Below are 230,679 nucleotides of genomic sequence, written 5' to 3'. Positions count from 1 at the left end.
GCAAAAATAAAAAGATCTGAGTTCAAATTCCCAGCCTGAGAAAAGCTGTATATTCCTATAACCACATTGTTGGAAGAATGGAGACATATTGTATAAGTTTGCTGGTCTCTATCCTAGCTGAAATACCAAGCTTCAGGCTCCATGAAAAACTCCAAACATAATGCAGAGAGTGATAGAAGAAGAGACTTGATGAACTCTTTTGACCTGAACATGGGCACAGGGATACAGGCAGGCAGGCAGGCAGGCATGTACACAATTTAAAAATACAGATTCCACATTATCCTGAAATGCCACTATGAAGAACATGATATCTTTTAAAAAGGATGATATGCTCACTGTAGCATTACTTATGATAGATAAAAATCTCAAATCAACTTAAATATCAACTGATAGGTGGATAATGAACACAAGGTACAAATACAATGGCAGCTTCAGCCAATCTTAAAAGAAAAGGAGGTCCTGTCATTCATGACTACATGGACAAACCTAGAGGTTATTATGTTAAGTGGAAAGATGCCAAATGCAAAAGGCAAATGCACTGCATATGTGCAATTCTACATGGGTTTATTTATTTTTCTTTTTTTCTTTTTTGGTTTTTTTGAGACAGGGTTTCTCTGTGTAGTCCTGGCTATGCTGGAACTCACTTTGTAGACCAGGCTGGCCTTGCAGTTCTACATGGAATGGAATGTTACAAAAGAAAGCAAGCTCAGAGAAGCAGAGGATGGGATGGCGCCTCCCAGAGGTGAGGTTGGAGAGTGCTTGGGAAGATGCAGGTCAAAGGTTGAAAGATTTCAAGTAGGAAGAATTAGGTCAGGAGACCTTTTGTATAGCACGGTGTCTGTAAGTAGTAATAATGAATTCTATTCTTGAAAATATCCTCAAATCGTAGGTTTAACCAGTCCTAGCCATAATCTGAGTCAAGTTGGTTTCTTTAGTAAGAAGGAAGGAAAGAGGAAGGAAGGAAGGAAGGAAGGAAGAAAGGAAGGAAGGAAGGAAGGAAGGAAGGAAGGAAGGAAGGAAGAAAAAAGAAACAAAGAAGCAAAGAGAAAACAACTAACTTCACAAACATGTAGAGTCTCTTTTACATAGGACATGATGGTGCACCTGCTTGGCTCTCTGATAGGGAGACAACAGGTCCTCAAGGCCCTCTGATTTAGAACTGGAATTTTTCTGTACCAATCATCCACTGATGGGGACTTCTACTTTTTCCTTAAAGAAAAAATAGACTAACTTCATTTAATTTCTAGCTCTTTAAGGCAAGAGTCTGAAACAATGATATTTTCTCCATGACGAATCTTTCATAGGGTGTTTAGGCACAACTATATCAATATTTCCACTAAATTCTTTTTAATGTGAAAGCAGTGTGCATTGGTTTGGTCAAGCCAGTTTGCTGTTCAGATCTGACAACCTGGGATTTTCAAAACTGACCTTGTAAGCAACAAAATAGGAACTAGCCTAGCATGCCGCACTGTGTGGGGTAACTTGAGAAGTGGATGTCCCTGCGCCAGTGTCTTTCTCTTCCTTATTTCTGAATCCTCGTAATAAAATGTGATATGTTGTGGTATTCTGTGATACAGTAAATAGAGCATAGCAATTGATGTAATAAAACTCCCTATTTCCCCCTTTCATGACCTGTCACTGATCATGAGACAGTAACCTTCCTGGTCTTGGGTTTTTGGTGTGGAATAAAAATATTAGCAATCTTTGCTTCTGTATTTCACCAGATACCTCAAATAGGTATTCCTGTTTTCTTTCCTAAAGTCTGAGGGGACAGAACCAATATATTTGCATTAATTTACAAGGAAAGACCATATATGGTCCGAAAAACATAACTGTTCTTTTTGTTTTTAATGTATATGTGTTTGTTTGAGTTTATGTGTACCACATGCATGCATGTAGTACCTGCAGAGGCCAAAAGAGGGTCTCAGATCCCGTGGAACTAGACTTACAGGTGCTTCTGAAAAGTCATACAAGATAATAAGAATCAAACTCACACATAGGAATTAGAAACTTAAGGCAGCAATTTCCCTCTGTTTCAGTTCATTCTAGGTTTGCTTAGGATTCTGTCCAGTGCCCCTCAGAAGACCTGATAAAACCTGAATAAACCTTCTTGGTCTATATGCCTATGTTCATCAGTTTTTATAATCTGAACTAGTTTTGGGGTGAGAAGTTCCAGGTTCTTCTGTGAAATGATAACTCTCTCTAAATATTAGCCTATATCTCATTTAGTCCTACAAACCAAATATTTGCCAAAAGTTCATGAGCATTACTGTACCAGCTAATCTTTTCTGTAATGTTCATGACTGGAAGGTCAAGTAAGTCTTAGAAGTCTTGTGGTTTGTATTATTTATTTCTGAGTAGGCCTACACCCTGCTCAGCTCAAATCCATCAACTTCCTTATTTATTAGAGCTTTGATAGCCAAGATTCATCATTATCCAGTTCCTTCTAGTGGTTAGTTTGTCTGCTTCATCACCACTTTTAGATATTTAAGAAAAGATCTGCTATTAGTAGTTTGAATGTTTACCATATAGTTGTTTCCAATCAAGGTGCACCTCCCTTTGATAATTAGCCCATTATGTGAGGTAACGTCTAGCCAGCACAGTGTTTCTAAAGAGACACTGGCAGGCATATGTTTCAGGTGTCACCACTACATTGTACATGACTGACATTCGCTTTGGGTTTGGCAAAACTCCTTTCCTTCCCAAGGTATCTGCAATTCATATCCATAAACTTAAGTGATCTTGCTTAAACTCCTACAGGAGTGATTCATCCACATCAAAGAAAGTTCAAAGTTAGAAGTCTAATTTGTGTTGGCCAAAATCTTAAAGTATGTGAGTTTGTGTGGGATGTATAAAAGTGTTGGAATTCTTAATTTCTCATTTATATCTAAGTCTCCATAATCTGAGGAACTTATATATTTGAATTTTTACTGAAAACTTAGAAGACAAAAGGCTCTTAATGCCCACATATTTTCCCTATTCTTTTAATCATAACCATGAGCCAACACAGCTGTCTGTTGCTTAGTGACAACAGGAACCAAGTACCTTAAGATCCTTCATTTGCCACCCACTCTTTGCTCATTCATGTCTGCAGTTCCTAACTCAAGATGATAGTCCCTCCGCCTCCACTTTTTTAGAGGGTATCAAAATGGTCAGTTGTTCTAGCTAATTTTTTTTTACTGTCCTTTGCTATTTCTAGGAATTATGGTTCAATAATAGTTGCAAAGTTTATTATAAACATTAAGAAAGTTGGAGCCTGGCAATGGTAGTACAGGCCTTTAATCCCAGCACTTGGAAGACAGATCTTTACGAAGCCATTCTGGTCCACAGAACTAGTTCCAGAATAGCTAAAACTATACAAAGAAACCCATCTCAAAAAACAAACAACCAGAACAAAACAAACCCAAAATCAAACAAGTAAAAAACAAAAAAAAAAAAAAAAAAAACAAAAAAAAAAAAAAAAAACAAGTGTTGGAAAGATCTTGATATCTAGCATGGAATAATTTGCAAAATAAATAAGTTAAAAATTAAAACATTTACACATCTGTGTACGGCTAGAACAATTCAAAGATGAGTTAGAAAATTTGCCTTTACTAGTTTGGTAACAGTCAATATCAAAGACAGCATGCAACTTCACAACTCCAGAGAGGGTTATTTTTGCTAGAAAATACAGTTCTTGGTGAAAGATATACTAATTGTAGCAAAGATGGTCAAGCTTACTCAGAACTATTTAATGTCAAACTGTCTGGCTAACTCATCAATGAGTTAGACTTTTAAGCTAGGGTCATTTAGGACTTCTGACACTCTATAACTGATGCACTGAGAATCAAGACCTAATGATATTAAGGGGTCTGCTTAAAGTAATGAAACTGATTTGTGGCAACACAATTATAAACCCAAGATTTCATCACAGACCAAATAACTGTTCAGTCACACAGTGGTTTCACCTGTTCCTCATCTACTTTTTTGAGCCACTTCTGATAACACATGAAGATTTCCCTTGGAAACTTATTCTTTTCCTTTTATTCACGTGGTCCATATTAGAGGCAATGCTTTTCTGAATATAAAGAGTTCATATGTAGTCTGGCCAGTCAGAGGAAGATAATCAATTCTAAGACAAAGTTTTAATCCAGTCAGAGGTATCCTCTCCATTGCTGATGCCCACGTATAGCTGCTAGGCCTGATACCCCTCCTCAGTTTAAAGACAAGCCTTCCCTGAGTGGAGTAGCACAATAAAGGATCAATAGACAAGAAGACATAGGCTAACTGACAACTTGTGAAAGGTATCATCATTATTAATTTCAGAAATAAGAATGATACCAAGGACACCGGGGACACATGATCCAGACTAATCACTTTGGTTTTGGTCAGTCTTCTGGCTCTTGTAACAGAAGTAATGCAAAAACAACTTTACCACTCTAGGCCAAATTTGACTCAGATTTGTAAAACAGAAAGTCTATATCAAGCCCAAAGGTTTCCTCTCACCTACTTTTATTCTCGGTGGTGTTCTTTAGTGTGGGATAAAGCTTTGAACCTTAGGGTTTATTCTGCCTAAGTTATGGTCAATTATAGGTATGTGGCTCACATGGAAAGCAGAGGACAAAAATGTATATCCATTTCTTTCACACCATTGAATTGGGAAGAGGAAAAGATCTAAGCTAGAAAAAATATTTTTTAAACTCAAAAAGAAAAGGTTTAGGGATAGGACTGTCCCTAGTTCATTAGGGATTAGAGAGAAGTGCCCTGTCTTTCTAACATATTGCTATGGCTACTGAACCCTCTTAAATCCTTTGAGAAGAGTCAGAACAACTGAACATCCTTGAACTTACATTCATGGGAAATTCCCTTGATAAGTTCCCAACTCTATGCACTGAACTATTTACTTAATTACAAAGGTCTCCCCAGAAATAAAGAAGGGAGGGATTAAGTTATCTAAGACCATGTCTTGAGAAAGGTTACAGTTAAATTTGGAGATGAAGTAGCTAGTGCTATCCAGACTAACCAGTTCATGACCCCTGCCAAGCGGTCCTTCTGAGTTAGTTTGTAGGTGCGAAGAATGCCTACACCTGAAAGTAAACAAGGTCACAACCGATTTAGCAATCATAAGCAAGCCTTTGGTTGCAATGTGACCCTCCCACAGCTATGGGGGCATTCATCTACTCAAATCTCCAATGTTTCCCTGGCAAGGCAGAAGGTAAGCATTTGGCTCTATGTAGTCAACCTGGCATTTATCTAATGATTATAAGTACGGTTTGGAAAATATTTTGGAAACAACTGCCAAATATGGCATTCTGGAGGATTACTGAATCAAAAGTATAATTCCTTGATGAAATAGGTCTCTGAATTGACATTGGCTACAGATTCTAATGGCCAGGGACTGGAAATTTTAAACTTAAAACCTGAAAGGCTTTACTCAAAAGAAAGCAAGCTCCCTTCTCCAGCTCTCAAGGAAAACAAAAACAAACAAAAACACAGAAGTGCAAAGTAAATAATTGGAGTTTAATCTTAGAAGAATGGACAGAGTTTTCTTATGAGTATTCTCACATGGAGTTTTCCAGAACATCAAAAAGGAGAAGACATCTTCCTCAGCAACCCCTCGTCATTGTAAATCATTCTTTATGACAGCAACTTCCCTGTCTACCCCAACACATCATGTACTTGTTTTATAAATGGACATCATAGCCTGCTGCCCAATGATAGGTACATCTTCATAATCCTAAAGGTAAATATTATTAACACAAAGGATTACACTACAGTAAATCCACTCTGTTCTGTTCACCTTGACAAGGTTTCCTAAAAGTTGATATCTTTTTCTCTATGAGCATTACCTTAACAGGACCAAATGTCAGAGCTTCAAGTAAGGATTGGCACTGATGCACCTGTCCCCCAAATTACTTCTAGAAAGAAAGTCAGAAGGATTGAAAATGACTAATTAAAAAATACCTAAGCACAGACTGAACTTTATCATAAAAGTCTCCTGAGGTCATTTAGTACTGTTGGATAAGGGTTCTGTGATTTTTCTTTCTTATATTCACTTCTATCTTTAATAGAACATTAGAATGCTGAAGTAGACAGCCTTCTGCCCAGCAGGAGAGAGTGATCTCCCAGCAGCACTTTCACCTCTGAGCACAGAGGTGAGATCTCCACCTCTCTGGGGGGTGGGGAGGACCAGCAAGGAGCACACAGGGCCTAAGATCAGTGGAGCAGCTGGGACTGAAGTCTTCCTGCTGCCATTGGCACCAGGGAGCCTGGAGGACTCCACAGCCTTCTGTGCATAGCCTGCCAGGAGAGAGATCTCCCAGCAGGGCTTTCACTTTTGAGCTCAGTAGAATAAAGACACAGGCTTACAGGCCAACAGGAGGAAAAAACTCCAGCCAGAGACAACAATACCAACTAGCACCAGAGATAATCAGATAGCGAAAGGCAAGCACAAGAACCCTACCAACAGAAACCAAGGCCACATGGCAACATCAGAACCAAGTTCTCCCACCACAGCAAATCCCGGATACCCCAACACACTAGAAAAGCAAGAGTTAGATTTAAAATCGTATCTCAGAATGCTGATAGAGGGCTTCAAGAAAGACTTAAATAAACTCCCTTAAAGAAATACAGGAGAACATTTGTCAACAGGTAAAAGCCCTTAAAGAGAAACACAAAAATCCCTTAAAGAAATACAGGAGATCATGGGTCAACAGGCAGGAGTTCTTAAAGAGAAAACACAAAAATTCCTTAAAGAATTACAGGAAAACACAAACAATCAAGTGAAGGAACTAAACAAAACCATCCAGGATCTAAAAGTGGAAGTAGAAACAATAAAGAAATCACAAAGTGAGACATCTCTGGAGATAAAATACCTCGGAAAGAATTCAGGAGTCATAGATCAACATCAACATCAACATCAACAACAGAATACAAGAGATAGAAGAAAGAACCTCAGATGCTCAAGATACCATAGAAAGCATTGACTCAACAGTCAAAATGCATAAAGCTGGTAACCCAAAACACACAGGAACTCCAGGACACAATGAGAAGACCAAACCTAAGGATTATAGGTATAGATGAGAGCAAGGATTTATATCTTAAAGGCCTAGTAAATATCTTCACCAAAATTGTAGAAGAAAACTTCCCTAACCTAGAGAAAGAAATGTCCATGAACATACAAGAAGCCTTCCAAACTCCAAACAGACTGGACCAAAACAGAAAGTCCTCCTGGCATATAATAATCAAAACACCAAATCACTAAACAAAGAAAGAATATTAAAAGCAGTAAGGGGGAAAGGTCAAGTAATATATAAAGGCAGACCTATCAGAATTACACCAGACTTCTCACCAGAGACAATGAAAGCTAGAAGATCCTGGGCAGACCTCAAACAGACCCTAAGAGAACAGAAATTCCAGCCCAGGCTACTATACCCAGCAAAACTCTCAATCATTGTAGATGGAGAAACCAAGCTATTCCATGATAAAGCCAAATTTGCACAATATCTGTCCACAAATCCAGCCCTACAAAGGATAATTGATGGAAAATGCCAACACAAGAAGGGAAACTACACCCTAGAAAAAGCAATAAAGTAATCTTCTTCCAACAAACCCAAAAGAAGATACCCACATAAAAATAACATCAAAAATAACAGGAAGCAACAATCACTATTCCTTAATATCTCTTGACAACAATGGACTCAACTCCCCAATAAAAAGACATAAACTAATGAAATATTTTTCATGTAAATCTTCAATTTTATCAGAAAATGTTTGTAATTCCCCTTTTAATTAATTTAGCAATTTTTATGTCTACCATTTTATCTGCATTATTTTTCATGATAATCTTCAATTTTAATATGCCTTTCTATATATTTCCTCTATTTTATCAGAAATGTTTTCAATGTAAATCTTTGATTTTATCACAAATGTTTCTAATTCCACCTTCAATAAATTTAGAAAGAGTGTTTATATCTACCATTTTATATGTAAAATTTTCCATGAAATTGTCAATTTTAACGTGTTTGTCTATATGTTTATTGAATTTTACCGGAAATATTTTCCATGTAAATCTTCAATCTTATCTGTAAATGTTTATAATTCTTCCTTCATTCAACTTAAAATTATCTTTGTGCCTATCATTTTATCTGTGTAATTTCCATGATAATCTTTAATTTTAACATGTTTTTCTATATATTTCTTGAATTTCATCAGACATATTTTTCATTTAAATCTTCAAGTTTATCAGAAAATGTTTACAATTCCACTTTCAAAAAACTTAGGAATACTTTTATGCCTACCATTATTATATCTATATAAAATTTTCCATAATAATCTTCAATTCTAACATGTTTTTCTACTTTTTTCCTACAATTTTATCAGAAATAATTTCCACATAAATCTTCAATTCTATCATAAAATGTTTCTATCCCAAATTCAATTAATTTAGCAATGATTTACATGTGTACCACTTTACACTTTAATTTTCACTGAAAACTGCCAATTTTAACATGTTTATCGGAAATATTTTCCATATAAATCTTTGATTTTATCAAAAAGTATTTTTACTTCCCTTTTCAATAAAAAATAAAGTGATGAAACAGGTATACAAAAAAAAAAAAAAAGAATGCTGAAGTAAATGAATAGACCGTGCAAGATTTTATATGTCTTATCTCGACTGAAGTTTGCTGTTTAACACTGACAATGAAGATAACAACACTGGGAACAGTTAAATAAAGGACAATGTAGAATTTATACAAAGGACTTACAACTTCTTTTAATAACCTCATTATACAATAGACACATTTCCCAGAATAACAAATCAGAGAAAGTGTTTGTTGTATAAACATGAAGATCTGAGTTAAAAAAATCCCCTCCTTTCATTAAATTAATTAATTAATAAACATGGACATGACCCTACAAGTCTGTTATTACAGTATTGGAAGTACAGGCACAGGTAGGTTCTGAGAGCTTTCTAGACAGCCAGTCTAGCCAATTGGTCACTTCCAGGTTCAATTAAGAAGCAATGGCTCAAAATCTAAAATAGAAGCCTAGAGAAATTGCTCAGTGATTAGGAGCACTTGTTGCTCCTACAGAGAATCTGAATTTGGTTACAAGAACCAACTTTGGGCAATTCACAAGCATTGTTTGTAACTCAAGTTCGAGGTCCCTGATACCCATTCTGGCCTCCATAAATCTGCATTCATGTAGCACACACATAACAGTTACGCTGGAAAACACCTGACATGGACCTCTGTCCTCTATAAGTCCATCTGTACACAGTCACACCACACACACACACACACACACACACTGTAAATCATTATATTTTATAGGATAAGGCTTTGTTATGCAATGTGTCTTATATTTCCCAGAAATGTTTTCCTATTATTGGAATGATAGAAGATGAACTCATTACTGATTCCTGAGAGATGAAATATCATTCAAATAACTCCTTAAGAACCAATAAGGAAATTAATTTTAGGAGTCAGTATTTGGAATCAACTGCTTATTGATCAAAGAGAAAAATAATGTAGCAGGGCTCTCTCCCTCTCCAAGCCAAGCCCCTGGCTGAGAACCTGATACCACCAGGCACTTATACTACTATGTACAAGCAGGTGTAAGTTTCTGCCCAAGATTACAACCTAGTAAGGAGATCACAGTTTAGTACAGGGAGATACTTCAGCGCAATAGGTAACATGCTACTATGCTAACTTTGGGGATGTACAAAATGAGCAAACACAGTGGTATCAGTCATACCCAGGAAGAAAGATTCCTGGAAGTGTGTCACATGCACACTGTGATTTATTCAGCTGTGTTTATAACTAAGCATGTGACAAAGCAAAGTCAAACAGCAAATGAACAGTTCATTACCAATCTAGGGAGGGAGATAAAGAAGTACCAGTGTCTGAAACTAGTTTATACAATGAAGATAACCGATCCATCACAGTTATCCCCTCTGTATAATACCCCTCACCTCTGTGTTTTTCTCCTCCCTTCCTGGAGGCTCTATACTGTCTTTGAAGTTCTAAAGACTGCTCTGATACTGCCAATCACAGTTTCCCTTGCAACATATTTATGGCCTCAGAAATTCAACCTTTTCAAAATAATTATGTATCTATTTTGATGCTTCTTTCATATATTACACCCTGACTGAAAGTGTCCCGTCTATCCCCTCTCCCTACTCTCCCATCCCCGTTCTCTCCAATCCCCTCCAGATCCAACTGTCATGCTCTCAGAAAAGGGTCGGCCTCTCAGGTATATTAGCCAAATACTGCATAACAAGCTACAAGAAGACCAGGCACACACTATCACATCAAGGCTGGATAAGGGAACCCAGTAGGAAGAAAAGGGTCTCACAAGTAGGCAAAAGAAACAGAGATAGCCTCTGATCCCACTGTTAGGATTTCCACAACACCACCAATAAGGAAATAAGAACCAATAAGGAAATTAATTTTAGGAGTCAGTATTTGGAATCAACTGCTTATTGATCAAAGAGAAAAATAATGTACCAGGGCCCTCTCCCTCTCCAAGCCAAGCCCCTGGCTGAGAACCGGATACCACCAGGCACTTACACTATGTACAAGCAGGTGTAAGTTTCTGCCCAAGATTACAACCTAGTAAGGAGATCACAGTTTAGCACAGGGAGATACTTCAGTGCCTCTCAGCCATGACATATATGCAGAGGATCTAGGTCAGACCCTTAACAGGCTCCGTGATCTCTGCAAGTTCCCATTATTATGCTCATGACCATGATCATGATCCTGTAGTCCTCATTTTCATAGTGTATCCCTAACTCCTCTAGTTCCTCTGATTCTTCCTCCCCCTCCTCTGTAAAACTCCTCAAACTTTGCCTAATATATGGCTGTAGGACTCTACATATTCACACATCAGTTGCTGGATGAAGCCTTTCTGGTCTGGTTATTTTTTGGATGTTTTTAAATTTACATTTCAAATGTTATTCCACTTCCTGGTTTCCTCCAGAAAGCCTTCTATCCTCTCCCCACTCCCCCTGCTTCTATGAAGGTGTTCCCCCACCAACCCACCCACTCCTTCCTCCCTGCCCTGGCATTCCCCTATGCTAGGGCATTGAGCCTTTACAGGACTAAGGGCCTCTCCTCCCATTGATGCCCAACAAGGCCATCCTCTGCTACCTATGCGGCTAGAGCCATGAGTCCCTCCATGTGTGCTCTTTGGTTGGTGGTTTAGTCCCTGGGAGCTCTGGGAGTCTCTTTGGTTGATATTGTTGTTCTTCTCATGACGTTGCAAATCCCTTCAGCTCCTTCAGTTCTTTCTCTAACTCCTCCGTTGAGGATCCCATGCTCAGTCCAATGGTTGGATGCATGCATCCACCTCTGTATTTGTAAGGCTCTGGCAGAGCCTCTCAGGAGACAGCAATATCAGGCTCCTTGCAGCAAGCACTTCCTGGCATCCACAATAGTGCCTGGGTTTGGTAACTGTATATGGGATGGATCCCTAGGTGAGGCAGTCTCTGGATGGCCCTTCCTTCAATCTCTGCTCCACACTTTGTCTTCATAATTCTTCCTGTGAGTATTTTGTTCCCATTCCAAGAAGGACTGAAGCATCCATACTTTGTTCTCCCTTCTTCTTGAGCATTATGTAGTCTGTGAATTGTATCTTGGGTATTCCTAACTTCCAGGCTAATATCCACTTATCAGTGAGTGCATTCCATGTGTGTTCTTTTGTGATTGGGTCACCTCATTCAGGATAATATTTTGTAGTTCCATCCATTTGCCAAAGGATTTCATGAAGTCACTGTTTTTAATAGCTAAGTAGTATTCCACTGTGTATATGTACCACATTTTCTTATCCATTACTCTGTTGAAGGGCATCTGGGTTCTTTCCAGTTTCTGGGATGAGGCTGCTAAGCTCCTGTCCCAGTGCATTCTGTATGCAGGACAATCTGTAGGTTGAAGTTTTTATAACTGGATTGGTGTTTCAATCTCTTGAGACCTTGCATGATTATAGAAGATTCAGGCTCCATGTCCCCCATTACTAGGAGTCTTTGTTGGGGTTACTCTTGAAGTCTCCATAGCAGGAGGTTTTCACCTTGCCCCTGAAATGCCCCCCAGTGTCCAGTTTTTTTAAGTTCTTTATATGTTTGGGATATTAGCCCCCTGTCAGATAAAGAGTTGTTGAAAATATTTCTCATTCTGTAGACTGCCATTTTGTACTGTTGACAGTGTCCTTTGCATTACAGAAGCTTTTAAGTTTCATAAGGTCTTGTTTATTAATCTGTTTGTTGATCTTCATGCTTGCACTGTTGATGTTCTCTTTGGAAAGTTGTCTCCTGTGGCTCTGCATTCAAGGCTATCCCCCACTTTCTCTTCTATCAATATGGTTCAGTATTGGTCTATATAAATATAAACTTGGTTTTATATTGAGGTATTTTATCCACTTGGACTTGACTTTTGTGGAGGGTGGTAGATATGGGTCTATTTATATTCTTTTACATACAGGTATCCAGTTAGACCAGCACCATTTGTTGAAGATGCTTTATTTTATCCATTGTATATTTCTGGCTTCTTTGTAAAAAATCAAGTGTTTTTGGAAAGTAGAGACTTACATCTTGGTCTTTGGTTTTATTCCATTGATCAAAGTTTCTGTTTTTATGCCAATACCATGCAGTTTTTATTGATATTGTTTTGTAGTACAGCTTTTGATCAGGGACAGTGATACCTTCAGAAGTTCTTTTTATTATACAGGATTGTTTTAGATTTCTTGGGCTTTTGTTGTTGTTTTTCCAGATGACATTGCATATCGTTCTTTCAAGGTCTGTAAAGAATTGTGTTGGAATTTTGATGGGGTTGGCATTGAATCTGTAGATTGATTTTGATAGGATGGTGATTTTACTATGTTATTCCTAACAATCCAGGAACATGAGATATCTTTCCTTTTTCTGATATGTTATTCAGTTTCCTTCTTCAAAGACTTGAAATTCTTGTCATACAGATCTTTCACATACTTAGTTAGAGATGGCCCAATATATTTTATATTATTTGTGGCTACTGTGAATGGTATTGGTTCTCTGACTTTTTTCTCAGTCCATTTGTCATTTGTATGCAGGAGGACTACAGATTTCATTTTTTTTTTGAGTTAACCTTGAATCCAGCCACTTTGCTGATGGTGTTTAGCAGTTGTAGGAATTCCCTAGTAGAATTTTGAGGATTGCTTACATATTCTATCATATAATCTGCAAATAGAAATACTCTGACTTCTTCCTTTCCAACTTGTATTCCCTTAATCTCCTTTAGTTGTCTTATTGCTCTAGCTGGAACTCCAAATACTACATTGAATACAGAGAGAAAGGACAGCCTTGTCATTCCCATGATTTTAGTGGAATTGCTTTGAGTTTCTCTCCATTTAATTTAATGTTGGCTATAGGCTTGCTATAAATTGCCATTGTTATATTTAAGTATTTCCCTGTCTGATTATTTTATATGTTTTCCTATGAATGTATTTTTGTATGTCTGTTTAATTAAAAGTGGCACAATTTATTAGAGATTTCAGAATTATAAAATGGAGGCAGCCTTAGAACCAAGAGTAGTGATGATAATAAGATATCACTTACAAAATGTATCTCCTTTCTTTTGGATATGTCCATTTGGAGGACAGCCATGCCCATGCTAAGCTCTTGACACTAATCTATCAGAGTCCCTCACAGTTTCCATTCTCAAGGACATCTAGTACAGCACAAAATTTCCCCCTTTGCCTCTGTTGTTTTAAGCTTTCATAACTCAAGTCCTTCCTTATTGTTTTATGCTTTTTTTCCTCTTATCCTACTCAGACTAACCCATAGTACTTCTTGTTTCCAAGATAAGTGTGGCTATATCTCACAATCACTCATTTTCCTTTAGCTTTCTTCCTTGAGGTCAAAATACCGTCACAGGTACATCAGCATTTTCTGGAAATGTGTCACTCAGTTTTCTGATGTGGCAAATATAGTTGATGGCTCCAGCTACTCCCTACTGGGTCAGTTTTTTTACCCTTGTCTTCCTTCTGCATGTTGTTACCTCCCAATGACTGAACTTGGACTGTGATACCTGAGACACTTTTAATCAGACTCTGGCACTTCATAGTGCTAGCCAAAATTCCCTTAGAACTATATGAATCCTCAAAATATAATGTACCTGGTCATCTTTAATCCCTATTTCCTTCATAAGTTTCTACTTCCCACTAAGATCTGAAGGACACCCCTCTACACACACCACTACCACCACCAGCACCACCAGCACCACCAGCACCACCATCCTCACCTCCAGCACCACCACCACTGTTTATTGCTGTGCCTTCTTGTCCTTCACACCATTCTTCCCCAAGAAATCTGTAACACATCTAATCAGATCTTGTATCTGCTTCTTGGACATCACAAATTTAAATCCTTGACAGGCTTGATGACACCAGCCAACAATCCATTTATGAGTTAAAAACAAAAGGATCAAGGATTCAAGGTCAGACAGAATTATACAGCAAGCTCCAGGTCACTGTGAACTACATAGAAATGCCCTGTTTCAAAAAGGAAAATGTTACAACTACACAGAATGTGCTTATCATGAAAGATCTGACTTCCCCTTTCATCTTTTTAATGACTCCAGGACTGCACCCCTTCAATGGCTTGCACGACTTCATTCCCCTTCCCTTCACATTGATTCTTTCCATTAAGCCTGTATGTAAACTTAGAAAGCCCCTGTGGAAAAAAATGAAAAGGATCCTAACTTTCTAAGAAGGGGCATTTCTTTCCATGTCTCTTCATATAGTCATTATTTCCTCTCATTTATTCTTTAATTAGCAAAGTGCTCTCTGGGTACACGCTATTAACTCCTAACAAAGAAGCTTAAAAGTGGAAAGGCCATTTTTTCCTCTTCCACCTTTGAGCAGTGTGGAAATAGCATGTTTGCCTCTAATTTAGAGATGCATAGCTTTCACCCAAAGTGTTTAATTTACAGATGCCAAACAAGTCTGTTTGGAAGGGGAAATGGTAACTGCTTTATTTGTCCCACTATGCCCAGCTACATATAGAATGAGTAAATGCAAGGGAACTCATGTTTTGCAACAAAGGCTGTCCTGCAATAATGAGATATAGACCATTTAGAGAGAGAGCTTCTTCTCAGACCACAGAGCTTTCACAAGGTTCACCTCAAATTCTCTGTGACAGCACTGCACCTGGATAAACAAATCAAGTGTAACTTAACCTCTACCTGTCACGTGAAAGAATGCTGTCTCTCTGGATAACTGACTCCACTGTCTCCAGCATGACACGCCATTCCTGGTGAGTCAGCTCGTTATCATCTACAAACACTTATGAGAATCTTTTCGACAGAATTACTTCATTGCTGCAGGGAAAACTGGTGGAGGGTTTGTTTGATGCTTTGATTTCACACCAATACAGCTCAGAGAATTGCACACGAACAAGACAAAATATGATTCCACTAGGATATTGGGAACAGGGTGCTGATGCTGTTAAGAAATTCAATTTTCCAAAGCTTATCAAGTCACAAGGTTGAACAGTGAGATTGCCACATAGTCTAGACCTGGAACTCCTGAAAGAACAATATCTAAACCAGTTGTTCTGATAAGCACACTATGATTTTCTGTAAGTTATTCAGAAGGTACTTTAGGATAAGGGTGGAAACATCCAGAAAGATGAGAAGGAAACTTTGACCTGTTCAGTGGCACAGAAAAATACTTCATGATAATGGAAGGAGAGAGTAAACTGATTCGTTTGTGAGCCAAGGAACACAAAGCCACCTAAAGTAAGAAGTATAAGGGAAATTCTTCACAGGTGCATGGTCCTGCTAATACTTAATTTAGTTTTGAGCTACTAGATCTATGAGAGAATAACTTTTTAATTATATGATTCTCTCAGTTTGTGATTTTTTGTTATAGCAATCTGAAGTATACATAACAGGGAAAAGTTGTCATGTGCTATCTAAATTCACAATGAAGCTGACTCCCTCTCCAACTGGGAAGGCTCCTTCTCCAAGCTTGTTTGTCTCAGAGTACTCTCCAAGATTCTTTGCATGGTGCTGGGCAAATCTAACACAATGATTGGGAGAGAAGGGAGCAGTAAAATTTCCATGTTGAATCCAAAGTGAGGATCCTCTTAGTGTGCCTACTGCCATTAAATAAGACCTGTAGGCTCAGAGTTTTCAAAACCTACTTAAATTGTGATTCTTAAATGCCTCAACCTCCATTTTAGCCCTCTGACCAGAGGTAGCAAAGAAAGGTTAATAGAAAAAGAAGATTGTGGATCTGTTTAGAAGTACTTCTTCAGGGCAATTCCAATCTTCATTGTCAGGATATTAGTAGTCCAATTTAATAGCAAACGCCAAACATGATTTAGTAGCAGCGGCTTTATCCAGCAGAAACCACAAGGCTCCACCAAGCTGGCATGAGTCATCAGAAGTGGCAAGAATCAGTCAGAATACCACAAGAAGTTCTTTGGCATGTTTCTCTCTATGAAGTGAAGACCAGCAAAATGTTGCAAGGTGTAAGCAATGCAAGACCATCCTCTATGGGGCTATGCTTATATTCTTTCTAAACAGCATGTGCCCCTCTCACATTTCTGCTTCAGCAAAACCTTCTTTCATGTGTCTACTAAAACAAAACATCCTCTCACAAGTCAACTTCCTGAAAAACATACTGGGTTTCCAAAGAAACCAGAAATTTCTACTTCAAAGACCCTTGAGTTTAGCATGGGGTTAACTCTTTTCACCCTTTCATAGTGTCTTTTCCCCCTTGAGCAGGGGCACATCAAACCAAGCTAAAGTGATGGTACTCCTCTAATATTGTTTTTTCCAATTCATATTATGGTTAATATGATGTAGTCTCTCAAAATGCTAGCACTATTTTTGAAGGTTTTGGAAACTTTAACAGTCAGGCCTCACCGAAGAAAATTGATCTCTATAAACATGCCTTTGTGAGCTATACCTAGCTTTATTCACACACACACACACACACACACACACACACACACACTACTCTTTTTCTTATATAAGGTAAGTGACATCTGGCACATGCATATTACCAACAATTCTCACCACAAGCCAGAATCAGCTGAATCAACTACTACAAACTGAAAGTTCTAAAGCCATGGACCAAAGCAGACCCCTACTACTGTAGGTTGTATATGTCAGGTAGAGTGTCACGAGAAGTATAAAAATAACAGGGTACATGACTTGTCTTTTTTCAAAGATGTATTAACTGTTTCCTTATTTTTATTTTATGTATGTAAGTGTTTTGTCTGCATATTTGTCTGTTTACCACAAGTAGTGCCTGTGAGGCCAGAAGAGGGTGTACAATCACAGGCTACTGGAGTATCAGAGGAATATGAGCTGCCAAGTGGATTTGGGAATGGATCTTTGAAGAGCCTAGCAGCCAGTGCTCTCAACCACTAAACCACCTCTCCAGCTCCATCTGATTTTTGTCCTTAATGCAATTGTTAGTTTATTGTATTGTTTTTATGACAATGGCTTTTACAATCTTCAGGAACATAATAGTTTCTTCTCCTCAAGCTCTTCTTCCACTAAAGTAAGCACAAACAGATGCCCCCATCCACTTGGTGCAGTTTCTCATAGGCCTATATAAGGCCTATATTGTTGCATATATTTGTTAACCCATACTGCCTAAGCAAGGCCAAGTCTCATTGTTGTATTTTTACTTGACGTAGAAACAATGTCATCAACACAGCTAGTTGTTGTTGCTACAGTTCACTTTTGACTTCATATCCAAGTATTACTAGCAGTGACCCATTTGATGTAAGGGAGAAAGAAGGCAACCTCCCACATGCCAAAAGGATGTGGATGACAATCTTATGGATGACTAACATTCAGGAAGTAGCTACAACAGAGGTTTCTGTTCCATATTTGTCAGTGGCACTCTGGTGACTACTTAGCTTAGTATCACCTAGACCCTGAGCTACAGTGCGTAGATCTTGAAAGAAATACCAGTATTCTCACCCACAGCCAAACACAGTGGGTGGGGCTTGGTCACTTCTTATGGAATAATAGGAAGAAGGATTGAGGGCCCCAAAGGGGATAGGAACTCCACAGGTAGATCAACAGAGTCAACTAACCTGGACCCTTGGGGCTCTCAGAGTCTGAACCACCAACCAAAGAACACACACAGGCTGGATCTCCCTCTTATATGCAGCAGATGTGCAGCTTGATTTTCATGTGAGTACTGAACAACTGAATTGGGGGCTGTTCAAAAAGCTGTTGCCTGTACTTGGGATATGTTCTATTAGCTAAACTAGGTTGTCTGTCCTCAGTGAGACAGGAGGTGTCTAGTTTTTCAGAGACTTGAAGTATCGGGGTGGGGAGATACAAAGAGGGGTCCCCTCTCTCACCCTCAGAGGAGAACGGGAGGGGCAAAGGATTGTGGAATAAGGTGACTGGGATAGGGGCAGTGAGCAATGTATAAAGTGAATAAATAAAAAAACAATTAAATCAAATCATTAAATTAAATTTTTTTTTAAAAAAAGAAAGGAATACCAGTTATTCTACTGGACACCACCCACCCAGATGACCTACTCTTTGATGCTTTCCCTAAGGCTAAGTTGCATTCTACACAGGACAATGCACTTTCTTGATGCAAGAACCACAGAAAGACAATATAAAAGTAGGGGTGATAACTAGATAACTGAACAGAAGATGCTCTTCTATCAAAATAGGATGTAAAGTGGAAGAGCCAAGCCTCTCTGAGAAAAAAAAGTATTGGCAATATAAAAGACAAGACTCAAAGAAATGCCAGAGTCTCTGTAAAATGCTGAGAGGATAGTTATCATGGCAGCTGGTTGAGTTTGACTAACCCTGCTCATACCTGCCATCTCATGTTGTTTCAGTGAGACCTCATTTGAGCCTCTTCTAAACCCACAAGTAAAACATAATCACCAGGCCCTATGTGCCCTTACTGGATTCTAGTCCATGTTTATATGGGAACATTAAGATTTATATCTGCATGTTACAGGATATTGGCCTCTCTTAACTTCAAAGGATTAAAAAAAAATGAATTATAAGACTCTGGGCCTAGAAATGCCCGATAATGCAAGGAAAAGTTGTAAAGGCATTCTTGGTTTAAAGAGAAAAGAATAAAATTTATTCTTTAAAGAGTTTGGTCCTCTGAGATGTAAACAAGGGCATTCTCTTGCAAATCATGCTGCTTTTAGTATGAGATAGTCCTTAGGAGGATGAGAAACAGTCCTGGATTCTAGTGGACTTGAACAATGGTCACCTCTGTTCTTAACATTTTTTTCTCCAAAGCTGTAAAATTCTTATATTCTCATCTCTGAAGCTTTTCTTTGTTGACTAAAAATAAATATGGTTTCCTTACCTAGTGATTGTGTAGCTGTTGCTATTTAGTTCCATTACACAATTAATTACATGAGGTTCAATTTGAACCCCGAAGTGCAAATAGCCCATCGATTTCCTTTGTTTTATCTAACTCAGCACCTTAAGGCTCCAGCATCCCCCTAGTTATAAAGCTCATTGACTTATATTGAAAAGCTGGAGGATGTGATATATATTAACTGGCTTTAATAAATAAGATACATTCATGTCGCCTATGTTACTTTAGTGTCTGGAAACTCTTGTCAGTGATGCTGTGCATTCGTTGTAATTTTGCTGTTGATTGGGACTGAGTAACCCTTGTAAACAAAGAGAAATCCAGTGAAGGGTCTGGGAGATATCTATGTTGGTAGAGCAAGCATGGATTTCTGAGCACCACAGGAGCCAGGAGTGGTAATGACTGCCTGTAATTCTAACATTTGGGAGAAAGCAGAGAAGGCTTGAGAGCTCAAGGTGACTGTTGGCTACATAGAACAAGGCCAGCCTGAGAGTCAGGAGACACTCAAAAACAAATGTTTTTGAAGTTTATTACAATCTAATCTCAAGCAGACTTGGACAGAATCTTGGACACATTTAGCTCTTCTACAGCCTTCAATATTTTTTTAAAGAATATTTGTCAAGAAAAGTTACCAATAAATCATACGGGTAACTGAAAATAGAATATGTAAGAGCCACAAAAAAGAAACCTAACATTGAAAGAGCATTTAGGAGGCCAGCAGCCTCTCCCATGACACATACAAAGTTAAAGTCACTTATATCCATACCAAAGGCTCATGTTCTGACATGAAATATTAAGATGGAACTAGGACAACTTATTTCTTAGATTAATGTTAAGGTCAGAAAAGGAGTTTGACAGACTACTTTTGATGGGAGTGTCTTGCAGGGAATTTACCCAGATAAGTTATCCCAACACACAGGATTAAGAGGGAGTCTCTAAATTCATTTCTTGATTTGATCATTTTGTTGAAAATTCCAAGAAATGGTTAAGGAAAGATCAAGGAGTTTCCCTGGGCCAGATTATTTTTTTCTTTTTCTTTTTCTTTGATATATTCTTTATTTACATTTCAAGTGATTTCCCCTTTCCTGGATTCCCCCCTCCCTGAAAGTCCCAAAAGCCCTCTTCTCTCCCCCTGTTCTCCAATTCACTCCATTCCATCCCAGGACCAGGGGCCACTCCTTCCTTCTTCTTGGGTATCATTGTGTCTTGGGTATTCCAAGATTCTAGGCTAATATCTGTTTATCCGTGAGTGCATACCATGAGTGTTCTTTTGAGACTAGGTTACCTCACTTAGGATGATGTTCTCCAGTTCCATCCATTTGACTAAGAATTTCATGAATTCATTGTTTCTCATGGCTGAATAGTACTCCATTGTGTATATATACTACATTTTCTGTATCCATTCCTCCAATGAGGGACATCTGGGTTCTTTCCAGCTTCTGGCTATTATAAATAGGGCTGCTATGAACATAGTGGTGCATGTATCCTTATTATATGCTGGGGAATCCTCTGGGTATATGCCTAGGAGTGGTATAGCAGGATCTTCTGGAAGTATCACTCCCAGTTTTCTGAGGAATCACCAGACTGACTTCCAGAGTGGTAGTACCAGCTTGCAACCCCACCAGCAGTGGAGGAGTGTTCCTCTTTCTTCACATCCTTGCCAGTGCCTGTTTTCTCCTGAGTTTTTGATTTTAGCCATTCTGACTGGTGTGAGGTGAAATCTCAGAGTTGTTTTGATTTGCATTTCCCTGATGACTAAGGATGTTAAACATTTCTTAAGGCACTTCTCAGCCATTCAATATTTCTCAGGTGAAAATTCTTTGTTTAGCTCTGTACCCCATTTTTTAAGGAGGATATTTGGCTCTCTGGAGTCTACCTTCTTGAGTTATTTGTATATGTTGGATATAAGCCCTCTGTCGGGTGTAGTGTTGGTAAAGATCTTTTCCCAATTTGTTGGTTGCTGGTTTGTCCTTTTGACAATGTCCTTTGCCTTGCAGAAATTTTTTAGTTTTATGAGGTCCCATTTGTCAATTCTTCATCTTAGAGCATAAGCTATTGGTTTTCTGTTGAGGAAATTGTCCTCTGTGCCCATGTCCTCAAGGGTCTTCCCCAGTTTCTTTTCTATTAGTTTCAGTGTGTCTGGTTTTATGTAGACATTCTTGATCCACTTGGACTTGAGCTTAGTACAAGGAGATAAAAATGGATCAATTTGCATTCTTTTGCATGCTGACCTCCAGTTGAACCATCACCATTTGTTGAAAAGGGTATCTTTTCCCCCAATAGATGGTTGTAGCTTCTTTATCAAAGATCAAGTGACCATAATTCTGTGGGTTCATTTCCAGGTCTTCAATTCTATTCTGTTGATCTACCTGCCTATCACTGTACCAATACAATGCAGTTTTTAACACAATTGCTCTGTAGTACTGCTTGAGGTCAGAAGGAACATTACCCAACTCGTTCTATGAAGTCACAATTTCGCTGATATCAAAACCACACAAAGATCCAACAAAAAAAGAGAACCTTAGACCAATTTCCCTTATGAATATAGATGCAAAAATACTCAATAAAATTCTTGACAACTGAATCCAAGAACATATCAAATCAATCATTCACCATGATCAAGTAGGCTTCATCCCAGGGATGCAGGGATGGTTCAATATACAGAAATCCATCAATGTAATCCACTACATAAACAAACTCAAAGAAACAAAACACATGGTTATTTCATTAGACACTAAAAAAGCATCCTTTCATATTAAAAGTCTTGGAAAGAACAGGAATGCAAGGCCCATACCTAAACATAAATAAAAGTAATATATAGCAATCCAATAGCCAACATCAAACTAATGGAGAGAAAATTGAAGCAATACCACTAAAATCAGGAACTAGACAAGGCTGCCCTCTCTCTCCATATTTATGCAATATAGTACTTGAACTTCTATCCAGAGCCATTAGACAACACAAGGAGGTCAAAGGGATACAAATTGGAAAGGAAGAAGTCAAATTATTACTATTTGCAGATGCTATGATAGCATATTTAAGTGACCCAAAAAACTCCACCAGAGAACTCTTACAGCTGATAAACAACTTCAGCAAAGTGGCTGGATATAAAATTAACTCAAGCAAACCAGTAGCCTTCCTATATTCAAAGGATAAACAGGCTGAAACAGAAATTATGGAAATGACACTCTTCACAATAGCCACAAACAATATAAAGTATCTTGGTGTGACTCTAACTAAACAAGTGAAAGATCTATATGACAGGAACTTCAAGTCTTTGAAGAAAGAAATCAAAGAAGACCTCAAAAGATGGAAAAATCTTCCATGCTCTTGGATTGGCAGGGTTAATATAGTAAAAATAGCCATCTTGCCAAAAGCAACAGACAGATTCAATGCAATCCCCACCAAAATCCCAACTCAATTCTTCATAGACTAGAAAGAGAAATTCTCAAATTCACCTGGAATAACAAAAAACCCAGGATAACTAAAACTATTCTCAACAGAAAAGAACTTCTGGGGGAATCAGTATCTCCCACCTGGGCCAGATTGAGAAAATGCTTTCTGTTTCTAATGAAACGGTCTCTGCTAACACCGATGTCAGACAGCCCCAAGGTTTATCTGGAGTTGCACATACACTGGTAAGTATCAGGACACCAGTTGTTGTTGACTCCTTCCTTTATTACATCCTGCTAATGAGAATTTTACTCCCATGAGGATATTTTCTTCCTGTGGCCTTCTCAAGTGGACTGCTTTCTTCCCACACATCCTGAACCACCAAAATCTGGAGGTGGGAGATAATAGTCTGCATGATTCTCAACATTACTTGCACACTTTCAAGCTCCTCAACGATGCCCTCAAAGTTCTTATATCAGACTCGATCACCACATTCATCATGGACTGCCGTCATCATGGACTATATAGATTCACAGAATCACCCACTTTTGTTCGCGTGTTAAAATTTTCACTTCCAAAATTCATTGTCATCCTCCAGTGACATCATTTTTGGTGACTGTAACAACAGTGAGAATAGTGTCTTGAAGAAATTCCTTTCCTGGTGCCTGCAAACCATCTATGACTTCAATTTGAAGCATTTTATTCTCAGATCATTTCCTTCTGATAGTCTCAGTGAATGAAACATGCAGCAAGTGATCAAAAGTACAGCCATCTCTGCATCTCTATTAAACTCTATCATCCTCCATTTCTTTCTGTTTCAAATTCTCAGCATAACTCCAAAGCTAGTCAAATCTACTTTATTTGTTAAATTACTATAACAGTTAAACACCAAACCATTCTGCACAAAGCTCATCTTAGAATGAGCTCTGTACACAGGGGTCCTTTCATCCTTCTGTCCATCACAGCTTTATTCCGGGCTGTTTCTTCTTCCAAATTTCTCCAAACCATGCGCCACTCAGAACCAGGATGGCAGATGATACTTTATTCAGCTATATATGCCCATAGGCAGAACCTATGTCAACAACAGCCCTGTAAAGTTTCCAGTACAATAGCAGCATTTTTCAACACACAAACGTGCCTTTTTGAGACAGTCTCTCTGTGTATCCATGGTTGTCCTGGAATTCACTATATAGACCAGAGTGGACTTGAATTCACAGAAATCTGCCAGCCCCTGGCTCTGAGTGCTGATATTAAAGTTGTATACTACTGTACTCAGCTTCCAGTCCCCCTCTGCCAATCAGATGGCTTATTTTGTGTGTTGGTCATAGCTCTAAAAGATTGGAAGAAGTTGTCCAAGATACCAGACCCTATTTTCTTCTTCTCAAATTATTGACTTCCTCCCATTGTTGTTCTTAATTGATGACCTTTACTGATGGACTAATAAAAATCAATTCTATCCAGAGAAAACTTGCTAAAATGAGAAATCCTCATAATCTATCATTTTACATACTTGTACCCAGCCTATCTTCTGTCCAACTTCCTCACTACAATTGACAGTCCCTCCACCCTGTGTCCCTTCTAATCCATCACAGTTATTCTGATTAGAGCTTGACTCAGCTCCACCAGCTCTCCTCTCCCTGTGGTTGATTGTCCTCATGTCTGTTAAACAACTCAGATGTTATTTTTTTCCACCTTAAAACAAGTAAGTCATACTGCACAGTTTTCTATCCACTTCCACCCATTCTCTCCTTTCTTCCTGACAAAATTTATGAACACCTAAGTTTTCAGTCTTTAGGTTTTGGGGGTTTTGCCCTCCACAAGTATCTTGAAGCCCATTAAAGTGTTCTTAGAGAATAAGGGATGGTACTCATATTGCTAAATCCAGTCAACAGTCCTCAGCTTATTTAACTGATCTGCAACATTTAAAATTGGTCACAATTATTTTTCTTAAGACATGTTCTTAAGCTGGATTTGAATACCTTCAGAGTTCTCCTTTCTATAACACCCCATCTTCCATCTCTTTCCAAGTTACACTGTTTCATACCTTCTCTACCATATTTATCTAAAGCCTCAATTATCTAATCTGGCTAGGCTTTCTAGGAATTTAAAGTGCCTCTGGTACACTTGGAATCATGATAAAATATCTGTGCTGAGGGCTGGGGCTATAGGCCAGTGGAAGAAAACTTGCTTAGCATCCATTGAGCCCCTGGGTTCAATCCTTAGCACCACATCAATGTATATCCATGTACTCATAGCTCATTTTGCAAGCACCTGAACTGCACAGAGATATCTCAAAAACCAAACTTCCAAGGTCGAGTCAATGCTCTCAAACAAGCACTGGAAGTTGTCATTGGCTCCCAGGTGAGGATAATGGTAAAAGTAATAAGATGTGCCTCATGCCTCCTATGTTAAACACACTCTGCCGGTCTTCATTTTGGTGGTTTGTATTTGACATATTTGTATTTCTGGATTCCTCTTAACTTCAGGTTCATATATCAACTATCTGCTGTTCCACTTTGAATTCAAAAACTTAACATCTTTAAAACATTCCAGAATCCCAAACTTCAGCCATATTTTCTCCTCCATTCTTCACAGTCTCAACAAAACATTCCATCCTTATAATGTCTTAGAGCAAAATTGTGAGCATCTTCCTTATGTGCTCTTCTTTCTAGTCTACAATCCATTGGCAGATTTTGCTGTTTTAGCCTCATTGTCACTTCTATTTGGTGCTAGCTGCTGTGTTCCCTCATATCCATGGCATAGCCATGATTAGTTTCTAAGATAAGCAGGGATAGTCTTAATTCAGTGCTAACGTTGTAGGCGGCTGTTGTCACAGACTATTACAGTAGACTCCTAACCTGTCTCCCTGGTTTCATACCCCATGGTGTCAGCCTGGTCTTCAAAATTGGGCTGCAAAATGTGTCCTACTCTTGTTGCTCTCTACTCAAAATACTTACTTCTTTAATCACAGCCAAGTAAAGCTACTGGTCCTATGGAGAGTCATGTCCTCTGATGCTGCTTTATTACTACAATTCTGCTTTACTCTTTAATCTGGATCCAGCTGCCCTTGCTGGTTCTTCATGACACCCAGATTTTACATCAGGATATAACCCTCACTCCCTCTTCTTTCCTACCCAATATCCAATTCATTAGAATATGTTAACTGACCTCAATCTATAAGTATATTTTGTATGCCAAATACTTAATTCATTTACTTTCCTTTTCTCTGGTGTGCTACAGAACATGCCTCAATTTTCTTCCACCCACAGTTCCCTCTCTCTTCATGAACTAGAACATGAATTCCCTGAGGTCAAGTACTCAGTGGCTATAGTCCAACCCCTAGAGCACAGAGGTGGGATTTGGTTTATTCACTGATTGTTTGGTTCACGATTCCTGCTTGAAGTCACCACCACCCTTGTAAAGGAACATCTTTGAATCTCCTACCCTTGCAAAGTACTGACCTATCTTGTGTCTGACCAGCTCCAGTCTCCCCAGTAACATGATGGCTATATTTACCAGTTGGGGAGCATCAATAGTTCTTTCGGCCCATCTTTAGCCCAGCCTCTCACAAACCTCACAGTAAAATCACCTCTGTGATTTTTCTGCTAGTCAGTAGGTCAACCTCATCAACTTCACCCCCTGAGAATTCTTTACCTAGTTTGGAATGGAGCCTTACATCAGCATTTTCTCAGCATATCCAAGCTTTCTTATCATTCTTCTAGGCTTTAGAAACACTGTTGGGGTGATTATCTCCTCGTTATCAGAATGCCAGCTGAGGTCAATGGGATTTAAACATCACCTTAAGACACACCTGGATGCTTGAACTCCCACTCTCTAGCAGAGCTCTTGCTTAACATGCCAGAGGCCCTGGGCTGGATCCTTAGCACCTCAAGAAAATCGCCAGATTTTTCCAGAAAGCAAAAGAGATTCTGATTAATTTGGTAGGTTGAAAAAAGATAACATGAATCTCTAAACAAAGGTCCTGAGTTCAATTCCCAGCAACCACATGGTGGTTCACAACCATCGTAATGATATGATTCCTTCTTCTGGAGTGTATAAAGACAACTGCAGTGTACTTACATATAATGAATGGATAAATCTTCAAAAAACAACTTCAGCAAAGTGGCAGGTTATAAAATCAACTCAAGCAAACCAGTGGCCTTCCTATACTCAAAGGATAAGCAGGCTGAGAAAGAAATTAGGGAAATGACCCCCTTCACAATAGCCACAAACAGTATAAAGTATCTTGGGGTGACTCTTACCAAACATGTGAAAGATCTGTATGACCAGAGCGTCAAGACTCTGAAGAAGGAAATGGAAGAAGACCTCAAAAAATGGGAAAATCTCCCATGCTCATGGATCGGTAGAATCAATATAGTTAAAATGGCCATTTTGCCAAAAGCAATATACAGATTCAATGCAATACCCATCAAAATCCCAACTCAATTCTTCACAGAGTTAGAAAGAGCAATTATCAAATTCATCTGGAACAACAAAAAACCCAGGTTAGCTAAAACTATTCTCAGCAACAAAAGAAAGTCTGGGGGAATCAGTATCCCTGACCTCAAGCAATACTACAGAGCAATAGTGTTAAAAACTGCATGGTTCTTCAGGTGAGAATTCTTTGTTTAACTCTGTACCCCATTTTTTAATAGGGTTGTTCGGTTTTCTGGAGTCTAACTTCTTGAGTTCTTTATATATATTGGATATTAGCCCTCTATCTGATGTAAGATTGGTGAAGATCTTTTCCCAATTTGTTGGTTGCCGATCTGTCCTCTTGATGGTGTCCTTTGCCTTACAGAAACTCTGTAACCTTATGAGGTCCCATTTGTCAATTCTTGCTCTTAGAGCATACGCTATTGGTGTTCTGTTCAGAAACTTTCTCCCTGTACCGATGTCCTCAAGGGTCTTCCCCAGTTTCTTTTCTATTAGCTTCAGAGTGTCTGGCTTTATGTGGAGGTCCTTGATCCATTTGGATTTGAGCTTAGTACAAGGAGACAAGGATGGATCAATTCGCATTCTTCTGCATGCTGACCTCCAGTTGAACCAGCACCATTTGTTGAAAAGGCTATCTTTTTTCCATTGGATGTTTTCAGCCTCTTTGTCGAGGATCAAGTGGCCATAGGTGTGTGGGTTCATTTCTGGATCTTCAATCCTGTTCCATTGATCCTCCTGCCTGTCACTGTACCAATACCATGCAGTTTTTAACACTATTGCTCTGTAGTATTGCTTGAGGTCAGGGATACTGATTCCCCCAGATTTTCTTTTGTTGCTGAGAATAGTTTTAGCTATCCTGGGTTTTTTGTTGTTCCAGATGAATTTGATAATTGCTCTTTCTAACTCTGTGAAGAATTGAGTTGGGATTTTGATGGGTATTGCATTGAATCTGTATAGTGCTTTAGGCAAAATGGCCATTTTAACTATATTGATTCTACCGATCCATGAGCATGGGAGGTTTTCCCATTTTTTGAGGTCTTCTTCCATTTCCTTCTTCAGAGTCTTGAAGTTCTTGTCATACAGATCTTTCGCATGTTTGGTAAGAGTCACCCGATGGCGGAGAAGCATCTTAAAAAATGCTCAACTTCATTAGTCATTAGGGAAATGCAAATCAAAACAACCCTAAGATTTCATCTTACACCAGTCAGAATGGCTAAGATTAAAAATTCAGGAGACAGCAGGTATTGGAGAGGGTGCGGAGAAAGAGGAACACTCCTCCACTGCTGGTGGGGTTGCAAATTGGTACAACCACTCTGGAAAGCAGTCTGGCGGTTCCTCCGAAAACTGGGCACCTCACTTCCAGAAGATCCTGCTATACCACTCCTGGGCATATACCCAGAGGATTCCCCACCATGTAATAAGGATACATGCTCTACTATGTTCATAGCAGCCCTATTTATAATTGCCAGATGCTGGAAAGAACCCAGGTATCCCTCAACAGAAGAGTGGACACAAAAAATGTGGTATATCTACACAATGGAGTACTATTCAGCCATTAGAAACAATGAATTCATGAAATTCTTAGGCAAATGGATGGAGCTAGAGAACATCATACTAAGTGAGGTAACCCAGACTCAAAAGGTGAATCATGGTATGCACTCACTAATAAGTGGTTATTAACCTAGAAAACTGGAATACCCAAAACATAATCCACACATCAAATGAGATACAAGAAGAAAGCAGGAGTGGTCCCTGGTTCTGGAAAGACTCAGTGAAACAGTATTTGGCAAAACCAGAACGGGGAACTGGGAAGGGGTGGGAGGGAGGACAGGGGAAGAGAAGGGGGCTTACGGGACTTTCGGGGAGTGGGGGGGGCTAGAAAAGGGGAAATCATTTGAAATGTAAATAAATTATAGCGAATTAAAAAAAAAAGAAATCCTACAACACAGTCACAAAAAAAAAAAAAAAAAAAAAAAAACTGCATGGTATTGGTACAGTGACAGGCAGGAGGATCAATGGAACAGGATTGAAGATCCAGAAATGAACCCACACACCTATGGCCACTTGATCCTTGACAAAGAGGCTGAAAACATCCAATGGAAAAAAGATAGCCCTTTCAACAAATGGTGCTGGTTCAACTGGAGGTCAGCATGCAGAAGAATGGGAATTGATCCATCCTTGTCTCCTTGTACTAAGCTCAAATCCAAATGGATCAAGGACCTCCACATAAAGCCAGACACATAAAGCTAATAGAAAAGAAACTGGGGAAGACCCTTGAGGACATTGGTACAGTGAGAAAGTTTATGAACAGAACACTAATAGCATATGCTTTAAGATCAATAATTGACAAATGGGACCTCATAAAATTACAAAGTTTCTGTAAGGCAAAGGACACCATCAAGAAGACAAATAGGCAACCAACAAATTGGGAAAAGATCTTCACCAATCCTACATCAGATAGAGGGCTAATATCCAATATATATATAAAGAACTCAAGAAGTTAGACTCCAGAAAACCAAACAACCCTATTAAAAAATGGGGTACAGAGTTAAACAAAGAATTCTCACCTGAAGAACTTTGGATGGCGGAGAAGCATCTTAAAAAATGCTCAACTTCATTAGTCATTAGGGAAATGCAAATCAAAACAACCCTGAGATTTCACCTTACACCAGTCAGAATGGCTAAGATTAAAAATTCAGGAGACAGCAGGTGTTGGAAAGGGTGTGGAGAAAGAGGAACACTCCTCCACTGCTGGTGGGGTTGCAAATTGGTACAACCACTCTGGAAAGCAGTCTGGCGGTTCCTCAGAAAACTGGGCACCTCACTTCCAGAAGATCCTGCTATACCACTCCTGGGCATATACCCAGAGGATTCCCCACCATGTAATAAGGATACATGCTCTACTATGTTCATAGCAGCCCTATTTATAATTGCCAGATGCTGGAAAGAACCCAGGTATCCCTCAACAGAAGAGTGGATGCAAAAAATGTGGTATATCTACACAATGGATTACTATTCAGCCATTAGAAACAATGAATTCATGAAATTCTTAGGCAAATGGATGGAGCTAGAGAACATCATACTAAGTGAGGTAACCCAGACTCAAAAGGTGAATCATGGTATGCACTCACTAATAAGTGGATATTAACCTAGAAAACTGGAATACCCAAAACATAATCCACACATCAAATGAGGTACAAGAAGAAAGGAGGAGTGGCCCCTTGTTCTGGAAAGACTCAGTGAAGCAGTATTCGGCAAAACCAGAACGGGGAAGTGGGAAGGGGTGGGTGGGAGGACAGGGGAAGAGAAGGGGGCTTATGGGACTTTCGGGGAGTGGGGGGCTAGAAAAGGGGAAATCATTTGAAATGTAAATAAAAAATTATATCGAATAAAAAAAAAAGAATTGGGATAATTTAGATTGTCTTTTGGCCTGAAAACTAACTTGGATATACAAGTTGATTTATAGTGAATACAACTTGGATATAGTGAAAATTTTTAGGTTATTTGAGATAAAACCTGAGACATTTTCTGAGGTATCCAAGAAGAAAAGAAGGAATATATATAAATGATTTCACAATTGCAAAGTGGCTAGTGATCTGATAAACCTGTAGAGAAGAGTCATGGGAAATAGGAAAATAGCTATTTCATTTTGGATTCCAAATATAACTCGAAAAATAAAACTTTATGATTTTGCTATGACATAGTATACACATTTTTCATAATAAATATCTAATATGTAAAAAAAATTTCATAGGTTAATTCCAAGATGCAATTTTGGAATTTACAATTCAGTTTTGATTCCATTTATCAATCTACCTAGTATGTGGTAATAAGAAAATCATTCTTCCTAGTCCTATGTAAGTGGCACAGGACATAAAGAGTAATTTAATAGCCCCATAGCTAGTCATTCTTCATGCCCAGTGAACAAGATGGCTCAGTGAAGAGTCATGTTTCAGACTCCTGATACTATGTGTGAGAGATTCTTTATACACTTGTGAGTCTGGCATATATTCCTCTGTTCTTAACAGCGGCATTGAAGCAGCAATCATTCTTCCTTAATATCTCTTAATATTAATGGACTCAACTCTTCAATACAAAGACATAGACTAATAGACTGGATATGTAAATAGGACCCAACATTTTGCTGCATACAGGAAACTCACCTCAGGCACAAAGAGGACACTACCTCAGAGTAAAAGGGTGGAAAACAATTTTCCAGGCAAACGGTCCTAAGAAACAATCAGATGTAGCCATTCTAATATTAAATAACCTAAAGTTACCAAAAAATATAAAGAACACTTCATACACATCAATGGAAAAATCTACCAAAATGAACTCTCAATTCTGAACATCTATGCTCCAAATGCAAGGTTACTCACATTCATAAAAAAAAAAAAAAACTTTACTAAAGCTCATAGCACACATTGCACCTCACAAAATAATAGTGAGAGACTTCAATACCCGACTCTCATCAATGGACAGATCATGGAAACAGAAACTAAACAGAGACATAGTTAAACTAACAGAAGTTATAACCCAAATGGATTTAACAGACATCTATAGAACATTTTACCCTAAAACAAAAGAATATACCTTCTTCTCAGCATCACGTGATACCTTCTCTAAAACTGACCATATAATCGGTCACAGAACAGACCTCAACAGATAGAAGAAGATTGAAATAATCCCATGCACACTATCAGATCACCATAGAATAAGATGGTCTTCAATAACACCAAAACCAACAGAAAGCCCATATACACATAGAAACTGAACAACCTTCTACTCAATGATAACTTGGTCAATGAAGAAATAAAGAAAGAAATTAAAGACTTTTTTAGAATGTAATGAAAATGAAGGGACAACGTACCCAAACTTATGGAACACAATGAAAGCAGTGCCAAGAGGAAAACTCATAGCTCCGAGTGACTCCAAAAAGAAACTGGAAAGAGCGTACACTAACAACTTGACAGCACATCTGAAGGCTCTAGAACAAAATGAAGCAAATACACCCAAGAGGAATAGACATCAGGAAATAATCAAACTCAGGGCTGAAATCAGCCAAGTAGAAACAAAAAGAATTATACAACAAAACAAAACAAAACAAACAAAAAAACAACAACAAAAAACAAAACAAAACCAGGAACTGGTTCTTTGAAAAAAACCAACAAGTTAGATAAACCCTTAGCCAAACTAACTAGAGGGTACAAAGACAGTATCCAAATCAACAAAATCAGAAATGAAAAGGGAGACGTAACAACAGAAACTGTGGAAATCCACAAAAAAAAAAAAAAAAAAAAAAAAAAAAAAAAATCATCAGATCCTACTACAAAAATCTATACTCGACAAAACTGAAAAATCTAGACTAAATGGATAATTTTCTAGAGAGATACCAGGAATATCTGATAAATCATGATTAGATAAATGATATAAACAGTTCCATAATCCCCAAAGAAATAGAAGCAGTCATTAATAGTCTTCCAACCAAATAAATCCCAGGACCAGATGGGTTTAATGCAGAGTTCTATCAGACCTTCAAAGAAAACCTAATACCAATAATCTTACTATTTCACAAAATAGAAACAGAAGGAACACTACCCAATTCTTTCTATGAAGGCACAATTACTCTGATACATAAGCCACACAAAGACCCAACAAAGAAAGTAAACTTTAGACCAATTTCCCTTATTAATATTGATGCAAAAATAATCAATAAAATTCTTGTCAACCAAATCCAAGACCACATCAAAACAATCATCCACCACGATCATGTAGGCTTCATCCCAGGATGCAGGGATGGTTCAATATATGGAAATCCATCAATGTAATATACTCCATAAACAAATTCAAAGAAAAAAAACACATGATCATTTCACTAGATACTTAGAAACATTTGACAAAATCCAATACCCCTTCATGATAAAAGGCTTGGAAAGATCAGGAATTCAAGGCCTATACTTAAACATAGTAAAAGCAATATACAGCAAAACAGTAGTCAACACCAAACTAAATGGAGAGAAACTTGAAGCAATCCCACCAAAATCTGGGACTAGACAAGGCTTTTCTCTCTCTCCCTACCTGTTCAATATAGTACTAGAAGTCCCAGCCAGAGCAATTAGACAACAAAAGGAGGTTAAACAGATTTAAATTGGAAAGGAAGAAGTCAAAGTATCATTATTTACAGATGATATGGTAGTATCCTTAAGTGACCCGTCCAAAAGTTCACCAGAGAACTCTTACAGCTGATAAACAACTTCAGCAAAGTGGTTGGATATAAAATTAACTTAAACAAATCAGTAGCCTTCCTATACTCAAAGGATAAAGAGACTGAGAAAGAAATAAGGGAAACAACACCCTTCACAATAGTCACAAATAATATAAAATAACTTGGTGTGACTTTAACCAAGCAAGTGAAAGAGCTATATGACAAGAACTTCAAGTCTCTGAAGAAAGAAATTAAAGAAGATCTCAGAAGATAGAAAGATCTCCTATGCTCATGGATTGGTAGGGTTAATATAGTAAAAATGGCCATCTTACCTAAAGCAATCTACAGATTCAATGCAATCCCTATCAAAATTTTAACTCAATTCTTCATAGAATTAGAAAGAGCAATTTCCAAATTTATCTGGAATAACAGAAAACCCAGGATAGTGAAAACTAATTCTCAACAATCACCATCAAGCTATACTACAGAGCAATAGTGACAAAAACTGCATGGTATTGGTACAGTGACAGGCAGGTAGATCAATAGAATTGAAGACCCCAAAACAAACCCAAACACCTATGGTCACTTGATCTTTGACAAAGGAGCTAAAACCATCCAGTGGAGAAAAGACAGTGTTTTCAACAAATGGTGCTGGTTCAACTGGCAGTCAAAATATAGAATAATGCAAATTGATCCATTCTTATATCCTTATACAAATCCCAAGTCCAAGTGGATCAAGGACCTCCACATAAAACCAGATACACTGAATTAATAGAAGAGAAAGTTGGGAAGAGTGTGAAGCACATGGGGACAGGGGAAGTTCCTGAACAGAACACCAATAGCTTATGCTCTAAGATCAGGAATTGACAAATGGGACCTCATAAAATTGCAAAGCTTCTGTAAGGCAAAGGACACTGTCTATAGGACAAAATGGCAACCAACAGATCTTTACCAATCCTACATCTGATAGAGGGCTAATATCCAATTATACAAAGAACTCAAGAAGTTAGACTCCAGAGAACCAAATAACCCTATGAAATATGGTATACATAGCTAAGCAAAGAATTCTCTTCTGGGGAATACCAGATGGCTGAGAAACACCTAACAAAATGTTCGACATCCTCAATCACCCGGGGAAATGCAGATCAAAACAACCCTGAGATTCTACCCCACACCAGTCAGAGTGGCCAAGATCAAAAACTCAGGGGACAGCAGATGGTAGATAGGATGTGGAGAAAGAAGAATACTCCCCCATTGGTGGTGGGATTACAAGCTGGTAAAACCACTCTGGAAATCAGTTTGGCAGTTCCTCAGAAAATTGGACATAGTATTATCTGAGGATGCAGCTGTACTACTCCTTGGCATATACCTAGAAGATTCTCCAACATATAATAATGACACATGCTACAGTATGGTTATAGCAGCCTTATTTATAATAGCCAGAAGCTGGAAAGAACCCAGATGTCCCTCAACAGAGGAACGGTTACAGAAAATGTGGTACATTTACCCAATAGAGTACTACTCAGCTATTAAAAATAATGCGTTCATGAAATTCTTAGGCAAATGGATGGAACTAGAAAGTGTCATCCTGAGTGATGTAACCCAATCACAGAAGAACACACGTGGCATGCACTTGCTAATACGTGGATATTAGTCCAAGAGCTCGGAATATCCAAGATATAATTCACAAATTACATGAAGCTCAAGAAGGAAGGAAGGATATGGATAACTTTGGTCTTCCTTCTTAGAAGGGGGATCAAAATATCCATGGCTCAGAGCCAACCAATGGACTGAGCATAGGGTCCCAATGGAAGAGCTAGTGAAAGGACCCAAGGAGCTGAAGAGTTTTGCAGCCCCATAGGAGGAACAACAATATGAACCAACAAGTACCCCCAGAGCTCACAGGGACTAAACCACCAACCGAAGAGTACCCATGGAGGGACTAATGGCTCCAGCTACATATGTAGCAGAGAATGGCCTTTTCAAACATCAATGAGAGAATTGGCCATTGGTCCTGTGTAGACTTGATGCCCTTGTGTTGGGGAATGCCAAGTCAGGAAATTGTGATGGGGGGTGGTTGGTAAGCAGGGTGGAAGGATGGGATTGGGGGTTTTTGGAGGGATAAGTAGGAAAGGGGATAACATTTGAAATATAAGTAAAGCAAATATCTAATAAAAAAAGGAAAAGATTAACATTCGCATATTCATTTAAGCAAAAAAAAAAATCTCATTTCATCATGCTCAGTGCATGTTTCACCATGTGGGACACCACTTACAAATAGAGAAAAGAATCAAATGAAGAGTGCCTGTAAGGAATGAAGGATAAACTGAAAGGTTTGCCAAGAAGCACTTGCTCTAGTACCCAATCAAGTTCCCTACCAGAGACAATGACTCTGGCCTCAGGTTTCTCACTTTGAAATCAATTCATTATGCTCAACCTACAGCTTCAGAGTTCTCAAGCCTAAATCTCAATCTCCCTCTCTCTCTCTCTCTCTCTCTCTCTCTCTCTCTCTCTCTCTCTCTCTCTCTCTCTCTCTCTCTCTGACTTAAAGGGTTTTTTTTTTTCCCCTTGCAGCTTTTTGTAAAGGGTTAATTATCCACACCTTCCTTAACAGGTCAGACAGGTTTTCACACTGAGTTCTTTAGAAAGCTCACTCTAAATTGTCTCCCACATATTATTTGAGAATCTTTTTCTAGCCACTTACTAAAATATTTACTTTGGGGGTTTTATTAGTCTTTCACTCAAATAGGTAGCAATTTCCCAACCCTGGAATGCCCCTGGTTACTGAAAGAAATGTATTTGCTTCGAGTCCCCCCCCCCCTTAATGGGGGTGGAGTGAATGGACTGACAAATAAATTAGAAATGTACATCAGTCACAAAGTGAGCAAGTCAGCAAGAATCTCAACACTTAATAGAAAGCAAACAGATAAATAAAAGTACACAAAGTTTTATCTAAACTGAAAAAAAAAGAGAGACATCTGGCATTGAAATTGGCCTGGAAGAAATGAAATCTAAAGAGATACTTGAATCAGACTATTGAAACAATGGACTCCAAAGTAATGGGAATTTCCCCAGGAATCTCTTGAAGAGAGCCAGCACAAAAGGACTATGCCTCCTCTCCGGAGACCTCACAGGGTTCTTGTCAGATCTCTGTACAGGCTGAAACTAGGACAGAGACCCTGAGAGCTCTGTAGTGGGCAGGACATACTTGACATGGAGTGCTAAGATGTGCATATCCTCTATTTAACCTTGGATTTCATGTCCAGATCCCAAACATGGACTTGGGGTTTTGATGGATAATTTTGTCCCTCTTCTGGAACACATTATTTAAAAGCACAGTTTATGTACAGTGGGAATATCAAAAGAGAAAAAAGAGGACTCCTTAGAGTTTAATAATGATTAAAAAGTTTCCTTAAATCCATCTAAGATAGCAAATCAAAAATCTGAGAGGATAAACACTATTAAAAAAATCCCCCCAACTATACACAAGCATATCATAGTGGAACCTCTGAAAGTCAATGTTACAAACAAACTTGAAAGACTCCAAAGGATTAAAAAGCAATAACAAAATAAAAGCCAAAACCAACCAACCAAACACACACAAAAGAAACCTCATCTATGAAGAAGTAAAGACAGGCTTGTACCTGACTTCAAAAATCATTCCAGCAAAGAGAGAGCAATGTGACATTTTAGAGAGGTAGAAAAAACCTCTCCATGTGGTTTTCTGTACCCTGAGAAATAATCCTTTAAAAGTCAAGAAGAAATGAAACTTTGGTCCAACAACTTGAGTGAACTCATCAGTATGCTTGTCTTGCAAAACCTGTTAAATAAAAGACATTCTTCAGAGGGAAGGAAAGTGATAAAGGTCAGAACCACATTTACACTATAAAGTAGAAAACCCATCAGAGAATCAGAGAATGAATGTTGAAGGCAAAATAAAAACTTTTGCTTTCCCCAGTAAGTTGGTTTTCTAAAGCAAGTTGTTTTTTAAAAGCATACACATGTGTAAGAGCATATGTATGTATAAATAAGAATGACAATAATGGGAATAGGGACAGAAAGAAGGAATTAGATATATTTGGGGGGTATTGTATATACACACACTTGTGTGTGAATGTGTGCAGGTGCAGGCATACGTACAAATATGTGTACATTGAGGCCAGAGGTCATCATCGTGTGTCTTCCTCAGTCACTTCACACTTTATATTGAGGCAGATTCTTTGCCCAGCAGACTGTTTGGCACTTGGAGGGGCTCCCCGCCATCTTGGCTCCTGGATGCTGTACAGATCTGACAGACAGTGCCAGGTACAGAGACATAGCCTGGGTCTAACATCGCTTAGGTCTCAGCCTGTCAGGCTTCTGCTTGCACCCAGGGCCTGGGCAGCTCTGTGGGGTCTCTGTGTACCAGCCATGTCAGGGGATGTTTGCCCTGCAGAGTGATCAGCACTTGGAAAAGGTCCCTGCAGCATCTACCATTTTAGCTCTCTGATGGAGCACCAGGTTCACAGAGACAGCCTGAGTATAACATTGCTTGGGGAAAGACACACCAGGGCTCCAATGGCATCCAAGAGGAGGGCAGCACATCAGCAATCTGTGTCAGAGGAAACCCAGCCATTCAGTGGTGTGGAAATAGCCTTACAGGCTCACAGGAGGATCAAGCACCAGCCAGTGACAACAAGACCAACTAATGCCAGAAATAACCAGATGGCAAAAGGCAAACGTAGGAATGCTACTAACAGAAATCAAGGCAATATGGCAGCATCTGAACCCAATTCAACAACAGCAAGTCCTGGATACCCTACCACTCCAGAAAAGCAAGATTTAGATGTAAAATCACTGGTCATGATGCTGTTAGAGGAACACAAGGAGGACATAAATAAATCTCTAAAAGAAATAAAGAAGAAAATGGATGAAAAGGTAGAAGCCCTTACAAGGGAAGCACAAAAATCATTTAAATTCAGGAGAATATGGGTCAAAAGATAGAAGCCAATAAAGAGGAAATGCAAAAATCACTTAAAGAAATACAGGAGAACTTTGATCAACAGGCAGAAGTCATGAAAGAGGAAACACAAAAATCTCTTAAAGAATTACAGGAAAACACAAACAAGTGGAGGAACTGAGCAAAACCATCCAGGATCTAAAAAGAGAAGTAGAAACAACTAAGAAATCGCAAAGGGAGACAACTTTGGAGATAGAAAACCTTGGGAAGAAATCAGGGGCCATAGATGCAAATATCAACAACAGAATACAAGAGATAGAAGAAAGAATCTCAGATGCCAAAGATACCATAGAAACCATGGACTCAACAGTCAAAGAAAATGCAAAATGCAAAAAGCTTGTAACCCAAAACATCCAGGAAATCTAGGACACAATGAGAAGACCAAACCTAAGGATTATAGGTATAGATGAGAGTGAAGATTTACAACTTACAGGGCCAGCAAATATCTTCAATAAAATTATGGAAGAAAACTTCCCTAACCTAAAGAGAGAGATGCCCATGAATATACAAGAAGCCTACAGAACTCCAAACAGACTGGACAAGAACAGAAATACCTCCTGTCACATAATAACCAAAACCCTAAATGTACTAAACAAAGAAATAATATTAAAGGCAGTAAGAGAAAAAGGCCAAGTAACATATAAAGGAAGACCTAGAAGAATCACACCAGACTCCTCACCAGAGACCATGAAAGCCAGAAGATCCTGGGCAGATTTCATGCAGACTCTAAGAGAACACAAATGGCAGCCAAGACTACTATACCCAGCAAAACTCTCAATCACCATAGATGGAGAAATCAAGATATTCCATGACAAAACCAAATTTACCCAATATCTTTCCACAAAGCCAGCACTACAAAGGATAATAGGTGAAAAACGCCAATACAAGGAGGGAAACTAAACCCTGCAAAGAGCAAGATAGTAACCTTTCATCAAACCCAAAAGAAGATAACCACTCAAACACAAAAATAACATCAAAATGAAATAATAATCATTATTCCTTAATATCTCTTAACATCAATGGATTCAATTTCCCAATAAAAAGACATAGACTGAGAGACTGGATACATAAACAGGACCCTTCATTTTGCGGCATACAGGAAACAAACCTCAGTGTCTAAGACAAACACTACCTTAGAGTAAAAGGCTGAAAGACAATTTTACAAGCAAATGATCTCAGGAAACAAGCTGGAGTAGCCATTCTAATATCAGATAAAATTGACTTTCAACCCAAAGTCATTAAAAGAGACACGGAAGACACTTCTTGCTGGTCAGAGGAAAAAATCCACCAAGGAATTCTCAATCCTGAACATCTATGCTCCAAATGTAAGGGAACCCTCATTCATAAAGGAAACTTTACTAAAGCTCAAAGCACACATTGCACAAAACACAATAATTGTGGGTGAGTTCAACACTCCACTCTCCTCAATGGATCAGGAAAATAGAAACTAAATGGACACAGTGAAACTAATCGAAGCTTTGGACCAATAGGATTTAACAGATATATATATCAAACATTTCATCCCAAAGCAAAAGAATATACCTTTTTTTCAGCACCTCATGGTACCTTCTCCAAAATTGACCTTATAATTGGTCACAAGACAGACCTCAACAAATATAACTAATCCCATGCCTCCTATCAGATCACTATGGAAAAAGAGTGGTCTTCAATAGCAACCAAAACAACAGAACGTCCACATACACATGGAGGCTGAACAATACTCTACTCAATGATACCTTGGCCAAAGAAGAAATAAAGAAATAAATCAAAGACTTTGTGGAATTTAATGAAAATGAAGGCACAACATACCCAAATCTATGGGACACAATGAAAGCAGTGCTAAGAGGAAAACTCATAGCCCTGAGTGCCTCCAAAAAGAAAATGGAGAGAGCATTCAATAGCAGCTTAAGGGCACACCTGAAAGCCCTGGAACAAAGAGAAGCTAATTCACTCAGGAGTAGTAGAAGACAGAAAATCATCAAACTCAGGGCTGAAATGTTCAAGTGGAAACAAAGAGAACCATACAAAGAATCAACAAAACCAGGAGCTGGTTCTTTGAGAAAATCAACAAGATAGATAAACCCTTAGCCAGACTAACCAAAGGGCACAGAGACAGTATCCAAATTAACAAAATTAGAAATGAAAAGGGAGATATAACAGCCAAAACAGAGGAAATTTAAAAAATCATCAGATTCTACTACAAAAACCTATACTCAACACAACTGGAGAATCTGGAGGAAATGGACAATTTCCTAGACAGATATCAAACACCAAAATTAAATCAGGACCAAATAGATCATCTAAACTGTCCCATAACCCTTAAAGAAATAGAAGGGGTCATAGAAAGTCTTCCAACCAAAAAAGCACAAGACCAGATGGTTTTAGTGCAGAATTCTATCAGACCTTCAAAGAAGACCTAACACCAATACTCTTCAAACTATTCCACAAAATAGAAACAGAAGGAACACTACCCAACTTGTTCTACGAAGCCACAATTATGTTGATATAAAAACTACACAAAGATCCAACAAAGAAAGAGAACTTCAGGCCAATTTCCCCTATGAAAATAGATGTAGAATACTCAATAAAATTCTTGCCAACTGAATCCAAGAACACATCAAAAGGATCATTCACCATGAACAAGTAGGCTTCATCCCAGTGATGCAGGGATGGTTCAATATAAGGAAATCCATCAATGCAATCCACTATATAAGCAAACTCAAAGAAAAGCCCCACATAGACATTTCATTAGATGCTGAAAAAGCATTTTACAAAATTCAGCATCTTTTCATGCTAAAAGTATTGGAAAGAACAGGAATTCAAGGTCCATACCTAAGCATAGTAAAAGCAATATACAGCAAATGGGTAGCCATCATCAAACTTAATGGAGAGAAACTTGAAGCAATCCCACTAAAATCAGGGACTAGACAGGGCTCCCCACTTTCTCCTTATCTTTTCAATATAGTACATGAGGTACTAGCTAGAGCAATAAGACAACATAGGAGGTTAAAGGGATACAAATTGGAAAGGAAAAAGTCAAACTATCACTATTTACAGATGACATGATAGTATACTTGCGTGACCCAAAAATTCCACCAGAGAACACCTACAGCTGATAAACAACTTCAGCAAAGTTGCAGGTTATAACATCAACTCAAGCAATTCAGTAGCCTTCCTATACTCAGAGGATACGCAGGCTGAGAAAGAAATTGGGGAAATGACACCCTTCACAATAGCCACAAACAATATAAAGTATCTTGGTGTGTCTCTAACCAAACAAGTTAAAGATCTGTATGACAAGAACTTCAGGTCTCTGAAAAAGGAAATCGAAGGCCTCAGAAAATGGAAAAATCTTCCGTGCTCGTGGATTGGCAGGGTTAATATAGTTAAAATGGCCATCTTACCAAAAGCAATGTACAGATTTAATTCAATCCCCATCAAAATCCCAACTCAGTTCTTCATAGAGTTAGAAAGAGCAATTCTCAAATTCATCTGGAATAACAAAAAACCCAGGATAGCTAAAACTATTCTCAACAGTAAAAGAACTTCTGGGGGAATCAGTATCCCAGACCTCAAGCAGTACTACAGTGCAATGGTGATAAAAACTGCATGGTATTGCTACAGTGACAGGCAAATGGACCAGTGGAATAGGATTGAAGTCCCAGAAATCAACCCACACACCTATGGTCACTAGATCTTCAACAAAGGAGCTGAAACCAACAGTGGAAAAAAGATAGCCTTTTCATCAAATGGTTCTGGTTCAATTGAAGGTCAGCATACAGAAGAATGAAAATTGATTCATTCTTATCTCCTTGTATCAAGCTCAACTCCAAGTGTATCAAGGGCCTCCACAAAAAACCAGACACACTGAAACTAAAAGAAGAATCTGGGGAAGACCCTTGAGGACATGAGTATGGAGGAGGGGGGTGTTCCTACAGAACACCAATAGTTCATGCTCTAAGATGAAGAACTGACAAATGGGACCTCATAAAATCACAAAGTTTCTGTAAGGCAACGGACACCATCAAAAGGACAAAACGGCAAACAACAAATTAGGAAAAGATCTTCACCAACCCTACATCCGACAGAGGGCTAATATCCACTATATAAAAAGAACTCAAAAAGTTAGACCCCAGAAAATCAAATAAGCCTATTAAACAATGGGGTACAGAGCTAGACAAAGAATTTTTACCTGAAGAACTTCAGATGGCTGAGAAGTACCTAAAGAAATGTTCAACATCCTTAGTCATTAGGGAAATGCAAACCAAAACAACACTAAGATTTCACCTCAGACCAGTCAGAATGGCCAAGATTATCTACTAAGAAGACAGCAGGTATTGGTGAAGATGTGAAGAAAGAGGGACACTCCACTGCTGGTGGGATTGCAAGATGGTACAACCACTCTGGAAATCAGTCTGGCAATTCCGCAGAAACCTGGGCATGACACTTCTAGAGGACCCTGCTATACCTCTCCTGGGCATATACCCAGAGGATTCCCCAGCATGCAATAAGGACACATGCTCCACTATGTTCATGGCAGCCTTATTTATAATAGCCAGGAGCTAGAATGAACACAGATGTCCCTCACTGGAGGAATGGATACAGAAAATGTGGTATATATACACAATAGAATACTACTCAGCAACTAAAAACAATGAATTTATGAAATTCTTAGGCAAATGGTTGGAACTGGAAAGTATCATACTAAGTAAGGTAACTCATTCATAAAAGAATGCATATGGAGTGTAGTCACGATAAGTAGATAATAGCCCAGAATCTCAGAATACCCAAAACACAAACCACATATCAAATCACTCCCAAAAAGGAAGGAAGGAGAGGGCCCTGGTCTTGGAAAGCAGTGATGCAGCATTGTAGGGGATTCCCAGGATAGAGGAGTGGGAGGGGGTTGATTGAGAACTTGCAGAGGGAAGAGTGCTTATGGGACTTAGGGTGAGAGGGGCACCAGGAAAGGGAAAATCATTTGGAATGTAAACAAAGAATATAGAAAATAATAATAAAAAAGATACAGGTTCTTCACTTAAACCCAGCAATCTCCAGGGATCCTCCTGTCTCCACCCCCCCAGTGCAGAGATTATAAAGTCCGGAAATATCTACCAGCTTTTTATGTGGGTGTTGGAAATCCAATCTCATACTCCATGACAAGCAATTCTCACTGAACCATCACCCCAGACACAGGGCTGTGATATTTTAAGGAACTCACACCATGGGCACTGAGTTGTTTCAGTTGACATGGATTACATGTAAATGCTTGTGAAGTCTAGAGCAACAATTTTAAAAGTAAGCAACAATATAATTGCTCTGCTGAGGAGGGATGGCAATGGGAAAAAATATAAATGCTCAGCATAACCTTGACGCCAAAGGAGAACAAAGTCAGAGCACTAACATTTCTGACCAGATGACTGAAGCATCCAGTTGACTTCATCTATCCGGAAGGCAACAAATCCTCATCTGGGAATTGGCTGCAGTTTCTTTACCTTGTGATATAAGAGTTGTTTTATTCCTTTTCTTTCCTCCTTCCTCAAAGAACTGCTTCTCCATTGTGAAGTGGGAAAGTCTCCATCTTGCATCTAGATTAGATTGCACCATCCCATGGAGCAGATTTAAGACTGGATGGTTCTCACTCCTGAACTCCTTACTCTCTGAGCCTCATTTTGACCTTCACTCCTTTGCATCAAATGGTTTCTTGCACTTGGAGGGTGGACATTGACAGTACTGGGAGGGAGCTAAAGCACACATTGCTGCCCATACCATCGAAGTTCCTCATTCTGTCAGTCAGGCTAGGACACAAGAATGTGAACTTCACATAAGTTCTCAAGTGAGGCTGAGACCATATGCTAGGACCCATTGAGGTGTGGGGATTGCAGACTGCTCAGTAAGAAAACCTAGTAGGATTTTAAAAAAATGTTCTTTACAGTCTTATTGTAAACTTGAAAGTTGGTATCAAATTGCAGGCCCCCATCTTCTTGCTCCAGTTTTCCTAGCTATCTTCCAGCCCAATGGAAGCATTGGCTGCTTCTTACCCCTCTACAGTCAATTCTTGTCTCATTCTAACCCTTTCATCTATTAAAGGGCCCTTGAGGAGACCAATTTTTAACCAAGGAATAATTCCCATCTCTTATTCAAGGACATGCCAAGTGCTTTTGTTTTCTTTTTGTAGTGTAGCTTGGTTTTATTTATGTCCACAAATATTTCAAAAAAAATTACAAAATACTCAAATGGAGAGAACAAAGAGGTCATGATATTCTGGGTATCCTCTGTTTACACTGTGTTCTCTCATGGCAAACTCATATACACTCTTAGCTCTGAGATCTAAGGATATGCAGCGATCACAATGTCTGCTCGATCCACCACAGGGAGACATGAAGCTCAACCTTGATGACACTGAACAAGATACCAACAGAACACAGAAAGAAAACCCAAACTTCAAATGAAAGCAAGGACAATCCAAAAGGAAGCCAACAGGCCAGGCTTCAAAGATGCCACAAAGGCCCAGGGCCTCCAAATGAACTGTAGTCAGTCACAGAGGAAATGAAGATTCTCAGCTAACCCAAAACTAACAGGGAAACAAATTCAAGCCTTCCAAGATTTCAAGTAGACTTCAAAGTACTTCAATCTTTCTCTTTGGAAATGGATACTAAGAGCCTAAATATTTTGTTTGAAGGGGCAAGATTTTGTCTCTTTTGAAAAGGTTAGGAAATTAACCATAAAAAATGAGACTTGGCACCTTTTATGGTGGTAAGGTAGATGCTAAGGTGAGTGAAGGTCTTTGAAATCAGAGCATAGCTAGTGCCACAGTAAGTCCACCCAAATGTCTCCTTTTAGATTGCCAGCTCAGGGCCCATACTTTCTGCCTTTTCCTTTTCCTTTTATTCTCTCTCTGCCCTCCTCCCTCTCAAGACTCATGTCTTCTTTTGCCTCTCTTCTTTTCTCTTACAGTACTTTTCCTTCCCTATTATCTTCCACTTTCTCCTCCTTCTTGTCTTCTCTCCTCCCTTCTCAAGCTTTCTCTCCGTGTCTCCCTCCCTGGAGTTTCAGCAACTTTATTCAAGATTGTCACAATGAGTAAGAATGAACCAAGGAAAAACATGAGGTCCTTCAGTAGGTGAATGAACTTCAATATAGCCAGACAAGGGCATGTTATTCAACAACCAAAATCAATGAGCCATCAGGCAGTAAAAACACATAGAGAAATGATGCTTATTCCTAAGGGAAAGAAGCTGGCCTTGAAAGCATGCAGCTCCCTGCTATCATCCTATCTAGGACATCAAGTTCTAAAGCAGGAGGACACCAGCAGCTGCCAGGTATTGGGTGAGAATGAAGAAGCAGAATGAGGACACAAGAGAACTCTCAGGGAATGGAAAGCAGACAGTGTGATGGCTGCACATCTCATTACACATTGGCTAAAACTCATGAGCAGTACCTGTCTTAGTCAGGGTTTCTATTCCTGTGCAAAATGTCATGACCAAGGAGCAAGTTGGGGAGGAAAGGGTTTATTCAGCTTACACTTCCAAATTGCTGTTCATCACCAAACAAAGGCAAGACTGGAACTCACACAGGGTAGGAACTTGGAGGCAGCAGTGGATGCCAAAGCCATGGAGGAATGTTGCTTACTGGCTTGCTTCCCCCGGCTTGTTCAGCTTTCTTTCTTATAGAACCCAAGACTACTAAGTCCAGAGATGGCGCCACCCACAATGGGCTAGGCCCTTCCCCCCTTGATCACTAATTGAGAAAATGCCTTACAACTGAATCTCATGGAGGCATTTCCTCAAGAGAGGCTCCTTTCTCGGTGATAACTCCAGCTTGTGTTAAGCTGACACACAAAACCAGCCAGTACAGTATCCCATCAAGAATGAACTTTGTTGTACATTATTTCTATTCTTATGATAAAACATCGACTAAGAGCAACTTGGGAAGGAAAGGGTTTATTTCAGCTTACATTTTATAATCTATCCTTGAGGGACTCAAAACAGAAACTGAAACAGAGGCTGTGGAGCAGATGCTTGCTGGCTTATTCCCCATGGCTTGCTCAGCCTGATTTCTTACACCATCCAGGACTACCAGTCTGGGTGTTGCAGCTCACAGTGAACTAGGTCCTCCCACATCAATCCTCAATCAAGAAAATGAACTACAGTCTTGCCTACCATCAGCCTGTTGGAGGTATTTTCTTAACTGAGGTTGCCCTTCCTAGATAATTCTATCTTGTATCAAGTTGATAAAAGCTAGTCCAAAGGTTCTCAACTTTCCTAATGCTGTAACCTTTTAATACAGTTCCTCATGTTGTGGTGAACACAGCCATGAAGTTATTTCCATAGCTATAATTTTGCTGCTGTCACAAATTATAATGAATAGGATAGGCAGGATACCTGATATGTGATCCCTATGAAATAAAAATCTTTCATAAGGGATCGTGACCCACGGGTTGAAGCATTATCCCAGTCATTGTCTTTGGTGAGAATGACATGTTCATGTAGACTCATTGGTTGTAAAAAATGAAAAGTAACCCATTATTTATTTATTTATAAATCTTTTGTGTTCTCAATGCCTCTATTTAATATAAAAACCATTAAAGTATACTGAGTTGTCAAGATATGTTTATATACTCATGTTCACAGAAGTATTTACCATATAAAAATGTAAATTAACCTGAGCCCATTCATAGATGAAATGATATGCAAAATATTATCTATTGAATTATATATATGTATATACATATATACACACAAACACATTAATATATATGTACATACACACACATACACACACACAAATCTTGACTAGGAAGATAATTCTGACAAATGGTATAATGTGGCTGAATCTTCAAGACATCATGTTAAGCAAAAGAAGCTAAGTACAAAAGACCTAATATTGAGATTTCATTCCTATTAGATCAAAAGTGGAATTCATGGACTCACGGGTGGGAGAGAAAAGAGTTACTGTCTAAAGGTTAAAGAGAGTTTTTCAGGATAAAAAAATCTTCAACCAGAAATGAATATTTAATAGTAGTAGTAATTATATAGTTACATGGATTTATAAAATGTTATTGAATTATTCTTTAAAATGATGAAAGCTGTAAACATATCATAAATATTTTATTGAAATTTAAAGACCCAGCTTGATGACTTGTGTTCTAATTCAACTGAGATTTTCAAAGAGATTATATCTAAAGGGAAGATTTGTGTTCTAAGAATCATAGACTGGAGCTAGGGATTCCAGAGCTAGGAATCCCAATGAACATGTCTGAAACAGATGAGTTTCACACAAATAAAAGGATTTTATTGACACATGATATTCTATTACAGTAATAAATATAATACATCCTCTACAGCGTAGTCTGCAGTTCAGAAGCTGATGTGCCCATCGGGGACCATCTTAACCTTTGGCACCATCTTCTTCAAAGCTGCATTAAACGGGAGCTTCTGTTGTCTGAGAAACACACAGAGGGCACAGGATTGACATCAGTCCCAGTGCCTCACAACACACGGTGAAGGTCCATCATGCCTGTCCTTCTCACTCCCCTGTTTTAAAATAGCTAGTGCTATAAAATGTCAACATTTCAAATATAAAAATTATTTTATACAAATATAAGTCATTATATAATCATTCTTAAAATACAGCATTGTTATATATGAGTTTGAAACATTATTACTAAAATAAATATTTCCCAGAGAAAATTTCATTTGCATCACAAATTATAAAACAAAAGCATATAAAACTAATCCACAATTAAATCTTTTTCAGAGTGTGTCCTCGACCACTGAGGAGAGGAGACAGTATGAAGTGCACACAGCTGGCTGAGAGCACACGGACACAGCACTGCACATTATCTACCCACACAGCCCATGGCCTGGCTACATGCTAACTCCTGGGCCTGGCACTGCACTGCACTGCTCTGCACTAACACAGCCTTCCTTCACTTCAGAAGTCTTGAAGATCTGTTGCTTTCTGGGAACATAAGTGTGTCAATTTCCATCTCAAGGAAATTATCCTGGCCCCTTTATGGGACTGTAATGGTTCTTTTCCTAGGTCAGGGATGCATTCTGATAGTAAGAATGTTTAGCTGTATGGTAGTAAGTCTAGATGGTCTTAATCTTAATTTCCAAGATCTGGATATTCTTAATCCTGGTGGGTTACTAGATCATCAGATGTCAAGAGGGGCATCTTTCAGTACCAGCCAGTATTTTTATAGTATTCTAACACTTGCTTGGAATGGGACAATAAATAGAAGGCAATACAGCTGTGTGCCTAAATATCTTGGTGGAAAGAAAGTTGGGCTAGGAGCTATATAAACCACTGTTTTAGTTCTCTTTACTTCATCCTATAATCACTATAATTTCAGTTCTTCAATAATGCAAATTGACCAGCTGCACAGAATAAGCTGACTAACTCACCTGGCTGGCACTTACAGCTGTCTTCCAGTTATTATTAGGGAGCCAATGTTTTTAGAAAAATCTGGCTTGCAGGACACAAGTGGTCATCATCAAGTATCTGAAGTGCCTTTCAAATGCTCTGATCACTGCTGAACAGTCAGTTACCCAGACCCATGTGAACATTTTTTGATTTCTCTTCTGAAACAGTCTCTCAAAAAGCACATCGTGGGCTTCACCCTGCTTTCAAAGGCACAGATGGTGGGGTTCTCCTCCTCCAAGTCCATGAGCAGACTCCATACTTTCTCACTCTGTAATCATTTGCACTGACTCTTTCTTTCCTCTTTCCTTCTTCTTTGCTTTCCTGTATGTATGTCCATTGCTGTGCATGCATGTGTGTATGTACTTGAATGTGGAAGCAAGAGGACATCCACAGGTGTTATCCCTTGGGTGCCCGACCTGGAACTCTCTTTGTGGGCTAGGATCACTTGCCACAGAGCTCCTGGGATCCACCTGTCTCTGTGTCCGCAGCACTGGGGTTAGAAGCCTGGGGAATGCCTGGCTTTTGCCTTTTGCATGGGTTCTGGGAATGAATGGGCTCAGTGCACTGAGCTGCTTCCCCAGCACTAGAGCCGGGTTTCTTGGACTTCTTCTTCCGTCTCCTCTTTGAGAGCACTGATCTGCGGTCGAGGCTTCTGCTTGCTGGAGTGTCGACCCTGAGCCAGCTTCATCTTCTCTGAGGCACTAATGGCCTGCTGGAAGATGCTCTTCTCACTCAGAAGAGCCTGAAGGGAGTCATACTGCCAGACATTGCCCTCCTCTATGACCTAGGGGAAAGGCCAATAGATAGTGAGACCTTGGAGTGAAGATCAGGCGGTGCTGACACAGAAACTGACCCAGGCCCAAAAAAGAACAGAAGTCCAAAGAAAGCACAGGATTCAGAGCTTGTACTTCTCACTTAACTTTCACATCTGGGAAATTCGCTGGGAAAGTAGCAACAGGGCTTTGAAAAATAAGTGTAATTTTAGCTGTTGCCCTCCTTCACAGAACAGTTGAGCAACTGAAGGAGCTTTGTAGAGCAGAATAATCTATGACCCACCTCTTATGTATTCTTAAACTGAGCTTGCACACGGTACCATTAACTTTTGAGTTTCCTGACACTGGCGTCTGAGGCCTACCAATCCCAAATTGGCCAGGCGTGACTGCAAATCATGCCTGCAGTGCATGGTAAATGTTTTGCAAGCTTAAGGTCGGAGAGTAGAGCTCCTTACCTAGACCCTGAACTTGACCACAGCAGAACAAGCGATGTGTCTACTCTCTAGGCACTTGTCACTGGGCAATGACAATAGGAACAACAATCCTTCAGTTAAAAAGCCTTTACCTCCAGAATACTCAAAAGCCTTGGGAAAGTGAAAATGTTATATGATCCTTGGAACTTCCCATGTCTAAATAGGAACTGTTGCATTGGGGAGGGGGGGCAGGGAATGAGAGGCGTCTGACAGGGACATTACCCTGAATTCCAGCAGTAACAAGGATGATGGAACAAGCTTCTCCCCCACTACATTAAACCACCAATGGTAAGGCCCATTGGTATCTTCCCCATGGGAAGTTTAGTTATTGAAAAAAAAAAACAGTTTTTTTCAATTGTGCTTTTTGTGACTTGTTTCCCATACAAAGATCTGAAAGCACAGATATCTTATCTACAGCATCATTTAGTAATATGATCAGAAAAGTGTGTTAAATTTCCCCATCACTTCATAGCTCAAGGTCAAGGGAGAGGGACTAAGGGTAGGTGGTAGATGTGTGGCCTACGGATGAAGAAAGGGGTATGCAAACCCAGTTATGCAAGGTTGTTTCAATAAAGGAGAACGAGAGGTCAAGTGTAAAAAGCTCACCAAAAATCGCTGACAATCCAACATTGCTTCTATCCTGTGTTCACAGAGGATTACTGTGCAACCAGCGAAGGCTTGTTTTAGAACTCGTCGAATTACTTGGTATGTTCTAGCAAAGCAAGAAAATGCCACATAAAATATTAGAGAGTGTGAATTAGCTGCCTTTATCTTTGACAATATGTATAGTATTCTATAGTTAGTTCTTAAAAATACTTTTAGCAAAATGTTGATACAAAATTAGTCACAATAAGCTTTTAAACCATTTTAAGTATTTAATACACTAATAAAGCAAATGCTTAAAAGAGAATTTCATAAAAATGAAAATACATTTTATGTAGATTCAGTATCAGTTATTTATTTTGTGCTATTAATGTATTTATTATATAAATAGGATACAGAGGGAAGCTGTAAGAGTGTGCATACCTTACTAAATATTTTATTATGTGTTAATGAGACTGAAGAGTTTTATAAATTCCAGACTCAAGTCAGGAGGGAAAATGGAACTCTTGTTGAAAAAAAAGTCCTTGTGTTCACATTAAATAGTGAATTTCCCCTGGAGAATTATTTTGTACACCCTACTTGTAGGCCTGGTAGCTGAATGGGGGTTTGTATCAATATGGGTTAACTTCAATGACTCTACTTCTATTGCACTATTATCTAATAGGATTACTGGAACTTACATGGGGTCTAGATGGGCACTGGGCTCATCAAGCAGTATGATCTTGGCCTTACTGAGAACAGATCTGGCCAAGCACATTAACTGTTTATGGCCATGGCTTAGCATATAACCCCCATCCACAAGGGTAAAGTTGAGCTGTCCAGGAAACTGCTCTATCACAGACTTGAGTCCAACCTGTAGAAAATAAAGAAAAACACTGTGCTTAGAAGGGGCATAAATAACTAAAATCACTCAAGAGGCTGACATTCTATAAGCAGACATGAGTTTGCACAGAATAAATTTCACATCACCTCAACTCCCAACTACTTAGTTTAATTAAACAAAATCTGACAATAATGTTGGTAGCACTAAACAGACTGGAGGATTTCTTTCAGCCCCACACTTCATTAAAAAAAAATCATTCAGTGTTCACCTGGTATCATGTTTCCTAGCAGTGATAAACAAATATATCTGTTCCTGTCAAATAATATATACATATATATGGATAAATGGATGCAATTGCAATACAATCAATATGTGCTTTAAAGATAATAGATACAGAACACAGTTATTCATTCCATTATAACTGATGGCAAAGATTCAAGAGCAGAAAGGGTAGAAGAAATGACATGACATATTCATCTTCTATCTGTAATACAGGATGAGAAATATCACAAAAATCAGCTGAGGAAGCTTTAAAAATTACATGACATCCTAATACTTATCTCCTTCACTTATAAACTCTGAGACACTGATAACTTTCTCATGAAGTAAGAAGTTACTTAGTTTAAAATGGAACATGACTAAAATTTAAAGGCCTTTATTGTTAGGGTAGAATATGAAGATTCTGTTAGAATTAATGGCTTATATTTTTAAACTGCAATTTAAAAGGGGGTTTAATAAAAAGATCAGAAAGGCATTTTGTCAAATTTAAGGCATAATTATAGATGTCTTGGTGGTTGTTCCTTATTCAAATACATGAACATTATATCTTCTTTGCTAAGAACCACTAAATGTATAAGAGCTAAATAAATACAGACAAGATTGCTTCTTGCTCTTCACGAATTGGAATCTTGTATGTGCAGGTAAGATCTATAACCATATAGCTCTAAAATATGCAGATGAGGTAAGACCGTCCAAAGGATCTCATGATTTTGGAGATGAGTTCAGAAGTGGCTCACATCACTGTTATTGACAGTTTCTCATGTGCTCATTATGGAAGTTCAAACATGTGGCTTGTTAAAACTACCTTTTGTGTAAGCTTGTTACTGTTTACAAGGTTTCTGAGATAGTAGGGAATGCAGGCACACAAGACAAGAAAGACTGCCTGATGTATCTCAGGGGATACAATATAAGGCTTTGTCCCATGCATATTAGGATTCAATACCAACACCAACTCACCTCCTGTCTCCATATTTTGGTTATTTACATGGTATCAATGTGTGTGTCTAAGCTCACGGTTTTAAATGCCTATCTCCAGCCTAGAAGTTCTCCCAGGTGTTTCTGAAACCTTTCTTTTTGTCAGTTCTGGGACACTGATCTTTGTCTGGCCTTCTGTCATTTCTTAAGCATCATACCACAAGTATCAATGAGTCAAATTGTCAATATATTACAGAAATATTTAGAAGATTTTCCTAAAATGTAGGTTTGTAATTGGATCATTTCTCTGTTTTAAATCCTATAGTAGTTCTTTTCCTGGAAGAATAAAATGCAGTTGTTCTCATGTGGCACACAGGACATCCTGACCTCTCCCCACCCCCGCCACACACCTACTATTGTGTCCAGCAGCATCAATATTTAAGTATTCATGCAGCTTAACATTCTTAGGATTTGTCCTACTGCTCAGTCTGAATACCCTTTTAAATATCCAGCCAGGCATTCTATATTAGAATTGTGTATGCTTCCCCGGTTAGACCATACATTTCTTGAAAGTAAATACGTGTTCTTCAGACCATACATTTCTCAAAAGTAAATATGTGTTCTTCAGTTAGGAACACTCTCAGCCTCAACATATTCATTCATTCATTCATTCATTCATTCATTCATCTTCCTGTCAGTCAGTCATTTAATATGTACTATGATCCTCCAATGCTGTAGGCAAACAAAACTAAGTCTTTAAGCATTTCAACTTAAGGATGAACAAATTAGTGCTAGTTTTAGCTCAGAAATTATATACTATACTCTATAAATCTTTAAGACTCTGTGACCACCTATCAGATTAGAAAGTTAAAAGCACGCAAATATGTTTAGATAAATCAGTACACTATACAGTAGTATTTGTAGGATATTTGTTTTGTATGACAGCTTTTTAAAGAAAAAAAAAAGGTGGATTGTGTTTTGCCTCTAAGCACTAGTGGGCAGTTTAAAAATGGATGCCCTCAGTTTCTTTTGTTCCCATTCTGCAAACTTCCCAGTGAAAATTCCCACTTAAAGGACCACTGTTTCTGCTATTTAAATTGTTTCTACAGCAGTTCCTTTGACTATGTGTGTGTAAAGACGATAAATTTAAAAAATAATCTAACAAGGAAATACAAACTTACAAACATCCCCACATTCTAAGAGCCAGAGGCAAGGGACCAAGATCCCACTGCTTAGTGGGGCTGAAACAGCAGAGCCCCCAAGTCAGGGTTGTATTTCTTTTCAGAATTCACCAGCCATCTTAGCAAGGCCATTCATATACTGAAATGAATGTGGTAATTTCTATTGGTCATTTAGCATGAGGATATTTTCACAACACATTTTACACGAGATAAAGGAATTCTTTACTTATTCAAATCATTCAATCAGTACTTAAAAAACCCCACCCACGGATTCAACTACTGAAGGAACAACAGAGTGCAGATTACATAATCCTGGAGAACTTAAAGTCTCATAGGAGATATGGAGTAGCCAAGAAGTGAATTTTGATTCAGTGTGGGAAATTTTGAGGAGCTGAGGCATGGTGTGCATCTAGGAAAGTCTCCTTTCCCAAAGCAGGAGGCCCAGGATGGGTTCAGAGCAAAGTGAGGCATGGAGGAAGGCTTGAACGGTGAGAAGGAGCAGGAGTAGTAGACTGCACGGCTTCCCCAGGTACAGAGACCAGACGGTGAAAAGCAGAAGCAACCACAGGGCACAGAGCAAGCAGCACACTGTGCTCTACAGAAAATTAAAATTCATAGTAGTGGAATCACAGGACAGGTAGGGGCTGGGGCTGAGGGTAGAGCAGCAAAGACCAAATCACAAAGGTCCTTCAAGCAATGTTCAACAGGAGCCATGTCCAGCAGAGGCCCAGGGAGGGGTGGTAAGCAGGCTGAAGATTCAGGCTTTGGAAAGCTCTCCAGGGCTGCATAGGGCAGCGAGCTGCCGTGAACCAGGGTAGGAAGGTTAGACTTTTGTCCCAGTGTCTTAGTAGGCTGACACACCTCAATGTGTTCCTGTTTGCCCATACTGATCATCAACCACATAGGATTAAAACCTCGGATTTGTGCCTTTTAACCTGAATCTCCTTCCTGTTGATGTAAGCTAGGGGTTGGTGCTTGTGTTTCTTTGTGGTCTTTTCAGCAAAAGAAGAAAAACAAACAAACAAACAAACAAACAAAACAACCACCACCAACACCACCACCAACAACAAAAAAAATCCTCTTACTCAAACTATGAGATGTTCAGGTTAGCTCAGCAGCATTATCTTTGTAAACAAACTTAATGAAAACAAACTTAAATAGAGGATGAATGAAAAGATACATCTAAAGATGGACTGGTAGACAAAATCTAATCATGTGACTGCCTGTATTATTGTGGAATCTAAAGTCTTGTAAGCACATCTCCTAACATTTTACATGACTTTATGGTCTCACTTTCCTGCAAATTTTATGGAGACTTGGCAATACCTGTACGTTTTATAAAGCCTAATACCTTACTTCCCAAGTTCTCTCCCAGCACATTGTATTCTTACAGTTCTCTCTGTAAAAGTACACCAAGGATCTTACAGTATATCACTAGCAATTTAGTTAATGTTTTCTTTAAAAACCTTGCGTTTGCTGGGTAATAAGGAAACCCTGATAATGAAAAACGGTTAATCTCAGTGCATTTTATTAGGAGAAGGTTAAGGTTGGTTATGAAGGGGTTAGGATTTAGCACTCAGAGGCTTCAAAGCTCCTGGCAAGATTTGTTCTGGGGGTGGGGGTGGGGGAGGCAGAAGAGCAACAATGGGCAAAGTGCAGGGAATGGGGAATGCCAACATGAAACCTAAAGCTCCAAGTCTCACAGAGCTGGCTGCGTTGAGACTTTGTAATTTCCAGTTGTAAACTGATACCAAAATGTGTTAAGAGTTTGGGATTTGTTGAAATGGAATAATACATTTTCATAAGAAACAGACATGACTTTGGAGAGGAGTAAAGGACAGAACTCTATGTTCACATGTCTTCACAAACTCATTTTAACATCCGACTGTCTAAGGTAGTGCTACTGAGAGATGAAATAAAACATCTGGGAAGTGATTAGGTCCTGGGGTCTAAGTAGCCCATGGATGGGATTAGCACTATGAAAAGAGCCTTCATAGTGCTCACTGACCACTTAAACTGAGTGAGGCACAGCAAGAAATACACCTTGGAAGTAACAGGAAAGTAGGGCCTTAGCAGATAATAAATATTGTCTGCTGGCTCCTTAACCTTAGACTTCTCAGTGTCCAAAATGGTGAGAGAAACTTATCTTGTCTGTGCGCAACTGAGTCTACAGAACTTAAGTAAAGCATCACAACAGACTGCATGGAGAGGAGTGACACCCCTGAAAGGGGGTGCATCAAATGTTCTGACGTGGATGTGCCAGGAAATCAGAGCACTGTGCTACAAGGTGGGCATACATGCATTCCAGTGTTCACACGTGCACACACAGGTAGATGTGTAAAACTGCCTGTCATCTGTGACAAACACACTTGGTGCATGATCTACCGCTTTAAAACTATTTCATCATCCTTACCTCATCTGCAACTTTCCATATTTCTTCATCTCTCCATTTTCCATTTGGATCCAGGTTTTGTCTGAATGTTCCAGAAAAGATAAATACTTTCTGCAATGGTAAAGATAATTAGAAAATATAAATAACCTATACATCTTTTAATGTTTTTCTCTTTATTTCAAACTATTTCAAGTAGGAAATGAAACAAATGGGCATCCATGTATTCATTTGCTAGTTATACTTTTCTATATTTGCTTTACATCATTCTAAGGAAAAATATAGTAGCATTTAAAAAAATTTTTTTGGATTTTTTTCTTATTTCAATGCCCTTGGGATAAGGAAATTGAGGCCACTGTACTCTGGAGATAGTTGAGTCTCTTCTACTAGTATTCCTTTACATATCTTCTTACTGCTCTGTGGAGAAGTCAGCAGCCGCCATCCTAGCTCCCAGTAGGATGAGAGAGGCGACCCCAGGTACTGAGATATCCTGCTCCAAATGCAAGTGCACTCTCATTCATAAAACAAACTTTACTAAAGCTCAAAGCACACATTGCACATAACACAATAATTGTGGGTGACTTTAACACTGCACTCTCCTCAATGGATCAATCAGGAAAACAGAAACTAAACAGGGACACAGTGAAACTAATTGAAGCTTTGGACCCATTAGATTTAACAGATATATATATATATATATATATATATATATATATATATATATATATATGTATATGTATATGTATATGTATGTGTCTGTGTCTGTGTATAAGTATATGTATATATGTATATGTATATATATAAAACATTTCATCCTAAAGCAAAAGAACCTTTTCTTTAGTACCTCATGGTACCTTCTCCAAAACTGATCATATAATTGGTCACAAGACAGACCTCAACAAATATAAGATCAAAATAATCCCATGCCTCCTATCAGATCACTAGGGAGTAAAAGTGGTCTTCAATAGCAACAAAAACAACAGAAAACCCACAAACACATGGAAACTGATGAATACTCTCCTCAATGATACCTTGGTCAAGAAAGAAATAAAGGAAGAAATCAAAGACTTTTTAGAATTTAATGAAAATGAAGACACAACATACCCAAATCTATGGGACACAATGAAAGCAAGTGCTAAGAGGAAAACTCATAGCCCTGAGTGCCTCCAAAAAAGAAAATGGAGAGAGCATACACTAGCAGCTTAATGGCACACCTGAAAGTTCTGGAACAAAAAGAACCTAATTCACCCAGGAGTAGAAGAAGTCAGGAAGTCATCATACTCAGGGCTGAAATCAATCAAGTAGCCTTCCTATATTCAAAGTATAAGCAGGCTGAGAAAGAAATTAGGGAAATGACACCCTTCACAATAGCCACAAATAGTATAAAGTACCTTGGGGTGACTCTTACCAAACATGTGAAATATGTGTATGACAAGAACTTCAAGACTCTGAAGAAGGAAATGAAAGAAGACCTCAAAAAATGGAAAAACCTCCCATGCTCATGGATCAGCAGGATTAATATAGATAAAATGGCCATTTTGCCAAAAGCAATATACAGTTTCAACACAATACCCCTCAAAATCCCAACTCAATTCTTCATAGAGTTAAAAAGAGCAATTCTCAAATTCATCTGGAATAACAAAAAACCCAGGGTGGCTAAAACTATTCTCAACAACAAAAGAAATTCTGGGGGAATCAGTATCCCTGACCTCAAGCAATACTACGGAGCAATAGTGTTAAAAACTGCATGGTATTGGTACAGTGACAGGCAGGCAGATCAGTGGAATAGGACTGAAGATCCAGAAATGAACTCAGATACGTATGGCCACTTGATCCTCGACAAAGGGGCTGAAAACATCCAATGGAAAAAAAGATAGCCTTTTCAAAAAATGGTGCTGGTTCAACTGGAGGTCATCATGCAGAAGAATGCGAATTGATCCATCTTTGTCTCCTTGTACTAAGTTCTACTCCATATGGATCAAGGACCTACACATAAAGCCAGACACTCTGAAGCTAATAGAAAAGAAACTGGAGAAGACCCTTGAGGACATCAGTACAGGGGGAAAGTTTCTGAACAGATCACCAACAGTGTATGCTCTAAGATCAAGAATTGACAAATGGGACCTTATAAAATTACAAAGTTTCTGTAAAGCAAAGGACACCATCAAAAGGACAAATCGGCAACCAACAAATTGGGAAAAGATCTTCACCAACCCTACATCAGATAGAGGGCTAATATCCAATATATACAAAGAACTCAAGAAGTTAGATCCCAGAAAACCAAATAACGCTATTAAAAATGGGGTACAGATTTAAACAAAGAATTTTCACCTGAAGAACTTCGGATGGCGGAGAAGCATCTTAAAAAATGCTCTACTTCATTAGTCATTAGGGAAATGCAAATCAAAACAACCCTGAGATTTTACCTTATACCAGTCAGAATGGCTAAGATTAAAAATTCAGGAGACAGCAGGTGTTGGTGAGGATGTGGAGAAAGAGGAACACTCCTCCACTGCTGGTGGGGTTGCAAATTGGTACAACCACTCTGGAAATCAGTCTGGCGGTTCCTCAGAAAACTGTGCACCTCACTTCCAGAAGATCCTGCTATACCACTCCTGGGCATATACCCAGAAGATTCCCCACCATGTAATAAGGATACATGCTCCACTATGTTCATAGCAGCCCTATTTATAATAGCCAGAAACTGGAAAGAACCCAGGTATCCCTCAACAGAAGAATGGATGCAAAAAAATGTGGTATATATATGCAATGGAGTACTATTCAGCCATTAGAAACAATGAATTCATGAAATTCTTAGGCAAATGGATGGAGCTGGAGAACATCATACTAAGTGAGGTAACTCAGTCTCAAAAGATCATGGTATGCACTCACTAATAAGTGGATATTAATTTAGAAAACTGGAATACCCAAAACATAATCCACACATCAAATGAGAAGAACAGAGGAGTGGCCCCTGGTTCTGGAAAGACTCAGTGTATCAGTATAGGGCAAAACCAGAACAGGGAAGTGGGAAGGGGTGGGTGGGAGAACAGGGGGAGGGAAGGGGGCTTATGGGACTTTCGGGGAGTGGGGAGCCAGAAAAGGGGAAATCATTTGAAATGTAAATAAAAATATATCGAATAAAAAAAAGAAAAGAAAAAAAGAAAACCATACAAAGAATCAACAAAATCAGGAGCTGGTTCTTTGAGAAAATCAACAAGATAGATAAACCCTTAGCCAGACTAACCAAAGGGCACAGAGACAGTATCCAAATTAACAAAATTAGAAATGAAAAGGGAAATATAACAACAGAAACTGAGGAAATCCAAAAATATCATCAGATCCTACTACAGAAGCCTACACTCAACACAACTGGAGAATCTGGAGGAAATGTACAGGTTCCTAGACAGATATCAAATACCAGAATTAAATCAGGATCAAATAGATCACCTAAACAGTCCCATAACCCCTATAGAAATAAAAGGGGTCATAGAAAGTCTCCCAACCAAAAAAAGCACGGGACCAGATGGCTTCAGTGCAAAATTCTATCAGACCTTCAAAGAAGACCTAACATCAATACTCTTCAAACAATTCCACAAAATAGAAACAGAAGGAAAACTACACAACTTGTTCTATGAAGCCACAATTATGTTGATACTAACACCACACAAAGATCCAACAAAGAAAGAGAACTTCAGGCCAATTTCCCTTATGAATATCGATGCAAAAATACTAAATAAAATTCTTGTCAACCGAATCCAAGAACACATCAAAACGATCATCCACCATGATCAAGTAGACTTTATCCCAGGGATGCAGGGATGGTTCAATATAAGGAAATCCATCAATGCAATCCACTACATAAACAAACTCAAAGAAAAAAAAAACACATGATCATTTCATTAGATGCTGAATAAGCATTTGACAAAATTCAGCATCCTTTCATGCTAAAAGTCTTGAAAAGAACAGGAATTCAAGGCCCATACCTAAACATTGTTAAAGCAATATACAGCAAACCAGTAGCCAACATCAAATTAAACTGAGAGAAACTTGAAGCAATCCCACTAAAATCAGGGACTAGACAAGGCTGCCCTCTCTCTCTCTCTCCATATCTTTTCAATATAGTACTTGAAGATCTAGCTAGAGCAATTGGACAACATAAGGAGGTCAAAGGGATACAAATTGGAAAGGAAGAAATCAAATTATCACTATTTGCAGATGACATGATAATCTACTTAAGTGACCCAAAAAACTCCACCAGAGAACTCCTACGGCTGATAAACAACTTCAGCAAAGTGGCTGGTTATAAAATCAACTCAACAAATCAGTTGCCTTCCTATACTCAAAGGATAAGCAGGCTGAGAAAGAAGTTAGGGAAATGAAACCCTTCACAACTGCCACAAACAATATAAAGTAACTTGGTGTGACTCTAACCAAACAAGTGAATGATCTATATGACAAGAACTTCAGGTCTCTGAAGAAGGATATCAATGAAGACCTCAGAAAATGGAAAAATTTTCCATGCTCTTGGATTGGCAGGATTAAAAATTAAAATGGCCATCTTGCCAAAAACAATCTACAGATTCAACTTAATCCGCATCTGTCTTAATCAGGGTTTCTATTCCTGCACAAACATCATGACCAAGAAGCAAGTTGGGGAGGAAAGGGTTTATTGAGCTTACACTTCTGCAATGCTGTTCATCACAAAAGGAAGTCAGGACTGGAACTCAAGCAGGAGCTGATGCAGAGGCCATGGAGGGATGTTTCTTACTGGCTTCCTTCCCCAGGCTTGCTCAGCCTGTTCTCTTATAGAACCCAGGACCACCAGCCCAGAGATGGCACCACCCACAGGAGGCTCTCCCCCTTGATCACTAACTGAGAAAATGCCCCACAGCTGGATCTCATGGAGGCACTTCCCCAACTGAAGCTCCTTTCTCTGTGATAACTCCAACCTGTGTCACGTTGACACACAAAACCAGCTAGTACAATTGGCCCCTGTCAACTTGACACACAAACACATCACTATTAAGCCTCAACCCTTATTTTCTCATTCATCCCCAAGATCTAAATTACTTTAAAAGTCCCACAGTCTTTACATATTAAACATTCAATCACTTTAAAATGTCCAATATCTTTAAAATTCAAAGTCTTTTTAAATATTCAAAGTCTCTTAACTGTGGGCTCCACTAAAATACTTTCTTCCTTCAAGAGGGAAACATATCAGGGCACAGTCACAACCAAAAGCAAAACTCAAATTCCAGTGCTTCAATGTCTGGGATTCAACTCACGATCTTCTGGGCTCTTCCAAGGGCTTGGGTCACTTCTCCACCTCTGCCCTTTGTAGCACACAGCTTGTCTTCTAGTCTCCAGCTGCCTGTACTCCACTGCTGCTGCTGTTCTTGGTGGTCATTGCATGGTACTGGCATCTCCAAAACACTGCTATCTTCCAGGGAAATTAGGCTTCAGCAATAGCTTCTCATAGACTGTCTTCATGGTGACAAGCCTCTGCTCCTATGCATGACCCCTTCAAGACCTGGGCCATCAATTGCAACTGAGGCTGCACCTTTACCAATGGCCTTCTGTGGTCTCTCACTGTGCCAAGAGACTCAGCTGCTCTTCATGACCCCTTCATGCCTTCAAAACCAGTACCATCTGAGTGACTCTTACACAATACCAAGTCCATCCACAGCACAAAATACAACTGTGTCTATCTCTGGAACACACTCTCTGTGCTCTCAGAAAATGCTTCCCAGAAGATTTCACCTCAGTGATGCTGGTCTCTTCTTAATCACCGCTAATTTCTTAGCTCCAGCTAACCAGCATCAATAGTCCCAGTAACACAAGGGTTAGAATTAGTGGTTCTGGTATCTTGTTAATCACAGCTGATTCTTAAGTCCCAACTAACCAAAACCACAGAATCTTCACAATCGAAACATGGCCCTGATGAGAGTCTTTAATCTTCCCTCTGAAATTTCACAAGTCAGGCCTCCATCTTCTACAGTGTTCTTAACATTGTCTTCCAAGGTCCTACAGAATTTTCCACAGAGCTCTTAACATCCTAATGGCTCTTCTAGCTCTAAGTTCCAAAGTCCTTCCACAGTCCTCCCCAAAACATGGTCAGGTTGTCACAGGAATACCCCACTCCTGGTACCAATTTGTCTTAGTCAGGGTTTGATGTTTTCCTGCACAAACATCATGACCAAGAAGCAAGTTGGGGAGGAAAGGGTTTATTGAGCTTACACTTCTACATTGCTGTTCATAACAAAAGGAAGTCAGGACTGGAACTCAAGCAGGAGCTGATGCAGAGGCCATGGAGAGATGTTCCTTACTGGCTTGTTCAGCCTGCTCTCTTATAGAACCCAGGACCACCAGCCCAGAGATGGTACCACCCACAAGGGGCCCTCCCCCCTTGATCACTAATTGAGAAAATGCCCCACAGCTGGATCTCATGGAGGCACTTCCCCAACTGAAGCTCCTTTCTCTGTGATAACTCCAACCTATGTCAAGTTGACACACAAAACCAGCCAGTACACCATGAAAATCCCAACTCAGTTCTTCATAGAGTTAGAAAAAGCAATTCTCAAATTCATCTGGAATAACAAAAAACCCAGGATAGCTAAAACTATTCTCAACAGTAAAAGAACTTCTGGGGGAATCAGTATCCCAGAACTCAAGCAATACTACAGAGCAATAGTTTTAAAAACTGCATTGTATTGGCACAGTGACAGGCAAGTGGAACAATGGAATAGAATTGAAGACCCAGAAATGAATCCACACACCTATGGTCACTTGATCTTTGACCAAGGCGGTGAAAACATCCAGTGGAAAAAAGATAGCCTTTTCAACAAATATGCTGGTTCAATGGGAGGTCAGCATGCAGGAGAATGAGAATTGATCCATTCTTATCTCCTTGTACTATGCTCAACTCCAAGTGGATCAAGGACCTCTGTGTAAACCAGACACACTGAAACTAATAGAAAAGAAACTGGGGAAAACCCTTGAGGAGCACAGGAGAAAAGTTCCTGAACAGAACACCAATAGCTTATGCTCTACGATCAAGAATTGACAAATGGGACCTCATAAAATTACAAAGTTTCTGTAAGGCAAAGGACACTGTCAAAATGACAAAAAGGCAACCAACAAATTGGGAAAAAATCTTCACCAACCCTACATCCGATAGAGGGCTAATATATACAAAGAACTCAAGAAGTTAGACCCGAGGGAACCAAATAACCCTATTAAAAAATGGGGTACAGATCTAACAAAAGAATTTTCACCTGAAGAAATTCAGATGGCTGAGAAGCACCTCAAGAAATGTTCAACATCATTAGTCATTAGGAAAATGCAAATCAGCGGGGCGGTGGTGGCACATGCCTGTAATCCCAGCACTCTGGGAGGCAGAGGCTTCAAGGCCAGCCTGGTCTACAGACTGAGTTCCAGGATGGCCAGGGCTATACAGAGAAACCCTGTATCGGGGGGGTGGGGGTGGGGGGGGGTGGGGGGGGGGAGGGGGAACCAAATCCAAAAAAAAAAACAAAAGAAAAAAAAGAAAATGCAAATCAAAACACACTGAGATTTCACCTCAGACCAGTCAGAGTGGCCAAGGTTAAAAACTCAGGAGGCAGCAGGTATTGGTGAGGATGTGGAGAAAGAGGAACAACACTTCTCCACTGCTGGTGGGATTGCAAGATGGCACAACCACCATGAAAATCAGTCTGGAGGTTCCTCAGAAAACTGGACATGACACTTCTGAAGGACCCTGGTATACAACTCCTGTGCATATACCCAGAGGATTCCCCGGCATATATTAAGGACACATGCTCCACTATGTTCCTAGCAGCCTTATTTATAATAACCAGAAGCTGGAAAGAACCCAGATGTCCCTCAATGGAGGAATGGATACAGAAAATGTGGTATATTTACACCATGAAATACTACTCAGCAATTAAAAACAATGAATTTCTAAAATTTTTAGGCAAATGGTTGGTACTGGAAAATATCATCCTAAGTGAGGTAACACAATCACAAAAGAATACACATGGAATGCAATCACTGATAAGTGGACATTAATTAGCCTAGAAGCTCTGAATACCAAAGACACAATAGCTTATCAAATGACTCCCATGAAGAAGTAAGGAGAGGGCCCTGATCCTGGAAAGACTTGATCCAGCATTGGAGGGGAGTACCAGGATAGAGGAAAAGGAGGGAGGTGATTGGAGAATGGGTGGAGAGAAGGCTTATGGTATATATGGGGAGGGGAGAACTGGGAAAGGGGAAAGCATTTGGAATGTAAACAAAAAATTTAGAAAATAAAAAAATAAAAATAAAACATACAAAAAAGAAAGTCTGGTAGAATTCTGAACTTAAAAAAAATGGTTGAATCAGGTTAAATAAATTATACTTTAGGAGAAATGAAAAAAAAAAAAAAAGAAACCCATGAGTGATCATAGCTCATATGTTTGTTCAAGGGCATGTGTGCTGGGGAAGAGAGGCAGGTGCTCCGCTGTGGAAACACCACTGCATGGCCATCGTCAAGATGCTTGCAGTCACACTTCCACTTAGGTGGACCATGTGCTTAGGAGCAAACCACTGTCTTAAGAGATCTCAGGTAATAAGTAATATTTTAAAAATAATATTTAGCCCTCTCCATACACCCAGAAGACTGGCAAAAAATTTTTGATGTCAATGTCTAAAATAACTTTCTTTCCTCTTATTAGTTTGGTTGCAATCTCTATAACTTTGAAAGAGTTATATATTTAGTTGAAATATATAATATAAATATTTACTTGGGACAAACAGTTGCTAATGGGAATGTAGCCTGCACAGATACATTGGTAGTTTTGTGCTGGCAACATAGATATGGCTGCAAAAAGGAACCCAGTCTCTTTTATTCCCATGCTTTGTAAAGCAGAGAAATGCCATCCTACTTCTGTCCTCTCTGCATCTCCATCTCAGTGCACACCAGGAACTCATAATTCATCTTATTCCTCAGCCTACCTAAAAAATGAGCCATTGGTCATTTATATTATCCTCAAACTCTATGTCAAATCAATTTCTTTTTTTAATTTCTGTTCCCACTGAACACTCCAAACTATCATTAGCTCTTTTTGTGTCACTAATAGAGCTTCCTAAATGGATTTCCTTCTTTATACTTTTGCTTTTCTTACAATATACCCAAATAATTAGTGAAAAATGTCAGTGACTTTCTCCTTCACTAAGGGCACACCATCCTTATGACCGGCCATCAGATCTCTGGGCCCCTTTCCCTTCCACTCTTTTCTAACCACACACACTTTGGTTCTTAGCTTCTTCACCTAAGTTTTCCTCTCAGCTAGAAATCTCCTCCTCCCTGATCTTCACGTGGCAGTTGATATCCTTCATGGTTGAAATTCAGTTTCACTTCCTGGGGGCACTGTTCTTTATCCTCAAGCAAAACAAGCTCCCCAATTATTTCCTATACTTTCATTCCTTAAATAATACCAAGGTTAGGTGGTGGGGATGTTGTTAAGTTGGCAAAAACAAACAAAAAAAAAAAAAACAAAAAAACAAAAAAACAAAAACGTTCAGTTAGCAAGAGGCCTTGGGTCTCATCCCAGAAGCACATAAACTGGGCGCCGCAGCATGTGCCCATAATTCCAACATTCAGGGATGGAAAAAGAGGATAAGAATCTCAGAGTTATCCTTTGTTACATACAAAGCTGGAGCCCAATCTAGGTCGCATGTCTCAAAGAAAACTACTAAGAGTATGTGGACACCTATGACTGCTGAAGGCCATGACTTTACTTTCTTTTTTACATGCAAATTTTGTATAAGTTCAGCAAAAGTTGCCCAAATGAGTGAGCTGATGTGCAGAAGTAAAAGCACAAAATATTAACAATCAGAGTAAATGCAGTGTTCCCTCAGATTTGAAAGTTAACTTCTCTAAGCTATTTTTTCTGGGTAATAAAGTTCTCTCTCCCCCTTCCTTCCCCTTGTCTCCCTCCCTATCCCTCCCTCTGTGTGTGTGTGTGTGTGTGTGTGTGTGTGTGAGAGAGAGAGAGAGAGAGAGAGAGAGAGATTACTAAAAGTGACCCAAATGCTTACAGATTATCACAGTTCTTTAATTATAACACTAACAGCCCAATAAATATGTGAAGATTCCTTATGGTTGCATCAGAAATTCTCTAACTTTTACTCATAATAGTATATAACATATATTAGTTTACTAAAGTTATGATGTTTTAACTAATTTATTTTAAGTAGATATACATTCAAAATTATGAAAGAAAGAAGCTGTCAGGAATCTAAAAGCTTTAGGCGTGGTAGATTTATTACAACTCAGAAATCTTGCAGGCTTTTGTTCATAATTTCATGTCTGGTAAAAGGTAATGGACCACATATCCAATTTTAAAGAAAAATCAACTAAACAAACTGGTTCAGCTGGAATTCAATTGTATACCATCAATCAGACATTCCATCCCTTTAATTCAAAGGGAACCTGGCAGTCGCTTGCCTTCGTGGTGCCAGCAGATGTCTTACTTCTGTTTCCTAAGCTGTTTAATCACCCACAAACTCCTCTGTATAACCGAAAGGTCTTTGGAGGCCACCCTAAACCCTTCTCTCTGGTTTATAAATTCACAGTGAAGGCCCTGAGAAGTGGAAGGATTGCCCCAACACGGCACGTTCAAATCTGCTGTGCACCAATTAAAAAAAAAAAAAAATGCGCCCGAAGCTTTCAAATCCCACAGATCCCCTATTGCCCGTATAAGAAACTACTCACTAATAAGTCAGTTGGGGCAAGCAAATATTTGATATTTATTTAATGTCATGTACGGTATAAAGAGCAGTTCTTGAGACTCTAAGCAGAATAAAGAGATCATCATTGTTCCCCACATGGCTCATCTCCTCCCTGCAGCTGCTGCCTCCACTTCTCAACTCTGGAAGTGGCTAAGCCTACATGGACTTCCCACAGCTGATCGTATATCGCTGCAACAGGCAATATGCTTTACAGTACTAGACGGCAAGTGAAAACAAAAAGCTTCTGAGGTGATTGCACTTAATATAAAAGTTTAATAGGAGAAGTGACTATCCCTGCTTACGTATGTATGTATGTATGTGTACGTCATGACTTGAAATGTGGCCCAAATGCTCATAAATACTGACAGTGGTTGAAATCTCTCTGATGATCTCTGCAGAAGTTTCTGACAGCACATCTGTACAATAAAAATCCTTCCCAGTATGCACCATGAAGATTCTCAGGTTGTATTAGAATGTTTAAAAATAATGTTTTGCTTTAAAGAATATATATCAACTAGAAAATTATGAATGACATATTTCTACTGAGAACTATTAACAGTTTGAAGCAAATATAGATTGTTATACTACCAGTGTATATGCCATTGATTTAAATATAAAAGACTGCATATTGGATGGTTAAATTCAGTTTCCTAGAAATCCAGAGTGCTTCATAACAGTTTTTATACTACAAAGTTTTAGTATAAACCTTTCCAAAGATATATAAAAATGTTTTCTTATCAAAGCATATAACCAAAGGTTTCAAATTTTAGGCTTAGAAATAGCTAAATTGTGTTGTACTTATTTGAAAATCTGACCTGAGAGTTATTTTTTCTGCCCTCCCTTAAATTTTACACTCTGTCCAACTATCTACCTTAGTAAATTCTAATTAACTGCATCACAGTATGATCATTTGAGAGTCCCTCATGTATTTACCAGTATGCTACCAAACCTTCTCCATTCCCTTTCTCAGCCCAGGAGAATTAGCCCCTTTCTACTGGACCCTGCCATGACGTCTAATGCCTCTCTGCTGTGATTTCCTCTCACCCTTCTCCCTTTCCCTTCATATTGACCTATCCTTTTGATTGTTCACAGTCTTCCTGCCTAGAACCTCATGTATCCAATCTTTCAAACCCTATAAACTTCATGACACTCTATAGCAATGTGTACATTACAACTTTCTTTGTGAAATTGTGCAAACTCATTTATTCATACTTATCGAACATACTCCCAGTCCAGTAGAAAGACAAAGGAGACATGACTTACCACCTCACTGAATTAAAAACAATAACTACCATTAACAGAGAATAATGATCAAGCAATGTGGGAAGGAAGAGTTTAAACACTTTTCATTCAATTTCCCCAAAAGCACAAATAATTGTTATTACTATACTCATTTTACAAATAAGGAAACTAAGACAGAGAAATTACACAGATGTCCTAATATTATACAGATTAGGGCCCAAATGCTGAAAGAACAACATATGTGAGAGACAGCAATATTTAGTGATTCAGCATAGAACAATGTCTTATGAATTCCTCTCATCCATGGTGTTCTGTTACATGTCTTACAACGGGAAAATTCAGAAGAAAAATATTTTACTAAGTATTTTTATCATTCTTTTTGTAACCCTGCTTTCATTTTCTGATCATTCTGTTTAAATCTTGTGTAACTAAGAAGATATGCAGATTATTTGAAAATGAGACATATTAGAACTACAAGCAGAAATACATAAGCAAGGCTTGAGATCCCGTCTGGGTCTGGACAGTCAAAGCAGAGCATTTGTGTTAAAGCATGGGAAAAAAAAAACACCCAAAAGACAAATAAAGAAAACCTCTCAATTCATAAAGTCTAACCAGTAAACAGCCACATGTTTTCTGCAGTCAGATAGAAAACAAGAAAAGAAAGGAGACAAAGCAGTAGGAAAGCAAGGCTTTCTGGAGCTCAGTCTCCGGATGCTTCTCACTCCTATACACGCCCTCACCAGCCCGCAGCTGGACAGAAGGCTTTAGTTATTACTGACTCACAGTCACTCATTTTGGCCTTATGTTTTCTGTTTTTAACTTCTGTCACAGGACAATGAGCATCATTTTGAGTTTCTTATTGGAAGTTTATAGGTTGGACTGGAACATCTCTGGCATATCAATGACAAGTCATATCTTTACATTTAATATAACTAAGAAGTTTGTAATATGATTGTAAGCACAAGATATAATAACTTTATATAGTGAATTTTAAGCTGTCACCAGAAATTTCATTGTTTTCATCTATACATGCTATCTGGTTTCTTTCAAAACAGAGGATGCCTCAAGTCTGTCTGTGGTGAGCATGATGTGTGGGTGGTGAGTATTTTTAAAGCATTAAGAGAAGGCGCCAGTGAGATGGCTCAGTGGATAATGTACACTTGCCACCCGACCCTGATGACCTCAATCCAATGTCCAAATTCCATGCTGGAAGGAGAGAGCTTGCTCCTGGAAGCTGTGTTCTGACCTTTCCAGGTGAGCCATGACCTGATGAGTGCAGGTCCCTCCTCTCACACTCAACACATGCAATAACTCACAAGAACTTACAGCCATCTAAATGTGTAACTGAAGCTTTAAAAATAATTGTTTTTTATCAATTATCTGCTTAACAAGGCCCAGAGTCAGTGACTACTTTCATCTTGGTACTCTAGTTGTCTAAGACAGTAAGATGCCATCTATTACCGTCACTGCCTCCTCTTCTTGACTCAGATCTCACAGCCAAGACAGAACAAGCAAAAAAGGCTCTGTTTTGGAACGTACATGGTAGTCTGAATTCTGAGTTGCATGTATTCTAAAATTGCCATGTAGTTCCTAAACTATAAAAGGAGGGAGAAAAAAAACTGTTAAGAGCTGCCCAAACCAATGGGACCTTGTGACTGCACAGCTAATGTTTCTGGATCCCTGCATAAGAGAGGGTATGCTGTTCAAAGTACTGGCTTCATGTATCTGAAAACTAGTGGCCAATGAACCTTGAACATTACACTAGCTCAGTGTGAGAGTGACCTTCTGAAGTACATCCTTGTTAAAGGAGACAGAGGAGAAAAGAAAACATGAAAAAGCAGACCAAATTAGCTTTCCTTGGATATTCGCTTTCCTCCTTTTATCTTTCTAAAGCTCAAACTCCAGGAAACGAAAAGCATGCTGTAATTCTCACTCTCCAGGAGAAGACAGAAAAAGCAAAGGAACCCTTAGTTTAAACATCAAGCTATGAGGACTCTCTTTTCTTTCTTAGGTTTCACATGACATTCAAAAATTGTCATTGAGACATGTTAACCATGCTGGCTGATGCTCTTGAGACACTGAGAAAAGCAGCTATACACCCCTTATCAGCATTTCTGAAGAACTACCTGAACTCATTTTTTTCCCACATTTTTAAAAACTGTAATCCTTGAATCCATAAAAGAGCAGAAATGAATAGAGGCAAGTTTGAAGAGTCATTTAAGCAGAAAGGCAGGACAGATTTTTCCCACCTCTGACCAACTGCATTGTCCTCTGCGTCTGGCACAAGTTCCTAAGCAGAACGAACAAGGACAGAGCCCTTCCATTGTGTAGCAGCTACAATGAAGAGCAAGAGGAACGAACTTTTAGAGCTTGACTTTTCTTGTGGGCTGATGTGTGCGAACAAGAGCAACAAAGGCAAAGCCTCCACTGCTTTAGTTAAACCGGGAGCACAGTCCTTAGTCCAACAGCTCTGCTTCTCACACAACGGACTCTGTTCCGCTGTCCTCAGCATTTTTACTCGCCTAATGCTATCACCTCAGGAAACTTGTATGCCTAGCATTTCTTTATCTTTAGACCATCTGGCAATCCCTTTTGTGTTTTTGAGGTACACACAGTATTTCCACAACTTCAGCCAGGATGAAGCATCTGGAAAAATGCCACACTATAGAAACAAATTGAAAGCATCAGTTTAGAGGTTACAGTATCTATTGTCTCACCACTTGAAAGGAGCAAATGTTCTGCGAAGATAATTTATCAAGAAATACCAGCACTTTCTTGGTCTAACTTTGTAGTTGGTCTACCTGGTGATACTCCTGGAATGTTGTGTTAAAAATACAGAAGTGCTTCAAAGAGTCATCTTGGGTTAGATTCAGTGCTTAGGAGAACAAAAGGAGGGAAAGTCTCAGAGAAAAGGGCAAACACCAGCAGAAATACTACAATTCTTCTGGCTTCTGTCTCAGTAACAGCATCTCTTGATTCACAACAGCTTTGGGTCATGTTGACCATAACTGTTGTTGTTTCTCCTCTGCAACAGGAAGTCAGCATGTGTAGTAACACACAGAGAATAGCACTAAGTAGCAATGTTAGAGATGCTATATTGCCTGTCAAAAATTAAACCTTACAAGAATCTAGATTGATCTGACATGGTTCTACCTATTCAAACTCCAAAGGGAAAAAAATCACAGTGCTTCAATTTGCAATTCCACTATGTCCTGCATCCGAGAGCTTATGATCTCACAAGCATCTTCCACGTCTTGCAAAGCATTTATCCACGGGGTGCTACCACTCACTCGGAGATCAAGTACTGAAGCAGGACTACAAAGCCAGTCACAAGGAATGACCCAGGCTGCTGCTACAGATTGTGCTTCAGGGAGACACTATCAAACACTTCAAGAAATATACATCATACAGAATCCCAAACTTTGGGAGATACTTTCATTCCATAGGCTACATTTTTTTTTTTTTTTTTGCACAGTAGATGAGATGGTAGGACCCACAAAATATACTTTGCACAGTGATATGAATTTCTTAAATATGCCAAATAATGATAAAAATGTTAATTCGTATTGCTGTTTACGTTTCTGTGCTCACCTGTGTTATCACCCCGAAAGCTTTCCTCCATTCTTGTAAGGTCATTGAATTCCATGAGACACCGTCAATCTGTATATCGCCTTTAATGCTCAACAACCGTAAAAATGCTGACAGCAAAGTACTTTTTCCTGAGCCAGTTCTTCCTAAGAGCCCCACCTAGGAGGAAAAAGTGATGTGATTACTCTTGCACTAAGGATAGCACCCTACGTATCCACTCAGTGCTCTTCAACTGAAAGCAGTGGGAGTGTTTCTCTTGTCATCTGGCCACTTAAGTCTTTTACACACTCCCAATTTTCATCATTATCTGGAACTGACCTAAAACTGATCATAATCTGCAACTGCAACCAGAAACTGGCCATACAGGATTTTATTCCTGATGTGGGCTTCATTGACCACTGGCTTTTACTAATGAGAAAAAGGGAGAAAGTGTCCATTTTAAGTCAAGAAAAAGTAAACAAATAGTATATCTTGATGCACATCAGCTCTATGGATGGGCTCAAACTAGGAGCAGGGACCTGTAACAAACTTAAAGCTTACTCAAAATAGGCCTACTATTAGTTACTGTCCTTGGACTAAATTTACATTCTCATTGGTGGGGCAACAGTTGTCCAGCATGTACAAGGTTGAGGGACCTGGGCCCCAGCATTGAAGAGGGGGATGGATTCTGCCCTTAAGAAATGAGCAGTGTCAAGTTCAGGCCTGATGATAGAACACGGGCATGTTCAGTAAAGTTTATACTCACACAGAATGCAGGCTGAGCAGTAAGACCACTCAGCTGCTCAGCAGTGTTCCAATCTAAGCTAACATATGACTCTTCTGAAGGCAAGAAGGAAACTCCAGGAAGCACAAAGAATTATCAAAGAACCTTTTCTCGCTATTCAAAGACCACAGCCGCAAGAGCAGCTTCAGATTAAGGCTAGCTCCCATTACACATCAGTAGTCCAGGGAGCCCTCAAAGCTCACACTCTATTCTGATATAAGCTCAGCTCCTTGCAGTGACTAACTTATCACAGAATAAACTGCAGTACATATGCAACACTTAACTTTGTTTCCTGCTGTTCACATTGGCCCTTTATTTCCTATTATTGACCTCTTTAGGGAGGAAATGGTCTTCTGAAAAGTGTTCATCACATATATGTGGCTGGTGAAAAACTGTTTTTAATAAACTGCAAATCAGTACTTTAAATAGATTATAAAATGAATTTCTAAATATTTACAGATTCTAATCTTATTTCATTGTAGGTTAGCAATAACTTATAGACTCAAACCATGGCAAGGGCCACAACCAATGAAAAGAACAATAATTTACTGAGTGAATTACTTGGCAATAATGTAGACCTTTGTGATAAGCTGGTAAAGAACAGTGACAAGAATAATTGCCTTCCTAACCATCAAAAGAGCTCTACAAGCTAATTTCTATAAATCATTGTTCTTGGGAAAATAAGCAAATGTTATGAAGAAGAATTTTGTAATGATTTATTTTCTCCTCCTTGTATTTACATAAAGAATATAAATTCAACAAAGGTTGCATAGTTTATTCAGTTTTTTTTCCAGTTTCTCCATGTGGGATGATGGTGTACTTACATAATAAATACTTGGATTAGCTGATAGTCAGTTTGGAGGGTGTAAGGATGGGAAAGCGGATGGCTGGAAGAATGGAGGAATAAATGGACCCATGTGCACTTGGTTTACAAAAGATGCTCAATATATACTGAGGCTGACTGAAAGACAGTCAGAGACTAGCAAATAAATGAGCATGCGTATTATTGCACCGTAAAAAGAAGCAATACAATGATTTTGTTCAATGACTAGATAAAATATGAATTTTAAAATCTGGAGGAATTCTACGCTTCATGCTTCCCTCTCTGTGCTAGTCGTACAAATACACATTCATTATACATTATGATTTTCCAACACTGCAACGTTAAATAAGTTAAAGAAGAATAAGTCAGTGCAGGTGATAGATAGGAGAAAAAGAGAAAGTGACAGTGGAGGTGGCGGAGGGCTAAGCCCATCCACAGGATGGTTGGTAGAATGTACCTCGATGTACTCATCCCTGGTAGGGGTAAATGAGCTCACTGCATTTCCTGCAGAAGGAAATACATGTTCAGAGAACTCAGTTCTTATGCTGGCATAATACTGGGCTGAGATGCAATCAATAAATTCTTTCTTTAGCTTTGAACCCTTTGGCTATTGCTCTGGACTCCTCACATCAAAGTGCTGGCAGATATTATGTCTGACCAGTTTTTCAACAGCAAGGAATCTAATTGATTTGTACCCTAACAAGGTTGTCTGGTTGAGTAATTGTCACATAATAATTATCTTTTTATTTGTAAGAGTACTTCCTGCAGACAAGCTCTTAAGATGTGTCCTAAGTATGAGTCAATGTTTTTCAGTAACCTCAATGCACCTCAACTCTACAAAATTTAGATCAACATAACTCGAACTACAATCTGGAGAGCTAATCAGTGCCAAACTTGGTAGAAACAGGAATTCCATTGTGTCAAGGGTAGAACAGTTGTGGCTCAGTCCCTTTAAAGAACCTTATCTGCACTTAAATAGCAGAGGGAAATGCACTGTAATTATTTTGTTTCCTTGTGGTCTCCAGAAACCAAGACAGACAATCAAATGAAACATCAGATTCATGGGTGATTATAACTGAGACTCTTATATGTTCACACATCTGTTTAGTATTAATAAGACACAAAGGCTGCTCAAATTGTTAAAGGATTCAGCAGCCTTACACCAGATTTTATAAAGACAGAATGGAGTGTACTTTCAACAAATCCAACACATATTTATTCATTTGATGAGAACATTGATATTCTTTTTGGGTTTTATTGTTGTTTGTTTGTTTTTGTTTTTTAAGACAATGTATTTCTGTGTAGCCCTGGTTGTTCTGGAACTCCCTCTATGGACCAGTCTGGCCTTGAATTCACAGAAATCCCCCTGCCTCTATTTCCCACATGCTGGGATTAAATGTATGTGCCACCACTACCTGGAAAGTCATTCCATCTTAAGTAAAATGTTGAGCAACAAACTTTCTGTCAGAAAGGTAAAGCCACAGAGCAAATGATTGTGCCCTAGAGCTGGAGAGAAAGACAAACATATAGACAGTTACAGAGACCAGCAGAAACCAGAAAGCAGAAACCTTGAGGGAGCTAGTACCAGCCCTGAAAAGGTGTCCTGGGCTCATTGTAGACCATGGAGCGGAAAACAAGTCCTGGCAGCCTCCAGTAACCTCACAGGAACACTGGAGGGAGTTTCTCTAGCTTTCAAGCAACTCCACAAAAGAGTGGTCATTCTGAGATATACCAGAGAACTGTCTTCCATTTAGGACCTGTCTTGAGTGAGGCTATTTTATCATTTTTAACTTAGAGATTTTTCCAAAAGCCCAGCCTAACTGACTTTAGGAAATAGAAACACTTAGTACCAGCCCACTCTAATCATTCTGTACTACCTAAAGGGGTGACCAAGCTGGTAGCACTTAAAAGCTCACAGCTGAAGATGTAATTTCTCTAAGATAATCACGGAGCTACAGCACTCTACACTCCAACACAATGTATCCAGCCTATTACTAACAGCCTATTATCACAGTCCCTTTTCCCAAGAACATCATCTATGTTTCCCTTTCAAGAAAAAAAATTGAGACATGTTGAAAGGAAAAAATGAAATAATAAACAATATTAGGATAGAACAAAGCCAGCTGTGACAAGGACACTGTAATTAATAGGTTGGGGAGTCAAAACAACTATAACTAATGTGATAAGGGTTTTATCATGAAAAATTTGGCATACAGTAAACAGAGAGGTGTCATTCTAAGGCAAACTCAAAAGACTTCTACAGCTCTTCCTAAAAAGCAAGCCAAGCAATCAAACAAAAAACAACCAAACAAAAAACATGTACAACAGAGATGGAGTATGCCTTGAAGAGCTCAATAGTAGTTTAGATATGCGTGATGAAAGAATCTCTGAGCTTGAGGATGTGTTACTAAAAGCAGCCAACACCAACACGTGTCTGCACAACAACAACAACCCCCCAGCATATCTGAGAATCATGGCACAACTAGGAAATGGGTAACTTGTATATAATGCAAATACCAGAAAGAGAAAGAAGACAGAAATGAAGAAAGAAGAAAAAGAAAAGGATGCTAAAAAGAAAGGATGGAGGGGAATATTTCAAACAACAGTTACTAAGAGGGTTCCCTCAAAAATTAGTGTCACATACTCAATTCATACACAGAGAAAAATAAGCAGAATGTTGCTTAAAGCCAAAAAAAAAAAAAAAAAAAAAACCCATACCACAACACATCATCTCAAAAGTACAAAAGTTTTTAAAGAAATCCTCTTGAAGAAAGCCCAGAGGAAAACTATATTATTTATTAAAAATTGAAAGAAGAATTACTTATAACTTTAATATAATTTCCATAAAATCATAAAAAATGAATGGAGTAAAGAGGAAAAGTAAAACTCCACCAAACTAGAATTGTAAACCTTGTGAAGTTAACTTTCAAAACTTAAGGTGAAGTAAGATATTATCAAACCAACACAGAAACAATGTGCTATCAACCGGCTTATCTTGAAAGATATGTTAAGAGAACTTACTCATGAAAGACACAACTCAGAAGTATAAGAAATTGCAAACTTGGAGATAAATTAATAAAGGAAGCATTTTAGAAAGTAAAATGTTTTTCATATTTTTTATGGGTCTAACAGAAAAGCTTAAAGTCATTTTAATAACATCTATTTGTACATATGATCTGTAAATACACAAAATGGCCCATAAAAAAAATATAAGACACAGGAGGGAATGATTGGTACTACAGCGTGCTGATGCTATTTATGTGATAACATTATTCTTTTAAAATGGACCTGGATTCATTGTAAATATATATTGTGAACTCTAGAGAAACTCATAAAAATTATAAAAGTAGGATTACTATGTTAGAAAATGAGAAAGACTTGGAGTCACGAATACTAAGGAACAGCAACAGAAAGAAAAGGATTCAAGGTAAAACTAGGGGTAAAGAGCAAGAGTAAGGAACAAACAGCAGAACAAGCTCTAACGGCCGCATGTGTGCCTAGCACTCTAGATGCTCATGGTCTACGCACACCACTTGAGAGACATGGACTGACAGAGTGGCTCAAAGAACTACACATTGCCCACAAGAAATCACTCAGGTTTAAAGTTTCATGTAAGTTAATTAAGGGATGGATCAATTTACACTGGGCCAATAAACCAATTTGGTGTTACTGTTCATAGTGATAGTTGTATTTTTGGTGCCTATTGTGCATTTAAAGGCATCTGCAATTGGAAAATCTGTAATTAATTACATATTTGCAAGTATAGTCACATTTAAATACAATCACATTTACAATAACCTGTTGTATAGACTCTGTAATTCAAATTTCATATGAAACTTAATAGCTTTGCACAGTCACACCTTCAACTATGTATAAAGAATACTGATTGTATAATTATGTTACAAAGAGTTTTTACAAACACATTGCTATGGTTGTTGTGACTCACTAACAAAGCAAGTAATGCTGAAATCTCACCCTCTGTCCAGGACTTATTGAAAAAGAAATGTTCTCTAATACAGCATTCCCGTCATCCACGTATTTCACAGTAAGGTCTTTGACAACCATTTCGCCTCCAGAGGGCCAGATATCGCTTTTCTTCACATGCTCATTCTTAATGACTAAAACATTAGATGATTCTTCTTTCTGTAGTTCTTTCGTTATCTGTGTACACAAACTTTCTTCTGTTTGTATATCAATAAACTTAAAGACTCTGCTCACAGATCGCATCTGAAATGGAAACAACAGTTTGTGTGTTTGAGAACTCTAGACAGTGCCATAATTAGCTTGAGGTTGCCTAAAAAATAACCTTTAAATTATGATGCAAGCTACCTGTCACTAGGTTATTTGTCAGGGTTTTCAGTGAAGTAACAGGAAATAATTAGATATAATTAAATGCTTAGCCAATGAATCAACTAAGACACATATAATTGGGTTCTGTAGAGACCTGTTTATTTTTGTGATTGCTTAAATCTCAGTTACACAGTCCATACACAAATAACCTAAGTATTCTGAAGGGCATGGATGATGTCAAAGGGAAATATTTTCCCCACTATGACAGTACTACACAGTATGTTGTAGGATAATGTAGCACTGCAGACAGTATTGCCTCTCCAATTTCTTTAACAACTATCTATAATCCTGTATGTCAACTCAGTTATTTGTAGACACCTGCTTAGTCAATTCCTTTTTTTTTCTTTTTCCTTTTTTTGGTGTTTTTTTTTTTCAAGACAGGCTTTTTCTGTGTAGCCCTAGTTTTTCTGCAACTCACTCTGTAGATCAGGCTGTCCTTGAATGTATAGAGACCCATCTGCCTCTACCTTCTGAGTGCTAGAACTGAAGGCATGTACCACCATGGTTAAGTTATTGTCCAGATAAAAAGTGAAAAAATTTACACTTCTAATAAATATTACTTCAATTTCCATCATTAGCAGAATGTGACCATATAAAGGTTATATTTTCAATTCCACCGAATTGTGGAAGAGTGGGTTCTTCTTCCACCATCTTAGAGTACAGTGCTTGGGCCTGGTGACCATGTTGCAAAATAGGCAAGATAATATACACTGACAGCTAGGTCTTCCTCTTATATCCACATCCCTGTCCAAAAATCCCCTTTGCTGCCTGACTCTTTCCCAACTGGAAATCCTGCCTTCTGCCCTTGCCTCAGCTTACTGGCCATACCATTTTTATTGACAGGTGATTCTTCTACACAGTAGAGCAGAGGTTATTGCTGCAGTTTTAGTCTCACCCATCTATTTTCATAAAGTTTGTAAAACTCACTTAATCCTTTCTAAGTACTGTCTATATTTCTACATGATATTTAAGAACCATGGTGTCTAAGCGCTAGACAGTCACTCAAAATTGGTAATTATCATTATAGCTGTAGACTGACATACTTCCCAGTCTCAAGCTGCTGTTTGCTGTGCTTAGAAGAGTTATGAGGGAAGGAGTATGGGCAGCTCTGCCCAGGAAGGTTAGTCAGCCACATGAATAGGAAAAGTCTCTTTGTAACTAGAGTTAAATTACAATGAAGGTAAGGACTTAGCACCATTTTCTCATACTTTAAAGGCCAAGGACAAAAGGAGAGCCAGATGAGGCAGGTGCTAAAACACTGAGTCTATTTTTTACTTATGGAGAAGAAAAGACAGCATAGATTCTTATTCTTTAAAATTGGAATGCCAAGGTAAAGTGAAATGTTTGCTTGAGATTCATGTGCTTCTAATTGTTGGTACATTAATTTTGTTAAGAGCTAAAGCTTTCCACTAAATATGTTGAGGAAGAGGTGATCCTTAAACGTGCTATCTTTATAGTAATGCTTAAAGGTACTAATCCAAGATAACAATGTTGATGGCAATAACAAAATGTAGTTCAATAGTTTCCTTTCAATGTTAATTTATAAAGGAGGCAACTCAGTTATTATGAAAATGACTCTAGATTTTCCTGTTCATCCTTTGTAGCTAATCATAGAGGTCATTACAGCCTTTTCAGGAATCCAGAAATGTCTCATAAAAATATTTGCTCTTTTTTAGTTAGTTCTTTAGAAGCCAGAATAACAAAATTATGCTTCATTGGACAAGCACTCCAAACTCATGACAATGGAGACATTGTTTCCCATGCCTAAATTGTTCACCAATCCTAGACAAAAATGCCATGATTGAACTTAGAAAGATTACAGGGGAGGATTGAAAGATAGTTCAGTGGTAAAGAGTACTGACTTTCTAGCAGACTTTGGTTTTGATTCTCAACATCTATAAAGCATCTAACAACTGTCTGTATCTCCACTTCCATGGGATCTAACACTATCTACTGTCCTCCATGGACACTAGGTATACATGTGGTAAACAGATGCAAGCAAAACCCCATATACATAAAATAATTACAAATCATTAATATCATCCAGATACAAATCCATAACTATAATAGTGACGTCCCTGCAAGATATACAAGTGCAATAGTGGCATAAGTATTATAGATTAACCAACAATTATCTAATTGGAGTTAAGACCTATTCCATGAGATAGAATACTTGACATATCTAAAGTGGGCAAAATCTTGACTGGGAAGGTCATGGGCTGTAGGTAAAAGCCTACTAATATCATTCAGCCTAATGAATATAACAGGAAAATGTCTCTTACTGGCATAATTAGTGCCTTACATAGCCACCATCAGAGAAGTCTTTCCTTGCAGCAGAAACTAATTAGCAAAATGATCCACAACTGGACAATATGCAGAGAATGAGAACCATTCCTCTCAAAACTAAGGGGTCTATAGGAAGAGAAGATAGCAAGTGGTGGGAGATGATTGCAAGGAATCAGTGTCATCCAGACACAACAGGATTGTGCACTTGTGTACTCACAGAGACTGTGATAGCATTCACAAGATCTCACATGTTCAAACTAGACAAAAATCTCAGTGCTGACAAGGGGAAGTGGACCTGTCTTACCCTTAACCAATAAACTATTTGCATTCGATACTTGCTAGGAAAGGAAAATCAATTTTTTAATGGTGTGTCACTGGTATATCTACCACACTCCCAATCAGGCCTCATGCATAGGAGTAGCTGGCAAAGATAATATGTAAGCATATGGAGGGGTATATGGTGGCCATATTTCTGCTCACTCCTACCCTAAGGGATATAATTACTAGTAAATGGAAGGACCACTAGCAAAGCATTTTTGGGCTGTCAATTATGTTTACATAAGTATTTATGTTACATACAAAAGATGAAGCTGACACTATGCTTCGAAGAAGATACAATATTTCAAAATCTAGAAGCTTAGAGGAAAATACTGAATTCTTCATAGGATATTTGATTTGTTATTTTAGATTTATTTTTTGTTAAAACAATTCATATTTATTTCATACAATGTATTTTGACCATAGTCTTTCCTCTTTCCTCAGTTCCTTCATTCCAGATCCTCCTCTCTATCTCTCTATCCACTCAATTTCATATTTCTTTCCTATCTCTCAAACCAAAACCCCTCAAAATTCAAATAAACTGAAATAGTAATTACCAAAGTAATTACCAAACACACACACACACACACACACACACACACACACACACGTTCTTTGTTATTCTTTGTCATACAAAGTTTGTGTTGAATTGCTGTCGGTCAGGAGCCCATAAGCTTACAAACCTGAAACTATTTTTATTTCAACCTTAATAGAAAAACTTTGCTAATCCTTGTGACATGACTCACATAAATTCAAAGCAAAAATGAATCTGCAAGACCGTTTAATCCAGTGATTTAAAGGCCTAGATACACATTAGAATCACCTGGGCACATTTCAAAATATAGACAACAGGTCCTGTCATCTTGCCCCAGGAGAAGAACTAATTTCCCTGGCCTTTGTGAACCTGAAGAAGCTTTATTCATGTGCAGCCAGACTGAGAGCCCATGATCTAATCCATTCTTCCATTGTACAAATGAGAAAACCTAAACCAGGAAGTTAAAGTGGCAGGTACAAAGCCCTAATCAATTTTCCAAGTTTATCACACAGTTTTGTACACTCCAGCAATTCCTGAGGGGCCTGTTAAGTTTCTTGTCTTAATTCAAGGTTCAAAATATCATTCTATTATGTTTTCTTTGTTGGCTGTAGTAACACATTGAGTTAAAGATCAGTTGTAGTAACTGCAAGGTTCAATGAATTTTACACTCAGGATAGGGTTGGTGTGTGGTTTTCATAAGAACTGAAATAATATCTACATATTGGTTAAGAGTTTACCTTTTCATATGGAAGGCTTCAGAAGAAAGAGAATGTCAAAGCTGCCAGCAATCTGAAAAATTTCTAACCAAACCATTTAATTTTACAGAAAAGGAAAACAAGGCCCTGAAAAAAACGAGGAACAATGACTTGCCTAAAGGCACTCAACTTCTTAGTGTCAGAGCCAGAATGAAATACAAGGCTCTCTGCGGTTGAATGGGTAATATGTCTTGAAAAATACACCACAAAGACTTGTAAGAACAACAACAAACCACAATCAAGCTACCATTAAAAGGAGGCCAAAGACAAAGAAGATAAATTAATTCCTCTGTCAGATCGGTATAACAGAAACTGCTATCAATAGAGGAACATTTGGTAACAGCAGTCATGAAGAAGAGAAATTCCTTTTTGTCCTCCCACATTTGACGTTGCTCATTCTACAATTAGTCACCTGATCCTTAGTAGAACCCAAAATAAACACAGGTGATGAGAGGACAAAGGAGAAATAGAGTGACTTTGTACTGACAGAAAACTCTTCTCAGATTGCACCAACCATGCAAGAACTTTCTGGAACTTCACTAATGGTGATCTAAATGGAAGCCTTGTAAGCTCCTTGTTCTTAACCTTGCAACTTCCTTCTTTTTACTAGGGACATACAGTTCAGTTCAATAATCTAGTGGAAACAGGGATGCTGATCCCCTGGTCTTCTTGGAAAACGAAGGTAATGGCATTGACATATTAAGGTTGTTCACTTTCTGTTTCTTCTGTGGTAGACAGTTCTGGAAGAATATGAGTTATCAAATGAAGAAATTATGTGTGAGCAACTCCTTAGTCACCATATGGTTTAATACTGCTAAGTTTAAAATATCACCTTTTACATCTTTGCTGGCTTTAATTTATTTATTTGGCCTTTCAGGCTAATGAAGGGAGTATAAACTTTGTATCATTTTAATGGTCACTTAAGATCATATGTGCACTCTGAGTTGATGTACAGGAACTCATACCACAGCATGTCAAATCTACTAGAAAAAAATCTAGCAGAATAGTCTATGGATGCATGGAGGTATCAAGATGGTAGCAGGATATATGTAGAGAGAAAAAGAGAGATGTACACTAAATATATGAATCTATAATTCATCAAGAGACAACTTTTGAAGCCTGGGAAGATAGCAATAGCTAGAGAGAATGCATGTAGAAAGAAGACATAGAAATGTAATAGAGTTGGTGAATATCCTTTCCCAATTTGATGGTTGCTGTTTTGTCCCAGGGAACCAAATAACCCTATTAAAAAAATGGGGTACAGATCTAAACAAAGAATTTTCACCTGAAGAAATTCGGATAGCTGAGAGGCAAACTTTCATTATTTGCAGATGACATGATACTCTCCCTAAGTGACCCAAAAAACTCCACTAGAGAACTCCTACAGCTGATAAACAACTTCAGCAAAGTGGCAGGTTATAAAATCAACACAAGCAAATCAGTGGCCTTCCTATACTCAAAGGATAAGCAGGCTGAGAAAGAAATTAGGGAAATGACCCCCTTCACAATAGCCACAAGCAGTATAAAGTATCTTGGGGTGACTCTTACCAAACATGTGAAAGATCTTTATAACAAGAACTTCAAGACTCTGAAGAAGGAAATGGAAGAAGACCTCAAAAAATGGGAAAACCTCCCATGCTCATGGATCAGCAGGATCAATATAGTTAAAATGGCCATTTTGCCAAAAGCAATATACAGATTCAATGCAATACCCATCAAAATCCGAACTCAATTCTTCACAGAGTTAGAAAGAGCAATTATCAGAATAATTTGAAGAGTATTGGTGTTAACTCTTCTTTGAAGGTATGATAGAATTCTGCACTGAAACCATCTGGTCCTGTGCTTTTTTTGGTTGGAAGACTTTCTATGACTCCTTCAATTTCTTTAGGCATTATGGGACTGTTTAGATGATCTATTTGGTCCTGCTTTAATTTTGGTATTTGGTATCTGTCAAGGAAATTGTCCATTTCCTCCAGATTCTCCAGTTGTGTTGAGTACAGGCTCTTGTAGTAGGATCTGATGATTTTTTGGATTTCCTCAGTTTCCGTTGTTACATCTCCCTTTTCATTTCTATGTTTGTTAATTTGGATACTTTCTCTGTGCCCTTTGGTCAGTCTGGCTAAGGGTTTATCTATCTTGTTGATTTTCTCAAAGAACCAGCTCCTGGTTTTGTTGATTCTTTATATGGTTCTCTTTGTTTCTACTTGATTGATTTCGGCCCTGAGTTTGATGATTTCCTGCCTTCTACTCCTCCTGGGTGAAATAGCTTCTTTTTGTTCCAGGGCTTTCAGGTGTGTCATTAAGCTGGTAATGTATGCTCTCTCCATTTTCTTTTTGGAAATGCTCAACTTCATTAGTCATTAGGGAAATGCAAATCAAAACAACCCTGAGATTTCACCTTACACCAGTCAGAATGGCTAAGATTAAAAATTCAGGAGACAGCAGGCGTTGGAGAGGATGTGGAGAAAGAGGAAGACTCCTTCACTGCTGGTGGGGTTTCAAATTGGTACAACCACTCTGGAAATCAGTCTGGCTGGTCCTCCGAAAACTGGGCACCTCACTTCCAGAAGATCCTGCTATACCACTCCTGGGCATATACCCAGAGGATTCCCCACCAGGTAATAAGGATACATACTCTACTATGTTCATAGCAGCCCTATTTATAATTGCCAGATGCTGGAAAGAACCCAGGTATCCCTCAACAGAAGAGTGGATGCAAAAAATGTGGTATATCTACACAATGGAATACTATTCAGCCATTAGAAACAATGAATTCATGAAATTCTTAGGCAAATGGATGGAGCTGGAGAGCATCATACTAAGTGAGGTAACCCAGACTCAAAAGGTGAAATATGGTATGCACTCACTAATAAGTGGATAGTAACCTAGGAAACTGGAATTCCCAAAACATAATCCACACATCAAATGAGGTACAAGAAGAAAGGAGGAGGCCCCTTGTTCTGGAAAGAATCAGTGAAGCAGTATTCGGCAAAACCAGAACGGGGAAGTGGGAAGGGGTGGGTGGGAGGACAGGGGTAGAGAAGGGGGCTTATGGTACTTTCGGGGAAGTGGGGGGCTAGAATAGGGGAAATCATTTGAAATGTAAATAAAAAATATATCGAATAAAAAAATAAAATAAAATAAAACAACAACAACAACAACAACAAAAAAGAAATGCTCAACATCATTAGTCATTAGGGAAATGCAAATCAAAACAACCCTGAGATTTTCACCTTACACCAGTCAGAATGGCTAAGGTCAAAAACTCAGGAGACAGCAGGTGTTGGCAAGGATGTGGAGAAAGAGGAACACTCCTCCACTGCTGGTGGGGCTGTAAGATGGTACAACCACTTTGGAAATCAGTCTGGAGGTTCCTCAGAAAACTGGACATGACACTTCCAGAGGACCCTGCTATACCTCTCCTGGGCATATACCCAAAGGACTCCCCAGCATGCAGTAAAGACACATGCTCCATTATGTTCATAGCAGCCTTATTTATAATAGCCAGAAGCTGGGAAGAACCCAGATGCCTCTCAAAGGAGGAATGGATACATAAAATGTGGTATATTTGCACAATGGAATACTACTCAGCAATTAGAAACAATGAATTCACAAAATTTTTAGGCAAATGATTTGATCTGGAAAATATCATCCTAAGTGAGGTAACCCAATCACAAAAGAATACACATGGAATGCAATCTCTGATAAGTGGATATTAATTAGCCCAGAAGCCCTGAATACCCAAGGCACAAATCGCATAACAAATGACTCCCATGAAGAAGTATGGAGAAGGTCCTGATCCTGGAAAGGACTGATCTAGCATTGGAGGGGAATATAAGGACAGAGAAAAAAAAGGAGGGAGGTGATTGGAGAATGGATGGAGAGAAGATGGTTTATGGGACATATGGGGAGGGGGGATCCGGGAAAGGGGAAATCATTTGGAATGTAAACAAAGAATATAGAAAATAAAAATATTAAAAAATAATAAAATAAAATAAAATTTAAAAAGAGAGAAAGAAATGTAATAGAAATGATGATTTAAAGGATACATGAGATGAAGGACCAGGAGGAAGCAGAAAAAATGAAATAGTATAAGGGCTCATCCCTGGAAAATAGTGCTCAACAACTGCAGAAGACAAGGATGTTTCTTTGTGCATGATGTTTATCGTGACTCATGTGGGTGAGGCAAATGAAAGAAACTGTATAAAGAACAGAAGATATAACAGAGAAATGCAATCTCTTTAGTAGTTTTGCTACAAACAGGTCAAATAATTAGGATAGAAACTGGAAAACAAATGAAAGTATTCACCGGTGACAAGTCTCATAAAGGCTGTGACTACGCAGGATTTGCCTCGAGGACTAGACGTTTAGTAACCCTAGTATTCTGAGATGCAGTGTCTACTGCAAGATTTTCTAGCAGTATGCTACATGAAGAAAGAGCTAATAGAGAGATGTAAAGGAATTATTTCTGGTTATATATACTTATTTCTGTGAGATATGTAGGAAGGTCTTTGGCTAAGAGTTTAAGGAATGGAATTATAATGTCTAAAAGAATGCAGGAATAAAGGAAAGAGGTTGGGAATAAAAATCTATCATGAAAATATAATGAAAAGTTTGCTGGATAGTTTTGTGTATTAGCATTTCAGATATGTGGTAATAAACACAAAATAAATTGTGTTGTGATACTAGATTTAATAGCTGAGGGATAAAGAAAGCTATGGGTCTGTGGGTAGGTAACAGGTATACATAAAAACAAAGTTATACTTCTATGTTCACACTTTCATAGTCAAATTGACTCTGTATTAATGTTTTAAATTGGGGCAGGTGGGTAAATGAAGTAATTGGTCCAACTCTGAAAACTTTTCCTGAATAGCCTTGGAATTAGTTTTAAAATATAGTAAAGAAAACATTGTGTTTGTTCCATTTTAAGTCAGATCACACTAGATGCAATTGAAAACACGGTAAGACAAAATGAGACCACACTGAGTCTTTGTAGTGTTGTAAGACCTTGGTGGTTCCATCAGGTGGATGTGAAATCGGAAGACACTACTCAGACATTCTCCCTGCTGATTCCCAAGGAAGAGGTGGAAAGAAGAGCACTGCTGGTTAGTTTTAGCAGCAGTGCAGGTGAGACTAGCAGGATAGGAGTTAACAGCAGAGAGGGGCCACCAACATCCAGGAAGGCCCACCAGCATTGCTTGGCAAGGAAATGTAAACAGACATATGCTCTTTGATAGAAAACAAAAGAGCATTACTTTTGAAAATGTAATCAACTGCAAATATTGATACATTTCATAAACCATATCATAAATATAATAGGTCCTTATAAAGGTCATTTCATACACCATGAAAGATACAATGTCAAAAAACAGTCTACAAGTCTAACATACCCATGGAAAAACATGGAGAAATACCTTAAAGTGTCTTTCATGGACACTAGACACATGAAGTAGAAATGTATTTAGCAAAGGTTTTGTCAGTCTGTGCATAGGCTATTCCAACAGGAAATCTAAGCCATAGTCCACAGGCCACATCCAGCTGCACAAACAGAGCTATAAAATAAGTCCAACATGAATCACAAACTTACTGAAAACTTTAGGTTGTATGTGTGTGTGACTAACTTCAGAAGTTTAATCATACATATCTTGAATGTAAACTGTAAATGACAACATTGTGTTGCAATGTCAAAACTTTGGCTATGTGATTAAGCCAGAAAATTCATGTTGCAAAGGAAATTGTACATGTACAAGAAGATTTATATATATATATATATATATATATATATATATATAATGTGCACAAGGGATTTGACTTTTGAAGTCCTGATTTTAAAAATTTAAGAAAACAGAAACAGCATTTATATAATATTCTTCAGCTACTTCCAACATAAAACCAAAAAGTGTGGAGAAGAGACTGGTCTAAAAAAAATAAAACCAGGAAATCTGTATTTCAAGGAATTATTAAGATGCCTCAGCAAATTCTAAAAATGCACCAACAAGAAGAAGCTTTAAAAGATTTTAGGTTTTTCCCTTGTGACATATTTATAAAAAATATATTGTACATATTTCTATATTAATATATATTATGACGATAGAAAGTTTGCAAGCAGATGAATGTGTTTGAAAATGGAAGTAAAGGGAGTTATATGATGATTTTTAACTGTGGATTCTAGATCTTCTAGAAATGGAGTAATGAATGGACGAATGTAGGTCAAAAGCCTTGAGAGTCAGTGACAGGTCAGCAAAGAGGGGTCAGCATGTAGTGGCATTTGCTGCTAAGCCTGATGACTTGAGTTCAGTCCCTAGGACCCACATGGTGAAAAGAGGAAAGTGAGCCCCACAAGTTTCCCTTTGAACTCCACACTCATGCTGTGGCATGGACATTCCTTACCTGCACAAATAAACGTAATCAAAAATTTAAAAAGATATCAGTGGGGAGGTGGGAGTGGGTGGGGTGGAGGGGTTGGAGGCAGGGGGTGGGAAGAGGGGTTGAGGGTTTTTGGGAGGGGGAAACGGGAAAAGGATTTAGCATTTGAAATATAAATAAAGATTACGTTCAATTAAATAAATAAATAAATAAATAAATAAGAAATCAGTGATGAAGTTCTCAGGTCAATTCTAAAGTCTAACTGAAAATATGCCTTTGATTAAACTATAAGTAGGGAACTCTGTGGAGTTTCCTTTCATGTCTCGCTCTGGCCCTTGTGAATTAGTAGTCTGTCACGCCATTGTAGCACAGATATATTACTTCAGGCTCTCAGCCTATGGAAGGTATAGAATACGCCAAAATATGGTCTTGGGACACCGAATGTACTCAGATGCAAGACAACATCAGTTAAGCACAACAATAAAAACTTAGGAGGGAACAATCACTAAGTCCAGACATTTTAAAAATAAGACAAGAGTACTATGCAAAATGTCAGGCTGCTGAATGTGAAAACCTAATATACAGGAGGATTTCATAAACAAGATACCAAATACACAAGTCATAAAGAAAAAGAAAAATAATCTCTATCAAATTCAATGTTCCTTTCATCAAAGTATACTGTGAATAAAGCCACAGGCTAGAGGGCCATTTAAATGTATAGAACTGACAACTGATCCAGGACTCAAAAACACCAACAAAGTAAGGAAAAACAAACACAAACTCATCATGTTGCTAATAACATGAACAAGCATTTGACAGAAATAAACAACAACAAACCAAATGGTCAACAATAAAGACTAAGTTATCCTGAGATTTTAGTAGTTACTTCACACTCATCAAGCTGGGAAAATTGTAAAAGTCTGAATAAGAAATACTGCTGGAAACATTCACATACTCTCTTGGTGGAAGTATATACTAGCACAACAGGCCAGAGTAGTTTGGCATTAGTGAAGCTAAGCTTGGGGAAATTCTAACCTCAGCAATTTCTTCCCCTCCTAGGATTTGCTTTGGAAAACTCCAGGGCAAAGACAAGAGCAAGAGTATTCACAATGGCGATCCATGAGACTGAAAGATAAATCATATCACAGCTTAATGTGTGATGCAGAATGTCCTTAAATTAACCTGAACACTTTATTTCTTAAACCAAATAATATATATATTCCTTATGTATTGCCTACTCTTTTCATTTTGTTCTTTCAACTTTTCATAAAATTAAAAATAGTAACTTACCAAGCTATCTGTATCAATGCTTGAGTTCACAGCCCATTGCAAAGTACTCATGATATTCATAGCTAAAGTTAGAATAATGCCAGCTGTTCCTTCTCCTTCACCTAGACACGGAAAAGGGTTTTGAACAAAGTATATGTTATTTCTCTCTTTTGTGAATTACTGTATTCACATCTCTCTCATCGCTTGCCAATTAATTTATTTTTCAATTTAATGAAGTTTTAGTGACTCCTTCGAACAATAATGCCTTCACTGAGTAAGCTTTCATTCAAAATTTAAAATCAAATAGTGACTGAATATTGGGAAACTCCTGCACTTTCAAATGATACTTAGGTCTTGATGGTAATGTTGGTAGTGGGTAATTGTCTTGTCTACTCTTACTCTATGTAACAATAAAAACAAATACTGGATTGAACACCTGACTGTAAATGAATAAGTTAATGAATGAACATAAATAAATAGGAAATGAGGTAGTCTACAAAAACCAAAGGAGAGACACATCACTTTGAGTAGCAGGAGCACCTCTGTAAGGGTCATGGTCTCTGCTCATCAGAGGCTGTTTCTAAGAAAGTAGATTTCACGTGTCACCAGGCAGCCAGAAAACTAATATCAGCCCCATTTAAGAGAGAAGTTTGCCAATTACATTTACAAAAATGTGAAAAATGACCAATATGCTTGAAAGAAAGTGTTAACATGTTGTTCTAAGAGTAAATTTCATTTAGGATTAGGAATGGCACCTAATTAAAATTTTAAAAATGAGGATTGTGACTACAAATGTTTTTAAAATAAATGTTCATAAATTTTTATAAACTCAGGGTTTCATATACCAACTGATAGTACTTGTTCTAGTATTAAATTACTATAAAGTTAAACACCAAGACGAATAAGCCATCTTTTTATTTACTGAAATTTTTCATGTTGACACTTTCTCAATCTTAGGTACACCATAAACAACACACATGCTGTGTTAACATCACATAATGCATTGACAATTGTTAATAGTTCATTTTATACAGGGCTCCTATATAGTTCTTATTCTGAGGACTAAAAAGAAAGTAAGGTAAAATTTTAATACCAAGTAATATAATTTAATAATCATTGGTCATTTATTACAGATGAGACTATACTGTCTTGCACAAAATACCACAAAATCTTATGAAAGGGTTATTAGTGTGTATCTGCCCACACAAGGGAATAAGGGAAGTTAATTAATGTCTGTAAATTAATGTAAGTTAATATCATCAATAGAATTAAGATCAATAGAGTTGGTTGGTCATGGCTGAATGATCTTATTTACAAATAATCAATATTCTGCCTTCCAAATATTATTTTTAAAGTGTCAAGATGATTGTATGTGATGATCCACCAATCATCTTGACACTTTATACCTACATATAGATTCATTTCATAGCCATGCATGAAGAAAGCAATAAATGGGTAAATTAACCATCCTCATAGCAGTTGTCAATCTGCAGCGGGCTCAGAGCCAAAAGGAACATGTTTTTTGTCCTCTCTAGGACTTCATAATTAGACAGAGGATCTGTACCATTAATTCAAGAAGCAGAATGAAGATACCACATGAAGTTCATGTGATAAGGTCTTGTTAAATGAAAATAACTATTATTCTGAGAGAGGGTAGAGAGTAAGGGAGAGGGAGACACATTCTCTCTCTCTTTCTCTTTCTCTCTCTTTCTCTTTCTCTCTCTCTCTCTCTCTCTCTCTCTCTCTCTCTCTCTCTCTCTCTCTCTCTCTCTCGTGTGTGTGTGTGTGTGTGTGTGATGGTTTGTATATACTTGTCCCAGAGAGTGGCATGAATAGAAGGCTTGGCACTGTTAGAGGGAGTGTGTCACTGTGGGGATGGGCTTGGGGATCCTCCTAGATGTCTGAGCATGCCCAGTCTGTTCCTGGCTTCCTTTAGATAAAGATGTAGAACCCTCAGCTCCTCCTGCACCATGCCTGCCTGGATGCTGCCATGCTTCTGCCTTGATGACAATGGACTGAAGCCAGCCCCAATTAAATGTTGTCTTTTATAAAACTTGCATTGGTCATGGTGTCTACTCACAGCAGTAAAACCCTAACTACGACAATATGTAAATGGTGTGTGTGTGTGTGTGTGTGTGTGTGTGTGTGTAGACACAGAGAGGCAAAGAAAGACAGAGAGACACTGAGAGAATGAACTGAATTATCCATAAAAAGAAGTAAAGACAAACCAGTGTCTACATGAGTCACACCTATTCCTGACTCTCCAGTGCCTGTTCTGGTTCCTTCAGGTAATCTATGTGACACTCACCCTGAGGCTGCATGACAAAATTTGATAACTTGTCAAAGGCTGCCTCATTGGGGTTGAGCAATTCTGTTCTTATAATCAAGTAATGCTGCAAATCTGGCATTGGTGTGGCATTCACTCTGAAATTTTGCCATAAATAATATACAGTATTTTATATATAATAAAACATTTTATATAAATCATATAGCATTTTGACTCAGAAATCTAGCACCTTAAAATTACTCATTTATCTATATAGATTTTAATTTTTCTTATGACTTATTTTTTCCTTGAAGATCCTAAATTTCAGAACATTTATATTTGAAAAATAATGCAAAAAGAAATTTTACAGTAAGTGTGAAAGGAGAAGTGCATGTGTATGCATGTGTCTGTGTGTGTGTGTGTGTGTGTATGTACACAAGTACATGTGTGTTTTCCTTTCCCCATTTACTTTGCCAACACTAGCATGAAAAGACGTTTTTCTTGTTAATCATATTTTTGCTATCTGACTCAGTGTCTCATTATTCTTAAAATAGTGAAACTAGGAACAATACCATATAAACCTTTAAATAAATTACTTAGAAACAAAACAACAGATATGCAAAGAAATTACTTATAAGCTCTACAAATCTACTTAAAAACATATAATATTTATATATGCATTTTTTACATTTTTTTTTTACCTAAGTTATCCAAGTTGTTAATAAGTTCAGATTACCTGTTGTTAAAATGGAGACAAAGGTAACAACAATGAAGAAGAGGACAAAAATCATGTCTATTCTCATTTGGAACCAGCGCAAGGTTGCCAGATACATAAACCAGTTGGCAGTGTGCAAATTCAGAGCTTTGTGGAACAGAGTTTCAAAGTAAGTCTGGCGTCGGAAGGCTCGAAGTGTCCAGAGTCCTTTTAAGCTTGTAACAAGGTGGGTGAAAATTGGGCTCCTGCCTGTAAATCATCCAATAAGAGATAATGGACAGCTTGCAACACCAAACAGAATTTCATACTACCATGTTTCTGACATCTAAATGATGTCAAGCATGTGTTAATTTTAACACATGTGTTAATTTTAAAACCAACTTAGTGTAACTCAAAAGATTAACTCAAGGGTAACCTCAACATAAGCATCTATGTTTGTGGGCCTCTCACCCAGACCAGAGCTTACTTTTCAATTGTTGCATGGCCCTGCCCTTTTACCTGACAACCATGGCTGATAACAGGACAGAACCACTTTCCTTGTTAATTTGCATTCCTTGTCTAAAAAGTCAATATTCTTGGCTAATATAACTTAGTAACTGCTGAGAAAATGGGTTTTGTGTTTAGATGATCTCTAAGTCTCTCAATCTAGAATTTCTGCAAATTGATTTAGCTCGTAAGTTTCAAAGCAGAAATGCACTTTAAGTTTATTCTCTTAAAAATAATTGCCTCATACCAACAATCTTTCTGAAAGAGGTGCTTCCCAAGGAGATCTAGCAAAGATTAACCAAGAGAAGCCAGGATATTAAGGAAAGGCCTGAAGACGATAAGACAAATGGAAGAATTCCATCCAGTTTCATTTGAAATCTGGGAGAAACTCAGGAATAATAGCATTGCTGTTTTTTAGTTTGAACAAAATAAAACTTATACATGTATGTATATAAACAATGGTAAGGATATACACTTGTTTAAAAGCCAAAACAAAATCATAGTAGTTAACAAAGTCAATCCACATGTACTTTATAAGTTTGATTGTTGGGCTGGGAGAGTTCAGTTGGTAATGTTTTCTACACAAACATAAGAACTTGAGGTCAGATTCCAAGTACACATGTAAAACTCTGGGCCTGTACTGAATGTCTGTAGTGCTAGAGATGAAGCCAGGTGGGTCCCAGGGCCTCCCAGGCTAGCCATTTTGGCTGAGGCAACAAGCTACAGGATCGTGAGAAACTCAAAAACAATAGAGAAGGGACAGAAGAGAGGGAGGGAGGGAGGGAAGGAAGAAGGAAGGAAGGAAGGAAGGAAGGAAGGAAGGAAGGAAGGAAGGAAGGAAGGAAGGAAGGAAGGAAGGAAGGAAGGACTGGGGAAGGGAAGGAGGGAGGGAGGGAGAGGGAGAGCACAAGAGGAGGAGAGAAGATGCAAGGGGATAAAAAGAAGAGAAGCAATTGACAAAGGTAACCCTTGGTTCCCACACATGCCTGCATGAACATGTATGCCCACACACATACTACTACTGCTACTACTACTACTACTACACACACACACACACACACACACACACACACACACACACACGTGTGGACTCCATTTCCCCACTCTCAGGGGATCTTGCAATTCATTCCGTGCTGTACCTTCAGATTCCAGTTGTTTGAGCTGTTGTGAGGTATGAAGGAAGTATGCCCGCAGTAAAATAAAGACTACTAGCCCTGGCACCGTTGCTAGGAAGATGTAGGGTTGTAAAGCCGAGACAACTATTATAGCTCCGACCACAATGAACACCAACTGTGGGGTCAAAGAGAACATGGTGGTGAGTGAGTTTTTCACTTTGTCAAGTGGACAAGATATGTTTCTGAGTTGTGTCACACATGTTCTTAGACTCTGCACTATTCTCAATAAGGAAATGCACATCCATGACTAAGGTGTCAACTCAAAGGCAGTTTCTGTAGGTTGCACAGAAACAATTTTTAAAATTGTTTAGTTTCTGATAGTTGAGTTGTTGAAGTTTTGCATGGTGCTTTCTGCTTTTAGGGTATTTTTATTTATCAGATACTATACACTGTATAAGAAGTGAATATTAAATGATTATGATTTTCTTCATCCAGTCCTTTGAAAAATTAAATTTTCAAAATAATTTTAGTATAAATGTTATCTTTTGTAATTTTGTTGAAGAGTCCTTTAAAAATGAAACATTCTTAACATTAATGTAACATTTTAAGCTACAAATATCTGTTATAAACAAAGGTTCAGTCATGTAGACAAGCTCACTTTTTTGACCCCAATTTTTCATATTTAATATTGAAAGTATTATTTAATAAATGTTACTCATATCTCAACTCACTTATTCCTTCTGTAATAATTGAAGATATTCCAGTAACTCAAAAGGTTTATAGTAGATAAATTTAATTTGAAATTAAGTATTTTTTCCATCTACACTATCAAAATGAGTTTTGCCTATATAATGCAGACATCTCACTATATTACATTCAGAAAATTAGAATACTGTTGCAATCTCACTATACATTTACCAGATAAATGGTCTTAATGATGTCAAGCATGTGTTAATTTTAAAACCATCTTAGTATACCTTTCATATGCTAATTTTCCATTACTTTCCATGGGCTTCCTGGCTGGTGTCTTGAAGGGAAATGGGTAGGGTGGAAATCTCTGAGAGAGATTTGCTACCTCATGAAGCTTTAGAAGCTCTAGGACTTGAGCTAAAGCTGTTTAAGATACGTAGAAGGACTTGAAAGCAATCACAAATGTCAAACAATTTTTAATTTGTAAGATAAATATTTGAAAATTAACTCTCCTGACTTCTGAGGTAAACTTTAAATAACAGAGGATACTCAGGAGCCCATAAAAAATATTTATGATTCAAGCAACATTTTTAAGACTTTTGCAGACAGATCCAGATAGATATCCACATTCCAGTTTATACTTACTATATTATATTGCATATTATATTTTATTAGTATATAGTATTTAGTATACTTATATTATGAACCTATATTCTCCTAGAATGAGAAAGAGATGTCTCATGTTAAAGAAACACATTGAACATAACACTTTTGAGTACATAAATCAAAAATTGGGTTAAAAAAATCCAACAGGTGCTGCTACCGTTAAGTTATATCTAGGAAATCCAAAACACAGTTCACGTAGTACAGTGAGTGTATTTAATTATGTCAATCATTTCAGAGGTAAAGCAACAGCTGTCTGCTCTGCATCTGCTGATGTGGCTTGTGTGTATACACACAAGGGTAACAATTTCACATTTCTTTCAAGCTTTTAGAAATGCAGTACTATTTTGGAGATAAGAGAAGGCACAAGCTATAAAAATGTGTCATTCCAACAAGGGCAATGTTGTGTGACAACTATTTCTCCAAGTGCATTTGGTCTCCAAAGCTTCAGGAAGCCATCAGGGAGCTCGGGAAACCGCCTGGTTCAAGAGGCAAGAGTATCAGCTTATAGCTCCCATAAGTCCTGTGACTTTGGAGTCCCAGTATGATGTCTTCAAGGTTACTTTAGTCTCCACTCCACTACCCTCTTTTGTTATTAAGTGAATTTCAGTTATCTCTAAGAAATTAAGTGTATCTCCATAACTGGCTTTCCTGGAAGTCAAGTCACAGCTGTCACTCAGGGACAGCCTCATAGACTCTGAATATTTCTTTTCTTTCACATTTTTCAACAATCCATTTTTCATTCCTCCTTAAATTAAATTTTGGTGGGGAAACTGTTTAGCTAATTTGTGTTTAAGTTATCATGGGTATGGCTGGATTATCATGTAGCCTCTCCACGAGCTTCATTTTCATTCCAGTGTTGGACTTAAGGAATCTTCTATCAGTCAAATTTTGTGGTCAATGATTAGGTGGAAAATGGTCTTTTGTACATTTCAAATCAATTTAAGAGGATAGTATCACATCATGGGCCTGCCTGAAATAAACAGAGATAGCTGAATTCACTAAATTTGTGACTATTAAATATTGCTACACGTCATAAAACTTATTCACTACAACTAGTATGTGGGAATTAGTGAAAAATTTACTTGCTTCCTTTTGAAACTATTCAGAAAACTTTATGGCAAATAGAAAACTCGGTAATAGTTATTCTTTACAAACCTGGATGAAGTCGAATATGGTAAGAGGCAGAAAGTCATCCAAAATTGCTACATCTTTGGAGAATCTGTTAAGAATCCCACCTGTGATAGAAAGAAAAATTCTCAAAAATTAATCACATTTAGAAGGACACCAATATATTTTATCCTAAATTCACAGTACAGCAAATGCATTTAAAATAAGAATTATCATCTAATTAGAAATTCAAAAACTTACAAATATTAGCTTTGTTGAGAATTCTAAGTATATATATTTAAGTTACAGCCTCTTACTGTTGAGCTTTTATAAAACATGGAGTCCCCTAAGACTCAGCTCCGAGCAATGTCTTTAATCAAGTTATTATACTTAAGGCTAGGAATGTCTGGTCATCAGACCACACAGACCTCACCTCTGCTGCTCTCAGTCACAAGGCGCCTCAATGGCTGTGCTTTCAACAGGTTTTTATGTTCACCTGCATCACATAGGACATATACACCCTCCCTGCAGAGTTCACTGCCATTTAGATACACTGATCCAGAACCCACAGCTGGCTCTCTCAGAACACGCACACTTCCTTTTTTATTTTGTCTGTCTTCTTCACTGGGAATATAAGCTTCAACATGTATTGTTTTATTTATTTATTTATTTATTATTTATTTATTTAATGTATACAGATACACTGTAGCTGCCTTCAGACACACCAGAAGAGGGCATCAGGTCCCATTACAGATGGTTGTGAGCCACCATGTGGTTGTTGGGGATTGAACTCAGGACTTCTGGAAGAACAGCTACTGCTCTTAATCATTCAAACATCTCTCCCATTCCTCAACCTGTATTCTAAATTCCAGACTCACACGTCTGCGTCTTGATTGTTGCCTCAATGAACTAAAACTTCCATGTCTACCACATGCTTTGGGCAATGCTGGCTAGAGTGAGAATAGAGGTGATTTAAGTCATTCTCCTGATAGTATAGGAATTCATTGCCTAAAAAGGAGCTAAGCAAACAGTTAGATAAAGTGTAATATAACACTACGGCAACAATGTAATAGTGAACTTTATCACTCACTCACTATTACCTATGGGATAAAGTCCAAAATTCTTTGTTTAATATCGAATACTTTTCCATAACTTGTCCTTAACTAACCTAGACACCTCTATTCAAATCCACTGCTTCTTGTAAGTTTACCTATTCTTTAGTTTACCTTTTCCTACTTTGCCTATGTGTTATTTCCTTCTTTCTAAAAGTTCTTTCTCCTCTTGTCAAATCTGTTCCTTTTTTTCCTGGCTCAACTCGAATAACCTGTCTGCAAGAGAGTAGGGTATTGACTGCATCTGGAAACAATCTCCTCCTGTCCTTGTCTGCATGCCTGAGTTGCAGAGACTACACACGTGCTGTGTATCACAGCTGCTTGTGTGTGGACATATGTTTTATCTTGTTTCCCAGACAGTAGACTTTTGAGGTCAATAGCATAATTCCAAGTCTATCTTATATGACCTACAGACAAAAGTAAAAGGCCTTATGCAGACATGTGGTATATTAGTTAATATTTAGGATATTTTGTGGATATATTATATGCATATGCATTATGAATATCCCTCCATAAATAACTCAGAGAAGAATGTATATCCTACTACATTTGTAATAACTATTTAAAACTGAAAGGATGTTTGGGCAAAGTAGTGTAATAATAGTGAGATATATATATATATATATATATATATATATATATATATATATATTTCAAATTTCATTTCAACCAGGAGTATCTTTCTATTATAACCACACTTTGCTGAAGATTACTAAGTGATTTGAGTATGAGAAATTTGGGGAAAGTAACAGAAGAAAATCAAAAAGCCAGAGAAAATCAATGTCAAGGAAAATCATGGTCAATGCACAATTCTAAAGAGCTTATCCAAAGAAAATTCCAAGAAGTTGTTGCAAAGTATAACAAAATAACTCAATAACAGAGGAGAATCATAAACCATGAATATAATAATTTTTAATAGAAATCAAACTCTATATGTACAACAACCAGAAACTGAGAGCAGGCTGACTGAGATCTTCTAAGAGCAACTTGCTGTTTTGGTTCCAGGAGAGTGAAGAAGGAGGAACACAGCATAAAGTGGTTAGGAATTAACCTGAGACAAGGATGGCATTTTGGGAAGACAAATGAGAAAAGAAGAATGTACAGCGATCACTGATAGGGAAACAACAGAGAGGGCAGAGAATGTGCTGTGAGTGGATTGGGGAGAGAAAGGACCCCACCCCAGAAAAGAATAGCAGAAATATGCTAATATCTATTTCACATCGGCTGCTGACAGCCATAACTACCATTCATGTGTGGTCAAACTAAGCCTAAACCCCAAATGTTTGTGTCCTTTCCACTGTAGTTCATGGTCCATGTTTAACTCTGCCAGAATTGTGAGAGAACTCCTACCCTCTTGGGGTTTAGAATTCTATAAAAACAAAGTCACTGGATCAAGTGAATTGGCCATTCTCTTAGTTCTAAGATTCTTAGAATAAAAGAGTGCCAGGATCATATGCAAATGAGACAACGCTTTGGTGAGGCTTAAGGGCTCTAGGATAAATATATTCCTTCTTCTACATCAACACCTAATTTTGTCACCTAAAAAAAAAATTCTGATGCGCATTTCAGGTTTTTAGAACGAGATTACACTAAAACGTCTCAGTTCTGTAACTTATCCTACGTGTGGCTTAGTTTCCATGCCTGTCGTCTCTCCTTGCTTGTGAGCTCCCCCAGGACAAGAATGACACTTTATTAATTTTATGTGCCAGGACTTCCCTTGTTTAGTGCCACACAGCAGGAAAGAGATCTCCAGTGAAAGAGAACTTAGGAGGCTTATATCTTCGTGGTCTTTAAAGAAAGTTAATCCACTGGGGAATTAATGCACCACATTTTCAAAGACTCTTCTTACCATAGGTTTTGAAAGGTTTGGTTATATTTTTTAAATTATCTTACTTTCTGTGATTGTAATTAAATTGGTGTCAAATGCATCATGAAAGGACAATGTACTATAACTGTCTCAAAATAATCATAAAATATCTCCCTTCCCCCCAAAAGTCATCTAACACATTCATATGACCACTCTTGAAGAGTAACAAGAAACAGTTATTTTTCCCATCAAGATACATATGTGAGAAGAGAAAGGCCAAGTTGTCCAAAGAGGGTGCTCCTAGTGAGGCCATTGGACCAGAATCACATTGTGACAAAATAATTTACTCTACTTGGCTGATACAGAAATACTGAAGCACGGGTAGGTATGCTTGCCCGCAGTATCTTAGGAATGTGAAACAAGGTAGTTGGATGAGGAACAGATGCCTGTGTTCAAGCTCACGCTGCCTCTGGAGAGCAAGTAAGCCAACAGGCTCCACAGCTGACCAGTGGGTGGTTCCATTTTATATACCTAATCAAAAGTACCTGCTTTCAGCTTGTTGAAGGTTGACATAGGGGCATGAAGAATAGAATGTAACATTTTCCTGTGCAAAATTTTTGATGCTGTGATTAACGTATGCACCAGCGGCAAACCTCTGAAGATGCTCAGGGCAAGCAAAGTGTCAGCCACTCCCACATAAATGTAAAAAATATAATAGAAGCTGGTACTAGTGATGATCACAACATAAGAGCTATTGGTAATTTTAGTACCATTGTTTCCACCGTTAACAGGGTTGCTGTAAAACAAAAGAAAAACTGTTATTTGACAATCAAACTTGTCAACTGAATCATTAATAAAAATAAGTATAGAAAACATGAAGTGCTGGCTTAGAAGGGCCGACACCCTTAGTTCTATAGCTTTTGTATTGCTAGAAGGTTAGTTAAGGTTTCTCATATTTGAAATAGATGGAAATCGATCCTTATTTGAACAAAATACTTAGTAGAAACTATTAAATATGAACTGTTTCTTCATATGTTTTATTGCATTTCATAGAAACTGAAAACATATATTTTAGAAATGAAGAGATAAATGAACAGCTTTCAACTTGAACAAATATAGTAAACCTTATGCATCTTCTGAGTATTCATGGATTCAACCATCAGTTTACTGAAGAAATGGTTCTTAAAGCTGTATCTTTAGTGAACATGCACACTTATTTTTCTTATCATCATTTCCCTAATAACTACTTACATGAAAATTACATTATAATAGGCATCATATAAATCTAGAAATGTGTCAAAGTGTATGTGGTGACATGCATAGGCTACATGCAAAATACTATACAATTGTACACCTGGAGCTTGAGTGCAGAATTTAGTATCTTTGTTCTGGAACCCAATCTCCTCAGAAACTGAAGAATTACTGAAACTTGTTTTTCTCCCCTCATAATCTGGAGGAATATGGAAGGGTGTAATGAAATATAGTAGATATAGAAACAGTTTATAATCTCCAAATGTAAATGAAACATAATCCACATAAAGTGTGGCATACTCACTTTTTAAGCAACCACAACACAAATAAAGAAGCCGCCACCTGGAAAGGAACAACCCACAGTTGAGTGTTATCTAGCGTCTTTACCTTTGGCTCCCACACTCACTTCTAAATTCAACATGAGCAACATCGAAGTGCACGCACTGTCAGGGCCTCGGCTTTCCCCTTGTGGGGTCCCCTCAGCCACTGTCTGCTGCGACAGTGTGGGTAAGGGCACATTTAGCTTGTGGAATTCCACTCTCTCATTTTGCACATTCATTTGCTCCACAAACACTAGTTATGGAATCAGAGAGGAAAGCTAAGGGTTGTCTGTTTAAATAATACATCTTATTTTAGTTTATCTTATTAACTTTTTTGATGAAGATCTAATGGCATCATTTTAATTGGCATTTTTTTTCGCAAGGTACACATAGTTTCTGTGTACTATCTCAGTAAAAAAGGAAAACCTCTGTTGTTTTATGACTCAAGTTAACACAAAACAAGAAACCCGGCAATAATCTAAGCTTTGAAAATTCTTTATTCTTATACAAAAGTCTTTCTCAGTCCTTAGACTAATCAAATAACTCAAGACCCTGGATAGGGCACATGTTCTGAGCCTCTTCTCAAACACTACGCATCTCCCTTGAACCAAGAAGAGGAAAATCAGCAGCACTGGCACAGCTTACATTCTGAGTAAGAGCACCGGGATAAATATGCATTTACTAATAACAACAAAGGACTCTTTGAAACTTTTCTAAGGGGCCTAGATCCTAACAAAGTAATTTCTTGTCTGTCACATAGATTGACCAACACAAACTATATTTACTGACTACAGTAAGAAAAAGCATTTTTAAATATTTTGTAGGAGGCCTTTAAAGAAAATATTTGGGAAATATTTGGGAAAATAAGGAAAATAATTAAAGAAACAATGGGATACACAATATTGTTTCACTTCAAAATGCTTCAAGACCATATAAAGATCATGTGATTTTTTTTTCGAAGAGGGACACTCCTGTATGATTGAGCTGCAGCAGCAACAGAATAAGTCATAGTCATTTTCCATTTCTAAGCTGGGGAGGTAAAATGCAGTGCCGTATCACATGGAACACAATATACTATAATTCACAGATTTTCACATATTTTGTGGGACAAATAAAACCCTAAAATCCACTTTCACAAGAAGTAAGATGTGCTGAGAGGACTATCACTGAATAGCAAAGGTAGTTTTATGGAAGTTCACTACAATCTCCATTTTATTACTGATGTAAAGCCACTTGGTTTTAGACAGAAACAGCAGCCCTCTGACACAGTCTTAAATACCACAAGACAAAGGAGCAAACAGGATCTTTAGATGCTACACTCAAAACATCCCTTAATCCAGTGTTTACAATTTCCCTTTCTAGTCCAAAATATACTATCAAGAATGGGCACTAGAAAGAGTAGCACAAAAGAAATATTAGTTTATTTGCTTAGTGGTAAGAACTTACAGACAACATAGCATTTTAGGGAAAATACAAATACACTTTTTCAAAATAATACATGACTGAGAAATATTGGCTCCCCTACTACTAGTTTAAGTAATGGTGAGGAAATAGGAAAAGACAGTGTGAGTCACTAAATTTATTTCCTGTTATAAAAGACATAGACACAGAACGGATGCTATAAATTCATAAATCTAAATGGAAATACAGTCCTTATTAAGGCTTAAAATTAGCTAAATCACTTTAATGGAGAATGTTATGCATTTTGGAATTTCTCGTCATTAAGGACTTAAACAATGCTTTAAGAACCAATCTACCACTGTGGATTGGCACCTGTTCCATCATGGAATGTACCAGGAAACATTCCAGTAGCCAAAAATATCTACACACTGGCACTGACACAAAGAAAAAAAATAGACTAAAACAAAGTTTATGGAAATTTTGATTGAAAGAAAACAACATACTCAAACATTAGCAAATATGTTGTTTAGTTGTAAATTTTTTTAATATTTTTATTTTCTATATTCTTTGTTTACATTCCAAATGATTTCCCCTTTCCTGGATCTCCCCTCCCCATATGTCCCATAAACCTTCTCTCCATCCCTTCTCCAATCACCTCCCTCCTTTTTTTTTTGAGAGCTACTTAGCTGGCCAATGCCTATAAGATATTGACCAAAAAAATGAAAGAAGGAATGAAGGAAAGGAACAAGAAAAGAAGGAAAAGCACAGGCCAGTAGATTGTTTTCTGAAGAGAGCATCATTGTAGTTTGTCCACTACGAACCCTGCCCCCATCCCGCCCCTTTCTTACCTTCCTTCCCTCCCTTTTAAAGGTACTCATATTGCATTTACATTCTTTTTTTATACTTTATTTGTTGACTGATGACAAAATATCTTTTTTCCCTCAGGTGATGATGATGATTGGGATGTAAAATGTCCTAAAGACTGCTGTGTTCGAACACCTGGTCTCAAGCTACTGTGCTGTTTAGGAAGGCTTACTGTCAGGTTTACCATCTGGCCTGACTTTTTGACTTTTTCACTATTTGCTTCCAGAGTGTGTTTACAATGTGACCTGCCAACCTATTACTCCTGCTATCATGCCTTCCCAGCCTCCATGGAATACATTCCCTCAAACAGAAAGCCAAAACATAAAATTTCCATTCCTTAGCATTTTAGTTGCTTTATCATGGCAACAGGAAAATAATAGTGAAGTAATAACATTGCATTCTTGTGTAGTAGTAGACAATGAAGTAATTATATCTTGTGAAAGGCACCCAATTGTCCCTCAAGGGAAGCTACCTGAGACCAAGGAGCAGCAGGTAAGCAAGGATCATCACCATGTGAGTCACCACCTGCATCCTCAACACCTAGAGGAACATCTAGAATTCTTTTCAGTACTTAACTTCAACTCATACACTCCTTGTAGGTTGGGCTTCTGAATCTGTTGAAAACTAAATGTACAGAAATGTAATAAATGATGTGAGGATTACAACTAATAAACTGTATTGAACTTGTTAGATGTGTGGATTTAAGTAGCTCTTGTTACAAAAACAACAAAAATGTTGAGATGATAGTTACGTTACCGACTTTGTTATAGTAATATCTTTACAATACTTATGAATCAAAATATGTTGAATATATAAAATATTTCTATTAAATTTTATTTTATGACAATTCATCATATATCGTATTTGTATTATGTATATTTTCTTATTTCTGAAGTACTAAAATATTAGTGATAATTCTAACAGCAGATTTTTAAAAGTTTTAACTTTCTTTTCTGTATATGAATGTTTTGCCTTCACATGTGTGTGTACTACATACATGTTGGACTCACAGAGGCCAGAAAAGAGGACCAGATTCCTGGGACTTCAGTTACAGATATTATAAACTACCATGTAGGTGCTAGTAATTTGACACAGTCTTCTGGAAAAGCAGTGCCCTTAACCTCAGAGTTGCCTCATCAGCTCCTGTTGGTTTTCAGAAGCTATGAACTTTACAGGAAACTACCACTGTACACTTGCACATAGACATGTACAAATGCCCATATGAATACATAACAGCATTTTTATCCTTAATTTAAACTCAAATTAACAATTTCCAACCATTCTTACCTCAACCAGAAAAACCAGCACGCACCAAATCAGCACTGCAAGTAAGGCTTTATGGAGAGTAACATATCGGAGGTATGTGTTCCATGTCGTCACCGGGGGTATCTTTATCACATCATCAAAAAAACACTCCTGAGAAAAGAAGTGTGATTCTGAGACAATCCTATTCCATGCTGCCACTGAGCTTTTATTTTGAATTCAGGGAAATAAGGGAACAGTACCATTTACAGCTAAGTATCTTTAAAAATTATAAGTCATTAAAAATGCCGCGGGTGATGATGGCCACAGTGAAAGGAGTCTGCTCAAGCAATAGAGTTTTTAAAAGTAACGAACACAGTGTCACTTCTCAGGCCTTAGCATTTCAATGCTTTACAGCCTACACCTTTTGTCAAATGAGAGAACTTCCCAACCTCTTCATGATTTAACTTGGTTCAGTTATCCATGGAAAAGGGCAATTTGGAACTTGCTAGCTACAGAGTCTGCTATTTTAAAAGCTGGCTTATGTTTGTCTAGTCTGTAGGCATTACAGGGTTGCTTTTCTAGCTATGATTTAAATTACAAAATCCAATACCAAATATATTATTACTCTAAAAGTCTTTGCCTTTTGGAAGCTACATTCTAAAACTGTGAGAAAAATAGAGCCTATATATTCTAAAGGGAAAAGTTGGAACTGCCCTCATAAAATCCATGAAGTTAATCAGGTGGCATTAGACTCACAAAAAAGGAATCCTGCTAACTTAGAATAAGGTTCACTGATTGAAAATTAGATTGTTGAATGAAACTGCCATTTATATAAAATCAAGATAAACAATAATATTGTAGGATGTTTGAATGGATAGAAGATGCTGAATTTCTCGTAACTGTATTTTCTTTCTCTGTTAATAGGGACAGTGATGTCACAGTGAAGGAGATAAAGTGTGTTGCCTGGGAGGTGAAATAAGTGATGACTTAGTAACAAATTTAGGCAAAGAAAGCATTCTTTAAAATGCATACAACCTAAAATTTATAGGTTCAATTTGGTAATTTTGTTCAGATGGCTATTAAATCATATAGATGAATTATCTTTTAGCATATCAGTTTAAGATTATAGGAACACTGTATATATATTTTTGAGAATTACTTATCCCTTTATTTCATGACAGAGTGAACTCAGGCCCAGAGACACTAAATGAATTGCAACTGCCCAAAAGTTAACTTTGTATTAAAGACTGGCACTATTAAATATAACGTCCACTAGGACTCTGTTTTAAACTTCATCTAAGGCACATCCATTGTTTGGTTAAAAAAAAAATAGCCCTCCTGTTTTCCATTGCTTTCTATTTTAAGAGAAGTCGGTTTTGCTCCTTAACATACAGTGTTAAGACTTTTAATCTGACTACTGACGGTAATATATGCTGAGATTCACATATCTTCCTTAAAAGAAACCCTTTAAAAAACACAACATAAATCAGAAAGATTAGAAAATATATGCTAACTAAATGCAGGCAGGAATGTGAATTAGTCTTATCCAGAAGCCATGTGTGTGTAATCCTTATCAAGGCCATGCCTCAGAAACACTTCTTGGTGTCTACATAAATGTAACTATTTGTTTATATAATACTTTATTCCACCTTTTCCTAGAAAACCAATAAAGGAAGCAATTATTAAGTTATAAAAGTAAATATCATATGATGGGTATACTAAAGAAACTCAGTACTAAGGCCCTGTTTTGGCTTACAACACATTTGTGGGGTGGGGATGATATTTAAATGACAACCAGAAATAGTTTTATGTTTTCAAGTTGCTTACATAGGTACATAGAAACTTTGTACCCTTGACCCAGAAACCACAACGGGATGGCATGAAATACGTAATATGTGACAAAATTTACTCCATTTATGGGGTTAGGATAAGGTGCATCTTAAGACTTGGCAGGTATATACCTTTAAATCTTCTTCATTAATTTCTTCGGTGATGTTCAGTGTGCTATCTTGCGATAACCGCCTTGAATATATATCCACTTCATTTAAGCTCATCTGAGGAGCTAAGGAAATTTTTCGAATAGAAGTTCTGGTCCTCTGGAGACTGGTGGAGCCTGAGTTGGGTGTGAATGTCATAAGATCCAAAACAGACTGTCTTCTTCTGCCTGGAAATGTGGGGCCGGTGGTGATCATGTTGCTGCGAGGCAGGGCAGCCTCTCCCTGTTCAGAATCTGGAACTAGGGACAGTCTCTTTTCTTGGAGATTGTCAGAGTCTCCTTCTATGCATACAGGAGTCTTCTGCACAATGGAAATTTTCCTTACGGAGCTGAATGAGTTTAGAGTAGAGTTCTTCCTTTTTTCTCCCGACTCTCCAGTCTGTCTGAATGACTGTTTGGCTTTGCTCCAGGTAGTAGAGGAATCATCTACTGAGAACCTGCGTAAGGTCTCAGTTAGAATTGAACTTCTTCTTTCCTCAGTAAACTGGTCAAAAGTATCATACCCCATGAGTTTTGAACTGAAGTCTGGGCGTAGATTTTGTAGCTCAGAAAAAGTCCCATAAAAATAGCTGCTGCCCTGATGCAATATTAGTATTTTGTCAGCTCTCTTTAAGTGTTCCATTTTAGATGTAACCAAAATCCTAGTTTTGTTGGCCATCAATTTACAAACACAGCTTTGGAAATATAAAAAGATGTAAGATGTTACTTTATAAATAGTGATGTATATTTAATTTTTGCATTTTATTAAAGTTCTATCACATAAAATCTCTATCATAGCATTTTATTGCTTCATTTAATATGTTTATACAAATAACCACTTCATCATAACTTAGGTGCCTCTTGAATTACAGTATGAAATAGCATATCCTTCTGTAAAGTGAATACTAGTAGACATAAAATCAAATTCAATTTTTAATAATCAAGTATCTGATTTTAACCAAATCATTTTCTCTTAGGTCTTGGTTTATTTTTCTAGAAAATAGAGGAATTATTAGATGTTCCTAAAAGTTCATATTTCCATATAACTTTAAAGATATTAGGGATTTTCTGTTTTTAATTGTTAATGAATTTTCTCTTGTATCTTATATTGACTAATCTGTTTTCTTTAAGACAAAACATTACAACTCTGAAATATTTAATCAATTTAACTGTCTTCCAATAACATGTTCTTATAGTTTAAAAGTAAGTCTTAGGGAAAATCTGTTTCTTTTATCCATTAAAATATCAAAAATAAGAGCCATTATATACTCTTAAATATAAACAATATAATTTTAGCTAAATTTAATTTTGACAGTAAGATATTGATAACTATAGTCAGAGCATTATAAAATAGCATTGGGGGGGTCTTACATTCATTAGAATTTTATTTGTCTTAAAATAATGTTCTGCTGGGAACAGACTTCTAAAGACTATTTATTTTATGTATATGAGTACACTGTAATTGTCTTCTGACATACCAGAAGAGGCCATTGCAGATGGTTGTGAGCCCCCATGTGGTTGCTGGGACTTGAACTCAGGACCTCAGGAAGAAGTGTCAGTGCTCTTAACTGCTGAGCCATTTCTCTAGCCCCTGGGAACAGACTTCCGAAATGCAAGTGTATCTGGAAGGCTACAGTCAGTGCTAGCCCATATTTCTAGCACTATACAGGTTCCCCAGATACAAAGGACCTTCCCCCCAAACAAGTGAAGCTAAATTCTATTATATGTTAAGCAAAACAACTGAACACACAAAACAGCACAATGGCTCCTGGAAGATTTGAACAAGTAATCCAGACAAAGGTAATCTGTGCTCTGGACAACACAGAAAGATTCACATGAAATTCTGTAGCAATCTTCTTACTAAGGACGCATCACCCAGAGTCCATATCATGCTCTACCACCCAGAAGTCTGTGCTCTTGTATTTTTATTGCTGGCTTAGAAAATGTTTATTTGCCCTGCATCTTCCACCTGGGCAGCCCATCAGCTTGTCTGCTCTTTTGAAGATCCCATAGTCTGAAGGCCTCCCAGGAGGTCTGCTACAGTCAGGGCCACATGCTTCTCAGGAGACCTGGGTCAACTTAGGGACACAGGAGGCAGGCTACAGACATAGACACCCAGGCCAGGATTAATATAGTTAAAATGGCCATCTTGCCAAAAGCAATCTACAGATTCAATGCAATCCCCATCAAAATCCCAACTCAGTTCTTCATAGAGTTAGAAAGAGCAATTCTCAAATTCATCTGGAATAACAAAAAACCCAGGATAGCTAAATCTATTCTCAACAGTAAAAGAACTTCTGGGGGAATCAGTATCCCAGACCTCAAACAGTACTACAGAGCAATAGTGATAAAAACTGCATGATATTGGTACAATGACAGGAATACCAGGACAGGGAAATGGGAGGGGGGTGATTGGGAAATGGGCAGAGGGAAGAAGGCTTATGAGACCAATGGGGAGAGGGGAACCAGGAAAGGGGAAAGCATTCGGAATATAAACAAAGAATATAGAAAATTAAAAAATAAAATATAAAAAAAAATCCTAACCCCAAACATCCAGGAAATCCAGGACACAATGAAAAGACCAAATCTATGAATAATAGGAACAGAAGACAGTGAAGATTCTCAGCTTAAATGACCAGAAAATGTCTTCAATAAAAACATAGAAGAAAACGTCTGAAAAAGTACAAGAAGCACCAAGTAGATTAGAGCAGAAAAGAAAATCCTCTCCTCACATTATAAGCAAAACACTAAATGCACAGAATGAAGGAAGAATGTTAAGAGCTGTAAGAGGAAAGGGCCAAGAAACATATGAAAGCAGACCTATCAGAATTATACCAGACTTCTCAATGGAGGCCCTAAAAGTCAGAAGAGCCTGGACAGACATCATTCAGACCCTAAGAGAACACAAATGCCAACCCAAACTGCTATAGCCTGCAAAACTCTCAATAATCATAGATGGAGAAACCAAAATGTTCCATGACAAAACCAAATTTAAACAATATTTATCTACCAATACAGTCACACAGAGGATTAGAGAAGGAAAACTCCAATACAATGTGGGTACCTACAGCAAAGAAAAACAAGATATTAATCATCTCACAACAAAATCAAAAGTAAAGAATCACATACATGTGATACCACCTACAACAACAAACATAATAGGAACTAACACTCATCTTTCTTTAGGATCTCTTGATATCAACAGACTCAATTCCCCTATAAAAAGACATAAGGTAACAGATTGGATACACAAACAGGATCCAGAATTTTGCTACACACAAGAAATATACCTCAATGGACAATGACAGCCACTACATCAGACTTAGAGGCTGGAAAAAGTCTACCAAGCCAAAGGTCCCAAGAAACAAGCTGGAGTTGTCATCCTAATATCCAATAAAAATAGATTTTCAGCCAAAAGTTATCAAGGACACTTCAAATTCATCAAAGGAAAAATCAGCCAAAAGAATGTCTCAATTCTAAACATGCCCCAAGTGCAAGAGCACCCACATTCATAAAAGAAACTTTACGAAAGCTCAAAACATACATTGGACCCCACTTCAACACCAAATGGATTTAACATATATCTATAGAACATTTCACCTTAAACAAAAGAATATACCTTCTTCTCAGCACCTCATGGTACCTTTTCAAAAATTGACCATATAATTGGCCATAAAACAAGCCTCAATAGACACAAGAAGATTGAAATAATCCCATGCCTCCTATCAGATGATCAAAGACTAAGTCTAGACTTCAATAACAAAAACAACAGAAAACCCACATACCCATGGAAACTGAACAACTCTCTGCTCAATAATAACTTGGTCATGGAAGAAATGAAAGAAATTAAAAATTTTAGAATTTAAAAACACCCAAACTTATGGGACAGAATGAAAGCAGTGCTAACAGGAAACCTCATAGAACTACAACTTAACAGAACACCTGAAAACCCTAAAATAAATCAAAAGCACACAAACCTAAGAGGAGTAGAAGACAGGAAATAGTCAAACTCAGGGTGAAAATCAACCAAATAGAAACAAAGATAATGATACAAAGAATCAATGAAACCAAAAGCTATTTCTTTGAAAAAATCAACAAGATAGATAAACCCCTAGCCAAACTAACTAAAAGGGTACAGAGACAGTATCCAAATTAACAAAATCAGAAATGAAAAGGGAGACATAACAACAGAAATTAAGGAAATTTAAAAAAAAAATCATCAGATCATATTACAAAAGCCTGAACTCAACAAAACTGGAAAAATTTAGATGAAAAGGATGATTTTCTAGACATATACCACATACCAACATTAAATCAAGAGCAGGTAAACCATAAAACAGGCCTATATCCTCTAAAGAAATAGAAGAAGTCATTAAAAATCTTTCAACCAAAATAAAGCCCTGGCCAGGTGGCTTTAGTGCAAAATTCTACCAGACTTTCAAAGATGCACTAATACTAACACTCCTCAAACTTTTCCATAATATAGAAACAGAAGGAACACTGCCTAATTCATTCTATGATGCCATAATTACTCTGATATGTAAACTACACATAGACCCAACAAGAAAAGAGAACTTCAGACTAATTTCACATGAAATACAGATGAATATCAATGTAAAAGTACTCATAAAGCAAACCGAATCCAAGAACACATCAAAATTGTCATTCACCACGATCAAGTATGCTTCATTCCAGAGCTGCAAGGTTGGTTCAATATAAGAAAATCCATTAATATAATACACTACATCAACACACTCAAAGAAAAAAACCACATCATCATCTCAGTAGATAGGGAAAAAGCATTTGATAAGATATAACACACCTTCATTTTAAAAGTATTGGAGAGATCAGGAACTCAGGGCTCATACCCAAGCATAATAAAAGCAATATACAGCAAACCAACAGACAATATCAAATTAAATAGAGAGATACTTGATGCACTGAAATTGGAGGCAAGGCAAGGATGCCCACTACCCTCATACCTATTCAAGATAGTGCTCAGTGTTCTAGCCAGTTCACTAAGACAACAAAAGGAGATAAAGGGGATACAACTTGGCAAAGAAGAAGTCAAGTTATCACTATTTGCAGATAATATGATAGTATGCATAAGTGAGCCCAAAAATTCCACCAGAGAACTTCTACAGCTGATAAGCATCTTCAGCAAAGTGGCTTGATATAAAATTAACTCAAACAAATCAGTAGCCTTCCTTTATACTAAGGATAAACAGGGCAGAGAATGAAAATAAGGAAGCAAAATCCTTCACCGTGGTCAGTAATAGTATAAAATATCTTGGGGTAACTAATCAAACAAGTGAAAGATCTGTATGACAAGAACTTCAAGTCTCTCAAGAAAGAAGTCATCAGAAAATGGAAAGATCTTCCGTGCTCATTGATTGATAGGATTAACATAGCAAAAATCGCCATCCTACCAAAAGGAATCTACAGATTCAATGTAATCCACATCAAAATTCCAACACAATTCTTCAAAGACATGGAAAGAGCAATTCTCAATTTCCTGCAGAATAAGAACACAGGATAGCAAAAAAAAATTCATAATATTAAAAGAACTTCTGGAGAAATCACCTTCCCTGACCTCAAGCTATACTACGGAGCAAGATTAAAAACTGCATGATATTGATATAGAGACAGACAGGTTGATCAATGCAATAAAATTGAAGACACAAAAGTAAGATCACACTTATGGACACTTGATCTTTGACAAAGAAGCCAAAAATATACAGAAATGGAAAAAAGAAAGAATCTTCAATAAATGGTGCTGTTCTAACTGGCAGTTGGTTTGTAGAAAAATTAAAATAGATCCTTATTTGTCACCTTGCACAAAGCTCGAATCCAAGTGGATCAAGGACCTCAACATAAAACCAGATAAGATGAATCTAATAGAAGAGAAAGTAGAAAAGAGCTTCAAACTCATGGGCATAGGGGTGGAGAAGATAAGAGGTGGGGAACTTCCTACACAGAACTCTAATGACTTAGTCTCTAAGAATTTATTTAACCAAGAATTGATAAATGGTACCTCATGAAACTGAAAAGCTTCTGTAAGGCAAAGGACATTGTCAATAGGACAAATCAGCAACCTACTGATTAGAGAAAAAAAAAATCTCTTCACTAACCCCACATTTGATAGTGGGCTAATATCCAAAATATATTTTTAAAAAAACTGAAGAAGCTAACCTCCAAAAAACCAAATAACCCAATCAAAAAATGGGGTATAGAACTAAACCCAGAATTCACAACAGAAGAATTCGAATGGCCAAGAAACAATTTTAAAAATGTTCAAAGTCCTTTTTGATCATGGAAATGCAAATAAAATAACTTTAATATTCCACCTCACACCAATCAGAATGGCTAAGATCAAAAACTCAGGTGGCAGCACATTTTGCCAAGAATGTGGAAAAAAAGAAACACTCCTCCATTTCTGGTGGGATTGTAAGCTGGTATAACTTGGGAAATCAATCTGGAGGTTCCTCAGAAAATTGGAAATAATTCTAAGCAAAGACCCAGCTGTACTGCTACTGTGCATATACCAAAAAGATGCCTCACAATGCCACAAGAGCACATGTTTCACTATGTTCATTGCAGCCTTATTTGTGATAGCAAGAAGTAGGAAACAATCCAGATATCCCACAATGGGAAAATGGATACAGAAAATGTGGTTCATTTACACAATGGAATACTATTCAGCTATTAAGAATGAGGACACCATGAGTTTTGCAGCCAAGTGGATGGAACTAGAAAATATCACTCTTTGTGAGTGAGGTAACTCAGACCCAAAAGGACATACATGGTATGTACTCACTAATAAGTGAATATTAACCAAAACAGTACAAAATACTCAGTATATAATCCACAGAACTCAAGAAGGTTAACAAGTCAAATGGCCTAAGAAAGGGTGCTTCACTTTGGAGAGAGAAGAAAGCAGAGGCCAGAGGGAGGGAAGAAAATGGGTAGGAAAGGGAAGGAGGAGGCACAGTAAAAGGATAACATGATCAGGTTGGGGGTGGGTACTAGGAGTAAAGCCCCAAGGTCCATCAGAATGAATGGAAATATATAACCTCAGAAGATGCAAGGTTTGGGGACCTTCTAGAATATACCAGAGGCTTGGAAGGTTGGAGACTCTCTGGATTCAAAGGGAGGGACTTTAAATGAAATGCCCAACAGTGGGGAGAGGAAACTTGTAGAGTTCCAGTAGAAAGACAGGGCATCAAGTAAAGGGATGAGGTTGTCATCACATAGTCAAAAATTCAGACCTAGAATTATTCCTGTCTAAAAGAACTGCAGGGACAAAAATAGAGAAGAGACTAAGGGAAAGGAGGTCCAGTGACAGGCCCAAACTGGGACCCTTCTCAAGGTGAGTCTCCAATGCCTGATATTATTACTTATGTATTTATAGACAGGAGTGTAGCATGGCTGTCCTCTGAGAGGCCCAACAAGCAGATGACTGAGACAAAAGCAGATACTTATACTCAACCAGTGGTTTGAAGTTGGGGAGCCCCGTGGTTGAATTAGGGAAAGGCTGGAAGAATCTGAGGAGGAGGGTGACCCCATAGGAAGACCACCTGTCTCAGCAAACCTGAACTCCTGAGATCTCTCAGGCATTGAACCACCAACAAGGCAGCATACTGTAGTTGGTCTGAGGCTCCTGACACACACACAGCAGAGAACTGCCAGGTCTGGTCTCTATGAGAGAAGATGCACCCAACCCTTGAGAAGCCCCACCTGGCGGGGTGTGGGGATGTGTGGCAATGTGGGGACATCCTTTTGGGTACAGGGAAGGAGCAATGGGATAAGGAACTGTCAGAGGGCAGAAGATGAGGGAGATAACTACTTCACTGTAAAAGAAAAAGATTAAAGATAATAAAAAATAAAAAATAATAAGAAAGATGAACAGAGATTGAAGGGACAGCTCATCAATGACTGGCCCAATCTGATACCTATCCCATGGGAGAGAGCCAACTCCCAACACTATTAATAATACTATGCTTGCAGACAGGACCCTAGCAAATGTGTCTCCTGAGAGGCATCATCTAGATGGAAACAGATGCAGAGATTCACACCCAAACATCAAGCAGAATTCGGGGAGTCTTTTGGAAGAGTAGAGGATAGGATTGAAGGGGTGCAGGGGGTCAAAGGATACCATAAAAAGACCTACAGAGTGTACTAACATGGGCCCATGGGAGCTCAGAAAGACTGACCCACCAACCAAAGAGCCTGCAGAGGCTACACTTAGCCCCTACACATTTATAGCAGTTGTGTAATTTGACCTTCCTGTGTGTCCCCTAGCATTGCAGTGAGGGCTGTCTGTGAATCTAATGCCTGCCATTGGATCCCCCTTCCCTAGCTGAGCTGCTTTGTCAGGCCCCACTGGGAAAGGAGAGGCTTCTGCTGTGACTTTATGTCCAATGGCTGACAGATATCCAAGGGTCAAGGGGGCAGCCCCCTCTCTGAGGAGGCTGATGGGGGGGACAGATTTGTAAGGGTGAGACCGGGAGGAGAGGAGTGATGTAAAGTGAATAAATAAATTAACCAATGAAAAAGGAATTGTTGATAATTATTAACAATTATCAAAACTTTAATGATGAGGCTTTAGTAAATAAAAGACTATGTTCAGGCTTTCTCTGGTTATTAAGCTCAAGTTGAAGAATAAAGAATATTGAGAATCATAAGGGTACAGAGAGCATTCCTGAACTATCAGCTTGCATCTAAAGAATAAAAAAAAGAAAGAAAGAAGGAAAGAAGGAAGGAAGGAAAAAAGGAAGGAAGGAAGAAAGGAAGAGAAAAAAGAAAGAACAAAAAAAGTAATGCTTGTCTTACAAAGAGTTAAATGCTTAAAGTGGTCAGCATTCTGACTGTAATGGACTCAGAGAACTTGATGCAATAGGAACTACACAACAACTTCAGAGACTCAGAAGACAATAGGATGTTAATTCACGGCTGTATTGAAGGAGATGCAATAAGCTTTAAGGGAAGCAGAAACATACTAGGACCTTTCGATAGGTTAAAATAAGCAAGAGAAGATTAAGTGAACTATTAAAGTACAATGTCATGTGATAAGTTCTTTAGCATTGATTAGATCAGACGCTTACGAGCAAAGATAGGGGTTGGAAAGTGTGGGGTAGAGAGGGTATTGTCAGGACTTGGCCCTTCATTCAGAGATTAGGATGACATGTTCTTAGGATTGTGCCTGGATACACCATGTTAACACACATTGTGCAACTGAAACATAAACTGAAAATATCAAACAAAATATGCCACATTATTCCACCTCTGAATAGTAGTTTCAGAACAGAGACCTTCTGTCGGCTTCATGTGTTAAGTAAGGTCCATTATTGAAACATGTTATTCAGCATATTTTAAGATACAATAAGCAGGGCTCTAGAATATTTCAACCTTTAGGACAATGTCCTAAAGAAAAACTTTGAAATAAACCAACAAATAATTAAATCATTTTAACATATGCAGGAGGATTTTCTGTATCCATTCCTCCATTGAGGGACATCTGGGTTCTTTCCAGCTTCTGGATATTATAAATAGGGCTGCTATGAAGATAGTGGAGCATGCGTTCTTATTACATGATGGAGAATCCTCTGGGTACATGCCCAGGAGTGGTATAGCAGGGTCCTCCGGTAGTATCATCTGGAAGTTTTCTGAGGAACCACCAGACTGATTTCCAGAGTGGTTTTACCAGCTTGCAAATGAATTCATGAAATTCTTAGGCAAATGAGTGGAACTGGAAAATATCATCCTAAGTGAGGTAACCCAATCACAAAAGAAAACACATGGTGTGCACCCACTGATAAGCAGATATTAGACCAGAAGCTTGGAATACCCAAAAAACAAGTCACATATCAAATGATACCCAAGAAGATGGAAGGAGAGGTCCTTGGTCCTGGAAAGGCTCAGTGCAGCAGTGTAGGAATTACCAGGACAGGGAAGTAGGAGGGGATCAGTTGGGGAAGAGGGGGAGGGGAGAGGACTTATGAGGCTTTAGGGGAGGAGGGAACCAGGAAAGGGGAAATCATTTGAAATGTAAATAAAGAATATATCTAATAAAAAATTGAAAAAATAAAATGCTTTAAGGAAATATACATCCAAGTTCTTTGTGATTGAAGAGGGTCATCTGAAGAGGTCTAAGTCAGAGGTACAGTATGGTCATTCACCATTAAACAAGTCATTATTTTCTTTCTAAAAAAACATAAAATAAAAATACTAATACACAATGGTAAGTGGAATTTTAAAAGTAAACAAATGAAAATACTGGAAGACATCTCAAGAAAGCAAAATGTAAACAACTCTTAAATATCAATTGTTATAACAGGATAGCAATCAAGAAACTGGCTTCACCTGGGGTCATCAGAAAAGGGTTTGGTAGAAGCATTCTTCACCCTTGATCATTAAGGGGACACCAGAATCGAATAAGCACTGTTATATCCTCATGTTTTGAGCAATAGAAATGGTTGATTTTGCTCTGGAGCTAATATGCAGCCTTTTATTATCTTTGAACATGAGTACTATAAGTAATTCAGTCATAGAACATACCTTTCAAATATTTGTTCTTCAGTTAAAACATCTAGATATCCAAAGGGGGAATCTAATAGGTACAAATCAGCATCTTTATATACTGCTCTATAAACAAAATGGAAAGAAAGTTAGGGTCCCTCAATATACTTTATTTCATTTAGAACAGACATTTTAAACATAGAACTTGTGTTAGACAATGGCCATCAGATCCATGCACTGAAAGCACACGTGTCACAGCACAGAGCGCAGGAAGCGCTGTTAGTAACTTCTCTACATGAGCTTTTAATAGTGCAGATTTTATCAAGTGAAGAATAACAAGATATTCTTTGCATTGGCTCCTTATCATCTGCCCCTGAACTGCTTTCATAAGTATTTTATATATATAAAGGAAGAATTTATGATTCAAAACAGGAAGTAATACATGTTATTTAACTTTAAAGTTCTTTTTGTATGTTTTAGTGTTTTACAAGTATGAAGGTGTACCATGTGTGTTCAGTGCCTACGGAGACGAAAAGAAAATGTCAGGTGAGCTGGATTATACCTTACAGATGATTGTGATGCACATTACTGCTGCCACTCAAGCCTGGAACCTTTGGAAGAACAGCCAGTGCTCTTCATCAATGAGCTATCTCTCCCTAGCAATTATTTCACTTTAAGTTAAAACTAAAAACAACTTGAGTTGGCTTACAATAGTAAAAATATAAAGGTATATTTTCCAAACTAAGAAAAAGGAAATAATTTCTTTATACATTTTATTTTTTCAAATGTGATTACTAATAATGCTACCTCTATCCCAGCTACACAGGACATGCCTTAGAAGTTATTTATTGATACTTTTATTTTTTAAAATGTAGTTAATCATCATAAATAAGAAAAACAATGAAATAAAATACAAATAGCAAAAAAATCTAGATTAAATCATAAAACTCCTTTATGCTGAGGGTGGGGACATCCTTTTGGAGATGAGAGTTGGGGTGGGGAAGAGGGATGGAATGGGGAGTGGTCGGGGACAGACTGGGAGCTAGATGAATTCTGAACTGTAAAAAAGGATTAAAGAACATAAATAAATAAATAAATAAATAAATAAATAAATAAGTCCTTTATGCTGGAAATTGTCTTGAAGGAAACATAAAAGAGCTAATGGCCTCCATAAAAATGGATTCTCAAGTCTTTATCAATATTTATATTTTATTTATTTCTCTGCAATATAATTCAAATATACTTCTCTACTCTGAAACTAATATAGACTTTATATCAATCATGAGGAAACTTAGTCCAACAGCAAAGCTCAATGGTGGCCATTTTGCAAAATGATGAGGATTAAGTAAGATGATCAAGGTGGATTTTCATAATTGAATAATGGTGGCTTTATGAGGAAAGGAATACCAGATAACATAAACACACAAACACACATATACATGAACACACACACACACACACACACACAAATTCCTTTTGTCCTTGACATGTGATTTTTTGTGCTGTCTCAAGACTCTGCCAATGAGATACCATCACTGGATATGACTCCTTTACCTTAAACAATAACTAGGAATAAAAAAAGAAGTGTTTTTCTGTAAAATTTACTGTGAATACATTGGTGAATTATTAACGCTAAAACAGGCTAAGAATTCTCATTCACATATGTGACAAGTTTCTCAAGATTAACATGTGTCTTTCATCATATAAAAGTAGATGACATATTTATTGTACATGGGAGTGAGAATAACAGTAGACAACTATTTTTAGTAGTGCTGTGCATTGTACTTAGCCAATATGACTAAATCTTAAACTAGGAAATATAAATATTATACTGAAGTCACATACCATATTTTACTTAAACCCCAAATGGAATGCTTAAGATATGATCTTTGCCACATGGATAAGGGAATTAGCTTCTGATCATTATGTAGCCATCATCTATTGATCTGATTTCCCAGTGTATTCTCCAGACCGAAGCATAGTTTAATGTAAGGAGTCAAGATGACCTTGATTAAATAGTGACTGTATCATTTCCTTGTGGCTTTCGGCAAGTTAATGTCTGACTACCTCAATTATCTTGTGTTTTCTTCCATAAAATAAAGAGAACAGTTTCTGCTTCAAGTATGAGCTTGAGATCATAAACACACATTCAGAGACAGACAGACAGACAGATAAAGGGAGGGGGAAGAAAGGGATGATATCAAGGCATCAATTGTAGGTATGTAGTATTTACTTTGCCAGGAGTTGGAAGTAAGAGAAATGGCCAAGATGCCAAGATACCACTGAGCCAACGTAATTTCTCATTAACAACTTTGGTAATGTAGTAAGAATTTTGTTTCAATAAAACTAGAGAGCACTTGAAATCCCATACCACCAATTGGCTTTAAACTGAAGCTAACATGTAAATAAGATTCTTTCGTTGTGACAAGAATTAAACATGACCCTGAAGACAATAAGCATGACAAATGCAGGTCTGTATTCAGTGTAAAGCTTACATGGGTGTAGAGGCACACACACTTCCATACTAGTATACAGAAACAAACACAGAAAGATCATATGTTCTAAATAGAGAAACCTTGTCCTTTGTCTCTAAACAAATGAGAACCCTTGGGGACATTATTTGCCTTCCTCTTTTGTTATATCATAGATTATCTTCTAAAAACAAAAAATTGAAACTATATATTGTCTAACCTTAGAAGTATAAACAGAAATCCTTCTGTCCAGGGACAGGGAAAAGAGTGTTTAACAGAAACTTGTAATTTACTCTTATTTTCTTTAGAATTCCATAGCTTTCTGTACATAACAATCCATGCAACACAAAAAACAAGTATGGACAAATAAAAATAAAAGTATGCAGATTGAAAAGTGTGCATTTTGAAAAAAAAACACCATCTTTACCAAATGTGAATACTATACCATCTGTCTATATAGTTCTTAAAGAAAATGTATCAATCCCAGAGACAGAACACGAAGCAGAAGAGAATGGTATATGAATACTTAAATGTCCACAGTATTTATAGCAAGTGCTCACCAGACCAACACTTAAATGTTTACCTTGCTAAAGAAATCCTTGCACGCTGACCTCCACTCAGTGTGACACCACCTTCTCCAAGAACAGTGTTGTCTTGTTCTGCAAACTTGGTGATGTCCTATTATCCAAAGCATAACACCAGAAATAAAATTTAGTATATACAATCTGAAATTGAAAGGAACATTTTTTTTCAGATGTAACTGTTTATTTAGGGAATATTTATATTGAAAGACTACCCAAAAGCCCATTATATAAACTCAAATGCTATTCAAATGTGAAAATGTACTTTCAACTTAAAATCACTCTTTTAAAAAAATGTCAAGACAGTGAATAAGCCTGTTAATAAGAAAAGCTAAAACAAAACTCTTCACACCCAGCAACCTGTAAGCACCTTCAGTGGCTAACAACAGGACATGTCCGTTTATTTCCACATTCCTTCATTCATCTTCACAAACAACACAAATGTGCTCACCATTTCCATATTATTCTGTCCTTGCCCTCTTACACTTCCTCTCCTGTCACCTTCCTGTCACACATGTCCTTCCTCCACCAATAATAATCTTCTCTGTAGTAACAACTATGAAGGCATAGTAAAAGTGACCTGGTTTTCTAAGAAATAGCCCAGGACTCCAGTGTAAACCAAATTTACAAGATAAGCTCTAATCCTGGAGGGGGAATTAAACAACCTAAACATTTAATAAACAATTTTACAACAGATTATAAAACAGTACACAATTAATTGGCGTGTTAATTATTTAGACAATAGGAGTAAAGCACACACCACACAGAAAATGTTAGAGGCCTTCCATGAGGGGCTTCACCTGAGGAGTGAAGGGTGATGGAGCTAGGTACTGGTGTCCCTTACTCTTCTCTCCTCCCATCACCTCCTACCACCTCCTTAGCTTACTGTGCTATTTGCTATCCACTTTTAACAAAGACCCCTTCTAACAACGTTCCTGGCAGAGTGACCCAAGACCTGTGATAAAACAGTAACTTACTACCATTGCAGAGATGGTGTCTTCCTTAGGGTTTTTTTGTTTTGTTTTGTTTTGTTTTACTGTGATAACAAACAACCAAAGCAACTTGGGGAAGAAAGGGTTTATTTCACCTTGCAACTATTGTCTCATCACTGAGGGAAGCCAGTGCAAGAACTCAGGCAAGAATCTGGAGGTAGGAACTTGAACACAGGCTATGGAGGAGTGCTGCTTACTGATTTGCTCCATGTGGCTCCTTAGCCTGCTTTCTTATATCACCCAGGACCACTGGCTTAGAGGTGGCAAAAACCATGGTGAACTGGGACCTCCCACAGTCCTTAATCAAGAGCATTTTCCATAGGTTTTCCCACAGGTCAATCTAGTGAGGCATTTTCTCTATTGAATTTCCCTCTTCCAAAATGATTCTAGCTCATGTCAATAAAACTCTAGCTGTGACATAAAAACTTGCTAGCACAGATGGTTAGTGATTTTTATTTCACAAGAATAAATTGTACAATTATATCTGAATTTCCTCTATTACCTTATTGCTTTAAAAAGAGAAGAGATAAAAGGTTTAGTAACATCACTTTTCTAAAAGACTTCCTCCTGCTTGGAAGATGACTGTGTAATAACTGATGTGAAATTTCCACTAGATCAAAGTGTTTTAATCCTCATCCTCTCTGCTGAGTAACACTACAAAATGGAACACTAAAGAGTTAAATTACAATTTACTACTAAGCTGTAATAGTATGGTTACAATCATTTTGCTAATTTTCTCTTAATTTACATTTTCCTTAATTGCAAATATTTTAAATATTTATTGTATTATATTTTATTCTTTGAAATGTTTAATATTTTTGTGTAGTGGGTTTTTGTAATTTTCTAGGCTGCATATAAAAACACTATTCTTTTCTCTTGTTTTCATTGTGTGTATCACTTACCATGTGCAAAAAATTTTGTGAAATAAATTTATCTACTCCTTACCAGCAAGCTATATGTGTTATTTTGAATATGATCTTCAAAATAAAATTTTCAAAATGCTTATGGCACAATTTTATATTTGTCTAATCTATCTTTATTTTGACAGACACAACAATAATCACCAAGTGAAGTGTTTTACTGATGCCTGTATCATCTGTCATAGTTCCTTGTTCTGGGTTCTCTTGTTTTTCTGATCCAGTTTTTAATTCCTATATTAATACTTCCTGGACTTTTGAGTCCTGTGTTTTTAATGAAACTATATATTATTTAATATGTGATAAAATATACTCCTTCCTCATAAAATAGTTGTCTTTCTTAGTTTTTGACCTAGTAACTATGTCCACTATTGAAATAATGCATCATTAGAAGAGGAGCTAACAGTCTCAAGTGTGGTCTTGAGCACATTTAATGCAGTAGTTCTTCCTCACTAACATTTCAAATAGAAGCAATACAAATACCATGCTATCAAGGCCATGGATGATGAAGCCAAAATTCAAATCAAAAGAATTTGTCCATAAATTAAGTACTTCTAAGATTTTACATTGTTTAGTTTAAGATAACCTCATTAGAATTTATTTGCAACTTTAAAATGCCATACATTTAATAGAATTCTAGTTTGCAACACTAAAATAAAAATGTCCTTTTCTTGATTCAGATGTTGTATTAAATATTTCAATAAGATTTATAATTTTCTTCGTGTTCTGTAAATGTCCCATGACAGCTATAACAATTTCTAAATAGTTTAAGGTTTGTCATTATTGTGAACTGAATAGTTGTTTAAGGAAGAATTTGGCAAAGCAGCCTGGTGGTTTGTATGTCAAAAATTAGCTAATAAGTCTTATGTTTTCAAAATAGAAACCTCTTTAGTAATCCTGCCAGAACCATTCATGAATGTTGAGGTAATCTCAAAACAAACTCAGTTAAGGACTTCAAAACACAACTGGAATCTTCATTCAATTGTTTCCTATAGCAGTGTTCTATACAATACATATTTTATTCATCATAATATCTTATAAAAGGTGTCCAAGGGTAAAGGGTAGGAAATCAAGATGGTTAATAAACATGAAAATATGTTTCTAATCTCTTACATATTCATGTAAGTAGAATAAGAGAGACAAAATAATAGATATTTTGATTTAGGAGTCAGAATGAGCAAAAAAATAAGTCACTGATAGGAGTTCTAAAGATGTGAGTAAATGCGAACACTCACTAATGGCTGACAAGGTTGAAGGACTGACTCTGCAGACCTCCATATGAGCCCTCTGCCACATATACACACCCACTCCTCCCTAAGTAAGTGAATAAACATGTAACCAGAAATTGCTATATCTCGAAAAGATAAGAGGAGCCAAATAAGTTAGAGAACAATGTGTGCAAATTATATTACTATGTAATTTTTAAAGCTGAACTGCATATATGGTTGTAAATTGTTTTCAATGGAAAAATACATTTTTCATTATTCTGATTGCTGCAGCTTAGAGTTTTGTGGCAGTTGTTGTGATGATGTTATCTAGGCTTTTAATCATGAACATAATAAGGACACTGTGAGACAAATGTTCTCTTCTATAATATATTTTTGGTGTGAATTGACTTGCCTTTTTGCTTTTTTTTATTAGATATTTGCTTTATTTACATTTCAAATGGTATCCCCTTTCCTCCTTACCCCTCTGAAAACGCCCTATCTTATCCCCCTCCCCCTGCTTATCCCCCCACACACACTCTTCTCTGACCTGGCTTTCCCCTACACTGGGGCATCGAGCCTTCCTAGGACCAATGGCTTCTCCTCTCATTGATGTCTGAAATGGCCATCCTCTGTACATATATAGCTGGAGCCGTGTGTCCCTCCATGTGTACCCTTTGGTTGGTGGTTTAGTCCCTGGGAGCCCTAGGGGTACTGGTTGATACATATTATTGTTCTTCCTGCAGGGCTGCAAATCTCTTCAGCTCCTTGGGTCCTTTCTCTAGCTGCTCCATTGGGGACCCTATGCTCAGTCTACTGGTTGGCTGTGAGCCATGGGTATTTTGATCCACCTTCTAAGAAGGCACGTTGGTCTTCCTTCTTCTTGAACTTCATGTGGTCTGTGAGTTGTATCTTGGATATTAGCCCTAGTTTTTGAGCTAATATCCATTTTCCAGTGAGTGCATACCATGTGTGTTCTTTTGTGATTGGGTTACCTCATCCAGGATATTTTCTAGCTACATCCATTTGCCTAAGAATTTCATGATTTTATTATTTTTAATAGCTGAGCAGCACTCTATTGTGTAAATGCGCCACATTTTCTGTATCCATTCCTCTGTTGAGGGACATCTGGGTTCCTTCCAGCTTCTGGCTATTATACATAAGGCTGTGAGCCAAGATTTGAACTGTCTTTTATGGACTGAATAGAAATGTGAATAGAAATGAAGAAGAAAGTTATCCACTTGTGAAGAGAAATGTGGATAACTTTCACTCAGTGAGTGAAGATCTCCGTGCCTGTTATCATGACACTGTTGAGCGTGAAATGAGGGACAGGCAGTGGGGATCTACCAAGGAGAACTGAGATTACACTCATTACAGCCTAATACATCAGCACTGCCAATATCCTTCTATCAATCTGAGTACTTGGTTTGATTACTCAGTTTATGCCTCATCCATCTGCAGATTTATGAGTACTTAACATTCTGTTTGATTTAAAACAAAGCACTCTGTTTTGCATGCATTGTTAAACATTGACCTTTGCTGACTACTAAGGATACTCAAATCTGGTAATATATTTATCTTAAGGGTGTTGGTTTCAACCTCAGATTTTCCCCATCTGTAAAAATCACAATTTAAAAACTGTTATACCACTCCTGCCTATCATGAGGGTTTGGTTTTTAATCTTTTATTTTTATGTCTGAGATTTTAATATAATTATATTTATCCATTCTCTTTTCTCCCTCCAAACCCTCCTCATATGTCGCTCCCAAGAGTCCTTCAAATTCATGGCCTCTTCCTTTATTTTTGTTTTTGTTAATGGCTACTGCATGTACACACATGCTTGTATATATATTCCCAAATAGAGCCTGTTTGGTCGTAAAATGTTACTTGTATGTATGTTTTGGGGGACTGGTTGGCACTGGACATCAACTGGTATGCTCTTCCCTGGAGAGCACCACCTCTCCTGCTCCCAGATGCCCTCAGTGGCCTGCGGTTCTTTGAGGCCTCCTGGGCTTTCCTTAGTCCTTCTGAAATGGCCACTGGCGTTGTCCTTGTTCAGCTCACAGTTGAGCAGTCACGTTGGAGATGATCTTTTTAAAGAATACTTTTCTTTTTGAAAACCCCATACATTCACACAATGCATCTTGATCATATAATGCCACAGTTTCCCCCTCTAATGCTCCCTTGTATCCCCCACCCCATCTCACTCAAACCTTGTCTTTTTACTTTTATCAATAATCTCCTTAGTTCTACTAGTGGGGCGTGTGGCCACCCACTGGGGCATGTTGTGAGCTCTTTAAACAGCTGCATGACACATGTGGCTTTTAGATAAAGCCTGGCACACAGAGATATATTTTACTTTTCTTTGTTAATAATGACAGTTCTCTGGGTTTGGGGGTTGGGGTGAGGGTTATCCATAAAACTTCTTGAAGAAAAGCATCCATTGGAATAAGGGTCCTACATAAGGGTATTAGATAATATTTGAAGATAAAATTAGCTATAAAATACTCTATACAATTAGCTGTTGGATTTTATTTTGTTGTTGTTTTTTAAATTGATGCTCTGGATGAAAAAGAAGCCCCTGCACATGCTTATCAGTGTCCAGTAGAATTTTGTTTAATAAAAGAAATCTGTCTTATATATTACAAAATATAAACTTATGTAATCAAAGACTATTCTTATAGAAGGAGAACCTTAATAACTTTTCTTTCAAATTATTTTCTACTCCCAATTTTAATTTCTTTATTTTTGATATTTTATTTACTTTTCAGTGTACTTTATCTACAAATAACGGCAAGTAGGTACCAAACTACGGTGAGGCTCTTGAGCTAATTAGCAGAAACTCTATTGTTTAAAATTGCTGCACCTGGAAGGTACCTGGGTATCTGAACTTAACCTGCACAGCAGTGCTTGCCAGGACCTGAGGTCCTCATCTGACACTTGTTCTCTCAGCTGGTTGACTTCCTTTATTACAGCCTAGTCAGAAAGGCAAATATCAACTTCAAAGCAGTCTGTGTATACAACACAATGTGTGTGTTTGAGGTTGTAAAACACTTGAAAATGCTGAGATAAGCACACTGGAGAGGGTCAAAGTAATATTACAATAAGTGTGCAATAAAGATTAACTTATTTTATCATTAAGGACTAGAGAACATGCTTATTGTGGTGTGTTCCACTTATTCACATTTACCACTGACTTCTCTTAGAGAGTTAGAATTTATCATCTTAGTATCCTTCAACTATATCAAACAAACCAGAAGTTATTAGGAAACTTGCTAATATGAATCTCATTTGCTCTGAATTGATCACACAATAGACCCATAATGATCTCGGCTGTTATACTAAGAATGAAAGGGAAAAGATATAGAAGAGAAGGTGCTTTTTAGAAGAAAGGGTGGGGTGTTACATGTAATAGTCTTGTGCAATTGAGCAATATTTGCTGAGTATATTTGAGCTTCCTGTAGCTTTGAAGATAGGAAAATACCATAAACTTTTATGGCTGGCTTATCATTTTTAGACCAACCTTGACAATACAGACGCTTGTGGGAAGAAAAGGGTGGGCATGGTGAGAAGCTAGGGTTAAGAGAACATTAACTTCAGGGTAATGCCGATCAATAAAGTATATCTTTAATGGTGAATCACTGGATAGTCAATGCCATTGTTAATAATGTTTAAAAATCACTAAACACTGCTTTGGTTTTTTGCATTTAGCAGATAGCCAATGGAAGAGAGATTTAAGGGAAAGGCAGAAAAAACAGGAAGAAGGAGAGGGGCCTGGTCCTGGAAAGGCTTGATGCAGCATTGTAGGGAATTACCAGGACAGAAATGGGAGGGGGATGATTAGGGAATGGGCAGAGGGAAGAGGGCTTATGGGACTTATGGGGAGGGGGAGCCAGAGAAAAGGAAAGTCATTTGAAATGTGAACAAAGAATACACAAAATAAAAATTAGAAAAAGAAAAGAAAAAAAAAGAAAAGAAAAAACAGGAAGAAGTCAGGAAAACATGAGACAGCCAAGAAAGCACTAGAAAAAGAGAAAAAACTAGTAAACATTTCTACATAGCTAACTGTACATGTGAGTGTGTATAGCAAACAGATATCCAGTAATCTCTGACAGAGATCCACAGAGGCAAGCTTCATAACAGAATTCAGACACTAAGGAGCTCATAATTTAAATTGGGATATAACTAATAAATAAGATATGTTGCTGACATAAGTCAAACTTTATTACAAATAGCTGCATGAAGAAATGTTTTCAAAAGACTAAGCTCTGCTCAAAAGGTTGGGGTGTGAGAATTTTTATTAGTTTTAAAGATAAAAAAGATTTGCCTTCACTAGCAAATATTAACCATGTTTATAGCAGAAAAACTTAACATTTAACATAATATTTATTATAACCAAGAAAAATATAAAATTGATGTTATAGTAGTTGCCTTCAACACTAAAGGCTTTGGGATGGAAAGATAGTTCAGTGGGCTAAAGCACCTGCCTCACAGGCCCGACAATTTAAGTTTGCATCCCCACAATCCATATTAAAACTAGATACCATAAGCCTGTACTAGAAGAAAAAAAGCAGAGACAGGAGAAGGCCTGAGGTCCAGTAGCTCACAAGCCAACTAGCCTAGTATATATAGCAACAAAAGGAACAGTAACTCTGCCTCAAGCATGAGATAGTAAATCTCAGTACCCAGTGTGGCCATCTGACCACTACACATTACCATGATATGCACACATTTACATACAGGAGAGCACATACTTATATATCATACACAAGAGCTAAACTGTTTGATAACCAGTTTTCATGTGTGTGTGTGTGTGAAACTGTGAATATAAATATAACTATTGCTATTGTGTACCTCCTTGTGTATATAGATCGTGGTTTATATTCAGAATCGATAGCTTAAGCATTAAGAGAGGAACTGTTGAGTACAGTGATTTTGTGTATGCAGGGATAGTGTGTCCAGGCATAGAAAAATACCGGGGTCCCTGAACTCCCCTACAGCTAGAGAATGGTATGGGAACTGGATTTCACTGGCTCTTAAATGAAACCAACCAACCAACCAACTAGCCAAAAATCTTTTTAAATGCTATTTAGTGTCTGTAATCCCATTGTGCCTTGTTCAGACTCATTTAGTCATAGTCTTCTGAATAGCACATGTAGAATAGAATTTCTCAGATGCAAGGAAACTCTCTGAATAACTCCTGTTATTGGCTTTATGGACATTTAAGTGATATCAATTCCTTATCTTCTCCTCTAACTATCCACATCCCTAAAGCTAGGACAAATCTAAAGCCTGGGGACAAGAATACTATACTTCAATAGAACATCTTGTGTTACGTAGACTATGTTCCTGCTTTGTATTTCCACAAAGTATTTTCTGGTTCCTACTATGAAGCCTCTTGTAACTCAGATTCTTAGAAAGGCTTCAAACCCCACTATCTTTGAAGTTTCCATCTAATCTTTTGTCTCTCAAGAGTTAATGTCCTGAGTTTTGTCTGTGACAGTCTATTTCCTTTGAGTAGAATGTAAGCTAAAAACAAAGCTCCTTGACTAAGTGTCCTTTGTTCCTAAAGTAATGATGCCACAAAGAAACTCAGTAAATACTTTTGAATGAACATGAAGTTTTTCAATTTCCTACTACACTGACCTTATATTTTCATATGAAGTATCTCATTTTCATTCTCTTAATTCTCTAAATGAAGGTGCCCTTCACGTACTGGAGCTCAAACTAAAAGCATGCTCGCGCTATGAATTAGCATCCTTGTGCTCTAAGTCATCTGTGCTCTTCTGCACTGAATCTTTGGGAGCTCCTCTCCTCAGAGCCGCATAGTGCCACTCACTTCTGCTTATTCTCTTAATTGTGAATTAGCTTTAGTATTATATGTTCAGTTGCTTTAGATATTTTAAACAAATATTCTACTTATATACCTTACCTACTTTTTGCCCTTAATTTGTATACATTTTGATATAATTAAGAAAATTAATGAGTCCTTATTCATCTTTCTTGATATTTCCAAAAAAGATTCCATTATTACGTACTGCCTATTAAAAATGTTCTTTAACTTTCTGTATCACTTTAGTACATTTTTCTATATTCATAGTACTAACTTTAGTCCATTCTTTGTATTCTTTACATTTAAACCCCTATCACCTTGCTACCTTGTAAACATTGATATTATAGTCAGTTAAATCTTTTGTCAATCTGTGTTGGTGCCATCCTGTTATTCTGTGTTTTCATTTATCATCTATAGGCTGAAGATTCTTTTCTGTCCATCTCTAACCAACAACATCTCCAGCAAGGCACAATGCTGTTATTATATCAACTTGTTCATCCAATAGTACCATCATAGGGAAGTATTCAGAGGACACAATGTCTCAGACCAGAAGAGCAGGCTCTAGAGATCTACCCTGTAGCATGGTGGCTACAGGTAATACTACATCTTATATTTTATGCTCTTATATTTTATGCAATAGTTGTTAAGTTTTTGGTTGTTTTATTTGTTATTTTAACACAGTCTCACTGTGTAGCTCCAGCTTGCCTAGAACTCACTACACAGACAAGGCAGATTTTTTAAAATTATTTTTATCTTTGGAAGTTTTCCCATTGTTAAATCTTTTATTTTAAATATGAAGGCCAGGCTTACATGTCATAGTTTCACAGTCTACTCATGAGGTAGTCTGTTCAGACAGCTATAATTATGCTCATATACTACCACACTATCGACTTCACCAAATCTCACTAGGAGTAGCTATCCTGGTGCTATTTTGGTTTTCATTACTTAAGGACTCTGATGTGTTAACCTGATAATTAGCTCTAGAACTTCATACTCTTAGGTTCTAAAGCCTAGTCTGCACTTTGAAATCAGCATATTTTCACTCTGAAAGCTCTTGGTGAAGCTATCACTAAATAAATCAGAAGTGGCCACTCCATGGGTCAGTTCATGCTGGTACTTAGCACAATGCTGCCATAGATGCTTTCCCTAAATGTTAGCTAGTGTTTATTTTGAAGTTCCAAGGCTCAAATGACGTGAAATATCACTTTAGTCTATAAAATACTATGGCATATCCATTTAGTTCTGGTTCAGTATTTCTATAACATATTCTTGACTTCATGTTACAGGAAATAATATCCAGTGTTTCCTAACCATGTAGAAGGAGAAAATTATAGATGGTTCATGGTACAGTCAATGTGATTTATTCTGGTTGAAAGGGACATAGTTCAATGTGTTTCAAATATCTGCTTTAGATATACACTCTATCTGAGCTAGCACACATGCTCAGTCCTATGGCACCTTTATCTTCCCACTACTTCTAACTGTAAAGTTGTGAATTATCCAACTTAGTAAACTGACTATTCAAAGGTTAAGTCTCACCTTCTCATAGGTAAGTTGTACAGAATATGGAGAGCCAAAGGTCAAATTCAAATTCAGTTAGTCATGTGGAATGTCCATGGTGGAATTTCAGAACACCCTCATTTCTCAGCTTATTTCCCTCCCAACTTTTTCATTACTTCTTGCCAATTTTTCTCCCAAGGTTCTTCTTCTTTTTAATCTTTTACTGAATTCTTGGCAATTTTCTTCTCAGTATTTTCTGTAGCAAGTAAAATACAAAACCCACTAAGCAGCTATGGAAGAGAAAATCATGTAAGATTTCTCCTTCCTCAGCTTACATAGTAAATATTTTTTGCTGCAGTGCTTGTGTAATGGCTGCATGGCAGATACTTATTTGATGAGGATCATTTTGTGGTTTCAAAAACATCATAATAATTTTGTGGAAACTGATTACATAGTCTAAGCCCCTGACCTCTTTTGCGAATTGCCCATCCTTACTCCCCACCATAAAGTATTATAAACGTTAATTACTTCTCCAAACCTAGGTGCTTTTATAAGAAAATGAGTCACAGAATAAAGATTGTCAAGTCACTTATTACCCAAACACTGGTCTGTTCAGAATTGTCTTGTCACTGGGGCTATGTGAGGCAGGGAAGGTGGGCAAGAGAACAGTGTAAGCTCTTCCTCTCTCTCAATACTGAAATAGGACTATAATGTCATAGGACATGTTATTTGACTAGAGCTAAATCATTCTAATTCTTCTTTTAAAGCTAGCACGGTCCCTAGTGCTAGGCATTAAAAAGAAATGTGTCAAGAAAACCCTAAAGGCCCATGGAGGAAAATGAAGAGATAGCCAATGGACAGAAGGATTCAGAACAGTATTTTTGCAAGTGACTCAATTCACCTAAAAGTCTGTTATCTTAAAATCTGGTCTGTTATCTAAAAATCTAGACTCTAAAAATTCACGTTTATAAAGCAGGGCATGGAGATTTTCCCAAATGAGAGGTTAAAAGTAAAACATACCAACATAACTTATTTGATACTGCATGCTAAAAATTATTCTATCAATAGCACCACTGTGTCCTTCCCCCTTGATAAAGGCTTTAGCTGTCTCATCTAGTGAATAATTTCCAACAACAGACTGCAATCGGAAAACTATGTGAACTATGTTGTGCATGCTTTGCACTTCCACACTCACACACACCTGCCTACTCCTATGACACGGAACATCATGATACACAGGGTACTTTGAAGATCCTAGAGTTGAACAAAAACCCAAGCATGAGGAAGAGGATATCCCATCCCCATCTCTAATTTCAATCCTTGATGCAGGACATTGAGAAACAGGTCAGATTCAGCAGTCAAAATGAAAACAGAGTCATGAATGTTTGGATTTGGCAAGTGGGACCACCCACAGACTATGCTGAGGGATTCTTGTGTTGGTGCCAGCTGCTGAGCACTGGAGGACTCTGTAGGCATGTGTTCCTGTTGTCAAACTCCTACATGCTTAGGAGCTAAAATGTTCATTATACGTATGTGCATATGTGTGTGCATGTATGCATGTGTGTGTGTGTGCATATGTGTATGTATATGTATATATGACAAAAGTGGCAGAAAAAAAGGAACAAAGACTTAGGGATTCTTTAAAATTCAAAAAATTTTACTTAACATTTTGTTTATCCAAGAAAGCAAGGGATCTTAGTGTATTCAGGTTCCTTTTGCACCTCACCATATATGTGTTTATATAACAGAAACAAACATGGAAGTTTAAGTCACTGCAAAAAGGGGAGACTCCTGATGCTCTTCTTTAAAGTCAGACAAACAAGCACCATCATTCCAAGCTTCCTGAACGTGTTGTTCATTCAAGAAACGATCTGTTCAGATTATGAGCCCATGACACTCACAGAATCTTTTCTGAGCAAAATTCTTCCAAGCAACATGTTACCTCAAACTATTTCCAAAACAGTCATCCAGTAAAAATTTACTATTCTATCAGTACTCTAAGTGGACTAAATTAAGATAAAATGTTTAGGGTTGCTTTGTCCACAACTTTCCTCTGTGGTTCAGAAGATAACACGCAGTACACACTTAGCTCGCTGTAATACTACATTTGCCATTTTAAAGAGCAAAGGTATTTAAGAAAAAGCCTTTTATACAGTAACTAAAAAGTTCTAACTCTGTGGCAAAAAGCAGTGGGACAAAAGGAACAAAGACTTGGAGATTCTTTAAAATTAAAAAAAGGTTTTAATTCACATTTTATTTAACTAAGAAAAAGAAGGGTAATTTGCAAATTAAAGGGACAATCAACAACAATGACACCAATAGACTTTTTCAATGTAGAAGGGGAAAAGTTCAGGAGTCTCAACACTTGGTAAAGAACTACATGGAATGCACTCACTGATAAGTAGATATTAGCCCAGAAGCTTTGAATATCCAAGACACAACTCACATATCAAATCATTTCCAAGAAGAAGGAAGGAGAGGGCCCTGGTCCTGGAAAGACTTTAGGAAGCATGGTAGGGGATTGCCAGGACAGAGAAGTGGGAGGGGGTTGATTGCAGAACGGGTGGAAGGAAGAGGGCTTATGAGACTTATGGGGAGGGGGGAACCTGGAAAGGGAAAATCATTTGGAATGTAAACAAAGAATATAGAAAATAATAATAATAATAATAATAATAATAATAATAAAGAACTATAGGCAACTAGGAATGCTGACGGTAGTCTAAGAAACAACAGTTAAGGAAAAAAGAGGGCATTAATTTCAATGAGAGCAAGGTAGAGGGCATGCAGGAGAGTAACAGAACAGTCTCAAAACTACAACTAAAACTAAAAGACAGAACCTACTTAACACTCAGAATGGAGCACTGACAGACAAACAAAATGGAATGCATAGAAACAGTGAAAGAAACCCCAATGGTTTGGAGACAAACTAGCCATATAATGATAGAGCTTAGGCAAGACCCTGAGTTCAGTCTCTACACTGAAGGAGGCTAGGCAGATGAGTTTCACACAGTTAATGGGAAGTTTTGGAGAGCAGTAAATGTGAAGTAATCTTTGAAAGCATAACAACAGGAAATGGTTTAGAAGTAATTGAAGATTTATGTATGAAATACTTTTAAAAAGAAAAATAGAAAGTATAACCATTTCATAACTACTTATTAAGCCCTTCCTAGTGGTACCTCCACTGTTACTTTCAGCCACATCTGTGATCCTTCTACCTTGTTCACCGTCTCTGTGTCCTTCTTGAAGCTATGACCTATACCTGTCCGTTTTCTGATTGTTATTTTAAAGACCTCAGATCTCCTAATCTTGAACCAATTTATACCCATTATTTGCAAGAATGCCTTATTCTCCATGAATAAGCATTTTTTCATTGATGTCCTTTCCAATGAATAAAATCAGATAACTTGTACCAGCTTGCAATCCCATCAGCAGTGGAGGAATGTTTCTCTTTCTCCTGGAAATCAGTCTGGCAGTTCCTCAGAAATCTGGGCATGATACTACCAGAGGACCCCATTATACCACTCCTGGGCATATACCCAAAGGATTACCCAGCATGTAATAAGGACACATGCTCCTCTATGTTCATAGCAGCCCTATTTATAATAGCCAGAAGCTGGAAAGAACCCAGATGTCCCTCAACGGAGGAATGGATACAGAAAATGTGCTATATTTACACTATGGAGCACCATTCAGCAATTAAAAACAATGAATTCATGAATTATTAGGGAAATGGGTGAAACTGGAAAATATCATCCTAAGTGAGGTAACCCAATCACAAAAGTACAAACATGGTATGCACTCACTGATAAGTGGATATTAGCCCAGAAGCTCGGAATACCCAAGACACAATCCACATATCAAATGATGTCCAAAAAAAAAAAAAAAGAAGGAGAGGTCCCTGGTCCTGGAAAGGCTCAGTGCAGCAGTGTATGGGAATACCAGGACAGGAAAGCAGGAGGGAGTTGATTGGGGAAAAGGCAGAAGAGGGCTTATGGGACTTTCGGGGAGGGGGGAACTAGGATCATTTCATTTGAAATGATTTGAAATGTAAATAAAGAATCTATCTAATAAAAAAAGAAGACCCTAAGGAGAAAGCATAACTGAACATAATGTGGAACCTGTGCTATTTTAGAAGAGAAAATTTAGAATTAAGCACAGGCTTCACTTAATAATAATGCTATTGGTCATTAATTATAATAAATAAATTGTGCTAACCCTAGCTCTAACCTGTGCTATTGTAGAAGAGAATATTTAGAGAGAAATCTGAAATAAGCATGGGCTTCAATGAATAATGTATTGGTCATTAATTATGATAAATATTTTGTGGTAATCTAATGTATTAAAAATACATAACTTCCTACATTCCCACAATACTTTTACATAACTTTTGTCTCTTCTTGTCCATCATGACCATAATCTGTGTAAGTGAAATAGTTTCCTATTAGTCTCCATTCTTCTAGACACAACAGTGAACAGAGCACTATTACCAATGATGACAGTAATAATAATGAGTGTTTTATTAATGATGAACTTTCTATGTACTAGAGCATTTACAAAAGCTATAGAATAGGTGATAACTTCCTATTGCAGAGGGGAAGACCCCAGTATTGGGACAAATTAAACGACTTTATGACCCAGCCTTGTATGATTTCAAAATATATGCTATTTATGCTGTGCTAAGCTTCATGTAGTACCCACCTTAATTCTGCTCTCCATCATCCCAGAATGACAGGAATAGACTTCAAAGGTCTCACAGCACTCTTGCACTAAGTTCTCTAAGATAAACCTCCCAGGTCTCGCTCCCCAAATTCATCCCTGCTCACTTGGTATCTTTAATTGCACCATAGCTCTATCAAGATGTTTATAATCCCTGCAACAGGTAAACCACCTGTTTCCGCTCATTTTCTTCACACCCAAGTTTCTGCTCATTTTCTTCTATACACAATGTTACCCATCTTTTTGATTTGTTCTTCAGGAGGTCTTCTCTTAGAGACAGGCTTCCTGAATTATCCAAGTAGGCTCAAGTCTCACCACTGACTTTAACCCAACAACTGTCATAGCTAACATATGGAAATTAGAACCTTATGCTTGTTTCCCCCAAATTTATCATATAAATCTTTCATATGAGAAATGATTAAGCTTTCATTTGGTAACCACTTTGACTCTCCTAAAGTAGACAGTTTTTATTGCCGGTTGGACAGAGCCTAAAGTCACCTGCAAAGAATTCTCCAGACCTGTGTATATCTGTGAGGAATTGTCTTGATTTCTAATTGATGTAGAAGAGCCCAGGCCACGTTTGGATGATACCACTTCCTGGCTGGTAGTCTACTTGGTAAGAGAAAGCTAGTTAAGTGTAAGCCTGCTAGCAAGACAACGAACAAATGAGAAAGCAGCATTCTTCTTGGTTTATCCTTCAAATTCCTACCTTCAGTTCCTTACTCTTTGGTCAAAATCATAGCATTGGAAATCAAAGCCTAACAGTCTGACAGAAAGGAATGGCACAGATACTTTTGGGGGGACTGAAGAAACAATGAAGTGCGGGGACTTCCAATTCCCACTGACTGAGCAGAATGCCACTGTGTCCACATTCCAACCTCCAGGCTCTGCTCTCGCTTTATTTCTTCCATAGATACCACCTTTGTCAACTATGTCACATATGCCAAACATTCAAAATGTCACTGGTAACACCTTCTCCATGACCAGCTATGTCAATATTAATACCGTATCAATGTCTTTTCATTATTCTTTGGTTTTGTGGCTCTTCTCATCCTTAACCATTTTATCTCCACAGAACTAACTCACTAAGAACAACTGGCTCTCAAAGTATTTTCCTGCTTTTTTATGAGGTGGTAATATTCTATATTTCAAAAGAAGCAAAAATAACATAGTGTTTACTGAAGGGATTTTATGCCAAATGCTCCACTGGACAGCTATCTTCTCATTTACTCTAAACAGTCAGACCCCACTTTTCTACTTCTTAAATCCTGTCTGACTTTCTCTCTTGCTTTTCCATAGCTCCAGTGTTTCTAATAAAGAACTCTTGGGGCCACAAGCTTTTCTTGTGATCCCCAGAATTCTATAGAGAATCACCCCATCAGGGGCATGACCTTTTCCTCCATATGGAGGCTGCTCTTCTTTAGGCAGACCCTGATGGAGTCTCTGTCTCTTCTTTTTATTCCTAACACATTACTTCCCCCTCCATTTTCAATTAAATTCATTATTGGTCTATTTCTATCACTCTTTGGGTACTGCATAAAGAATAGCAAGTCTAAGTAGATGAAAACTAATTACTTCTACATTAGAATTTCTTTAGAGCTGCCAGCATAGCATGGGTACAAGGCCATTTACTAGGATCACTGACTGAACTTTGAAGGTTAAATCCGAGTACAGATGTGGGTGGGTGAAGTGGTTGAAGGGAGTATGGGAGAAGTTAAAGGAAAGATAGTAAGCGATGGATTAGAAAAAGCATATACAATATATTATGAAATTCTCAATAAAATTTCTTTATGTTAATAAAGGACTGGGAGAACTTATGGAGATAGATCAGCGGTTGCTTAGAATAGACAAATATACCAAAAATAGAATTTGACTATTAATGAATATGAAGTTTCTGTTTAGAGGTTCTAAAAGAACCTCATTGTACCACACTGGATAGTAAAACACTGAATCATACACTATAAAATAATTGTAATAGTCCTTGCATCTAAAAGAAAGAATAATATATTTTATTTCTCTTTCTTTTATTATTATTGAGATATAATATACATACCATATAATCTTCCATTATTAATATAGGCCATCCTATTATAAAGCTTTAAAAAATACACTATCTTCTTCATCTAAACATTCCAGTGAACTACCCATGTTCAGAATGCTGTAAATACTTGTCACATGGATGTGAGACAGTTCTAAATTTATTAGTAGTAATGTATAAATGTTATATTTGGATTATGTATACTTTTTAGATTGGCTTTGGTTACTCAAAATACCATCTGTAAATTCATTTCTATGGGTATCTAAATCTCTTCTAAAAACAGATCTGGTAACAAACCCAGAATACACCAACCTCCTGATTGTAAAAGAAGGACTTTTGGAAAAGCATGGATATCTTCAAGGTTAACCCAATTTTTAGGATAGCTTCTCTTTTCACTGTGGTCTCAAAGTAAACACAAACTATTACTATTGAATTCATAGAGACTTTTTGCCTGTTTGTTTTCAGTATGATCCATCCTACCATGTGATCCAGACAGGCCTAGAACTCATTATATAGCCAAGATTGGCTTCAACTTCATGCGCTTTTTTCTTCAGTCTCCTGAGTATTGGGATTGCAGTCATGAAGTCCACACCCCATGCATAAGGAATTTTTAATTTTACAAAATCCAAACATACTTTAAAAATAAACTGCATCTATTTATAAATTTTCTAACTTAAAGTAGGAGTCATGGTTTTATTCACTGAACCATCTCCTCCAGCTTAATCCTACCGGGATTCTTGATATTTATGCATTAACTTAATAGAGAACTAAGTGTGTAATTTGGTTAGTCTGAAGACTGAATGAGCATAATCCATGTAGTGGCTTAAATGTGAAATACCCACAGTTGGCTCATGTGTTTGAACACATTATCCCCAGTTGGTGGTACACTGGTTTAGGAGGAAGAGCTTTACTAGAGAAAGTAGGCTACTAGAAGTGGGCCTTGAAGATTGGTAGCCTAGACTCCCACTTCATATTGGCTGTCTGCTTCCTGAATATGGGTACAACATGTCTAGCCATTCTCCCATTCCTGCCCGTCCTTTACCAAGATGAACTATATCCTCCCCGAACAGAATTTAAAATAAACTCTTCCTTCCTCAAGGTGAGTAGTCAAGGTATTTTATCACAACAATGACACAAGGAGCTAACACAATCAGCATTTTTTCATAAATATGCTTACCTCCTGTAGTTGGCAAGCTTTGACAACGCTCTTATATCTGTACTCATCATAGGAAACACCAAAGATGATATTTTCTTTGATAGTACCCGGCATAATCCAAGAAAATTGAGAGCAGAATGAAACTCTTCCACTGTGCTTAATAATTCCCTCTGAAGCTTCCAATTCTCCCAAAATCAACATCAGGAGTGATGTCTACAAATAAAAACAATTGCTAAATTGTTTGATCAAATAACTTATCTTTTTCTTGCCTCCAATCATTTCAATCAGAAGTCTTCCAATGTTTTAAGAGTCTATAAACTCATTTGATTAAAGATGTTTTAGTATGTCATGATACAGGTACTTTTCTAGGCATAAAAAATATCAAGGGAATGCAAGAGACCTGGGCAACACAGATGCTATATGCAGGATCAAGCTTCACAAAGAAGCTTGAAAAGTGAGCCCCTGGGATCCCTTTGCAGGTAGGAGATTGGTGCCAGTGAACACTTGTTGAGAGCTCATGGGCTTGGTGCTGCCACTATGCTCTAACTATATGAGTATGTTTATCACAATGAACTAACATAGATTCAGCATTATCTTTTTCTTTTAAAGGGAGATTAATCTGAAAAAAAAGCATATTCAAATAGCCTTTCTTAATGTTTATGATATACTAAGAGATAACCCCAAATAACTATCATTAAACAAACTTATCAATATTATTCATGCAAAATAAGAAAGTACTTTCACTTTATTAGTATAAAAACGTAAGAAAAGAATTTAAACACTATGTGACCTGTTAGAGTAGTCCTAAGTAAAAAACAAGTATGTATAAAACAGGTGACAGATCTGAATATGGTATAGAGAATTTGTTAATCTCCTTAAAAAAAGCTGGATGTCAAGGTGTGTGTGTGTGTGTTTGTGTGTGTGTGTGTGTGTGTGAGAGAGAGAGAGAGCGCGCTACAATGTGAACATGTGGGCACCTCTGCCCTTCTGTGTGCATAACACCAGAGCAGGATATTAGGTATCTTCTATGTCTCTTCTTATTGCTCTGAGGTAAACCAAGTGTCCCAATGAACTGAAACTTGTAGTTTCACCTACATTGGCTGCCAATGAACTCCTAGGATCCAACTGTCTCAGCCTCTCAACATAGGGTTATGGGTACTCCTAATATGGGAGCTTGGAATTCAAACTCAGGTCCCCGTGCTTACACAGAAAGTGCTCTTAATCTACTCTACCATTGAGTAAAAAGAAAAATAGGTAGCAGGAGAAGGAAAAATACTGATTTTATCTGATCTCCTATGAATGAAGAAAGTGTAAAGAATAAATGAAATATGAAGCATATACAAGAATTATAAATAAATCCAGTAGAACAAAATATAGACTTTATGGAAAATTATAATGTAGTTTTAGTATCCTTGAGTACAATATAGCATACCACACAAAAATTTTGTTTTTCTTTTCTTACTTAACTACATATCTTGTAAATTTTTCTATAACCAAGGACTATAGAACTTCAATACATAATCATATCACTCCAAAGATATCTATATAAAATCTCTGTAAATATATAAGGGTATAACATACAAGATTATTAGGATATACTTTAGATTTAAATAAACTATCAAATTAAGAGGTATAAAATTAACTTTCAATGTAATATTTTAAAACATATTATAGCTAGATAATTTTCCAGACAAGTGATAATTTTTCTTTTTTGTTATTACAAAACAGCAGTCTCTCTGAGGAAGTTGTCAGATTCCCTAATCAGAAGTAAACCTGGATCTTTCTCTGCCTTCACAGCAATTTTCTGTGAGAGGCAGGAACAGTCCAAGATTCTAATTAGTTATTAATTAATGTTTCATAGAATTGCCTGAGGGTTAACTACTGATAAGTTCAACAGTTTGTGATTCCAAAGTTATTTTTATATATAGTTCATGTATTGGTCTTAAGTACACAAACAATTCATTTTTAAAAATTCTGTGTAACACAATTAATACCCTCTCTCTCCTAAGCAGAAAGTGTGCTTTCAGGTTGCCTGTGTCTTTTATAGCATTAGCTACTCAGATTCATGTGGTACCGTTTTCTTTTAATAGTGAAAACTATCTCTAATCCCATATCAGAAAATGAGGAAAAAAATAACACCCTGAGGAGCAAGTTTTTCTGTAGGAAGAGAATATAAAACTATATCTACTTTATTTAAAATGCCCATGTCACTTGTCTGGCTGCAGTGTGAGAGGATGCACCTAATCCTGTAGAGCTGATGTCCCAGAGAAGAGATGCCCAGGGTTAGGTACCCTCTCAGAGGCAAAGGGGAGGGAGAACGGGATGAAGAATTCTGGGAGGGAGGGTGTAAATAAATAAAATAATTAATTAAAAAATGAGCAATAAAGATTTTTCAGTATTTAAATATATAAAATAAAACAAAATAAAATGCCTATGTCATATATAAGAAAACAATTGGAGAGAAAAATAAGCAAAATGTACAGTGATTAGAAAATTTATGCTATTTTATTTCCAAAATCTCATATAAAACTCTTAAAATCCCTGTTTGAGATATTAATATAAAATAGAAACAGTAAGACAAATTCCATCTTAGAATCATTTTTGTTTTCATTAATTAATTCATTTATTTATTCACTTTACATCCTGACTTCAGTTCCCTCTCCCAGTCCCTCTCTCACAAATCCCTACCCCCATTACAACTCCACTTCTCCTCAGAGAAAGAGAAACCCACCTTGGGTACAAGCCTGCTCTGAGACATCAAGTCTCAGTAGGATTAAATGCATCCTCTCCCAGTGAGGCCTCCACAATGAAGTCCTGCTAGGGGGTAGGGGATCTAACTGCAGACAAGAGAGTCAGAGACAGCCCCTGGTCCAATTGCTAGGGGACCCTCATGAAGACCAAGCTGCATATCTTCTATAAGAAGTGTGTAGAGAGCCTAGGACCAACTCATGCAAACTCTTTAGTTGGTTTGATCTCTGTGACTACCCATGGGCCCAGGTTAGTTGACTCTGAAGACCTTTTTGTAGTGTGCTTGAAGCCTCTGGTTAGTTCAATCCTACCCTCCAACCTTCATAAGACTTTCTGAGCTGAGCCTCATGTCTGGCTGTATGCCTTTGCATATGTTTCCATCCATTGCTGGATGAAGTCTCTCAGGAGACATATAGGCTAAGTTCCTGTGATCCTTAATTTTCATTTTTGTTTTATAACAGCATTGCCTCATCCTTCTTTTTTCCCCTCCTCTTTTTCCTTCCCATCCTTCCTCTCCTATTGTTTCATATTCTGAAACAGAATTTTAGGGATTAAAAACATATATTTGTATTACTGAAAGGTACTCTAAAACAACACTCTGATTGCAACAAGAATTTATTTTATGGATCTCCACACCAAGTACTTTGCTGCTCAAAGCATGGACTCAGTCAAATTTTATTTCTTTGGTCCTTAATGTATCATCTAGGTAACGATGAGAAAACAAGCATCCATCATTATCTACATGATAACATATCTGAGACATCAAGAGAAAGCCTCTTGGCAGGGAAATTACATCTTTGAGCACCTTTCACTTGTAGCCAATTCGATTTTTTCAGCTGTTTCTCCAAATCATAATTGGTTGTTCTTAGTCCTGGGTGGGGAGTAACATAGCCACTGGATAAATTAACATTTTAACATTCATTTAACATATTTTAATAATATATAAAAATCAAAACTGGGTCTTCCAATAAAATCCCACATATATAGAGAAGTCAAATATGTATATAGAGAGGTCAAATCTAAACCAGGGGTTTTTTTTTTAACAGCTCTGAAAATAGATCTGTTGTAATGAATGGTTAAAAGGATAGTTCTTGAAAGACATCTATATGTATGACAATGTTAAGTTATATACAAAAAAGTCATAAGAAATTATGTGAATAACTAAAACCTGGAGGAAATCATTACTGAAACAACTTATATTTTAAGGAATCATTAGTATACTCAAAATTCCTACACATTATATATATTGCACCAGATATTCCATACATATATGAATGTCTCTGAAATATTTCATATGCTGCAAACTGGAGAAAAAGGAGAAACGAATAGTAAATTAAATTGTTAATGATATTGAATAAGTAGACAAAAACCAAGCAAAAAAAAATTTAATGTCTTGGCAAAATACAACATCAATGGTTTAACTGTAGCATCTTAGGGATAATTAACAGCTGCCTGATTAGACCTAAGGCCAAATCATTAAGAGTATTCAATTCATATATTGAATATTCAATCTAGTAATGTAGACCCACAGCTGGAGAGGTCATAGCTCTTAAAGGAGATCTTACTACTGCGATTTTGTAAACTAATATAATTTCTAAGTGGGTTCTATATATTTATCTTGATAGCCACAGGTAAGCGTAGTTCTCACCTCTTTTTGGAGACACATCTTTTTGCACTGGATGGAAAGTACTGCAGAGATCTACAGCTAGTCACAGAAGAATTGACCATGTTGATTGATACATCTACAATGCAAGCTCTTTATTTAAGGCTCAGGGAAAATTGTGGAAGATGGGGCTAAAAGATAGCCAGAGAACAGGCATATTTACTGCTAGATAGTATCTCCTAAACAATGAGATTCTACACCTATGAAAAATTAAAAATCCTGTTACCTAAACAAGTTCTACATGATGACATTACCAATTGACATGAAAATGTAGATGAGGGTATCTCATGAAGCTCCATCCCCTAGATGAAAAGTTACAGGCAAAGTTGTTGAGAGGGAGAATCAATTTTCTCCAAAAATGAACTCTCTGATAGGTTATCCAATTTTAAGTGATCAGTCCTAAAAACATGTAATATATAAAACACAAAATAGATCCTGAACATTATACATAATAATAATAATAAACAAAATACTTTTGAATTTGAATGGAAGTGAGGAAGGGTACATGGAAGGAGTTAGATACTGGAAAGGGGACAGGAATTATGAAAATACAGTATTTGTGTATGAATTTCTCAAAAATTATCAATTTAAAGAGAGACAGTACCTTTCCTGATCCAGTAGATCCAGTAATAGCCAACATCTCTCCTTTCTCTATATTCATATTGATGTTTTTCAACACAGGATTTCCCACAAGACAGAGATGACCAAAACTGAGTGGGTTCTCACCACTGGATTGTTTTCTGTCATCATTGTTTAGTTGTACTTTCTCCAGTAATTCCCCAAATCCCTATTGATACACATTAAAGATAATAATGTTTTCAGATTATCCACAGAAAACTTTATGTGCAATCTGTGCAAAAAATACATGGTACAGGATCCATTAAAATACATACATACTATTTCATTTATAATATATACCTATAAAGCACGTGGTTTCTGGAGAGTATGGTTCAATGTGTTTGAGAAATAGGTATATTTAATGAGAACAAGATCTCTATTAGACTTTTGCTTATCATTGCCTCAATTTCATATTATTAATGGCTAATGTGTGTGTGTGTGTGTGTGTGTGTGTGTGTGTGTGTGTGTGTGTACACCTAGTCTATAAGGAAGTATACACATAAACCCTTTTTCCTACAGACTTGGTAAATAAACATTAATTAATTTTCAGCATAATATATAAGGCCAGTTTTACAATCTTCTCTTAAACTATACACTGGCTCAGCAAAAAGCCACAGTTAGCTCACAGGGGGGAATTACAAAGCAGTACTCACTCCCAGTCCTCTAAGATTTACTCCAAATATTTGTCATTGGATACAAATACAAGTGATGAAGCTGCTAGTGGATTCAAAGTAATTTTTCTGTACAAGAGTATGTGCGGGGTGGAGGGAAAACAGGCAGCATACCCCAGCTGATATTAGGCCCCCAGCACACATACGGTAGGGGACTTCTGGGTCTGCGTTCATTCAGAGAAGATACACCTAACCCTCAAGAGACTGGAGGCGCCAGGGAGTTTATAGAGGTCAGGTAGGGTTGGGGGGGGGGCATCCAAGTGGAGACAGGTGAGAGGGAGGTATGGGATGTGGAACAGTTGGAGGGCAGATGGGGGTGGGTGGGGAATAAAATATGGAGTTTAAAAAAATAAATTAATTAAAAAAAATTGCTTGCCTCTCTATTGCCCAATGGAAGCACTGAGATATTGTCTCCAAAGCAAAATAAATAGCATCAAATAATGATCATGAAGAAGCCTGTGAAACCTGTGTGATTAGTTTTAAGTGAATCTATTTTTAAGTTCACAATATCCAAAGATTCTCTTTCCTAAAGTTAACCTGCCTGAGAATTCATTGTCTGCTACTTATGATCCACTTGCACCTCACAATTGTTCTTGCCTCACTTCCTACAGAAACAACTGCCTCTGTAGTACTGTGTCGATAACATTAAGGTACTCTCCAGAATCTGAAAAACCAGATCCAAACAATGGCGTTAAAAGGAACGATGATGTCTTGAAACAAAAGAGAACCACAAAAGCAAAGATAAAAATAGTAAGGATTTAAATCTAGTATCGAAGGCATCATCTTCCTGGCCCATTATATGAAATCAATTATATGACTTTAAAGAAATAAAGGCACTATAAGTTGCATTTAATGTTCCTGGTTCCCCACTTTTCACTTTATAAAAGAGAATAGCCCCTTTTTATAGCCCTATCAGATACAGTATCTTTCAAGTCTTATATTTTATTAAGTAGAAATTTAGGTGCGTGAAAAGGAAAAAGCTCAATTTTTTACATATTTTAAAAAGTCATAATATTTAGAAATTCTCACCTCCTCCCAATATGCTGTTACATTCTCCATGACTATGCCTGTGGTCATTAAGTTATACTCCAGTACTTTATATTCTTGATTCTGTAGAAAATCCTAGTCAATGAAGACCAAATCTCTCAATTGTAGAATCACAATAGCAAAAATGTATTGTTATATCTTCTTATGCTCTAAATTACAGTGTTTTGTATGGATTTTAACAATTAAATTAGAAGTTGTTTCCTAATAAATTGTTACAATTGTCTTAAAGTACCAAGTAGCAGGATTCATCATAGTCAAAATACATTCTTGAAATATATTAGTATATGAAATTAGTTTTATACATTAGATATCAGTGTACAGTTGTTTCTTTCTTATATTTTTATACGGAATATGAATTTCTAATGAAACCCTGACAATTTATTCATGTGTCAGTTCAAGGCTAGTACAAATGAAAAGAACAACAAATTTTTCAACATTCTCTTTACAAGCAACTTCACAATCATTGCTCCTCTATATAAAGGGAAGAGAAGGACTTCATAGAACTACTTCTCAGTTCTCTGCAAAAGGCCTCCATCAGAGAGTTCAAACCGTATGGTTCTTAGGGAAGGTGGAGAGCATAAGGCTTAAATCTGTGCACCAAAGTCTTCGCCTGGCCTCTTGTCTTTCTTCCTTGCCCCTCCCCCTTCTTCTATTGAGTTGTCTCATTTCCTTCTCTTTTCAGATATTTCTGTGTTACTGTTCATTGATATTCCCATTTCTCCTCTTACATCTCTGCCCTTCTCTCCATCTTTCTTCTCTCATTCCTCCACCCAACTACAGTGATGTCAGCAGAGAAATAAGATTCATCATAGAGCCACTATGATTCTATGTTTCAGTAACTGCTCTAGTCACACAGCTCAAGTTCATTTAACCTTGAAGATGAAATGTTGAGTAGAAAAGGCTATAAAAGATCTGATGAGCTGGGCAGGGACACACGCTTGAGGCCAGTTGCTTTAACTGCAGGAATCCAAATTACTAGATAATCTCAAACCTCCAGAAGACACTCAATACATATATGTGTATACATATGGATGTCTGTGCACAGAGGTACAAATGATATCTCTCTACTTCTCATTTCCATCAATTAATTTAAAAGTTTTAAAGACCAAGTAAAAGAGATATAAAAGCTAAAATGGCATTTAGCCTGTTATTTGTAACATCAGCCACTTAACGAGCAGCCTGCCGCCCCTACATTTATTCTTCATAATGATTTACTTTCTGGACAATAAGACATTTTGTCTCAGAACTTTATTCAATATGTTATGAATAAGCTACTTCTTATGTAATGCTCAAAATAAAGCTGTAAGCCCCACCTGCCCAGGGCTCAGGTAACTTCCTGGCATGCTGGGAGATGAAGTTCTTGGAACATAACAATGCCCCATGGGAAAGCACAGTGTCCTATAAGGTGAGCATTCCAGGGTTGGCTGAATAAATAATTGAATATTATTTTTATATCTTTAAAACATTTTTTTAACTTCCTGCTAAAGTTTATTTTCAATGTTTTTGGATATTTTCATGCTGCCTAGGAATGATCTATTTACAGATTCCTTGGATGGGACTTTCTAGATTACAGAAACAATTATTTTAAATTCATTTGACCTACAAAATCTCCCAGGATTTTATTTCATTAGATTCTCACTGGAAGGGCTCATGGGACTATATATGAAAATGAAAAGAGAAAATCTACGTAATAAATCCCAAATCAAGAAATTCATTTTAGAGATTTTTTCCCACTATACAAATTCTAAAATGTTTCTAAAATCATGTAAGTATATCATCACGAAAGTTACCTGTACTTTTCTTATCATTCCCAAAGAATCATACCATATCTGTACAGCAGTGGGGAATTGGCGTGTGACTGACATACGCAGGACTATGCAGAATGAAATGGTTGTGAATATTTTTCGGAGGACGATTCCGTTGATGACTGTGTAGGGAAGCACAGATAAAAAGACTACAAAGGACCCTGAAAAGAAGAAGGCAGAGCTAGTGAAGAACCTCAGATAGGCTGCCTTCCGGGTCAGTTTCAGTTCTGCCCTGTGGGAAAAAGAAGATTTTTTTCAATTATCAAGTATGTTAGAATATAAAATCTGAATATACAGTCCAAAGTTTGGGCAAGTTATGAAACTTCTCGGCCTCAGAATACTTGTTAACATAAAACAACCAAGAACTTCAATTACTATCATAATTAAATTTTTAATAATAATTCAAATTAATTTAAATTGTATTATCTAAATATATTTAATTGAATATTATTTTTATATCTTTAAAACTTGTAATTTTAGTAACTTCATTATTAATGTTTGAAATGTTGAGTGGAAGGGAAAACAATGTTACAAGCTTTATGAACAAAAGGGAAATTTTGTATTTATCGATCAGATTCTTAGCATTTTTGAGACTCTAGCTTGGCTTTAAATCGCACTGACAAGGTATGTCTATCAAGAGGAGAGGTTAACACGGACAGAGAGCATCTGAGAAACGTGTTCTGGGTATTTTCTCCCCTGTCACATCTACTGGTGCTGAGATGCTGCACTAGCCTCCCAGGAGCTACTCTGTAGTCAAAGACCAAGTGATTGAGTTGCTGGTGGTTCTTCAAAGAGCAGGGAGTAGTAGCTCCTCCCTCCTATTCCCTTTCATTGCAGTGTAGCAATCCTCTAGTCTGTTCTAGTCTGAACTCCAATTGGGAGGTATTTACTTTTTTAACATATACATGACAAGGTAAAATGCTTTAATGGGCAGAAAGCAAGAATCACAGAAGATGGTGACAAAGGGAAAATGGAGAACAATACTGCCCTCAACCCCACCACTGTTCCGGGAGCCATAAAACTTCAAGCCACTTGTAATCACTTGTAAAAAACAACCAGTTCTTGTGTGGGCAAAGACCAGTGGTGAACACAAAATGAAGGCTCTGTCTGAAAGGAAGAGTAACTGATCTACAGCCTGGTGCAGGAAGGACGTGACATACAGACAGCATGCTTTCACGTGCCTCTAATCCAGAGAAACAAGTGTTATTGTCAAGTGATAGAACTAAAAAAAAATATTTTTTAAGTTCTCAAAGAAAACATATTATTGAGCTCACTGATGGAGGTAATGTACATAACTTATATTGTGATTAGCCTAATTAATGAGTTGTAGTGTTTTATCTTTCAATAAATTTGTACTGAAGACGGACTAGTATTTGGGTTCTGCCTGTCTTACCTGTGTTTAAAGGAAGCCACTCTTCCCTCTACTTAAAAGTGATTCCATCACTAAAGAAAAAATACTATTTCCCTTGTAAAGATGTAGTTAAGCTTAGATGACAGCATAGCAGAAGATAAAGGGCAATGTGTATCCCTTTTCTTCTATAGATTAAAAATATATTGATGAGGCTGGTATTTATAAAAGTAAAGAATTCTTTACAAATGGTAGTATAGTATCAAAATTGTTCAAATATATTAGAACAGCTCAGAAAAGTGAGAAGTACATAGGAAAAAGAATAATCGCTCAATGAGAAAACACTTAACAGCATCATCTAGAAACTATTATAAAATCCCTAACATTTTATGAGTCATAAAAAATTCTATCAGTTTCTTATAAAAAATTGAAAATGCCTTTATAGCTAAAAAGCAATAAAAGGCAGATTTTTTTTCAAGAACATTTGCATAGCCTTTGGCCCAGTTCAATAGGTTTCTAGGCTGAGGTAATCGTCCTTAAAAGAGCATCCCGTCAGTCTCTCCTAGAACATTGTATTTGCTCTGTGGAGTAAAGCAATTCTTGCTTTCCTTTTTACGTCAGAACTCTCAAGCTTTTTCAGGAAACAGTTTCATACTGTATCAAACAGGTTACAAGCAGACAAACGCTAGCTATTAGAATTAACCAACCCGAAATAGAGAATAGGAAAGATGGATTTCATCATGTGAGGGAAAGAAGGGTAAAATACCAAGGTCAAATAAAGAAAACCAAACCAAAAAAGAAACAAAAAACTGTCAGCCACAGGAACGACCTTCTGAGAGCTGATTGCGAAGCCTGAGAAAACTGGATACTGACAACCTCATAAACCCTGCCATGACTGTGACAGAGTGTGAGGGAGCACTCAACTTATTAATGCGAAAAACAACTCTTATCAACTGAACAATTCCCCAAGATCTTTAAGGATGTTTCTGGAAAGAAAATGCAATTCCTTTCCTGGATTTACCTTGAAAGGCATAACAAAAACAGGTGAGCAATACTATTTGGAAAATAAATACTCTTTCGGCCCTTTCTATTTACACGGCAAAGGACTTAACATTGCAGCCTTTCCATTGTTGTTCCAATCACACACCTGTGGATCAGTTACTATTGTCTGCAGGCCTCCAGAAGCCTGAATAGAAAATAGTCCAAATTCATACCATTGCAAAGAGCACTCTTCAGTTCCTTTTGCCTGTGAAATACACATATACCCCACGTCTTTAAATTAGTAGTATCCTTCATGGTGCACCCACTCTCAGAAGTCTAAAATATTTCCTTGACTGTAGTTGGTAGAACAGGGAAGTCAACTAAAGAAAAATGGTACATGACTCAAGCAATGCTCATGTTTCTTTTACCCAAAATTATCTCGGTAATTATGTATCAGCCTGTGCTGTATTTTTTTGTGGAGGGATCAGAGGTCATCTTTACTGATCTGTAAAAGGTTATCTGACGTGAAAGAAGACAAGACACACACAGGCATGAAGCAAAGACTCCATCTCAGGAGCTGCCTTTGTTACAGGACTGACTTAGCCTCGTGTACGCAATTTTGGGTGAGTAACACTTAGGAGACTTTCCTTTGTCATTGTTCTTCAGGCTCAGACTAACAGGCACAAGTTGTCCAAACGTGGTTGCCCCCCACTCTTTGTAAGTCATAACACTTGAATTACAGTGTCATGTAAGATCACTCTTTTCTCTCACAACGATATATTTTAATATTTCCACTTATAGTTTCAATTAGCTCACAGCATCTTCATCATTGTTTAATTACATAAAGGGTATGAAACAACTATGAACTAGTATAGGAGAATCGTTAATAAGAGATAACTATTCATGTACTACAAAAGAACTGAATCAACTGTAAAACCATAAGCCAGGGACAGGTGTGGTGGCACATGCCTTTAAGTTCTAGGTCTATATACTGAGGTCTATGCTACCCAGGGGTACATAGTGAGAGACCCAGTCTCAAAAAACAAAAGAAAACATTTGCACATCAAAATGATTTATGTGGCTGATGTATAAACCATGATAAAACTCAGGAAATACACTTGAGTTTTAGAAAGTGCAGACAAGATGAAAATCCACATGAGTGGTCAGTTTTAAATGTTAAATATAAAATTGGAGCAGTATTTCAATTAGGTCAACTCACTCTCTCAAGTTTTCAATTATTTTCTCCATCGCTGATTCCCAACAATATGCCTTAACAGAATAGATATTGTCGATAATTTCTGATGTGATCACTAGTCTTTCATTGATCTTTGGAGCTCTGTTATCTCTGTAAATCAATCAATTGATCAAATAATTAATAACAAAAACAAGTCTAATTATCTACTAATAACTATTCAAAATTTTAAGAAATTCCATATTTTTGTTACATAGATAAACATTTTGTTATTAAACAGCTGGGAACAAACAAAATTCTAACCAGGTGGAGCACATTTTAATTCCAGCACTCAGGAGTCAGAGGCAGGCAGACCTCTGAGTTCTAGATCAGCTTGGTCTACAGCATAAAAAAAAGTGTCAGATACCCACCATTAGATGAACTTTGGACAATATCTCTAATCCAATCCTTTACAAAGTCTCTAAGAGGTGATCACTTCCATTGTGTGAAGCAAATGAAAGTATATACAAACTTAAAAAAAAACTGTATCTCCAGATTTTCAACTTTCTATCATATTCAAACAGGCAAACTACAAATTTTCTGCAATAAGCACATCACATAGCTCATATCACCAATAAAAGTAATATAAGCTTTGGTAGGATGGCCTACAATATGGAGAGGAAGAGACCAGTTTGCTCCACATAAAATTTAGGCATTTCTTTCCAGCTCATATAAATACAATATCCATTTTACCTAAACTTTATGAATATAAAAATTACTGAACCTTAAATCATGCACAAAGAAATTCTGTAGACAAATAGAAAAAACAATTATCCTTTTGTTATAGAAAGAATTATTTACAGAATTAAAATAATCCCTTCTAAGTGATATGGCATGGTTTTATTGTCAGGGCTTAGAGAAGTCCAATTCAAATTCCTTCAAGCTTTGACAAAGATCACTACCTGTACTTCACCATCATCTTCCCTAAGATAGCTTGAAAAATAACCAGGACTATGAGTAAACCAAGGCCACAGAATGCTGAGAACTGTAACAAGTCCCAGAGAAGCCCCATCAGAAGAGCCACTTGTAAAGGAGCAATCCATATAAAATGTGCCAAGGCAAGTCCCTGAAAAACAAAAGCACAGAGAAAATCAAGTGGCATATTACACTCCACCATCAAAAACCAAGCAGAAAGACACATGTGGAAGGAAATGAGCACTGAAGATTTATCCAGTGAAGAAATTCATGGTTCTGAGCATACTACAATTTATGTATTGAGATTAACTGATGCATTGTGACCAGGTTTTATTAATGTCCTTTTTAAATAAAGTTTGTATCCTCATATAGAACATGTGAGAACAAGGGATTCTCCTAAGAGATTTATTATACACACACATATTCTCTCTCTCTCTCTCTCTCTCTCTCTCTCTCTCTCTCTCTCTCTCACACACACACACACACACACACACACACACACACACACACACACAGTATCTGGTACTCAATTCAACAGTAATTTATTTAACATTTGCTCTATTAAATACTGAAAATGCAAAGATAAAAAAAAAACACCGTATCTGTCCTCAAGGACCTTGAATTTACTTATGACACAAGACAGCACAGAACAAGAATTACTGAGTATCATATTTAGCCAAAGTACATAACAATTTAAAGTATTATACTAAAAGGAAGCAAGCTAAGTCTGATAAGGATTAAGTTTTGAAAAACATTATTAAGAGCAAGCTGAGGTATGTTTGAATTGGGCAATTTTACCTGACCTCAGAATGGTGCTCTGCTACACAACTAGCTTTCCCGGTTTCCAGAAATAGCCAAACCTGCTATGGGTGGGACATTACTACTTATCACTGTTATCTGATACAGGCTAAATCTTTCTTTAGAATTGTTTGATTTCTAATAAAATGCATAAAACATTAAATCAATGGTACATACTTCATCAAATTTGTTCAGGTTGTTGGAAAGAAGACTAACAAGTTGTCCAATACTTATTTTATCAAGAACGCGGCTTGACAACTTTAAAGTCTAAAAGAAAAAATGGGAAGTTAGGTAATATCAATAAACAAAGGTAAAATGTATCCACAAGTAACACTTTAGTAAGATGTGACTGCATATATCATAACAGGAAGGGTCATCCTTGTTCCAAATTTCTTAATTTTATACTTTCTCAGCTTTATAAATATTCAATTTGAAAACAAATTTATTGAAATACTTACATTTGGATATTTTCTGTCATATAGAAACATTTTGTCTTTGACAATAAGAATGATATTGTATTCCCATTTTCAAAATGTAACATTGAATCTTTTTTGTTGTTTTGAGTGTTTTTGTTTGAGTTTTAGGGATTCGTTTTACTTTTTTTTTTTTTAACAGAAACAAATATTACACTGAGTTAGGTAAGCCAGATCTAAAAGGACAAATGTTACCAGTTCTTCCTTATGTGAAGATCTCAGCTATTCATTTTATTCATTTTTAGAATATTAAGTGTAACAATATGTTGACAAAAGTAAGATAGGCATGAGAGAGAGAGAGAGAGAGAGAGAGAGAGAGAGAGAGAGAGAGGAGGATGATAAAGAGGAGGAAGAGGAGGAGGGGGAGAGAGAGTAGAAGGAGGAGGACAGTATTACACGTAAGGCATGAAAAAGGAGGCCAAGGTTGAGGGCTCCATATGCATGGGACAGGATGGGAAGACAGTAGACAGCAAGAAGTGTAGCAAGTAATAGTAACTCCTATAACTAAAACCAAAGATATATGAAAAAGGGCATCTCAAAGACTACCATTTTATAAGCTTACTTTAAAAAGTACCATTTTATGACTTTATAAATGCATGCCAGACAGCCAGGTTCACTGGACGAGTGAGAGATGTCCAGTGGCCCAATGAAGTGCGAGAGTTTAAAAAGCAGTAGGGTGACGTCATCTTCTTTCGACTTTGGGTGGCTGAGGCATTCTCTCTGATGAGTGGCTCAGAAATGGCATTACCTAGTTTTAACTAAACTAGCTTTCACAGAATGGAGTTCCACATGGGATTATGAGGTGGGAACAGAATTTGCAATAATATAATCTAATCAGCATACAGAAATACACTGGCAGAGCTCATTTACTCATAATCTGTCTCTGTCAAAGATAATGTAAGGAAGCATATGCCATGCGATGGGTAATGAGGTGTGTCCCAAATTGCAATTATCAAGATGATTTAATATAGAGGTTTTTAAACATTATTATTAGTGTTTGTCTTGCCTATTATATATATATATATATATAAAATCATGCCTTGAGAAATTAGTTAATAGTTGAACATGTATAAAAACTATATATATATTTGAGTTCAAAATTTACCGTTTGAGTATTACTATTGTACAGTTCTAAGAAATATATGTAATCTTTAAAAAGTTTGAATAGAGACATTCTTTTAGATGATATTCCTCTCAGATACCATGAATAATCAAACAAAACTCCTAGTACTGGGTCGGGGATCTGACAAGGGGGATCTCAGAGGTACCCTAAACAACACGGGCTTTTCCCAGTGCTCTTGGTTGCCTACCAGAACCTGATGGTAAGAACCTGCTGTTAAAGGTATTGTATGCTTTGGTCACAGGGCATGGAACTGAACTGTAAGCTTCTAACCTACTGATTCCTAGTGCCGGAGGCATATGCAAGTTGCTGGGGGAAAGAGCATCATCAGCCTTACCCAGCTGTGACTCTTGCAAGCTATATTAATCACATATCTTTGTAAAATATACAAAGAATCATAAGTATGATTATTATGGAGTTGACTAACTGCTTTCTGATTGTATTTATGGCCTGCTCCACAAATGGGTTATTTGGTTCTGTAACCCTGGTTAAGAATTTCTGACTGGGGAAGTCTTTCACTGCAGAGGGTATCTAAGTAACTGCTACTCTGCTAAGGGGTCATGCTATCAAGATACCCTCTCACTACTCATGTTTATACCATAGAGCTTGCACCTGGCTGTTATCAAAAAAGTTTCTTACTACAGTGGGTCCTGGTGACTGCAGAAACCTAACCAGTGCAAATAAGTGGTAGTAGAATATTTGTCACAAATGGGAAGGCTGTATCACTCCACCATGATTCAGAGTACATGGCAGAGAGGGCATGGAGAGCTTAAGACCTAAGGGGGAGAAAGAGACAGTAGACAGACATCTTTGCTACAAGACATATCACTTGCAATCATGAACCCATTAGAGCTGAGGTTATCTGTACATGGTGAAACATTTTAGGACGGGTGGGGCAGGCTCATGGTTGTTAGGGAGGAGTTGTCACAGTCTCTTCTCACATCTGCAATACATATAAGCTGCTCTTCCTCCGCTAAGTAACCTCCCCCTATGCTCTCATATGAGCCACAAGCAAAAAGGCATTAAAGTTGGAGGGTAGTTGCTACAAGTTCCAGAGGGGTAAGACAGGGAATGAGAGAGAAACTGAAGATGCCAATAACTAAAATTAATTATGTAAATATTTAAAGATGTCAAACAATAAAAAATATTTAAGAATTTAGAAATAAAAGATGAAACCTAAGGCAGTGAATCCTTGTCTTATTTTTTTCATAAAGTCCTTCACTAGTTCTTTAGAACAAAAGTACTTAAATTCAGCCAAGTATGTTATGAATAACTGAATCAGTATTTTTAATGTTAAAAAAACAAAGTCTTCAAATACTACAAAGGAAAAACCATGGAAGATCATTGATTAAAACATATTATTTACCCATCTATAAATTAATGTTTTAACTTATTAGATAAATTATGATCATGAAAAAGAGTAATCCTTGCCCTGTGAAATTTAATAACGTATTTCTGTTAAATGGCTTTGGCAGCAAAGCACCCACTTATCATTTGTTTCAACTCATCACGTATTTGTGGAGTATTTAATACATGCAAACCATTGTCCTGTATACATCAGGACTTAATATTAAGATACAATTCTTGCCTGGGAGAAACCTAGAAAAAATATTCACAATAAATTAGTTAAGGAAGGCAGAAAGTAGAGTGGGATCATAATTCAGATTTAAAAGTATGAAAGATTTTAAAGAGGTAGAACTAATGCAATAGATATATCTAGAGAAGCAACGATGAAGAAGGGATGAGTGTAGGTAATTACAAAATATTAGAGCAATAAGAAGAGGGGGAGAACTCACTGAGGTAGATTGCATGTGTTTAGAAGGAATTTCAGTGACAGATAAAGTAACGCACAGGCTAAAGCATGGAGCTTCATGCATAGCACAGAGTAAATATGTACTCAGTTATTTTGGTGATCTTTGAATTAATTGGCAGAGTTCAATTTGTGTTTGTATTCATTATTTTGAGTATAATGTGTTTGGTTTCAGAATTTTTATGGGAGTGAACTTATCAACTATAAATTGCAAATATTGTTGGAAGGATCCTATATGTTCCTGCCATGAACCTGAAACAGTGTGGATAGGGCTGATGATATAAGATATCGGAAGAACAAAGGCAAAGTGTAACTAGGGACCAACTAGAACACCATGAAGATTCACTCATACGCTTCGGTGACACGCCAATATAGGAAGTTAAATGTGGTCTGTAAGATAAACTAAATGATCAGCAGTCACAAGTTGTTGATGTTGAGAGGGAAATATATATGTAACAGCTTCTAACTCTTCACAAATGCCTCTAAAATTATTTAGCACATGTATTACTAGATCTGTGCTAAATTTTACATAAGTACTTGATTACAAATTACCCATACCCTTACTTTACTTCATATGTACTTTGCCTCAAACTTATGTTTCCATACTTTCATTTTACATAATTACTTGGAAACCACTTTCCAAGACTGGGACTTAACTATTCTGAAGTACCTATTTTCACTGATCTTTCTTTATAGGTTTTAAGTTCTTTGAAAGAAAGATAATAGCACCTATAGTAGAAAGTTGTGGGTAAACAAAATTAGACCATATTTAATAATTCATTAGTGCAATATACATATGCTTAGTTATTTTCTTTATGATAAGTACTTTTAACAAATACTTATTAAAGTTCAATTTTCTAGCAAGTTTTGTAGATTCTACATTCCAAATAATCTCTAAAATTTTTGTTGATTATTCAACATGTTTTTCTAGAATTTATGAATTGATGATTTTGTAGCATAAGAGACTGAAATAAACTGACTTCTTTTTGTTCTTCTCTGCCTCCATAAAAACCTTTTGTAAGCAATAAAGTATGGCTATCAAGATTTTATAGTACAATTGACCTTGAGTATGTACTGAAGTGGTATCATGGATTACTTGTTAGAGGTCAATCTCAGACCCATAGCCCTTATAAGCCAAATATATATAATTTGTTACTAAAGAATGAAAATAGCAAAGAATAAGGTAATGTCCAAATGCCACCAATATATCCTTCGTTGATCACTTGGTAGAGCAATGAAGTCATATACACAGATTGGTGAATGCACATGCCATTGAAATGACTTGAATTTTGTCAAAATTTAAGACAACATTTACGTAGTTTAAAGTTCATTTGAATCTATTTAAATAATTCCTAGAGAGTCTAGGCTCTTATGTATCTAATGAATGCAGAAACTCAAAGTAAGTTCACATAATCTCAATGTATATGCTATTTCAAAAATGTTACAAAGTTTCAGAACTCACTAGATGGCAAAAATCAAACTCAAAATAGGAGAGTGGATGAGTGTCACCACTGTGACACTGTCACCATCTGCGGTAGTAACTGGCTAAGATAGGAATGTATTGCTTAGATTATTATACACTGATATATTATTATTTGTCAAAATATATAGCATTTTTCATGATATTTTGTCAATGAGTTTTGTACTATTTGTTATTTTAACTGAAAAAGTGGATTAAAAAAAAACTGGTGATTTAACTTACTGCTATAACACTTGTCTATTATGTGTGAAGTCATGGGAATTAAAAAAATCACAAAAATGATCAAATTCTTGCCCCTAAAATACAACATCTGCAACACAGGTAATTTACAGAAGGTATTTAATAACTGTCTACTGAATCAATTTGCATTATCAAGGATAAATAACTCAGAACAATACTTGTACCTGCCATCTATTTCATAGGCATGTAAATCTGGAATAAGTATTCATACCTATTCTTGTACAAGCTCACATTCAGAGCATGGAAGACATGTCAGGTAGAATACCTGAGACTGTGCAGCAAACCAAGCAAAGAACTTGTCTGGCATGCAAGAAATTCTGAATTTAATCTCCAGCACTGAAATAGTAAAACAAGACCAATCAGATAACATCTCCCGAAATTTTACCTTCTTATAAATCAAGCTAAACATAGCTATTCTCATCTGCATTCCAATGCGATGAAGGCCAAAAATAGCTGGGTGCAGAAGCAGCGTCCTGACAACGAAGAGAAGGCATAAGCCTATGCCGAGGTAAATGGCAATGGAACGTTCCACCTTGTTATCTGGATCATAGGATGCTATGATTCTTCCTAGCAAGACAGGCTGGACAGCCTTGGTGACTTCCTGCAGGAGAAAAGAGTAATTAAATTTCACTTCCTGTTCTTAAAATACCCTCACATTTTAATTATGAAAATTTTATCTTTACAAAAGATTTAAAATAACTTTACGGAGAAGGTCAGACAATTTATGAAAATACTGATGGTGTCTTTGTGTGTACTCTTAAATAAGACTGGGTTATTAGTTTATAGCAAAAGTCATTTAGAGACAAATTTGTGTGAGATGTTCACTAAAACCTGCATGAATAGTGACTATATTCTAAAGGGGTACTTGATGAAGTGGTACATTAATTAGTAATGCCTACATGTCACAAAACCATTCCTAAAATATGTCCCAGAGGATTTCACAACTCCTCTCAGTCCGTGTAGGAACTGTTTTCACTATGCAGACAGATAAAGAAGTGGGGGCCAAAAGGAAGCAAGACAGACTTTCTCTAAGTATTTTGAGCCATGGCATTATGTTCTGAAGGAAGAGCTTCTCAAAACTACTACCACTGAGTGGAGCTGGGATCAGGGGGGAAGATCATGCCACACCACTGGCATTTAAAACCAGTCCCCTGGGTACTGTTCCTTCCCTTTACTAGTGTAGATCTGGGTATGGACTTCAGTAAGGTGTGCACTAGAGCACTCTACCTTGGGCAACTTTCCAACAAACCCATAAACTTTTCAATAGTTCAAAACTGATTACCAACCAAGCTGTTGGTTGTGTACATGGATGTGTACATGGATGAACTTGAACCCAGAAACCCTAAAATCTCATCCATTTAGATAAATAGCTTTTGAATGAGGAAAAGACATTATCTCCCAATTTTTGTTTTATGATAACTTAGTAAAGTAGAAACTTAGGACTAAATCTTGCAAGAAGATTAATACAGATGTGACATGAATGAAAGGGGCTGTGTTTCCATGTGCATCGCTAAGCCTGGCTCACCCACCCTGCTGCAGTCCAGCAATCCTACCTCTTCCTGTTGATTTGGTTTTCACTGTTCTCTATGATAGCTTTTCCCAAATCTCAAGTGCCAACACTACCTGCCCCACCAGTCCCAGAATATGACCATGTTTTTTTCTATGTCACCTTCATCCCCAAAGGAATTACAATCTAGCTGTCATTGATCATTGCCTTTGTGTACCTGTCCATTCTCTACTTTCTATATAGTACTTCATTTCATAACAGTATGATTAAAAGCTCTGAATATAAAAGATTCAAACCTTTGAAAAAGCTTCCAAGATAATCACAAAGATGAGATACAAATCTTTCCTTTTACATACCGTGTTTGAAATGGATTTGAATTATGCCAAGTGAAAAGGCAGGTATCAAAAAGAATTTCTAACCTCTTACCTAGTTATAATAGGCCAATTGTTTGTAATATCTAATAAATAAAACTTGATTTTTAAAAAGTATATAAAATATTTCTTATTGTACATCATCTTACATATGCATCATATTTTTATTACACAGCTAAATGTCTTTAGCATATTTAGATGTTGAATTATACTAGAGACTAAGCAGAGACATTCAGGGTGATAAGGCATAAAAATGATTTTTTTTACTGGATATTTTATTTACATTTCAAATGTTATCCCCTTTCCTGATTTCCCCTATAGAAACCCCCTATCCAATCTCCCATCCTCCTGCTTCTATGAGGTGTGCCCCCACCCACCTACCCACTCCTGCCTCCCCATCCTCTCATTCCCCTACATTGGAGCATTTAGTCTTCACAAGACCAAGGGCCTCTTCTCCAACAAGGTCATCTTCTGCTACATATACAACTGTAGCCATGATTCCCTCCATGTGTACACCTTGATTTGTGGTTGAGACACTCGGAACTCTGGTTAGTTGATATTGTTCTTCCTATGGGGTTGCAAACCCCTTCAACTCCTTCAGTTCTTTCTCTAAGTCCTCCATTGTGGAGTCTATGTTCAGTTTAATGGTGGGCTGCGAGCATCTCCCTCTGCATTTGTTAGGCTCTAGCAGAGCCTCTCAGGATACAGCTATATCAGCCTCCTGTCAGCATGCACTTCGTGGCATCCACAATACTGTCTGGGTTTGGTATGGAATGGATCCCAGGCAGGACAGTCTCTGAATGGCCTTTCCTCCAGTCTCCAAACTTTGATTCTGTATCTCCTGCCGTGGGGATTTTATTCCCCTCTCTAAGATTGACCACAGTATCCATACCTTGTTCTTCCTTCTTCTTGAGCTTCATGTGGTCTGTGAATTGTATCTTGCGTATTCTGAGCTTTTTGGGCTAATATCAACTTATCAGTGAGTACATACCATGTGTGTTCTTTTGTGATTGGGTTACCTCATTCAGGATGATATTTTCTAGTTCCATTTATTTGCCTAAGAACTTCATGAATTCATTGCTTTTAATACCTGAGTAGCACTCCATTGTGAAATTACCATTTTCTGAATCCATTCCACTGTCGAAAGTCATCTGGTTTTTTTCCAGTTTGTGGCTATTATAAATAAGGCTGCTATTAACATATTGGGACATGTGCCCTTGTTATATGTTGGAGCATCTTTTGGGAATATATCCAGGAGTGGTATAGCTGGGTCCACAGGTAATACTATGTCCTCCACATAAAACAAGATACACTGAAACTAATAGAGGAGAAAGTATGGAAGAGCCTCCAACACATGGGTACAGGGGAAATTTTCCTGAACAGTACACCTATGGCTTATCCTCTTAAGATCAAGAATCAACAAATGGGACCTTATAAGATTGCAAAGCTTCTCTAAGACAAAGGACACTTTCAATAGGACAAAACCAGCAACCAACAGATTGGGAAAAGATCTTTGCCAATCCTATATTTGATAGAGGGCTAATATCCAATATATACAAAGAACTCAAGAAATAGACTCCAGAGAACCAACTAACCCTATTAAAAATGTCATACAGAGCTAAACAGAGAAAACTGTTTGCAACTGAAAAAACTTAAATGGTCAAGAAATACCTAAAGAAATGTTTGACATCCTTAGTCATCAGAGAAATGCAAATCTAAACAACCCTCAGATTCCACCTCAAACCAGTCAGAATGGCTAAGATCAAAAACTCAGGTGGGAGCAGATGCTGGTGAGGATTTGGAGAAAGGAACACTCCTCCATTGTTGGGGAATTGCAAGCTGGTACAACCACTCTGGAAATTAGTGTGGTGGCTACTCAGAAAATTGGACATAGATATGACTTTTAAATGTCATATAAAGGTCATCATAATGTGATTTTTTCAAAAACCTAAAAGTATTTTTATATTTATTCCTACACATATCATATAATTATCTCATTTGTTCTAAATACTAACAAACATGCCTTCTTACAAACATATCAGTTTGTCTATTCCTGCACTGAGACAAATGTGCTTTTTCTATTTTTAAGCTGTTATGATCTTGATTGTTTTGTAACGTGAGAGACATCCAAAGACAAGTTAGAAACTACACTAAATATCATACTGTATTATACATATATAGTATAGTATAATATATTATATACTATATATTATATAATATTATATATTATTGTATGTTATATATAAATTACATATATAATTATTTCTAAGAAGTCATCCTTGATTATGAAAGATTACAAAGAACATTTGGAGTAAAAAATAAATATTTTAAAACTCTGGGACATTGAAAGGCAGCCTGTGTTTTGAGTGAGCAGGGTTTAAACCCTGGAGACCCAGGAGATAATTCTGGACAGGACAGAAGGATAATTCTGTTTGCCATGCTCCCAGACACTAGGCTACTGACAGGAGGCCTCAGCTCTCCTTAATTCTGTGGCCATCAGTCATATAGGGCAATGCCCCAAGCTTCTGGTATTCTGTCTGGACTCCACCCCCCACAGTTACCTGGCAACAGCCAAGTATGCTCCTCCCTACAATTACCTGGTAACAGCCAGGTAGGCCTGGTCCACTATTAAAGGGTCTTCTTGCCCCCTCCTGTCTCTCTTGCCTCTCACTGTCTCTCTTGTTCTTACTCCCTTACTCTCTCTCTTGTCCTCTTGCTCCCCCTCTCTCCACATTCCCTTCCCCCTCTTTCCACATCCCACATACAACTTTATTTTAACACATATTTTTTAAAGTTATAAGTTTTAAGCTTAAATGTTTTTCTTCTGTTTACTAGTTTGAACTAAATTCTCTGCTAATATTAGATCTCCATTACAATTTTCAATAACCTACTTTATAATACTAGACTTATTTGCATAATTATTTGACTGCAACTTAATACAGAATTATAACTTAAATTACCTTGAATGGCACACCTATTTTACATATTGCTACCAATGAGTTAAATTCTGTCTTGGCTCAACTAACAGAATGTCCTCATCTATTGAACAATACAAGTCACCTCCCAAGGACACTGACAGTACAACTCTGGAGGAGCATATATTCAAACAGTAAGATACAATTTGTTTCCTCACTGGAAATTTTCAGTGAGAAGATGGTCTCTAGAGCACAGCGTAAACGGCAGCACCACATCATGCTGTTATCACTCCAGGACAAACCCACACTTGTAGATTCTCTCCCCCTCCCATTTCCCCTAATCTCTTGTATGTATCAGGTGCTCTAATGTTTACAAGGGAACCTCTCATCAATGTCATAGACCCACACGGCATTTTTTTTAAGTGTGGAAAAAAAACAATGGCAACTGATTCCTAGCCTAATCTATAAAGCACAGTCCTTTTCAAAAGTCAGCACTGATACCCGCGAGCTGCGTGTCCTCTGCTGCTCAGACTTTCAGAAATAAAAATGTCCTCATTTCACCACATTGAAATAGTATTCCAAATAGAACTGTATTTAATAAAAAAATGTAAAACTATTTTAAATAAGATAATATTCAATGAAGTATTTTAATAATTTTATCAGACATGAATAAAAACAATTTTCTTAATTGTTTTTCTTAGATAATAAGCTTAATATTAATGTTTAAGACAATAAGAGCACTAAATTCAGAATTATAAAACTCAAATACTCCCTTTTACATTTATTTTTGAGAATTTCATACATGAATACCTCACACACACACAAACACACACACAATCACTTCACCACTCGCTCCCTCATTTCCAATTCTATTCTTGCCCCATCCGACTCCCTCACAAGTACCTTACCTCTTCCTTATTGTTCTTATCCCAGTGTATTTACTCGGTGTCACCTCAGTCACTTCTATTGTTTGGACAATTGGTTTGGACAATTTGGACAATTTGCCTTATTGGCAAACTGTTTATCTATAAGGTTCTCTCCTATAACATCATCCCTGGAAGCATGACCTGAGTCTTGGAGTACTATGCAGAGGCTCAGTAATACCTAAAATAATTGTACCAGTCCATTTCTTTCCACGACCATAGATTTTTTTTTCTAAGAGAAATAAAGTACTCAACACTGTGAGTTCAAAAGACCATCTGGGGCCAGAAGTTCTGCTACATAACCATAATCCTATCTAGAAAGGCTGCAAAAGGAGGATTATGAATTCCAGGCTACATAAACTTCTTTCCCACTAAAATAAATCATGTGTCATCTGGGTTAAGTGATCATGTAAAAACTAGGCCCGTGGTCCTGAGAAGGCTCGAAGGCCCAGAATAGGGGAATGCCAGGACAGGAAAGGAGGAGTGGGTGGGTTAATAAGCAGGGGAAGGAGAGGGAAAACCAGGAAAGGGAATACCACTTGCAATGTAAATAAAGAAAATATCTAATACAAAATACTCTCTAAAGGTCTTGCACTCAATGGTGGCAATAATTCAGGCCTCGGAGCAGCCTACCAGGGGACATCTGAATGTACTTCCAGAACAGTGCTCTATGTCATTGCAGATGCATACATATCCTTAAACCATTTCCATTGTAACTGGCAAATAATCTGATGTTTCTAGAAACAGACAGGTAAGTCTGTGTTGAATGAACATATTCAGACCATAGATAAAAACAGGAGGGCAGACTCAGGCACACAGCTAAATTATATGGACTTTATCTTTATACTTAAAAATGAAAGGCAGCATGTTGCAGGCCTGGGGATTTAGCTCAGCAGTGCTTGCCTAGCTAGCACGTGAGGTTTAAGAGTTTGTTGCTATGTCTTGTGCAGCCACTAAGTAATGGTGTCACTTTCACTTGTTGTAAGCACATCTTATATATCTTTACATTTATATTACTGGGATTGGTGATACCAAGAAATGAACTAAGAGAATATTGATATACTACTGAACAAGCTTCAAACATCACAGTAACAATGAAATGACTAATTTGGTAAACAATATCTGTATCTGGCTAAAGTTTCTACAAAGCTGAATTGAAACATTGCTTGTTAACCTAAGAAAGATTTTCCTCAGGAATCTGGAATCGTTGATAAATGCAAGTGTTGGAGACAGGAAATCAAAAGAACCCTGACTATGATCACTTAACATTTTTGTGAAATGTCTAGCTAAGATAATTTAGTAAGAAAAATGATAGCTATAAATTATATAAAAAGCAAAAAGTATCTGATTTAATATATGTGATTGATTCCAGAAGCTACTAAGTACATTTAAAAAACTAACTGAACTAAAAAATCTAAATATTGCAAAGATTATGTTTCACCTAATCTATTTTATAAGATTAATGTAATCACATAAAAATTTCAAGTATATTTTAAAAATGAATAAATTTGCACCACAATATTGGCTATCTTTTTATATTGTCACAAGTGTTATGACGTATACAATACCTTCTTAGTGAGACTACTTAAGCAGTAAATATTTGTTAAATCAACAAATAAAATTATTCTGAATATCATTTAGGAATAAACTGTAATTGAAAACGTTTGAAAAATAAAAACAACATGAAAAGTTAAGCTACTGGATATTAAACCATACATGTAAATATGTCAGAGGATAAAGAAAGTATACTGATTTATCTGGAAATTCCAATGAAAGGCCCAAAAATATGCAATAATTTAACTTAAAATTCATGACACATAATTCAGTGGAGAAAGTAAATTCTAAGTGTCATAGATATTTAAGTGTAAAACATGACATAATAACATATAAGCAGGGACTAGAGAAATGGGTCTATGGTAAAGACAATATGGATTTTCTAGAGGATTTGAGTTTGGACTTTGGTTCCCAGAACCCACATAAAGTAGCTTACCACTGGTCAGTAATTCAAGTCCCAGGGGACACAGTGAGCTCATCTGGCAAAAATGTAGACATGCAGATGTACATATACACCCACAAATAAGTAATCTTGAAACAATAAAATTAAAATAAAACCAAAGATATCTGCACCTTGCATAATATTTTAGTTTTATATACCTCTGAAAAAAGCATAAAACAAAACAAAAAAGATTACATAGACATGCATTTAAAATTATAATAGCTAAAAAAAAAAAAACTTATCCACATGTGGTGCTCCACGCCTTTAGTCCAGTGCTCAGGGGCCAGAAGCACTTAGTTCTCTGTGATTTACAAACTGCATGGGCTACATAGTAAATTCTGGACAAACAAGGACAACCAGGGTTACATAGTAGGACCATATCTCAAAAATAAGTTGAAATTACTAGAATAACATTATAAGGTCCATAAAAGTCTAGGGAAAACATTCTAATGTTAAACAGGAAGCATAACACAATAGAAATAGAATGAAAGGACAATTCACACACATACATACACACACACACAAACACAAAAATGCACACACATGCACACAAGCACACACACACACAAATTTAAATATATAATGAGTATAAAAGGCAATTTAAACTTATTAAGAAGCAAAAATAATCCTGGTAATAATTATGTATTCTTTTCACCTAGAAATATAGCATTTCAAAGATGGTGATAATATCAATTGGTGGTAAAGACAACACTGTAGTACAAGAAAATTATGTGGTTTCTAGCTATATTGGTATACCTCAAGTCTAGAAGTTGTAGGAAGACTTAATTTTTATCTAATTGGACTTATATTGAAGGACTACAAAATTGAAATAATTTGAAATAACTTGGAACTTATTACATGAATTATAGTACAAATAGAAGATTTACTAATCAGGTGGAAAACATCTAATGGCATAAAAAGACATTCACATTACATTAAAAGGAGAACAGTTGAACACTATGTAAAAGAATATTCTCCCTCCCTCCCTCCCTTTTTTTTTGGGGGGGGGGTGCTGGTTTCAGTTTTTCGAGACAGGGTTTCTCTGTATAGCCCTGGCTGTCCTGGAACCCACTCTGTAGACCAGGCTGGCCTCGAACTCAGAAATCTACCACCTGCCTCTGCCTCCCAAGTGCTGGGATTAAAGGCATGCGCCACCAGGGCCTGGCCTCCCTCCCTTTCATTAAGCAAATATTCCCATAGAAAATGGATGAAGAAGTATCAAATTATCTGTAGTTAGATACTGTAAAGATGAGTAAAAACTCTTTCCTTTTCAAAAAGGATGCTCTGGAGCAGTGTTCTGGTTACAGGATCTAGGGGAGGCCTTCTCTATGGGAAGTGTGTGTATTAGTGATGGGGTGGGGGCTCTGCAAGCTCAGTTTATGGAGAGTTCAGGTGTGAGTGAAGCTGAATCCAGAGAAGTAGGCAGCTATGGGTGTTCCCGGGGATAAGACAGAGATGAGAAGTAAATCCTAGAATGCAAGGCTCCAGAAACTTTGCTGGGAGCGTTCATACTGCGGGGATGTATGAAGATAAAGCGCCTTAGGCAGACTCCATGCAGGGGCAGAATTACCCCCAAACATTCTTGCAGGAGGCTTGGATTCAAAAGCCTGCCTTTGTCTCATTATGAGAGACAGCTCACCTTTATGACAGTCCGAGGGATATAAGAACTGTGGAATTGTGAGAATCAGGTTTTCTTTATGTCCTTTAGCTTTCTGGGACTTAAAAACAATTCCTGGTTTAAGCTGAACTAATGATACATATTACGTAGTAGTGGAAACATGGAATCAAAAAAACTTCTGAGTGTACACCTGTGAATTCTACAGTAAAAGGTTCTCTTTGATGAGCACAGTCTGTCAATGACATGCTTACAGATTCCCAATACTTAGCGTCCCTTAGATTATCCTTAATTGACTCTCCTACTTAGGTTTTCAGTGGCCTGTTGCTCTTCTGTGCTGGAAGTCTGTAATACTAAAGACCATGCTATATCTGGCTGCTGAGTCAGATAAAGAAAAAACAAGTCCATAGTTAATGGGGATGTACCATAGCTAATATGATTTTAAAATTGCATCACTGTTCTGGAAATAAGGTCCTTTGTGATGGTATTTCCTTTTTCTTAACCTTTCACAGCTGAAGATATTTTTTTAGTGCTTTTTTCTATCAGTACTGAAACCAACAAAATAATTGCTATGCCATAATTATGATATACAGAGACGAAGATTATAAACACATTCTGAATGTATGTCCCACTACACTTTAACAAGTGCTATATCTTTTTCAGTAATCTTTGTTTATTTAACAGGAAGAAGAAAATGCCCAGAAAGAACACACAAGAGTAAAGCACTGGCATCGGTTATTCGACACAGAAGAAGCTTATTAAAATGGCTAAAGTTCCTCCAATTTTCACTGTAAGTTGGAAGAGGAGTTAAGGTAACAAGGGCTAGTAAGGGTAGTAGGGACAAGGATGCTGGGAGAGCTCTGTCACTAGCAATGAATTCTCAGGCAGAAGGAGTACATCCTGCTAGGGGGTTACAGTTAGCAAGACACACATGAGAGAATTTTACTCTTCTCACCACAAAGAAATGGTAAATGATTGACCCATCTGTATATTAATTACCCTCATTTGATCACGAAAAAATGTATACATATATTGAAATATACATTGTATATTTTATGACAATTTATATATGTCAAATAAATCTTTTAAAATAGAACTTAAATTGAAATAAATAATAGATCTTGGAAATTGTACTTACCTAAATAAATGGGATCTAGATTTTATCAGTTTGAAAACATTGAACTGTGTGGTCTCAGTGGAACTTTGTGTAGGATGGAGGGGGAGAGATAAGAGAGCCCCTTCAACATCATCACACTGTGTACTGCTCATTTTCGTCCCCATGCCTTCTTACTCTGAACATCCATCTGCTCTCTCCCATCAGAACCTTTCCTTACCCATTTGATTTGTTGTAAGTAAAATTTGATCTTTGGCTCCAAATGCTGTGATGGGCCCAGAGATACATTCTGGCACTCAGGTTATTTCAGAAGGACTTCTAACCACTCATCCATAGATAATTAATACACTGTGAATGGCTTTGAGATTTTTTTTTAGCTGTTTTTAATCTAGAAAAGTTTTAATGTATTTTCATATGTACTGCATCTCCCTGTCCTTAAATGTCTACTCACAAGAAGATCTGGACTGAAAATACTTTCAAGTGCGCTCACTGATAAAAATGAACCCAAAGATATCTTCAAAAGATAACAAAAAATTAATAAAAAATTAAAAAGATAACTCATTTTGTGTATGAGTCTATATATGTATTTTATAACACATATTCTACTAGAAAAAATATTTTTATAGTCTTATCTTTCATACATAGATCCAAAGAATCACGATTAAATAATAGATCTATAATTTATAACAAAGTATTTATAATATGTAAACATAATATATGAATCTACGTGATATTATAATATGCATGAATTTATTTACAAAGAAAATTAGAGAAAGACCAGAAGAATTTCTTATAGAAAATAATAGCATTAGAAAACATTCTAGAGTAATTACAGTCAATTTTGTCACAATAAATTTTGATGAATTTTTCTGGGACAGAATAAAATAAAATTCTTTAAGTAGCATGGCTGCATATGGTTCATAAAGCATTTGAGGAGAAACCAAAGCCCAGCTAGCTGAGGATAAAGACCTGAAGAAATACAATGGAAGTCAATCCAAATGGAGCATAATACCCCAAGGCAGTATTACGCTGAGTTGCTGCAGCAGACTCAACACATTTTCTTCTTGTCATCCCCTTTTACAGGCTATGGCCAAGCTTTCAAAGTGATGCTTCACATGACACAGAAAACAATAACCACTTCTAAGCACATCTGGGCAGCATCCAAAGTCCTTAAATGCCACAGAGCCTATGTTTCCAGGCTGCTATTCTCTTTACAATGATGAAGACATAGACTGCTGACAAAATACATTCTAAGTGTACCCTACAGCCTCATTTTAAATTTTTGCTGTTTCCCTGTACTGGTATTCCCCTACACTGCTGCACTGAGCCTTTCTAGGACCAAGGACCTCTCCTTCCTTCCTTCTTGAACATCATTTGATATGTGAACTGTTTCTTTGGTATTCTGAGCTTCTGGGCAAATATCCGCTTATCAGTGAGTGCATACCATCTGTGTTCTTTTGTGATTGGGATGGTCAATGTCTCATTTTCTTTTTTTTTTTTTTACTTTTTTTCCTTATTTGATATATTCTTTATTTACATTTCAAATGATTTCCAATTTTCTGGATCTCCCCCTCCCCGAAAGTCCTATATGCCCTCTTCCCTATTTGACTGGAATAAAGAAATATTTTCTTTTAAAAAAATTGCCGTGATTTCTGTCTCCAGCTTGGGACCATCCCCTGCCACATTGTGCCATATCCAAGTGACATAGAGAGGTAGCTAACCACCCAGGAGTGCAGAGAGCCCAGGCAGTAGAGGTAGAACCACTCCTGCCACTCAGAGGATCAGGTCCAGAAACCTCATGCAGGAGCCTTATGATTTCTGTCTCTGGCTCAGGGCCATGTTCTGCCACAGCGGGCCATATCCAAGTGGCACAGGGAGGTAGCTAACCACCCAAGAGTGCAGAGAGGCCTGACAGCACAGGTAGAGCCACCCCTGCTGCTAAGAAGAAACAGCTGGAAACCCTGAGGACACAAGAGCCTAGGAGCAGCCAGGGCAGGAGTCTTTCAATTTCTGCCCACACCCAGAGCTGATCAGGGCCACAAAGCTACATACCCAAATCCAACCACAAGAGAGCTGGTCTCACAGAAGTACCTTATCTAACTAACTGTATACACAGAGAGAACACATCTCCCAGGAGTACAGATAAAGAGGCTTGCAGGACAGATAAGCCACTGTCAGAGACAGCAACACCAGCTAACACCAGAGATAACCAGATGGAAAAGGCAAACACAAGAACATTACCAGCAGAAACCAAGGCAACATATCAAAATCTGAACCAAGTTCTCCCAAAACAGCAAATCCTGGATACCCCAACACACTGGAAAAGCAGGATCTGGATTTAAAAATCACATCTCATGATGCTGATAGAGGATTTTAAGAAGGACATAAATTCCTACCTTAAAGGAATATGGGACAACATGAGTCAACAGGTAGAAGCCCTTAAAGAGGAAACACAAAAATCCCTTAAAGAATTAGAGGAAAAAACAAACAAAAATGAGAAGGAACTGAACAAAACCATCCAGAATCTAAAAACAAGTAGAAACAAAAAAGAAATCACAAAGGGAGAGAACTCTGCAGATAGAAAACCTTGGAAAGAAATCAGGAACCATAGATGCAAACATCAACAACAAATTACAAGAGCTAGAAGAAAGAATCTCAGGTGCTGAAGATACCATAGAAAGCATTGACACAACAGTCAAAGAAAATGCAAAAAGCTTGTAATCCAAAACATCCAGGAAATCCAGGACACAATGAGAAGACCAAATCTAATGATTTTAGGTATAGAAGAGAGTGAAGACTTACAACTTAAAGGGATAGTAAATATCTTAATCAAAATTATTGAAGAAAACATCCCTAACCTAAAGAAAGAGATGCCCATGAACATACAAGAAGCCTACAGAACTCCAAACAGACTACACCAGAAGAGAAATTCTTCCCGTCACATAATAATCAAAACACCAAATGCACTAAACAAAGAAAGAATATTAAAAGCAGTAAGGGGAAGAAGGCAAAGTAACATATAAAGGAAGACCTATCAGAATTATACCAGACTTCTCACCAGAGACTATAAAAGCAAGAAGATCCTGGGTAGATCTCATACAGACCCTAAGAGAACACAAATGCTAGCCCAGACTACTTATACCCAGCAAAACTCTCAATCATCATAGATGGAGAAACCAAGATATTCTATGATAAAACCAAATTTACACAATATCTTTCCACAAATCCATTCCTACAAAGAATAATAGATGGAAAATGCCAATATAAGGAGGGCAACTACACCCTAGAAAAAGCAAGATAGCCATAGGAGGAACAACAATATGAGCCACCCAGTACTCCCAGAGCTCCCAGGGACAAAATCATCAAACAAAATACACATGGAGTTACCCGTGGCTCCAGATGCAGAGGATGGCCTTGCTGGACATCAAAGGGAGGAGAGGCCCTTGGTCCTGGGAAGGATAGATGCGGCAGTGTAGGGTAGGGAAATGCTGGGACAGGGAAGCGTGAGTGGATTGATTGGGGAACAGGGGAAGGGAATATGGGTTATGGGATTTTTGGGGGAAGGGGGAACCAGGAAAGGGGACAACATTTGAAATGTAAATAAAAATAAATAAATTTTTGCCATCTTTTGTAAAATAATTCAGCATATCCATATATATGTTTTCAAAATATCATAAATATTCTTCCATGTCACTAACTGAATGGAATCTTAACTCTTGTCATGAGATTGCCTTCTAATATTCTCTTTTTTAATACAGAAAAGTAAAGGTGCCAGTAATCACATATACTGTTAATGCATTATAATCTGGATTCATAAATGAGCATAATTTTGAAATAAGTAATTTTCTTTTCTGGATCCATTTTAATTTTGAACAATCAATTGAGACATTTTAAGAATTTCTACTTATCTTCCCTAGAGTTTACAGTCATTTGTGTTTAGACTTGTGTAAACACTTGTGTGTGTTTTGTGTGTCGACTTGACACAGACTGGAGTTATCACAGAGAAAGGAGCTTCAGTTGGGGAAGTGCCTCCATGAGATCCAACTGTGGGGAATTTTCTCAATTAATGACCAAGGGGCGGGGGGGGGGGGAGCCCTTGTGGATGGTACCATCCCTGGGCTGGTGCTCTTGGGTTCTATAAGAGAGCAGGCTGAGCAAGCCAGAGAAAGCAAGTCAGTAAGAAGCATCCCTCCCTGGCCTCTGCATCAGCTCCTGCTTCCTGACCTGCTTGAGTTCCAGTCCTGACTTCCTTTAGTGATGAACAGCAGCATGGAAGTGTAAGCTGAATAAACCCTTTCCTCCCCAACTTGCTTTGTGGTCATGATGTTTGTACAGGAATAGAAACTCTCTCTGACTAAGATAACTTGTAAAGTAATTTTATAAAAAAATGAAAACAAAAACAGTAAGATTACCCTCATCTTTCTATAATCACAAAACTAATTATTATGTCATAATAATATATGACACAATATTTACAAGTGAGATCCTTACCCCTAGGTATAACAAGATGCCATAGAAGGTGAACCTCCAACAAAAGCATCGCCGAAGGGCATGGATAAGCTGGGGATTCTTCTTCGAAGCTTGTTCTCTGTCCCATTCTCTGCAAAGAGTAAAAAAATAAAACCAGTGAGCTGCAGGTGCAAATATCTGAGCTGCTTGCTCCATTTCCCTTCATATCTTCTGTCCCATGAATGTCAAAGAGATTAACTGCCAAGATGTAAGAGACAAAAACCTTGTGATGTGTCTCCAGTACCAACTTCCCAATAGATATTTAGCATAATGTGATGGTCTTCCATGAAATCACTCTGTACACTTTCATTTTATGAAAATATCGAGTTTTGTATGTTAAAGAATAATACTAGGTTTCTTAAAAACAATGATAAGGGTGAGCCAATGATGTGCAACACTGAGAATGCATTTGTGCTCAGAACAAGATGTAAACATAGATATTTTAAGCTTTTTTCCTGTTGTCTCATGATATTTATGTGTTTTTAACTATCACAGACTTCACAATATACAACTTTCAAACAACACCTTCTATCTTCTACGTCTCTTCCCTTCAGCCCTCCCTCCCTGTCCCTCTTCTGCATTCCTTCTCAAGTTCAGAGCATTTTTGTCTTTGATTATAGTATCTATTATTATTTTGAAATATTTACACACACACACATACATACATACATACATACATACATACATACAGCCCTGGTGAGTACCCTTAGTGCTGCTTGTATGTTATAACTTCAGGGATGTCTCATTGGCATTGACTAAATAATTAGGGAGCTCTACAAAAAAACCAATTCTCTCTCAGTTGTTTATATTTCTTTGTCTACAATTGGGACTCTTGAAAGAAGGGACCTGAAGAACTGTAAGAGCCACAAGGCCAGAAAGTCTATGAGATATGTTTCCTAGAAATGACAGGGAAGCTACACCATAATACCTCAACAATCTGGTTGCCGAAAAGAAACCTGAACAATGATAATACCAACAGACATGCTAACTAGAGGAAAACATCAGGTGAACATTTTGTAATTTAACACAAGAAAAATCTATCTGGAGTTTTAAAGAAAAAGCATCAAAGAACCATCATTAAACTTCATATCCAACTACTAAATTCATTTAATAGTGTCTAGTTCATTGACAATAGAGCAAAATAGGACTAGAGAGATGCCTCAGTGGTTAAGAGCACTGACTGCTCTTCTAGAGGTTCTGAGTTCAATTCCCAGCAACCACATGATGGCTCACAACTATCGGTAATGAGATCTAATGACCTCTTTTGGTGTGTCTGAAGACAGGTATAGTATACTCATGTATATAAAATAAATAAATCTTTAAAAAAAATACAGAAAAATAAAAATATGTTTTATAGTAAGAATAGGTACTAAATAGTATTGAAATTTTTTTATTTCAGTACTACCACTGCTTTTTATTAAGAAAAGTATTTACAATTTTTGTAATCAAATAAAATATGTCTCAGTCTCATTTTCATCTTAATTTTCAAATTTTGCTGAGATAAAAAAATTCCATAAACCACAGACAAGAACTGAATGCTCAGATAAAGGCCTTGTATTTCTTTAATCGCTATTCTCAATATCATTAAGTTAGTTAGCATAACTAAATATGGTTTCACATCATTTGAGAGGAAGAACATACAACTGAGATTAATGAAAAGCTTGGAAGTCTCAGTACATGGACCATGACTTCCCCAAGAAACTTGCTAATGGCAGCTGATCTACAAAGCCTAGCCAACCTGTGCTCTTCTTTTCTTTAGTCACAAACACAGAGGCAGTTTCTCCATCTGTGATATTTAGAGAGTCTCAGTGGGAGAGGATGTACCTAGTCCCACAGCAACTTGGTGTGCTGGGGGGGGGGGGTGACCCCCTAAAGCGGCTTTCCTATTCAGAAGAAGTAATGGAAGGAGAACTTGTGTCAGGACGGACTGGGAGGAGAGAAAGGGCTGATATTGAGTTGTAAAGGGAATAAGTAAATAAATTTAATTTAAAAAAACATGGCACAAAGATATATATTCTCCATACAAGTGATAGGTCTCATTAAAAATTTTCATCAATACTTCAATTATAATTTAATGATCAACTCTATCTGGAAATGCAGAAGAGGGAATGTCCATAAACCAAAGAAATGGTTTCCAGATGAAGATACCAATAACAGTGGAACAGTAAATAAAAAAAAAGTGTGTCATGTTTGACAGTAACAGGTCACTGTTATCCTTCATCAATGCAGTTTGAGGAATATGGTTAAAACAGAAACCATATTTCAGGCATTGATATATAAATGAATAATAAACAAATGGAGACAAGAGCAGCAAAGAATTGTCGGCTATTGGTGCAACCACTCTGGAAATCAGTCTGGCGGTTCCTCAGAAAACTGGGCATGTCACTTCCTGAGGACCCTGTTATACCACTCCTGGGCATATATCCAGAGGATTCTTCAGCATGCAATAAGGACACATGCTCAACTATGTTCATAGCAGCCCTATTTGTAGTAGCCAGAAGCTGGAAAGAACCTAGTTGTCCTTCAACAGAGGAATGGATACAAAAAATGTGGTATATTTACACAATGGAGTACTATTCAGCCATTAGAAGCAATGAATTCATGAAATTCTTAGACAAATGGATGGAGCTGGAGAACATCATCCTAAATGAGGTAACCCAGTCTCAAAAGATCACTCATGGTATGCACTCACTGATAAGTGGATATTAGCCTAGAAACTTGGAACACCCAAGACATAATCCACATATCAAATGGTGTCCAAGAAGGAAGGAGTGGCCCCTGGTTCTGGAAAGACTCAGTGCAGCAGTATAGGGGAATTCCAGAACAGGGAAGTGAGAAGGGGTGGATGGGGAAACAGAGGGAGGGACTCTTGGGGAGTGGGGAGCCAGGAAAGGGGAAATCATTTGAAATGTAAATAAAGAATATATCGAATAAAAAAAAAGAAAAAGAATTCTCAACTATGAAATGGGAGACATCTAGACTTGGGAAAGAAGCTATTATTTTAATCAAAGGACTTAATCTGTAGCTCTAGAGCAATTAGCGATAAAAGTAGATGGTATTAATCCAGCAACATAGTAAAGAAGTTTAATGAGGGGAAAGAGTTCCAGACTGGCAAAGCTCTTATGTTAGTTAGGAACACAGAGTGGGTTTGTGGTTTTCACACTGCAGGGAAACACATGAGTCAATCTCATGGCCACAGAAGTGAAGCAGATGAGTCAATCAGTGGATCTCAAGACAACAGACTGAGGACTTCAGTCACTTCCCCAGGGCATAAAGGAGTAGTTTCAATAAATATATAAGAAATAAGATGGAGAGACACAAAATTGTAGCAAAGACAATTACATAGGTTAGAATTTATTTATTAGAACTTATGAATCCATTCTGAGACAATAATTTTAATTAAAACACAATCGATGAATTTTTAAAACTATCAAAATAGGCGTCATAAAACTAAGCACAAAAGTATAAGACCAGATAATGCTATAAATTTGGTGAGGAAATAAAATACAGACAGGGGGATGAAGGCAGGAAGGAAGGAAGGAAGGAAGGAAGGAAGGAAGGAAGGAAGGAAGGAAGGAAGGAAGGAAGGGAGGGAGGAAGGAAGAGAGAAAGGGAGGAAGGAAGGAAGGAAGGAAGGAAGGAAGGAAGGAAGGAAGGAAGGAAGGAAGGAAGGGAGAAAGGAAGGAACGAAGGGAGAAAGGAAGGAAGGGAGGAAGGAACGAAGGGAGAAAGGAAGGAAGGGAGGAAGGAAGGAAGGGAGGGAGGGAGGGAAGAAGGAAGGAAGGAAGGGAGGGAGGGAGGAAGGAAGGAAGGAAGGGAGGGAGGGAGGAAGGGAGGAAGGGAGGGAGGGAGGAAGGGAGGGAGGGAGGAAGGGAGGGAGGAAGGAAGGGAGAAAGGAAGGAAGGAAGGGAGGGAGAAAGGAAGGAAGGGAGAAAGGAAGGAAGGAAGGGAGGAAGGGAGAAAGGGAGAAAGGAAGGGAGAAAGGAAGGAATGAAGGAGGACAGGCTTATCTTCTGTGGTACAGAAAGGTGTAAGCATAGAGTTCTGGGAGGTCCACTGAAGAGAAAACTAATCTAAGGAAATAAGCCCGCATAGGGCAAATATCACAAGTAGAAATTTGAGTCCAGATATATTGGACCCACTGACCCCTGAGGCTAGCTAGTTCTCTACCTAGACACTCACATAGTTTAGGTTTCATGAGCTATTAGATGTCCTCTTTTTAACTGATGAACCTAATTTATTGGGCTTTTGTCACTCACAATCACAATGGCCCCAACCAATAGTCAAAATAGGGAACTCTGATAAATTCACCTGGACTGAATTATTCGTCATTCAATGGTTATCAAATTACATTATCTCTAAGCCATGATGTGCTCATCTGTAAGTTCAAGATAATTATGGTTTTTCTTTCAGAGTGGCCATGAGAGAAATTATGGTTGAAATGTGAATGATTCAAATTCATGAAGTATAATGGTTTCCATGAAGTATGACGGTGTTCACACATTCAGCTCACATGAATTTTGTTCCAGATGCCTAGATTATATATCTTTGTACAGGTAGCAGGAAAGCTGGCTATCCTCTTTATTAGGGCTACCCACTCAGACCCAAACTTCCTCTACCATCACCATAGATGCAAATGACATTCTCAACCCTACTGAGACTTAGTACTCTTATGGAAATCACAGATGACTTCAGTGAAAGACAGTGATTTGAATGAAAAGCAGGAGGAGGGAAATAAACAACTCTTTGAGACATACAAGTCCCAACACAGAAAGGAAATAAACATGAAAAACAAAGATGCAATGTTTTCCTCAACAAATTACTAATCCTACATTAATAGCACCTAATGAAGTATGAGTATATTCAAACATCTAGAAAAAGGCATGAATGTATTACGAAAGAACAAAGAAAGAGATTAATGAAATAAAGAGGTCTATACAAGATAGGATAATAACCTTTAATTATGAGAATTGTTGGACAATTTCAAACTAAAATGATGCTGGAAATAAAAAAATCTATAATCCAAGTAAAATGCTTAGTGGGAAGTCTAATCAGTAGGCAAGGACCTATAGGAAACAGGATGAGGCCTGAAGACAACATATTGGGCTTTTGTCACTCAGTAAAAGTCAGCAAGGAATTTTAAAATATATGTGACCAAAATATGGGAAACATCTGGAACTCCATATTGAAGGCTTTATAAAGAGAAAGAAAATAAACATGAAAAAACATGATACTAGCTGAACTTAGGGTAATAGGATAGAAAAAGGTATACTAAGCAAATGGAACTGAGAAACAATCAGGAATACCTACTGTAATATCTGCCAAAATAAGCTTCAAACCAAAACTACTCAGAAAAGTAGCTAGATAAGTAAAACAAAGTAGATATCATCAATCTTATTAGATAACTTATTGAAAAAATAATCCATTTAGAGTATATTAAATTTAGATATTGCTATATATGTGCAAAACACAAGTGCACACAGTTTCAGGGGGAAAAGTGGCATCAAAACTCAGTATCATCAACAGAAAGGTCATCTCACAGTCCAGAAGACCTAACAGATGTCTCCAGAACATCCCTGACAAATATTAAAGAGCACATATTCTTCACAGCAACCTATGGAACTCTCTCAAAGTCGACTACATATTAGGGCACCTTGTACTCCATGTGACATAATGAAATAAAGATGCATATCAAAAACAAGAGAAAGTATGCAAACTTGGAAACTAATCAGTCCATGACTGAGTGATAATTGGGTCAAAGATAAAAATTTAAATCTTAAGACATGGATGAAAATAAAAATACAGGATACCAAAACCTATGGGACATATGAAGGCAGTTTGAAAAAGAATGTTTACAGCAGCAAGAGACAAAACTATTAAAAAAAAAAATCCTGAGATTTCAAATTAATAAATTAATGATATAACCAAAGGCCTTGGAAAAACAAGAACAAATAATATCAAAAAAGAGTGATAAGATATATTTCAAAATCAGGACTGAAATTAATAACATAGAAAGGAAAGAATGAATCAAGGAAATGTGTTGGTTCTGTGAAAGAGTAACAAGTTTGATAAATCATCAGCCAATTCCCTAAAAGAGAGAAGCCCCAAGTTAATTAGAGATGAAACAAATGTCATTTTACAAACATGCAGAGGATACAACACAACTAAAAAGTGCATATCCAACTAAACTACAAACTCTCTAAGAAGCAGATGATTTGTGGACACATGTGACCTATAAAGTTAAATCAAGATGAAGAAACTAATTTAAGCAGTTCAAAACTATTCAATGAGAAAGTAGTAATTAAATATCTCTGTACAAACACTGACACAGACACAGACATGCACACACACACATACACACACACACAAACAGCCAGATGGATTCATTACAGAATTCAGAATTCTACTAGACCTTCAAAGATTTAACTCCAGCAATCCTTAAATTGTTTGATAAAATAGTAAAAGAAGAAAACTTTCCAAATTATTTTTTACAGTCTTTAACTGATACCAAGATCAGACAAAGACCTAACCAAAAAAAAAAAAAAAATGAGTATGGTAGACGAGTCTTTCTGATGGACAAATATGCAAAAATTCTCAATAAAATATTTGTAAACCAATTTCAAGAATGTATTAAAATATCACCTACAATGATGAAATCAACTTCATGCTAGAGTGCAGGGAGTATTCAACAAACATAAACCAATAAAAGCAATACACCAAACCTAGGCTCTAGAGACAAAAGCTACATGAATATCTCCATATATACATACATACATACACATACACACACACGCACACACACACACATTTTATATATATATATATATATATGTCTTTGACTTATACAATGAAAACGTTAAAACACCAAACAAAATTTTAAGAAGATACAAGAAGATGATATTCCCCGACACTCATTGATTGATTGGTGGGGTTGATATAAAAATGGCCATCCTATGAAAGACAATCTACAGATTCAATGCAATCAAAACCCAATGTAGTACTTCACAGAAATTGAAAAAAAACTTAAAATTCAAATGAAACCACAAAATTACATAGGCTAGCAAAAGCAACCATGAGAACCTGTTACTGTAAAAGTTTCCTACAAGGCTTTTAAATGGAGTTACCTAATAAGAGAGGGACGATACCTCTCTTAAACACCATAGACTAACAAATAAAAATCCCAGTGCTCAGCCAAACTTGGGCAGAGCTTGGGGAATTCTATGGAAGAGGGGAACATGGGTTAAAGGAGACAGAGAGGTCAAGCACACCGTAATAAAATATACAGAATCAACTAACCTGAGCCCCTAGGGGCCCACAAAGACTGAACCACAAATGAAGAGTACACATGGGACCATCTCAAAGAAAATCTCAGCATAGGTGGGAGGGCCTTATAAAGTCCCACTACTACCTGAGGAGTATTGGTAATTAATGGAAAGTCAGTTTTCCATCAATGAGATGTGATGTAAATCAGAGATTTTCTTTTCTGGTGTACTAGAGTATACAGGACTCCCTGTAGTGGGAGAACTGGATTCTGATGATGCCAAATAGCCTTGGTTTCTGTTTTTTATGTACTTGCTCTTGCCTCTCAAAATCTGGTTATGTCTGGTATTAGCTGGTCTTGCTTTCTTTTACTTGGCTTGGCACTGCTGCAAACATGTGTGTCAGAACTCCTGGAAGACCAATCAGGGATGCATCCGGAGAGGCCACCCACGACCCAGTAGGTGGTCCTATACTATGCATATATGGTAGCTGTAACTGGAATCAGCATGTTTTTTTAAAAAGCACATGGAAGCTGGTAGGGAAAAGGGTAGGGAGGATTGGAATAGACATTGAATAGAATGGAATTTATTGACTGACCTGACAAAAATGTATATGCTTGCATGAAATTATCAACATAATACACCAAAATTAGAAAGAAAAATATATACTATAAGTTCTCATTTCAAAAAATCAAAATATATTTTGTTTTACTATCAGAAAGCTAAACTACTTCTACTTTATAATAATCATAACAGAAAACACTATTTTAAGAATATTTAACTGAATTATGTACTTTGATTAATATAATTGTTTTAGTTACTTTTATACTACTATGCCAAGGCACCATGACTCAGACCCCTTACAGAAGAAATAGTTTATTGGGAGCTTACACTTTCGGAGGGTGAGTTCACGACCACCATAGTGGGGAGTTTAGTAGCAGGTAGGCATGGTCCTGGGCCAGCTGAGGTCTCACATCTTGAGATGTGACCATAAGACAGAGACAGCTAATTGGGAATAGCATGGGCTTTTGAAACCTTAAAGGCCAGACTTCCCAACCTTCACAGCCTCTCCAACTGAGTACCAAGTATTCATATAAGCTTATGGGGGCAATTCTCACTCAGACCACCATCATAAAAAATACCTTCACTCTAAAAATATTTTGAAAGCAAGCCAGACTTGGTGGTATATGCCTATAGTCTTTGGAGACTACTCAAAAAGGAAAGGGTTTTGAGGCCATCCTGTGTATATAGTGAGTTTAGGGCTATCCTAGACTAAATAATGAGATCTCATCTCAAAAGACAAAGGTTAGGAATGCACCTCATTGTTCAGAGTGCTTGACAAACATTAAAAGGCACACATTCCATTCCTATTGCCACAAACATTTTGGAAACAAATATACATAATTTGCTATACAATGATGTTATTTTAATTCTTTCCAAATCTTCCTTTTTTCTATATTTTTTAAAGACAAAAATTCTCAGACTATGCATCATTTATTTTTATAGAAGATGCCACTTCTTTCATTGTTTTATTGTTTAATTCTTGAGTTGATCAAGATTCAGCAAGAGTATAAGATGATTTTATTTAAATGTACCATTTTTAAGTGTAACCTCTAATATTCCAGCTTTCTGTTCATTAAAAGACATGAAAACTATCTTTCTTCTACCAGTAAAGTCATTGATAAGATCATACCTTTCTAGCTTTTCCGACAAGTGGTCAGCTGAATCAGCAGAAGGGGCTTGGTATATGTCTGACAACTCCAAGTGGTGTCTGTACCCTTTCCTCAAAATTGGTGTGGTCCAGCTAAAAGAAAGGAGGGCAGACAGTATTATTCACTTGATTAGGTCTCCACTGTAGACATGATTCTTATGCCAACTGTATGCACACAAAAAGATGAAAGTGAAATAAGACAACTTATATACAGTAATTCACATCTTAGTTGATATACCCACATTAATACCAACACTTCTAAACTGATGCCATTGCTTCGTTCTGAATAGACAAGAAATCTATTACAGTGTAGTCTTTCCCAAATGTAGCCTAGGGCAATTCAACAATGAGTTAGCTATCACACTGTTACTGATGTTGTGGTGTGCTTGCAGACAGAAGCCTAGCACAGTTGCCCTCCAAAAGGCTCAACAAGAACCTGAAAGCGTCAGATGCACATACTAGCACCCAACCAATAGATGGAAGCCAGGGACCCCTGTGGTTGAATTGGGAAAAGCAAGAGGAAGCTGAGGAGGAGGGTCCCATGGGAAGACAAGCAGTCTCCAGAGACTTGAAGCACCAGGGAGTTCGGAGGCCTGGTGGCATGGGGGTGAGGGTAGGGGTTGGGGTGGGGGTAGGGGTGGGGATGGGAACATTCTCTTCGAAAGAGGGAATGTGGGGGGAGGTAGGGGATGGGGAGCAGTCAGAGGGGCAGACTGGGAGGGAGATGAACACTGGAATGTGTAAATGGATTAAAGAATTAAAAAAAACAAAAGAATTAAAAAATATGTTTAAAAAGTGAGTATCAACAGTGAATAGCTTATACCAGTTAGCTGATATAATTAGCACTATATCATTGCTTGAAAATATGAATCATTACCAGCTGTTCTCTTTACACTGTGGATAATTATTAGGAATTTAATACATAATTTATGATGGAAACTAGAGAAACTGATGGAAGAAATAAACAGAGTAGCCCTATTTGCACAAACATGCTGCTTTTAACTACTATCCAAAAGGCAAGATAACCTTCACAAGGACAGGAATCAGAATTCTAACACACAAACACACACACACACACACACACACACACCTCAAAGCCTCTCACTAGTGACACATCCTCCAACAAGGTCACACCTCTTAATCCTTCCCAAACAGTTTCACTAACTGGTAACCAAGTATTCAAATACATGAGCCTTTGGAGGTCATTATCATTCAGACCACCACAATACTAATTTTCACTTAAAAATATTTTGATAGCAAGTCAGAAGTGGTGGCACATGCCTATAGTCCCAGAATATGGGAGGCTTAGGCTAAAGAAGGTGATTTTAGAGGCTATCCTGTGTATATAGTAAGTTTAAGGTCAGCCTACACACACACACACACACACACACACACACACACACATATATATATATGGATATGAGGAATCTTGAAAATAAGAGAGGAAGACAGGCAGAGAAGAAAATGAAATTATAAAAAAATCAATCATACATCAAGAGAAAATTCTAAAATAAATTCCAAAGAATGAGATATTTCTCAGCTTAAAATTTTTGTTTGTTGTTTAGAGACAGTTTTTTTTCTGTGTAACCATAGCTGTCCTGGATCTCTCTCTATAGACCATACTGTCCTTGAACTCATAGAGATACACCTGTCTCTGCCTCTGGAGTGCTAGAATTAAAAGCATGTGTGATCACTGCAAGTCAAATTTTGTGTATTAAGGATGGAATTCATCTGCATTTAGTGGTTTATAAAACTGGTTTCCCCCTCAGCTTTTTTTTACAGTACTCTTTTTGTACTTCAGAAAGGTCTCAGATTTATTGCTATTGAGATTTTTTTTGTTTTGTTTTGTTTTGTTTTGTTTTTTGAGACAGAGTTTCTCTGTGTAGCCCTGGCTGTCCTGAACTCACTCTGTAGACCAGGCTGGCCTTGAACTCAGAAATCCGCCTGTCTCTGCCTCCCAACCTCTGGGATTAAAACTATTGAGATTTTTTTTAATGATGTAAAGAAACAGAAATATGCCCACTAAACAATCAAAAGTTAGTATCTGAGAAACAAGATAAACACGTAACAGAAAAACATACTCTATCGAAGTCATTTGAGAGAGCAAGGAAATGCCGTGCCAAATGTCAACATTTTGATACTGTTCTGAGGCAAAATGTTCCAAGTAGTCTTCAGGATTACCCTTACTCTTCCCATACAAGAGTCCACATTCTTTACACTACTTTCATCTCTAGCTTGATCAATAGGACCAGCCCTGTGTCCTTATCTAAATTTAGGTCCATCCGTAAGACTAAGTAAACTCATTTTCCGTCCCTTGCTAAGACATTAGTGATTGGCTTTGGTTTAATGTATCACTTTCTCGCACTACTTTGCAAGTTTACGTTTTAACAAGAGCTTTCTTTCACAAAGGTTAGCTAGATGTCTTCACAGCTCACTGTGATTCACTCGTCATTCCTTTTTTTTTATTCGATATATATATTTTTTTACATTTCAAATGATTTCCCCTTTTCTGGCTCCCCACTCCCCGAAAGTCCCATAAGCCCTCTTCCCTCCCGTTCCCCAATCCACCCCTTCCCAATTCCCTGTTCTGGTATTGCCCTATACTGCTACACTGAGTCTTTCCAGAACCAGGGGCCACTCCTCGTTCTTTTTGGACACCATTTGATGTGTGGATTGTTTTGGGTATTCCAATTTTCTAGGCTAATATCCACTTATTAGTGAGTGCATACCATGATTGATCTTTTGAGACTGGGTTACCTCGCTTAGTATGATGTACTCTATCTCCATCCAGTTGCCTAAGAATTTCATGAATTCATTGTTGTAATGAATGAATTCATTGGCTGAATAGTACTCCATTGTGTATATATACCACATTTTTTGTATCCATTCCAACATCGAGGGATAACTGGGTTCTTTCCAGCTTCTGGCTATTATAAATAGGGCTTCTATGAACATAGTGAAGCACGTATCCTTATTACCTGCTGGGGAATCCCCTGGGTATATGCCCAGGAGTGGCATAGCAGGATCCTCTGGAAGTGACATGCCCAGTTTTCCAAGGAACCACAAGACTGATTTCCAGAGTGGCTGTCCCAATTTGCAACCCCACCAGGAGTGGAGGAATGTCCCTCTTTCTCCACATCCTCGCCAACACCTGCCGTCTCCTGAGTTTTTAATCTCAGCCATTCTGACTGGTGTAAGGTGAAATCTCAGGGTTATTTTGATTTGCATTTCCCTAATGATTAATGATGTTGAGCATTTTTTTAAGATGCTTCTCAGCCATCCGAATTTCTTCAGGTGAAAATTCTTTGTTTAGCTTTGTGCCCCATTTTTAATAGGGTTATTTGGTTTTCTGGGGTCTAACTTCTTGAGTTCTTTGTATATATTGGATATTAGCCCTCTGTCGGATGTAGGGTTGGTGAACATCTTTTCCCAATTTGTTGGTTGCCGATTTGTCCTTTTGATGGTGTCCTTTGCCTTACTAATAAATAATAACTTTGTAATTTTATGAAGTCCCATTTGTCAATTCTTGATGTTAGAGCATACGCTATTGGTGTTCTGTTCAGAAACTTTCTCCCTGTGCCTATGTCCTCAAGGGTCTTCCCCAGTTTCTTTTCTATTAGCTTCAGAGTGTCTGGCTTTATGTGGAGGTCCTTGATCCATTTGGAGTTGAGCTTAGTACAAGGAGATAAGGATGGATCAATTCGCATTCTTCTGCATGCTGACCTCCAGTTGAATCAGCACCATTTGTTGAAAAGGCTATCTTTTCTTCCACTGGATGTTTTAGCCCCTTTGTTGAGGATCAAGTGGCCATAGGTGTGTGGGTTCATTTCTGGATCTTCAATCCTATTCCACTGCTCCGCCTGCCTGTCACTGTACCAATACCATGCAGTTTTTAACACTATTGCTCTGTAGTATTGCTTGAGGTCAGGGATACTGATTCCCCCAGAATTTCTTTTGTTGTTGAGAATAGTTTGTTATCCTGGGTTTTTTGTTATTCCAGATGAATTTGAGAATTGCTCTTTCTAACTCTATGAAAAACTGAGTTGGGATTTTGATGGGTATTACGTTGAATCTGTATATGGCTTTTGGCAAAATGGCCATTTTAACTATATTAATCCTGCCAATCCATGAGCATGGGAGTTTTTCCATTTTCTGAGGTCTTCTTCCATTTCCTTCTTCAGAGACTTGAAGTTCTTGTCATACAGATCTTTCACTTGTTTGGTCACAGTCACACCAAGGTACTTTATATTGTTTGTGGCTATTGTGAAGGGGGTCATTTCCCTACATTCTTGTCAGAGGAAAAAATAGTGAATACTCATGAAAGTGGTCTGGATGCATGAGGAAAATGGTGCCACAATTGCAGTGCCTCTCGTGGCACCATCTCAGAAAGTAGTACAGCTCATTGCCCCAGCCTCTCACAGAAGGAAAGTGACACTGAAATGTAGCTGGCAGTTAGTATAGGAGGTAAAGGGGAGATAGCAGCGTGGGACATGTGATTTAGGCCATTAGCCTCCATAAACCTGAAGCAAGAGTTTACTACATTTTTTTAAAGTATCTATTTAGCAATTGCCAAAGAAGTTTCACAACCATTAGCACATTATTTGCATTTGAAATTTCTGTTAAGCAAACAGGACAAAAAGGGGTGTTGCTTTATTACCAGGATTAGGAAATGGTACTCAAAGGCATAAAACTTTTCTGAATTACTAACGTCAAAGATTTCTTCACATTCTTTTGAATTCATTTAACCATGTTCAGCTTTAGAAAAGAAGAGTGACTAGTATTAAAATAAGTCACAAAATTAGACTAAAAGTAAGGGAGGTGAAAGCTAATATACAGTGGGCAGGGGTATGATCTGCAAACAAATAACCCCCTTTCCAGAAAACAAAAGCAAGGCTGACTCACGAACTTCAGCATTCATGGCTTTATAAGGACTCTTTCCATGATCAACTTCAAACTACTACAGATAAGAACTGGGAATAGTACTGACCTGCATCAACTATCAGTATGTCTAACTCTTCATAGACAATGAGCACAAATGACCTTCATACCAGAATAGCAAGCTACAAAATAAATGCAAAGTGATAACCTCTTGAACCTTTGTTTACTATGTTATAATTTAAGTTCTATAATTTGATATTTAACAATGGCAACATTGCAGGGCAGTGGTGGGCAGGCGGATTTCTGAGTTTGTGGCCAGCCTGGTCTACAAAGTGAGTTCCAGGACAGCCAGGGCTACACAGAGAAACCCTGTCTCAAAAAAAAAAAAAAAAAAACCAATGTCAATGTCAATGTTTAGCAGCTAGTTCACAATTCAAGACTAGCAGAGGTTCGAATTCTCAGAAGGCTATGGAATGGGACAGGAAGAATGATCTTTAGTACACAGTTTAAAAACATATTCCACCTACTAGAAGCCTTGAGCTCTCAATATATTTGAAAATAATAAAATGACGCATCACCTTCTAAGCAAGCAGAATTTTACTGTCTTCCAATACCACGCCTCAAAAGGCATTTAGAGACAAATTTGACATCATCTTATCCCCTTGAAAACCATAACCATGATTCTTTTGGCTCATGTACAAGATACAGTTGGCCATTCTCATAAATGAGCTTCCAGCTCAGTTCAAAGTAACACAATGTGTGAGATGCTTTTATAAAAAACCATCATTTGTTATCTCAGAATTTTTCAGATAGTATGTTATACAGTGACATCTAGTTTTAACCAGAGAACTATAGCTCAATTACTGGAGGCAAAATGAATTCAGCAGTATAATATACTCACCATCTATATTTTATTATTAGTTAGCATTTCTTTTTGGCAGTTACAACACAGTCAACCTATATTTATGTTCCCAAATCAAAACTGGTTCAAAGTAAAATGGAAACTAAAATATAGGGACAGGAGGGGTGGTCAGTGGTTTAGAGCATTTGCTGCTCTTACAGAGAACCAGGGTTCGATTCTCAGTACCCACATGGTGACTCACAACTTCTGGACCTCCAGGTCCAGAGGATCCGATGCATTTTTCTGACCTCTGGGGGCTGCAGGCACACATGCAGTACACATATTTACTTACATACAGGCAAAACACTCACCATATACATTATAAGTTTAAAAAGAATTTTAAAAACTAAAATCTATTAGCTGTCTGCAATAACCAGAGAGCCATCTCAGAGAAAAATTTTATATCTTGATATTAAACCAATAAATCAAACCAAATGTCTCCTACCAACGAGTTTTCCCTGTCAACTGCAAGCCAGTCTAAGAAATATAAAACAAAATTCAAAAAATCAGGCATTCAAGCTTTAGACACTTTACAATATTAATGTGAAATTCAAGCCATTCTTTCTCTTCATTGATTCTGAGTATATTCAATGGACTTGTGTAAATTCAGTAATGTTCAATCCAGGATTTTAACGTCAGCATTGCTCCCATTAGAAAATACTGTACAGTCAGTCAGGTATTTCACGAGTCTGAGTGGTTCACTCGGAACAACTGGAAGCAATGCTCTGAGGATCTCCTTTTCTGTCTCCCCATCACCCTGAAAGCTCTTCATCTCATATCCAAATGGCTTTATGAATTTTGATTTATAACCAGCCACTATATCTGTTCAATGGACTTATAAATTGGTATTCCTCAAAAGTATAATGGTTTCTGAAAATTTAGCTATTTCTAACAGAAACTAGCTAATCGATTATGAGGTAGCAGACTCATATGTATATTTTTTAGAGTTTACTGACATTCAGGGAAAAAAAACCTAGCATCTCAGATATACAGTTCTGTTCACTTAACCATGGGAAGCTTCAGGTTTTATTATGAAAAATAGTATTTTAGTTTTTAAACAAGCACATATTAGCCCTACTCTGTTATTTAGTTCATTCAATTTCTTTGGGAAAACTATTTTTTATAGGATGACATCTAATTTCTAATAATGAAATGATTTGTTGCCAGAGAATGAGAGTGAAAGTCCATGCACCAGGATTGCCAAAGACAAGGCTTTGCCACCTGTCCAAATATGCCAGTTAAGAAGATGAGCAGTGACAAAGGGAATAGAGATTTAATCTAAGTGGGCACATAGTGGGGAAGAGAAAAGTGTATCTGCACCTCCCACGGAGTCCATCTTTAGGACACTGGCAAAAGCTCAGGCTTAAATAAAATAACCAGAGAGTCAGAGACAGGCGGTGTGTATCATTAAAGAGGTTTGGTCAAATGTTGCCAGTTCCCAAAAGAGACTGCTCCTGCACAGGGCATGATTCTCATGCATGGTGGTCTGTCTGTCTGTCTGTCTGTCTGTCTGTGCAATTCTGCACTCTTGGAATTCAGAGTGACTACAGGCTTATGGCAATCACTGAAGAAATGCAAGAGCAGCTTGGGAGTCTAGAACAGGATGCCACAGAGGGAGAGTAAGATTTCTCACTCTTTGTGCATCTAGTAAAAAGGGGGATGTGATAGATTAGCTATAATTTTTGAGACAAATACTATATAAGTGACATAAAACCTAAATACAATTTAAGAGTTTAACCCAAAGTTAAAGACAAATTCAGACAAGAATACAGATGCAAAATGCAGGCATGGACACCCTGCTTTTAGCCTGTTTATAGTGACCCATGAGCCAAATGAGGAGTCAGAGCTCTTTAACAAAACTGTCTAAGCTTCTATTAAAAACCTGCCAATTATACTGTTAAATGGTTGTGCTTTGCCGGGCAGTGGTGGCGCACACCTGTAATCCCAGCACTTGGGAGGCAGAGGCAGGCAGATTTCTGAGTTCAAGGCCAACCTGGTCTAGAGAGTGAGTTCCAGGGCAGCCAGGACTACACAGAGAAACCCTGTCTCGAAAAAACAAAAAATAAATAAATAAATAAAAAATGGCTGTGCTTTTTCCAAAACCTTTCCTCATAAAACCTATATATTTAAAGCTAATAACCAGTTTTCTGACTGGCATTTAGCGACACCTAACAAGAGTCACCTGGCATTTTCATCTGATAAAACTTTATATTAAGGTCAGATATCAAATATTTTCAAACACAGTAATTATTTACACAGAAAAATCATACTTTCATAGTATTTAACATTACTTTTATTAAATAGTCAAATAAATTAAATATTGTTAGAATTAGTTGTATCATTTCTATTACAATTGACATTATCCCACACTCTCATTGTCCACACAGTCCTACCAAGTCAGAGAATTGCAGTCATGCAGAGAAAAGGGAGTCATTTGAGTCATTTTAGATATGTTGAGTCACTTTAGGTATGTTGCTAAGTGGTTATGAGGAAGAGAAGGAGGAATTTAATGCTGAAAGTTAAAAAACCTCTATAAAGATTTTTTTAGTAACTTGTAAATAGCATTTTGAATGCCACAATTGTTTTATTAGCTTAGATTTAAAGTTATTTTATAGCCATGCATAATTTTTTAAAGAATTTTAGAAAAACTAAGATAGAACTCAGCTTATAGATGCTCTAGGTAAAACAAGCAGGCTTTAAAAATTCAATCTAACTTAAGACCTGCACAAGATCAAGCCAGGCAAGTTCTCAGCATGAAGACAGATGTGGTTATGAAGTCCTTATGTTAGCTGAGATGATACTGGCAGAAGCTGGCTGCTGACAGAGGGAGTGTCAGTTTTGTTCAAAGAGTGCAGACCTGAGAGAGAGACTACACATGTCACAGGAGATGACCCTTGTCTCATGCACACAGGAGCAGCACTATATGGACTCAGTGGGTTCAAAATCAACACATGAATTGGAGAGGGATGGTGGTGACAATGACAGAGGAAATACTAGAAGGGAGGGGATGAGTAGATTTGATCAAAGCACATTTTATATGTATATATATGATTATCAAATGAAAATTAATAAAATCAATTTAAAGTCACAGTAATGATGCCAGTGTGGTCATTGCCTCTTGGATGATTCTCTGAGGAATTTGGTGCTGAATTTGCTACTTCTTCATTATATTGCTGTTTGTGTAAGCACTGAGCACTAGATCAGCATGATGGACTTTATGAACACTATACATAACTATCAATGTTTAGCCACCTTCATGTTTGAGAGCTAATTATTCAAGAAGCTCTCATTTTCAAAGAGAATTATAGTTATTCTGGTTTAGATGGCTAAAATACAATTAATATAGTCAGTTCATTTCAGAAGATTTGGACAACTAATTACTTGCTATGCACCAAAGTGATCACAAATTCTGTTTAAAGGCCTAAGGGTCATAAGTATTCTGGCTTCCATGTGGAAACTAGTTTGTAACTTTGTGACAAAATGAGACCAGACTTTAAAATAATAAAGTAAGTCTAACCATTTCTTGAGATACCTCTAAATATAAACCAGGTAGGAGAGCAGAGAAGAGAATAAAGGAGAGGAGTGGAGGGGAGGAGAGAATGGAGGGGAGGAGAGTGAATGGGGAGGAGAAAGTGAAGGGGAGGAGAGAGAGAGTGTAGGGAAGGAGAGAGTGGAGGGGAGGAGAGTGGAGGGGAGGAGAGAATGGAGGGGAGGAGAGAGTGGAGGGGAGGAGAGTGAAAGGGAGGAGAGAGTGGAGGGAGGAGAGAATGAAGGGGAGGAGAGAGAAGGGGAGGAGAGAGTGGAGGGGAGGAGAGTGGAGGGGAGGAGAGTGGAGGGGAGGAGAGTGAAAGGGAGGAGAGAGTAGAGGGGAGGAGAGAATGAAGGGGAGGAGAGAGAAGGGGAGGAGAGAGAAGAGGAAGGGAAGAGGAGAGAGAACAGGAAGATGGAGAGGTAAAAAAAGAAGGGGAGAAATGTAAGGGAAAAGAAGTTTCTGTAAGAGTGTGTGTGTGTGTGTGTGTGTGTGTGTGTGTGTGTACATATATGTGTGTGTGTTGTGTTTTCTTCAGTTGCCTTTTTTAAAGTATAGTGATGAACATATAACTTTAAGAAAATGAAATAATTCTTTAAGTTACATAAGAGGTTCTATATGTGCCATTATGTATGCATACTATGATTAACTAAACATAAACTATCTGATGGAATATGCTTTACCTTCAAGATAGCATAACATACATCAATATTAATTTTTCATGAAATCAGTTATTCTCTCTTAAAGTGTTAATCTTAGCTGAAACTTGAGTACAAATGTCTACTTCTGACTTCTACAAATCTAATATTAAAAATATTGCAAGAGTTGTTTGCTTGTTTGCTTGCTTGCTTTTAAGAGAATTCCAGATTACAACCCTATCTCTGTCATTTTGAAGCCTTATAGCTTTAGAGAAACCTCTTAGAATCAATCTTTCTAAATATAATATCTACCATGACTACTACACCTGGCTTTTATGTGAGCCGGATTCAGTGTTGTCTAGGAAGCATCAGAACTACTTGCTTCATCATAAATGTACATTGCTTGCCTTTGGTTTAATTTTCATATAAACAGAGTTTATTATTATAAGCTCTTATAATAGTAGATAATGTTATCAGAGTATTATAATGGCATCACATTTTTAAATGAATCACAAATTCTTTCATCTATTTATAACAATTAACTTTACATCTATACATCCATCTTATAGAGATGAAACTGGATCTAGTGATACTTAAACAATTTGTCAATGTGAAGCTAGAATTTAAAAATAGGCATGTAATATTAAAGTTTACTTATTTGTCTAATTTGCCATATTATAACTAGTTTGAAAAAGTAGCAGATAATTGAACATAAATCCAGAAACATAAACAACAATAACCAAAATAGATAAAATGAACAAAATTTTTTGTCTTTAAAATATACAATAAAGAAAGTAGTATATAGTCCACATAATTTCTGCAAGTCAAATATCTGCTAAGTGGTTTTATATTAGACATATAAAACACTTTTAACTCAGTAATAGACAAAATCCAAATTTCAAAATTACAACAGCTGAATAAAAATTTATCCAAAATAGAAGTTACACAAATGGCCAGTAAGCACATGAAATGGTCATTACAAAGTAGGAAAATGCAATTCAAAACTATAGCTAGATTCCATTTTATACCCAGTAGAATAGCAGTAATAACAACAAACTTAACAGATAAAAATGCTACAAATGTATGGAAAATTGTGACCCTCGCATTCTACTAGTGGGAACATAAATTTGTGCATATATTTTGGAAAATAATCAGTAAGATGTTTAAAATATTAAGCATAAAGTTGCTGCATGACTTATCCATTCCACTCCTAGGTATATACCGCAAAGAATAAAAATGTACATCTACATAAAAACTCAAACCCAAATGATACTCATATGAGTATCATTTACAACATGCAAATGGTTAAAAAACAATACCTGTCAAGTAAAACATTAACAACATTTATATTCCTAAAACAAGTGATCCACCATGTGATAATAGGGACAACCTTTTGAACTATTCTGCTATAGGATCAAGGCCAGTCACAAAACACTGAATTGTTTAATTTGTATAAAGCATTACCATAAAGTCAGAAGTAGATTAGCAGATGCCTAGAACAAGAGGTGGGAGACAAAATATATAGCTTGTTTCTCTGCCACTGTGGTAAATAAACCACTGGCCAAAAGCAATTTGGAGAAGAAAAGCTTATACTTGTCCATCACAATGGACAGAATATCCATTATCACAGATGGAAGTCAGGGCAGAAACTTAACCAGGAACATAAAGACAGGAATTGAAGCAGAGGCCATGAGGAGAAGGATGTTTATCTTCTATGCACTAGTTTTATCTCTATGGTTTCCTTTCTTATATATTGTAAGATCACCTACTCAGAATGGCATTGCCTACAATGGGCTTGTTTCTTCCACATAAATCAATCAAAAAAAGTAACAAACAAAAACAAAAACAAAAAACTCACAAACTTATTTATGGAGCAGTCTGATGAAGGCAGTTTCTCAGTGTTTCCACTTCCCAGGTGGCTCTATCTGCTTCAAGTAGACTAAACCCTTGAAAAAGATCAGCAAATAGGCACGAGAAAGCCGAGGAATAGTTACTAATGGCTGAGTAGTTTCTTTTTTGTATGAATAAAGGTTCCTACATTTATTTTAGTGATATATTACAAAATTGTAAATATGATTAAAATTCATTATTTTGTATACTGTAAATGGGTAAACTGGTGTGTAAATTCTACCTCAATAAATCTAAGTTAGAAAAGCAGTATGAAGAGTTGGTACTGGAAGGGCTTTCTAAATGAGATATACTTATAGAACTGGTGAAAGTTTTCAAAGGTGATTTTCAGACTCTAATCCTTTCCATATATGCAAATGTCTTGATGGCTCCTGACAATGATATCAGAGTATGTGATCAGCTCACAGGAACAGCTAACGGTTGGTGACAAGCAATATGAATGTTATACATTGTTTATTTCCTGTCTCCCAAAGTCAGAAACTTACATTCTGAAACTACTGTGAATTCTGGGGGGAAATGGCATTATGATATTATATTGTATAGAAATTAAGAAATACTGTTCATTGACAGTGAGAGGACACAAGCATTTTTAGACTTCAAAGGCAACAAGCAAGGCTACAAGAAAAAATGGGAAGGGAAGGGGAGGGGAGGACAGGGGAAGGGAGGGGAGGGGAAGGGAGGGGAGGGGAGGGGAAGGCAGGGGAGGGGAGGGGAGGGGAGGGGAGGGAAGGGAAGGGAAGGGAAGGGAAGGGAAGGGAAGGGAAGGGAAGGGAAGGGAGGGAAGGGAAGGGAAAAGATCCTGCTCTTCTTAAGAGATAGCATGAGACTCAAAGGGTGTAATTTACAATCAAGTACCAATGTACTCTGAAAAAGGAGCCTCAGTGCCTTTCTATGAAGCCAGAAATACCACTGCAATGACACCAAACCCAAGAAAGGTAGTACTAGTTGCCCCATGAGGCTGCTTAGATCCTGCATGAGTGTTCCCTTTTAGGAGAATTCCCAGCAAAGCCAAATGAAACAATTGCTTTCTAATTACTGAGCAATATTTTCATTATCAATAAGAAATATTTGAAGCCAAAGAACAAGGAAGACAGAAAACAGCCTGACCTTGTAATTTTGCAGTAGCAATGTTCCTGAGTTACTGACAGGCATGCATGAAAACTTACAGATGGAAACCTCTGGGATGTCAGGGAAATCACCCATTGTGTAGTGTTAAATCATCTTCTGGAAAACAGAGGCCAGAAGCACTTTCAAGCGCATGTTCCGGAAAGGGTAAACAGGGAAGATGGGCACAAGTTCCCCTGCCTTCTGACTAGGCAACTGAAAAAATGTACTGCACACAGTGGGATTCAAAGACATCTCCTACATGGTATATACATGTTACCTTGCTGGTCTTTTAAAAATAATTATTCAATTCATTTCAATGTTTTCTCTCTTCCTCTAGAACTTTATATCCTTTATTGTGGTTCTTTGATCTTTTTGCTTTATCAGATAGCATCACAAAGACCCAAATTCAATACTTTCATTTATCAAGGAAATAAACATGTCCTTTACTGAGCCATGATTGTCATTCTGACAGTGACTAAATATTTGGAAGCATACCTACTTGATTCTCCAAGGATTTTCCCTAAATGTATAAAGAACATTTATCTCTTAGAGACAAAGAACTTCTATGAGGTTCTGGACAGATGGTAGATTCCTGCAGATATCATCTGGTATGAGCCATGACACATAAAGCGCAAAGTAAACCTTCTCGTGATCTTTAATATCTAAATCATTTAATAGCTCCTCACTATATGTACAAAGAAGTCCTTTTTGTCTTATTGAATGCGTTTTGATAGATGTTTGTCAATCATTACCTCAAAATGACTTCTATATATTCCAGTACCAGTAGATGGCTTAGGAGGTAGTTGGTGTCAAGTTTGATGACTTATGTTCGATATGAAGAAACTATATAGGGTAAAGAGAGGACTGACTTGCAAGTTGTCCTCTGTCCTTAATACATTATACACAGCAGTGTGTGAACACATGTGCATATGTGCACACACATACATACAAAGACACAAATGTAATTTTAAAATGTATTCCAGCCCACATCGTTTGAGATCATTTTCTCATTTGACTATTTTGCTTGGTAGATAAAATGATACAACAAAGACTAGAGGAAACTACATCATTTTAAAGATGAAAATAATAAGAGGAACAAGCAAGTCAAAAGCCCAGCATGGATGGGGAAGGGGCTCATGAAGTCTCAGCTCTGAGGTAATCCATAGTTTCTGGGGAAGAGACAGTCAGTATTCCTGGATGCTCATTCCTGAAAGAATACCCGTGTTTAATAGATGGTCTCTCAAGCACATATGGTCACATAAGGCAGTATTGAATTACCTCAGTGGGTATTAAATTTAAAATGAATAACAGCACATGAAGTTGGGAGGGAAAAAATAGTGGGAAGAGGAGGATACATGGGAGAGAAAGAGGCAGAAGGGTGATTTAAAACACACAACATGCATGTATAATGAGAATGTTAATGTTTTTTAAAAGAAGTAATTCTGTATCAGGAAGACAAGGTTAAACAGTTTGTGATAAACATGGTTTCCATAGTTCTCCATGCAATCTCCTAGTCTGATGAGTCAGTTCTGGAATTTTCCTCATTGTCTTAACCTCCTCTTCCCTGAGTTTGTTTATATTTGACACCACCTTTAAGGCACAAATACCCACTGTGACTCCCCAGTATGATTAGAAGAGTGTTGTGGCACTGAAACTAATAGAAAAGGAACTGGAGAAAACCCTTGAGGACATGGGCACAGAGGAAAAGTTCCTGAACAGAACACCAATAGCTAATGCTCTAAGATCAAGAATTGACAAATGGGACCTCATAAAATTACAAAATTTCTGTAAGGCAAAGGACACTGTCAATCAGACAAAACAGCAACCAACAAATTGGGAAAAGATCTTCACCAACCCTACATCAGACAGAGGGTTAAAATGCAATATATACAAAGAACTGAAGAAGTTAGACCCCAGAGACCCAAATAACCCTACTAAAAATGGGGTACAGAGCTAAACAACGAATTTTCACCTAAGAAATTTTGAATGGCTGAAAAGCACCTTTAGAAATGTTCAACATCATTAGTCATTAGGGAAATGCAAATCAAAACAACCCTGAGATTTCACCTCACACTTTTCAGAATGGCAGGAGACAGCAGGTGCTGGTGAGGATGTGGAGAAAGAGGAATACTCCTCCACTGCTGGTGGGACTGCAAGCTGGTTCTACCAGTCTGGAAATCAGTCTGGTGGTTCCTAAGAAAACTGGGCATAACACTTCCGGAGGACCCTGCAATACCACTCCTGGGCATATACCCAGAGGATTCCCTGGCATTCAATAAAGACACATGCTCCACAATGTTCATAGCAGCCCTATTTATAATAGCCAGAAGTTGTAAAGAACCCAGATGTCCCTCAATGGAAGAATGGATACAGAAAATGTGGTATATTTACACAATGGAATACTATTCAGCAATTAAAAAATGAATTCATAAAATTCTTAGGCAAATGGTTGGAACTAGAAAATATCCTAAGTGCGATAACCCAATCACAAAAGAATACACATGGAATGCAGTCACTGTTAAGTGGATGTTAATTAGCCCAGAAGCTCTGAATACCCAAGAAACAATTAACACATCAAATGTTTCCCAAAAAGGAAGAGAGGGCACTGGTCCTGGAAAGGTTTGATGCAACCTGGAAAGGGGAAATCATTTGGAATGAAAACAAACAATGTCTGCTTCGGGATCCAGAACAGCCTGGGCTACAATACCACATCTTCAGGCCCTGCTAGAGGCCAGAAGGGCACCCAGGAGGCTGGCTGGGAGGAGTCAGTGTGCTCTGGTGAGTCCAGCAGGCCCTGGGCAGACGCCTTCAGGTGTCTGCTTCGGGATCTGAACAGCCTGGGTCACAGCACCCTATCTCCAGGCAGTGCAGGAGGTCAGCTGTGCACCAGAGGCCACCTGGGAAGAGGCAGCTTGCACTGGTGAGTCCAGCATTGACAACAAGACCAACTAACACCAGTGAGAACTAGATGGCAAAAGGCAAACGCAGGAACGTCACTAACAGAAATCAAGGCAATATGGCAGCATCTGAACCCAATTCTCCTTTAACAGCATGTCCTGGATACCCTATCACACCAGAAACACAAGATTTGGATTTAAAATCACTGGTCGTGATGCTGGTACAGGAACACATGATGGACATACTTAAAGAAATTCCGGAGAAAATGTATGCACTCACTAATAAGTGGATATTAACCTAGAAAACTGGAATACCCAAAACATAATCTACACATCAAATGAGGTACAAGAAGAAAGGAAGAGTGGCCCCTTGTTCTGGAAAGACTCAGTGAAGCAGTATTCAGCAAAACCAGAATGGGGAAGTGGGAAGGGGTGGGGGGGAGAACAGGGGGAGAGAAGGGGGCTTACAGGACTTTCGGGGAATGGGGGGGGGCTAGAAAAGGGGAAATCATTTGAAATGTAAATAAAAAATATATCGAAAAAAAATTAAAAAAAAAAACCGTTAGAAGCCCTTACAAGGAAAACACAAAATCATTGAAAGAAATTCAGGAGAATACAAAAGCCAATAAGGAGGAAATGCAAAAATCACTTAAAGAAATAAAGGAGAACTTTGGTCAACAGGCTGATGTCATGAAAGAGAAAACACAAAAATCTCTTAAAGAATTACAGGAAAACACAAACAAGAAAGTGAAGGAGCTAAGCAAAACCATCCAGGATCTAAAATCAGAAGTAGAAACAACTAAGAAAACTCAAAGGGAGACAACTTTAGAGATAGAAAACCTTGGGAAGAAATCAGGGGACATAGATGCAAATATCAACAACAGAATACAAGAGATAGAAGAAAGAATCTCAGATGCTTAAGATATCATAGAAACCATGGATTCAACAGTTAAAGAAAATGCAAGATGCAAAAAGCTTGTAACCCAAAACATCCAGGAAATCCAGGACACAATGAGAAGACCAAACCTAAGGATTATAGGCATAGATGAGACTGAATATTTACAACTTAAAGGGCCAGCAAATATCTTCCATAAAATTATGGAAGAAAACTTCCCTAACCTAAAGAGAAATATGCCCATGAATATAGAAGAAGCCTACAGAACTCCAAATAGACTGGACCAGAACAGAAATACCTCCCGTCACATAATAATCAAAACCCCAAATGTACTAAACAAAGAAAGACTATTAAAGGCAGTAAGAGGAAAAGGTCAAGTAACATATAAAGGAAGACCTATCAGAATCACAGCAGACTTCTCACCTGAGACTATGAAAGCTAGAAGATCCTGGGCAGATCTCATGCAGACTCTAATAGACTCTAATAGAACACAAATGCAAGCCAAAACTACTATACCCAGCAAAACTCTCAATCAACATAGATGGAGAAACTAAGATATTCCATGACCCAATATCTATCCACAAACCCCTCCCTACAAAGGATAATAGGAGGAAAACACCAATACAAGGAGGGAAACTTCACCCTGGAAAATGCAAGATAGTAATCTTCTTTCATCAAACGCAAAAGAAGTAAACCAATCAAATTTTAAAAATAACATCAAAATGATAGGAAGCAATAATCACTATTCCTTAATATCTCTTAACATCAATGGGCTCAATGCCCCAATAAAAAGATATAGACTAACCGACTGGATACTTAAACAGGACCCTACATTTTTCTGCATACAGGAAACTCACCTCAGTGTCAAAGACAAACACTACCTTAGAGTAAAAGGCTGGAAGACAATTTTACAAGCAAATGCTCTCAGGAAACAAGCTGGAGTAGCCATTCTAATATCAGATAAAATTGACTTTCAACCCAAAGTCATCAAAAGAGACTCTGAGGGACACTTCTTGGTATTCAAAGGAAAAATACAACAAGAAGAACTCTCAATCCTGAACATTTATGCTCCAAATGCAAGGGCACCCTCATTCCTAAAAGAAACTTTACTAAACCTCAAGGCACACATTGCACCTAACACAATAATTGTGGGTGACTTCAACACTGCACTTTCCTCAATCAGGAAAACAGAAACTGAACAGGGACACAGTGAAATTAATTGAAGCTTTGGGCCAATTAGATTTAACAGATATATATATAGAACATTTTCTCCTAAAGCAAAAGAATGTACCTTTTTCTCAGCACCTCATGGTACCTTCTCCAAAATCAACCATATAATTGGTCACAAGACAGACCTCAACAAATATAAGAAGATCAAACTAATTCCATGCCTCCTATCAGATCACTATGGAGTAAAAGTTGTCCTCAATAACAACAAAAACAACAGAAAACCCACATACACGTGGAAACTGAACAATATTCTACTCAATGATACCTTGGTCAAGGAAGAAATAAAGAAAGAAATTAAAGACTTTTTAGAACTTAATGAAAATGAAGACACAACATACCCAAATCTATGGGACACAATGAAAGCAGTGCTAAGAGGAAAACTCATAGCCCTGAGTGCCTCCAAAAAGAAAATGGAGAGAGCATACACTAACAGCTTAATGACACACCTGAAAGCCCTGGAACAAAAAGAAGCTATTTCACCCAGGAGGAGTAGAAGGCAGAAAATCATCAAACTCGGGGCTGAAATCAATCAAGTAGAAACAAAGAGAACCATACACAGAATCAACAAAAACAGCAGCTGGTTCTTTGAGAAAATCAACAAGATAGATAAACCCTTAGCCAGACTAACCAAAGGGGACAGAGACAGTATACAGATTAACAAAATTAGAAATGAAAAGGGAGATATAACAACAGAAACTGAGGAAATTCAAAAAATCATTAGATCCTACTACAAAAGCCTATAGTCAACACAACTGAAGAATCTGGAGGAAATGGACAGTTTCCTAGACAGATATCAGACACCAAAACTAAATCAGGATCAAATAGATCATCTAAACAGTCCCATAACACCTGAAGAAATAAAGTGTCATAGAAAGTCTCCCAACCAAAAAAAAAGCACGGGACCAGATGGCTTCAGTGCAGAATTCTATCAGACCTTCATAGAAGATCTAACACCAATACTCTTCAAACTATTCCACAAAATAGAAACAGAAGAAACTATACCCAACCCGTTCTATGAAGCCACAATTACGCTGATACCAAAACCACACAAAGATCCAACAAAAAAGAGAACTTCAGGCCAATTTCCCTTATGAATATCGATGCAAAAATACTTAATAAAATTCTTGCCAACCGAATACAAGAACACATCAAAACGATCATCCACCATGATCAAGTAGGCTTCATCCCAGGGATGCAGGGATGGTTCAATATAAGGAAATCCATCAATGCTATCCACTACATAAACAAACTCAAAGAAAAAAACCATATGATCATCTCATTAGATGATGAAAAAGCATTTGACAAAATTCACCATCCTTTCATGCTAAAAGTCTTGGAAAGAACAGGAATTCAAGGCCCATACCTAAACATCGTTAAAGCAATATACAGCAAACCGATAGCCAACATCAAACTAAATGGAGAGAAACTTGAAGCAATCCCACTAAAATCAGGGACTAGACAAGGCTGTCCTCTCTCTCCATATCTTTTCAATATAGTACTTGAAGTTCTAGCTAAAGCAATTAGACAATATAAGGAGGTCAAGGGGATACAAATTGGAAAGGAAGAAGTCAAATTATCACTATTTGCAGATGACATGATAGTCTACTTAAGTGACCCGAAAACCTCCACGAGAAAACTCCTACAGCTGATAAACAACTTCAGCAAAGTGGCTGGTTATAAAATCAACTCAAGCAAATCAGTTGCCTTCCTATACTCAAAGGATAAGCAGGCTGAGAAAGAAGTTAGGAAAATGACACCCTTCACAATAGTTACAAACAATATAAAGTATCTTAGTTTGACTCTAACCAAACAAGTGAAACTAGAACCAAACAAGAACTAAGAACTTCAAGTCTCTGAAGAAGGAAATTGAAGAAGACCTCAGAAAATGGAAAAATCTGCCATACTCGTGGATAGGCAGGATTAATATAGTAAAAATCGCCATCTTGCCAAAAGCGATCTACAGGTTCAAAGCAATCCCCATCAAAATCCCAACTCAGTTCTTCACAGAGTTAGAAAAAGCAATTCTCAAATTCATCTAGAATAACAAAAAACCCAAGATAGCTAAAACTATTCTCAACAACAAAAGAAATTCTGGGGGAATCAGTATCCCTGACTTCAAGCAATACTGCAGAGCAATAGTATTAAAAACTGCATGGTATTGGCATAGTGACAGACAAGTGGACCAATGGAATAGAATTGAAGACCCAGAAATGAATCCACACACCTATGGTCACTTGATCTTGGACAAAGGAGCCGAAAACATCGAATGGATAAAAGATAGCCTTTTCAACAAATGTTGCTGGTTCAATTGGAAGTCAGCATGCAGAAGAATGCGAATTGATCCATTCTTATCTCCATGTACTAAACTTCACTCCAAGTGGATCAAGGACCTCCATGTAAAACCAGACACACTGAAACTAATAGAAAAGAAACTGAGGAAGACCCTAGAGGACATGGCCACGGGGGAAAAGTTCCTGAACAGAACACCAATAGCTTATGCTTTAAGAACAAGAATTGACAAATGGGACCTCATAAAATTACAAAGTTTCTGTAAGGCAAAGGACACTGTTAAAAGGACAAAACGGCAACCATCAAATTGGGAAAGGATATTCACCAAACCCACATCTGATAGAGGGCTAATATCCAATATATACAAAGAACTCTAACTTCTTTGCAAATCAAAACAACCCTGAGATTTCACCTTACACCAGTCAGAATGGCTAAGGTCAAAAACTCAGGAGACAGCAGGTGTTGGTGAGGATGTAGAAAAAGAGGAACACTCCTCCAGTGCTGGTGGGGCTGTTAGATGGTACAACCACTTTGGAAATCAGTCTGGCAGTTCCTCAGAAAACTTGGCATGACACTTCTGGAGGACCCTGTATACCTCTCCTGGTCATATACCCAAAGGATTCCCCGGCATGCAATAAAGACACATGCTCCATTATGTTCATTGCAGCCTTATTTATAAATAGCCAGAAACTGGAAAGAACCTAGATGCCCGTCAAAGGAGGAATGGATACAGAAAATGTGGTATATTTTCACACTGGAATACTACTCAGCAATTAGAAACAATGAATTCACAAAATTTTTAGGCAAATGGTTTGATCTGGAAAATATCATCCTAAGTGAAGTAACCCAACAACAAAAGAATACACATGGAATGCAATCTCTGATAAGTGGATATTAATTAGCCCAGAAGCTCTGAATACCCAAGGCACAAATTGCATAACAAATGACTCCCATGAAGAAGTATGGAGAGGGTCCTGATCCTGGAAAGGATTGATCTAGCATTGGAGGGGAATATAAGGACAGAGAAAAAGGAGGGAGGTGATTGGAGAATGGATGGAGAGAAGAAGGTTTATGGGATATATGGCAAGGGGGGATCTGGGAAAGGGGAAATCATTTGGAATGTAAACAAAGAATATAGAAAATAAAAATATTTTAAAAAATAAATAAATTAATAAATAAACAAAGAATGTAGAAAATTAAAATAAAAGAATAAGAAGAGTAGTGTGGCATTTGATTCAGACTTCTCATCTGTAGATATTTTCCCATCTCCAAGGTAAATATCAAATTTCTTTATTAATGGCATTTTAATCTTTTTTTTACCTTCTATTATGATTACTTCACTGTCTAAAAACTGCAATGTACAACAAATTGAAGTAGAAGTTTAAAATCTTTATGCCTTTTCCCTTTAGTGCTGGGGAGGATGTAGGTAGGCACAGTTTATGACTTGGAATTTAAGATTTATATACTGTTCCTGAGTATGGGAGGCAAGGTATTTCTATTTGTATTGTCCAAACACCTTGGTATCACCGAGAACAAACAATGAAGCTCCCCAGAGCTGAAGGGGATGAAAACAGAAGCTCACCCTTCCCCTTCCCCTTCCCCTTCCCCTTCCCCTTCCCCTTCCCCTTCCCGTTCGCCTTCCCCTAACCCTTACCCTTACTTTTTTTACCCCTACCCTTACCCTTTTACCCTAACCCTTACCCTTACCCTTACCCTTTTACCCTTACCGTGCATTCCTGTGGAAAACTGAGATTCAGCAGGGAATGGAGTTGTTGACCAAATTGGTCGAGGATTTGCCATGAAATAAAGCTATGCCAAGATCTTACTTTAAGTCTCTACGTAATATTTTTTATGTTCATTTAAACATAGCAATATATTAATACAAATTAGGTAAGATCTATCAAAAATTATAATTGCTGATTTTTCAAGAACATAACATATATAAATAATAGTGATTAATTCATTGTTTCCAATGAGAAATTTAAGAGAACAAGTTAGCCATCTTGGCAATGAGGTCCTTAAAAGGATAGTTCCTAGCACAAACCATGGTCAGTTAGTAAAACTTGTTTTTATAAGTATTTAAAGGTTTTGTTTTCCTTTTTTTCTCAAAATGTCATGATCTCTTGTTTCCATTTAGGCTTTAAGAAAATGAACTTTAAAGGAAATACTGAGCCAGATTCTCCAGCTTTTGAGCTCTGCAGGAGTTCAACTGGATGAAAACATTGATAATAAGGTGGTTCTTAATTTTTAAAAAGATTCTATCACCATCGCTGAGCAAGTTAATCTTTGGTTTAGCTGAGTTACACTGAATAAAAATTGGTAGCTTCCTTGAAACAATGCCTGACTTCTATTTCTAAGAAGGTTTAAGTCCATTGATAGTTATCAGAAAGAGCCTCTCTTCAGTCTGGTATATTTGACTCCGGTGTACACTGTTCTACCCTATCCTGCCCTCCTCTGAATCTCTATATTAACTGTCTATTCCTTCCTTTATCAATCTGGGCCCACAGGTACACTAAACTGCATACCACACTATAGCATTGTATAGAGCTATGTTTAAACTGTAGTATTCTCTGAACTGTTCACTGAACATGGCACATAATTCTCATTCAATTTTTTAAACTGTTGAATTAAAGTTAACATATTACACTCTGCTAATTTTTCCTCACAAGATTAAATTCTTTTCTATTAGTTTCAATGTGTCTGGTCTTATGTGGAGGTCCTTGAACCACTTGGAGCTGAGCTTAGTACAAGGGGATAAGAATGGATCAATTCCCATTCTTCTGCATGCTGACCTCCAATTGAACCAGCACCATTTGTTGAAAGGCTATCTTTTTTCCACTGGGTGTTTTCTGTTCCTTTGTCGAAGATCAAGTGACCATAGGTGTGTGGGTTTATTTCTGGGTCTTCAATCCTATTCCATTGGTCCACTTGCCTGTTACTGTACCAATACCATGCAGTTTTTAACACTATTGCTCTGTAGTATTGCTTGAGGTCTGGAATACTGATTCCCCCAGAAGTTTTACTGTTGAGAATAGTTTTAGCGAATGGATACAGAAAATGTGGTATATTTACACAATGGAATACTATTCAGCAATTAAAAACAATGAATTCATTAAATTTGTAGGCAAATGGTTGGAACTGGAAAATATCATCCTAAGCGAGGTAACCCAATCATAAAAGAATACACATGGAATGCGATCATTGATAAGTGGATATTAATTAGCCCAGAAGCTCTGAATATTCAAGACACAATTAGCATATCAAATGATTCCCAAGAAAGATGGAAGGAGAGGGCCCTGGTCCTGGCAAGGCTTGATCCAGCATTGTAGGGGAGTACTAGGACAGAGAAATGGGAGAGGGTGTGATTGGAGAATGGGTGGAGAGAAGAGGGCTTATGAGACATTATGAGGGGGAAACCGAGAAAGGGGAAAGCATTTGGAATGTAAACAAAGAATATAGAAAATAAAAAAAGATTAAATTCTTAAGGACAACTTAGTGTATAATTTATTATCCTATCTTCATTGTCCTCTTAATTGCATTGAACAAATTAGAAACTTAGTGAATTGATCTGTTAGTAATTAATTCCACAAACACAGTAAGTTTACAGCACCCTGAGGACACTGATTGCAAGTAGGTTTTGCTTGTTTATATTACTTCTGGTCAAGGCACTGAAAGAAAAGAAACTCTATAGGAATGCAATGCAAACCTGAGAGATTTGTAATTGGTCAGAGATAACAGGTCCGTTTTATATATCATTAGTGGTCCATAATACTAAACATTCAACCAAGATTATTTAATTTTGTTTAATAAAATTTTATGAAACATTTTTCCTTATCTAAACCTTCTTTCCAATATTTGGTCTTCATTAAAATTTTAGTACACATAAACTAAAGATATCCTAAGGGTTCATAAACTACTCTTTGATAGTTCCCATATCCTATCTTATAGTATCCTCTGCACTGTCTCCATATGTTTTATGGATATATATATGTTTACTTTTTTATTCAACATTTTATTTACATTTCAAATGTTATCCCCTTTCTTGGTTTCCCCTCCATAAACCCCCATCCTATCCCCTCTCCCCCTGCTTCTATCAAGGTGCTCCCCCATGCACATACCCACTCTAACCTCTGATCCTCAAAACATCTGAAGTAAAGACATTTAGTAGGTGCCAGGCAGCATGATTGTTTTCCTTACAAAGAAATAGATATTGAACATTTATCTGAAGACATGAGGGGAAATCTGTGAAAAGGTGTTGCCACTACAGGGCAACACCTCTACAAATCTCCAAATGCTAAAGACCCCTCCCTGCCAGCAAGCTGACAAACACCAGAACTGAAAGCACAGAATAGATTCTCACTTACAGCCTTGGAAAAAACAAGGCAGCTAATGCCTTGATGTCAGACTTGCAGCATTTAGAACTATAAACGCTGGGTGCCTAATCCGTTCATTTTATAGTACTATGTGATGCCAGCACCTGCAAGCACACAGGCCCCAAGCAGAAAGGAAATACGCTGGAGCAAAGGGAGTAGCCTAAGTACTTGAAATAAACTTAAAATTTAAGATGAGGGTAGGACTGGACTGAGCACAGGGCTCCCAGTGGAGGAGCTAGAGAAAGGACCCAAGAAGCTGAAGACGTTTGCAGCCCCATAGGAGGAACAACAATATGAACCAACCAGTACCCCCAGAGCTCCCAGGGACTAAACCACCAACCAAAGAGTACACATGGAGGGACCCATGGCTCTAGCCCCATGTGTAGCAGAAGATGACCTTGTTGGACATCAATGAGAGGAGAGCCCTTGGTCCTGAGAAGGCTCAATGCCCCAGTGTCGGGGATGCCAGGACAGGGAAGCGGGAGTGGGTAGGATAGTGAGCAGGGGGAGAGGGGTTAATAAGTTTTTTAGGAAGAGAAACGTGGAAAGGGGATAACATTTGAAATGTAAATAAAGAAAATATCTAATATAAAAAAAGAGGAGACATCCAAGCATACAAACAATTTAAAAAAAAAAAAAGAGGGTTGGAATATAACTCAGTACCTCAAAGCATTTGCCAAGAGTTCAAACCCAGCAACACACACACACACACACACACACACACACACACACACACGCACCACACGCACACACAATTGAGGATGAAAGTCTATGGTAAACAAAAGTTATAGGCTGGGCAAGGAATTTTGGGAATAGGATCATGATTCAATGGCATGTGCCTACTTTCTAGGAGTAGAATGTTAGATGTAGGAAGGAAAGGGCTGCTCGGTTCCATACAGGACAGAAATTGAAAGATGTTAAGCGCCTTAGTGCTGATGTGGCTGGTAAGAGTGTTACTGTTTACTTATTAAAGAGCCATTCTATATCTTGCACTGCATATCACTGAAGACACAGAAAGTCCTCACAGGGGTAATGGCTATGGCAATTGATAAGATACTTGGAGGTCAGACTGACTTCAAATCAGAGCATTTGGGTTAGAGCAGGTTGAGCTCCTGCTATGGATTGTTCTAATGTTGTTTGTGTTAATTTGGTTCCGGAAATCACATGGGAACCCACATGTCTGTACATCACTACATGCTCCCTAATGTAAGCAGGCTTCCCCCAACCCACTGAAAGCATGAGTTTGACAAAAATGAGCAGCCTTCCCAAATGACAGAGAACTCCTAGCACACTGCTTCTGAACTCAACCTGAATACTGGCTTGCCCAGCCTCCATTCTGAATACAGCCCTGCAAATATTGAACTTGACAGTCTTCTTAGTCATGGAAGCTAATTCTTTATAAATAATCATAGATATTAAATAGATTTTTATTGATTCTTATTCTCAGGAGAACTCTAATATACAGAGTAAGTACTCAGAGAATATTGAATATTATCTTATTCTTAGGCCAGGTTAAAATGAAAGAACCCTATTGTCCTAGTGAGAATAATTGGGTATCAGAAAGATTAAGTGCCTAAGAACACACTGTTAATAAGTCACAGAATGAGGATTCCAACTAAGCCTGATTCCAAAGTACACGTTTCTTCCGCTACACACTGGTACCTAAGAGCTGACAGAGGCTAGAGAGAAGGTGTAATTCGAGCCTTTTCCTAGGTGCATGGAGAGGTGAGGCACATGACTCGAAACTGCAGGCACAATCAACACAAGCATGATCCACCTCCAGTGGCTTTGGAACCTTAGGTCCCAGCATCTGCCACTCTCCAGACATATCCCACAAAATTTTGATCTGAAATGTAAATCTTTTAAAGTGACTGGTTTTGGTGTTTTTGTTTTGTTTTTTGTTTTTTTAGGAATAAAAGTTAGAAATAAAAAATTACATAATCTCATGTGTATTACATGATAATTTTAGTCCCATAATAGTCCTACAAATAAAAAAAAAACTTCACCAGACATCTCTTTTTGGTGAAACTGAAACTGATTGTGATATTGACTGTTATCTCTACATTGCATAAGTGAGCATGTCCCATAGCACATATGAACCAAGCTCAGTCAGGAGCCTAGTATGTCTGCAGTACACCTGTTGATGCAAGGTCACAGCATAACTCAGAGCTACAAAACACCTAGGAAGTGACAAGTAACAAGCCATAGGTGACATTATCATGGTTTTTAAATAAAGTGGTTATAATCATTTTAAGGTGACATTGATTATGAGATTCACTATTAAACCAGCACTTGCACTGTCAAAAATATACATGACATACAATTTTTAGAAACTAAAATTATATAATCAGGCCGGGCATGGTGGTGCACGCCTGTAATCCCAGCACTTGGGAGGCAGAGGCAGGCAGATTTCTGAGTTAGAGGCCAGCCTGGTCTACAGAGTGAGTTCCAGGACAGCCAGGGATATACAGAGAAACCTTGTCTCGAAAAAACCAAATCCAAAAAAAAAAAACAAAAAACAAACAAACAAAAAAACAACAAAAAACTATATAATCATTTACACAAGTATTTATCACTTTTGATACCATAATTAAAGTTTTAGTCTAAGCCATTTTCATACTCAAGTAAAAATTAGTTTTCTGAATCACTCTTGGCCTTTGAATCTATGAATAGGTTTACAGAGTACATCTGCCTTCAGAGTGCCTTCACTTCTGGGACAGGTGCATAATTTCAAGATAAGGTAGAGTACTAAACTTGGTGAATGTCTACTGTAACTGCAATGCCTGGCATGTGAGACAAACAGCCAAGTATATATTACCTGTTACTTCCAAAACTGGATCAAAAAGTACTCTTTCTCAAAGAGTTTCAAATAATCAAAGTTAAAAGTCAACATTGTAGGGTGAAATTAATGCCAAAAAATATCAGCAGAAGTCAGAGGATACAAGAAATATGTACCTTTTATGTATTGCTTTGTATCTATATTAAGCTTTATTTCTGGATCTCATGGCCAAAATGAAGTTTGAAAAAAAATCAATTTTAAGACACTTCAATTTCAGATATATACAATTCTGTAAAACACAGAAAGAAGGAATCAAGAAAACAGTGTTTAAAATATTATATAAATAATTTGCCTTTATTTGAGATTTTATATCTTTTTTATTTGTGGAAAGTGATTCTGTTATTGCCATGCATACGTGTGTACATTAGAAATTCCATGAAATATTTAAATTCCATGAAGACTTACTGTTAAAAGCACTTTCTAAAAGAACTGTAGATACTACCATATGCAGAAAATCCAAAATGTTTATACATAAAGTGTCAAGTATGAAGAACTGTCAGGCATCTCTACTTAGCAGGTGGGTAAGAAGTAAGACCAATAGAAAGGCAGATGGCATGAAGGCTGAGAGCACGTGTTGGTGGGAATGGTGGCATAGATGCCAAAGACAGCTGTGATGTGCTTAGAGAGCAAAGGAAGTCAGGTTAGGAGGTGAAAACTCAAAGGCCCAGCTTGGTATTCTAGAGGGAAAATGAAAACTAGGAAAGTGAGTTTGGGAGGGAAGTCAAAGACACTAGCTAGTACTTGGCTACTTAATCAGGACAAGAAGCATAGCTGGAATCATTTTATTGTAACTGAGCTGTTACTGTGTGACAGTGCTTAGCTACAACCATGTTTGCTGGCCTACTATATTGTCTGTTTTTTTCCAATTAAACACTGAGAATAAAATATGAAAGTTCTATCCTGCTTCCTGTGGATATCACAAAGACCTATGATAAGAAACAGACTGAATAAGGGAGCAGGAGAGGTGGTTCAGTGCTTAAGTGCTGCTCTTCCAGAGGACCTCACCCCAGTCTTCAGCATCTTCAGATGTCTCCCAACTATCTGCAACTCCAGGCTAATCCAACACCATTTTCTGGCTTCCAATGAGAGAATGTGTACACAGCGCACAAACATATAAGCTAGAAAAACTCCCGTATACATAAAGTAATTTTTATTGTTGTTAAAGCAACAATCCCTTCCAAGAAGACTAACTGATGGCTTGTTAAATGTTGTCTATAAACAAATGCAGTAAAAAGTTATTTCAGAGACAAGGAAAAGTATATAAAAAAGCCACATGAAATAATACAATTTATCAACTCTATTCTAAGTGTGTGATGTATTGACTAAAATTGTATGTCTGGATGTATATCAATCTAAAGATACACTTGACATCACATCACTTAGCTTGATGACTGTAGTTCTTTAAAACCACATTTCTGATATGTCCAATTATTGAGATCAGATCAAAATTTCATTGAGATAATGTACATAATCTCTTGAATGTACTTAATAAGGGCTGGGAGACAGAGGCAAGACTACAGAATTCAGAAACTACCTAAGAGAAAAAAATAAATTTGTGGCAAGGTGACCTATTTCTGTATCTCTTTTGTTAATTTACTGAGAAGGAGGAGGAGGAGGAAGAGGAGCAGGAGGAGGAGATTGTTAGACCAATGAAGATCTGTTTTATTGCTGAGTTGATGATTTTTAGATGATAGTCTGCAAAAAAGAATTACCTGAGCATTTGCTAAAGGAGATCATAGAAGTTGCTCTTTCCCATTATTTAATTAAATTTAATTAACAGATATATGTGGGATCTAGGACTTGGCATATTTAATATATTTTCCATGTTATGTGTGTGTTATATTCCACAGAGAATCTATATAGATACTTAGTATTTATCAGCTCAGCATAAAGAAAAGCTATAGAAATGGCTGTTGGTTGGGAAGCAGAATATTCTAATTTTAAGAATCTCCTCATCCTGTTTTAATTTTGATTTATAAAATCATTGACTATGTAAAGTTGTTGATACATAATAAAATATTACAAACTTACTACTGGGTTCCATCTTAACACACCACTAACCCTGAACAAGTTTCCATTAAATGCAGAGCCCTGACAGCACTGCTTTACTAAGTCGTAAGTTCACTGGACTGTGTCTGATGTCACTCTGCAGAAGCGGTAGTCACAATGGTAACAAAAGGAGAGTGAAACCAGGAGAGACTGTTTCTGCTCCCCTTTTGTGGCAGCAAAACACCTGGGTATCACGGGCCCTGATGACATGTGGCCACAAGTCACCAATTTCATACTTCAGGGAACCCAGAGGCTAAGAAAAGGACTAACACAGTATACTAAATGAATTTACCTTATGCTAATAACATGGGTTAAAGATTTCATTAATTTTTCAAAACATTAAATAGTTTGTTTTCAGGGACTTCCATTTGTAACTGTAATATTTTATTATATACCAATAATTTTACATAGCCAATGATTTTATGAATCAAAATCAATGCCTAGTCTAATTAACTAAGTAATTTAATTATAGAATCTATAAATGATTGTGAAGGCCATTTTATTACAAAGAAAAAAGGTTGATTTATTAAAAATGATTAGAATGAAACTTTAGGCAGAATAAACAGAATTTTCAATAAATTCTTATATAGAGTCTAAGACTGTTAACTGTTAGAAGCCTGGCAAGTATAGAGGCTCACTAATAATGCTAAATAAATGTGCATACACAGGCTTGCATGAATAAATAATTAACAAATCACTAAGAGCCTCATTTGTATTTCAAGGGTATTATCCTCACCTTAATGAGCTCATCTTACAGTGACTATCTGGCTCAGCAAATTCTATTGCAAAAATCCTTGGCTCTGCTATTGGGATTGTTATCTCTGACCCTTAAACTCAACAGTTCTATAAACTCTTAAGAGAGTGAATAATTTTTAGGTGTCGTTGTGGTCCTGTACTTGATGCACTGAATTAAATTCAGAGGATACCTAATGACTTATTCTGTCAGTGACACTGATCCACAGTGGCTTTTTAATTCTGTGTGTGACTTTGATTTTTTTTTAATGTACAGTGACTACTACTAAATGCCAGGTGTAACAGAGTACAAAAGCAAATGTGAGTTCTCAGATGACAAATCTGAACTAAGTGTTAGGAATTTCTTTGCTCATAAGGACTTGCTCGGGGCTGGGTGCAGTGCAGTAGGAGAGGGTTTTAACACAGACATGGGTCTGGGTTTGGGCCCTAGCACTACCAAATATAATATTAGTTCTGCCTAATTATTATTTGTTGAAAAACAGTCTTGGTAAGACAAAGAATTCATTCAAACAACTGCATAGCCCACCTCAAGCCAGTTGCATTTTCTTTTTGGGACTGCAGATTTGCACAGGCATCTACCCTCACACCGGGCCTCCTCCGCCTCTAAGAGACTTCACAGGATACATCGCCCTCCACTCTACCGCCCAAACTGACCCATCTAAACCCTCTCTTTTCTTCACACTCTCACCTTTCACCGCTAATTTAAAAATAAGATTATTTCACTTCCCAAACATCTTTCAGATCTGCATTTTTCTGTCTGTCCCTTCTGTCAGTCTTTAAAAAAAAAATAGCAGCAATCCTGAAATAATCACATCTCTGCCTGCTTAAAATATGTCACCTTTCACTAGCAGTACAATAAAGCCCTAAGAAATGTATCGGGTCCCCAGGGATCAAACCCTCGCTAGTTCCCAGATCTGCCTCCCCAGCTCAGTCACATGCTTTCAGAGCAAACTCAAGACCTCCTCTGAACCCCTGCTGCCCTTCCTCTCACTTGTTCTTCCTGCCATTCCTATACAGAGCCTGATTTGCTTTCATCTTTCTCAGGACTCGTGCCCATCTTCTTTTTCTGAATAACATTCACTGAAAGAAGATGGTGTGTGACTACAGGAAACACTTCTCTATCAAACCTTCCCGGATAGCCAGGAGTGTGGGTTAGGGACCATCAGTTTTAAGGTATTTATTCATTCAGAAGGCAGCATCTCTCCCACCTTAATGCCAAGCACGGAGTACGGTGATGGGGAAACGGGAATGAATGAAAACGCCCTCCAAACATTGCTCTGAGTCATGACCTACAGGAAACACTGAGGAAATACTGCTTTGACTTGGCTTCTGCAGGGGGGTAGTTAATCTGATGATATTAAGAGAGTATCATTCAAGCTGAAAAGTCTAACAATGCTAAAGACTTCAAAAATCTCCAAACCATTTCTTTACCCTAGAACAGTGGTTCTCAACCTTTCTATTGCTGGAACTCTTCAATACAGTCTCTCATGGTGAACCCACATCATAAGATAATTTTTGTGGCTACTTCATAACTCTAAATTTTCAACTATTATGAATTGAATGGTGAAGAGCTGATATGTAGGCTATCTGATATGCAACCCATGTGTAAGGGTCATTTGATCCTTATAACACATAGGTTGAAAACCACTGTCCTAGAGCAAGGAATCATAAAGTAGACTACTTTCTAAAGAGTTCATAATAAACACCATAGGGAAAATTTGAAGGAATACTTGCTCTAGTAAAATTGTGTCTACAGTTGTTTCTCCTTACCCATTTTATCCCACCATTTTGAGGGAATGCTAAATATCATTCATATGCAATATACATACATCTGTAGAGTTAATCACAATGGAACCAATTTCAATAAGAAACAGTTATTATAATCATGTAATCCTAGAGTCCCGAAATGGTGTAGATACTAAACACAAAAGCAGTTTACATTTCAAATAGCCATTAATGTCAAAAGATAATTAATTAATGGGCTATACAGAAATTGACAATTTGACAAGCCTCATCTGAACTACTTCAGTATTCTTGTTAAAAGCCTAAGTTCTCTGACAACCAAGTTCATAAAATGACCATTTTTAATGCTGATTTTACAAAGAAAAACCTACATGCTGCATCCACTCCATTCTTAAGAGCTGAAGGGAAGCAGTTAAATAACGGCTCAGTTATTTCCCTCAGTGATGATCAACTATTTATGAAATCCCTCTGTTAGTATCTCTAAACAAGTGGACCTCTTTCCTAGTTTTCACCTCTTGAACTCCCTGCTTTGCAGAGCCTTTGCTATGAGGAAATGAACAAGGTGCATGGGGAAGAGAGGATCAAAAGAGCCCAAATTGCTGCTGACTCAGAGGTGTTTTTAAAGTCTCAACAAATAATATCTAACTGTATGCTAAATGGCTAACGCCCTTCCCTTATGGTTTGGCAATCCTATACTTATCTATAGTGCTACCACAGTGAAATTACAGGTTCCTATGAAAGGACATTAACAGTAATAACATACTTTATGGTGATATTTATTTATGCACCTCTTAAACAAGTTTTAACATTTAGGAATTATCACAGTAAGTCCAACTTCCATAAAGAAAACAAAAAGCCACGATTTCCCCAGTATATCAGTGTGCACTGAGTAGTATTTCATCTTATACCAAACAACATGTTGTAGAAGTTATTTTTAAGATAATAGCTTCCTCTGCTCTCAGGAGCAAGAGAGTGCCTACTAAAAGTATAGTTTAGTAATGTGCTGTAAAACCTTAAAAGAAATTTTAATTGTGATATCAACTAAAATAAATTTCACTATACAGATACTGATTATATACACACACATACGCTACATACACAAAATGACAACTTCATCATGTCGTGTATAAGAGGCGCTCTTAGAACTGTTCATTAAACTAAACAAAACTAACATGAACCTAACATAAATCCCAAATTGAAAATTCTGAGTTGTATAATATCCAAACATGATCAATGAAGTGAAAATAAACAGAAGGGAGTTCTGAGGGGCAGGTACAGAGCCAACAACTCGCAGTGCTTGTAAACTGTCCAGAGGCTCCTTCCATCATAGATGTGGCTTCCTCCAATTCCTATTGAAGAAAAGCCAAATAACAACATGGAAATCTGGAGCGGTAGCCACTGTATGGCATGGCATCCATCAACTAAAGGGACAGCAATCCTGGGTTTTCTAAACACCATATCCTCAGTATATCAAAAGTGGCCTTCAGATTTGGATAACATAAGCTTTGGCAAATATAAGATAATATCTACATGGATCAGAAACAGAATGGAAATATGTTGCTACCCAATTTGTTGGAACTGTTCATAGGCCGGACAGTAAAGAACACGCTTCACAAGCATGAAGACCTGAATTCAATCCCAAGCACCTACAGGAAAAGGTGGGCAAGGTGACACATGATTATAATCCCAGTGCTGGGAAGGCAGAGACAGTAGGACTCCTTGGGTTCACCGGCAAGCTTGCCTAACATAACTGGCGAAATTCAGGCCAATAAGAGACCTGTCTCAAAGGATATGATGGTTCTTCTGAGGATGATACCTTCTACTGCACTCTATGGGCATATAAACATGCATGTGCATGCACGCGCATGTGTGCACATACACACTAACAGGTTCACATCAGGCATGATCTTTTGCTTAAAGCTATATGAAAGTGTAAAGTTCAAACATGTCTCCAAATCAAAGGTTTTTAGGAATTAATTCCACTAATATGTCAATCAAATTCTGTCAATCATAAAATCACCACCTGTTTTAAAACAACTTATTTCATAAGTGTTATCATAACACCTTCAAGTTAATGCACCTATTTTCCATGAAAGTAAATAAATATTTGAAATTTTCATGGTAAAAATTATTTTCTGTGTTAGAACAATTCCAGTGTCTTTCAATTTTTTTTTTTATTTACTGAAAACTTACAAAAAATACTTAAATTGTTTTAAAACTTGTTTTGGTTTCTCAGTAACATAACCTAAATAATTAAACTGATACCTAACATAATTCAAACCAAGACTTTAATAGTAGACACATAGATTTCAGCTTTTTAAAGTCTTTTATGACCCTAAACTTGATGGGATAGTATTCAGAAAGTTAAATTCTAAGACACTGAAGGAGATCTGATATGAGTGTATGGCTTTCTTCTAAGTATCTAGTAAGTCCACGCTACAAGAGACTATCCCCTACATTAACTTGTCAAACATATGGCACGTATACAGGCTCATAGCCACAAATTTGTACCCAAAAGAAATAAACTCGCTGTCCTTTACAATGAGGACCACAGCACTGCGAAGAATGTGAGAACGAAGACGGTGGCAGAGGCGGCCAGGAGCAGCAGCAGCAGCAGACACGTCCTCAGTAAGCACAGGCTGCTTTCCTCAACAGCCTAGCCCGTTACACTCTGTGTCACACTGAAAGCCTCCGATTTGTATCACTTAAGTCACACAGAGATGCCCAAGGACTTGCCTACCTAGCAGTAGATCTGCAGCCTGAGTCCAGGCCATGGAAATCCATAGCCCACTGCCCTGGACACTAGGCGGCACTGCCTAGCCCATGGGGAAAAAGTTTTTACCCTTTGAAAAGTACAGTCCAGAAGGAAGTTTATAATCACTGACTGGTACTTAGCTAAATGTCAGTTCCTATAAATAGTAGGAACTAAACTCTTAAAAAACACACCTATTCTAAAAGCAACTGATTATGAAATCATTTGGAGAACAGAAATGAGTATGTTCTTAACAAATTTCACAGCAATTATAATACATTTCCTTTCCAAATCAGTCTAAGAACATTTATAAAGCACACTAAAATGTATTAGGTGGGTTATAAAAACGGGAAATTTTTGAAACACTTTGTAAGTGAGAAAAATTGAAGTTTCTTAATACTTGGTGGGGAAACACACACAAGAGATATTCATCCTCCTGAAAACTTGTCTTTTCAGACAGACTGGCATTTAGGTTCCTCAAGATAATCTCATAAAAGCCTAAAATTTCTGTCAGTTGACATTCTGACTTTGTAAGTAATAAGAAAATAGATCTAGGCCGATAAACTAAGTTTACAGAAGACGTAACAAAAGGCACCACAAATGCCCATCTAAAGAGTAAAGGAAGCGCTTCTTTCCCAGCCACCGGAGGGAGGAGCTCTCCTCAGCCCTGAGCTCTAGACGGCAGCAAAAGGAACATCAGGAAGATGTAAGGCTGAGCCTTGCCTCCTACCCACAGCAAGGGGCACATTTACAACACACTGGACACTTATGATACTTCAGTGTGCTGATGGGGCTGGGGTTGAGTCAACCAAGGCCCTAGGAGCCAGAGAGAGCGGTTCTCTTCATTCATTCACACTGCAGGAGCAGAGGAGATGCAGCTCCTCAGAGCACTTCAGATACAAAGTGCTGAATTCTTGCCTAGGTCTTGCAACTTAAATTCTAATTTTCAAATCCTATTAGATTGAGGTGTTTTTTTTTCTTTTGTTTAGTTTTGTTTTGTTTTGTTTTGTTTTTGGCACTGTAGGATAAAAGAACAATGTTCTAAGCGTCAATTGGAAATAGCTTCAGTGGCTAAAACCCTAGTTTCATATCCCCATGGTAACTGACTTTTTTAATGCATTGTTTATAGTATTTCTTTTTAAAGTTAGATATTTTAACTGACTTGCTTATTCTTAAAAAGAATAATGCAACTGTAGTGAGCATGTTAGACTTACTCAATTTACAACAGCAAAAAGTAAATACAATATAATTCCTTGACTTTTAAAAAATTCAGTCAACAAATGTATTCTGAGCACCTATTACATACAGGCACAGCACCTGCAGACAACTTTCCTGGGAGAAAACAATAGACCAATCTTAGGAATGTTTTATTAAGTGCATTTATGAAGTGAAACTTTTTCAGAAAATTTAAAAAAAATCTATTGCTCTGTAGCATATTGGGCTGTTGCAAGTCTGATCCACAGTTGCAAGTTTATTTTGTTCTCTCTTCAATCAGCTTCATTTTATTCTACAAAAATGCATATTTCCTTTAAAGCACTGAATGACTGCACACCTTTAAAAACAAAGCAAACACAACAAAAATCTCTTCCTGTTTTCCCAAAGTCTGCCCATATTCGTTCCCTTCTCTGGCACAGGCACACGTGTCCCTGTAAAGATCCGCCGGGCACCCTCTCACCTGAAGAAGAGTTTGGAGATAAAGCCGGCTTTCTCCAGAGGCGACCTCTGCATGATGTCTCCGTGGTGCACTAAGGTCTGCGTCCGGCCAGGTTCAGGTTGGACTCGACCTCTGGATATCCCGGTCAATGCTTTGGGCTCTTCCCTTTTACTCAGACCTGAGGTGATGTCATTTGCTTCCAATTCCCCCCACCCACTCGGGTCCCACACACCTCCCCGGCCTCAGCCTTCTTCCCCACGCCTCCGCAGCCCAGGTTAAAGCCTGCGCTGCCTGGCCCAGCCTCGCGGTCGCCGCTCTCCACGCCCCGCGCCCGCCCCGCGCTCCTTGAGCTCCTTCCTCCAGCGCGCACCGCGGGCGGGCGCCTCCTTTTCCCTGGCCCTGAGTCTTAGCGCCCGCCCTCCAGCGCCCCCCGCGTGCCTACCTTCAGGCTGCGGCTGCAGCAGTGCCTCAGACACCGGGCCCGGGTAAACCGTGGCCAATCTGCGGGACCTAGAACCCTTCTTACGTGGGAGTAAAGACAACTCACTCATCCCCTTGGCTTCCTGGAACCTTTCTCTTCCTTCTCCCTCTCCCTCTTCCTCTCCCCCTTCCTCTCCTCCCTTTTCTCCTTTATCTCTTTCTCCCTCCTCTCCTTTATCTCTTTCTCCCTCCTCTCCTTCTCTTTGTCCTCCACCTTCAATTCTTTCTCCTTGATCTCTTCCTCCTCCTTCTCTTCCTCCCTCTTCTCTTCCCACTCCACCCCTGACTTCATCTCTTTCTTCTCCTTCATCTCTTGCTCTTCCTCCTCCGTCTTCATCTCTTTCTCCTTCATTTCGCTCTCCTTTTTTTTCTTCTTCCTCTTTTCTTCCCCCTCCTTCTCCATCTTCACTCCTCTCTCCTCCTTTTCCTTCTCTTTCACTCCCTCTTTCTCCTGTCTCCTTAGCATCTGGCTGAGTGACAGCTAACTTTTCAGGATCCATTTTGAAAGGAGGTGAAAATGTGGCTCTTTTGTATCAAGAACAGTCAGAAAGCTGCAAAGTTCCACGGTCCTCTGAGGAGTCCACCTCAGCAAGCCCTTCAAGAGCCAACAAAACCTAAGCTCTGTTGACTGAAGGCTCTAGGGTAGCCATAGTGGCGCACATACCTATGAGGTACATATGTGTCACACACATATGTCACAATCCCCTGATATGTCATAATTACAGCAAAGTCCTACCAAGGAAAGGGAAGGTACTACTTTCCCTTATGAGGTACATGTGTGTCATACACATATGTCACAATGCCCTGGGATGTCATAATTACAGCCAAAGTCCTCAAGGATAAAGGGAGCTACTCCCTTACCACGTATCACTGAGGAGCTGCTTGGTGTGTGGTGTGGTGTGGTACTTCATGTTCAGAAGGCTGCTATGTGTGTGCTAGAGAAAGGCAAGCGGACAGTCTAAACTCAATGGCCCTCCTCTCCTTTCTCTAGTCTTGTTAAGCAAAATGCCTTCACTAAGACACTAAAAGGGATGCTGAGTCACTGAAGCAAGTGTCTTATTTACCTCAAGTTCACTGAGAGAAAAGCCTGAGTTAGAAGTTCCACAGGCTGTGTGCTTTTGGTGTGAGAAATGTGTGTCCACTACAAAACCCTGCTAAGTTGTAAAGAGTCAACACTTAAATAACTAGACCCTGTTGTGCAAAAGCAAGTTTAAATAGAGTTGGATTTTTTTTTCCTTTTATTGAAAATTGAATGTTCTTTTTATCCAGGTAGTGGTGGCACACATCTTTAATCCCAGAACTCAGCACTCAGGAATCATAGGCAAGCAGATCTCTGAGTTCAAGGCCAATCTGATCTACAGAGCAAATTCCAGGACAGCCATGGCAACATAGAGAAACTCTGTGTGGAAAAACCAAAAATCAAACAAACACAAAAACAAAAGAGAACTTTTTTTTCATGCAATATATTCTGATTACTGTTTTCATTCCCTCTATCCCTCCCAGGTCCTTCCCATCTTCAGTGTCATCTGGATCATTCTGTGTTCACTTTCTGTCTGTTTCCTTCCTGTCTATCATTAGGAAACAAACAGGCTTCTAAAGGATAATAAAATAAAATAAGGTTAAACGAAAACACATTAGACTTGGACAAAACAAACAGAAAGGGGCCCAAAAGTGGGCATAAGAAACAGAGAGCAACTTGTTCGAACACTTAGAAATCCCACAAACTGGGATTTGGAAGCTAAACTGGAAGCTATACATACATACAGAGGATCTGGTGCAAACCCATAACAGCCCCATGCAAGCTTCCTCAGTGTCTGTGAGTTCACACGAGCCTTGACCATGTTGATTTAGAGGGCCTTGTTTTCATGCTTTTCTCCATCTCTGGTTTATACTCTTTCTGCCTCTTCTGCAGGGTTCCCTGATCCCTGAAGGGAGAGATTTGATGGAGATATCCCATTCAGGGCTGACTGTGTCGAGGTTAGAGTTTTGAGGCCTGATTCTTGCCTCACCATATAAAAGCAAGAGTGTTTACTTGTGAATTATCTGATTTTTTACTTGTAGATATTCAACTAAGTCACAAAGTATTTCATAATACTTCTAAGACAAGAAAATAAATTTAAATTTTAATGAATCTTGTGGTCAAGAGACTTTATAGCTCTACTTCCTGTATCTACATAGATTTTTCCTTAATTTGATTCATTTTTAGTAGCCAAATTTGATTTAAAAAGCAAAAAGCAAAAAGATAAAGTTGTTACAGACAGGTATGATGGGAAAGGTTATATGTCTTCTAACTTAACATTTCCAGTACTCTCCTTGTATTTTCTCTCTCCAGGATAACAAGATTGAAACTGTTCTCACTATTGACTTTTCCCACCCCTGTGACTGAACTTGATTTATCCTTTCCCCACCCTCACCTGTTGTTTATAAATGCTAGTGTGACCCATCACATATGATACACAGATTCTGGAACTATTTTGTTATCAGTTCTTCCTTGTCTTCACCATCACGTGACACTAAATGAAGAATTAAGTTTCAGAGACCATCAAAGCCGGCCAGGCTGCATGACTCCAGGAGATCTCAAGCTGCCTCCTCTTGAAAAGACAAGTGAAAAGGTAATGAAATGACTCTTTGCAGTTTCCAGGGACCATTCATTCAACAACCATGTTCATTTAAACTATTGCACCTATTACAATATCTTCAGGTAAAGACGCATTGGTGTAAATGTTCATCTTAGTAGATTCAAACTCAGATGTGATCCCGAGCCTTCAGTCCCATCCGTGTGAAGCATTACTTGTAATCAAATCTCCCATCAGGTACTCCTGTTCTGTCACCACCCCTTTCTCCTCACATTAGTTTCATGACGTCAAAACATATACAGCTGTTCAATAAGATGGGAAAGCAGAAACCTACAGACAAAGAAGCCACAGGGTAGTATGTCTTTGATAAATGTTATGTAAGCTGTATAATCCATTCTAAGGGTATATACGAGCACACCCTAGATTTTTATCATAAAACCTCACAGTCCAAACTTGTTTGGACAGAAGATTTCAGCAAAGTAGACAAATCCAAGTGAAATAAGAGATGATATACAGAATTTAAATCTAGATACATGTCTGATACAAATGTGAAAATACATCAGGAAATATGTTCAGACATAGGTAAGATTGTGACAGAAGCTCTAAATGAGAATCTCAAAGGAAATTAACAGATCAGAATGAACATAAAAGGTGATACTAAGATATGCTAATTTTCCTCAGATACTCAAATACCAGTCATATTATCATATAACATTACAATAGCTTACATTCATTAGAGATCATAAGAGTGTACTTCTACAACATCTCATTTTGATCTATCATGTTCAACTTAATTTGAGTTTATCTGAATCTTTCCTGAGGGAGTTTTATCATAAATGGGTAGCAATCATGGCTATACTGAAATCTAGACAAGTAAAAGGATGAAAAAGTTCCTCCAGAGGAAGACAAACTCCCCAGAGAGAGAAAGTAGACGTCATTAGCTTCACGTGCACAGGATGGCTGTGCTCAAGACCTTACTAAAGGTAGGAGTTAGAGGCAATCACAGCTCTCCCACACCTTGCCTCGGGGATCCCTCAATGCAAATGTATATCACAGTTTTACAAAGCTGCTGTTTTAAGGCCATAGGGGGTACCCTGTTACATAGTTAGGCCAGTTGGGCATGTTTTCTGATTCCAACATCACATTTGGTCTGACAAATCTGTTTATAAACACTCATGAAAACACACACATACACATAAACACACACACACAAACACACACGCACACATTTGGTACTCATACAGAACTTCCACAGAAATGTCTTCTGGGGTGCTTGTGTGTTTTTTACTCATTTTAAGTAATGCAGCAAGAACAACCAAGCAATCATTCCATCTTGTAGTTACGGATCTAATGTATGAAATGACCTCCTAAAGAGGGAATCTAAAGCTACTCTGTATGACGAGCTGCTGTTTAAGCTTTCAGAAAATAGGAGCCTGATAGTTTGGCTGCTATACAAAATAAGATAGTATTTCCATTGAAAAAGAATTTACTCATAGTTACCAATTTTTCTCTAGAAACTGTACTAGAATACATGAATGTCACTTGAGTTTTAAGGTAATAAAAGTTAAGCTTGAAGCCTAAACCTGGTGCCACCAATTACTTACCTGTTTAACTTTAAATAAGTCTACTCCTTTCTTTCTCTCTCTCTCTTTCTTTCTTTCTTTCTTTCTTTCTTTCTTTTTCTTTCTTTCTTTCTTTCTTTCCTTGTCTTTATTTATTTATTTATTTATTTATTTATTTATTTATTTATTTTTTCTTTCTTTTTTGGGACAGGCTTTCTCTGTAGCCCTGGCTGTCTAGAACTCACAGAGGCCACCTGCCCCTACCTCCCTAGCGCTGGGATGGAAAGCCTGCACCTCTTATGTAAAGCTTCTCTTCCCTCAGATTAATCACTCCCATCAAAAAGGGTATTTATTTAGTGGACTAGAAAAGAAATGCCTCTAATTCTGTGCCATTATGCATGCAGTTGAATGTGAGGAAGCTCTGTGTATTAGACCAGGATGTTTAATAGCGTCTCAAGCCTCTACCCAAAGCTGTTACTAGAACCATTCCATACTCCCCAAGCCGTGACAAACATCATCTCAAAAGATTACCAGGTATGTAAGAGGAATGGGCTGAAAATTGGCCTAGTTGAGATGAAATACAATAAATATGATACACAAATATAAAGGATTGCGAACGTTATGAGCATGCAAGAAAGGTTCAAAATTATTTTCATGTATAGTAGTTATGCATCAGAAACTCGGGCTAACTTGCAAAACAAAATCTACAGTCTGTTGAGCTTTCTGAAGACTATCAGAATTTTCAGGGACGTTGGCTTCCTACTTCTTTTGATGACATTTGGCTGGATAAAACTGGCAGAAAAAATGAGTAAATCAAATACTCATACAAGGGTCAGATAATTTTGATTTATATGCAAAGTTGCAGTTTATAGGCAAGCTTTTGACCTCTGTACACTGAAGACTTTTTCTAGTTCTGTTTCCTGGTTCCTCTGATTTCCAGCTCATCTACAGTAGTAAATTTGTAACAACTGGTACCAGATGGAATTTGGCACCCCAGTGGGTCTTCTGAATATTAAAGGTAGTTCCTTAGACAGTCTAAGATCCTCCATCTATGCAAAACAAGGATGCTATTAATGTAACTAATGAGCTGGAACAATTAAAGAAAATAGACAGAATATAGCTTGTCCTGAAGACATACACTAATGAATGTTCTGGGGTTTCCTAAAGTTTTGATCCTGAAATGTTATATTTATATTCATTCTGCTTTTATTTTCCCTCTGAAGCTTTTCTACTAACAAGAGAATTCTTAACATCAAGTTAAATTTGCATTGGTGGTGTCATGCTGAAAGCCAGATGCTAGCTACAAAGCTATAATAATAGTTTAATAAATTTGAACTCCACAGGGGAAAATAATAAAACTTTGCTCATAAGGTCTGTGGGATTTCTATGTTACATTTAACTAGTCAGTGAAGCACAGTGACCACAAAAGCAGATGATTCACTTATTTCTAGCTTCTTCTCTAAGTTGATGGTTTACAAAAAAAAAAAAAAGCAGGTAACATGGTGATTTTAAAATGTAAATTATAAAAATAGATTGATGGGAATATCACTGTACATGGGTACTTACAGTGATCCTGAAAGTCTTAGTTTATCAAAGTCCAGTACAATATATGATCCTCAATCTAATGTCTAGAAGACATTATACATTTAACTGCAAAGAAACACTGCCCCCACAACTCAGTTATGAAAGAGCTTGTACTCAGAAACTTACAGAGTTATCACTCAATGTCATTACAGTCAATGACTCCAACTAAATTTTTAAAAATTCACTTTATGATCATTTTTGCACTCATTTATGATATAAAATGGGAGGACAGTATGTAAGGCTGATTACCCACTAATTTTCTTTTTTTGGTTTGGAAGGCGAAATTTTAAATAAGAGAATGGTCTTATATTCTCTGTCTTGGTTTGGTTATTCTGCATAGACAATCTAAAGATATTGCTATTTCAGGGCTCTGTCATGGCTATTTATTGATCTCCATGTTCAAAGCAATTGGTGCAGCTATGGTGATTAATCCAGATGGTCAAAAGGACAATCCACTCCTGCTCAGTGACCAGGGCCTCTTTGCATTGTGGGAGCTGAGAGCAACTGGGATTTCTTTCTTGCTTGTACAGCCGTTGTCAAGCAGCAAGCCTGACAGAGGGTAGCAGGCATTTGGAGTTTATATGCCAAAACTTGTATTTAAAGATATATGAATTTTTACATTCTTTCTGGAAACAAAATCATTCTAATGAAGTAAAATTAAATTGACAAATTTACATCATCTTCATCTAAACAGATTTGACCACTGCAAAGTTTTACCTTCAAAAACAGATTCAATTATTAGTGAACAAAAATTAACTTAGTACCATCTTTGTTTAAAAAAAAAAGTACATTTTGCTATATAAATGTCACTGTATGAATCAGGAAAAACTATAAAATTAGTATGTTCTAGTAACAAAAATATATTAGTTTTCAAATAAACAAATTTAGTTACAAAAGGTGAACACTACATAAATTCAAGAGAGAGCATCAGAATTTGAATAAACCTGGTGAACATGTAGTCACTGTGCTCTGTATACAGCGAGGCCAGGGAGAACAGTCTTGATTAACGAGGGGAGCTGCATTGTACATTTTGTTCTATTGCTCCTCTGTGTGGGTGAAAACAGGACAAAGGGAGCATTTCTTTTCTTTTTCTTTGGCCTTCACTGAGTGGGTCCAGTTAGTTCATGGATGGAAATGGGGATGGAACCCAGGATGGAATGGTGTATAAGATAATACTGGCTGAGGCTAATAATGGGGATGCGAGAGCCTCTAAGGCCTGTACAGGAGTCTGTTCCAACAAGACGACGGTAGACGCAGAAACTGAAAGGGCCTCTTTTGTTCACTGACATTGTCGTGTATTTATAGGTTGCATTTTTGTTATCTTCTCATTTTCTCCTCTCTTCTAGTGAAGTTCTCAGGAATTATTTTCATCAGACAAAATGTTGCTGTGACAGAAGCCAACAGCAGAAAGAGCCTAGACTGGTCAGACTCCACTCACACTCCTCTGATGTGTAGAAATGAGAATATGCCATTGTAACAAGTAGATCCTGGTCCTGAGCAGGTGGAGCAGAGGACAAAATTAACATAGGACTTCTGGATCTCTCGGGAACCTCAATATTCAAAATGTATTGGGTCCTAGGACCATATTTGTACTCCAAGAAGTACAGATAGAGTACATACATATACATCATTAAATAAACATGGGAAAAGGCATAGATGTACAACATTATAATCATGAAATGAATTCTAACTTTTTTCAAAACAAGGAAAAGAAATAGATCCCTTGAATAAGGAAACTTTCTAATTCCACCAATGTTTTAGAAAGCCTATTGGCTATTTGCCTTGCTGGGGATGCAGTAAAAAAGGCAGACTCTGGTTTAACATCTAATATCTTGTAATTAAGTTTGATAACAACTTGGACAAAGCAAAAAATCAGTTTTCTGAGCCTAAAGTAAATGGTGAGCATTACTGTGCTTCTCAGACCTATGGTAGTCTTAAATCTTCCCTACTTTATCCCCCTCCAAGAGAGCATGCTCACCCCACTTGTGGAACCGTGTCAAAAATAAGATTATCTCTACAGCCATTAGATACAATCACAAAACATACCCTGTGGGAAGCAAGAAAATATTTCCCTCAGATAACTTTGAACCATTTATATAACTACATTCTTTCATTGCTATCACTAATTCATCATGGGTTATTCTTTTTAAAAAGTGTGTATAATCTCAATTGCATTTAATTTTTACTTATTAAGAATATTAATTGTAACTACATAACATAAACAAAAAACAACCAGATGCTTTAAGAATGGGAAATATCAGAGTCATGTTTCTCTCAAAAGATCCTCAGTCATATCAGAGACAGGCTGAGGAATGTGAAGAGCTATACCAGGTTCTGGAACTCATGTCAACACATAGCCCTTCCTTCCCTCACAGCGAGGCAGGAATTCCACTCCACCATCCCTCATGTCAGATGAACTGCATGCCCTTAACTCTAATGGGGAACAGAAACCTTGAACCGTTTTGCACCTGCCTTGTGCTCAGCACTGTGGGAACCCAGATACTGACAGCTCCCTGGAGGAGGGCCAGAGACAAGGTAGAACATCCAGTCCCGGGCTGCAGGCTCATCGCCAGCCATGGGGCTAGTCACAGCTGTGATTGCACTGCTATGTTTTCAAGACCTGATTTGGCCACGACTCTTACTGTCTTTTAGAATTCTTCTTGCTGATTATTTATCAAATAATAAAACAAATCACTGCTGGAAGTTAATTGTCTAGCCAAAATGGAAAGAGGAAAAAGGGTATATTTTATTATTATATTCTTACTACGCTTGCTTTCAAGAAAATAACAATGAAAAATCTTATGAAGGATCAATACAGAGGCGGATGCTCACAGCCAACCATTGAACTGAGGTCAGGGTCACCAATGGAGGAGTTAGAGAAAGGACCCAAGGAACTGAAGGGGTTGGCATTCCTACAGGAAGAAAAAAATATCAATCAAGCAGACCCACAGTTCATCTGGGAGTGTGTTCTCAGGGCTCCCAGGGACTAAACCACAAACCAAGGAGTACACATAGAGGGACCCATGACTCCAGCCTCATATGTAGCAGAGGATGGCCTTGTCGGACATCAATGGGAGGAGAGGTCCTTGGTCTTTGGAAGGCTTGATGCCCCAATGTAGGGGAATGTCAGGGCAAAGAGGCAGGAGTTGGTGGGTGAGCACCTTAATTGAAGCAGAGAGAGGGAGGATGGGATATGGGGTTTCCAGAGGGGAAACTATGAACGGGAATAACATTTGAAATGTAGATAAATAAAATATCAAATAAAAATTAAAAACATTAAAAAAATCAATAGCATCTGCAAAAACTAAGAACTTTACTTGTTCACCTCAGTGTGTTCTCACACAAACCCAAACACATTCAGTGCTTAAGACAACCATAATAATCTTGATACACCGATTTTGGAATGTGTTTCGTATTCATTCAATACATATAAAATACTCTTTCATTTGGCTATGCAAGTAGCAATCATTAGATCATCTCTTTTCTAAAATATATTATTTGTCTTATGATTAGTTTAGGTAACATAGTGAAATCCTATCTCAATAAATACATGCAGGAGTCTGGGGAGATGGCTTAGCTGTTAAGGGCAGTTGGTACTCTTCTAGAGGGCCTAGATTTGATTCCCAGTGTACACAGTAGTTCATAGCCCGTGTAACTGCTGATCCAGGATATTCAGTGCCCTCTTCTGGCTGCAGTTGTACATGAAGCCAACATTAACACAACTTAAAATTATTAAATATATTAGCAACACACACATACACACACACATTATTTTAGCATAATGACATAGGTAGGTAGTCAATAGTGTACATTTGTATTCCAACTTTTTCATCCTCTAATGATTCAGTGATTGCTGAGCTAAGTCTCTTATGGTTATTTTCCCATGGGGGAAAAAAGTAAAATGGGTACTGTACACTTCTTTAGGACTTTTAGAAAAGCATACTTTCTTAACAGTTTTTTTATTTACTTACTTCAAAAATAAAAATAAAAATAAGCAACAAAAGACAACCCAATTAAAAAGAAAAAACAGACACTACAGCAAAGGAGATGCATGGAAAATATAGAAGCATATAGAAAGTTATGAACCATTGTTTGCTGTTGTGAACTTGCAAATTAAAACTACAATGGCATACTATTAGGCTGAAATTGTAAAACCTATGATAACAAATGTTAGTGATGTTAGAATATAATGTTATTGGTAAAACTAAATATGGTCCTACTATATAACCCAACAGTCATGCTCCTAAGTATTTACCCAACTGATCTGAAAACTTTATGTACACACACACACACATACACACACACACAAAGAGAAAGAGAAAGAGAAAGAGACAGAGACAGAGAGATGGAGAGACAGAGACAGAGAGACAGATACATATCTGAATCCCAATGTATGTAATAGCTTCATCTATAATTGCTGAAAGCTAGAGGAAGTGTTGTTGAATCAATAAGTACACAAACTGCAATATCTACATAACAGAATATTGCTTAGCTATAAAAAAGAAAGAGTTATAAAGCCAAAAAGGCATGTATTAAACTTACAAATTGCTAATCATAAATTAAAAAACACTGGCATGAAAGTTTATGTAACTATGTGATTTATATTATATGTCTATTAGAAAATTCATGACTGTTGAGATGCTAATTGAAAAAGTAATGGTTGACAGGATCTTGGGTGGAGAGCGAATATACAGAATAATTGAAGCACAAGGGGATGTTTATAGAACAGTGGAACTATTCAGTATGGCTGTACTAATGCTTACATGACATTATTCATTTGTTTCAGTCCTTTGAATTTAACAGTGCAAACAATGTATCTTAATGAGAGTAAGAAATATCATTTAGAAGATAGAAAGAGAACAGATCCCAGCATGCAAAGCAGAATACAACAAAGGAAATAGAAGTAGAAAATTACATCATATAAGAAAAAGATTGGGGTAGGGGTCAACGTAACTTTGGAAATAAGTAAACATTATAAATTGAGAGGTATGCAAACCAGCATAGGTACTATTCTCTTCACGGAAGTTCCATCTGTCAGGAATACATGTGATAATCATAAAGCCACTAAATATGCATTCTGGAAAAGAAAACTGAAATCAGGATACTGGGTAGGGGAAGTCATGTTTCTCACTGTTGGAATGGGAAGTTACAGACAAGCAAAGGGAAGAAATAATGATCTATGTGGAAATAGATTAGAATTCAAGATACATCATGAACTTAGCTAAGAGGCCCTAAAATCAATGACACTTTGTCAGCGGGTACCAGTATATCACAATAGCCTGATCATAGTTTCATATAGCATTCTCCAATAAAAAGTGTCCTTACTCCTTTTAGGTCAAAGGTAGGAATATGCAAATTGACCCTAGAATATATTGTCAGGAAGTGAGGAATGAAAATAACAAATTCATAATGCCAAGAGTATCTCAAAAAGACCCAAGAATACAAACAAAACCTTCAAACCACCAAAGTCAGAATACTTTGGCAATAAGTCAAGTAAAATTACTATAATCAAAAGTGTACAATAAATACCCATGAGTCAATACTAATATAAACCAATGATTAAATAAATAATTAGATGAGAATAAACTAACTTCTGGTAGAAAACCCCAAACAACTGATTAGATACTTTGTTAGGAAGGTGAAACTTACTTCCTCATTCTTAAAGCATGGGCTACTTACAATGACTTCCATCCAAACAATACAGTATTGGTGGCAAAGAGGAAGGGAATGACTGTATAGGAGGAATCCAACAATACCACCTCATCTAGGTCATCGAGGGCAACATCAATAGCGAAGGTGACAGTCCTCATAGACATGATGAAAATGGCACTTTATTTCTCTGTCTTCCTCCCAAATCCCCACAGTCCCAGGATAATCAGGAGAAAAACAGACAAATCCAAATATAAATATATATTCTACAAAATATCTGAGCGGTAGACCTCAATTTGTCAAGGTCATGGGAATAAAAAAATCTGAGAAAGCATGGGGACCCCAATGGAGGAGATAGGGGAAGGAATGAAGGAGCTGAAGAGGTTTGTAACCCCATAGGAAGAACAACAAGACAGACCCCTCCCCAGAGCTCCCAAAAAAGCACCAAAAAAGGAGTACACATGGAGGGGCCCATGACTCCAGCCACATATGTATCAGAGGATGACCTTGTCGAACATCAACGGGAGGAGAGCCCCTTGGTCCTGAGAAGGTTTGATGCCCCAATGTAGGAGAATGTCAGGGCAGGGAGGCAGGAGTGGGTGGGTGGGGGAGCACCTTCAGAGAAGCAGAGAGATTGATGATGGGATAGGGGAGTGGGGAAACCAGGAAAGGGCATAACATTGAAAATGTAAAGAAATAAAATATCCAATAAAAATTAAAAACATTAAAAAAAATCAATAGCATCTGCAAAAACTAAGAACTTTACTTGTTCACCTCAGTGTGTTCTCATGCAAACCCAAATACATTCAGTGCTTAAGACAACCATAATAATCTTGATACACTGCTTTTTGGAATGTGTTTTGTATTCATTCAATACATGTAAAATACTCTTTCATTTGGCTATGCAAGTAGCAAGCATTAGATCATCTCTTTTCTAAAATATATTATGTTTGTCTTATGATTAGTTTAGGTAACATAGTGGAATCCTATCCCAATAAATACATGCAGGAGTCTGGGGAGATGGCTTAGCTGTTAAGGGCAGTTGGTACTCTTCTAGAGGACCTAGATTTGATTCCCAGTGTACACAGTAGTTCATAGCCTGTGTAACCGCTGATCCAGGGTATTCAGTGCCCTCTTCTGGTATCTACAGGCTGTAATTGTACGTAAAAGACAACATTCATATGCCTAAAATTGTTAAGTATATGAAATATATATATAATGGGCATTGTAAATTCATTGTAAAATACACGGATGTGGTGAATGACACA

At 37.5% G+C, this 230,679-nt stretch overlaps 1 protein-coding gene across 1 annotated transcript; it reads right to left on the bottom strand.

Moving 5' to 3' along the window:
• Nucleotides 1-47,673: 47,673 nt before the first annotated feature.
• Cftr (CF transmembrane conductance regulator) lies at nt 47,674-217,756 on the bottom strand. The gene is made up of 27 exons (XM_052173280.1): nt 217,582-217,756; nt 181,108-181,218; nt 172,138-172,246; nt 157,591-157,806; nt 152,260-152,349; nt 151,272-151,435; nt 150,358-150,483; nt 146,795-147,041; nt 144,987-145,079; nt 143,273-143,455; nt 138,279-138,470; nt 119,903-119,997; nt 116,888-116,974; nt 106,317-107,025; nt 104,398-104,526; nt 100,830-100,867; nt 99,820-100,070; nt 96,404-96,483; nt 93,917-94,067; nt 92,313-92,540; nt 89,332-89,432; nt 77,407-77,658; nt 71,849-72,004; nt 56,264-56,353; nt 51,333-51,505; nt 50,656-50,761; nt 47,674-49,587 (listed from the first exon to the last, which is right to left on the bottom strand). The coding sequence occupies exons 1-27, from the start codon at nt 217,632-217,634 to the stop codon at nt 49,387-49,389; spliced, it is 4,431 nt and encodes a 1,476-aa protein (XP_052029240.1). The 5' UTR covers nt 217,635-217,756; the 3' UTR covers nt 47,674-49,386.
• Nucleotides 217,757-230,679: the final 12,923 nt, after the last annotated feature.

The sequence above is a fragment of the Apodemus sylvaticus genome, chromosome 2 (genome assembly GCF_947179515.1).
Source record: "Apodemus sylvaticus chromosome 2, mApoSyl1.1, whole genome shotgun sequence".
Classification (NCBI taxonomy): Eukaryota; Metazoa; Chordata; class Mammalia; order Rodentia; family Muridae; genus Apodemus; species Apodemus sylvaticus.
Note: the sequence above shows the minus strand (reverse complement) of the source record. Positions and strands in the feature narration are given on the sequence as shown.

Bases quoted from the DNA above. Each gene is read 5' to 3' on its own strand.
- Cftr (XM_052173280.1), bottom strand. From the start codon at position 217,634: ATGCAGAGGTCGCCTCTGGAGAAAGCCGGCTTTATCTCCAAACTCTTC. The intron at 116,975-119,902 runs GTAAACATTTAA...TTTTGTTTATAG, and splicing joins GCAAGGATTTCTTTAGCAAG to AGCAGTATATAAAGATGCTG. The intron at 89,433-92,312 runs GTAATCTGAACT...TTCCGTGTCTAG, and splicing joins TGTCTCCATTTTAACAACAG to GTGAAGGAGAAGGAACAGCT.